General features: G+C 43.2%; 1 protein-coding gene across 1 annotated transcript; it reads left to right on the top strand.

Annotated features, from left to right (window-relative positions):
- Nucleotides 1-48745: 48745 nt before the first annotated feature.
- On the top strand, nucleotides 48746-219461 carry CAPN13 (calpain 13). Its single transcript, XM_060244658.1, has 22 exons — nucleotides 48746-48762; nucleotides 53767-54016; nucleotides 93378-93447; nucleotides 99188-99306; nucleotides 112813-112946; nucleotides 119531-119705; nucleotides 123227-123301; nucleotides 127472-127557; nucleotides 131206-131280; nucleotides 131626-131783; nucleotides 134312-134457; nucleotides 156886-157055; nucleotides 158989-159025; nucleotides 182091-182153; nucleotides 186557-186614; nucleotides 188338-188411; nucleotides 190227-190295; nucleotides 192225-192303; nucleotides 196648-196764; nucleotides 198830-198885; nucleotides 218228-218281; nucleotides 219394-219461. The coding sequence occupies exons 1-21, from the start codon at nucleotides 48746-48748 to the stop codon at nucleotides 218252-218254; spliced, it is 2055 nt and encodes a 684-aa protein (XP_060100641.1). The 3' UTR covers nucleotides 218255-218281; nucleotides 219394-219461.
- Nucleotides 219462-288358: the final 68897 nt, after the last annotated feature.

Here is a 288358-nt window from a genome sequence, read left to right as displayed (position 1 = left end):
ACCAAAGTTTCAGCATAGTGTCTGGTGCCTCTCCTAAAAACAAAACAAAGCAAAACAAAAAGCCATTTTTCAAAAAGATTGGACCAGGGGATCCAATTCTATGAGCCTCCAAATAAGGTGCCCCCTCCTCCATTATTTCCAATGAAGGGAAAGTATTTTAAAAGGAACATGGTCCCTTTAAACGTGATGACCAGAACTCCCTTTGGAGTTCAGTCATGCTTCTCACAACCTTGCTCCTGGCTTCACCCCCAAGGTCCCCAGATATTACCTGAATTAGACCTTGCAACCCCAGACACCATAAACATCATAGCACGCAGATTCAACATATAAGCACACAAAAGTGTTGGTATTTTTTATTACTGACTTGCTGGGCTTTTTTTTTTTTAGCAGGAACACAGGCTCGGCTGACTTGGTGTAGGGGGTGTGGCCTAATATGCAAATGAATTCCTGCTGGGTATTTCCTACAAAAAAGCTCTATGTGAAACAATGGTATGTCAGGGGTGCGGCCTAATATGCCAATGAGTTTCTGCTGGTTTTTTTCTACAAAAATTGAATTGTTTTATTATGCTTGATTCATTTTGATTTGTTTTTATTGTATGCTTGACTTAAGAACATAAGAGAAGCCATGTTGGATCAGGCCAATGGCCCATCAAGTTCAACACTCTGTGTCACACAGTAGTCAAAATTTTTATATATATATAAAAATATATGTGTATATATGTACACACACACACACATATATACATATATACACACACACACACATATATATACATATATATACACACTGTGGCTAATAGCCACTGATGGACCTCTGCTCCATATTTTTATCTAACCGCCTCACTTGTTTTACTGTTGTGAGCTGCTTCAAGCAGGTGTGTAGAGGTACCAGCATACAAATTTCCTAAACAAACAAACAAGAAGCTGAAGTGCTTCAGTTCTCCATATCATGAGCAATTGTTGTGTGGGTGAGCAACAATGGTGGGTCTGTAGGGAAGGTGTGTGGGGCACTACCAAAATTCAGTGGGAATGGATGAGTCTGGGAGAATGCATGGGGGTAGCACTGAGCATAATCAGCAGCAATAAGGAATCCTCTAACAAGCAGAGTCAGGCCCTCTAACAAGCAGAGTCAACAACTCACTGAGAAGTCTGCTCCCTGGTCATGGCCAGCAGGTATGATGGAAGCCAAGTCACCAAGTGCTCAGGTTTCCCTAATTTAAACATAGTTCAAACCAGGGCTTTTTGGGAGCAGGAACACACTAGAATGCAGTTCCAGCTGACTGGGTGTCAGGGGTGTGGCCTAATACGCAAATGAGTTCCTGTTGGGCTTTTTATATTTAAAAAGCTGTGGTTCAAACTAGGAATAAGGCCTGTTGTGGAAAAAAATATATAAAGCCCCGTGTGAAACAATGGTGACATCAGGGGATGTGTCCTAATATGCAAATGAGTTCCCTGCTGGGCTTTTTCTACAAAAAAAGCCCTGGTTCAAACTAGGAATAAGGCCCGTTGTGGAAAAAAATACAATGGGATCTAGAAAGAGGCTCTAGTTGAGTGCCCCTCCTGCTGTCTCCCCCCACAAGTGAAGGCATTCATTCCCCGCCCCCCACCTCAAGGAGAGTTGGTCTCTGTCATCCGGAGAGCAGTTGTAAATCTGAGTGATCTCCAGCCCTCACCTAGAGATTGGCAACAGTGTTCCCCAGGAGAAAATGGCATTGTACCTGTCTGAGGTCCCACTCCAGGCCCCTAACCTGGAGTTGGCAACCCTATCTCCTTTCTTTTATCTGACTTCAGCTTTGACTTGCGAGGGGTAGAAAGAAGTCTCTCCCCTGGGGCTAACTGCTCTTGTTTCCAGGTCTCCACAGGTTCCGGTCTCCCGGAGGCTCTGTATGCGAGGACTGTCGCCCATGGCTGAGTAAGTTCCACTGCCCCCCCCCCGGCCTCCCCCTCCCCTTGCTCTCAACCGCTTGGGCTCCAGCAGGGGGCATTTACTGACCCTGTTCCCCTGCGCTGCCGCCTGCTCCCTTCCCTTGGTCTGCCCTCTGCGGCATTCCCAACCCCTGGAAGGGCAGAGTGTGTGTGGCAGCTGCCCCGATGCGGGGAGGTGGGTCAGAGACTGTCCCTTTAAGAGAGCGCCCGGCTGAAACACAGTCTGCTCTTCCAGCCACCGCCCCTGCAGGTGCTCTTGATCTCTGTCTCCTTTTTGCAGGTGGGACCCCAACAAGAGGCTTCCGCATGTGTCGCTCCACCGCCCCACCATTCCCTCAGCTGTTTCTGCCCGCTGCTCTGAATGGAGCCCCGCCCACGGCAAGACTGCCCAGCACGCGCCAGGGAGACTGTTGCACTCTGTTCTGGAAAAATTATTCCCTATGGAGACTTATTCCCATAGAAAATAATGGAGAATTGATCTGTGCGTATCTGGGGCTCTGTGTGGGGGGCTGTTTTTTGAGGTAGAGGCACCAAATTTTCAGTATAACATCCATTGCCTCTCCCCAAAATACCCCCCATGTTTCAAAAAGATTGGACAAGGGGGTTCAATTCTATGAGCCCCCCAAAAAGATGCCCCATCCTTAATTATTTCCTATAGAAGGAAGGCATTTAAAGATCGCAAAGCATGGAGGCATACCATCCACCAGGCTGTCTCTTCCTTTGAGAACGCACGCATAGCTGGTCTTGAGGACAAAAGGAGATTGAGGAAGAATCACACTGCTACAGCACCAACCCCAAATCAGACTTTTCCCTGCAGCCACTGTGGCCGGATCTGCCTGTCCCGCATTGGTCTTGTCAGCCACCAGCGAGCCTGCAGCAGACGTGGACTACTGCACCCTTCTTAAATCTTCGTTTGCGAAGTCAAGCCGAGAGAGAGAGAGAGAGAGAGTCCCTTTAAACGTGATAGCCAGAACTCCCTTTGGAGTTCAGTGATGTTTGTCACACCCTTGGTCCTGGCTCCATCCCCAAAGTCCCCAGATATTTTTTGAATTGGACTTGGCAACACTAGTAAAAACCAACACTTTAAATTGAGCCAAATAACTGATGGGCAGCCAGTGGAGTGACAGCAGAATGGGAGTAATATGCATGTTCCATGTAGCTCCCAATAATAGCTCAGTTGCAGCATGTACCAACTGGAGTTTCTGAATTCATGCTGAGGGGAGATCAATGTACAGGGCATTACAATACTCCAGATGTCACTGTGGTATGGATCCTGGTGGCTTGATCAGCCTTTTCAAGATAAGGGGCCATTAATTTTAGTTAAGCTGAGTTGGAAGAAAGCTTTTTTTTTTTGCAACTGCATTAACTTGCTTCTCCAGCAATAATGTTGAGTCCAGTACAACCCCAAGGCTCTTAACTGAGGCAGCAAGGGTCAGCAATTCTTTTAGTTAGGTTGAGTTGAAAAAAGGCCTTTTTTGCAACTGCATAAACTTGCTTTTCCAGCAATAATGCTGGATCTGGTACAACCCCGAGGCTCTTAAATGAATCAGCAAGGGCTAACTTAACCTCATCAAAAATATGAAGCATGATGTCCTTCAAGGACTCTGCCTTCCCAACCAGCATTATTACTGTCTTTCCAGGGTTTAGTTTCAGTTTGCTTACTCTTAGTCATTTAACCACAGCAGCCAGGCAGCAATTTAGGATCTTTACCGCATTACCAGGAGATTTGGATAAGGATAATATATATCATCCACATATTGATGACAGCCAACCCCAAAAGATTAAAGAACATAAGGGATAGGATTGCACCCTGTGGGACTCCACAGAATAGGTACCACCCTGATGGCAACTGGTTTCTAATGACAATTCTTTGGGTTTAATCCATGAGGAATGATTTGAACCACTCCAATGCACAAACCCTGATGCCTACTTCTGCCTCCAGGTACCTCAACAAGTGGGCATGGTCCACTATATTAAAGGCAACAGACAAATCCGGTAGAAGAAACAGAGAGGCCTGAACTTTGTCAACATTTAGACAGAAATAATCAACTAAAGCCAGAAGAGGGGCCTCTGTCCCATAGTTGTTTATTTTGGGTTGTGGTTTCAGGCATGTCCAATTTACAAACTGTCATGAATTTTTAGGCATCAAAATGAACAAGTTCAGTTTGTGAAGCAGTAGAACAGCACCCCCCCCCCCCCGGTGTATTAGGGGAACCAAATACACAGGGAATCTCCAGATGACTCTTCTCTACCTGAACTCCAAGTCTGATGAGAATTGGTCTTATGGGGCCTGGGTTATGGCCCCCTGTGGCACAGTTTGGGGTTACAATGAACTTGGGCCTTTCTGCTCTTTTTTGCGATGTAGGTTGATATACCTGACTTTGGTTTCTTGGTTCTGAAATCTCATAAGCCTTTGCTTTTTTGCTGGCAGCCTTGTGTAAAACCTAAGGCCTTTCCCTGTAAATGCACTCTAGCCTGAATTTGTATCTGACATTCCCCATTCTGCAAGTGCCAGGTTCCAAAGCCTAAACATACTGCTATGGAGATGTGGTAGCTGTCTGGGCCTAGCTAACATCACAGTTAACATGAACTTTTACCTAGCTATATTTTATTATCACCATACCGTGGGCTGGCCTGGTACATTCTGGATTGACACCTCCACTGGTTCTTATAGACTGGAAAGAGTATAAAAATATGGCTTTGTTCTGGGATTTTTGGTCAACACCCCACCAGTGTGTGTAAGGGTCTTAGTTCTGCAGTCCAGGAACATTCCTTGTGGTTTCTAAAAGTTTACACTGCCTTAGGTACTGAGACTTTTATATGCTACTGAGTATTGGGTATTACTTCTGTAGAGTTTTAAAGAGTTAAACTGGAGAGCCAGTTTGGTGTAGTGGATAAGTGTGCGGACTCTTATCTTGGAGAACCGGGTTTGATTCCCCACTCCTCCACTTGCACCTGCTAGCATGGCCTTGGGTCAGCTGTAGCTCTGGCAGAGGTTGTCCTTGAAAGGGCAGCTGCTGTGAGAAGCCCTCTCCAGCCCCACCCACCTCACAGGGTGTCTGTTGTGGGGGAGGAAGGTAAAGGAGATTGTGAGCCGCTCTGAGACTCTTCGGAGTGGAGGGCAGGATATAAATCCAATATCTTCTTATCTTCTAATAAACAATCTGAGTTTTAAGCTATTGCTATCTCTGGTCCTTTTCCTCTGGAGGCCTGAGCCCTGGCCTGTCTCCATCCACTGAAAAGAACCCCACAAGGTTTGGAATATCCCCCCCCCCAAAAAAAAAGAAAGGAAAGTGCTTTCTGGGAAAATAAAAGGTGCATGGGACTTAGGGTTGCCAAGTCCAATTCAAGAAATATCTGGGGAGTTTGGGGGTGGAGCCAGGAGACATTAGGGGCGGAGCCAGGAGCCAGGGTGTGACAAGCATAATTGAACTCCAAAGGGAGTTCTGGCCATCACATTTAAAGGGATGGCACACTTTTTCAATTCCTTCTTTCCATAGGAAATAATGAAGGATAGGGGCACCTTCTTTTGAATTCAACCCCCTGGTCCAATCGTTTTGAAACTTGGGGGGTATTTTGGGGAGAGGCACTAAATGCTATACTGAAAATTTGGTGCCTCTACCCCCAAAAAACAGCCCCCCCCAGAGCCCCAGATACCCGCAGATCAATTCTCCATGATTTTCTATGGGAATAAATCTCATAGGGAATAATAGAGTTCCCAGCAGACATTTCCCTCCCCTCCCCCTGCTTTCTGACAACCCTGAAGCGGGGGAGGGTCTCCACACGGAGAATCCCCTGCCCCCACCTGGGGATTGGCAACCCTAATGGGACTCAGTACTGGGTCCCATGCTCTTTAACTTGTTCATTAATGATTTGGAGTTGGGAGTAAGCAGTGAAGTGGTCAAGTTTGCAGATGACACTAAATTGTTCAGGGTGGTGAGAACCAGATAGGATTGTGAGGAACTCCAAAGGGATCTGTTGAGGCTGGGTGACTGGGCGTCAATGTGACAAATGAGGTTCAATGTGGCCAAGTGCAAAGTAATGCACATTGGGGCCAAGAATCCCAGCTACAAATACAAGTTGATGGGGTGTGAACTGGCAGAGACTGATCAAGAGAGAGATCTTGGGGTCATGGTAGATAACGCACTGAAAATGTCAAGACAGTGTGCGGTTGCAATAAAAAAGGCCAATGCCATGCTGGGAATTATTAGGAAGAGAATTGAAAACAAATCAGCCAGTATCATAATGCCCCTGTATAAATTGATGGTGCGGTCTCATTTGGAATACTGTATACAATTTTGGTCACTGCATTGGAAAAAGTCCAGACAAGGGCAACTAGAATGATTAAAGGTTTGGTACACTTTCCCTATGAAGAAAGGTTAAAACGCTTGGGGCTCTTTAGCTTGGAGAAACGTTGACTGCGGGGTGACATGATAGAGGTTTACAAGATTATGCATGGGATGGAGAAAGTAGAGAAAGAAGTCCTTTTCTCCCTTTCTCACAATACAAGAACTCGTGGGCATTCAATGACATTGCTGAGCAGTCGGGTTAAAACAGATAAAAGGAAGTACATCTTCACCCAAGGGTGATTAACATGTGGAATTCACTGCCACAGGAGGTGGTGGCAGCTACAAGCATAGCCAGATTCAAGAGGGGATTGGATAAAAATTTGTAGCTGAGGTCCATCACTGGCTAATTAGCCACAGTATATTACTGGAACTGTCTAGGGCAGTGATGCTTTGTATTCTTGGTGCTTGGGGGGGGGGGGAGCAAAGTGGAAGGGCTTCTAGACCCACTTGTGAACCTCCTGATGGCACTTGGGTTTTTGTTTTGTTTTTTGCCAGTGACACAGGGTGTTGGACTGGATGGGCCATTGGCCTGATCCAACATGACTTCTCTTATGTTCTTATGTTCAGGAATGTATAGAATGAACCCTGTCATGATCCTGGGCCTAGTGAGGCCTACTGGCTCCATAGAAGCCTGCCTCAGAGTGTTACAGAAAACCTACATTTCCCAGTGTAAAGTACTGGGGTCGGCGCAGTAAGAGACCAGAGTCGGAGAGTGATTTCAGCAAGCTTTACTTTAGGAACACACACACAGACTGAGCTCTATTCAAACCTCCCGCTCCTTTATACAATTCTTGCCCTCTTCTGATTGGACCTTAACTATGTACATGGATTGGCTATTTACAGAGGCCTAAGGGCCTATCAGGGTACAGTAGGAGCCTAGATGTTGATTGGCTACTTATGTTTCAATCCTTCCCCTGATTGGGCACGCTTAGGCCTTCTCTGGAACCCTGGTGTGGAGTACAAGCTTGGCTTGTTCAGCTTCCCTCCAAAAGTAACAGTTCCCTCCAAAAGTAACAGTTCTCCATTTGAACCTAGGACACAACACCCAGGATTCCATCTGTCCCTCTGATTAGGTGGGAAGGTTTTGGAGGAAAACTAGGTCAGAGAGGGGTAGGACCTGGGAGGAGAGCATAAAAAGGGCCAAGCACAAACAGGATGTGTTCTTTCCTGAAAAGGCTGCAGGCAGAGGGGTTCTCTGTCTAGAAAGGTTGCAGACAGAGAAGGATTGTTCTCTGGAATAGGCAGTTTTTGGTATTAGAGTAGGGACTGTATAGCTAAACGTGTCAGGGCTTTTGTTTATTTGCACCAACCTTCGGTGTTTACCCAGCTTGCTGGGGGGAAAATGTAGATGACTGGGGAAGGCAATGGCAAACCACTCTGTAAAAAAGTCTGCCATGAAAAAGTGTCACCCCAGAGTCGGAAACTACTGGTGCTTGCACAGGGGACTACCTTTACCTTTTTTATTGTTTCGTATTCCGTATAGAACTAAATCTTTATCACCCACTTATTGTTTTAGAGCACTAATAATAAACTTCTTTTGTTGTTATACTTCCTGGGTTCTCATGTCTCCTTGGTCACAGTTTAGAGGTATTTATTAATAAGGAAGACAAAGGTGGTTGAGTGCTCTGGGCCTTTCCATGCAGATCCCTAACAGAGTGATGGCAGCTAGTAGAAGGCCCTGCTAGGCTCCTGCTGTGTGACAGACCCCATGCAAGCTAAGACATAAAACTCACAGAGGATCCTCCCCCTGATGTTCTTCTACATACTCTCCAAGTTATGTGCAGAATTGACTTGGGGGTCTGAGTTATTCCTCCCCCACACACACAAAAGGATGTTCGCAGGAGAGTGCTTTTGGAGAAAATGTCAGGCGCAAGTTCAAAAGTACAAACTACAAACACCAAATGCACAGGGAACCTCACCCTGCTGCCCACTCCTCTACAATCTCTCCCCTTTGAAGTGTAGTAAACATTTTGATTGAGCAGAGACAGTCTGTCGGAAAATGATTCCATTCAGAAACCTCCACAAACTGCTTGAAAGCTCATGCCAATTGATCTGCCATGCACTTCAGTTCGAGAACCACAAACTGGCCAAAATTCATCACAAACTTTAGTTCCCTATGTATAGCCTGGTCTGAAACCAGACTGAAAAGGGTCTAAAGTTGATGTGTTATCCATGAAGATTTGGAGTTAGTCCTCTACAGCTCTATCAATCACTTTGCTTAGGGAGAGCCAGGGGCGTAGCTAGGGCTTTGGGGGCCCGGGGCCCAAGATTTATGTGGGCCCCCCTATGTGTGTGCACGCCGCCAGAAACAGGATATGATGTCACTTCCAGTGATGTCACTTCCGCAAGATGGCCGCCACTTGCCAGGGAGCCCTGCTGGAAACAGGAAGTGATGTAACTTCCCCAAAATGGCCACCACTTTTGGGGGGGGAAACAGGAAGTGGTGTCACTTTGGGGGCGGCACCCCCCCAAGATGGCACTGCTGGTGCGATCTAGGTCATGTAATTGATAACCTGGCTGGGGCTGATGGGAGTGGTAGGCAAAAAAAAATCTGGAGAGCTGCCGTGGGCCACCCCTGCAATTAGATCCCTGTGTGTGTCTTTTGGGTTGCCACGTGGAGGTGCAGTGAAGCCCCCTTGGCGACGGGGCTGCTGCGGGGGTCCTGCCCCACGGCCCCCTCAGGTCTCGGGGACGCGTGTGTGGGGCACGGCCACCCCCGCCCCGGCTCCCGCTCTATGACCTCGGCGGCCGGCAGCAGCACAGGCCCCTTGCGCGCCGCGTGGAGTGCAGCAGCGTGCTCCCCGGGCTGCCTCGCCGGAGGCAAGGACCAGCTCGCCCTAGCAACTGGCGGCACCTCCTCGTGGCGCGCAGGGCAGGGCAGGGAGGCCCTTGGGCTCGCAGGCGGGCGGAGAGAGCCCCCCTGTTGGAGCGGCGCAGCATGGCCCCGGCAGCCGCCTGCCTCGGCCCCGGCTGCCTCTGGCGCTAGGCAGCGGCGGCGCCCAGCTCCTCTCCTCGCCTATGATTGCCAGCATGAACGTGGCACTCCAGGATCTCGGTAGCAACGTGAGTGGTGGCGGCGGGGACGCCAGGCAGCCGGCTTCTGAGGGGCCCCTTGGCATTGCCAAGGGGCCCCCCAGACCCCCCAGACCTTGGGCGACCCGCCCCCCCTCCCTACACCACTGTATACCTTAAAGGTGCCACTGAACTCAAACTTTGTTCTGCTGCTTCAGACCAATATGGCTACTCCACCTGAATCTAGGGTCTTTAAAATATATGAATCCAGAGGGTCATTTCTACAAATGCCACTATAGGATATCAAGGTTTTTATAAAACACAGAACAATATCACAGGCTGCATATGCACATTATTACACTACAGCATTTGTCTCCAACTGGATTTTCTTGCACTGACAACCTATGTTCCCTCTAAGCTGCAGAGTCTTGTGAGCAAAAATTCTACTTTGTGAGCTACTGGCATTCAAATTGTGAGCTACTGCATAAATTAGTGTGCTCTGGGGTCATCCTTCCTGAGCTAAGACAAAAATTTGTGAGCTGGAGGCTAAAAGTCTGTGAGCTAGCTCAGCTTAGAGGGAACACTGCTGACAACAGAACCAACAGGCAAATGACTGCTACAGTGCAATGATACTGCACTACCTATCAGTATGTAGATTAAGCAATGGTTACATCCCAAAATCTATGTGATTCCTCAATGCCATTTTTTAAAAAACTGCCAACAGGAGAAACAGGATCAGGGGAAATCATATAAACACATTAATTTTGGTCCGGTTAAATCATGACTCAAATTCCACTCCTCCCCCTCCCCCAATGCCGTTTCACTGGCAAAATCGATTTCAAAGGGGCCATTTCAGCGAGGCTATTCTTGAATATACTCATAATGAAATTGCAAAACAATGTGCACTGCCAGGTACTTCATTTAATAGTACCTGATGCCCTCAGTCTTTTGAACTATAAACATATGTCACCACTCAAGTCGTGACGCAGGCCCTTTAAAAAAAAATTGAAAAAAAGCTCCGTACAAAGGCCCGCTTTAGCAGGTTGCAACAATAGTACGTAGAAGCGAGAAGTTGGCCAGAAAATGTAGGTATCCCTAAGCGACAACAACATACAGATATGAGGGGAGGAGACGCCCACCCTCGAATATGTGCTCCCTTGAAGAAAAGGGGCGAAAGGGAAATATCCTTTTCCACCCCGGCTTCGCGGTGGCTTCAGAGCCCAGGGGGGAAGGGTTCCCGACGGGTCAGCAAGCCGGGCAGCCTCTCGGCCGCAAGAAGCTGTGATTCAGCTGCAGCGTTTCTAACGAAGGGAGGGGAAGAAGGCGCAAGGGGGCGAGCACTTATACCTGAGGCGCCATTGCTTCCCGGCGGGGATGTTTTGGGCGGCCGAAGCGGCTCCTGATGGCGCGGGAAGCTTTGCCTGAGGAGCTGATCCGGGCCGCCGAAGCTCCCGACGCCTATGCCCAAGCCGGCCCCGCTCTCGGGAGCCAGCAGGCTGCTGCCTCTACCTCGGCCTCGACCCGCGCCAGGAGTCCGGTCAAAGCCGTTGTCAAACATGTCGGCCTCCTCAGTCCTTCCCGGCGGCGGGGACGCCAGGCAGCCGGCTTCTGAGGGGCCCCTTGGCATTGCCAAGGGGCCCCCCAGACCCCCCAGACCTGGGGCGACCCACCCCCCCGCCCCCCCTCCCTACGCCACTGGGGAGAGCAAATTAGAAACAGGGTGGTAATTGGCCATGTCATTTTTCTGAAGGGGTTTTTTTTTTTGCACCCATCATGGAAACAGGGTGAAAGTAATCCATTAACAGAACAGAGTGTATTAGGCAATTCTTCTGGTAGAGATCACCATCTAAATCAGAGCACATTTTTGATATTTTATCAGTCAAAAATATAAAAGTCTCTAATTAAGAACCAGGTGGGTAGCTGTGTTGGTCTGAAGTAACAGAATAGAGTCCAAAAACATAAGAAAAGCCATGTTGGATCAGACCAGAGGCCCATCTAGTCCAACATTCTATGTCACACAATAGTGAAAAACCAGGTGCAATTAGGAGGTCCACCAGTGGAACCAGAACTCCAGAAACCCTCCCACTGTTGCCCCTAAGCACTAAGAATACAGAGCAGCTCTGCCCCAGACATAGTGTTCTATCTATACCTTGCGGCTCATAGCCGCTGATGATCCTCTGCTCCATATTTTTACCCAGTCCCCTCTTGAATCTGGCTATACTTGTAGCTACCATCACTTCCTGTGGCAGTGAATTCCACATGTTAATTACTCTTTGGGTGAAGAAGTACTTCCTTTTATCAGTTCTAAACTTACTTACCAATTTCACACTAGAGTTTGTCCCAGGTGGAGAGTCCTTTTGCCCCCAGCGCTTCTCTTCATTTTTGCACAAGCTGCTGCAGAGCTAGGAGTTGGTGTGCTGCTCTCCCACAGCCACAGGATGAAAAGAAGGACTCTTGGTGCTAATGCTTCCTTTTTCATTAAGGACTAAAAGTTATGGTTGTTTTGTAATTTATGATGGTGGAATTTATATGAGTATGTTTAACTTTGTTGACTTTGTATAATTCAGTTATAGAAGCTGTTTTTCACAGTGGGTTATGTACCATTATTTTTTTGCTCTCCCACAGCAAGCAGAAACTGCTTGTAAGAGGATCTTGGTTGCAGCTCTGTGGCAGCTTGTGCGAAAACTGAGAGAAGCATCGGGAGCAAAAGCGCTCTCCACCCGGAAGAAGCCTAGTGTGAAATCGGTCACTATTAATTAATTTCATTGAGTGCTCATGAGTCCTTGTATAGTGAGAAAGGGAGAGAAGTACTTCTTTCTCTACCTTTTCTCTCACATTGCATAACTTTGTAAGTCTCTATCCTGTCATAGGAAAAATGTTCCATCCCCTAATCATTTTAATTGCCCCTTTCTGCACTTTTTCCAATGCTATAATATCTTATTTGAGGTACAGTGACCAGAACTGTACACAGTATTCCAAATGATGCTACACCATCAATTTATACAGGGTCATTATGATACTGGTTGATTTGTTTTCAATTCCCTTCCTAATAATCCTCAGTATAGCATTGTCTGGTACTGATACAATGAAGGTTCAGTTTTTTGAGTCAGCAGATGCCATGTTACCTTAAACAACTGAGATGGCTGTGAACTAGCTGATGCAATAGTAGCAGAGAAGTAACATTTCTTAGCCACTGCCATTGCTGTTTCATAGGTCTTACAGTGAACTCTTTAACTCAGATCTTGATCTCTGTTCAAGATCTCTGACAGCACTGTTCTAGACATCTCTCAGTTCTTTTCAGATCACCAGGCTCTGTGATCCTTGAGGTGTTAGCATACAGCATAACAAAATTATAACTTAGAGAAATACATTGGCATCACCCAATTGCATGCATTGCATGCGAGCATTGCATGCCGCCCTGAGCCTGCTGCCACCCTGAGCCTGCTTCGGCGGGGAGGGCGGGTTATAATAAAAATTATTATTATTATTATTATTATTATTATTATTATTATTATTATTAACGATCTGATGATGTTGGAGTCAACCGGAGTTTTCTCTTCTTAAAAACAGATGACAGAACAAATCCTCAAAGAACTCCTTTTTACACTCCAGATTGCTTGTGCAGTTGCATTGCCTTGAGTTCCTTAGCCCAGAACTCTAACACCGATCCCATATGGACTTGGAAGACTGGATAAGACTGTTTATTAATCAGATCATCTTTGTTTACATAATAAAAAACCCACTCATGCATCATGATAGCAACCAAGGAACATAGAACATTCAATACAATGATATTATGTAGAGTCAATTGAGCATATTTATTAATTATTTATTTGATTATTAAACTGCCCTCTCCGATGGAGCAGGACTCAGGATGGTGTACATCATAAAAGTCTTTACATCATAAAATATATCACAATAATACAACAATAAATAACTAATCAGAGGCTGATGAACTGCTGGAGTGTACCACTGCCTCACTGGTTACAGGGAGCAGGAGAAACAGGCATGCCAGCATTGCATGTGCTGGTGAAATACCTACAGTGGGGTCCTGTAACACAGAAGAGGTGGAGCATGCAAAATTGAGACCTGGTTCCCATGTGCAGGGGATGAATTGGTAGAACACTGATGACTTGGAATGCACTTCGCTACTTCGAATGCTGACACTGTGCATAGAATTTGATGGGGTGGATTTGAAATGCACCCCTAAGTTAAAAGCTCCCTGCATGTAAAAAACCAGCAAAGCAAACAAAGAGCAGTTTCTGCTCACTATGTAGTCTTCTATTTGCTTACATGCAAGGAGGTTTCAGAGATGGGCTCCAGCACCTGCACATTCTAACATCTCAGGTGTCTACCACAGCATTTGCCTTTATGTAGGACTGTGTCTGGGAATTCTTTACCTCTGACCTTCTTAGGTATCTCAGTTTCTTGGCTGCTGTGGGCAAAGGGAGAAGGAAGGCAGCTTTTGTGTCCCCAACAAATGCCCAATCTCACTGGCCTCCAGTGCCAGCCTGACACAGATGCCTCCATCATTTCCCTGGGCATTTTTAAAAGTTGAGCTAAAAAAGTGGGACACTTTTCAGGGATATTTTTTAGCAGCAAAACTTACACTTTAACCCCCCCCCCCAAAAAAAAAACCAACTAAAAAACTAAGAGTAGAGTGGTGGCTGGAATTACAATTGATCTTTAGGCAACAGTTCCCCTAGAGGAAATGGCAGTTTTGGGGGGTAGACTCTATGGAATCATATCCCTGTTGACCTCCCTCTTCTCCTGAAATTCCACCTTCCCCAGCTCTGCCCCAAATTCTCCTGGAATTTCCCAAGCCAGAGCTGGTAATCCTAGCTGAGAGAAAGGACATTCTAATTGGTTAACATTATGCACCATGCCTCATGCATTGTTATCGTCAAGCAACTCTGACTGGCTGTAATCTTGACTTTGTTCCCACATACTACATGATCTCTGCTGGCATCATATTCCAGGAAGAAGATTCAATCTTGTAAAAAAAAAAAAAGTACTGAAACAGCAGTAGATCAGGGGAAGCAATAGATGGGTGAAAAGAGGCAGAAAGGTTTTTTAAAAATCACATAGGAAACAATTTGCTCACTCCACAATATGAAAATAGCCAAACCTTGAACACAGCCATAGTAAATTTAAACCACTATGTAAATGGACACTTCAGTACAAGCCATCTATAGAAAAACTGATAATCCCCAAATGGTGTCATGCTGCTCTAAATGAATCCCCTGCCAGGCTGCTGATGGGGCTTTCTAATCAACTTTCAATGAATATTTCTTAAATCATGTTAATCCACCATTTAAGCGAAGATATCAGTTCCAGACAATGAATCACAGCACCTGGAGGGGAATATACCTGCCATTTCCCAAGAGAGCCAGTGATTAACAGAGCGCACATGCTGTCAAGATGAGCTGGCAGCGTTGGTGTTTATCACCTCAGAGCTGCTGCTCGGAATGATGGAGGCCTTGTTTCACGCTCCTGGTGCAATCAGCTTTTATTTATGTTGCTCTCACATTGAACAGCTCTTAAAGGAAAAACCACCTGGTTTTACCCTGGGGGCCCAATCTGCTCTCAGATATAGGTCTCACTAGCACCAAGTCAAACGCATAACAGACAGTATGGTTCCGAGGGACAATCCAGATCACCAAAGGTAATTGCACATGCCATAAAAAAGAGGGCCCAGGGAACAGCTGGCAGATTTATTATGAGACAGGATCCCTACTCATTTAATACAAGGAAATATTTCAATAGGAGCAGTTTCTCTCATCAGTACTGCAGTGATGGGAGAAGATGCACTTCAAAAGAACATAAGAGAAGGCATGCTGGATCAGGCCAGTGGCCCATCCAGTCGAACACTCTGTCACACCATGTGCCCTAGAGCCAGCGCTGATGATGGACCAATTATTTGTCGAGTGCATAGAATGCACCCATAAGCCAATGGGAGAGCTCCATTTGTCCACCACCGTGGGGGAATTGTATATATAGATAAGCTCACTGGGTCACACACTCTCAGTGGCAGCACACACTTTCAGGATAATGATGTTTTAAATTCCTTTGGCTCCCACTGTTGCAAAAAGCAGGGTAAAGATCTAAATATTTAAATAATAAAACAACAAACATAAAAAGAATTAAGCATCCTAAATGCCATTAAATATATTTATTTGTTTTATCGGTTAATATTAACATTTCACTTGTCCCTATATCTCAAGGCAGCTTACAATTAACAATTAAACATTACAATTAAAACCAATAGAATAAAACACCAGATATTCCTTCCCCCAAAAGAGGCTTGCAGTTTTTATTCTATTAAAAGCCATGAGAAATAAAATGGCCTTACAGCACCTGCTGAAGATTTCTGTCATAAAACTATGCTCAGACTAAAGGCAGAGCATCAAATAGCTAAGAAAGATGGGCCATTTCAAATAACTTGGCTATTGAAGTTGTCTATCCCTTACTGAATGGTGGCGAATTATACTCTGCTCCTGGAAGGCTAAATCAGGTGAGGCACATACCACAAATGCCACACTTCATTCCAGGACCTTCATCAGTGTGGGCCAGAGGGTTTATCAACCCACATAAAGCCCTGATTCATGCTACTTAAATGTTTTTCAGAGCAAAGTTTGAGTTCAGAGGCACCTTTAAGACCAACAAAGTTTGATTTTGAGTCTAAGCTTTCGTGTGCATGCTAGAGTTGCCAGGTAGGGGTGTGCATTCGGTTCGGCCGAACCGTATAAGCCGCCGAATCACCACTGATTTGGCCGTATATGGAATTGGCTGCAGCCGATTCTAATTGGGGCCCATTATGCGGCAGCCGAGTACGGCTCCCCGTATACTTCCGTATATATATTTGGAAGTATACGGATGTCAATGCAAAAGGCGGGAAAGTGGCTTCTGCAGCCTCAAGGGAGCTGCTTGCCTACTTTCCCGCCTTTGGCAGCCTTTTCCCGCCTCTCCCATAGCCTCCCTGGGATCAGGGAGGGGAGGAGGGGGAAGAGGAGTCCCAGCAGCCAATCCAAAGCATGCATTTGCAAAATGCATTGCAAATGTATGCTTTGCAGGGCTGTTGTGTAGCCAATGGCCCAGCCATCAGCAACATTGTTGTTCTTTTGATCTTTTTTTTACTTGGGTATCCAAGTAAGCACTGTTTTCTGGCCAATCAGAGAGTAGTGCTATTTTTTGAAACTGCTCTCTGTAGGGCCAGAGAACCTTTTTAAGGAGTCTTCCTGGCTGGACTCCTCCATTGCTGCTGTGTTGCTGTGTGTTGGTTGGTGTGAGAGATTGTGCTGCTGCTGGCTGGCCCTTGGCTTCAGCTGCTGCCTACTGCTCTCTCACTCAGCCTTACCAGACTTCCCTGGAGTAGAGAAGACAAGGTAAGACAGTCTTGGGGTTCTTGTTTTTATTTTAGTTGGTAAAAGGACTTTACTTATCCAGATTTGGGTGGTGGTGGTGGTGGTGGGGTAGCTTATTTGGGGTTAGGGGTTTCTGCTTGGGGAGGGGGCCTGGGGTGGGGTGGGTTTTGCCAATTTGCCCATATCTTGATTTAGTGAGAGAACTTTTAAAAATGCAGTGTCCTTTTACTTCTCCTGATTTGGGTGGTTTGGATTTCTTGGGGTTAGGGTGAAGGAGGGGTTGGCAAAGTTCCTGTATTGTTAAAAGTTAAGTTTTTTACTGTTTTAAAAGGATTCTGTGTTTGATTTGTTGCTGCTTGTTGTGCTTGGCCAGCTCTCCCCATGTTGTTTGGAGCATGGCTGGAGAGCTGGCATCTGTACATTGTGTGTTCTGTGGCAGGGAAGCTGGCACCTGGGTGAGAGATCCAGAACCAGCAGGCTTGTTGTGGTTGGCCAGCTCTCCCCGTGTTGTTTGGGGCAGGGCTGGAGAGCTGGCATCTGTAGATTGTGTGTTTTGTGGCAGGGAAGCTGGCACCTGGGTGAGAGACGCAGAGCCAGCAGGCTTGTTGTGGTTGGCCAGCTCTCCCCGTGTTGTTTGGGGCAGGGCTGGAGAGCTGGCATCTGTAGATTGTGTGTTCTGTGGCAGGGAAGCTGGCACCTGGATGAGAGACCCAGAACCAGCAGGCTTGTTGTGTTTGGCCAGCTCTCCCCGTGTTGTTTGGGACAGGGCTGGAAAGCTGGCATCTGGGTTTGCTGCAGCCAGGTCTGCAGAGCAGACCTTCAGCAGATTGTGTTTTGTGTGGCAGTGATGTTGGCAATTGGATTTATATTGGTTCCAGGCCTGCACTGCAGGGTTCATAGAGTAGATAGAGGGATGTAGTGCATTTGGGTCCTATAGAAATTATCTGGTGTGAAGTTAGGTTTGGCTTTGGGTGCCCCAGGAATTGGACCCCCTGGTCCAATTTTTTTGGGACTTGGGGGGGTTTGTAGAGGAGAGTCCCCTGCAGGTTCCCTGCAGTTTTTGGGGCTCTCTCTCAACCCCCCCTGCCCTCCAATAGCCTCTAATTATGCCCTACGTTGCCATTGATTTCAGTGGCCCATAGGGTATAATGGTGGAATAGGGGCACCCTCTTTGGGTGCCCCTGGAATGGGATCCCCTGGCCCAATCTTTTTGGGACTTGGAGGGTTTGTAGGGGAGAGTCCCCTGCAGGTCCCATGCAAATTTGGAAGCTCTCCCTCAAACTCCCTCCCCTCTAGGCGGCTTCAAATATACCCTATATGCTATTGATTTCAATGGCCAATAGGGAATAATGGGGCCGTATATTTGGAAATAGCTGTGCATCTACCATATATGCGGCTATTCCGAGTGCGGTATTCAGCAGTATATGGGATTCCGAATTTTTTCCCCCTGTATACTTCCGAATCCGTGTAATTCCGAATATTTTTTTTTTTGCACATCCCTATTGCCAGGTCCCTCTGACCTGCTGGTGGGGGATGCAGTTAAAGAGGGTAGATACAGGAAAATCCCCTATGAAGCTCATATATGCCCTTGCTATAATGATGGCATAGAGTCATTAGTTCATGTCTTTTATGATTGCAAGGTGTACAGTAAGCAGGGAATCCCTCCTGCCTTCCATGATTACTCCCCCTACTAGCAGTCAAAAAATATGCCAATTTAAAGAACTCCTGGGGGGCAAATATCCTGCAGTTGCTGTTAAAATAGCTTAATTTGGTTGGTTCGCCTTTAGGATGAGAAAATTACTAGTAGCTTAAAATGCCAGAGTACGTTTGTTTTAATGGCCATTTCTGTATATTTTTCAATTTTAATAATGTTATAATATTAGAAGAGCCCTCCATCCCAGGAGACCATCCACACCAAATCCCGAGCCACACACAAATGTGGGTACAGCCTTCCTGCTCTACATAAAATCTGTCACCGACCACATTGGCAAAATTCTCAAACGCCATAATGTTGACACAGTCTTCAAGCCCACACAACAGATCCGCCACATGCTGCGCTCGGCCAAAGATATGAGAGATCCACTTTCAACCCCTGGAGTCTACAAAATACCCTGCTCCTGTGGTGCGGTCTACATTGGCACTACCCAACGCAGTATCAACACCCGTCTCACCGAACACAAGAGACACTGTCGCTTGTTTCAGCCAGAAAAATCAGCTGTAGCTGAACATGCACTTCAAGAAGGAGACCACGTCATCCACTTTGAAAGAACAGAAGTCTTTCTACAGTCTCACATTATCATACCCGCCTGAACAGAGAAGCTATTGAGATTTACAAACACCAGCACAATTTTAACAGAAAGGAAGAAGGCATTTTCATCCACCAATCTTGGTACCCAGCTCTGCAAAACACTCTACAGACTATAAATTGCAGAAAGTCTCAGAACAACCAGCAAATTCCACAGAACAATCAGCACAGTCAACAACCATCTTCCTTATCTTCAAACCCCTTCCAACCTTCCCAGCAATTAACACAGAACAATGGTCACATTCAACAGCCAGTTTCCTTATCACTACCCTTCCAGGAAGCCCCACCAAACAATGGGCACATCCACAAACTAATTGCCCTTTCATCACACCCCCTCCAGCCTACAAATAGCAGCTCTCCAGCAGCCCTGGCCCCACTCAATGCACAGCAGCCAAGAAGGTCAGAGTGCCTGCTCCGGCTGCAACGCCACTGAGGATGTTCTCCGCAGCTGAGAACGAAACGTCTGGAAGGAAAACTTTCTCCAGTAGAACACGGCACTTGATCCCGAAAGATTCTACAAACCCTAATAACGTTATAATAATTTTATCATGTTTTACAGATAGTTCTTATGGATATGTATAGTTATCCTTTTTGTTTAAGATGTTGGCTTTTGCCGTAAATAAAATCTATCTTCTTTGTTTATGACAAAACCACTGATTTTCCATTCATTTGGCTGGATTTCACACTTTAGAAACATGGGAACCTTGATTATCAAAGAAGGCTATGGTTCTTTATTCCTGGAAATTCGTAATAATTTTGTTTTTTTCTGAAGAGATTTGTATGAAACACAGAGAGATACAAAGAAGAAAAAAGTAACAGGCTTCTTTGTACCTTGGGATGAGCTTGTGTACAGAATTTCCCCCTAAATATGAGTTATCCTGCTACGATTCTGAAGACAACAGTTTATGTAATAATCATGAGAAAAATTCTATTTTCTATCTAATAAAAGTAGGTATGCCTTAAACGAACAGAAACTGTTGACAGTGAAACATTAACCCTCATAACAGGGTAACTTCTCTGTGTGAAGCCGATTAACACCTGAGAGAAGCAGGAAACTGAAAAGTATTGTTCCTGTAATCATTTTTCCTCCTCTAGCCTCAGCCCTGGACTTAAGTTTACTCTGGCATTGTTTACTCAAGGTGGTGGTGCCCTTGCTGCTACATATATAAATATATATTAAATTAAAGTTCAAGAATGAAACTAAACCCGGCTGGATTTACCTAGCAAATAGTCTCTTGTGGAGGTTTTCAGGGAGAAATATCCCTTTGTTTGTACATCTGCGTCTGGAGAGATAAAGAAGGAAGGAGGCATTAACACTGGAAAAACACCCTTTCAGAAAGGTAGGAAGGGGGGTGGCTTTGAAAGATGGTATGAACTTCAAAGTGTGATTGTTGGGAGTTGTGTTGCTGGGAGATTCTTTGAGACTGAACAGAGCAATCTTGTTGGAGTTGCTTTCCTGAAACTACTCACTTTCAGATAGAATTCAATCAAGTACTTAGAGGATTGTTGGGGTAAGTAAAATGGGGAAATTTGCTGGAGAAGGCTAAAAGGACTAAGAACAAAAGGCCCTGATGTACCTGGCCAGATAGCCACCCAGTGTAGCAATCTGTTTCCAACAGCAGCCAGGTAACTTTGGAAAGTTCATGATTAGGGCATGAACAGCTGCTAGACCCATCATAAGCTAGTGCCTCCCTATTTTGTGTTTTGTGCAATTATTCTTCATAACCACCTACATTTCTGGATAATTTATTGATTTTATTTAATATACTGTTTAAAATGAGATGGACCTATGTACCAGGGTATATAAAGATGCTAATCTGGTTGCTTAAAAATGATGAGAATTTAAAGTGTCTCACTAAATGTACTGTTTATAAGGCAGAAAGATGAAAAGAACCATTACGTACATTATTAGATGTCCTTTTTAACATAATCTTGAATATATCCAGACCTCAGATTCAGTTGGAGCTCACAGGAGCGCAGCTCCTGAACCTTTCTGAGAGTTCCTCCTCCTCCTTCTGAGAGTTCCACCTCCTTGTCCATTGAATAGTATGTGCAGCTGCATAACAATCCCTGGATGAGTTCCACCACCTATTTCTCTACAAAATAACCCCTGAATGTATCTAAAAGCATTTTTTTATATCTCAGGATGCAATTAGAAAATACTTTTGGAGTTTGGTGTTCAGAGCCCACAGAACACAGGCTTTCCACCATAAATAGCAACTGCAGCTATCCCCAATTCAGGCTAGGACTGCAAGTTAGTGTCTGGAAGGATAATTGTCTCATTGTAATGTGTTTCTGACCTGGAAAAGCCACGAGGAAGTCCCACTGGGACAATCTCTCTCTCTCTGCCTAATCTACCTCAGAGGGTTGTTGTTGCAAGGATAAAATGGAGGAGGAGAGAGTGATGTTGTGAGCTGTTTGGTGTTCCGTTTGGGGGTAAAAGTAGGGTATAAATATTTAAATGAACAATTAAGACTAAACATGAATTCCTGTATTTCTTAATGGCATGCTATGAAGGAAAGTAGCTGAAATTATTCTATTTTACATATAAAATATAGCAATCAATGTCTAATGAATAAAAATCAGAAAACAATCTCTTGTGAACTAATAGAATTACAGAGACCATGAACCACAGAAGTGGGATGCACTGGAACTGCAAACAGCGTCTTTTACTGGATTGTGATATCCCGAGGCATTAATGAAGTACTAATTGTAGAAGCAGTGGGTTATTTACAGCTTTCATCAACTAATGGATAATTATGCAAAAGACGATGGCTTTGACAAAACAAAATAGAGCCTTAATTGCAAATCAGAAATAAAAATTGGCATTAAACCAGGATGTAACATGAGCCAAAGTACAAAAATCAGACATCTTCCACACACCATATTTTGTCCACCTTTAATAAACTGATCTTAGTGTTATTTAGGGTATACACCGTATCCAGTCTTATTGCTTGTATTAAATGAATAAACTGTTTAACTGCTTGGTCCTTGTGCATTTCATTAGGATTTACTTCCAGGCAAGCATGCTTAGAATAAAGCAGTGCCATCTAGAATTCTGGGTTTAATAACCATATTTTTTTCTTGTCCAGTTTATTGTAGTGGGCATTGATTTAATTGTTTATATTACATCTATAAAGAGTGGTTTGGATAAACTGTTGTAAGCCAAAATGCCCTCAAAACGAGGTTGGGGAACTGACAGGTAGGCACCTGGCTTAAAAAGGATCTAGAATCTATGTATATAGGATACATGTCCAGAAATTATTAAAACTGCTTGGTTTAAAATTGCCAAGGACACGAATTAAGTAAAACAATTAAAATTTATTGTAGAAAAATATAGAACACACATTCAAGATAATAACTCATAAATCATACATACATTCCTAAGAACAATAAAGAGAGATGCAGAGACAACACAAGGATGGACAAACAGGGTGATAATTACCGATCGTAGTCTTCAAGGAAGGCTCCAATGGCAACAAGCAAAGACTGGGGGAGGGGACCCTCAACTGATCAGGAATTGGGGATGTATCTAGACAGTGGAACTGGGGTACTGCTAGATGCACACCTGTGAGGAGCTGGACCACAGATTATAAGGACTACCTTGAGCCCTTAGGGGATGGGAGGTGCAGGGGCGGATGACAGTGGTCAACTGGTACATGACCTCAGAAAAAGGGGAGGCTCCGCAATGACCATAAGGGCTGGACTTATGTGGTAACCAATAGCCAGTTTATTGGTGGCACCTGATTGGGTGCCCATATCTGGCCAATGGGCTCCTTGGCCCTGGTTACCAGATTGGACTTCCAGGTAACAATGCACCAAAGTGGGAGGCTCCAGGATAACCATTAAGGGAAAGAATGGGGGAAATGACTGGGGTGGAGGTGATTAAAACTATCAAACATCTAAAAAGGTGACAATAGATGGCCAAATTACTACCTAGGGTAACACCTGGTCTACACAAAGACACTTGGCTCTAGGTGAAGATGTTCTTCCTCCTCTTCAGTCTTCTATTGGCACCAGGCTTTGTCTTGGGTTCCGTTGGACAAAGGCTTAGGCAGTCTGGCAGTATCCACGCCTAAGATAAGCTTGATGGCTTTATGCATAGGTGACATCTGTTGAGTATGTGAGCCTCCTGTTTCGCTGTTATGGAGTCTTGCACTGCAGGAAGATAGCTGCTGGTGGTGTTAGCTTCCCAAGATGGATTCTATGGTTGAGGCTGGAAACCGCTTGCCTGGACTGTTCCTGGTAGCGCACTTTCTTCCGCTACAAAGGCTGGGATGGGGATTGCATGGAGTGACTGGAAACCATCTGTTCTCCTGGTTAGCCCTTCTTGAAAGACACGGAGTGCTGCTGCAACGTTGCGGCTGTTAGTACTCATAAGTCCCTTCCAGTTTGGTAGACAAAACCCACGTTCTCCTGGCAGATGTCTGTGAGTTGAGACTCCAGGCACCCTGGCAACCAAGCAGGTGACCATGATGTTCTGGAATTACGGGTATTTTTCTCACACTGTGTTTTTACATTAGATTGAGTAATCCAGAATGATTTTAGTGCTATTATTGATTTAGCCATTGGTCATTAAAAAGATTTGCAACCATATGCAAGTGATTACAAGCCAAATATTAAAAAATACCGTATAGCTAACCATTTTAAGATAGATAGATAATAGATAGATAATTTTATTTGTATCCCGCCCTCCCCGCCGAGGCAGGGATAATCTGGCAGAATATACAGTACAGAAGGCTGATCAAGTGAGAACGTCAGCTATGAAGATGCAATGCTAAGAGATCCTGGGAACAAGACCCATTGAATATAATGAGACTTGTTTCTTAATAGATGTGCTTGGAAATGCTCCCTGAAGCAGTGCTGATTAACTGGGAGAATGGTCCTTGAATTACAGATGAGCAGTGATTTGGATACTGGTTGTGTGGTTGCCTGTTAGTGTGCTTGTTGCAGTTCCTCTTCCAGCAAAAGGTACACTTCCCAGTATAAAGTACAACCCACATAAACTTGTATCTAACTGCAAAAAACCCCTTTGGCATATATTAAATCCAACCTCTACCTCCTACAAGACGGCTTTTAAAATAAATCTGTTATTGTCCTTACGCTTGAAAGAACCGGCAAGTTTATCACTACAAGGTGGAATCCATAATCATGAAGGTCACCTACTTTTCTAATCCAAAAGAAATTTAAGGTAAAGTAGAACCTTCCAGGTTGGAGGGGGCAGTGTCCCAGACAGTTGTTTGTTTGCTCTGTACTGTATTGTTACTTACGATAAGGTTTCTCTTCTGCGTGATCCTTATGCGGCAGTGATTAATGTGGATTTCCTAGTGTCCAAACTACACTAATCTGCTACTGAAAACATAGACTCCTCCCCATTCCCAGCTAGTTACTGTCATTGTTAATGTGATAGGTTTTTGGTGATGGAAAGTGAAGGATGAATATCACATCATTTAATGGACCTTGGCTAGCCCTATGAAATTAATCAGTACTAGCTCCTACACTCCATACTATTTTGCTCACTGGGGGCACTGGAGCTTCCTTGCTTTCTTTGGCTCCCAATATTTCCCATAAAAGGAAATGGAAACAGGAAGGGGCTGATGGCGAGCAATTCCACCTAGATCTCCTGGGTGTGTCGCATAGTTGTTTTTTGTATTATTTTATTGCTTTGTCTTGATTCTCCTGGGTGCTTCCAATGTCATCCTAAGTAGGACTCCTCTAAGTTCTACTCAATAGGGCTGACACTCAGGGACACCTCAGGATTGCAACATTATTTTGTTTCCCTGTTTGCCTGCCTTAGTGGTACCCCTGACCTTGTATTCCACCAATGTTCTGACATGCCCTCTGTCTCAACATCTTTATTGCCTAATAATAGCCCTTGTCTGGTTTATAGTGCCAGTGTGAGAATTTCTCTGACTTCTGGGGGTGGGGGAATTCAACTTCCATCAGGGGCATTGCTGTCAATCTGCCTGCTGACTCAGCTCATCTTGGAATGAGTCCATAAGCTACTTTTATACCTATCTCTGCCTGCAGATTCAAAAATCCACTTACGACCCATAAAACCTGGACCATTTATAACTGGACTTCTTTCTGTGTACTTTTGCTATAAAATTCACAGTATCCTTTGCCTTGCGTATTCTTCACAAAATCCCTTTTGTTTCTTTCTATGGATATTATGCTATTTTAGTCAACTTTAGCAAAACTACCAAGAGCTTTCAGTGACTCCCTCCCCCTGAGAGAGTTATTTAATAGACAGGATTATAAGAAATTGGGTCGTTTCTCTTCCCCCTTTCATAGAGAAATCCTATGGTATTTTCTTTCCAACTACTGGTAATAAGATTACATTCCATAATTCTCTTTGAATAGTGGCATCACACCATCCAGGATATTCCCATAAAAAGCCAGAGGGAAGGTGGGCCATACCTGGTGCTTAGCCCACATTTACAGATGCTAGACATTGTTATAGCTGACCTTCCAAACTCAGGAATTATTTCAAATATGGAACAGACACTGCAGCCAAATTTGTTTTCTCTTTTTTTCTTTTACAGATAATTTGTTACAATTAAATTTAGTGAACTGTGATATCATTAATTTTATTTTGGAAATAATTTGATCATATTTTGCCAGGAACATCTGATTCTTTTGTTGCATCGTAATTTTTATTGCTATGTTCTCTAATCTGCCAGAAAGCATTTACCATCCTGATTTTCAACTGCCTTCACCAGACTATCCCAATTTTGTTTTTTCACAAAGAACTGTTTTCTCGCTTTAAATTGGTTCCTGACAGTGTTTTCTAAAGCAGCTTTCAGTATTTGCAGGCTAATATAGTCCATATGAACCCAGCAATTCTTTAAAAAGTAAAGATGTTCCTCACCTCAACTATTTTTTTCCAGACCAGACATTGAACACTTCAGTTCAATCTTTGGGTTGCTACTAGTTCCAATCTCATTCCCCCTCCTCTTTTTAGTTCATAAACTTGTGGTCATGGACTGCCTTTATGCATGGGAGCTACTCTTGGAAATGTTTGCCTGATAAGTGGGGTATAAATAAATAAATGTTAAGGGGGCCCTGTAAATGAAACAAAAAAATGAAATGGTCATTGTGCAGATTTTCCAGGGATGCTTTTGTGATCAGGAGCCAAGAAGATCTTGCATTTTACCTGAGTTTCTTCCCAGGATGAGGAAAACATGGATTATGTTATTTATGTAACATTTTCCACTTATATGCCTCTGTGTGTCTTTTTTGAAGCACTCTTCAAGGGATGACACCTTTTCACAGGATGGCAGCTTTGAGCAGGTAGAATCTTGTTCCTGGTTGGAACAAACTATGGGTTATATAGTACAGCATCTTGTAGCAATTTTTATGCACTGATGCTTCTAAACAAGGAGATTCTACTTAGTCATCATAGGCACCTGTATTTCTCTAATACAATAAGTTTAATATTGTCCTGGTACAAAAAGACAATGTTGGGAAAGGGCTTTGGCTGAGATCCTGCACTGCAGAGCTGCATGCTGGGAACACATATGAGGTTAGAATGAAGTCAGTGAAAGATGTCAATATCACAGTCCAAACAAACTCTCAAGAAACTGGACAGCACAGCACTTTTGGCTGGAAAGGCTACTGATGTCTGTGGGGTGCCCCATTTATTTCCTATGAACTCCTCATTAGCTCGTCCTTTTGTATTCATGCTTGAACATAATGCTGTGGATGCAGGGCAGGGAACGGGGAAAAGTGGGTGTGGGATCTGGCTGCCAACTGTGTTTGTAAAACACACACATCTCCATCGACAGCTGGATCTCAATGTTGTTATGGTAAGAGAGCAGTTCCAATTCCATAGCAGTGTATCTCCATGGATGCTTCTCTAGTGCATGATAGTTCATAGCTGACAGTTCATAGCTCCTGTGGGGCAGCTGTTAAAGCTACAGAGCCTCTGCCCATAAGCTGTAAGCAAGCCATGAGTTGTATATTGGTTAAATATCACTCAGTTCCCCACCTTACTATCCCCACCCAACATGGCTTTTGTCCATGCAGGCCCCATGACCTCCAGCATAACGTTTTTTGGAGGTCAGAAAAACTGGCTTAAACCAATTTAATGTCATAAATTATTCTTTTGTCCCTAACACCATCACAAGTGAACACACAAGACAAAACATACTTGAATTTAATTAGCTAATCTAAGTGGTTGGTCTCTAGGGTTTCCAAGTCCAATTCAAGAAATATCTGGGGACTTTGGGGGTGGAGCCAGGAGACATTGGGGGCGGAGCCAAGAACAAGGGTGTGACAAGCATAATTGAACTTCAAGGGAGTTCTGGCCATCACATTTAAAGGGACAGCACACTTTTAAAAAATTTCTTCCTTCCATGGGAAATAATGGATAGGGGCACCTTCTTTTGGAGCTCATAGAATTGGACACCCTGGTCCAATCATTTTGAAACTTGGGGGATACGTTGGGGAGAGGCACTAGATACTATACTGAAAATTTGGTGCCTTTACCTCAAAAAACAACTTCTCCAGAGCCCCTGAAACCTCCAGATCAATTCCCCATTATACCCTATGAGAATCGATCTCCACATAGGGAATAATGAAGTGCTCAGCAGACGTTTCCCCCCCCCCTCCTTTCTAGCAACTCTAAAGCGAGGGATTGGCCTCTCTACTCACAAGTTGCTGCTAACTTCTTCAAAGTAACACAGACACCATCCCAAGAGGAAGCCTTTCCAATCGGGGACTGAAGCCTCCGGAGGTGAAAAGGCACATTGTCCTCTGGGGGCAGCGCTTCCCCCTGCCGGCCAGCTGACTGGGGGTGGGAAGGAGTCTGGGAAAGCGGAAGAACCCCCACTGGGACTTGGGGATTGGCAAGCCTATTGGTCTCTGTCATAAACTTAGTAACATTTAGGGTAGGATGTGCTAGGCAGGCCAGTGACTAATGTGGTTTGGGAAACTTTACCTTGGCTCTAAACTAGGCGAGTGATTATTGCTGGCCTTGCTTATTGTTGCCAGCACATTTTTATTTTATGCATTTTACACAATTTATGCCCTGCCTTTCTGCTCTCATAACAGCCGCCAAGGTGGATAACAAATTAAAGCATATATAACACAATCATATCCTTAAAACCATTAAAATGAACAAAAACACCTCACTGATGAGCTCTGCTTAGACAAGCTCCTAGCACCACCCTCAGTTTTGGCACTTGAACAATTAAGCAGCAAAAGGCAAAGTTGTGGGAAGGACCAATGGTGCAGACACTGTGACATTCCCACTGTTATGCCTGATCTCCAGAGCCTATTCCCCTGGAGAAAATGGCTGGGTTTTTTTAGGGTGGATTCTATGGCATTATGCCCTGCTGAGGCCTCTCCCTTCCCCCAAACCCCTCCTTCCTCAAGATTCCTCAAGATTCACCCACAAATTAGTCAGTATGAAACAAATGCCTGGATAGGAGAGGTGAGACACTTTTATAAACACCTCTCAACTGCCTGCCCCATTGGCTGGACAATTATCAGCCTGCTAGTTCGTGGTTCATGGCATGCCCAGTTCGCGAACCACAAACTATCATGAGGTTTGTGATGCAGTAGAATATCCCCCCCCCCAGCATGCTAGAGTCATAAAACTTGCAGAGGATCTCTGGACAATTCTCCTCTACCTGCCCTCAAAGTCTGGGGAGGACTGAATTTATGAAGCCCAAGTTATTGTCCCACAAAGAAAGTGCCCTTAAGAAAGTGCTTTCTGGGGAAATGTCAGAAATGACAGGTGCAGATTCAGGAGTCTATAGAATGGACCCTGTGCAAGCTAGAGGCATCAAGCTTGCAGGGGACCTGCCCCTGATGCTTCTCTACATGGCTTCCACGATATGTGCAGATTGGATTTAGGGGATCCAAGTTATGGTCCCCCAAAGAAGATGCACCCAGGAAAGTGCTTTTTGGGGAAATGTCAGATGCAGGTTCAAAAGTGTATAGAATGAATCCCCTGCAAGCTGCATACACCAAATGCATAGGAGCCCTCACCTGCTGCCTGCTTCTCTGCAATCTCTCCAATTTGGGGGTCAATTACATTTCTGGGGGCTCCGAAAAAAGGTCTCCCACATGTATACCTTCCAACCTCTCCTGAGTGTGAATACCTCTGTGTGTCATGAGGGTGGAAGTGGATGGAAAGCATACTCATTGTTGATAAGGGGAAATCCTCCACACCCTGTATACTACAGGCCCCCATTCCAGGGCACCAAACCCATCCCGCCAGCCCACTAGAGCACAGCTGTAGCAGGGCATCATCAGGGGTCTCAAAGGCTCCTTCTCCTGATCTGTTCCTGGGGATCTCCACATAGGCAAAAGAGTTGTTAGTACTTCCCAGAGACACCAGCATTTGCTAACATTATGACAGAAGTAATTCAGAGAGTGGTGGGGAAGCCCACAGTTTGGAAACATTTCCACATCCTCCCCAGTAACCCCTGAGTGGCAAAGTGCCATGTGAGCTACATTGATGTCCAGAGGGGCATAAATCCCCAGCTCTTGACCTCCATCCTCCACAGGCACATGTAAAGTGTGCACTCATCTATGTCGCTGCTGGAGTAAAGAATAGTGTCTAGTGGGAGGAAGAAGGGATCTACTCCCTCTCAGCAGGCCTGTAGCCATGGTGGGGCACGGGGGGGGCACAGCCCCTCCACCCAACCCCCCCCTTCCACCTGTGTGGCCCCTCCTTTCCCCGCCGCTCTCCCTGCGGCCTCATTTTCGCCACTGTTGACACTTTCCCTGGGGTCTGGGTAAAAGTCGGATCTACACAGATCTTCATGAATTCATATGATTTTTACATTGAAATGAAATAAAACCAGTATTATTCTGTAGATCCTGTCTTAGACTATAGGCAGGTCTACAAAAATCATGCCTCCACAAATTCGTGGCGCCTCAGCAGTGCAAAAACAGGGTTCCAAAGCACAGATCCTCATGAATTCATATGATTTTTATGGTGAAATGAAATCAAACCACCATCATGTTGTAGATCCTCTCTTAACACCAGAAAAATCATGCCTCCACGAATTTGTGGCGCCATAGCACTGAAAAAACATGTTTTCAAACCACGGATCATGGTTTTTGCTTTGGGCCACCCCAAGATCACTAGCCAATCACATATCATGTCCATGGGCAGATTTTGCACCCCAGAAATCATGGATCCACAGCTTCTTGGCAGCACCAGAGACCAAAAACTCGGTTTTGAACCACGAATCCTCATGGATCCTCATGATTTTTGCTTTGGCTCCCCCCAACCTCATCATCCAATCATGTCCATGGGGAGAGTTTGCACCACAGAAATCATGGATCCACGGCTTCGTGGTAGCGCCAGGGACCAAAAACCGTTTTTGAACCACGGATCCTCATGGATCCACATGATTTCTGCTTTGAATCCCCCCAAGCTCACCATCCAATCACATATCATGTCTATGGGCACAGTTTGCACCACAGCAATCATGGATCCACAGCTTCGTGGCAGCGCCAGGGACCAAAAACCTGGTTTTGAAACACAGATCCTCATGGATCTCCATGATTTCTGCTTCAGATCCCCTGAAGCTCACCATCCAATCACATATCATGTCCATGGGCAGAGTATGCACCACAGAAATCATGGATCCATGGCTTCGTGGCAGTGCCAGGGACCAAAAACTTGGTTTTGAACCACGGATCCTCATGAATCCACGTGATTTCTGCTTTGGATCCCCCCAAGCCCTCCATCTAGTCACATATCATGTCCATGGGCAGAGTTTGCACCCCAGAAATCACAGATCTACGGCTTCGTGGCAGTGCCAGGGACCAAAAACTTGGTTATGGACCACGAATCCTCATGGATCCACATGATTTCTGCTTCGGATCCCCCAAAGCTCACCATCTAGTCACATATCATGTCCATGGGCAGAGTTTGCACCCCAGAAATCGTGGAGCCACAGCTTTGTGGCAGCGCCAGCGACCAAAAACTTGGTTTTGAGTCACAGATCCTCTTGGATCCACATGATTTTTGCTTTGAATCCCCCCAAACTCACCATCCAATCACATATCATGTCCGTGAGCAGAGTTTGCACCACAGAAATCGTGGCTCCACAGCTTCATGGCAGTGCCAGGGACCAAAAACCTGGTTTCAGACCACGGATCTTAATAGATCTTTCTGTTCTTGCTTTGGATCACCCCAAGATCCCCCTGGAGTCATATATTTTGTCAATGGCTACAACTTATATCCTAAAACCATGGATCCACAGCATTTTGGTGACACCTTGGAGCAAAAACTGGTCCTGCACCATGGATCCTAATAGATTTTTCTGTTCTTGCTTCATATCATTCCAAGCTCCCCCTCAAGTTAATATATCATGTCAATGGCCACAACTTATATCTCATTACCATGGATCCAGTTTTGTGGTGACACCATGGAGCAAAAAATGGTCCTGCACCATGGAACCACATATATCCTCATGGTTTTTGCTTGGGGTCACTCAAACATCAACATCAAACCACTTATCATGTCCATGGGTAGAGTCTGCACCACAGAAGTTATGGGTCCATGGGTTTGTGGCAACCCCATGGAGCAAGAACAGAGTTCCAGACCATAGATCCTCGTGGATCCTCAGAATGTCAAAGAATGAATTTTTGAAACTTTGTGTGTGAGCACCACAAACTCAACATCTACTCACTTATCGTATCGCTGGCCACTGTTTATGGCACGGAAGTTTAATCAATCATCTCCACACCACCACGTTACGAAATCCGCTATCTAAAGTACAGATCTCTCATAGATTAATACTTATGATTGGACCCTCTGAAACGCAACATCGAATCACATTTCACAGCAGGGTCCACAAACTATGGCACAAAAAACACCATTTTGTGACACCAACTTTATAAAGAAACTTTGGTAGAAACATGGATTATCATGTAGCATGTCAGTGAATGCTCAACCCACCCAGTTCTGCGAGTTCTGCTGGCTGTGGCTCTTTGGGCTCAAAAAAGGGGTAAGGGAGATGAATGAAACTCATTCTCTCTTTTCATGGTGTTACCAATCCAAAGTTGGCCCCTATGGCGATTTCTCAACATGGAGCCCACAGCTTCCATTCTGATGAAAATCTCTGCAGCAATCTTGTGTTTCACGGTCTTCTTTCACCCTTTCTTTTGCGATGCTAGAATACAGGTTTTCCTTGGTTGTCTTATAACAGGTTTAATTAGGGTTGCCAAGTCAAATTCAAGAAATATCTGGGGACTTTGGGGGTGGAGCCAGAAGACATTGGGGGTGGAGCCAGGACCAAGGGTGTGACAAGCATGATTGAACTCCAAAGGGAGTTCTGGCCATCACATTTAAAGGGACTGCACGTGTTTCAAATGCCCTCCCCATTCATTAGAAATAGTGAAGGATTGGGGCACCTTCTTTTGAGGCTCATAGAATTGGACCCCCTAGTCTAATCCTTTTGAAACTTGGTGGGTATTTTGGGGAGAGGCACTGGATGTCTCTACTCCAAAACACAGCCCCGCAGAGCCTCAGATAGCCGTGGATGAATGTTCCATTATACCCTATGAGAATTGGTCTCCTTAGGGAATAATGGAGTGTCCAGCAGACACTACCCTCCCTCCCCCACTTTCTGATGACCCTGAAGTGGGGGAAGGACAGGGGGATCCTCTGCCCCTACCTGGGGATTGGCTACCCTAGTTTCCAGGTTAAAGTGTAGGCCAGCGTAGAGTGAATTAAAGTAATCTTCCTCCCCCACAATAGACACCCTGTGGATGGGGCTGAGAGGACTCTCACAGCAGCTGCCTTTTCAAGGACAACCTCTGCCAGAGCTATGGCTGACCCAAGGCCATTCCAATAGGAGGGGACAGTCCTGCCACTGGGCTACAAAGTGGCTCCACTCCATGTGCAGGGGGATGGATGTAGACCACATGGCACAAAACATTTCTTCCATGATACAGAGAAGCCTGAGGAAGTGGGTGGGCAGCAGCATCATTGTCCATGGCTGCATGGATGCCAGAGCCAGTGGTGAAGGCTGTGCACCTCAAGGGCATCATCTGCCTGACACACACACTTCACTTGGTGGTTAAGGATTCTCTGGTCCTGGTGAACACTGTCATGGTCACCTGAGATGCTACCTCCTTTGTGATGCAGTCCTTGCTTGACACCTGCTGACACCTGCCCACCCACTTCTCACACAGCATCAAGTTTTCCTGCCAGCTGCACAAGAGACAGGGAGACATAGATGAGGAACTCTACCTATGCCATGATTCCATGTTTGGTGGAGTAGAAGAGTGCCAGGCAGGACATCATATCCTTCATGACCATTCTGCATGGGGAAGAGGAGCTCAAAATCAGTTCCAACAACTAGCTGACCCTCTCCCAAATGGTGCATGTCAGCCCTTTCCAAGACAACACTGATGTGCTTGCTGCACCCATATGGCCAGCCTAGTGCAAGTCATCTCCCTGATTCAAGAACAGGACTGAACACCAGCCTACGTACTGCAGCCAGGCCCCATGGGTAGGGATGGCTGTTCTCCCATGGGTAGGGAGGTTGCATGTGGACATCACCACCAGGTTGCACCCAGTCTGCAACCAAGAGTACAAGCTGGCTCCCAGATAAAAAGCAACATTGCTCTGAATGCAGAGCAATGGAAACTTGAGCTCTGCATAAAAAGTGCAGAGGCTGCAGACCAACAGACGTGGCCAGAGGGAACTATGGGTGGAAGAAGTTGAGGAGGAGGAGGAGGCACAGCCCAGCACCTCTGCTTCAAAGAGCCCAACCAGGTAGAAGCCCCACTACTGGTTGTCAGTGGTGAACTGGGAGGTCAGCAGTGTAGGAATGCCAGGTGTGCAATGGTGGAGGATTCTGCGGAGGTGGTGGTGAAGGGGTACCTTGCCAAGTCCCTTGAGTTCACCTAACTCTCAAACCCCAGCAGGAGAGAGGAGTTCACAATTAGGAGGGTACAAAATCTGGGTCCTCAGCCAAAACACTTGGTGTAAATAGAGAGATGGGGTGGCTCAGAGTCCTGAATTTACCTAACACCCAAACCCCAGCAAAGGAGAGGTGTTCACATTCACAATCAGGAATAAATGAATATGCTCTGCAAATGAAATAAATAAAAAATTGGGGGGGGAGTTTTCTAAACATTTTAATTGAGCAGAGACAATCTCTCTGGAAATGTGTCCATTCATGAACCATGAACTTGGACTGGCACATAAGAACACCACTAATGGCCTACTTCACTACACTATGGTGATCCTGAGACCTCTAAGTATAGCTAAACATCGAATTTAAATCACTGCCTGAAATTATGATAGTAGCAAATGTTTTAAATTGTTTTTGTTTTTATTGTTGTTTATTGTATCGGTCACACTAATGTGTTTGTGTCAACCCTTGGTTTGTGAGTCGCCCTGAGCCTGCCTTTGGTGGGGAGGGCGGGATATAAATTAAATAAATAAAACTGCCACAAACAGTTGTGAAAGTTTGTGAAATGTTCATGCCCGTGCCCTGTCACAAACTTCACTTCATGAACCATGAACCAGCCAAAATTTGTGATGAACTTTGGTTTGTGAGTCAGTGTGTGTCCATCCTTAGTCACGTCCCATGTCTCATCCAACTTCCAAAGTGGCTGGGACAATAGCTGACTTAGCCTTTATGGTCATGCATAATTTTATCTTCATTCTTACTTGCTTTTTGGCTATGAGAGGAAAGATGACATGGTAGGAAAGGAGGCTATACAATATGGCTGAGGCACCCAGTGGTTAAGCGCCATCACTTGGCATGAGCAGAGAGACATGGTGGCTCAGAGCCCTGAGTCCACCTAAGACCCAAACCCCAGGAGAGCAGAGGTGTTCACATTTACAATCAGGAATAAATGAATGTGCTCCACTTTTAACAAGTTCCCTGCCTCTCTGTCTAACTGCCAATAGCCAGCAGAGGCTGTGGTGCTGAGCTGAGGGTGTACATAGCATTCTTATCCCATAGGGCTAAGTGGGAAGTCTGTTATTGGCAGCTAGCAGTGCCCATTAAGCTTTGGGAGGGCTCTATTGGTTTTTCCAAGGCTGGACAATTTCACCCACCCCCCATTGCTTTGAAGTTTTGTAAATGTTTTTCTCAGTTAATACTAAAACACTATCCTCAGAATCTAATGAAGAGAAATTTATGGCCATCTGGTTTTCTTATTGAATACTTAAGAGAATCTGACATTATCCCACGCAACTTATTATATAGACAAACGATGTATTTCTGAATCACCCAGACTTATATGATGTTATTGTACTCTACACCTCTATTTGTGTCCGTCCTTAGTCATATTCCATGTCTTATCCAACTTCCAAAGTGGCTGGGGCAATAGCTGACTTATCCTTTATGGTCATGCATGATTTTGTCTCCATTCTTACTTGCTTTTTGGCTATGGGAAGAAAGGTGACAATCTCATCCAATCTCAAATGGTAAGCAAGGTTGGTACTTGGAAGGGAGACTGCCAAGGAAGACTCTGCAGAGGAAGTCAATGGCAAACCACCTCCACTTCTCACTTGCCTTATAAGCCCTTTGCTGGGGTTCTCATAAGTCAACTGTGAATTGATGGTACTTTGCACACACATTAGGCTTTAATTTTATGCCCCTTTGGTGTTTTCATATATATCAATCCAAACCATTATCTTAAGACACTTGTTTCTCATTCATGATTCATATCAGCTACTATGAGGGATCACTACCCAAGATACGATACCCTAGAACGGGTGGGGAACAGTGGCTCTTCAGATGTTTTTTGCCTACAACTCCCAGCAGCCCCAGCCAGCATAGCCAATGGCTGGGGCTGATGGGAGTTGTAGGCAAAAAACATCTGGAGAGCCACTGTTCCCCACCCCTGCCCTAGAAGTTATGAAATAAATCAATCATTCTTTACTCTGGTGGTGTTTCAGATTTTAAGTATCAGGTCGATCTTTGGCCCTCAGACACAGCTAATTTATGCTCTGCAGAAACTCACTTTACATGAAAATCACCTATTATAGCTGGAGTTTACAGATATCTTTCCTATAATATATCACCTATTTTGCTCAAGATTTCCCAGTATTACAAATTTGCTGAGTTGCTCTTTGCTTGGCCATAAACAAACACACATTTACAACACAGCATCTTTTTCATTTAGTTTGGCTATAATGGCTTTTTAGATTGGCAAGAATTTTGTTCAAGTAATATAGATAAGGCCAGGGTGAAGTGTTATACATGCTGGCGACAGAAAAGGAGGGGGGGAACTCAGTTTAAGATATAATTTGAACAGTCTTGAGAAGAATCTTCTCTGAATGATGAAAAAGAAGATTGAACTGCATAACAATAATGATAGAAGAAACTTTTCCATCTTGATGGTTTGTGTTCCTCTGTGACCAGGTAGAAAACTATCCAAACAATTCATGTATATAATGGATGGCTCTGCAGTTCCTGCAAAATGATTACAATGCAGTTGAAAAGACTCTGTGTCAGATAGAGGCATGAGAGAGAAGGGGAGGATGGTTGTGTGCTTTATGTGTGTGTACAAAAGTGTACTGGTTAAAGCTCATGGCATCCTGAATGAAATATGGGAGATTCTTTTGAGCTGGGACCTGTAGTTTCTTTTCATTGCACTGCTGCATTGGGAGGTTATTATTTTCCATATTTTAAATGTCTTGCTGTTGCAATAGGGGAGTTTAGACCGAGAGAGACTGGCCCAGTTCAACACAGTGAGTTTTATGTCAAAGTGGAGATATGAACCCTGATCCTAGTCTAGCACCCTAGCCATTGTGTGACACTGTCTCTGTACAGTAAGGCAGCTATGGCATATAACCCCTCCTCCAGCTTTGTAATTTATTCTTTCATTCATTTACTATAACAACTTGAACTGCAGTTGTGCCGGATAGTATGTGGGCAAAGGAGGAACAGGTGGGACTGGGGAGGAAGGAGTAACAGATGATGATAAGCTATAGCTGCCTCACCTTTCAATTTAGCAATACATTGAAAAGTGGCAGGAATCTCCAAGTTGCAATCTGGCCAGTTCACTTTTGCATGACTGAGCATGTTGCAAAATGCTGCCAAAGTATGTACTCAGTAGTCCTCCCAAGACTCCATCTTATGAGATACCATTTACCCAAAGCAGAATCACTGATGTACTCATGTTGCTTGTTTATACAAACATGTTGTAATGAGCAAAGCCACATGAAGTTACAGATAACTGTAGGAATGGTTGCCTTTCTCTCTCCCCTCCCCGCCCCGCACAAAATTCTAGTGTGTAATATTGTACGTGTACAATATAACATGTTTGTGTTCCACAGATTTATTTGGGAGACTTAAAGCTGTTGAAACACCCCTTCAAACAATAGACTCACCAGAAGAATGTTGATGTTCCTTCCTGGTTTGGAAACATGAATAATAGGTTTCCTATTTCTTGTCTGCTCCCTTTATGGAGCTGTTACCATACCATACAGTATTACTTTAGTATTTGATATTATAATGACTGTGACAATACAATGAAAAATGAATTTAAAAATGAAAAAAAAATGAATTTAAACCATTCCCCCCCTTATCCCAAGTGACAACTTTTACAATTGTTCTCTGGTATAAATCAAGGTAAATGATGATCTCCCAGGTCACCACCAAGCTTGCCTTGTGTACCTTAAGCCAGGTTTCATTGTTTTTAGATCCTTTCAGACAGTCTGCTGCCATTTATTACCCAATGCTCTATGCTTACAAAATATATTGTAGGTCAAACTGGAGTCTCTGGATCCACTCATTGAATCAGAGCTATTAAGACCATTATAATATCAAATTACTAATACAGGACAAATGGAAAATTTGAAGCAATGCATTTTTTTGTGTTTTGAATGCCACCCTAGCAAAATGTGACTTCATTCTCACCTGTGTTTCCAAAGAGCTTGATGCATCCAGCCACAGGCCACCAGGAATGGAATTACATTAGGCTCATTTACATCAGGCTTTGTTTACATCAGTCTCATTTGGATGATCTGTAAGGATGGTAAGATGTAATGAGAGTGAGAGAACACTGGCTAGTGATCACTAGCTAATATGTAAGAACAAGATGCCTCTACCTTACCAAATGGGACCCCTCAGAAGAATGTCCTCATACCACTGTTCTTTCAGATTTTCAGTATACGGGTAGTCTACTCTAGTGTTTTTAGAAGTGTAGTGTACTGTAGTGTCTCGGAAGAACAAGAACCTGAGTATTGTGTGGAAGCACTTTGAAGACTGACATGTTTGTTGGTTAGAGCCTGCAGCCTCAGATTTAACAATGATCAGGTTCTTCGGTTCCAGTGAAGTAGGCTCTTCTCCACAAAAACTTAGGCTAGAACAAAACCTTTAAAATGCTGTCGAGTCCTGTTGATTTTTACTGCAAGAGTCTAACATGGCTACTCCCACCCCCTGAGAACAGTATGGTGAGTTCTCTCTAAAACGCTCTGATACATTATGACATGTATTTTTCAGACAACTGACTATACATCCACACATACTTTTTTTTTGAGTACTATAACTGAATAAACCAAGCATATACATAAAATTTTAATGTGCGATGAGGCTATCAAAAAAAGAAAGGTCCCTTGTGCAAGCACCAGTCATTTCTGACTCTGGGGTGACGTTGCTTTCACAACGTTTTCACAGCAGACTTTTTATGGGGTGGTTTGCCATTGCCTTCCCCAGTCATCTACACTTTCCCCCCAGCAAGCTGGGTACTCATTTTACCGACCTCGGAAGGATGGAAGGCTGAGTCAACCTTGGGCCGGTTACCTGAATCCAGCTTCCACTGGACTCGAACTCAGGTCGTGAGCAGAGAGTTCAGATCACAGTACTGCAGTACTGCTGCTTTACCACTCTGTGCCATGGGGCAGAGTGGTAAAGTAAAATAACAGAATGAGTTTGATCTGATATTTGCCTATATGGTGATGTGAATTTTTCACTGTCACAGTGAACTGTAATCATGCAAAACAATTGCTGTTCCATTTGTCTATATGCACACCCAAACACCACTCTTACAGAGCTGACGATGTCGTTCTGCAGAAAGGCTAGCTAAGTGCCTTATTTTCTTCACTCCACTTGTTAAATTATTCCCGATGTGTTAAGCAATGTAATTAAACACACACACTCACATGATAAAACTTCTTTCTCTTCTCCATCAGCGCACAGAGAGAGAAAGGGAGGGAGGGAGGGAGAACGAACGCACGTGTCAGTCCCAGCCTTCAAGCTCTGTTAGTTTTAATTTGAGTTGTGGAATTAGTAATCAGTTTTGCTGGAACACTGTTGCGGGGAAAAGATCTTTGCATGCAGCAGGCTTCAGCACTGTTGCAAATGAGTATTTGTTAAGGGGGAACTATTCTCTTGTCATGTTATGCTACATTACATAAGATTTATTTCCTTTGTACACAGAAGTAGAAGCCAAAAAGAAACATGTGTTTCTTTGTGTCAGTGGAAGGTTGTTTCTGGATTTCATCTGATTTCTTTTCTAAGAGAGGAAACAGTCTACAGAAGGGTTTATGGCTTTTCTGGTTCATCTTTCCATGCATGCAAAACATCAAGATGCAAAAGCAAAACAGACCAATGTTATACCTGTTTATTATGAACAGCAATAAGTTGAAGGGGTAGGAATATAATGGGTGAACCTGACAATGTGAAACAGGTGCCCTTTTACAGTGTTAAAGGTAAAACCAGTCCTCTCTGTGCAAGCACCGAGTCTACTGACCCATGGGGTGACTTCACATCACATTTTCTTGGCAGATTTTTTTGTTACGGGGTAGTTTGCCATTGCCTTCCCCAGTCATCTACACTTTAACCTCAGCAAGCTGGGAACTCATTTTACTGACCTTGGAAGGATGGAAGGCTGAGTCAACCTTGAGCCAGCTACCTGAACCCAGCTTCTGCCTGAAGCAAACTCAGGTTGTGAGCAGAGCTTGGACTGCAGTAATGCAGCTTACCACTCTGTGCCATAGGGCTCCTTTTGTAGCGTTATATTTCTGCAATTCTTATTTCATGTAGCAGGAAAGGGCACTGTTTGTGATCTTCTTGGTACTTGGAATCACCATTTTGAGAGAAAGGAACAACATGTGTACTTTGTAGCTTCACTGTACGAAAAAATGCACTCAACAAAAAAACGTTAGGCCAAAACATCCTATGCTTGGAAAATAAAACATTGCTTCTTTCACATGCAGGGCCAGATGAACTGCATCCAAGGGTTCTAAAAGAGCTTGCAGATGTAATTTCTGAGCCCCTGGCTATTATTTTTGAGAATTCTTGGAGAACAGGAGAGGTGCCTGAAGACTGGAGGCGGGTGAATGTTGTCCCCATCTTCAAGAGGGGGAAAAAGGAGGATCCGGGTAACTACCGACCCGTCAGCTTGACGTCTATACCTGGAAAAGTTTTAGAACAAATCATCAAACAGTTGGTCCTGGAATATTTAGAAAGAATGGATGTGATTACTAAGAGCCAGCATGGGTTTCTCAAGAACAAGTCATGTCAGACTAACCTGATCTCTTTTTTTGAGAAAGTGACTACCTTGCTGGATCAGTGAATGCTGTAGACATCATTTATCTTGATTTCAGTGAGGCTTTTTATAAGGTTCCATGTACTATCATTGTTGACAAGTTGCTAAAATGTGGTTTGGATCCTGTTACCATTAGGTGGATCTGTAACTGGTTGATAGATCACACCCAAAGAGTGCTTGTGAATGGTTCCTCATTCTTTTGGAAAGGAGTGACAAGTGGAGTGCCTCAAGGATCTGCCCTGGGACCTATTTTGTTCAACATCTTTATAAATGATTTGGATGAAGGAATAGAGGGAATGCTTATTAAGTTTGCCGATGATACTTAATTGGTAGGGATTGCAAATATAGTAGAAGACAGCAGGGCTTTTTGTGAGCAGGAATGCACAGGAACACAGTTCCAGCTGGCTTGGTGTTAGGGGATGTGACCTAATATGCAAATGAATCTCTGCTGGGCTTTTTCTACAAAATGCCCTATGTGAAATGATGGTGACATCAGGGGGTGTGGCCAAATATGCAAATGAGTTCCTGCTGGGCTTCTTCTACCAAAGAAGCCCTGGAAGACAGAAACAGGATACAGGATGACCTTGACAGGCTAGAAAACTGGGCTAAAACTGGGCTAAAACCAATAAAATGAATTTTAACAGAGAGAAATGTAAAGTTCTGCAATTAGATAGGAAAAATCCAATGCATGGTTATAGGATGGGGGAGACTTGTCTTAGCAGTAGTATGTGCGAAAAGGATTTAGGGGTCTTAGTGGACCATACGCTGAACATGAGTCAACAGTGTGATGTGGTGGCTAAAAAGGCAAATGTATCAACAGAAGTATAGTGTCCAGAGCATGCGAAGTGATGGTATCGCTTTACTCTGCTCTGGTAAGACCTCACCTAGAGTATTGTGTTCAGTTTTGGGCACCACATTTTAAGAAGGTTATAGACAACCTGGAACGGGTCCAGAGGAGGGCAATGAAGATCAAGACCAAGTCATATGAGGAAAGGTTGAAGGAGCTGGGCATGTTTAGCCTAGACAGGAGATGGCTGAGAGGTGATATGATCAGCATCTTCAAGTGCTTGAAGGGCTGTCATAGAGGATGGTGCAGAATTGTTTTCTGTGGCCCCAGAAGGTAGGACCAGAACCAATGGGTTGAAATTAATTTAAAAGAGTTTCTGATTTAACATTAGGAAGAACTTCCTGACCATTAAAGCGGTTCTTCAGTGGAACAGGCTTCCTCGGGAGGTGGTGGGCTCTCCTTCCTTGGAAGTTTTTAAACAGAGGCTAGATGGCCATCTGACAGCAATGAAGATCCTGTGAATTTAGGGGAAGGTATTTGTGAGTTTCTTGCATTGTGCAAGGGGTTGGACTAGATGACCCTAGAGGTCCCTTCCAACTCTTTGATTCTATGATTCACACAAAATGGCAGTTATGCATACTGAAAGGATTGAGCATAGTATACTTTCCTAGTACATGAGATAGGTATGCTAGGAACACAATGCATGAAAAAGGCCAGAACCAACTTAAATACAAGCAGTTTAAAACTATTTTAATGGAATAGGAGGTGTCATTCTGTTAAATTAAATGGGCTTAGAACAGTGTAACCCTGTTTAGGATTACACTATTAGTTCTTTTAAAATGCAATAATCATATTTATAATTTATATCTCATCTTTCCAAAACTTCTGTCATTCCAGAAGTTCAAGAAGACAGCTAAGTTCAAGAAGATGATGATGATATTAGATTTATACCCCGTCCTCCACTCAAGAGTCTCAGAGCAGCTCACAATCTCCTTTACCTTCCTCCCCCACAACAGACACCCTGTGAAGTGGGTGGGGCTGAGAGGGCTCTCACAGCAGCTGTCCTTTCAAGGACAACCTCTGCCGGAGCCATGGCTGACCCAAGCCCATGCTAGCAGGTGCAAGTGGAGGAGTGGGGAATCAAACCCAGTTCTCCCAGATAAGAGTCCGCACACTTAACCACTACACCAAACTGGCTCTCCAGTTCAGCGCATTCAGTCCATTTCATTCAGTTGCTTTCAATCATATTCATTCAATCAATTTAAAACAAAGCTACTTAGTCTATGAAATCATTTTAACAAAAGTTTTTAAAATGTGCAAGTACTTATCAATCATCTATTTGGCCAGAACCATGAAAGGCTGGAGCTTGCTAACTGCTTATGCAGCAATTGAGTAGTTAGGGTCTATGGCACCAGTGCAGTTTATTTCTTAACAGATTTTTTTAAAATAGTTTTTTCCAACAACAAAGCCAAAATTTGTGTTCTGCACAAAACTTCCACTGAAGAACTGGAGGACGCTGGAGAATGGGGAAGGGGGGGTACAGGAAATCAATGTGTCAGGCAGAGCTTTTTTTGAGCAGGAACACACAGGAATACAGTTCTGGCTGGCTTGGTGTCAGGAGGTGTGGCCTAATATGCAAATGAGTTCATGCTGCATTTTTCCTACAAAAAGCCCTATGTGAAACAATGGTGATGTCATGGGGTGTGGCCTAATATGCCAATGAGTTCCTGCTGGGTTTCTTCTACAAAAAAAGACCTGGTGTCAGGTAATAACTTATGGGAAAGAGTTGATTCCTGTGTACAAAGTCCAGCTTGGTGTAACATAAGTGTCAAGCATCAGTATTTCGAATAACCAAGCTTTTGTTTAATTCAAAGACTCATTTTATTGATAATCCAATACTTGCTCCAAGGAACGATACCTTGGAAGTGGTACATAGTTTCACACGGCATGGAATCTTAAAGGCTACTTCAAAGGCACAATAGTAGATAGCTTCAAAAGCATAACGTACAGATGTGAATTGCAGAGAAGGTTCAAAGGGTACTATCAACTATTCATTTGGTCACTACAAAGGGTACTATCAACTATTCATTTGGTCACTAGTTCCCGCACATTCTTAGCTTACTGATAAGACGTATGAATGGGAACTGGTGGGAGAGGCAATTTACTTACAAAGACAAGGTTACTTGCATATTCTGAATCCTTTAGAATTACTAGGTGGGGGGGAAGCTTTGAAGAGCAGTCCTATGCAGAAAAGGAATAGAGGAAAAAAGAGAGTTCAATAATACATATTGATTCAATAACTAGAAATATCATGCTTGACCTACTGCCCCCCCCCCCACTAAGATTTCTTCTGGGGCTTAGATGGATGCAGTTTGTAAAAAAAAATTATTAATTCTTTTGCCCGCACATTTGAGCTCTCTACCCACTCGTCATGTCTTGGTGAGAAATGCTTCCACCTAATTAAAAAATACAACACCCCTCGTTTTAATTTTGCATCCAAAATTTCCTTGACTTCATGGTGACTCTGACCCCCCAATCTGGATAGGTTGTGGAGCTTGTGGTCGAGGGTGCCAAGGTGTAGCTCCAGGATCTCGACAGAGTAGACTGCAATGGAAAACAGGGTGGATTTTACTGAGCATTTTAGGTAACTCCAGTTCTACTGTCACCTTGTTGATAACCCTCTTTATTTTGAATGGACCAAGAAACTTGTAGGCTAGTTTTTTGGATGGTTGAGGCAAAAGCAAATTTTTAGTGGAAAGGAAAACCGTTTCTACTACTTTAAAGTCCCACACTGGAGTATTACTCTTGTCATAATGCTTTTTGTAAGTGTCTTTAGCTGCTTCCAAGTTTTCCTGTATTGCTTTCCGCACCTTCCCTAGGTTTCCCCACCAGTGTTCAAAAGAGGATGGTAGGTCTGGGGTAGTTCCACCTAATAACAACGGGAAAGGCTTTCCCTCATACCCATTCACCACCAGGAAAGGGGAGGTTTTTGTAGAGCTATGCACACTATTATTGTATCCATACTCCGCGAAAGGCAGGAGCTCTACCCAATTTGATTGTTGGTAATTCACAAAACACCATAATATTGTTCTAGAAGCGCATTCACTCTTTCTGTTTGTCCGTCGGTCTGAGGGTGATACACTGAGCTCAGACCTTGCTCCATTCCTGTTAATTTACAAAACTCCCGCCAAAAGTTGGCAACGAACTGAGGCCCCCTGTCACTAATGACTTTGTCTGGGAATGAGTGTAATTTAACTACATGTTGGAAAAACAAGTGGGCCAGTCTCTTTGCCATAGGCAGTTGAGCACATGGAATGAAATGCGCCTGTTTTGAAAAGGTGTCCAACACTACCAAGAGTACCGTTTTCCCTTGAGACACCAGGAGTTCCACTATAAAGTCCTTTGAGACCACTGACCACGGTCTGTTAGCAGTTTCTAAGGGCTGCAATAGTCCCAGGGGTCCCCCCCCCCTTTTCTTGGCCATGATTCACACTGGGCAAGAAGTTACAAAAATAGAAATGTCCTTTTTCATGGAGGGCCACCAAAACTGCCAATTCACCAAATGCAATATTTTCACATAATCAAAATGTCCAGACAGTTTGCTACTATGGCAAAATTGCAGTACTTTTTTTCTAAGGCTCACAGGTACATAGAGTTTCCCCTCTTTGTACCAGAATCCTCTGTCTCCTTTAATAACTCCATCAGGTCTGTGGTCCCCTTCCTTCTCTACTTCAGCAATCAGCCTCTTTCCCCCCCATTTCTCTTCAAGGTTCTCCCTCTTAGCTTTGGAACGGGTAGTCATCGTCCTCACTAAGTGATGGGGTGAGATGATGGAATCGATCACTTCTTCCCTCTGGCTATTATGCTGGGGAAGTCGAGACAATGCATCTGCTAAAAAGTTCTTTGAGCCTGGAATATGTTTCAAAGTAAAATCAAACTTGGCGAAGAAACCTGCCCAACGAATCTGTTTCTCCGTCAGCTTCCTCCGCCCCATGAGGGCTTCTAAATTCTTATGGTCTGTCCAAATCTCAAAAGGAATCCTCGCTCCTTCTGACCAAGATTGCCAGGTTTTTAATGCAAAAGTTACTGTGAACGCCTCCTTATCCCAGATAGACCAATTCCGTTGCTCTTGGGAGAACTTTTTGGAAATGTACGCACAAGGTTTTAACCCCCACCCCCCATCATCAGGCAGCATCAGGATCGCTCCCATAGCAACATCGGAGGCATTGCATTGAACCACGAAAGGTTTCAATTCGTTAGGGTGAATGAGAATAGGTTCGCTAGTGAAGAGTCTTTTCAGTTTATTGAATGCCTCTTGGCATTTGGCTGTCCATTCTAATTTCACCCCTGGTTTCTTAGTTTTGGGACCTTTCCCTTTTGTTTTGAGAAGGTCCATCAGGGTTAGCATCGTTTGCGTGAACCCCTGAATGAAATTACGGTAAAAATTGGCGAACCATAGGAATGATTGGAGCTGTCTAGGTGTCCTCGAGGGTTCCCAGTCTAATACTGCCTGGATTTTGGCGGGGTCCATTGCCAATTCTCTCCTGGACACCCTATATCCCAAATAGTCAAGCTCCATTTTGTGGAATTTGCACTTAGACAGCTTGGCATACAGTTTGTTTTCGTATAGGGTGCTTAATACTTCCCTCACCAGTTTCACATGTGATTGTAAGTCTTTGGAATAAATAATTATATTGTCCAGGTACACCATGACCCCTTTATACAAATATTTGCATAATACTTCATTTATGAAGTTCATAAAAACTCCTGGGGCCCCTTGTAATCCAAATGGCATGAGCAGATATTTAAATTGACCCATGGGGGTATTGAAGGTGGTTTTCCATTCATCCCCCTCCTTTATGTGCACTCTGAAGTATACGTCCCGCAAATCTAGCTTGGTGAAAACTTTTCCCTCTGACACCCGTGCTTAACAGATCTTTGATTAGGGGTATGGGGTGGGCATTCGATGTAGAAATCCCATTAATTCCTCGTCCTTCTTTCTGAAGAGTACAGGAGCTGCATGGGGGGCTGTAGCCGGTCGGATAAAACGTCTTTTTAAATTTTTGTCTAAAAATTTCTGTAACTCGGCTTTCTCTGCCCACCCCATCGAGTAGAATTTGGCTCTGGGGAGCTCCTGTCTGGGGATCAGTTCTATGGCGCAATCAGTGTCCCGGTGGGGAGGAAGTTCATTTGCGTCCTCTTCACTGAACACTCTTCTCAAGTCTCTGTATCCTTAGGGATCGAGCGAACTTCTTCTATTGTTAAGCACAGTTTTTCGTTCCTAGGTGGTGAATCAGTGCCCCAAGTTTTGTCCCAGTGATGGTGATCACGCTTCTTATTGGTAAAATCTATAGTCTGTTCTCCCCATTTAATATCGGGCTCATGTTTCGCCAACCATCCTACCCCTAATACAATGTCAAAGGACGAAGAGGGGGCTATCACAAAGAGTTCGGTGTCCCAGTGGTTCTCTATCCCCACTGGTAGCTCTTGAGTCCGATTGACGCATGGCTCCCCTCTCATTATAGTCCCGTCCATCTGTTCAAATTGTATGGGGTGCGGCAACTGAGTTTTGTGGAGGCCCAGGGCTTCCACCAACTTGGGTGTGATTATGTCTCTTGTGCACCCCGAATCAATTAGGGCCTGAACATGAATAAATTGCTTTAACCTTGGGTTTAATAATGTCAGAGGAACAAAAAATAAAGATCCCGTTATCCTCACCCTTAGTGGTGCCGTTAGTTCCACGACCTGCTGCTCGGCACCTCTCAGTGCAGGTCATCCCCATTTACCGCCGGTTCATCTTCCCAGGACATCTTGCTCAGCTCATCTATGATGATGGTATGTTCGTCCACTGAAGTTGCAGTTATTGTACTCCCTTTCGCCGAGTCCTTTGGGCAGCCTTTGTTCTTCTTTGGCTTTGGTATGCCGGGCTTTGGAGCAAGGGGGGGAGCCTCGAGGCTGTTCCGGGTAATTGGCGGCCAGATGATTCAGGTCCCTACATCGAAAACAACGTCGAGGGGTAGCTGGTTTGTTGGTCCCTGTGGGGTTGGCCTTTTTCCCATCTGCTTTTGCCCCCAACCGAGCCTCACGTCCCCCCTTTCCCCCTTGCTGCTGCTGCCGTTGTAGGGCCACTCTTTTCATGTTGGTCTCGACCTCACCGGCTAGTTGCACCCACCCTACCAGCATGGTCGGGCAAGCTTGTTGTAGTGCTCGGTCCAACATGCTCGCATTCAGGTCCCTCTGGAATTGCTCAATTTTCATTAGCTCGTTCCATCCCCAAATCTTAGCTGTGTTTGCTCGAAATTCAGCTGCATACTGATGCACCAATTTTGACCCTTGCTGCATGTCTCGCAAGGTGGTCAGAGCTCGGGTTTCTTGGAGTGGGTCTTCATACTGCATCAGCAGCACCTGGAGGAAAGTGGCCATGGTGTCCAACTCAGGGCTTCTGGTTTCGTACAGACTCAGTAACTTCTAAACATCCGAGTATTTTCAAGAACTAGAAACCATAGAGAAACATTGGAGGCCATTACAGAAAGGTCAAAGGTTTTTTTTTATAAAATACAGTGAAACTGGACTGTAATAATACTAATAATCAACATAAATCATCCCTAAAAGGAGAAACAATCTGGACTATATATTTGGAAATGAAAAATAAGCCCTAGGGGAAAAGGAAAAGTTTTTTAAAAGTGAGGCTTGGAAATATTGTGACTATCATTTTGGAAATTTAAAAATTTGAAAATTAATTTTCTCAAGCCAGGGAGCTCTGAGGACGGCGATTTTGGGCTTGCTGGAAAGGGCATGCTCTAATCTATTAAATGCAACTATCAGATTGTGGATTGGTGAGATCAATTTGAACTCCATTACTTGCAATGGGCAGCCAGTAATGTCAGACCAGAAATTGGGATTAAGAGCTATAAGGGCAAGAGCCTCCTCATTGGCAGAAGGAAAAATGTCTAAACAAGGGCAGGATCAACTGGATGCTATGGAAGCAAGACTTGTAAAAGCAATGAAGGATTTAATAACAGGAAGTGAAAAGAAACTCACTAAGGAAATAACTAAAGAAATAAATTCAAGTCCTGAAAAAGTAAAGAAGGATATTAAAAAAGAAATTGATGAACTGAGAAAAGAGTCTCAAGCAACAGCGAAAAAGACTGAAGAGATTGAAGAAAAGATAAAAGATCAAGATGCTACCATTAAAAAGATGCAGGATAAAGCAATATTACAGGATTGCAAGTTGATGAAGAACATGATACGTCTAAGAGGAGTACCTGAGACTGACCAAGAGGATCTAAAGAACTATATTGCTACAATATTGGCTGATTTTATGGGAGATGACCCTGTAGAGATGGGACGTTTGTGTGATTATGTCTACAGGGTCAATTCAGAATTTGCCAGAAAGTGCAAGCTACCCAGAGATGTGGTAGTGAAGTTTACCACAAGAGACGTGGTGGGAAGGATCTTAAGCAAGCAATTTGAAAGTCCATTGGTGGTGGAGGAAAGCAGAGTGCGGACGATGAAGGAACTGCTGAGGTAAGTTATCACTGACAGAAAACAATTCAAGAAATTGACAGACAAGCTGAGAGACAAGGATATAAGATAAGATGGATTTCACATGAAGGTCTTAGCTTTGAATATAAAAGACTGAGGAAGACAATAGTGGACATGCAAGGCATGAATGAATTTCTGGATAATAAAGAATTTGAGGATACAAAATAATTGAAAAATCATTATGGATCATAAATTAATTTCTTGGAATGTAAATGGTCTTAATTCACCTCAAAAAAGAAAAGCAATTTTTCATTGGACCAAAAAGCAGAAATGTAGTATAGTATGTTTACACAAAGTACATATTAAGCAATTGGATTACAAATTTTTGTGGAATAAGGCTTTGGGGGAAGAATTTTTTTCATTAGCTAAAGAAAAAAAAAGGGAGTGGTCTTTTATATTAAAAAAGAATTGGAGCCAAAATTGGTTTTTAAAAACAATGAAGGTAGATACATTGCTGTGGAGGTGTTTATAAATGAAAAAAAGACGTTGTTGTTGGGACTATATGCACCTAATGGGGCAAAAGATGCTTCTTTAAAAGATATTCAGCAACAACTTGATCAAATGACTTATGAACAGGTAATGTTAGTGGGAGATTTCAATGGAACAATTAAAAACTCTCTGGATAGACCAGGAAACAAAAAGAAAAAAGATGGTAAGTTGCCAAAGTCTTTTTTTGAAATAATAAAGCAAGAAAGTTTGGAAGACATCTGAAGAAATTTTAATCCTAATGTACGTGACTATACTTTTTTTTCAGCAAGACATGATTCCTTCTCAAGAATTAATATGATATGGACTATGAAAAATTTGGAACTTATTACTAATAAAATAGAGATTCTTCCAAAAATAGGTGCAGATCACAATCCATTAATGTGGTCAGCAAAGGGAAGGAGAAAGAGAAGAAGATGGAGACTAAATGAAGACCTGTTGTTAAAAGCTAAAGTAGTAAAATCTCTTGAAAAAGAGACCAAAGCTTTCTTCCAGGCTAATGAAGACCAAGAGGTTATTATTCAGACTGTATGGGACGCGTATAAAGCTGTTATGAGAGGATTGCTAATTACATTGAACAATAAAGACAAAAGAGCCAAGGAAAAAAACTGAAGGACTTGCAAGTAGAAATCAGCAGAAAAGAAAATGATTTGAAGAAAAGACCGAGGGGAAAAAAAATAATGAGAGAGATAATTTTACAGAATCAATTGAGACATTTATTGAATAAAGAGGTGGAGTGGAATTTAAAAAGACTACAACAGAAATCATTTGAAGGCACAAATAAACCGGGGAAATACTTGGCCTGGTAACTGAAAAAAAAGGGAGAAAAAGTTTATAAACAAGATTTTTTCGAAGGGTAAAGAAATTGTGGATCAAGCTGGAAGTAAAAGGGAGTTCTACAAATTCTAGGCCAAATTATTCAAATGTCAACAAATAAATAGTGAGAAAATTGATGCCTACTTGCGAAAAATCAAAGTACAACCCTTAAGTGAGAATATGGAAAAGATTTTAAATGATCCAATTGAGAAAATAGAAATTGAAGCAGCAATTTGTTCAATGAAATTAGGAAAAGCTCCGGGTCCTGACGGCTTTTCAGCAAAATTTTATAAAGTCTTGGGAGAAGAGCTAGTACCAAAACTTCAAAAGTTGATGAACTGCATAAGGCAAGATGGGAAGGTGCCAAACACATGGAAAGAAGCCGTTATTACTTTGATTCCAAAAGATGATAGAGATTCCATGAATGTAAAAAACTACAGACCGATCTCACTATTGAATAACGACTATAAGATTTTTGCTAGAATTCTAGTGGAACGACTTAAGCAGCATTTGAACATTTCTATTCAAGAGGAACAAGCAGGTTTTCTCCCAGAAGGCAAATAAGAGACAATATCAGAACTGTAATAGCTATTGTAGAATATTATGATAAGCATCCAGAAAAAGAGGTGGCTTTATTTTTTGCTGATGCAGAAAAAGCTTTTGACAATCTTAACTGGGACTTTATGTTTGCTGTGATGGAAACAATGAAATTAGGAGATGATTTTATAAGGATGGTCAAGGCAATATACACAGAACAACAAGTTGAACTTTGTGTGAATGCTGACTTGACTGAGCAGATGAAGATTAGCAAAGGCACAAGACAAGGCTGCCCTCTATCTCTGTTGTTGTTTATAGTGACCCTAAAGGTCTTGCTGTCTCAAATTGATGATGATAATGTGATTGAGGGTTTGAAGTTGAAAGGTTTTTCATATAAATACAGGGCCTTTGCGGATGATGTGATGTTTATCAATGAAAATCCATTTTAAGTGACACCCTTGTTATTAAAGAAAGTAAATGAGTATGGTGAGTTAGCAGGCTTTTATATTAATAAAGAAAAATCGAAAATCCTTACTAAGAACTTGTCATCAGGCAAACAGAAAGAGCTACAAAATGTTACAGGTTGTGAAGTTGTTTCAAAGGTAAAATACTTAGGTGTAGAAATTACGATGAGAAATACTGATTTATATAAGAACAATTATGAAAAACTTTGGCATAAGATTGAAGAAGACATGTTAAAATGGAACAAATTGAATTTATCTATGTTGGGGAGGATATCTGCTATTAAAATGAATGTTTTACCAAGAATTATGTTTCTTTTTCAAACCAATCCAATTGTGAGAGATAAGAAACAATTTAACTGTTGGCAAAGAAAGATCTCAGAATTTATATGGGCGGGCAAGAAACCAAGAATTAAGATAAAAATCCTGACGGATGCAAAAGAAAGAGATGGCTTCCAATTACCTGATTTAATGTTATATCATGATGCAGTATGTTTGATATGGATTAAGGACTGGATGACTTTGATCAATAAAAAATTATTGGCTTTAGAAGGGCAAGGAAACATTTTTGGTTGGCATGCATATATGTATTACGGGAAAGAGAAGATGGATGGTTTTTTCTCACACCATTATATAAGGAGGAACTTGCTGAATACATGGAAAAAATATAATAAATATGGTGATGAGAGAAAACCACTTTGGATAGTGCTGACTGAAGTTATTAAATTGTCTCAAAGTCCACAAGAAGAGAAATATGTATCATACGAACAACTGCTAAGATTTCAGGGAGGTAAAGTTGAAATGAAATTGGCTGAAGAACTGCAAGGAAAATTTGATTGGTTTCAACTGCTTCAGATTAAAAGTTTGGTGGAAAAAGATATTAGAAGTACAGGTATAAGATTTGAAAAAACGGAAATGGAAAAAATGCTGTTGGGTGAAAATGAAAAATTGATTTCAAGGACTTATAAGTTGCTATTTAAATGGTCTACAGAAGAGGAGGTTGTGAAACCTCAAATGATTAAATGGGCGACAAACTTTAATAAAGAAATACAAATGGAGACGTGGGAACACCGATGGAAGAACTTTATGAAAATTTCAACGTGTTATAATATAGAAGAGAACTGTTTTAAAATGCTGTATAGGTGGTATATGACACCTAAAAACTAGCAAAAATGAACAATCAAGCTTCAGATAGGTGTTGGAAATGTAAAAAACATGAAGGTTCTTTCTACCATATGTGGTGGTCTTGTGAAAAGGCGAAACAATTTTGGCTAATGACTCAACAAGAGATTTCGAAAATCTTGGGATATAATATTAAGAGAGCACCAGATGTCTTTCTGGTGGGATTACAAATGGAAAGCTTTCCAAAGCAAGACAGGACATTGCTGTGGTATTTGCTTTCAGCTACAAGGACATTGTATGCCAAATGTGGAAGCAAGATAAAATACCAGAAAAATGGGACTGGATCTTAAAGGTTCTTAATTGGAGTGAAATGAACAAACTTACTAGAATCTTAAAAGACTGTAACCTGGAGAAATTTAAAGAAGATTGGAATAAATTCTAAAACTATGTGGGGATACAATTGAAGGTGAAGAGCCATCTAGTGGTTTTTGATAATATTAACTGAATTTTAAAAAGAGAAAAAGGACTGTGATTACTGAGTATTGTTTTAGGAACGAAATGTAAGTAGCTGAGTCCAATATAGTAAGTCCATGTGAGTTAAGATAAGATTAAGATTTGAATAATTTTTAGTGATGATTTAATGACTGCGAAATCTTTGTTCAATGTTTAACAAGTAATAATTGAATTTTCAAAGTACAAAGGAGAATAGATTATGGCTAGCTGATTAAATGTGTAATATTGATGATTAAGCAGAAAGTATTAAGTAAAGGAATAAGAATAGTAGTTATATTGGAGTTAAGATAAAGTTAAGATTCTATATATGGGAATTTTTACTTTTAAAAGGTTTTTAATTTGTTCTGTATACCGGCGGAGGTCACAATTTGGAGGGGGGGGGGATGGATGGGAAAATGTGTAATGTATTGATGAACTATATTTAGATTCTGATAGTAGAATATTTTTCAATATATTGCAAAATAAAAATTTTGTTATTCCAAAAAAAAAAAAAGATAAAAAAAGAAATTAATCCTGTGTCGGTATGTAGAATTCCATGACATGTTTTTTCTTTGTCTAATATCTGTCCTTATGTTGATTTTAGTAATCAAGATTACAGTTACTGTAGATACAAAGAACATGCCAATATGCTTGTATGATACTGCGAAGGGAGCTGTTCCTGCAAATGTTTTTAATTGCCCTGTGGATTTGGGCCCCGTTACCTGATGAGTCAAAAGATAGATTACAGTTTTGTAATCAGCTATGACAGGAGGATTTCTTGCTTTCTTTGAAAATCTTTGTGATTGTCTGTGACAAAAGGAGAAAGAGAGCAGTGTAAAAATTTACTTTCCCTTGAGACAACAAGGCTGAAGTATCTCAGTGACATCTGTCTCTCCTGAGGGAAGACTTGCAATGTCATCTGAGCAGTGGTAGCATTGGTTTAATTTGGGGATTTTACCTTTTGGATTTTCTTTGTGTTTCTGTTCCTGTGGGCTTCAGTCCACAGACTTGGTAATTAATAATACTCTTCACTACTATAAATTTCCTCACTACTACTATTTCCTAATTACAGGAAACGAATAGGAACCTTTCCTGATATGTATCAAAAGAAGCAGGAGCAGGACTGGCAAAAGACTTGGAGACCTGGAAACCCAATTTTCCCTCAGAAATTTCTAAATCAGGACTTTGTTGATCTGAGAGACCACTGCCTGAGTCGTGGCATACTTTTTGAGGATGATACTTTCCCAGCACATTTCAGTTCCATTGGAACTCGCATGCTGTCAGAAGAGAAATTGCATCAAATACAGTGGATGAGGCCATATGTGAGTAGCTACCAATGACTATCAGAACCATGGTGTCAGTGACATAACTAACTCCACATTAAACAATAAACTTGATTATTTATGAATTTGAGGGAGGGTGCTACCAACCTATGGGGAGGGACGGTGGCTCAGTGATAGAACATCTGCTTGGTAAGCAGAAGGTCCCAGGTTCAATCCCTGGCATCTCCAAAAAAGGGTCCAGGCAAATAGGTGTGAAAAACCTCAGCTTGAGACCCTGGAGAGCTGCTGCCAGTCTGAGAAGACAATACTGACTTTGATGGACCAAGGGTCTGATTCAGTATAAGGCAGCTTCATATGTTCATATATGTTCATATACCAGCAGTTACCAATCACTGAGAGAACCACTTGTATTAGGTGAGACATAAAATGTACATGATTGGTGAATTACTTTCTTTAATTAACAGCAGGAGGAAGCTCAAAGCTGAATTGTGATCTTAACATGGAGAAGGGGGTTAACACTTTCCCTGACACCATTTTCATACAGTCCCTGATACTGCTATTTGCCTGCATAGGGAAAACATACTGATGCTCGTAAATCTTCACTGCTGAGGCAAATAGAGGGGTGGGGGATGATTAACAATGGGAAACCAGTGAGGGGGGAAGAATTAAGCCCCCCACCCCCTACTCCAGCATCACAATCAACTGTTTGTAGAAATCTGTTGTGTTGTTACTGTTGTACTGTTGTTACTGTTGTACTCCTAAGTTTGCTCAAATTCACGTTCGTTGCATCAATAACAGTGTCTAACCATCTCATCCTTCTTCTTTTACCGTCAATCTTTCCCAACATCAGGGCCTTCTCCAGTGAATGCTCTCTTCTCATTTGGTGGCCAAAGTAGAAATTTACCAGTCACCAGTCTCTTCTTATATTACCCTAGAATGAGTAGTTTAGTCAAGAGAGAGTGTGAGCTAAGCAGCTTATTTAGAAGTACATATGGCACAAATAGATGATATTCTTGACCTGATACTAGTATTGATGATGGAATATGTTGGTCCATATTTTTTTAATAGCTCAAGAGAGCAAAATCCTTCTTTGATGCCCTATCCATACCTAAAAGTGTTTCTAATGTAATACTTGGACAAGAGGCTGGTTTACCCAGGGTTGAACTAAAAATCTAGGCATAGGCAATATCTCTTTGGTTGAAAATTCATTACAATCCAAAAGAGTTGATGCCTTTTTATTTAGCCTCAGACCCTTTTCCTGCCTGGGCTACACTAATTCTTAATAAAAGTAAATGTATTGGACTAAACCTTGAAGATCTTTTTTGTGGAAGCCTGAACAAGGCAAGAACAGTTATTATTCTGAGGCTTCTTGATATTGAATTACAAAATGAAGAGGCCTTACTTCTAAAGAGTTTTAGATGTTTAAAATCTTGGCCTAATTTTAAAGCTGCCCCATACCTGTCTGATATTACTTATGAGCCCTATAGATGGGCATTTTGTAGGGCACTTCCCCCTGCTGTGCTGCAAGATAAATTTTTGTGTGTGCCCATGCAGGAATGGTTATGCCTTGTAAGTCCAATATGGTGGAATCCACCATCCATGTACTTCTGTATTGCCAACTCTACCAGGAAGAACGGTTCCATCTTATATCACTTTTGTCTAAATTTAATCCTCTGCAATCTTATCTGCAATTTAGGCCAGAAACATTGTATAACTTTCTCCTAGAAGACACTCAAAGTTTCATATCCTGTGCTGTGGCCAGATTCTGTTGCTTAGTGATCAGAAAATGGAAGATATACTGTAACTTGTTTTTACTTATACTGTATTTTATCTTTTTTTATATTTCAGATTTTATTTTTGTATTCTCATTAATTCCTTGGCTATTGTTGTGAACTGTTATTGCTGCTGGCTTCTGCTGTAATAAATATTTGGATTTGGATGCCCAAGTAGCAGGAACTTATCCAAGTAGCAGGAACTTATTGCAGTTTCATTGGATCACACATATATCCAGATTCTTTATGTATCTGCATTGACTAACTGAAGACAGTCTTTACAGTCATCCTGACTGAAGACAGTCTTTACAGTCACCCTATTTAGGACACAGATTACAAATGATCTTTAATCTAACAACTTGATGTGGCTGTTCAGATGAGATAGAGCAATGACTGCCAGATAACAGCCAATTACTGTATGTTAGATTGTATCAAAAGGAGTCTTATCAAAGAGTTAGGGATGAAAGAGTTTATCTTGGAAAGCCATTGATATGAGGTGAATAAGGTTATTATATAAGATTAGGAAGTAAAATTGGGACTCTTTAGCTTGGAGAAACGTCGACTGCGGGGTGACATGATAGAGGTTTACAAGATAATGCATGGAATGGAGAAAGTAGAGAAAGAAGTACTTTTCTCCCTTTCTCACAATACAAGAACTCGTGGGCATTCGATGAAATTGCTGAGCAGACAGGTTAAGACGGATAAAAGGAAGTACTTCTTCACCCAAAGGGTGATTAACATGTGGAATTCACTGCCACAGGAGGTGGTGGCGGCCACAAGTATAGCCACCTTCAAGAGGGGTTTAGATAAAAATATGGAGCACAGGTCCATCAGTGGCTATTAGCCACAGTGTATGGAGCACAGGTCCATCAGTGGCTATTAGCCACAGTGTATGGAGCACAGGTCCATCAGTGGCTATTAGCCACAGTGTATGTGTGTATATAACATTTTTTGCCACTGTGTGACACAGAGTGTTGGACTTGATGGGCCGTTGGCCTGATCCAACATGGCTTCTCTTATGTTCTTATGTTAATTGGTGAGTTGGAATGCTTAGTGTTGAGAGAAAACATAGACATTGTGGGAATTTCAGAAACTTTGTGGAATGAGGAGAATCAGTGGGACACGGTGATTCCTGGATATAAGTTATACCGGAAGGATAGGGAGGGTAGGGTTGGAGGTGGGGTGGCTCTGTATGTCAGAGAGGGCATACGGTCCAGTAAGACTGAGGTCAGAGAATTAGACTCCCTTATAGAAATGCTTTGGGTTGAAATAGAGGGCCCAAAAGGAAATTTAACTATGGGAGTTTTTTATCGCCCGCCAAATCAAAAGACAGAGGACGACTATAATATGATGGAAGGCTTAAAGATGGTGTCTAGATGAAAAAACTGTGTCGTCATAGGTGATTTTAACTACCTGCAGATTGATTGGGTCAATATGTGTTCTGGTCGAAAGAAAGAGACTGAGTTTCTAGATGCTCTCAATGGATGCTTCAGTTAGTCAATGCTATGGAGCAGATGGTCACAGAACCTACCAGGGGTGGGGCGATCCTGGATTTGGTCCTAAGTAATGCCCAAGACCTGGTGAGAGATGTAAAAGTGATTGCATCGCTTGGGAGCAGTGACCATAATGTTATTGATTTCACTATTTGTATAAATAGGGAGTTGCCCCAAAAGACCAGCACAACCATGTTTAACTTTAAAAGGGGTAAATTCTCTGAGATGAGGAAGCATGTGAGGAGGAAACTGAAAGGAAAGGTAAATACAGTCAAAACCCTTAGGGAAGCTTGGAGGCTATTTAAAACTACAATCCTAGAAGCACAGATAAAATATATACCACAAGTTAGGAAAGGTACAAACAGGTATCAGAGAAGGCCTGCATGGTTTACAAACAAAGTAATGGAAGCTGTAAAAGGTAAGAAGGACTCCTTTAAGCGGTGGAAAGCTAGTCCAAGGGAAATTAATAAAAGGGAACACAGGCAATGGCAAATCAAATGCAAGACTATGATCAGGCAGGCAAAAAGGGACTATGAGCATATTGCATAAAACATAAAGACCAACAATAAAAATTTCTTCAAATATATTAGAAACAGGAAACCAGCCAGGGAGGCAGTGGGGCCCTTGGATGACCAAGGGGTCAAAGGATTACTGAAGAAAGATAGGGAAATGGCTGAGAAGCTAAATGATTTTTTTGCCTCTGTCTTCACTGTGGAAGATGAGAAGTGTTTGCCTGCTCTGGAACCACTTCTATTGGAAGGGGTGTTGAAAGACCTGAGCCAGACTGAGGTGACAAGAAAGGAGGTCCTACAACTGATGGATGAATTAAAAACTAATAAGTCACCAGGTCTGGATGGCATACATCCAAGAGTTCTGAAAGAACTCAAAGTTGAACTTGTGGATCTTCTGACAAAAATATGTAATCTTTCATTGAAATCTGCCTCCGTTCCTGAGGACTGGAAGGTAGCAAATGTTACCCCCATCTTTAAAAAGGGTTTCAGAGGAGATCCGAGTAACTACAGGCCAGTCAGTCTGACTTCAATACCGGGAAAGTTGGTTGAAACCATTATCAAGGACAGAATGAGTAGGCACATTGATGAACACGAGTTATTGAGGAAGACTCAGCATGGGTTCTGTAAGGGAAGATCGTGCCTCACTAACCTGTTACATTTCTTTGAGGGGGTGAACAAACGTAGACAAAGGAGACCCGATAGATATTGTTTACCTTGACTTCCAGAAAGCTTTTGATAAAGTTCCTCATCAAAGGCTCCTTAGAAAGCTTGAGAGTCATGGAGTAAAAGGACAGGTCCTCTTGTGGATCAAAAACTGGCTAATTAATAGGAAGCAGAGAGTGAGTATAAATGGGCAGTCTTCGCAGTGGAGGTAAGCAGTGGAGTGCCACAGGGCTCAGTACTGGGTCCCATGCTCTTTAACTTGTTCGTAAACGATTTGGAGTTGAGAGTAAGCAGAGAAGTGGCCAAGTTTGCAGATGACACTAAATTGTTCAGGGTGGTGAGAACCAGAGAGGATTGTGAGGAACTCCAAAGGGATCTGTTGAGGCTGGGTGAGTGGGCGTCAACATGGCAGATGAAGTTCAATGTGGCCAAGTGCAAAGTAATGCACATTGGGGCCAAGAATCCCAGCTGCAAATACAAGTTGATGGGTTGTGAACTGGCAGAGACTGACCAAGAGAGAGATCTTGGGGTCGTGGTAGATAACTCACTGAAAATGTCAAGACAGTGTGCGATTGCAATAAAAAAGACCAACGCCATGTTGGGAATTATTAGGAAGGGAATTGAAAACAAATCAGCCAGTATCATAATGTCCCTGTATAAATAGATGGTGCGGTCTCATTTGGAATACTGTGTGCAATTCTGGTCACCGCACCTCAAAATGGATATTATATCACTGGAAAAAGTGCAGAAAAGGGCAACTAGAATGATTGCAGGTTTGGAACACTTTCCCTATGAAGAAAGGTTAAAACGCTTGGGGCTCTTTAGCTTGGAGAAACGTCGACTGCGGGGTGACGTGATGGAGGTTTACAAGATTATGCATGGGATGGAGAAAGTAGAGAAAGAAGTACTTTTCTCCCTTTCTCATAATACAAGAACTCGTGGGCATTCAATGAAATTGCTGAGCAGTTGGGTTAGAACGGATAAAAGGAGGTACTTCTTCACCCAAAGGGTGATTAACATGTGGAATTCACTGCCACAGAAGGTAGTGGTGGCTACAAGTATAGCCAGCTGCAAGAGGGGGTTAGATAAAAATATGGAGCAGAGGTCCATCAGTGGCTTTTAGCCACAGTGTGTGTGTGTGTGTGTGTGTGTATATATATATAAATTTTTGGCCACTGTGTGAAACAGAGTGTTGGACTGTATGAGCCATTGGCCTGATCCAACATGGCTTCTCTTATGTTCTTATGTTCTTATTCTAAGGTGGATAAGACTTATTTATTTATTTATTTATTTATGATTCATATCCCGCCCTTCCCACAAAGATGGCTTAGGGCGGCTGATAGTCCTTCCATTATTGAGCTTTGTAGAACAAAGAAAGGCAAGTCTACTTCTGGACAGAGCAAATATTACATAGGTTGGATATGGTATATTTTGATTACTTAATGTTACTGAAATAGCTATATCATAAGGTTTAAGGCAGAGGACAGGTATCTGACAGACCATCCTCTCTTTATGGTATTGCTTTGTTTCAGGGAAATTAAAACTCGTTTTGTAGACAAGTATCTGTTCAAATAATGTGCAGCTTTTCCCCCTTCCTAGATTTCATAGGGCTGAATTGGGTGGATTTCAGCATTCCAAATTTCATCATTTGCTTAAGCAGAAGAAATGGCATCAGGCCTTTGGTGGTCTTTCCAAAAGCTGACACTGTAACCTGGGCTTTCCCCCTTTTGCCAAAGACTCCAAGCACATGAGTCTTTCAGTAGTCCCAGGGATGACCTCAACTGGATGCCTTCTGATCATTGATGGTGTCTTCAGGATCTGGTGAATTGCGATCCCAGACATGTGTTTCTTCTCCTTTTGCCCAGGTCACTTATTTCTTTTCATACTCTTTTAAATGAGAATAATTTAATGGAGGATAATTTCAGGTCCTGAAGAATGTTACTGTACCCATTCCAAATTTTCTTCACTAGCCAAACTAAAATACTTGACATTTATTTTTCCAAATCTGCCTTTAGTAGTAGAAGCACCTAGTTTAACTGTATCCTCAGGCCCTAGCCAAGACTTATTTCCTCTCTCAGCAGCATGCTATATCATCCCTATAGTCAGGGCTTTTTTGAGTAGGTACACAATTCTGGCTGGCTTGGTGTCAGGAGGTGTGTCCTAATATGCAAATAAGTTCCTGCTGGGCTTTTTCTACAAAAAAGTCCAATGTGAAGCAATGGTAATATTAGGAGGTGTGGCCTAATATGCAAATGAGTTCCTGCTGGGCTTTTTCTACAAAAAAAGCCCTCCCTATAGTAATCATGCCATTGGTAAACTTTTCTATAAAATTCTTCTATGATTTCTGCTGTCTTCACCTGCTCAAAGTCAGCCAATAAAGCAGAAAGATGTTATGGCAACCCAGCCTCATTCCTTCCCACAGACTCAGGATTTTTCCTCTCTTTTTCTCTTCCTTTCTGACTGAGCAGCCCCTTTATCTATTTTCTCCTTTCTGGAAGATCTATGGCTGTCCCACCCTGTCATGCTATTATATTTTTATGCTGGCTCAGCTGAGGAACTTGAGGGAAGAGACAAAATTACCCTCTTAGCTTACACTTCTGAAATGGCACATGAGAAGCTTTATAACATTCAGAAGTTAAACAGTATGTTATTAATCATAGAGGGGGGAAGGCCAGATGAAATCAGGAGTAAAATGTCTATGGTAAATCAGTAAGAGCTCTGAGATAACTTGATATTTTCACAAAGTACAGTTCAAATGTTTCCAGCAATTGAGAGTTTTAAACCTTTCATGCAATCTTAGAATCTTTGAAATGAAAGGCTTTTGTTTCACTGTTTCCCAAACACTCCAGTATGTTTTCTTAAGTTTAACTGACTCTTCAGCGGTTTCAGAAGGCAGGGATACACTAACAAGCATCAAAATTCCTTCTCTGTCCACACCAGGGATCACTCTTCTCTTTAGAACTCTCTCCTGTTCAAATGGACAGGGAATCTCTTCTCTAACTAGAAGATATCTCCCTTTTCCTGGCCCAAATGGGGGTCTTCACTGATTCTCCCACTCCTCCTTGCCAACCTTCCCAGTTAGGGTTGCCAAGTCCAATACAAAAAATATCTGGGGACTTTGGGGGTAGAGCCAGAAGACTTTGGGGTGGGGCCAGGAGACACTGGGGGTGAAGCCATGAGCAAGGTTGGAACAAGTACAATTGAACTCCAAAGGGAGTTCTGGCCATCACATTGAAAGGGACGGCACACCTTTTCAATGCCTTCTCTCCATTAGAAATAATGAAGGATAGGGACACTTTCTTTGGGGGCTCATAGAAATGGCCCCCCTGGTCCAATCCTTTTGAAACTTGGAGGGTGTTTTGAGGGAAGGTATTAGATGCTATGCTACAAATTTGGTGCGTCTACCTCAAAGAACACCCTCCCAGAGCCCTAGACACGCGTGGATCAATTTCCTATTATTCCGTATGGGAATTGTTCTCCATAGGGAACAATAGAGTGACTAGTAGACATTTTCCTCCCCCCACCCTGTTTCTAAAGCTTTCTAAAGTAGGGAAGGGCCTCCAAACTGGGGAATCCCCTGCCTCCACCTGGGGATTGGCAACCCTCCCTCTCTCTCTCTCTCTCTCTCTCTCTCACACACACACACACACACACACACACACACACACTCACTTACTGAGTTTGGTTACTTGCTCTGATAAGGAAAGCAAAATAAACGGAAGCTGCAGCTGACCTTCCCCATGAAGTGCTTCCTGTTTCCTGCTTCCTGCTCAACTTTAAAGGCATACAAACAACAGAAACAAACATTTTAAAACGGGACCTGTTTGCAGGTTTCTAAACCTGCCAGAGTACTAGAGGTACATGGTGGCGGGGCCTTCCCCTGCTGGCCAGCTGGCTGGGGGCGAGGGGAAGCCTGTAAAACCAGGGGATCCCCTGCTGGGACCTGGGGATTGGGAAGCCTATTCCCAGTCCTCAGTCAGTGTTGCACTCTCTTCAGTCAGAGCTAAACTTTTCTCAGTCAGGGCTTTCCATCTCAGCCAGTACTAGATTGAATTCTCCTCAGCAGTCAGTTCCCAAGTCTTTCTGCTCTACTGATGCTAACCAATCAAATTCCTTTTGAGCAGCCTGTTACTCAAGGCTTTCCAGCTCTGTGCAGCATTAACCCTTCACAGTCCATCACATATTTATACAGCACTTATGAACTTTTAAAGTGCAGCCTATCACAGATTCATGACAGTGAGCCCCTTATTTTAGTCAGCAGGAGGAGTGCACAATTAAATTAAAATCTATTCTCTGAGAAATCTGAGCATGTGGGGCGTGAGGCCTCAAGCACATTTGGCATCAGACATCTTTCTCTACAATTTCTTAACTATTGGAGCTCAAAGACTAGATTTTGAAAAGGAGACTTGAAGGTCAAGGGTGAAAGTCTAGCCTTTCATCTTAAAGCAGAGGGGTTGTTTTATAACATAGGGTATATCTCAGCAGGGCTATTTCCCATTTATAATGCTATAGGTGTAAATCAATGCAATTTAGCAAGATCCTGGGAATAAATTTCAACTGCAAGCTCCAAAAAGCAATTGTATCAGCCCACTTTCACCAGAACACAGTTTTGCCCCATAGCTATATGCTTTCTTTGTGGTGTCAGCCATTAAGACTGGCTTAGCAAAGTGACGGTAAAGAAAAATAGCACCTCAATCCAGTTTGTCTCTGCTTGTTCTGCATCTTCTGAGTCATGCAGTATTTGGTTATTTAAGTGACAGATAACAATTTTTTTTACTACTGTCACTGTTCCAGATTCAATATAGCAGTTGACGAGTGAAGCGGGCTTCAATTTTATCTCATGCATCAACAAGAGAATTGCCAATTACATTCAGAGTCTGGGATCTTTATAGCTGGTGGTAATGCACAAAGCAGAGAGAACACAGCTTGATTTGCAGATGCCAGGCAGTGCTGACAGCCAGAAACAACTTGTTTTGACTTGTAAAGTGAGTCAATTTGATATGGGATTCCCTGAGGGTTTGGAACACAAAGTCGTCATTTTTGTCACTCATCTTGATCCTGACATCCATGCCCTTTACCAGTAAATGTGAATTACATAATTGATTATTGTTTATTTACTATAGATAGATGCCACCCTTCTTTTTCAAGATCTCACTATGGCAAACATAGGCCTTTTTGTGTTTTCCATTCAGGCAGTGATTGTTGTGGTACAGTAATCATTTTCCTGTGTGTACATGGCAATGTCATTGTAAATGATAGCTATAGCACAATATCCAGCCATGGATGTAGCCTGTGTTTCTTCAGAGCATTTCCTGACCTGCTGGGCAGTCCTAGTGAGTGGGTTGGGGATAGGGATGTTGAACATCTGTTGGTTCAGCTTGCATCCTGTTTGCCAGTTGTGAACAGAGACCATTTCTTGGTGACTGGTTCCATAGTTCGTTGTTCTGTATATGAGTACTTGGCAGGTTGTTTCCATGTATTGCTTACTATCCATGCAGTACAGTGAAACTGACTTTAGTGCATCCCTGATTGAATTACACTAACCCCCGTCTTTACTGTGTACCTTCTCTGTTCAGCAGGCAACTGTTTAAATAGACAATGAAATTATTTAGAAATCATATAAACCAGTCATCAATATAATCCTACCCTTTGATGTTCATCTAAAAAGTCTTTAGTGATGCTGATGGCTGTTGATCAATTTGAATTGGCAGCATCTTTGGGCACGTGCAGTTTTGCAAAATCCTGATGCAAAGCCCTTCAGTCTGAGGCTGCTTGGCATGAACCAAACAGACTGAATGACTGGGCCATATTTGATTTCCACCTTCAAGCATGGTAACTCTGACAATCAAATGTACCTGTGGCAATACAGGGGATATAGGGCAGCAAGAAGAAAAGTCGCTTGGGATTTGGGGATTTTATATACTCATCTGCCTTTAAAGGGCGACTTGACCTGTAGACACTGGGAAGTGATGAAGCAGAGCACTGTTTTTGGAAAAATTTTACCTGCTGATTCCTATCTACCAGGTTACAAACTCTTTCTGGACTGTTGACAACTCCATAGGCAGCTCATCTAATTAATTTTTTTAATCTGTGTTTTGTAAAGAATTTGTAAAGAGAAGGGCCTCCAAGCAAACTTTTATGATGTTTTCCATGGCATGAATTCTTAGAGAAGAAAGAGCATGACCCTTATGGCTTTGACACTAAAGGACCACATTCATAAATTATGCAATGTATAATGCATTATCTCTCTCTCTCTCGGCTTGACTTCGCGAACGAAGATTTAAGAAAGGTGCAGTAATCCACATCTGCTGCAGGCTCGCTGGTGGCTGACAAGACCAATGCGGGACAGGCAGGTCCGGCCACAGTGGCTGCAGGGAAAAGTCTGATTTGGGGTTGGTGCTGTAGCAGTGCGATTCTTCCTCAATCTCCTTTTGTCCTCAAGACCAGCTATGCATGCGTTCTCAAAGGAAGAGACAGCCTGGTGGATGGTGTGCCTCCATGCTTTGCGATCTGAGGCTAGGTCAGACCACTGGTGATGGTTGATGCGACAGGTACCAAGGGATTTCTTCAAGGAGTCCTTGTACCTCTTCTTTGGTGCCCCTCTATTTCGATGGCCGGTGGAAAGTTCGCCATACAGGGCAATTTTGGGAAGGCGGTGGTTCTCCATCCTGGAGATATGCCCTGCCCAGCGCAGCTGCGTCTTCAACAACAATGCCTCGATGCTTGTAACCTCCGCCCACTTGAGGACTTCAGTGTTGGTCACAAAGTCACTCCAGTGGATGTTGAGGATGGTGCGAAGGCAGCGCTGATGAAAGCGCTCAAGGAGTCGCAGGTGACGACGGTATAAAACCCACAATTCGGAGCCGTAGATGAGGGTTGTCATCACAACTGCTTTGTAAACATTGATCTTTGTGCCTTTTTTCAGATGCTTGTTGCTCCACACTCTTTTATGCAGTCGGCCAAATGCACGGTTTTCCTTTGCCAGTCTATTGTCAATCTCCTTGTCGATCTTGACGTCTGAGGAGATGATGCACCCCAGGTAGCTGAACTGCTGGACTGTCTTCAAAACTGATTCACTCACAGTGATGCAATCTTCCTGGGGTGCAGGCTGGTGGAGAACTTCTGCCTTCTTCAGACTTACTTCTAGGCCGAATAGCTTGGCAGCCTCTGCAAAGCAGGACATCATATGCTGCAGAGCTGATACCAAGTGGGAGACAAGTGCAACATCATCAGCAAACAGTAGCTTTCGGATAAGTTTTTCCATTGTCTTGGAGTGGGCCTTTAGTCGCCTCAGGTTGAACAGGCTGCCATCGGTGCGATAGCGGATGTAGACACCATCGTCGTCATCTAAATCTACTGTGGCTCTTTGAAGCATCATACTAAAAAAGAACACAGCCTTGCTTTACACCTGTGCCTATTGGGAAGGGCTCCGAGAGATCGTTGCAGTGTCTGACTTGGCCTCGCTGGTCTTCATGTAGCTGGATGACCATACTGAGGAACCTTGGGGGACATCCTAAACGTTCCAAGATTTGCCACAGGCCATTCCTGCTAATGGTATCAAAAGCTTTGGTAAGGTCGACAAAAGTCACATATAGACCCTTGTTCTGTTCCCTGCATTTCTCTTGGAGCTGCTTGAGAACAAATACCATGTCGGTGGTGCTCCTGTTAGCCCTGAAGCCACACTGGCTCTCTGGGAGGAGTTCTTCTGCAATGGTGGGCACCAGTCTGTTCAGGAGTATTCTAGCAAGGATTTTGCCTGCGATGGAGAGCAGGGTTATCCCTCGGTAGTTGGAGCAGTCTGACTTTTCCCCTTTGTTCTTATGTAGAGTAATGATGATTGCATTGCAAAAGTCCTGTGGTAGTTTGCCTTGTTCCCAGCAGGTGACAAGTACTTTGTGAAGTGTGCTATGTAGTACTATGCCCCCATGCTTCCAGATCTCTGGTGGGATTCCATCAACTCCCGCTGCCTTGCCACTTTTCAATTGCTTGATGGCTTTAACAGTCTCTTCTAGGGTGGGGATCTCATCCAACTCTGTTTTCACTGGTTGAAGTGGGGTGAGGTGGATTGCTGAATCTTGAACTACGTGGCTGGCACTGAAGAGAACCTGAAAATACTCCGACCACCGGTTCAGTATGGATGCCTTGTCTGTGAGGAGCACTTGGCTGTCTGCACTACGCAGGGGACTCTGAGCCTGATATGATGGACCATATACTGCCTTCAGGGCTTCGTAGAACCCTCTTAAATCACCAGTGTCTGCACATAGCTGGGTTCTCTCTGCAAGCTTGGTCCACCACTCGTTCTGAATGTCTCAAAGCTTGCGCTGGAGGTTGCTACATGCAGCGCGAAAGATTGCTTTTTTCCCGGGACAGGAGGGCTGAGCAAGATGTGCTTGGTAGGCAGATCTCTTTTTCGGCAGTAATTCTTGGATCTCTTGATTGTTCTCATCAAACCAGTCCTTGTTCTTTCTTGTGGAGAACCCGAGGACTTCTTCAGAGGTCAACAGGATGGTAGTTTTTAAGTGTTCCCAGAGTGCTTCTGGAGAAGGATCTGTGAGGCGACTGGGGTCCTCAATTCTTGTCTGGAGTTTTGCCTGGAAGGCAGCATAAACTTCGGCCGACTGAAGGCTGCCAACCTGAAACTTCCTCCGGGGGATACCGCCTCTCCTGGGTGTAGATTTAAAGTGAAGACGGAGATTGCAGCATACAAGATGATGATCCGTATGACATTCTGCACTGGGCATTACTTGAGTGTGTAAGACATCTCGAAGGTCTCTCTGGCGCACCAGAATGTAGTCAATAAGGTGCCAATGCTTGGACCATGGGTGCATTCAGGTTGTCTTCAGACTGTTCTTCTGCTGAAAGATATTGTTGGTAATGGTGAGCTGATGCTCCATGCAGAATTCTAGCAGGAGGCGCCCGTTATCATTGCAGTTGCCAATGCCGTGTTTGCGAAGTACTCCTTTCCAGGCTTCCGAGTCTTTACCTACTCTGGCATTGAAGTCGCCAAGGATGATCACCTTGTCCTCTGTAGGGGTCTTCCGTACGAGGTTTCGTAGATCAGCATAGAACTTGTTCTTTTCTGCAGGATCTGCTTGAAGGGTTGAGGCATACACACTAAATAGGGTTGCATGCTGCTTGTTTTGAAGTGGGAGGCACATAGACATGATGCGATCTAAGTGACCTGTTGGCAGGTTTTCGAGTTTAGAGGCAATGGAGTTCCTGACCATGAAGCCAACGCCAGAAAGGTGGCTCTCAGCCTTTGACTTACCCGACCAGTCAAGGGTATATCCAGCACCGTGTTCTTGAAGACTACCTTCCTCAGGGAAACGGACCTCACTGAGAGCTGCTATGTCAATATTCACCTGAGAAGTTCATGGGCAACTAGAGCAGAGCGTCGTTCAGGGCGACCACTGTCTACTGTGTCAAGCATGGTTCTGATGTTCCAACATGCAAGCTTTAGTCTTTGCACACTTTGTGAGGCAGGTGCATGCCTTTTCTTTGTTGTTATTTTTTGACCGCAAGTAAGGATGCCCGTTGACCGCGGCTAGCCAACTGGGGGTGGGGAGACGAGCTTTGTTTAGGCCACCTTTTCTAGGCCCCTCTCCATACGGAGCGAGCAGTGCTGTCCCTAAATAACGCTGCTTGGTCGTTCAGGGTGCTGCCGAAAAATGCTTTCATCTCCGGGTCAGCATCAAGCGACCAATACCCTGAACCGCCTACATGCAGGATCGGGACTGCGGCTTCCAGTGGCATCTTCCACCTGCCGTTTCGCCCCTTGCTCATCGCTGCAGGACTTGGTATGTTGTGGGTTGTGGATGTGGATACCCTTCAGGCCTGCGCAGAGGAATTTTTAGGTGAAGCACAGTGTGCACGGTACTGGCTCCACCCTTTCACCGTGGGGTCATTTGCCATGGCCCAGTAAGCCGGGACACCGGCAGCGAGTCCTCCAGTTGGTAGATGTTACATTAACGAACTCTGTCTGCCCGGGCTTGATGTTAGAGTTTTCCTTCTCTTGGCTGGCAAGGTTGGTGAGCCCAACCTGCCCATCCGGTTATACCGCCGGACATTCAGTCGCACCATGACGTGGCAAACTCTGTGAAAACGGGGGGGACCAGCGAGAAGGTGTTGCAACAGATGCAGTGATGTAGGAGAGGCCATTGCAGTGACCATCTGCCAGGCATAGCCAGACAGTGACCACGCAGCATTCACTACACTGGGAAAGGATAGGCGATGTATTGCGCATGCACTTTCCCTAGGGGGGCAGGACACCCAGAGGGAGCCCACCCGCCCACCTCCCCATAATACGTTATGGTATTATACTATATCTTATGCAACTAGGAATAAAGCTCCTTGTGAAAATAAACATAACAGGCTCTGTCACAACTCAGAGGGGTCTTACCAAATTGCTGCCACCACTCTGGGTTAAGGGTTCTCCTTGAGAAGGCCCAAAGTACCCTCCCAAGCCCTTCAGGCCTCTCTTAGCTAGGCCAAATAATGGGCGTGAGGACAGGCAGAGTAAACAACAACGAAAGGGTTTATTCCAGTGCAATATAAATTAACAAGGTGCATTAACCAGTAAAAGGGTGAAGGAAAAATAAACAAATGCCCTAACGCATCTATCTTACAGTCCCTATTCTTACCAGCATTTACCCCCCCCCCCCTTGGGTAAGGATCTCTCTCCTGCTTCCAGCTCTCCAGGCTACAGCCTGCTTGCTGCTAAGCCTTCCAGGGAAAGAACACACACTTCCTGGGCTTGACCTTTATATAATCTCTTCCCAGGCCCCACCCCTTTCTGAGCCTGTTTCCCTCCAAACCCCTTGCTACCCAGTCAGAGGGTATCCTGTAGGCTTCCCAACCCCCCCGCTCTGGCGGGGGACTTCTGGGTTCGCAGCCTAATTTCCTGCCCCCCAGAAATCGGGAAGCGGGGGTGGGGGGTGGAGGGGGGGAGAACATACCTGCAGGCTGCATATTGTTGAGATCCTGAGCCGTTTGTAAAATGTGTGGCCCTTTTAAGGCTGGGCAAGAAGCAGGAAGAGCTTCGGAGAACAGCCCCTCCCTTTTTTCTTTCGTTTTCACAGCAAGTAGAGTTCTCCAATCTGGTAAGTATTTGTGTGTGTGAGAGGGAGGAGGTAGGGGATTCCCTGGTTTGGAGGCCCTCCCCCCCTTTAGAAAGCGTGGGGGGGAGGGAAATGTCTACTGGGCACTCTATTATTCCCTATGGAGAACGATTCCCATAGGGAATAATAGGGAATTGATCCGTGGGTATTGGGGGCTCTGGGGGGGCTATTTTTTGAGGTAGAGGCACCAAACTTTTAGTATAACATCTAGTGCCTCTCTCCAAAATACCCCCCAAGTTTCAAGAAGATTGGACCAGGGGGTCCAATTCTATGAGCCCCAAAAGATGGTGCCCCTATCCTTCATTATTTCCTATGGAAGGAAAGCATTGAAAAGGTGTGCCGTCCCTTTAAATGTGATGGCCAGAACTCCTTTGGAGTTCAATTATGCTTGTCACATCCTTGTTCCTGGCTCCACCCCAATGTCTCCTGGCTCCACCCCCAAAGTCTCCTGGCTCCGCCCCCAAAGTCCCCAGATTTTTCTTTAATTGGACTTGGCAACCCTAGCATCCTGGGAGATGTAGGCTTTTCCCAGTAACTCCTAAGCAGGCTTTCCTGGGGCCTGCAGCTCTCACTGGGCCCAGGATCATGACAACCCACCCCCGGCTAAACCAGATCATGGGGTCTGGCAATCTAGATCCCCATCGATGAGGTCTACCCAGATGAGGTTGTTCCAGAAAACCAATTATAAACCAATAATATGTACAGATAAACAATAGAAACCAATTATACACAATACAAGCACAGCTTCTATCTCAGGAGTTTAGAGTTGGTGAGTTTGGCTGCCTGTTGCCACCTTCCTCCAGTTTCCAGAACTCATGAAGCGGCCTGAATTGCATCTATGATTTCTTTGTAGTAGCAGTTTATATCTTCTCCTTCCTGTCAAGTGGGCACCAGGCCTCACAGAACCTTTCCTTGGAACTGCTTGCTTGAGTCCCACCACCCAACCATCCACCTTATGTGGTGCAGCTGCCAGTGCAGCATTTGCCTCCTCCCGGCAAGAATAGGTCACAAACCCAAACCCACAGAAACGTTTTTTCTGTGGATCTCTCACTACCACAAAGTCAGTGAGTGTGCCCCAGGTTTCAAAGTGTTCCCTCAAACTGTCATCAGTGGTCTCAAAACTCAGGCCACCAACAAATAGTTTCCGCAGCTGTTCTGGTTTCTTAGAACCCTGTCCCTGTGAAGATCTTCTCTTCCTCTTGTCCTTGCAGACCACTTTGGGAGAGTGCTCAGGCTCTGTCGCTCCTTTGGCCAGCTTGCCTGCCTCTCTTTCCTGCCATCGAAGCAGCTTTTCACCTCCCCTATAAACATAGCCACTGGTGTGTTTTCATACACAGCAACTTTCCATGTTCCAACTCTCATACTGGATGGGTATCCTGGCCACTGGAAGGGTAACTCCTTCAGTTTCATTGATGTGCAGTACCTTCCTTCCTTCACTTGGGAGGAAATACTTCGGGTCCACAAGAGGACGATGTACAGAAGTCAAAAGGGAAGCAGTGTCTCACCAGGCTATCACACCATGCCTATCCATAGTCACTTCCCTGTGATGACGCTGAGGAATACATTCAGGGTCCGGCTCAGAAGAAGTGGGTCCAGGACCCACTGGCATCATATGGAATGCCACAGTAGTGGTAGACTTTGGGCACTGACTCTGTATATGCCCCAACTCATTGCAGGAATAACAGCGGAGTACCTTCTGATCTCCTGTTGGCAGATTCACACCAGCACCTGTAGAACTAGGAGGCTGTTGCTGGGACAGTTCTTTCCTCACTTCAGACTGCTCCTCAGCACCAGGGTCAGGAGGGAGCTTTGGGCTTTCCTTTGCATGCCAATCATGACTGGTACTGGGTCTCCACCACCCATATGCCTCAGCCAGGTGGTCTGCCCACTTCTTTGATGGTGGAAGGGCTCTTGTCCATCAGCGGACATCTAATGTGTTCAGGTATGAGAGTCAAGAACCAATCAATGCACATTAAAGCCTTTACATCATGTAGTCTTGGCACCAGCTACTTTAAGCCATAGGTCATAGATCTTCCCCAGCCTATACATCAACTGTGGGTAGGACTCCTTGGGTTCAGGTTTCACTTCCTTGAACCTCTTGTGGGCTCCCTCTTTGGAGAACCGCACCCTCTCATACACTCTCTGATTAAACAGCTTGTAGTCTGACCTTTCTTCACCTTCCACCTGCACAGACACTGAAGCCAGAACTCCACTTAGCTGGGGTCTCAACTTCACCATATACACCTGGGGGAAGCTTGTAGTCCATGCAAACTTGCTCAAAGTTTTGCAGGCATGTTTAATGTCCTCCCCTTCCTTGTATAAAGGGTGTTTTTGTCTATCTCCCTGCACAGCAACATCTGGAGGAAGCAGCTTCTTTTTGCCAGTTCAAGCTCATGAGCCAGCCTTATTTTCTCTCTTTCCAGCTCTATCCTGGCTTCATTTTGCTTCCCCTCTTTCAGCATCCTTTCTCTCTGTAACTCTACCTCGAGTCTGGCTCTCTCAAGGTCTGCCTACTTAAGCTGCAGTTGAAGCCGCAAGGCCTCTTCACTCAGGCCTGCAATCTCTTTTTCTGGTGTCTTCTCCTCAGACCTCAGACCAACAGCCCCTGGTTGGGTCTTTGTTCTAGGGACAGGCATGTCCTCTGGCTTCTCTTTCCCAGACTGGAGGAGCATACATTAACTATCTAGCCTCACTATCCAATTGACCCGAGAGCTAGAAAATAAACAAAACACCCTTTCACCACCTTTACCAGACCTTCCTTAGTCTTGCCAGCACCTTCAGAAAAAGTTGGCTTCCTTAAGCGAGCAGAACAAAAAAAAATTTTCCCCCAAGGCCAGATGGTACTCTGCCTCATCAGGGTCCAAAACTAGTCCACCCCACCGCTGCAGCCACCATGTCATGACTCAGAGGGGTCTTACCAAATTGCTGCCACTACTCTGGGTTAAGGGTTCCCCTTGAGAAGGCCCAGAGTACCTTCCCAAGTCCCTCAGGCCTCCCTTAGCTAGGCCAAATAATGAGCGTGAGGATCAGGCAGAGTAAACAACAAAAGAGTTTATTCCAGTGCATATAAATGAACAAGGTGCATTAACCAGTAAAAGGGTGAAGGGAAAATAAACAAATGCCCTAACACGTCTATCTTACAGTCCGTATTCTTACCAGCACTTATCCCCCCTTGGGTAAGGGTCTCTTCCCTGCTTCCAGCTCTCCAGGCTACAGCTTGCTTCCAACTAAGCCTTCCAGGGAAAGAACACTCACTTCCTGGGCTTGGCCTTTATATAATCTCTTCCCAGGCCCCACTCGTCTCTGGGCCTGTTTCCCTCCAAACCCCTTGCTACTCAATCAGAGGGACAGAGGGGATCCTGGGAATTGTAGGTTTTTCCCAGTAACTCCTAAGCAGGCTTTCCTGGGGCCTGCAGGCCTCACTAGGCCCAGGATCATGATGACAGGCTCTAAAAAGAGGCTCTGGGCAAATGCCCCAGCCTTGAGCACACAGCATCAATTTTCTGTGGCATCATACCATGACAAAGATCATGCAGACGTTGAGTTCAGCATTCCTTTCATCTGCATTGCATTGTTGTTACCTTTTCCTGTTGCATTCAGCCTTGTAGCATTTCACATCAATGTGTGCTTGTGATGTGATCTGCCTTTTTTTGGCCTGGCATGGTTGTGTTATGGTATACCATAGAGTATGTGCTTCAAGGCAGCCATTTTCTGCAGTGGAAGTGATCTGACTTCAACTTTTCATCTCCTCCTCCCTCCCTGCATCCTCTGTCTAGAAAAAGTAGACTTTCTCTACAGTGGGGACCAACACAGAAGGGAAGCAACCTCAGCAGGGTATAATGACACAGAGTCCACCATTTTCTCCAGGTAGGGTGGCCAGACCGTCCCGGTCACCCGGGAAAGTCCTGGTTCTGGCCCCCAATTCCCGGCTCCCGGGCTAACTATACCGGGACCATTAGAGGTCCCGGTATAGCCAGCCAGAGAGCCGGTCGGCCGCGCGCGCGGGCGGGGAAGGTGGCGAGTGAGGGAGGGAGCGTCCCTGCACGTGCACAGGGCGATTGTGGCGGGCTCTGCGCATGCGCGGGGACGCTCCCTCCCTCACTCGCCACCTTCCCTGCCCGCGCGCGGGGCCCGGTGGCGGTAGCGGAGGCCGGGGAGGCGGCGGAGAGGCCGGCGCTGGTCGCTGGAGGCCCTCCAGCGACCAGCGCCGGCCTCTCCGCCGCCTCCCCGGCCTCCACCACCGCCGCCAGGCCCCGCGCGCGGGCCTCCACTGCAGGCGGAGGCCGGGGAGGCGGCGGAGAGGCCGGTGCTGGTCGCTGGTGGGCCTCCAGCGACCAGCGCCGGCCTCTCCGCCGCCTCCCCGCCTCTCCGCCACATCCCCGGCCTCTCCGCCGCCTCCCCGGCCTCCGCCACCGCCGCCGGGCCCCGCGCGCGGGCCTCTACCCGCCCTGGAAGCAGGTAAGCAGGGCAGGCAGGGAGGGGGCCAAAAGCAGGGGGGGCGGCTGGCGGGAGGGGGCGGCCTTCCTTCCTTCCTTCCTTCCTTCCTTCCCTCCCTCCTTCCTTCCTCCCTCCTTCCTTTCTTTCTTCCTTCCTTCCTTCCCTCCTTCCCTCCCTCCCTCCCTTCCTTCCCTCCCTCCCTCCTCCCTTCCTTCCTCCCTCCTTCCTTTCTTCCTTCCTCCCTCCTTCCCTCCTTCCTTCCTTCCCTCCCTCCTTCCTTCCTTCCTTCCCTCCTTCCCTCCCTCCCTCCTTCCTCCCTCCCTCTTTTCTTCCTTCCTTCCTTCCCTCCTTCCCTCCCTCCTCCCTTCCTTCCCTCCCTCCCTCCCTCCTTCCTTCCTCCCTCCCTCCTTCCTTCCTTCCTTCCTTCCTTTCTTCCTTCCTTCCTTCCTTCCCTCCCTCCTTCCCTCCCTCCTCCCTTCCTTCCCTCCCTCCCTCCCTCCCTCCCTCCCTCCTTCCCTCCCTCCCTCCTTCCTTCCTTCCTTCCTTCCTTCCTTCCTTCCTTCCCTCCCTCCCTCCCTCCCTCCTTCCTTCCTTCCTTCCTTCCTTCCTTCCTTCCTTCCTTCCTTCCTTCCTTCCTTCCTTCCTTCCTTCCTTCCTTCCTTCCGTGGCTCTCAAATATCCGATGTTCATGTCTTGCGGCTCTCAAACATCTGACCTTTATTCTGTGTTGCTCTTTTGTTAAGCAACTCTGGCCACCCCTGGAGTAGACAATACTGACTTTGGTGGACCCAAGCACTGATTCAGTGTAAGGGAGCTTTGTGTTTGTGTCTTCTGGTGCAATTTTGTTCTCAAATCCTGTATTTACTTCATCAGTATATGGGATAAGGCACTTTCTCAACTGTGCTGCATAATGCAGCCTATTTATTTTGTCCTGTTTGCTCTGTTGGCTCTATCTGCGCCACCTTCATCACTTTCGGGGTGTGGATCCCCCAGTGGGGTGGTCTCCCGACTCCCTCCGCCGGCTGTTTCTGATAGCCCTGCGCCCCCTCTTTCATTTGATATGTGTCCCGTGCGGGTGCCACCCTCCCACCGGGAGATGCCGCAAAATGAGCCCCCTTGAGGCTTATGGCGGCAGGGCTCGGGGGAAGCGAGCTAGACTGCTGTTCTTTTGAGGGGTTATAGAGTGTTTCGAGCCCGTCCCTGTGGCATTGGTCCCATCATTGTGGGGCCCAGGGGGCCGGCGCAGTGGCTCACTGAAGCAGCCTGTCGGTCACTTCTGGGTTCCTGTCCTGCATCTCGACCTGTGTTATTAGTGACAGGCTGCTTCGGTGTGCCGCTGCGCCGGCCCCTTGGGTCCCACAACGATGGGACCGATGCCACAGGGACGGGCTCGAAACACTCTATAACCCCTCAAAGGAACAGCAGTCTAGCTCGCTTCCCCCGAGCCCTGCCGCCATAAGCCTCAAGGGGGCTCATTTTGCGGCATCTCCCGGCGGGAGGGTGGCACCCACACGGGACACATATCAAATGAAAGAGGGGGCACAGGGCTATCAGAAACAGCCGGCAGAGGGAGTCGGGAGACCACCCCACTGGGGCATCCACACCCCGAAAGTGATGAAGGTGGCGCAGATAGAGCCAACAGAGCAAACAGGACAAAATAAATAGGCTGCATTATGCAGCACAGTCTCACTGGAATCTCACTGGAATCTGACTGGCTTCTCAGCGTGGAACCCGTTCTCTCTAGTCTTCTCACTTTGAAAAAAGTAAAAAAAGAGTTTTATTTAACTTTATTTCCCCCTTTCCCTCTCTATAAATAATCTTGGTGTTTCCAGCGGTGATATTTGGGGGATTTTTGGGGACGTCACAGGAAGTGCTGTGAAGTCACTTCCTGTTTCCGGCAGTGGCATTTGGGAGAAATGATGTCATTGGGGGAAATGATGTCACAGGAAGTGATGCCACTTCCTGCTTCCGGCAGGTGGCGCGGGGAGAAATGATGTCACAGGAAGTGATGTCACTTCCTGTTTCCGGCAGGTGGCGCGGGGGAAAATGATGTCACAGGAAGTGATGTCACTTCCTGTTTCCGGCGGTGGCATGACATCACTGGAAGTGGCGTCACCGGAAGTGACGTCACTTCCTGTTTCCGGCGGCGCAGGCGCTCTGTGCGCGCGCACACACATTCCTTCCCCCCTCAAGTAGTCCCTGGCTGGCCTGCAGAAATTATGGCCACGCTATCTCCAGGGGAAGTGATCTCTGCCATCTGGAGAGCACTTGTAATTTTGAGTGATCTCCAGCCCTCAGCTGAAGATCCACAACAGTGATTTCCCAGGAGGAAATGGCTGGTTTGGAAGGTGGAATCTATGGCATTGTACCTGTCCGAGGTCACACCCCTCCTCAAACGCACCCTTTCCAAGCTCCACCTCTCAAATCCCCAGGAATTTCTCAACCTGGAGATCTCCTTCCCAGCCAATGACCAATCTACCTTTATCTGCCCCTCTAACTTCAGCTTTTCATCTCCTCCCCCATCTCTGTAACCTCTTCCTAGGGCAGTCTTTCTCCGCAGTGAGGACCAAAGGAGCTTACAAGATTCTCCTCTCCCTCTTTTGATCTGCACAACAACTCTGTGAGGTAGGTTAGGCTGAAAGTCTGTGACTGGTCTAATATCACCCACAACAAGAACCTGGGTCTGGCAGACCCCTCTCTGAAGTGCTAACTGCTATGCCACACTGGCTTTCATAAGATGGCTGCTGCTGAACAGGAACAAGTAGCCAAGTCTAGTTAAGTCCTACCAGTCAGGTGGCATCGTCACCCAGAGGGTGCTGCCAGGCCTAGAGTTGCCAGCCATCAGGTGGAGCCTGAAGATCTCCTGGTATCACAACTGAACTCCAGACAACAGATCTCTTTCCCTCTGGAGAAAATAACTGCTTTGGAGGGTGGACTCTATGAGATTATATTCAGATGAGGCCTCTCCCCCAACACTGGCTTCCATAGACTCCACCACAACACCTTCAGGAATTTCCTAACCCAGAGCTGGCAATCCTAGTCAACTCAAGACTGACCACCAGTGAGCTCTCCCTCAAAGGCCAAAAGAGGCCTGGAAAGGGCCTACTCCCCCTGCCTTTTATTGAGAGAAACAAGCTTGGAATACTATGGTTGCCTAGCAGCAGCCACTGAGGGAAAATGGAGGACCTGGCAGGATGGGCCAACAGGACATGAAGGCAGCTTCCCCAGTGGCACAATCCTTGTCTGCCCTGGGGCTAGAGGGACTGAGTGACACACAGCTCAGCCAAAGGAAGGGCAGGTGAGCCATCACCAGTATGGCTTGGCTTTTGTATCTATAGGATATATGCTATGATGCCAGAAGTATAACTGAGCATCAAAACAATCACCAAATATATGGCGCCGGGGGAAAGTGGTGTTCAACTTTCCTTGCTATGTTGCCTCCTGTGTCAAATCTTTCCTCTCCACAGCTGCTTTTTGCAGCTCAACTGCATGTCTGAGGATCCAAACACAGATCCCCAAAGCCCTATATGTAAGCATTTCTTATAGCCAACGTACCTAACTGTGGGATTAACTTCAATAAACTTAGGCTGTGATCACACACTCTAAATAATGTACTTCCAATCCCCTTTTAATGCACGTTCCAACTGGATTTTGCCAGTTCACACAGTAAAATCCAGTTGGGAAGTGGATTGAAACTGCATTATTTAGCGTGTGTGATCACAGTCTTGGAAGGATATCACTCTGTTTAGGAATCCACTACAAATAATTCAAAGTGGGAACCTATCCTGCCAGCCAGGATTCCCTGGTAAATAAATGAACTAGCAAGTAAATGACAGTTGACTTTATTACATTGCTGTGCTGCATAGAATCATAGAGTTGGAAGGTATCGCCAGGGTCATCTAGTCCAACTCTCTCTCTCTCTCTCTCTCTCTCTCTCTCGGCTTGGCTTCGCGAACGAAGATTTAAGAAGGGTGCAATAGTCCACGTTTGCTGCAGGCTCGCTGGTGGCTGACAAGACCAATGCGGGACAGGCAGGTCCGGCCACAGCGGCTGCAGGGAAAAGTCTGATTTAGGGTTGGTCCTGTAGCAGTGCGATTCTTCCTCAATCTCCTTTTGTCCTCAAGACCAGCTATGCGTGCGTTCTCAAAAGAAGAAACAGCCTGGTGGATGGTGTGCCTCCACGCTTTGCGATCTGAGGCTATGTCAGACCACTGGTGATGGTTGATGTGACAGGTGCTAAGGGATTTCTTCAAGGAGTCCTTGTACCTCTTCTTTGGTGCCCCTCTATTTCGATGGCCGGTGGAGAGTTCGCCATACAGGGCAATCTTGGGAAGGCGGTGGTTTTCCATCCTAGAAATATGCCCTGCCCAGCGCAGCTGCGTCTTCAACAGCAGTGCCTCGATGCTGGTAACCTCTGCCCGCTTGAGGACTTCAGTGTTGGTCACAAAGTCACTCCAGTGGATGTTGAGGATGGTGCGAAGGCAGCGCTGATGAAAGCGCTCAAGGAGTCGCAGGTGATGACGGTATAAAACCCACGATTCGGAGCCATAGATGAGGGTTGTCATCACAACCGCTTTGTAAACATTGATCTTTGTGCCTTTTTTCAGATGCTTGTTGCTCCACACTCTTTTGTGCAGTCGGCCAAATGCACGGTTTGCCTTTGCCAGCCTGTTGTCAATCTCCTTGTCGATCTTGGCATCTGAGGAGATGATGCACCCCAGGTAGCTGAACTGCTGGACTGTCTTCAGAACTGATTCACCCACAGTGATGCAGGGAGGGTGATAATCTTCCTGGGGTGCAGGCTGGTGGAGAACTTCTGTCTTCTTCAGACTAACTTCTAGGCCGAATAGCTTGGCAGCCTCTGCAAAGCAGGACGTCATATGCTGCAGAGCTGATACCGAGTGGGAGACGAGTGCAGCATCATCAGCAAACAGTAGCTCTCGGATGAGTTTTTCCATTGTCTTGGAGTGTGCCTTTAGTCGCCTCAGGTTGAACAGGCTGCCATCGGTGCGATAGCGGATGTAGACACCATCGTCCTCATCTAGATCTACTGCGGCTCTTTGAAGCATCATGCTAAAGAAGATCGTAAAGAGAGTTGGCGCGAGAACGCAGCCTTGCTTTACACCTGTGCCTATTGGGAAGGGCTCCGAGAGGTCGTTGCAGTGTCTGACTTGGCCTCGCTGGTCTTCGTGTAGCTGGATGATCATGCTGAGGAACCTTGGGGGACATCCTAAACGTTCCAAGATTTGCCACAGGCCTTTCCTGCTAACGGTATCGAAAGCTTTGGTAAGGTCGACAAAAGTCACATACAGAGCCTTGTTCTGTTCCCTGCATTTCTCTTGGAGCTGCCTGAGAACAAATACCATGTCGGTGGTGCTCCTGTTAGCTCTGAAGCCGCACTGGCTCTCTGGGAGGAGTTCTTCTGCAATGGTGGGCACCAGTCTGTTCAGGAGTATTCTGGCAAGGATTTTGCCTGCGATGGAGAGCAGGGTTATCCCCCGGTAGTTGGAGCAGTCTGACTTTTCCCCTTTGTTCTTGTATAGGGTGATGATGATTGCATCGCGAAAGTCCTGTGGTAATTTGCCTTGTTCCCAGCAGGTGACAAGTACTTTGTGAAGTGAGCTATGTAGTACTGTGCCCCCATGCTTCCAGATCTCTGGTGGAATTCCATCAACTCCTGCTGCCTTGCCACTTTTCAATTGCTTGATGGCTTTAACAGTCTCTTCTAGGGTGGGGATCTCATCCAACTCTGTTTTCACCGGTTGAAGTGGGGTGAGGTGGATTGCTGAATCTTGAACTACGCGGTTGGCACTGAAAAGAACCTGAAAATACTCCGACCACCGGTTCAGTATGGATGCCTTGTCTGTGAGGAGCACTTGGCCGTCTGCACTATGCAAGGGACTCTGAGCCTGATATGATGGACCATATACTGCCTTCAGGGCTTCGTAGAACCCTCTTAAATCACCAGTGTCTGCACACAGCTGGGTTCTCTCTGCAAGCTTGGTCCACCACTCGTTCTGAATGTCTCGAAGCTTGCGCTGGAGGTTGCTACATGCAGCGCGAAAGGTTGCTTTTTTCCCAGGACAGGAGGGCTGAGCAAGATGTGCTTGGTAGGCAGATCTCTTTTTTGCCAGTAATTCTTGGATCTCTTGATTGTTCTCATCAAACCAGTCCTTGTTCTTCCTTGTGGAGAACCCGAGGACTTCTTCAGAGATCTGCAGGACGGTAGTTTTTAGGTGTTCCCAGAGTGCTTCTGGAGAAGGGTCTGTGGGGCAACTGAGGTCCTCAATTCTTGACTGGAGTTTTGCCTGGAAGGCAGCTTTAACTTCGGCTGACTGGAGGCTGCCAACCTGAAACTTCCTCCGAGGGATACCTCCTCTCCTGGGTGTGGGTTTAAAGTGAAGACGGAGATTGCAGCGTACAAGACGATGATCCGTATGACATTCTGCGCTGGGCATTACTCGGGTGTGTAAGACATCTCGAAGGTCTCTCTGGCGCACCAGAATGTAGTCGATAAGGTGCCAATGCTTGGACCGTGGGTGCATCCAGGTTGTCTTCAGACTGTTCTTCTGCTGGAAGATAGTGTTGGTGATGGTGAGCTGGTGCTCCATGCAGAATTCTAGCAGGAGGCGCCCGTTGTCATTGCAGTTGCCAATGCCGTGTTTGCCAAGTACTCCTTTCCAGGCTTCCGAGTCTTTACCTACTCTGGCATTGAAGTCGCCAAGGATGATCACCTTGTCCTCTGTAGGGGTCTTCCGTACGAGGTTGCGTAGATCAGCATAGAACTTGTTCTTTTCTGCAGGATCTGCTTGAAGGGTTGGGGCATACACACTGAAGAGTGTTGCATGCTGCTTGTTTTGAAGTGGGAGGCGCATGGACATGATGCGATCTGAGTGACCTGTTGGAAGGTTTTCGAGTTTGGAGGCAATGGAGTTCCTGACCATGAAGCCAACGCCAGAAAGGCGGCTCTCAGCCTTTGACTTACCCGACCAGTAGAGGGTATAGCCAGCACCGTGTTCTTGAAGACTACCTTCCTCAGGGAAACGGACCTCACTGAGAGCTGCTATGTCGATATTCAACCTGAGAAGTTCGTGGGCAACTAGAGCAGAGCGTCGTTCAGGGCGACCACTGCCTACTGTGTCAAGCATGGTTCTGATGTTCCAACACGCAAGCTTTAGTCTTTGCACACTTTGTGAGGCAGGTGCATGCCTTTTCTTTGTTGTTATTTTTCGACCGCAAGTAAGGATGCCCGTTGACCGCGGCTAGCCAACTGGGGTGGGGGAGACGAGCTTTGTTTAGGCCACCTTTTCTAGGCCCCTCTCCGTGTGGAGCAAGCAGTGCTGTCCCTAGATAAGGCTGCTTGGTCGTTCAGGGTGCTGCCGAAAGATGCTTTCGTCTCCGGGTTAGCATCAGGCGACCAATATCCTGAACCGCCTACATGCAGGATCGGGACTGCGGCTTCCAGTGGCACCTTCCACCTGCCGTTTCGCCCCTTGCCTATCGCTGCAGGACAACACAATGCAGGAAACTCACAAATACCTCCCCCTAAATTCATGTAGCAGTGAAAGTTTAATAATCTTCCACAGGATTCCTTGACAATCAAAACCAGGAGAAAGTTTCTTTTCTCTCCTGGCTGTGTCCTCAGAAATGAAAGCCACTTTCAATGCAATGAGAGCTGTGTACTTTTAAAGGGCATCCTGTTGCAGATGCTGAAATACAGTGAGTGGCAACATAATGCAGCATCTCCTTTGCAGACATCAATTACTCCTGAAATCTACATCTAATTCAATCAGCTGAATAGGCAGTGACACCTCTCTTACGAAGCAGTCGCAGGCAGGAAATGTTGTTTTCATTTCATTAAGCTGATTGAATACAAGCAAACAAATGGACTTTTATTTCAGGAATATTGAGTGGATAGGGACTGAAAGCACAAAATCCTAGTGACCTCCACAAAGAAACCACATCAGGTCTTTACTTGATAGTACCAACAGCAGGAAAGCAGCTTCCATTTATGTTAGGAAACAGCTCTTTTGTGTGACAAAGGAATAACAGATTACTCAGCCATGCTCCAGCTCTCATCAACTATGTCACAAAAAGCTCAGGTGCAGGTGGGAGTTTTTTGGCCTAGCTACATAATACATTTTCATGAGTTCATCCTAAAAACATAAGAACATGTTAGCCGCCCAGAGTCCGCTTGCGGACTGGGTGACATATAAATCCAAAGTAAATAAATAAAAATAAGAGAAGCCATGTTGGATCAGGCCAATGACCCATCCAGTCCAACACTCTTTGTCACACAGTGGCCAATAAAACCAGGTGCCATCAGGAGGCCCATCAGTGGGGCCAGGACACTAGAAGCCCTCCCACTGTGCCCCCTGCAAGCACCAAGAATACAGAGCATTCAGAGTTCCAAGACAGAGAGTTCCAACAATACGCTGTGGCTAATAGCCACTGATGGACCTCTGCTCCATATGTTTATCCAATTTGCTCTTGAAGCTCCTGCATCTGAGTCATGGTGGTGTGGAATTGATAATCCAACTCCCTACCCTTGGTGGGACAGCCTCAGTGCCAACACCAACAGTGAAGAGTTTGAGGGTAATCCTGTATGCCTCACTTTCAATGGAGGCCCAGGTCATAAATACTGCCAGATCAGCCTTTTGCCATCTGTGGCTGGTCAAGCAGCTGGTTTCCTATCTCTCCTCTGGCAACTTGGCAATGGTGACCTATGCAATGGTAACCTCCACATTGTATTACTGCAATTCACTCTATGCAGGGCTGCCCTTGACCCTCAGCCAGAAACTTCAGTTGGTGCAAAATGCAATGGCTTACCTCCTGTCTGGGGCATCTGTGTGGGTGCCCATACAGCCAGTGCTTTGCCAGCTGCATTGGTTGCCAATTGTGTACTGGATTAGGTTCAAGGTTATGGTAGTAATCTTTAAGGCCCTGTGCTGTCAGGGACCAACATATCTGCATGACCGTCTCTCCCAATATGTTCCTTAAAGAGCTTTACACTCAGCTGAACATTTACTGGCCATCCCCAGCCTAAGGGACAGCCGCCTAACCTCGACCAGAACTACATCATTTTCAGCTTGGGCGCTAGCCTGGTGAAACATGCTTATGGTGACTTCCGGAAAAAGATGGCGTGGTGAAGCACAGGGCTTTGCTGAGCTCCGGCGTGCACTGTGAGTTGGAGCGCTCCAGAGAGGTCCCTCTTTGCAGGGGGTCTCTTAAGAAGTGTCTGCAAGACGCCTCGAAGCTTGGGGGAGCTGGTTGGGGGTTTAGGGGAGACGCGGAGGCGTCCCTTCTACTCCAGCCTGTCCCTCGCCTGGAGCTCTCCAACGCTTTGGCGTTTTAACCAGGCCTCCGGAACAGGAGCGGAGGGGGCAACAGAAAACTCAGATGGGTTGCCCTAAACTAAGACAAAAATTAAACAATTGCCAAATACTGACCTAAAAGAAGAGAAACATCAGATTGAAATAACAAAATTGCCGTCTGGAACCTGGAGCGGAGGACGGACGGCGGGCGATCGGTGTGGCGGAGTGGCGAAAAAGCCGTGTAAGAGGCTTTAGCTGGGCGAGAGCGGCTGGTGGCGGTGGCGGCTGGACAGCGTCGGAGGAGCGGACTGGACAGTCACTGGAGCCTGAGGCATCTGCGGCCCTGGAGTTGATCGGTGACGGCCACGGCGGACTGTGAAAAGAGGTTCCTGGGTGAACTGGTGGGGAAGCGAAGTGGAGGTGAGCTGTGCGAGCGAGCGGCGGTGAGGAGAAGAAGACTATAGCGGTAGCAGCGGGCGTCCTGAACGGAGAAGCCGGAGGGAAGCTGGTTGGTGCCCGGTCGGGAGCGAGGCAGCACGGTGGGAAATGGCGCTGAGCGGTGAGTGAAGGGAAGAGCGGAGAGAGAGAGCGTGCTAAGAGCAAAGGACTAGTGACTGGGAAAGTACAGAAGGCGGCTGGAAGGTGACGAACTGATAGAGAGACAGAAAGAGAGGGGGAAGTAGAACAGAGGTGTAAGTAGAGAGAAGGAAGAGAGAAAAGGGAAGAAAGAGAAGAGAGAAAAGTGAGGTGAGGGTTGGAAGTGTGGAAGTTATGAAGAGTGCAGAATGGCGGCACAAGTAAGTCAGGCAGAGAACAAGCTGAGACGGGGCTTCTAGCCAGTCGCACAAGGGAACACTGAAAGACTGAGTAACCAGTCCCGTCTATTTTTCTTGGATTATAAGTTAAAAGCCTAGAAGACCCTGGGAAACAGACGAATATAGCTTAACAAAGAGAGGGGGAGACAGTTTTTAGCAGGGAACTCTGCGGCTGTCTCTCTCTTGAAGAAAGGGCGAGAAATATAAAGGATACAAGAAGCAGAGAAATAGAGGCAGAGACAGAGACTGAGACTATATACAGAAACTCTCCAGAGGCAGACTGTAAGCTGTTAAATAAAAGGGAAGGAAGAAGAAAGAAGAAAGAAGAAAGAAGCTAAAAGAAGGAAGAAGAAAGAAAGGGAAGTAAAATTAAATAAGACTGAGCCTAAAATTAATTGCTGGTCCTAATTGTAATGACTATATTGAACTGAGAGTAATATTTCATGAATTCAGAGCAATATTAATGATAGAAAATGAATTGTTAATATGAAAAGAGACTGTGGGATGGGAAATTGATTCATTATTTATTGTTTGTTTATTTGTTGATGAAATGTGGAACTGATTCACAAATTGATTGATTTATTGACTCCTGGGGAGATAAAACAAAATGAAAGGGTGTGTGTTTGAAATTGAGATCTAGACTCAGGTCCTAAAGTGACTTATCAATAGTGATTGAAGTGACTTATTAATAGTGGTTAATATTTGTTAACACTCAGAAGTAACTGGCTTGTGTTGTGAATAGTAACGAAAGCAGAAACATTATAAAAACTAGGAGGGATCTATCCTATATTGACTTGGTGTCGAGAAGTATTAAGGGTATGGGAGACAAAGAGAGAAAAGAGAGACAGGTGGAGACCAAACCCAAAAAACTGGGCCAGGGCACCTCACCGGGAGGTCCAAAACCCATTCCACCAGTGGATAATCAGGATGCCTTAGAGAAACTGCAGGCGATAATGGTGGCAGGTTTTAAGCAAAACCAGGAGGCCCTAGCAGGGATGAAAATGGAACTGATGGGAGAGATTAAAAAAACCAATGACAAAATGGAAGATTTTAAAAAACAACTCTTAGCAAATACACAGCAAGTACACAGTCTGGTGGCCAAAGTTGAAAGCCTGGAAGATCAAAATAAAACCACTATAGCGACGGTGCGGGAGAATAAAACTGAACTAGTGGACTTGGAAGACAGAGTAGCTAAGCTGGAAATGGAGAAAGCGGCATACGTATTAAGGTTTCAGAACATCCCAGAAGCAAGGGGAGAGAACTTAGAGGACAAAATCTTGGAAATACTAAACACAGAGAAGGAGAAATTACTGGAGGGAGGAAGGAGTGAGATCGATTGGGTTAAGAGAATATCTTCCTCCTACTCTAGAAGACATAATTTGCCAAGAGAAGTTTTAGTAAGGTTTGCTCGAACTGTGACTTGTGAAAAGATCCAAAAGAAGGCAAGAGATGAGGGCTTACTTTGGCAAAATACCAGCATCAAAGTTTTGAAAGATGTCCCCTGGACAATTCGCCAAAGAAGACTGGGATATAAGAGGTTGACTAATTGGCTATTAAAACATTCAATTCAATTTAGATGGTTGGTCCCAGAAGGAATCTTTTTCACTTACCAAGCTAAGAGATACAATATTACTACTCTGGAAAAAATGGAAGACTTCTGGGACAGTTTTGTAGCTTCAAGTAATCAGGGGTCTGACACAGGGGAAGATCGAGAAGGAGAAGCAGACTTGTGTGGAAAAGAAGTAGAAGATACCTGCAAGTGCAAAAGAGAAGGAGTTAAAACAAGACAATACACCAAAAGAGATCAAAGAACCACAGAAGAAAGTAAAACGATATTAGGATGAATAATAAGACAGGATTGCACATTATATCTGTAAATGTAAACGGTTTAAATGAACCTAAGAAGAGAAGGAAAACCTTTCTACAGCTTCAGAAGACCAAAGCCCAAATAATTTGTCTTCAAGAAACGCACATAAAGAAAACTGATACTAAATTCCTACAGTACAAGAAATTGGGACAGTTATACTGTTCATGTGATGAAGGGAAGAGAAGAGGAGTAGCCATATATGTTAACCATAATATAGAGTCCAAACTGTTCTACAGAGATGAATTGGGAAGGATCTTAATAATAGAAACAACAATCAACAAAAGAAAGATCCTGGTTGTAAACATATACGCTCCAAATGACAAATAAGAAAATTTCTATAAAAATATACATGAGAAATTAGTGGAACTGCAGACGGAAACTTGTTGTATTTTAGGAGACTTCAACGCGGTATTTGATGTCCAAAAAGATAAAAAAATTGAAAAGTCAAAGAAAAGCCCATCATGTAGTGCCTTACCTAAGACCTTTCTCAGGATGGTAGAAGAACTAAATCTTATTGATATTTGGAGGGTCAAAAATCCACAAGCAGAAGATTTCACACATTTTTCTCAAGCCCACAGGTGCTGGTCTAGGACTGAAATGTGTTGGATGTCGATAGGCTTAATCCCACAAATCAATCAAGCTAACATCCTCCCGAAAACATTTGCTGACCACAATCCATTACAAGTGATGATACATTATCCTCCAAGGAATAGTCGTTGGACTTTGAACGCCCGAATTTTAAAAGAAACAGCATTTTTGGAAGGAGCGAAAAAGGAAATAAAGGAATTTTTTCAACGTAACGTAGAAGAAGATACAAGTATCCAGAATATCTGGGATACTTTCAAAGCCTTTTTTAGGGGTATGGCCATCAGCTATACGGCCAAAAGAAATCGGGAACGTATTAAATTATTTAACGACCTAGTGAAAGAATTAAAGGAACTCGAGAAACAGCAGAAAATTAGCAACACAAAAGATATAAAAGTTAAAATACAAGCCACGCAGCATAGAATCAATTTATGGCTAACAGAAGAACTAGAAAGAAAAATGAAATGGGCTAAGCAAAACTTTTTTGAAAATGCAAATAAAACAAGTAGATGGTTAGCTTATAAACTTAAAAAGGAGAGAGAAAAAAAATTATAAGATCACTTAAAAATCAAGAAGGTGAAGAGATCACACAAGAAGATCAAATGGAACGAATTGTTAAAAACTTTTATCAAAATCTTTACAAAAAGCAGGAAATTGTAGAACAACGGCAAGAAGAATATATTAAAAGCGTTAATGTGAAACAAATAACGAAAGAACAGCAGGATTTATTAGATAGCTCTATTACAATTCATGAGATAACTGAGGCAATCAAGCAACAGAAACCTAACAAAACGCCCGGTTTGGACGGTCTCCCGGTGGAAGTATATAAAGCCTTTGAAGATCAGCTTTGAATTCCTTATAAAAAATTGTTGGAGAAAATTCAGGAATCAGCTATAATTCCGATATCGTGGAGGGAGGCACTGATTTCATTAATTCATAAAGAAGGAACGGAACCAACGGAAATCAAGAACTACAGACCAATCTCTCTCCTAAATGCAGACTACAAAATTTTTGCGACGATATTGACGAACAGATTCAAGAAAGTTATAACCAATATAGTGCAGGAAGATCAAACTGGATTTATACCCGGAAGAATGATGCGGCAAAATTTAAGATACTTTTTGAACATCTTAGAATTTTACAAGGACCATCCTGATAAACAATTTGCAGGTATCTCGTTAGATGCCGAAAAAGCGTTCGACAACGTGAATTGGAACTTTATTAGCAAAGCATTGGATGCCATTGGCTGTGGTAAGAATTTTAAGAAGCTCATTGAGGCCATATACACTAAACAAAATGCAAGAATTAATATAAATGGGAATAATTCAGAATTTGTGGAAATAGAACAGGGGACCAGACAAGGGTGCCCTCTGTCTCCTCTTCTTTTTGTAACTAGAATAGAATTCTTGATTCAAAAAATTAGAGATGACACTGAAATTAGAGGTTTGAAGATAAAGAATGAAGAATTTAAGATCCAGGCATTTGCAGATGACCTGTTGTTTTTTCTAGAAGATCCCATCTCGTCGATTGACAAGTTGAAAACAAGTCTACAACAATTTGGAGAAATTTCTGGATTTAAAGTTAACACACAGAAAACCAAATTTTTTAACTAAAAATATGACTAAAGAACAAATTAAGCAACTAGAGGATAAATCGGGTTTTAAAAATGAGAAGAGAATCAGATATTTAGGGATTTATTTAACAAATGATGTGAAATCTCTCTACCGTGAAAACTATGAGAAGATTTTTAAGGAAATTGAAATGGATCTGGAGAAGTGGAGAGACTTGCAAATCTCCCTTTTGGGGAGAAAAGCTACAACTAAAATGAATATTCTTCCTAGAATCCTATTCTTATTCCAGATGATCCCAGTCCATCTACCTAATTCCTTCTTCCAAAAACTTAATAAAATAATTATGGCTTTCGTATGGCAAAACAAGAAGCCAAGGATTAAGAACATAAGAACATAAGAGAAGCCATGTTGGATCAGGCCAACGGCCCATCAAGTCCAACACTCTGTGTCACACAGTGGCAAAAAATGTTATATACACAAATACACTGTGGCTAATAGCCACTGATGGACCTGTGCTCCATATTTTTATCTAAACCCCTCTTGAAGGTGGCTATACTTGTGGCCGCCACCACCTCCTGTGGCAGTGAATTCCACATGTTAATCACCCTTTGGGTGAAGAAGTACTTCCTTTTATCCGTTTTAACCTGTCTGCTCAGCAATTTCATCGAATGCCCACGAGTTCTTGTATTGTGAGAAAGGGAGAAAAGTACTTCTTTCTCTACTTTCTCCATTCCATGCATTATCTTGTAAACCTCTATCATGTCACCCCGCAGTCGACGTTTCTCCAAGCTAAAGAGTCCCAAGCGTTTCAACCTTTCTTCATAGGGAAAGTGCTCCAGCCCTTTAATCATTTTAGTTGCCCTTCTCTGCACCTTCTCTAAAGCTATAATATCCTTTTTGAGGTGCGGCGACCAGAACTGCACACAGTACTCCAAATGAGACCGCACCATCGATTTATACAGGGGCATTATGATACTGGCTGATTTGTTTTCAATTCCCTTCCTAATAATTCCCAGCATGGCATTGGCCTTTTTTATTGCAAACGCACACTGTCTTGACACTTTCAGTGAGTTATCTATCATGACCCCAAGATCTCTCTCTTGATCAGTCTCTGCCAGTTCACACCCCATCAACTTGTATTTGTAGCTGGGATTCTTAGCCCCAATGTGCATTACTTTGCACTTGGCCACATTGAACCGCATCTGCCACGTTGACGCCCACTCACCCAGCCTCAACAGATCCCTTTGGAGTTCCTCACAATCCTCTCTGGTTCTCACCACCCTGAACAATTTAGTGTCATCCGCAAACTTGGCCACTTCACTGCTCACTCCCAACTCTAAATCATTTATGAACAAGTTAAAGAGCATGGGACCCAGTACCGAGCCCTGTGGCACCCCACTGCTTACCGTCCTCCACTGCGAAGACTGCCCATTTATACTCACTCTCTACTTCCTATTACTCAGCCAGTTTTTGATCCACAAGAGGACCTGTCCTTTTACTCCATGATTCTCAAGCTTTCTAAGGAGCCTTTGATGAGGAACTTTATCAAAAGCTTTCTGGAAGTCAAGGTAAACAACATCTATCGGGTCTCCTTTGTCCACATGTTTGTTCACCCCCTCAAAGAAATGCAACAGGTTAGTGAGGCAAGATCTTCCCTTGCAGAACCCATGCTGAGTCTTCCTCAATAACCCGTGTTCATCAATGTGCCTACTCATTCTGTCCTTGATAATGGTTTCTACCAACTTTCCCGGTATTGAAGTCAGACTGACTGGCCTGTAATTTCCCGGATCTCCTCTGGAGCCTTTTTTAAAGATGGGGGTGACATTTGCTACCTTCCAGTCCTCAGGAATGGAGGCAGATTTCAATGAAAGATTACAGATTTTTGTTAGAAGATCCACAAGTTCAACTTTGAGTTCCTTCAGAACTCTCGGATGTATGCCATCCGGACCCGGTGACTTATTAGTTTTTAATTTGTCTATCAGTTGTAGGACCTCCTCATTTGTCACCTCAATCTGACTCAGGTCTTTCAACACCCCTTCCAAAATTAGTGGTTCTGGGGCGGGCAAAAAGTTCTCGTCTTCTACAGTGAAGACGGAGGCAAAAAATTCATTTAGCTTCTCAGCCATTTCCCTATCCTCCTTCAGTAATCCTTTTACCCCATGGTCATCCAAGGGCCCCACTGCCTCCCTGGCTGGTTTCCTACTTCTGATATATTTGAAGAAAGTTTTATTGTTGGTCTTTATGTTTTTTGCAATATGCTCCTCATAGTCCCTTTTTGCCTGCCTGATCACAGTCTTGCATTTGATTTGCCACAGCCTGTGTTCCCTTTTACTAATCTCACTTGGACTGGTTTTCCACCGCTTAAAGGAGTCCTTCTTACCTTTTACAGCTTCCATTACTTTGTTTGTTAACCACGCAGGCCTTTTCTTATGCCTGTTTGTGCCTTTCCTAACTTGTGGTATGTATTTTATCTGAGCTTCTAGGATTATAGTTTTAAATAGCGTCCAAACTTCCCCAAGGGTTTTGACTGTATGTACCTTTCCTTTCAGTTTCTTCCTCACATGCCTCCTCATCTCAGTGTATTTACCCCTTTTAAAGTTAAACGTGGTTGTGGTGGTCTTTTTGGACAACTCCCTATTTATACAAACGGTGAAATCAATAACATTATGGTCACTGCTCCCAAGCGGCGCAATCACTTTTACATCTCTCACCAAGTCTTGGGCATTACTTAGGACCAAATCCAGGATCGCCCCACCCCTGGTAGGTTCTGAGACCATCTGCTCCATAGCACAGTCATTGAGAGCATCAAGAAACTCAATCTCTTTCTCTCGACCAGAACACATATTGACCCAATCAATCTGCGGGTAGTTAAAATCACCTATTACAACACAGTTTTTACGTTTAGCCGCTATCTTTAAGCCTTCCATCATATTATAATCGTCCTCTCTCTTTTGATTTGGTGGGCGATAACAAACTCCCATAGTTAAATTTCCTTTTGGGCCCTCTATTTCAACCCAAAGCATTTCTAAAAGTGAATCTAATTCTCTGATCTCAGCCTTACTGGACCGTATATCCTCTCTGACATACAGAGCCACCCCACCTCCAACCCTTCCCTCCCTATCCTTCCGATATAGCTTATATGCAGGATTCACCGTGTCCCACTGATTCTCCTCATTCCACCAAGTTTCTGAAATTCCCACAATGTCTATGTTTTCTCCCAACACTAAACATTCCAATTCACCAATTTTACTTTGAACACTTCTAGCATTTGCATACAAACATCTATAATTTCCCAGGCGAGCTAGGCCCGCCACCTTCCTCCTGCCGCCTCGAGACACTGGCAGACAGTCCATATTGTTTGTCACCTTCACTAAAAAGCTAAAAGTTCTTCAAGAGAGTAAATTAAGAGGGGGCATGGCCTTACCGAATTGGTACCTATATTACAAAGCTTCCTGTTTAGCCTGGGCTAGAGATTGGTTCCTGTTGGAAAATAAAAGATTATTAGTATTAGAGGGCGCAGGATTGACTAAAGGCTGGCATGCATACATTTGGTACCAGATCTCGCCAAAAAGTAGCAATTTTCAGATGCATGAAGTTCGAAAGGCAATTTATAAGATTTGGTCTGAGATTAAAAGAAAAATCTATACTTATACCCCTTTGTGGGTCTCACCAGTTGAAGCCAGCTACACACCCAAATTTATATGATTGGAAAACCCCTCAAAATTATGCAGCACTGCTAGACATCGAGAATAACTTAAACTTGGAAGTAAATACAATTCCGGACTGGTGGGTTAGATGCCAAGTCAAGTCAATGTACCAATCTGATAAAAGTGTGGGCTTTCCTAAAGATGCCAAAGTAAATGAATTTGATACCATGATATATGAGCCCAAAAAACTTATCTCCAAAATTTACAGCTGGCTATTAGAGATGGAAATGCAAACGGAAACGGTTAAAGAGTGCTGGATAAGATGCCTGCAAGACTTTGGCTACTCTATTGAATTGGAAGAATGGGAAAAAATTTGGAAATATGATATCAAATTGACCAAATCGACAATTTTCAAAGAAAACTTATATAAAATGGTGTACAGATGGTACCTTACTCCCGCGAGATTAGCCAGAATGAATCCAACTTATAATGACAAGTGTTGGAAATGTAAAAAGGTTAGGGACACTCTACCATATTTGGTGGAAGTGTGAGCATGCTAGGAAATTTTGGATACAAATAAATATATGGATTCAAAAGGTTTTAAAGAAAAGGTTGAAACACTCTCCTGAACTCTATCTGCTGAGTGTATGTAGAGAAAATTTAGCTTGGAGGGAGAAAAAAGTGTTGATGTATATGATCACAACTGCCAGAATACTTTTTGCAAAATATTGGAAATCCCCCCAAATTCCGGATAAGGAAGAATTTTTACTTAAACTATTGGAGTCTGCCGAAATGGATGTTTTGACCATAAGGTTGAGAGACGGAAACTGGCAAGAATGTATAAAAACTTGGGAACCAGTGTATATATGGGCGAAAAGTATGGGACTTGATACGAGACATTAGATTTGATATTTCTATATGCTCTCAAAGCTCCTTTTATATGTGGTGGTAGGTGGTGGGCGGGTTTGGTACTTATGTGTATTTTGTAGTTTTCCTTTCTCTTGGTTGTGTTTTTGATTTTTGTTTGTATTTTTTGTTTGAATTTCAATACATTTGTCACTTCCTTAAAAAAAATAAAAATAAATTAAAAAAAAGAAAATGCTTAAGGTTGAGATTAGGGCCTTCGGGAACTGCAATTCTGTGGGACCTATAAAATGGAGCTGTTCTTCCAGGCCTATGGTTGAGGCAGCAGTTCCCTTATCTCATCTGACCTCCCCTGCTCTGACCAGCCCCTCTTCATCCAGTCATGCAAATTATAATACCAACTTACATTATTAGTTGGTGGTTGGGCCAATTATTGTCTTGTTGGACCTGTCTGGAATCACACACAGCTATATCATTTGGGTTTATTATGTTATCATGTTGCCATCACATAGTTTAACTGGGTTTTTAAGATTTTAACTTATATTTAATTTTAAATATGCTTTTCCTGTTGTACCCTGCCCTGAGCCCACTTGTGGGAGAGGGCAGGATAAAAATCACATAAATAAATAAATATGACAGCTTCATGCCTTATTGTGTAAACACTGAAAGTCTAGATTTAGAATTTCTGTTTAATAGATGGCTATTAAATGTGAAAATCATTTTCTCTTTTTCCTTTTTTCAAGGACATACTAGAAAACCCCAAGTTAATTGTGGATGGTGTGAGCAGGTTTGATATTCTCCAAGGCGAAATAGGTAAGATCAAAATTCTCTTTGCCATTCACTAGCCTTTGATTAGGCAGGTACATGTTCTTTCTTCCTATCATAACCAACCAATGGCTATTTATTTTATTTCAAGACTACAGGTTATTGCTAACACACAATAATGTTTGTACATTTTTTAAATTTTAAAACAATTTACTATTCCTGCTTCTAGTAACTCAGCATGGTTTCAATTCCTGCCTGCCCCTTTGCAAATAAGTGATATCCTTTCAAATATCATTAATATCCAGATAGTCATAGTATTAGCATCAGTATCATTGTTGTTAATAACTAATATTTGGATTTTTATCATTGGTTTTTAAAATAATATTTAGATTTTTATCACTGTTCATACATTGTGATGTATACAATGAACACATTAAGGAGTACTGGAATCTTGCCTGCTGGCCTCATTCCACCTTCCCTGTACACATTAGAATGCCAAGTCTACAAATCCTGTAGAGAAGTTCTGATTAACACAAAGAGGCCAGGAGTGAGCATGCCTAGTGGTTCTTATCAACACAGTAGAAAAGTTGCCAAGGTATCTACTTGTAGCAGAGAGAGTGCAGTTCAGAATAGGAAAATCTATGATGTGTGAAGGAATTTTTTAAGGAGTTTTGACTAGGAGAGATTTGAAAGGAGAAGAAATGGTTTGACTGAGATGAGACCTAATCCAGAAGGCACAGGGTGTGGCTAACTGAGGAAAAACTAGGGTTGCCAAGTCCAATTCAAGAAATATCTGGGGACTTTGGGGGCGGAGTCAGGAGACTTTGGGGGTGGAGCCAGGGGACATTGGGGTGGAACCAGGAGCAAGGTTGTGACAAGCATAACTGAACTCCAAAGGGAGTTCTTGCCATCACATTGAAAAAGGACCACACACCTTTTAAATGCCTTCCTTCCATTGGAAATAATGGATAGGGGCACCTTTTTTTGGGACTCATAGAATTGGACCCCCTGGTCCAATTCTTTTGAAACTTGGAGGGTGCTTTGACGAGAGGCATCAGATGCTATGCAGCAAATATGGTGCCTCTAACTCAAAAAATAGTCCCCCCAGAGCCCCAGTTACCCACAGATCAATTCTCCACTATACCCTATGGGAATCGGTCTCCATTGGAAATAACAGAATGCCCAGCAGACATTTCCCTCCCCCCTTGCTGATGACCCTGAAGTGGAGGGAGGGCTTCCAAACCGGGGGATCCCCTGCCCCCATTTGGGGATTAAAAAACAAGGAAACAAAAAGCAAAAAGCCCCACGTGAACCAGCTTCTATATCCAATTACATAACAAGAAAAACCATTCAAATATAAATAATTGTATTTAACCCACATATATTGCTTTCATCGAAACAACCATAATACTCAGTCCTTTGAACAAAAGGAAGCATTTACACCAAGAGTTCTTTTCCTTTATATGGTAAAATTGTCCAGCTTTTCCATGTAATCCTGTTGTGATATTCCAAATGATTAATATCTTTCAATGGATGCAGCCAAATTTTCAAAGAGGAAAGGACAAGGTTGTACTAATACCCTTGTTTCGCAAAAGCTTTTTCAAGCTATAAAAGACCTCTTAGCAGAGACTTCTTCAAGCTGCAATAAACCTATTGGTAGAGAGCATATTCAAGCTGCAATAAACCTATTGGTAGAGAGCATATTCAAGCTGCAATACACCTCTTAGCAAATTCTTAAAGCAAAGGCAATCATAGCCCAAATGTTTTCTAACTGAACACCCAAAGGGGATTGGCAATCCTAGGGAAAACATACATGGGAAAGGTGTGAAGGAAAGGGCAGTGTTTGTTGCATGGTAGTGAAGGAGCCCTGTGGTGCAGAGTGGTAAAGCTGCAATACTGCAGTCCTAGCTCTCTGCTCATGACCTGAGTTCGATCCGGTGGAAGCTGGGTTCAGGTAGCCAGCTCAAGGTTGACTCAGTCTTCTATCCTTCCGAGATCAGCAAAATGAGTACCCAGCTTGCTGGGGGGAAAGTGTAGATGTCTGGGGAAGACAATGGCAAACCACACTGTAAAAAAAATCTGCTGTGAAAACGCTGTGATGCGATGTCACCCCAGAGTTGGAAATGACTTGTGCTTGCATTAGGCTTGCCAATCTCCAGGTCCCAGCAGGGGTTCTCCTGCTTTCCCAGGCTCCTTCCCACCCCCAGCCAGCTGTTGCACAATTCTTGCAGAGGTCGTTTGCATAGTGTGAAGGTAAACTTGAACCTTTGGTTGCCCTGTGTTACTGTGAAAAACTTGAATGTTCAACAACTCGTGAGTAGAGATGCCAATGATTTGTGGGGGCAGGGGAGCCCCGGAGCTTCAGGGTCATCAGAAATGGGGGGGGGGGGGAGGGAAATGTCTGCTGGTCCATAGAGTATAATGGAGAATTAATCCCGAGGCTCTGGAGGGGTGGCTTTTTGAGGTAGAGGTACCAAATTTTCAGCGTAGCATCTGATGAGTCTTCTCAAAATGCTCTCCAAGTTTCAAAAAGATTGAACCAGGGGGTCCAATTCTATGAGCCCCCAAAAAGGTGCCCCTATCCTTCATTATTTCTAATGTAGGGAAAGCATTAAAAAGGAATGTAGGGAAGGCATTAAAAAGGTATGTGGTCCCCTTAAATGTGATAGCCAGAACTTCCTTTGGAGTTCAATTGTGCTTGTCACAACTTTGCTTATGGCTCCACCCCCAATGTCTCCTGGCTCCACTTCCAAAGTCCCTAGATATTTCTTGAATTGGACTTGGCAACCTTAGCTTGCACAGGGGACTACCTTTACCTTTTACCTTTAGTGAAGAAGCAGAGAAAAGAAAGGGAAGTGAGAGAACAGCTATAGGAAAAGCAATGCATTGGGGAACTTGAAGGGGAATAGGAAGGAGCCCATGCTGTGGGAAATAGCACAGACAGAAAGGGTTCATATGGTCACAGTGATGGAAGAGAAAATTATTCCAGCCTGCTGAAGAGCAAGTAAATGCAAGTGAGCACCAGGAAGGAGAAAATTGAAATTGTCTACATGAGAGATGACCTGGATATGCAAAAGGTTCATAGCTGCTGAGGCAGAAAAAGGAAAGGCAAATTTTTAAAAGAGAGGTGGAGGGATTTAGCAATAGTCTGAATGTAGGAGAAGAATGAAAAACAAAGTCAAAGATAAGACTACTCTTGCGCTTTTGAGAGGACAAGAGAGATAACAGCATTTCCAACAGGGATAAAAAAGGATGGGTCTGAATGATGCTGAGGGGTCTGTCATTCCCATCTTCCATTTGACACCTTGCTGGGACATTCAGGAGTAAATGCCAGCAAGGCAACTTGTGGTAAAAAGAAATGGACAGAAGGAACAGAAAAATAGGCCTGTGAGTTACCACAACAATGTCTGCTGTTTAAGAACTCCAGTTCCCTTACTTTACAGAGAAGGCTGCTGATCTCAGGTGACAGACCCTTTGTTTTTTGCACAGTGAGGGCCAATGTGTGGGAGATGTGTGAAAGACTCATTTCTAAACCCCCAAACACTATCAGAAATTGCGATCAGGAGCAGAAGAGTGGCAGGACAAAATGGCTGATTAACCATTTCTCTTCCTGCCATTTTCTGTTGAAAATCACTTTAGAGACTGGGGATTTTTCCTGCAAAAGAAAAGATAGAAGGGACAATATTTTGTTTCCTGCAATTCAAAAAGGATAGTGGGGTATTTTAATCAAGAGAAGACCAAGAAGAGACAGAGTGAAATTGATCTCCTTACTGTTTTCCTATTACTGATTGAAGACTTCAGTGCTGCTGGATTGGGGTATGGGAATGGGACAGACATCCTGAGAATGTTCATACAACTCCCACATATTGTCTGGGTTGGCTGGAATATCCAGAGTTCAGCAGACATTACTGTATCTATAAGAAGATTGCTGAATTATCTATGAGACAGAAAATGGTGGAAGGCACTCATTTAAAAGTGTTATTTGAAATTGAAGAGACGAGGACATATCTATACATTATATGGAAGACTCAGGTTTCCAACTCAGTCGCAAGGAGAGGAACACTGAAAGGGGAGAATCGACAGACTGGAGCAGGTGTCTGCAAATTCTCCCTTGAAAATGACCGAAAGGCCATGTTAGCCAGTTTTTAGTATTTAATTTAAAATAGTGATGTACTTCTTTAAAAAAAAAACAACAATCAGTCATGGGATCCTTGAAAACAGTTTATGTTAGTTTAAAAATCAAGAAGTACTTTAAAGCAATAAAAATAAATTAGAGATAAGGTAGACAGTGTCATAGAATCACAGAGTTAAAAGGAACCTCCAGGGTCATCTAGCCCAACCCCTTGCACAATGCAGGAAGTGCACAAATACCACACTCCCAGTAACCCCTGCTCCATGCCCAGAAGATGGCAGAAAAATTCCAGGATTGGCCTGGGAAAAAATTGCTTCCTGACCCCAAAGTGGCAATCAGCATTTTCTTATGTGTGTAAAAAAGGGCCACAAGAACTTAGCACAGATGCAACCCTTCCTGCCCTTCCTCTCATGACCTGTCTAAGTTCACAGAACCAGCATTGCTGTCAGATGGCCATCTAGCCTGTTTTAAAATCTCCAAAGAAGGAAAGCCCACCACCTCCTGAGGAAGCCTGTTTCACTGAGGAACTGCTCTGTCAGAAAGTTCTTCCTAATTTTTAGTTGAAAACTCTTTTGATTTAATTTCAACCTGTTGGTTCTGGTCCACCTTTCTGGGGCAACAGAAAACAATTCCACACCATCGTCTATATGACAGCCCTTAAAGTATGTGAAGATGGTTATATCACCTCTCAGTAGTTTTCTCTCCAGGCTAAACATACCCAGCTCCTTCAGCCTTTCCTCCATGAAAGAGAGCTTATACACTTTAGCTTCAATCAACAGCATCACTGATCTTCAAATTTGGCTCTGAGGCTGGAAAGCCAGCCTCATAAGGGAATACATAGTAAAGAATAAGCAAGTGAGGGAAAGGTGAAGCACTCTTACCTACTTCTTTCTTGCAATCCCCTTACCCCTTGCAATCCCCTTTTCGTTTTGTAGAAAAAGAGGTGCCAGAGCTCATTAGTACAACTCATTTGCATATGACACACACCTCTGACATCACCGGAAGGTGTACTAAATTCTATCAGTTCAGCATCTACCTTAAAATGCTTCGTGAATTATGATTGTCATAATAAAACCTTACTGCCATCATACTTTTAAAATTACTTTCTTCTATGTGGCCACAGTGCCATGATGAAGATTTCTGTCTGTCTGCTTTATATGTTTTGGTTATTTCCCCATTTTTTGTGGGGGAAATATTAGAAAGTTTGTCAAATCTTAGAGTTTAGCAAAATTCTCACAGGGGGTTCAAACAATGGAGCCCAGAAGCAAGTATTGGGGGGAGGGGTAAGAAAGAAAGAGCATAATAAAATTTAGAGGTTCTGGAGCTCTGCTCCTGTGAGCTCTTCCTCAAAATGAGACCTGCCCTTACTCATTATTAGTATGTGTTCAGTACCGAATTATGTTTAGAAACCTATTCCCTGGATTTTGCAAGTGGTGGCTGAAAAATTCTCATAATTCTGCTTCGAATCAAGATCACTGAAGATCAATGTCTACAGTTGTCCATTCTGTTTCTTTCTTTCTAGTCTGCAAAGGCTGGATTACTTTGGGAAGAGAGCAGATATCTTTTTGATATCTTGTTAAAGATGCTTCCATCCCTCTTTCTGGGACTGGGTGCAAGATTGGGAATAATGACAGTTAATCTCTTATCTTCTTGAAGGTGATTGCTGGTTTCTAGCAGCGCTGGGCTCTTTGACGGTGCAGCAGCAGTTCCTGGAGAATGTTGTTCCAAAAGACCAAGGCTTCATATCCAGTTATGCAGGAATTTTTCATTTTCGAGTATGTAATGTGGGCTATGATAGTATGATTTGGAATTAATGCTTAATATTATGCATGCTTAATATTATATGTATTCAGTTCCAGTATAGTTTCCAATATGGAAGGGTCAGCCTAAGAAATTTTTTCTCTTCAGCATCACATGCATTATTTAATATCATTCTTTGTTTTTTAAAAAAATGTTATTATGAAATTTGGAAGTATTTCCCTCATCCACTTATCAGCCTCTCAGTATATCTCATTCTACTTTTTTGTCTGACAAGAAAATCAAACCAAACTCTCAAAAACCAAAGGAAAAATAATACCCTGAATCAAATATCCTTGTATGTAATCTACTTTATCTTTTCAAAGTTGCTACTAACACAGCACAGCTTGGCAATTAGTTTAAATGCAGCTTTTCAGAGAATGCATCTTTTCCCCCCACAAAGAGATAAAACAAAATTCTTTTTCGGTAGGGTGCCTGCCATCATACTTCAAAGGATTTTTGTGAACTGAAAGTGATACTGTAACAGCCCTATAGACTAAAATTGATCAGAATACTCTTGATGTAGTTTCATTTCTAACATTAAACAGTGGGATTAAGCCTGGCTTTAGGTGGATGGGATAGCAGCTGAGAATTCTGGGATATGGTGCTCTATGGCCATGTTATTTTTAACAAGCCATTTTACATGTTATTTTTAACAAGCCTTTTTCCACACCTGCTGTGTGGCTAACAGGAACCTGAGTTGGGTCCTAAGAACTCCATCTCTTTAAAAATAAGGCGTATTTTGGCCCTAAGCTCCCCAGAGGAAAGGTCAGGATAGAAATGCAGCATATAAAATAAATAAATAATTGCAATTTCCCCCCTAGGCAGTTACAATCGGCTGCCTGGCATTAGATCAGAAAGTACAAAAACAAATTATAATTTATCGTGGTAACACCATTCTGTGCATGTAACTTTGAATCTGTTGTGATGTATAAATTCTCCTTACCACTTGGCAGGATGATAGAGATGATCAAGTCATTCTAGAGAAAGAAAGTACAGTTTGGCATAGTTTGGCCTCCTCATATCAGCTTCTCAAATGCTGAAAATAATGCTATCACACATTACAAGCAGATATGTGGGGAAATGGTTGTGTACTAATCCACAGTGATGATGATTTAGTATGCAAACAATGAGACAATTGCTTCCTCCCAGAATGAAACTGCTGGGTAGATAACTTAGGTCAAACTTGCTAAATGGTTTGCTAAGAAGATGAGATTCCCCTCTGCCTTCTTCCCTAGAGCTAGTAATCATTCTGGTTCAACCAGTAGAAGCGAAGCACTGAAGGGATTTCCGCGCACCCAACCACTGTAGATCTGCTCAGCCATGAAAGGATGGCTTGAGAAATCTCACCCTTTGTTGGATGTCTCAAACTGCTCACCATATTTTATAAGCTTTGGACTGGTTCTTAGACTGAGTCAAGCCTCCAAAGTGGGCTGCGCCTCTCTGACATGTTAATCAACAGGCCAGGAGGGAGGAGGTGAAACAGGGTAAACTGGGAGAGGAAGCTCTGGTAGGCTCAATAGGGTTGCCTCTGCATACTGTGTGGAATTACGTGCAATATAGCCTGTCATTCAGTAGTACTATATATTTGTAAATGCAAAACATAAATATAAATATGCTAAGTATGAGATTCTTATGGTGGAGTGGGGGAATGCTACATGAAATTACTTTGCAAATGTGTCCCAGGAGTACATTAAGTTTAGAAGTGGCTCCCAATTCAAAAAGTTTGAGAGCATCTGCCTTAAACCAATAGCCCCTACTATTCCTATCTGCTGAATGAGGTGGCATATTTTAACACCATTGCTACCACCTACCAATAATAATCTCTCTCGGGCTCCCCTGCAGATTATCTGAAAAGGAAGAGATAGCGGGCAAGTGAACCTCCTCAAATGCACAAATCACAACTCCTAATTTACAATGCATAAAATATCACAGATGCCAGAACATCCCAACCCCCCCTCCTTTCATATTAGTGTTCTGAAACTCCCAAGCCTGCTGTGTTCAAGCAGCCCTTAAAATGAAATGCAACTCTTGAGCTAAAAAGCCTAGGCCCACCACTGTGAAAGTGACCCCCAAGCCCTCTCCCATACTATCAAGCTAAAATTCCTTAAAGGAATTATGAATTATCTTCTGAGCTATAAAGTGCAGACCTGCTGCTAAAAGCAGCGCCTTGTGCAATCCACATGGCATCTGAGCAGAAAAGCCCAGACCTGTAGAAGCCATCCCTTTGGTATATAGCAAATGCATCTTCTCAGCAGGCCTGCAGCTGAAAGCATCCCTTAACACATACCTGTCAGCTGAACAAATATCCCCAGGTGTGTGCGCAAGGTCAATAAACCAGGATTGACGTGGATGACGAAGATTGTGGTTTCCACTAACTTATAAATGCTGGTAAAGAGATGTAGCAACTGTCCTCATGCTTTCTCCCTTGTCTTCCGCAACCATTCAGAACCAGTCATGGAAAGTGAAGCCACTGAGACCCCCCTACCCCCTATGAGGAAGTTTTGGGCTAGTTTAGTGGACTGCAGAAAACTGGGGAGGACAGGAATATATGTTCTACAAGCAAAGCTCAGGCTTGCAATTTTTAGGATCCAATTTACTGCAACTAACCGACTTTTAAAAATGAATTAAATACATGAAAATCTCGTAGCCCAAGCGATCCTGCAGTTTTGCAGCATTCTTTCCTGCACGACGCATGAAAGACTGAAGTAATCACCAAATAAAAGGAAAAACTCAGTTTTGCTATTAACTTGCGTCTGACTTTTGGACATCTTCCAATATCTGAACTAAAATCGCTGCTCTCTCTCTATCTCTTTTTTTAATTAATTTTTTTCAACATACAATTCTGCATACTTATGAAGACAAAAAAGGAGTTATATATGCAATACAAATTTAAAATACCTAGATTTAAACAATGTAACTGAAAATCACAAACATTAACCAAAATAAAATTTCTCAGCTAATCCAACCTAACCCGCACCATTTTTTAATACAGAGGATTTATCAGAATTATATTCTTGTCTGCTGTGTATGTTATAAAGGGAAACCAAATAGCACTGAATTTTGATTCATGTAGTTTAGGGTCACTATTTCTTGTAGCTGCTGTCTCTTGAAGGACACCTTGTTGTTTGCGGTCTGACCACTTTAAGAACATAAAAACATAAGAGAAGCCATGTTAGATCAGGCCAATGGCCCATCCAGTCCAACATTCTGTGTCACACAGCGGCCAAATATATATATATATATACACACACACACACACACACACACACACACACTGTGGCTAACAGCCACTGATGGACCTCTGCTCCATATTTTTATCTAACCCCTTCTTGAAGGTGGCTATGCTTGTGGACGCCACCACCTCCTGTGGCAGTGAATTCCACATGTTAATCACCCTTTGGGTGAAGAAGTACTTCCTTTTATCCGTTTTAACCTGTCTGCTCAGCAATTTCATCGAATGCCCACGAGTTCTTGTATTGTGAGAAAGGGAGAAAAGTACTTCTTTCTCTACTTTCTCCATCCCATGCATTATCTTGTAAACTTCTATCATGTCACCCCTCAGTCGACGTTTCTCCAAGCTAAAGAGCCCTAAGCGTTTCAACCTTTCTTCATAGGGAAGGTGTTCCAGCCCTTTAATCATTTTAGTTGCCCTTTTCTGAACTTTCTCCAATGCTATAATATCCTTTTTGAGGTGCGGCGACCAGAACTGCACACAGTACTCCAAATGAGACCGCACCATCGATTTATACAGAGGCATTATGATACTGGCTGATTTGTTTTCAATTCCCTCCCTAATAATTCCCAGCATGGCGTTGGCCTTTTTTATTGCAAACGCACACTGTCTTGACATTTTCAGTGAATTATCTACCATGACCCCAAGATCTCTCTCTTGGTCTGTCTCTGCCAGTTCACACCCCATCAACTTGTATTTGTAGCTGGGATTCTTGGCCCCAATGTGCATTACTTTGCACTTGGCCACATTGAACCGCATCTGCCACGTTGACGCCCACTCACCCAGCCTCAACAGATCCCTTTGGAGTTCCTAACAATCCTCTCTGGTTCTCACCACCCTGAACAATTTAGTGTCATCCGCAAATTTGGCCACTTCACTGCTCACTCCCAACTCTAAATCATTTATGAACAAGTTAAAGAGGATGGGACCCAGTACCGAGCCCTGCGGCACCCCACTGCTTACCGTCCTCCACTGCGAAGACTGCCCATTTATACTCACTCTCTGCTTCCTATTACTCAGCCAGTTTTTGATCCACAAGAGGACCTGTCCTTTTACTCCATGACTCTCAAGCTTTCTAAGGAGCTTTTGATGAGGAACTTTATCAAAAGCTTTCTGGAAGTCAAGGTAAACAACATCTATTGGGTCTCCTTTGTCCACATGTTTGTTCACCCCCTCAAAGAAATGTAACAGGTTAGTGAGGCAAGATCTTCCCTTGCAGAACCCATGCTGAGTCTTCCTCAATAACCCGTGTTCATCAATGTGCCTACTCATTCTGTCCTTGATAATGGTTTCTACCAATTTTCCCGGTATTGAAGTCAGACTGACTGGCCTGTAATTTCCCGGATCTCCTCTGGAACCCTTTTTAAAGATGGGGGTGCCATTTGCTACCTTCCAGTCCTCAGGAACGGAGGCAGATTTCAATGAAAGATTACAGATTTTTGTTAGAAGATCCACAAGTTCAACTTTGAGTTCTTTCAGAACTCTCGGATGTATGCCATCCGGACCCGGTGACTTATTAGTTTTTAATTTGTCTATTAGTTGTAGGACCTCCTCTTTTGTCACCTCAATCTGACTCAGGTCTTTCAACACCCCTTCCAATATTAGTGGTTCTGGGGCGAGCAAACACTTCTCATCTTCCACGGTGAAGACGGAGGCAAAAAATGCATTCAGCTTCTCAGCCATTTCCCCATCCTCCTTCAGTAATCCTTTTACCCCATGGTCATCCAAGGGCCCCACTGCTTCCCTGGCTGGTTTCCTACTTCTAATATATTTGAAGAAATTTTTATTGTTGGTCTTTATGTTTTTTGCAATATGCTCCTCATAGTCCCTTTTTGCCTGCCTGATCACAGTCTTGCATTTGATTTGCCACTGCCTGTGTTCCCTTTTATTAATCTCACTTGGACTGGTTTTCCACCGCTTAAAGGAGTCCTTCTTACCTTTTACAGCTTCCATTACTTTGTTTGTTAACCACGCTGGCCTCTTCTTATACCTGTTTGTGCCTTTCCTAACTTGTGGTATGTATTTTATCTGAGCTTCTAGGATTATAGTTTTAAATAGTCTCCAAGCTTCCCCAAGGGTTTTGACCGTATTTACCTTTCCTTTCAGTTTCCTCCTCACATGCCTCCTCATCTCAGAGAATTTACCCCTTTTAAAGTTAAATGTGGTTGTGGCGGTCTTTTTGGGCAACTCCCTATTTATACAAATGGTGAAATCAATAACATTATGGTCACTGTTCCCAAGCGGCGCAATCACTTTTACGTCTCTCACCAAGTCTTGGGCATTACTTAGGACCAGATCCAGGATCGCCCCACCCCTGGTAGGTTCTGAGACCATCTGCTCCATAGCACAGTCATTGAGAGCATCAAGAAACTCAATCTCTTTCTCTCGACCAGAACACATATTGACCCAATCAATCTGCGGGTAGTTAAAATCACCTATTACGACACAGTTTTTACGTTTAGCCGCTATCTTTAATCCCTCCATCATATTATAATCGTCCTCTCTCTTTTGATTTGGTGGGCGATAACAAACTCCCATAGTTAAATTTCCTTTTGGGCCCTGTATTTCAACCCAAAGCATTTCTAAAAGGGAATCTAATTCTCTGACCTCAGTCTTACTGGACCGTATATCCTCTCTGACATACTTTCTAGAGTGTTTGCACATGAGACAATAAAGGTCTTAACCTTTAACCTTCTCAGTCATCAGTTCCAAGCTGCCATGCACTGGTACAAAGCTAGGAAAGTTAATAATATTTTGTTGGTCTTAAAGGTGCCACTGGACTCAAACTTTGTTCTGCTGCGTCAGACCAACGTAGCTATCCACCTGAATCTGTCTTCATTGAAGGCATCACATTAAACTGCATGGAATGCAAACTTCAGTTTCATTGTATATGAAAAAGTGTGCATGCACATGAAAGCTTAATAAAACTTTGTTGGTCTTAAAGGTGCCACTGGACTCAAACTTTAGCTTTCTGCCAATCAGTTACAATTATAGATGAAACAACTTTGATTATTTTTATTCATTTGAAGCCAGGCTTTTGCTTTGATAGCTCAGATAACCAAAACTTGCCTTTCTAGTTCTTGCAATGCAAAATTTAAACTTGGCTTCCTGGTTCCCTTTTAAAGTTAAATTAATCTGAAGCTTTGGAATGTCATGGGGAAAAAATCAAATGCTCCTTTATACTGCTACTTCAATACAGGTTTTTGGCAGACGGCCCTTGAGGGTACCAAGCCCAAAGAACGATATTGATCTTGTATCTGTGATCCCCCAAGAATCCTTCTTTGAATGTCACAACTAGATGATGAGAGCTGTTTCATTATGGCATTGTTAAATAATACTACATTTCATAGCCATAAAGCTGATGCCTCTTAGAGAAAGATTTCTCAAATTTTAACATAATAAATGTCCTCGATCAAGGAAATATCATTTATTTTATTTATTTCCATAGATTTATAGGCCGCCCTTTCCCATAGTGGGCTCAATAAAACAATCAGATCAATTTAAAACAATTACGACAGTTAAAACAGTTTAAAATTAAGTCAATTAAGCCACAGCTCACATTAGGTGGGGTGGCAAATATGGTATTAACGGATCGATTAGTCTTGCTTGTCCCAACCTAGGTGTTCATATTCCGGCTATATTGGTTTCAAAGAATCAGTACAATGCAATCAGTGCAGGGGGGTCCCATTTAAATGATAGGATGCCCGTCTGCCTCAGCCATAGGCCTGATGGAACAGCTCTGTTTTACAGACCCTCTGTAATGGTAACAGATCCTGGAGGGCCTGAACCTCCACTGGGAGCTGATTCCACCAGGTCGAGGCAAGCCAGACATCCTTTGGGCCAGGGATGGTCAGAAGATGCTGGCCGGCTGATTGTAGCGACCTCCGGGGCTCATATGGGGAGAGACGGTCCCGCAGGTATGCTGGTCCCAGGCCGTGCAAGGCTTTGAATGTCAGTAGTAAAACCTTAAAGCGGATCCGGTACTCAATTGGTAGCCAGTGCAAACTGCGCAGCATTGGCCGACTGCTCGTCACTACAGGCGATTCAGACAGCAATCATGCTGCCGCATTCTGCACCAGCTGGAGCTTCCAGATCAGCTTCAAGGCGAAGCCTGCATAGAGTGAGCTACAGTAGTCTAGCCTGGAAGTGACTTTTGCGTATAAACAATTTTATTGGTAACATATGGTAGCAAATCTATATCAATATCTTACAACTTAAAAAGAAAAATTTATCTACCCCATATTTTCCCCCACCCCTCCCCCTGTTATTTGACCCCCGCCAGTGTTATTTACTTAAAAAAAAACAAATATTAAAGGTACCCTTAACTATTAAGAAAACCAAAAGTTATATTCTTCTTTTAAAACTTAATCATTATCAAAAATTGTCCAATGTCCTTTTATTTTCCACTCTTTTTCTACGTATCTTCTGAACTTCTTCCACTCCATCTTAAAAACTTCCAAATCATAGTCTCTTATTCTTGTTAATTTGTCCATTTCACTCCATGTCATAACTTTTATAATCCAATCCCATTTTTCTGGTATTTTTTCTTGCTTCCACAACTGTGCATACAATGTCCTAGCGGCTGAGAGCAAGTACCAGATTAAAGTTCTATCTTCTTTTGGAAATGTTTCCATTTGTAGTCCCAACAGAAAAGTCTCTGTAACTTTGTTAAACTCATATCCCAAGATCTTAGAAATCTCTTGCTTAATCATCTGCCAAAACATTTTAGCTCTTTCACAAGTCCACCACATATGGTAGAAAAGAACCTTCATGCTTTTTACATTTCCAACATCTGTCTGGCATCTTATTATTCATCTTTGCCAATTTTTTAGGAGTTATATACCATATATACATCATCTTAAAACAATTTTCTTTAATATTTAGATATGTTGCGAGTTTCATAGAGTTCTTCCACAGATATTCCCAAGATTCCATCTTTATTTCTTTATTTACATTAATTGCCCATTTAATCATTTGAGATTTCACTACTTCATCTTCTGTAGACCATTGTAAAAGTAATTTATATACTTTTGAAATTAGTTTATCATTGTCTCCAAGCAGAACTTTTTCCATTTCTGTTTGCTCTTTCCTTATTCCTTCAGTTTTAATGTCATTCTCTACCAAGCTCTTTATTTGTTGCATTTGAAACCAATCATATTTGTGACTCAATTCTTCAGCAGTTTTCAGTTCTACTTTTCCACTTTGTATTTTTAACAATTGATTATATGACAGCCACTTTTCTTCACCTAACTCAGCCATTATCTTTATTACTTCAGCTGGCACTATCCATAAAGGTCTTCTCTCATCTCCATATTTCTTGTATTTTGTCCATGTATTTAATAAATTGCTTCTTATATAATGGTGAGAGAAAAGACCATCCATCCTTTTTTTTCCATAATACAAATATGCGTGCCAGCCAAATTTATTTCCGTGACCTTCCAACACTAGAAGTTTTTTTTTTTTTAACAGCGTTATCTATTCTTTCATCCACACTAAGCAAACTCCTTCATGATATAATTTTAAATCTGGTAATTGAAATCTGCCTCTCTCTTTTGCATCTGACAGAATTTTCATTTTAATCCTTGGCTTTTTCCCAGCCCTCACAAATTCTGAAATTTTCCTACGCCATTTATCAAATTGTTTGGCATCCTTCACAATAGGAATGGAAGTGACTTTTGCATGGATCACTGTAGCTAAGTCCCGAGGGGCCAGATAGGGTGCTAGTTGTTTGGCCTTCCAGAGATCATAAAAGGCAGATCGTGCAACAGCTGTGACCTGGGCCTCCATAGAGAGGGTGGCATCCGTTATCACACCCAAACTCCTCACCTTCTGGGTTGGCACAAGAGATGCACCATCCAGAGTGGGAAGCTGGATCCCTGATCTTGGTCCCCCCTGATCCAAGCACAGGACCTCCGCCTTAGTTGGATTAAGCTTTAGCCGGCTCAGTTGCAGCCAATCATTCAGACAAATACCCCCAACAGTCTGTAAACATGCATTTCAAGGCAAGCTGACCAAATGGAAAAAGGAAGAAGCTTATATTTTAAGACATTTTAAGTTTTTGTTTCTCCAGTCAAAGACTCAAAGTGGGTAACATTACGTTTGTCATCCCTGATTGTGTGTATGGGAACCCACATTCCATTTCCTGAACACGTAGAAGAGTGTGTCTCCCAAAAAGTTAGTTTACACTGAAATGAATGAATGCTTTTTGCTCTTTTGATCTGCAAGATCCAGGTAGTTTCCACAAACAAACACATGCATTGCAGGAATATCACTTTTTGCTTGCATTTCTGATGTGACTCACCCGGAGCCCATTTGGGAAGGGCTGAATAGAAATGTGAAGTAATAAATAAATAAATAAATTGCAATGCATTCCTGGGGAAACACAGTTCTTTCTTAGTGAATGGGGTCATCATTGTTTTTAAAATTTTAATATAAAGTTTATTTAGAACCTGTCATATACACATCACTTCACAAAAAGGTGGGGAGGAGAAGGAAAAGTCAAAGTATTCTGAGATGTGGAGTAAATTTTAACAGTAAAATTCATAAAAACAAAAACTTTTACAGTTGAGGGCAATATCAACAATCAAGGTAGAGAGGGTCACCATTACATCTCTAGTATGATCAGAAACTTGTCTCTACATAATGTTTTGGAATCTATTCCATACCACAGCAGAGAGACCTTTACTACTCCCTCTTTCCATGAAGTATCTGGGATTTGCCAACAAGAAAGGGGAAACAACTACAGATTCACATACAAACTAAGAGGGGAAAGAAGGGTCATCATTGTTTTGAATGATTTGTAAAATGTGGTTGCACGAACATCAGTGGCACCTACTGGAGAATACCCTGAGCCTGATAGGGGAGGGTGGGATATAAATATAATATAATAAAATAAAATAAATACCTATGACACCACCAATGACAGCATTGCCTCTCCCAGTATCCCTATATGGAGATTTGGTTGGAGAACCGAATCTTGACTTGTGTCCTGGAATAGTTCAGGAAACTCACTTGTCCGTTTTATTCCTGACAGTAAGTCTTTAATCTGACCTGAGTTTTAATTGCCTCTGATTAAACTGTCAAGGAGTTTGTTCAGTGGTTCCCCAGAGACTAGCGGGTTTCCCGTCTTGTGTTTCTTAAAATACAAAAATCTTTCAGTTTAACACAGCTCCGTTCCACCTTTCTGGCATTCAGAACAAAATAAAATATTATAGTTCTATGCTATCTGGCCACTCTAATCAAGCATCGGCCACTATAGACTGTAAATTTCTTCATTAAAGTTTTGCTGGGAGGAGAAACAAAAACCTTCAGAATAAATACATTAAGCCGCCCTGAGCCTGCCTCGGTGGGGAGGGCGGGGTATAAATAAAATTTATTATTATTATTATTATTATTATTATTATAAGTAGCAATGACATAACATGAGTCTTCATTCCTAACTCCGGTGCTTAATTGCAGATTCTACATGGTATTCTATAGTGGATGGGTTTGAAATATTTTTTTAAAAGCAGTATAGTTCCCATTTAAAAGCACAGCCATTAATCCCATTTATTTTTTGAGGGGGGGACCTAGATCTTACAGAGTCACTGCTTCTCCCCCCCCCCTGCCCCCCCCCCCCCCCTATCTGCAAAAACTACTCAGAAGCCTACTGCTTGTTTAGGCTACCTATCTAGACAGCACCAAAATGTTCCCTTTGGGAATATAAGAAGTGTGGATTTGAACAAGGTGTGCCACTGCTTCTTTGTCCTGTTCTTCATACTATGGGCCATTAGCATGACTTTCCCTCATCAAGGCCCTCATCACCTGTGGAGTAATTACTTCTGAATAGGAAGCTGGAGGATTGTGTAGAAGGGAGTGTAGCTGCTTATAAGAGACAAAACCATACTATGGCTGAGTCCAGACCAGCAGCTTGGGTGGCAGCCTCCAGTCCCAAAGTAAGCCGCCATAAAGAGGAAGCACCCTGGGGACGGTCAGACTGCCCGTGGCCCACTGCTAGGACAAGGACTGGCTATGTGTGCCCAGGAGGAGTGGTCAGACTGCTCAAGCACTTGGGGGGCGCTTTACAGGTGCTCCCCAACCATTCAGTCGGCCTGGAAAGGTGGTAGGGAAGTGCCTTGGCTACTTGCTACCACTTAGGAAGTGGTAGCTTTTTTGGAAGCTTCTCTGACACTGGAGGACAGGGTGAGTATGGGAGTGGGACAGTCTCCAGATGTTTATATCTGGACTTCATTTTTTAATCCATCTGGGGGCCATCCCTGTGTCGCCTCAAACTGCCAGTCTGGACCCAGCCCATAAGTGCTATTTTAAACTGCCTGGAGATGGTGGCTGATATCACTATTGCATTATGTCAACATTGTAATAGGGTGTCTCCTTAGAAGCATAGTTTTAAGGGTAAGAAACTGACAGTGCTTTCCTAAGCAGAGTTACACCCTTTTAAGTCCTTTTGCATCAATGGTCTTTAAAATGTGTAACTCTGCTTAGATCAGCCCTGTGAGCCTATGGTAGGGTTGTCTCAGCATTCTTGATACCCTTTGGTAACTTTCTTGAATGTCATAACCACTGAAGTTGTGTAATTATATCCTTGTTCAGTTCTCACTTGTCCTTTTTGTTCTGCCCAGTCCTGGAATTGATAGTCATCCTGAGTCAAGTGTATCCCTGTCACATTCCCTTTTTATCTGCTGGACTACAGCTTTGAGATTCTGTCCCACAGAGTTAGCAAAGTCATGCCACACTACATTAGCTTGCTAATGACTAGAAATGGCTCCTTTGGTTGTCCCCAATGAATCCTCTCTTTTCCTCCTTTCTTGAAATATTTCATCAGCTGTATTTGTTAGATGAACACCTGTACTATCCAACTGCTTAAGTGGCCAGTAGAATCCTTTTCATCCATCAAAAAGAGATAACAGTCTAAGGCAATCTTATTTTGCAGTAGGTTACTTTATCTATACAGTTCATAACAATGTTGATGGTATTTTTAATACAGCGGGATCATGAAGGGTAGCGATGGGAGGATTTGGTACAGATTGTATCTAGCCAGTTATCCACATGGAAGACTTATAGGCTGTGAAAGCTGACTTTGTAAGGGGTGGATATGCCTTTGGGGGTGGGGGGGGGGAGATTGTATTTTAATTTATTTATTTTTTACTTTTCCTAGCAATTTCTGCCTTTCCAATGGGACTGTGGACATGGGAGTTATCCAATGAAATTCAGCACCATTCCACTACCTCACACTGGCTCAAAATCCTTAAAACAACAAACCTTCTACTAGATATATAAAGCCAGTACTAGACTTAAACATCAAGTTAAATCCATTGATGAGCAAAGAGAAACACCTGGACTTAGCACATTTCCACTTGCACTAGATTTTGTGCAGGTGCTTTCCTCCCTAAATCTCAGATGCCCAGAAATAGGTTGCACACAATTTCTTCTGCAAATGGAAAATGGTTCAAGATATGTTTTTTTCCCAGGGCTTTTGGGGTGCTGGAGTGCACAGGAGCAGAGCTCCTCCTGGGCTGGACACGGCTCCTGCTGGCATGCTGGGGAAGGTGCAGGGAGGCATCTTTAAACTTTCCCACACTGGGAAAGGCATGGGAAAGCTCCTGCTGCACTTTTTCTACAAAAAAAGTCCTGGCTATATTTAATGCAAGAGGCTAGTGGGAGGCTGGTGTGACGTTTTTGTTCCAATTTTCTGTTTGCACGAAAACCGTAATGCACATGGGACTCTTCTGGTGGATCCAAGTCATAGTCTCCAAGTGTATGTTTTTACCCATCTCTAACTTTAGGTACCTTAGACTTTTCAAAGCAAGGGTTTGTGTGGAAATTGTCACTGGCATTGCTTGCATGTGAAAGAAAACTTTATCATAAAATATATGTTTTGGTAGTGTCAGAGAATTGGGTATTGTGCTCTAGTTACATAACTTCACAGATATACAGATAGGATTGTCACTAGCTGTGAATGCCAGAAAAGAGATCTTGGTGTCATGGAAAATACATAGTTCTATGAAAATGTCAACGTGGCATATGGTGGCAGTAAAAGGGAATATAATAATGGAAATGAACATGTATAATCAGAGAAATAAAGAAAAGGAATAAACATTTTAAAAACTAACAAACTTCAACAGTCATAAAGTCTGTGTACATATCTCTAAAGTATCTCAAATAGTACATTTAATAGTCCCATTTTAAAGCCCTTATGGTGGGGATATCTCCTTATAAAAACAAAGTCATCCTTAACTGTTTTGTTTTCCAGTTCTGGCATTTTGGAGACTGGGTGGATGTGGTGATAGACGACCGATTGCCATTTCTCCATGGGAAATACTTGTCAGTCCACCCACGCAGCACAAATGAATTCTGGCCATCTCTACTAGAAAAAGCCTATGCCAAGTAAATATACATAGAATTCATGCTTTACCAGCTTCTGTTTTCAAAAGTGTTACTGTGTGATGGATGTTTTGAAACACATGTGCTTTCTGTGGATTACAAGCAGTTCTTAGGATGTTAGTAACAATGTGCTGTGATGTACATATATACTTTGCTGAGATATGATTGCTAATCAAAAAGTAGGCATTTGTTTCCTTGGTTCAGTTGTAGAATCTGGCTTACAGTACCATCCTAAGAACCGCTGGAATTATGTATCTGTTCTGTATGCCCTTTGCAATGTTTTAAAGTTCCAGTCATTATAGGGTTAACACTGTGCCTGATTCCCTATTGTCTGCATGACCTAGGAAGAAGATACGGACTGCTGTCAATCAAGATCTAGAAGTGGGAAAACTTGTTTGTTTGTTTGGTCAGGTGCCTTCCTTTGTTCATACAGAGGTCAAGGAGAAGGGGGAAGTATCCTCCATTAAGCATGTGTTCTTCAATGTGTGAGGATGTAGTTCTTAGTGTTTGTTGTTTTCACCTCCAAGTACCCTTTCCCTGTAGTAATAGGGCGGGGAGGGTGTGATATAAATGGAATTAAATAAATAAAATAAAAAATAAATATTATTTGATCTAGAGATCCATCAAACTGTTTGAGATATAGCAATTGATTTTTCAAACAGAATTCCCTACAAGAACATGTTCCTGGGAGTAAGCCTCATTTAAGAGACCTGGATAGGATTCTGAGTAAACCTCCTAAGGATGGCAGTGTGTGAAACTAAATACTAGCTTCTACTTCTAGCATCAGCTTTAAAAAACAAAACAAAAACCCCCTGCATCTGTATTTCTTCTCCATCTTCTGTCTGCCTTTTGGGTCTAGAATTTTTAACCCTGATAGGATAGAACAACATTGCTCTAACCATCAACATGAAGTCTACCCCTTCCCCTCCAATGTCCCAGTGAGATCAACCTATCCCCTATTTACACTGCACTCCAACTGGAACTCCATCAAACCATTTCACATATTATTCTGTTGGATAATTTGGCTGCATGAAATAGCTATCAAAGGTAGCATGCGTAAATAATAATTGAAAATTACTCTGTTATGAACATTGCTGAATGATGGCTGTTGATAATGAGCCTTTTCTACCACCAGTGCATGGCTGGAATCCTGTGCAATCAAATCATTTGGACATGTTGATTGTAGTGTCAGATACAGGAAAGAACTGCCCTGCTAGTCGAACATTTTATTTCTGGTGGTAGCCAAGTATCCCTGGAAGAGCACACAGCCAGGCTTTCACATTGGGTGGATCCTATGGATCGTTTCCCCTAATGGCAGGGCTTTCGTCTGTGACAATGGAAGATTTTTTTTCCACAGAAGGAAAACCCTACAGTTAGCAGAACAGATCCATGGAATCCAATCCTATCTTTCTCTAATTAAAAAAAAATCTGATTTGCCTTATGTAGATGGCGGACTCCAATTGTTGATAATAATGATAATAGTGCATAATAATAATCCAGGAGATTCCCATGGCCTGCTTATTCCAAAGCCAGAATTTGACTGTCCCTGAAATAAAACATAGAAAGCAACAGCAACAGAAAAACTCAGATAATACCAAGCAGAGCTCAAAATGCTGATTTTGAGACTCTGAAATATGCTTTAGAAATAGTTGACTCAGGTAACATTTTGCTGAACTGCATTTTCATTCCACAAAACGTCAGATTGCTATTACATTAAGATGGCAAGAGATGCTGTTTATGGGATTTTCAGCCGAGGATTTTCCCCAGTGCATACTACTACACATTGCTTTCTTGACAAACTCAGCTAGGAACATTATTTTAAAACACAATCAGCCATGCATTTCATTTTCTGATTCTGTGCATTGCTGAGATAGAGTATTTACTGTGGTTTTTAATGGCATGCACTTCTGTTATCTACAGTAATTTTTTTCTTTCTTTTTGCATTTGTGATCAAAAGCCTAAGATAAAGAAAGAAGGCTTGAACGATGCCTTCTGGTTACCAGTCATTCTATTATCTGATGAACATTCAATGACCTGAACAAAATGAAGAAATCTAAGATTAGTGCTTGCATTGTACATAGATTTGTGGTGCTTAATTTCACTCTGTGCTTGTATGCTAATTGCACCATATCTGATCTCTATCAGATCTGCTTCCAACAATGCCAATTTATTTTTTCTGTTCAGGAGACTGCAAACTGTCAACTGGGGACATGATTTCAGGTTTCAGATAATAATGTGGATGTATGATTGTAACATTCAGCAAGGGACAAAAGCCTGCTCAAGTTCAAGGTTAAATGGGGAGGAGAACAGTGTATTTCCTAAGAACATTTGTTGTGATAATTTTTTTTATTTTTTATTTATATTTTATAATAAATACAACAATTTCATAATCAGAGGACAGGCTTCATTTTTAAAATATTATAAGCAAGAGGATTTGTGCCTTTGGCATGCATTCTTAACAGGGATAGTTTTGTAGCAAAATAGGTGGTGGAGCTCATCCAGGGATTGTAGGCTTCCCAACCCTCCCGCCCTGGCAGGGGACCCCAGGATTTCCACCCTCTTCCCACGCTCCCCCCAAAAATGGAAGCGGGGGGAGAGGGGGGAAACGGCGCCGAGCCACCGGATCCTGGAGCCGGCGAGGCTGCCGCGCCGCTGCCGCCCCCTCCCCGCCCACCGCAGTTTCTCCTCCGAGATGGGCCCAGGCTGAGCCCATCTCGGAGGAGCAGTCAAGAGGCGGCAGCAGCGCAGGGGAGGGCGAGGCAGGCCAGGAGCATGGCGAGCCGCGAATCCAGGTCCACGCCACGGTCCCGGCCAGCCTCCACCCCCCCTCCGCTTCCGTCCCAGAGGCGGAGCGGGCGAGGCCGCTGCGCCACTGCCGCCTCTACTCTGCTCACCGTGGCTGCTCCTCCAAGATGGGCTCAGGCTGAGCCCATCTCAGAGGAGCAGCCACGGTGAGCGGAGCAGAGGCGGCAGCTGCGGGGCGGCTCGCCACGCTCCCCGGCGCCGTTTCCCCCTTCCCCCTAGCTCCACCCCAGTGTCTCCTGGCTCCACCCCCAAAGTCCCCAGATATTTCTGGGGTTGGATTTGGCAACCCTAAGGGATTGTTATGTGACTGCACCTACTATTCAATGGACAAGGTAGGAAGGAGGAGGGTGAAGCCTCAGAAAGGTTCAGGAGCTGTGCTTCTGTGAGCTCCTGCTGAATTTGAGGCCTGATTCTTAGGATGTAATTGTTGAGACATTCAATACACAGAATCTGTGACTGAGCCAGAGATAAGGATTATCTAGAGGCTTTTACCTCACAAGTGGCCTAAATTTAGCATAGGAGTTGCAGCACTGTACAAAGTGTGGAGATAAGAATAGGAGAAGGAGATGAGAAAGCCTGTGGAGTTCAACCCCTGATTTTAAACCATTCCTTTCACTTGTGGGAAACTTAGGAGCAGTCCATAAGACCAACCTCTGTGCTCTTTTCCCTGAGCCACATTCAACTGCAAACATGCCCAGTATCACATGGCAGATGCCTCATATGTCCTGGCACATCTACAGGTACAACCATATCAATCAGGTGGTGATTTCTGCTGTAACAGCTACACTCATGGGAATCACTGCAAGGTCATGATAGCTGCATCCATTGATAGGGTGGCACATACAGTACAAGCTCCATGATGGTACATCTACAGATACAGTTGATGAATCACATGTGGAGGTGAATTGCACTATATGAATCTTTCCTAAATCATTCAGGCAAATACTTTTTGGAGGGTAAACATAGTAGAAGAGCAAGATTCAAATCCAGTAGCACCTTAGAGAACAGCATACTATAAAAATCATATTGGTCTCTATTGTGCTACTGGACTCAAATTGTGTAAATAGAGTAAGCATCTGTTATTCTACAAGAAAATCATTATGTAGTAGATTTAAATCCTACTTTTGCAAGGGGCTCCCTGTGGTCTCCCATTTGAAACTTAGAATATGAGCATAATCCACCACTAAAAACTATTTTAGTCTCATGATTGACTAACACATACATTTTGCCAATATGGCAAACAGTGGTTCCCTGGGACTATTTCAGAGTCGGGAAATGGGATGGGGTGAAAGCTGATATGCTATGGTCCTGAACCATTCCTTTACTAGCATGCCATAGTCCTGAAATGCATCAGGCCTCACACACACCTGGGAATCTTAATTCTCCCCAGGAAATCTGCATGTCTGTTGACAGTGCCCACAGTGACGCCAATAACAGATGCTCAATGTATTACATAGTTAAGCTGTAGTTTTGTGTCCTAGCCCTTCCTGACAGGTGCCTTCAAGGTATGATGCTTCAGTTGACACAACTGTAGATGGGATGGTAAAACTGTTCATAGGCAGATTTTTTTTTTTTAAAAAAAAATTATATTGGGAAAGGAATCACCTGACTGAATTGTCTTGCATGTTTGGGGGGGGGGGGGATCTGTGTACACAAGAAATTAGATTGTGGGGTGGAAATCATAAGTAACTGTCTCTAAAGTGCTTGTTTTGTACCTGCAAGTAAATGTTTCACAGGACTGCAAAGAGCTACATGTTTCTGAACCTGCTGTCTGAAGCCTAGCAAACAGTTTTACCACCTTATCTGCAGCTTGTATGCTCTCTCTTTTTCTCCTTGCAGCCATTCCAGGCAGCCAACTCCCTCTGACAGCTTCAGCCTGGCCAATAAGGCAACCAGATTTGTATACGCCTGCATTAAACTGACATTTTAAGTTAAAATATTGCTTCAGAATAGAAATCTCCACTTCAAAATGGTAGCTATAATTCCTGTTCTCCCCGGAGAAAATTAGAAGCGTCAAAACTGACCTTTTCCCTTGTAAAATCTTACATTTTGATTACAACTCATTCTCTGATGGGAAAATTTTTCATCAGATATTTTTTTGAGCAGGGCCACTCACTAACCATGCTTATGTGCTCACTTGCATTGCTGTCTATTCTCTTTGCAGCTCTACCCTTTGTGAATTATGATTGGCCAGGCTGCACCTCAAAGGCAACCTTCATAAAATCAGGGCTGGGATGCTGGAATGAATTTCCCCACACTGGAAATTCAAATGCAAAACCTTACATAGCCTAGAATCTATATTGCATTTTTATTTAATCTTGATTTATTGTTTTAGTTTATGTTTGCGTATTTCATGCTTGGTTCTTATCTGCCTAGAGTGCCTGTGGCAGATAGCAGGACTAAAAAACACTGAGAATGAATAAATGAATGAAATAGTAAATCATGGAAAGTAAAAGCGACTGTCTTCTTTTTATGCTCACATTCACAAGTAATATTTTCCAGACAAACCTATCTACCACATTTTTATCCTAGCCTTCTGCCATGAAGTTCAAGACATCACACATGATTTCCCCCTCTTCTATGTCATACTCAACCCTGCAAGGTATATTAGGCTGAGAGTAAGGTTGCCAACCTCCAGGTGGTAGCTGGAGCCCCTCCCCCCCAAAAAAATTACATCTGATTTCCAGATGACAGAGATCAGTTTGCCTGGAGAATATGGCAGCTTTAGAGGGTGCATTCAATGGCATTATACCTTGCTAATACCCCTCCCATCCCCATATGCTACCCTCCCCAAGCACCACCCCCAAAGTTTCCAGGAATTTCCAATCCAGTGTTGGCAAGTGGCAACCCTAGCTGAGAGTGACTCGGGCCCAAGGTAGGGTTGCCAATCCCCAGATGGGGGCAGGGGATCCCCCGGTTTGGAGACCCTCCCCCCGCATCAGGATCGTCAGAAAGTGGGGGGAGGGGAGGGAAATGTCTGCTGGGAACTCTATTATTCCCTATGGAGATTTATTCCCATAGAAAATCATGGAGAATTGATCTGTGGGTATCTGGGGCCCTGGGGGGGCTGTTTTTTGGGGTAGAGGCACCACATTTTCAGTATAGCATCTAGTGCCTTTCCCCAAAATACCCCCCAAGTTTCAAAAAGATTGGATCAGGGGGTCCAATTCTATGAGCTCCAAAAGAAGGTGCCCCTATGCATTATTTCCTATGGAAGGAAGGAATTGAAAAGGTGTGCCATCCCTTTAAATGTGATGGCTAAACTCCCTTGGAGTTCATTTATGCTTGTCACACCCTTGCTTCTGGATCTGCCCCTAATGTCTCCTGGCTCCACCCCCAAAGTCCCCAGATATTTCTTGAATTGGACTTGGCAACCCTAACCCAAGGTTACCCAGAAAGCATGGTTGAATGGGAACTGAAACCAAGTTTACCATCCCTCTCCCCATCCAATATACCACAGTGACTCTCAAATATGGGCCCCCTCTGTTGTGGTCTGTTACTAGCGTTGCCAGGTCTGGAAAACACCTGGAGACTTTGGGGGTAGATACAGGAGAGGGTGGGGTTTTAGGAGGGGAGGTGCATCAGCATGGTACAATGCCGTAGAATCCACCCTTCAAAACAACCATTTTCTCCAGGAGAGCTGACGTCTGACAGCTCAACATCTGTTGTAAAAGCAGGAGATCTCCAGGCCCCACCTGGGGGCTGGCAACCCTATTTCTGAGACAAATACTATTCCTCTTCTTCCATCCCAGCTGCATTATGGCATTTCTCCTTTCTTCCAGGTTGCGTGGCTCTTATCAGAATTTGCACTGGGGCTACATTTCAGAAGCTTTAGTAGACTTCACAGGAGGAGTCCAAGTGTCCTTTGGCCTTCAAAGGCACTCTTCTGATTTACACCAGATAATAAAAGCAGCTGTTAAGTCAGGATGCCTGATGGGATGCACCACTCCTGGAGGGGTAAGCTGGAAACTGTTTGTTTTCTTCTTGCATTATTGCAATACACTGGACTAGACTTGTTTTAAAATGTTCACTCTCAAGTATGCAGAAATTATTTTAAAGTAATGTTGACTGGACTGGGCCATACAAACCACATAATTCCAATCTTGGCACAATTTTGTTTCTGGGCCCAATTCAAGCATTGATCTTTAATGCCCTATTTGGTTTGGAACCAGGATACTGTAAAGACCAACTATTCCTGTATTAACCTACCTGATCAAAGAAGTCATCCTCCGAGGCCCTGCTTAGGGTGCCCCTGCTTCCTGAGGCTAGATGGGTGGCAACCCAAGAGAAGGCCTTCTCGGTCATAGCAGCAAAATTATGGAACTCCCTCCCCAGGGATATTTGTCTGTTCCATCTATCACTGTTTTCTGTCAGAGGGTGAACACTTTGTTTTGTCTGACATTCCCTCAGTGATCTTTCCTTCAGGGTTTATGTTTTAATCCACTGTATTTTGTTTCATATATTATTTTTAGCTCTGGTTTCCAGTTGGGCTTGTGATGTATTTTCATTATGCTGTTTTAATTGTTAGCTACCTTGGTGGCCCTGGTTGGACAGAAAAGAGGGGTACAAATCTTGTAAATAAGTAAAAATTCATTGTTTGGGAAGGGAGTTTTTACAAGCCCCTGGACCAACTGCATTCTTTCATTTCTACTCCAGATGTTCAACTAGATTTGAGTCCAGCACCTTAGAAACCAGCAGGATTTTGGAAGTATGAGCTTTCAAGTGTCAAAGTTCCCTTTGTCAGATACTACAGGTGTGTGACCTTCCTCAACCTGTGCAAGGTCTTCCCAGGTAGTTAAGATACCTTTGTGGAGTGGCTCCCCAAGGCACTGAGGAAAGCACTTTCCCAAGCAGTCTTTAGAACAAGGAGCAAGTCCATTCCCATTCACTGAGTGTTGTGATAAGATTTTAGCTGTGGATGATCATTTGTTTTTGTTAGCAATGTGGGCCATCAGTTGAATTTTGGATGATAAATCAATTGACATGATTTTAATTGAACTGATGCTCTATAATCATACTTTTGTAAGCCACCTTGGGCCCTTCAAAAGAAGAGCAGGATAGAAATAGTTTGATAAAACAGATGCATAGTGGCTCCCTTCCACTAATTTGTATCCTATGACTCTCTTCTGTTAATTCTTTTCCTTCAGTGAAGAATGGTTTTTCCTGATAGAGAAAGCTGAAAATAAATTGGAAGACAACTTGGTAGAAGGGCTTCATGTGATCCAACTTACAGAAAGAGAATCATAGGATCCAAACCAATACGAATACGTTTACAACCTGGACCCTTATGAGATGTAAAAAGGTGATATAAAAATGGGCATTATGCATGGCACAAACATGCTGGCAACCACATGTGCTATATAGGTACATGTGCCAGGAGAGATGTCTGCTCACATCTGCTGAATGTGGAAATGATAGCAGATACTCATTTGCTATCATGTAATGCTGAAGGCAATCTTTAGCTTGCAATCCTATGTAGACTTACTCCACAGTAAGCACCACTGAACTTGGAGGCACTTCCTTCCAAGTAACTATGCATATGATAAGATTGCTATTTGAGGTTTAGGAATCTTTAGGCCCCATCCTCTTTCCACTGTGTCACAAAAAACAAACAAAACTCTTTAGAGGAACTGAAATGCAATTGGAAGAGGAAAATGCATTGACAGAGAAAGTCCTAAAATTAGTCCATGTCCATTAGGGTGCAGTTAACATGCTATCAAGGGTCAATTCAGCTTCATTATTTCATCAGCACTGTGACTTGAGCTGAGACTGTGACAAAGGAGCCCCTATTGCAGCTGCCAATTAGCACAGATCTCCTTTTTGCTTCAGTGGTCCAGGTAATTACCTGTCTTTGAGGATGTGACTGATCCTTAGTTCCAGCCCTGCGTGCACATGTAGTGGGGCTTGAAAGAACAGTCTAGCAGTCATACAGCTTTGTTAAGAAAACTTTTAGATTTGTGCATTCCATTTATGGGTTCCTGTGAATGAAGACTGTTATTAAATACATGTCCCAAATTATTATTTTGTTGTTTAGTTTATATTTTTCATATTTGTATCCATCTTTCCTTCAAGGAGTTCAGGGTGGTGTATACCACAGACAAGTACTGCAGTTTTATTCTCATAGCCACCCTTTAATCAAGGATAAGCTGAAGAGAGATGATTGGATGAAGGTCCTCTGTTGAGCCTCATAGCTGAGCAGGGACTCAAGCTCAGGGATCTCTGGTCCAAGTCCTCTGCACTTGAGCATATGCTATACCCATGGACCTCTTGGATCATAACATAAATAGTTTGCATGTGTAGCATGTTCTTTGGTGAATTCTTTCTGTCACTTAGAAAAATTTGGAATCTAGACTTTCATTCATGGGTGTGTAGCTGTATGCACTAGCCATACAATAGCTATCCAAAGTATATATAAGCAGGTTCAAATCTATTTTAAGTTAAAAAATATTCTATTCCTGGCAATCCCGAAATCTGCTTGTTGCTTACACACAATGCACCATAACATACACAATAATGTCTAGTATGTATATCACATTGTGTGCATTCCTAGGGGAACAGCCTTTCCTGACCCCAGTGATGTGGAGGAAGGGAAAACAATAGTAAGAGCATGTTACAGAAGGCCTCTTCACCTCATTCTTCCTTCATGAAATTTACAGTGAAATCCTAAGCAGAACTGAACCCTTCCTCACAGGGTTGGTGTTGCTAGGATAAAATGGATAAGGGAAGATCAATGTTGTACTAACTTACCAACTAAACCAATAGAGACCTGCTGATACCTACAAAAGTAAGAACATTCTCCAGCACTGAGCTGGTGACTACATAGTTGATAGACTGCATTTAGATTGGCATGTCATAAATTGTTTAGGCCTAGAGGCATTGCTAAACATATTTGTAATAAGTGAAATTCCATTACTCCCACTCCAGATCCAGGCAAGTCACACTAGCAAGTATCCAACCATCTGCAAAATTTGCAGAATGGGACATTTTTGCTAATCCCTTTAGGTGTAGTCCACTGAGCCCACTGACATTTAGACCGTTTTCGCACACAGCTCACCTCGCAGTCACAATCCTATGCCCTCCGCAGCGTCTGGTCGGATTTCCCACCATCTGCGCCAAAGTTACAGGAAGTGCCACAGCTTTTGCGTAGCAAACATAAACCGCTAAAACCCAGTTTACGTTTGCTACGCAAAAGCCACGGCACTTCCTGTAACTCCGGTGCAGATGGTGGGAAATCCGACAGACGCTGCAGAGGGAACAGGATTGTGACTGCGAGGTGAGCTGTGTGTGAAAAAGGTTTTAGTTCTTGGGGTCTGCATAGAGGGCAAAGGGGGAAGTCAGTGGACATACGAAATCACCACCGTAAGACTTTCTGTTGGAGGAACTATGTGACTGGGTACAGGCTGTTCTAACTTGTTGGATAACGTGTAAATATGTTCAAGTGCTTTCAGGGAAGTTGTGATTGTGTTTTTTCCATTTAGCAGTCAATAGGTAACAATGAATTGAAGAATGGGATTGTGCTGGGTCATGCATACACTGTGACATGGGCCACAGAGGTAAGAAAGGGGACGTTTCATCTTTGTCACTCTTTATTGTGTTATTCCCTCAACTTTCTTCCATTTTTCAGCCAACCTGCTGCTCTCGCTCTTTCTCTGTTTTCACAGATTAATTGCTTTTAAAACCAGAAGGAAGTATTATATCGGTCTAATCTGGGTCCCCTGCGTCACAGTGACAACATAATTTCATTCCTGCTTCCTTACATTCAGGGACTCTGTGGAGAAGTAAAAGGAATTATAAAGTTAGCAAGGTGACACAGCTGGCTGGTTGTTTGTAGGCAAAGTACCAAGAATGATGAAACCCTGAGCCCATAATTAACACTTATTGGTTCAGCCAGTGATGCTGCAGAAGATAACTTGGTACTAGAAAAAAGGCCTCTGGCGAGTTTTAAGAGACCAAAACAAATTAAATGAATGCAGGCTTTTGTAGGTTTCAATCCCTGGAGTTAATTTAATTCTGAGATATAAACTGTTGATGCAAGAGCAAAACTGATCACATTCAATGTAATGATGGCCTTTAAACATTTCAAGTTTCCCAAGCTAAGTAGTGATTTTTTTAAGGGGTAAGGACTGAGTCCCAGGAGCAGGACTTAGCCAGGAATGAAGGCAGAGATGGCATCAGGTGAGAGAACACTTGAGCGCCTGCTGAGGTCTCCTGCCTATAGGGAGTCCTCCACTGACTGGGATGTTGGCCTGGCCCCAGTGGAAGAAGCAGAGCCCACTTGGTTGTCTTCTCCATGCACCCCCTTCAACTAGGAAATGGGAGGGAGGTTACCCCAAAGACCCCTGCACATGCTCTTTCCTCTCCATTGTAGCTGCAATGAGGGCAGAGAATGGAGCCATTACTAGGTATTGTGGGGCAAAAAGAGCTGCCTGATAGAGAGGTGAGAAGAGGCTGTGATAGAGGGGCCCCACACTCCCACCACGGAATACTTGTGTCCAAAGGCTTATAGCAGTCAAAACCTGCAGCCACCTCTGCATGAAGGAGGAGCTTCAAGAGGAAGGGACTGAACAAGGAGCAGCACAATTGGGACCTGCATGGCAGTCCTCTGGGATAGAGAAAGCAGTAGCTGTCAAACAGTTGGGGGCAGAAAGAATGCTGTTGAGGATTTAGTAGGCAAAGGATATTTTAAGACCTTAACCACTGGCCCTAAACAGCCCCTATCTATCAAATCTACAGATTTTTTTTAAAGCTAATAATGACAGGTTTAGACCCCCTGGCCATCTGATGGGCAGGGAGTTCAACCTCCAACACATCTGGGATGATATCACTGACCTAAAGTACACACAGCATTGCCATCTTTAAATGAGTCCCTCTATCTGTCCCTTTAATGTCTGTTTGATCTGCAGCCACTGCCAAGCGATGTTTTACTTCCATGCCATTAAAAACTTCAGCTGCCCATCACATACAGTAAGCCTCAACTAAAAGAACGGGATATTTTTCTTCTGGCTGGCAGGCAACCCTAGTATACAGCCCAAAGCAAATGAAAAACTGGAGAGGTCAAAAATCATGGTATGCTGTGTCCCCCCCCCCCCCAAATCTCCATTTGGTTGGCATGTCTACTCTAACCTCTGAAGTGTGAGGCGGGGAGGGGTTTTGTCCCATGATTAGTCCATCTCTCTTCAGTGAATTGCATGGACTATTGGAACAGTGCCAAAGGGAAGGATGTGTCTTGTATTGTGAACTTGTACTGCTTCAGTGATAGATAACACCCTCTGCCAAAAGTACTCAGTGTAGGAATGCCATATAATAATCAGAAGAAGTGATGCTATTTGGGATTAAAGGTGACAGAAAAACAGGCTTTAAACAGCTCTTAGTTCACTATTTTTGTAATGTAAAACTTACAATGGCCAAAATCCTCATTTGCATTACAAATGCCTCTTTCTCCCTTTTGTGTCTACATGAACAATGACCAGTCATACCACACATTAATCCTCAAGATGCTCAAAGGCTTGTGCATGAAAAGTTTCATGTGATGAAAAGTTCACTGTCACAGACTCAAATGTTCTTTTCGGTGATGTGAGACATGATAGAGTTGTACATCCCTTAAAAGATGATAACCTAGCATCTTGAAGTGAGTTATACTGACAGCTACACACACACACACAAAAGATGCAAGCTTACACTTTGTAACCCAAGATCTTGAGCTGCTCAGACTGCTGGTAAGTGGTTTGTATACACTAAAGTGCAAGGTCAGGAGTTCAACAGCGGATGAAAGAATCATTTTCTTTACCCTCCGGGCTTATCCTGCCCAAGCATAACCTTTTCCCTTGACCAAATATTAATATCATCTCCTGTTGTGAGAAGGGAGATCAGTTTGGCAGCTAAGAAATAATCCAGCAATTAAAAAGAAAGAGTAGCCAAGTGTATTTATTGTAGCCAATGCTTCTGTTTTCAGGCAAAGATATCCCACCCTGATATCAAGGGTGACACAACAGAGGTAGGGATGGGCACAAACTGACTGACAAGCTAAAGTCTGTCACAAATTTTGGCTGGTTTTTGTTCCTAAAGTGATGTTTATGAACTGAAGAACAGCTATGAACTTCTGTGAATTTTGATGCAATTTGTGGCAGTTTGTGAAGAGCAGAAAGCAAGGGTTTACCCCTGCTTTCTGCTGTTCACAAAACACAGCTATTTGGTTTAAATGGTTTAAACCATTGCATTCTGCTCTCTGCCATTTGCGGGGGGTGGGGGGAGCAGAAAGCAGGGGCTTCTAAACATCTCAGGAGCAATCTCAGCTGTTTGGTTTAAATAGCTCTGAGCTATTTAAACCAAACAGCTGAGCAGCAGCCCCTCCGCTCAGCTTTTTGGAAACCCCTGATTTCTGCTCCCAGTGCAAAGCCAGGGGCTTTTCTTCTTCTGGAATTCTTCTGGAATTACAACTGATCTCCAGGCTGCAGAGATCAGTTCCACAGAGGAAGTGGCAGTTCCAGAGAAGAGACTCTATGACATCACATCTCAGCTGAGCTCCTTTCCCTCCCCAAGCATTGCTCTCTTCAGGCACCCCCCCCCCCCCAAATCTCCAGGAATTTTCCAACCCAGACTTGGTGACCCTAAAATACATGCATACTGAGATATATGGTTGATGCATTCCAAAGACTCGTAGTCCGCTGAAGAAAGAACTAGTGGACATGAAGCAGAGTATGTGAATTCTCCTTTACATTTGCAAAGAAAATGTGATCACCAGTGCAGAGACGTTTACATGGAAGGGCTAGAATTAAACCAGTCATGTGTAGAATATAAGAATTCAAAAAATAGACTCTAGCATTCATACACTATTAGGATTGATCTGTTCTTAATGTTTTTATATGACCCTTGTTATTACAACCATAAACTTAGGTAGCAAACTTTTATAATGTTGTTGCATAAATCATTGGTTAGATATGACAGAATACCAATGACTGTATGGCTCAAATTATCTGCCAGTATTTTCTCTTGACATAAATACAGTCTCATAATCCTCTGGGATTACTCTCTAATCAACAGTATCCAAAAGGATTATGAACTACAGTCTGCTTCACATGTGAGAATCAGTCAAAACAATGAACTGCAGTGTGGAGAATCCAAAACAAAAATACACTGCTCCAGGCACCACAACAATAAGAGTAATTTAGTGGTAGCCAGTCATACACATCAAAATACCCTCATTCCAAATATATGTATATACAAATTCCAGAAATAAATTCCAAATATATGGACAACTGTGGTCAGTCCAAAGTGCACTGTTTCAAATCTTCATCAGGTCCAAAGATGATTGGATACATTTATATTCTTGGTATCACTTTGAAATGGGACCTTTAACCTAAACTCCAGAGAGTTTACAATCTTAATCATTGTTATCACTTTTGGAGTGGGGCCAAAGCAGGCTCCAAAGAGCTTGCAGTCTTATGTACAAGAACCTGTATTTGTATGGGAATCACCGCAAACATTCACCCGTAGCCAAAGCCTACACTAATTACACAGGGAAAGATTCTCCATGATTTAGATTGCAAATGTATGATTTAGATGATTGTACAGTTGTAGTTAATGTTTTACATCTGTGAGTTGATTAACTGTTGTTTTTTTTAAGCGTTAAAGCAATTCACTGAAGAATAAAGGCATATTTGTGTGTATGGTTTTGTTCTCAGCTGAATGTCCTAGACATGTGAAGTTATACTTTTTAAATATAGGTTCCATACAAGGACATGAAGGAATGTTTAATCAGAATATGGAATCCTTGGGGCCGAGGAGAATGGAGAGGACCTTGGAGTGATGGGTATGATAATAACTTTCAAGATTTCCTCTATAAGATTGTTGAAGCCTTTAGGGTCTTAGTACGAGAATGGCCTTTCAAGAATGAATATGGCTTTATTCAAAGTCACATACATTGCATTTGTTCTGACTCAGACTGGGACTGATTCTCCACTAGCCTTATGCCGCTCTCACTCTCCTCTTCTCTGCGGGGCTTCTATCGGATTTCACACTAGCTGTCCCGGGGCTGCAACTCGCTCCACCTTTTTCATGCAACAAACAATATCCTCTAAAAACCGGTTTCTGTTTGCCGCACAAGAGGTGAAGCGAGTTACAGCCCCGGGGCAGCTGGTGTGAAATCTGACCGAAGCGGAGAAGAGGAGCTTGAGACTGGCATAAGGCTATTGGGGAATCGGTCTGGGTCAGATCTTTCATTCCTGTCTCAAACCCAGTAGCACAATAGATAATTACAGGGCAATCTCATGTTAGTCCAGATCAGCGTTCTACAACAGGTAGCTCATAAACTATAGGTAGCTTACTGGCTGCTGCAGAGTAGTTTGTGCATCCCTTAGAAGAGCCAGGAAAAGATCATGAGGAGAGTTGCCCATCATTTTAAAAAAATGTTTAAAGAAAATCTTTTATGGTGTGGGATTTTTCTTTGTGCCACTTAGCTTCCTTTCTGCTGATCTTCCAAGTTTGTGTTCTGTTTCTAGGACAGAAGAAAACTTGATAACATGCTGGTGTGTGTTTGGGGTGGGGGTGGGTAGCTCAAGATCTGTTTCTTTACTCAGAAGTAGCTCTCCTTAAAGAAGAGGTTGGAGACCCCTGCTCTGATGACAGGTTCAATGACAGTTTCTTGTTAAAGGCACAAGAGAGTGATAAATAAAGCTTTACTGTTTTCCACTTAATTTTTAAAATATTAAAATATTCGTTTTGTGATATATATCATCTAAGGACAGTCTTGTAGATTGTATTAGTTGTGAAAATAAAATGATGTTCTCTGTGGGTTTTTCCTGAATAACCAAGCAACAGAAGTTAAACCAAATGCTGGAAAAGTAATCATGGCAGCCAGAATCGGGTGGCTCTGTATTTGACTGATCTATGATAATCCAGAATAGCAATACTCTTATAAAGGCAGAACAGTTTAATTGGAGTAATTGGAAATAGCAATTGCAACTCTGTGCAACATTTTCAAAAAGAGCAAAGGAAATCATTAGCAATCAATGTGCATGTCTGAATGAAACATTTTAAAAGAAATCAAGGGGTTTTTTTTTGTGTGTGTATGTGTGTTTTATTATTATTATTATTATTATTATTATTATTATTATTATTATTATTATTATTATTATTATTATTATTATTATTATTATTATTATTATTTTAGGCTCCAGTATTGAACTGCCAGTGTTTGGGGGCGGGGGGACCGAAAGGGAGAGTTCTTCTGAATTGGATGAGAGAAAAGGAGCCTCTGTAGGTATCAGGAAGGCTCTACTGAGGAAGACAGCTGGGAGGCTACCACTGGGACAGAGCCATAGAGCCATTTATCTGGTCTGTAATTTGTATTTAATGCATGTATTCATGTGGCTCACACCATGAGAAACGGCTGTCTGAGGAAGACTGGAAGGCTTCCATGGTTTTGTCATTCTGCAGACTGTGTAAAACTGAATTGTTCAGGAGGCCATTTTTATAAAGGTAACAGGGCTGCACTGCAGTATAATAGAATGGTTCAGGAAGGGGCTTTATAAAAGGAAAGGGACTGTGGACTATACTGCTGTGTATATATTATCAATTTGCTGTATGTATTCTGCTGTCACTGCATTATTTTCTACTAATATTTTTTTTCTGCATTGTACATGCATTTAATATCATATCTATTTTATTCTGTGCTTGTTTCAGATTTTGGTTCTAGTACATTGCTTATTAGATTTCTCATCTTATTGATCTCTCTCTCTCTCTTTCTTTCTTTCTTTCTTTCTTTCTTTCTTTCTTTCTTTCTTTCTTTCTTTCTTTCTTTCTCTCTCTCTCTCTCTGAAAAAAATAGCTACTTGATCTAACATAGAACTGATAAAGAAGATTTTGTGAGAGCAGGAATTTGTATTGGTTCAAAGGGCCTGTTTTGGATACTGTAGTCTTTTCTATAGTATCCTTTAAGCTTGCTTCACTATTCCTCCCTCATACCTCGCAAATATTCTCTGGAAGCAGTATGACCACAACCCAGAAAATTTACTTTTTGCCTGTTTTGTTTCATCACACCTCATTCTCCCACTGAAATCAGTAAAAACTAAAAGTGTTTAATTGTGGTTAGAATATACAGCATACTTTTCTCTGGCTGCCTATGTACAAACTGGATAACAAGTAATCCTGTCAAAATAGGTTGGATCTAATAACTCAGTTATGCTAATCTTCCCCCCAGTAGATGCAGCCTTCCTTCATTCCTTTTTCCATTGATGGATACTCTTCTCTTAGAGGAATGGAGTCATTGGGTCCAGCCCTGTGCTCCTGATAGAAAACTCATAAGAGATCTCATAAGACTGAGACTCGTTTATATGCCCATATTTCTTTCCTCTGGTACCACTAATATATTGCCTCTGTGGAGAAGCCTCTGCTAGTTAATGTCTGGCAGGAATGTGATGAGCAATGAGACATGCCTAAATCACAGCTAAATGCTATTGCATTTCTTACTCCCCCCCCCCCCAACACTGAAAAAAATCCAGCTGCAATTAAAATTTTGGTGAAGCAAGCTTAAAGGTAAACAACATAGATCAATACAATTATTGATCCACATTCTGTTAATGTTACACAGACAATACAATTATCAGTTTATTATAAAACTACTGGTTGGGAATGCAGCAAGATAGCTAATACAATGCCTTCAGAGAAGGATTGCTGAGAAGTAACATGAGCACTGAGGGCCAAACTAGATGAGATGTTTAAAATCCATGAATGGATCACACATTTCTCTAAACTTCTACAAATAACAGTCATGTAGGGCACAATTTGGATTTTTTTTCTTTCATCCTGGGCAAATAGAATCTCCAGATGTCCAAATTATATAAAAGAAAGTATCCCGGAGGAAGTGTCTAATGGTAAGTTCAAATCAAATCAAAAACCTTTATTAGGCATTTGTTACAAATTACATGATCAGATCACATAACACACAAATGAAAAATCATAAAGTTTAAAGAAAGAGGAAAGAGAAAATTATTTAAAGTTATTAACAATTAATTCTCGGAGTTGTATGAAAGCTAGGGGGTACCTATGTACTTGCTTAGTGGTATGATAGTTCTGGTCAGATAGAAGATATAAAACGAATCACTTGTCAGCATGACCTTTACACTTGCATAAACAAAGGCTAATTAAAGAGTTCCACATCTCAATATAAAGTTATAATGGAGCAAAGCATGATCCAGACATGCCCAGAGCTGTTGCTTAGAGGTCTTGGCCAAGTGGATGAACAGAAACAAGGTGACATTGAATGCAGTCAAGGCAGACATGATAGTGGTTGATAGGCCAATGTTCTAGAGGAGATGAAACTATTTTAGATGGTATTCTGTTTTTAAACTGGCCTGGGTAGCTACTCCATGGAGATCAAGGATGAGATATGAATGATCTGGATAACTAAATAGATGGTCTACATCCTTCATGCTGTAAAAGGTTTTGTCCTGTTTTACAGTGCGGCAGAATGGGATCATGTTCCGGCTGAATATAAGAACTGTCTTTATCAGGATAAGAATGATGGTGAATTCTGGTATGATTTGATGTGTTTCTTATGCAATAGATAAGACTCCCATGTCTAGAATATGTTTTTGCAATGGTTAAGTGTTGAGGGTCCTACTGCACAACCACAAAGTCTTTGTAGTTCACAAAGCCTATTCTAAGAAGAACACATGGGCCCTTGGCCCCTTTACTTAATTTCCCTTCAATTATGCCATTTCACCTTTCCTTTTTTACTATTTAACTTGTGACATTATGCAGGGCTATTGGTGGTCTTGCTGGAGTAAGGGAGTTCCTTCAAAATTCAGATGCATTCTAGATGTGACCACAGACATAAGCTTAAATGAATTTGAATGAAATGTTTTTATCTTTTTGCTAGGATATCGTATCAAGATTTCATTGACAACTTTTCCTTCCTGTATATCTGCAATAATGTGCCAACATTCCTGAACTATGGAGAGCACAACAATGCAACATGGTCCTTGGATATGCATGTCAGTCAGTGGCCCCAAGGATCCTCTGCAAGCGGAAGCTCTGGTAATGCAATAAAGGCTATAAGTAGCCCAGACCTTTACTTATTTTTTCCCCAAATTTCCAACTAATGTATTACAAAGCAGCAAACCTTAACTGGAAAATACAAAAATTTAAATATGCTAATAATTAACATTTCCTTTTCTTTCATGGCATTGCAGTGTAATATGCTCCATGTACAGGCACAATTCAAGCAGCAGTGGTTGGTGGGTTAGTTTACCAGTTTATTATTTATTTATTGTTATTTATAGTCTGCCTTTCTCATTGGGACTTGGACAGATTACAAGTATAATAGAACCATTCAGTCACTTAGTAAACTGGTTACAAGATAAGATAACATTTGTATAACATTTGAATTTAATAGCAAAGATTCCTAGTAAAACAAAGCTTGTCAATCAGCAAGTGGATTATAAAATATGATATTCTGAGCTAAATAATAATCCCTAGTAAAACAACATAATGCAATGGGACTGGGATTAAAGAACTGGAAGGGAAAAAAATATCCATAATAGAGGGCACCTCTTGAGCTGATCCATCACAACATAACTTTACTTCCTCTACAAGAATGCCATCCAGAACAATGCTGTTTTGCACATTTTGCAAGATGATAGAAGCCGGGAGCTTTCCTAATAGCTTCAGGCACTCCATTCCATAATAGGATAGCCAGCCCATAGGTCCCAACGGGGGATCCCTGGTTTGGGGGGCTTCTCCCCACCACAGACCAGCTGGCTGGTGGGGAAAACCCCTCCCCTAAACAGGGATATCGCCATATGATGTCCCTGCCCACCCCGGAACATCCCCAAATCCCACTGCCAGACCAGTGAGGGGATCTGACAACCCTATTTCATAACATGGGAACCACTACAGAGAATGCCCATGAAAAGGTAGTTGCTTATTTATCTGTTTGCAGGAATACACCTTCAGAAAGCTTTGTGCCAATGAGCAGTAGAATATAGCAGGAGAAGGTTATGCAGGTACGTGGGTCCAATGCAATGATGGACTTTGCAGATGATAGTCAGAACCTTGAACTGAGCCCAGTACCTGATTGGCAACTGATGGATAATCTGCATAGAGGGCATGTAGATTCTGCTTAGCACCCTATAGTAGCCAGACCACAGTGTTCTATATACCAACTGGAGTTTCTGAGGAATCTTTAAAGACAGACCAATGCAAAGTGCATTGCAGTAGTCTAGTCTCAAGGGAACCATAGCATAGGTTCATGTGGCCATCAGCTAATTCAAAGTAAGGAGGCATTTCAAAGCTATGTGGAGTTGATGGAATGCCTTTTTTTCGGGGGGGGGGGCGTTTGCAGCTGCATCAGCTTGCTTCTCCAGCAATAAAGCTGAATGAAGTGGTGGCATGCCCATTTTTTACCTGTTATTACCAAGAGGCAGTGGTGGAGGCTGAGTGGTACCTCAGCAGTTTACAAACTACTCATTGGATAGTCACTGCAGAAAGGGGCTGAAGATGTCATTGACAGATGTTGTCAACTGTTTAGCACCTGCACATTCTTAAGGTGCTGTCTGAGGCATCCCTTTCTTCCATCACCGCCTCTGGATACTTATGGAACTATTGGTGCAGCACAGAAATCTGTATCTGGTAGGGAGATAGTCAAACTAAAGTTTGCAGAGCTACACCCTTCTAAATCCACCAAAGTCAGTGGGTTTATAATTGTGCAGCTCTGCTTAGAATTGTATTATCTTGTTTGTTGGCTTGCTTTTCTCATAGAACCAGGCATATGAAAGGAGCAAGTGATCAGAGACAGAATGAAGAGGTCTCATTAAAGCCAGGCTATGGGCTGTATCCAGTGTTTGCTTTCAGCCAGCAGAGGAGTGATTTACATGCAGGCCTTGAATTCAGCAAAAGCTGACAGGAGCGCAGCTCTTGAACCTTTCTGAGGGTTCCCCCTCCTCCTCCCCACCTACCTTGTCCATTGAATAGTAGCTGCAGCTGCATAACAATTCCTGGATTAGGAGAGTGGGCAGCCAGCCACCAGGAGCTTTGCACACCCACAGGAGCCCTCATTAACCCTTGGAGAAGTCCACACGACTTCTTATGTGATTTTGGGTGGCGGGTGCCTTGCTGGCCTTTTGACTGGTGGGGGGGGTGGCCAAGGACAGCCCCAGCTGAGCAAGGAATGCTTGGGCTGGCTGGATCTCTTGTCAGCCCAAGCAGGCCTTGCTTGCCTGGGGCTCTCCTTTTTGCATTGGGTTGCTTTTGGCTGATGAGGGGTGGCATATGCTAATGAGTTATGCTAATGAGCTCCACCACCTATTCTTCTACAAAATGACTCCTGTTTACACCTCTTTCCACTTCCTATTGCAAACCCTACACATCATGCCCAACCACTCCTCCACAAGATTTTCCTGAGCCTTTGGGGTAACATTTCAAGGAGAGGGGTGAGAACAGCTGTAGTAGGAGGGGGAGATGGGAAAGTTCCATTCTGAAATCAGAATTTAACTTGTGGTTCATTGGATACAATATATGGATTACAGTTATTGCAAATGTGTCAGTAATGATGGTTTTTACAACAGGTGTCTTCTCAAGAAAGGCTCAGTTTTCCATCCAGGTGCCGGAGCCTGATCTGAAAACCTATAATGTTGTGGTATCACTGATGCAAAAGCCTCCAAATAATAAACACAATTTGCAGTTACTGCCCATTGGTTTCCTGATATCCAGAGTAAGTAACCCAGATCCAAATTTTAATTGTGCTTACTATTCTCACTGGTAAAATGTTTGCATATTCCTCTCACCTTCCTTCCTTCCCATCCCTTACAAACATAAGGAGCTTTAACGTACAGATTCAGAGAGTTCAGAAGTAATATAGTTGGCCCTTTCCACTGTGGAGCAGCTTACTACACAGAATGTAGCCTTAGAGTGAAGCATCAGGAAGGGGACATTTCCTCTGTTGAGGAAAGTTCTAGAAGCAGCACAAAATGCCAGCTTCTCTTTAAGGAGTGCAAAGTTTCTGAATGCACCTGCTGGAAGCTGTACAATCGTTAATCTGGCTTTGGCGGTTTGATCCAAACTATGCCAAAGATGTGTTAGGAGCACAATTTTTAAAAGCTGGAAAAACTCAAGCAACAACTCAGCTTCTTTTTAATATGGACTTGAGAGCTCTTCTACCCCCCGCCCCCCCCATCATCACTCAAACTCATGCTGGTAAGTCAAATTTGAATCAACATCTCATAACATTTCTGTAATAGACTGGGAAAGTTGTTGAGCAATTTTCTAGACAATCTGTCAGTTTTAATTCTCTCATTTGAGGGGTGGTGTGGTAGTTAGCATGTTGGGCTGCAACATGTGATGGCTGGGTTTGAATCCCTCACTCAGTCTGTGACAAACAGATTCAGATTAGGGGTGTGCATTTGGTTTCGCCGAAATGAATAAAACTCCTAATAACAGCTGATTCTGTTGTATTTAGCCCCAAATAGAACTGGATCAGATTCTCTAATGTTATTCAGGAGCTGAATATGGCTGGCTGAATACTGCTGAATACTGATTCAGCAGTATTTGGCTCCATTATACCCTATGGACCATTGAAATCAATGGCAAAATAGAGTACAATGAATTGCAGCTGAGTGGCAGATGGTTTGAGGTAGAGGCCCCAAAATTGCAGGGTAGCTGCAGGGGTCACTCCCCCACAGAACCCCCAGGTTTAAAAAAGTTTGGACCAGGGATCCAATTCTAGTGGCACCCCAAAATTGGCCCTTTTCACCTATGGTGGGAAAAAGCAGTCACTTTCCCCACTCTAGTTAGACTCTGAGGGGCAGAGGGTTTGAGGTAGAGGCACCAAATTTGCAGGGCTGCTTCAGGTGCCTCTTCCCCACAGAACCCCCTAGTTCCAACAAGATTAACATAAGAACATAAGAGAAGCCATGTTGGATCAGGCCAACGGCCCATCAAGTCCAACACTCTGTGTCACACAGTGGCAAAAAATTTTATATACACACATACACTGTGGCTAATAGCCACTGATGGACCTGTGCTCCATATTTTTATCTAAACCCCTCTTGAAGGTGGCTATACTTGTGGCCGCCACCACCTCCTGTGGCAGTGAATTCCACATGTTAATCACCCTTTGGGTGAAGAAGTACTTCCTTTTATCCGTTTTAACCTTTCTGCTCAGCAATTTCATCGAATGCCCACGAGTTCTTGTATTGTGAGAAAGGGAGAAAAGTACTTCTTTCTCTACTTTCTCCATCCCATGCATTATCTTGTAAACCTCTATCATGTCACCCCGCAGTCGACGTTTCTCCAAGCTAAAGAGTCCCAAGTGTTTCAACCTTTCTTCATAGGGAAAGTGCTCCAGCCCTTTAATCATTCTAGTTGCCCTTCTCTGGACTTTCTCCAATGCTATAATATCCTTTTTGAGGTGCGGCGACCAGAACTGCACACAGTACTCCAAATGAGACCGCACCATCGATTTATACAGGGGCATTATGATACTGGCTGATTTGTTTTCAATTCCCTTCCTAATAATTCCCAGCATGGCGTTGGCCTTTTTTATTGCAGATGCACACTGTCTTGACATTTTCAGTGAGTTATCTACCACGACCCCAAGATCTCTCTCTTGGTCAGTCTCTGCCAGTTCACACCCCATCAACTTGTATTTGTAGCTGGGATTCTTGGCCCCAATGTGCATTACTTTGCACTTGGCCACATTGAACCGCATCTGCCACGTTGACGCCCACTCACCCAGCCTCAACAGATCCCTTTGGAGTTCCTCACAATCCTCTCTGGTTCTCACCACCCTGAACAATTTAGTGTCATCCGCAAACTTGGCCACTTCACTGCTCACTCCCAACTCTAAATCATTTATGAACAAGTTAAAGAGCATGGGACCCAGTACCGAGCCCTGTGGCACCCCACTGCTTACCGTCCTCCACTGCGAAGACTGCCCATTTATACTGACTCTCTGCTTCCTATTACTGGATTGGAACAAGGGGCTCAGTTCTAGTGGAACCCAAAATTGGCCGATTCCCCTATGGTGGCAAAAAAGCTATCAGTCACTGTCCCCATTCTAATTAGAGTGGGAAAAGTGACTCTGGGGGGCAGGGGGTTTGAGGGAGAGGCATCAAATTTGCAGGGCTGCTTTGGGTTCCTCTTCCCACCAGAACCCCCATGCTCCAGAAAGATTGGACCAGGGGTTCCTATCCTAGGGGTACTCAAAGAGAGTCCTTATGGTGGGAGGAACTACCTCAGGCAGCAGTCAAATTCTAGACTACCAGAGAATCTCTGCAATGGAAAGTGGTGAGGGTGCTTGCTTGCAAGGAGCATAACAGTGCTATGTGCCCAGCAGAACAAGTGTCACTGTGGCAGAGGCAGTGGAATATATGGGATCTTAGTTCAAATTAGATAATCTCTCTGATTCACAAATAGGGGTGGGGGCTTTCTGCAAGGACTGTGGCACAGAACCAGTGTATTGAAGTGCTAAGCAGCAGAAATGGGGCATTCCCTCTGCCCCCCAATGCTGTTGGGCCGTGGGAAGTATGGTGGTGGGAGAAGGTGGTTTGTAGGAAGGAGACAGAGATATGGATATGCTCGGTCCCTTTCCAACCTTCGTCCCATCTCGAGAGATGCTGGCTGTGGGGATAGGAAAGTACACCCTTCTCCAACACTGGTGCTGTGCAATGCCAGGTCTATCAATAATAAGATCTCTGTCCTCCAGGATTATCTGGTGAAACAGGCAGTAGACCTGGCTTGTGTGACCGAGACCTGGGTGCGAGATGGTGAAACTGTTGCCTTGCGGCAGCTGCCCACCCCCTCCCCCAGGTTTTTCGGTCCTCCACCAGTCCCGGACTAATGGGTGCGGGGGTGGCGATGCTTATCCGAGAGACTTTCTACTTCAGGACACTCCCTGAGACACGGATTGCTGGCATTGAATGTGTAGGCCTAGTGTGGGATGCTGAGAAGAGCTTGGTCATTTGGCTGGTGTACCGTCCGCCTAACACACCAGTCAGTGTCCTGCCTGGACTGATGGAGGCTATATCCGCTTGGGCATTGGAGTATCACAGACTATTGGTTCTGGGAGACTTCAATGTCCATGCAGAGGAAGTGACCTCCTCTCAGGCTAAGGACCTCGTGTCCTCCATGGCAGCACTAGGGCTCTCCCAAGTTGTTTCAGCTCCCACACATCAAGCAGGTCACACACTAGATCTTATCTTTGTCTCGGGGATTGGAGTGGATTGCATTTCAACAGATGTGGTACCGTGGTCAGACCACTTTGTCCTGAAGGCCCAGCTATCCACGCCTAACCCTCCCTGTTTAGGCGGTGAGCGGATTTATGCTCGTCCGCGAAGCCAAATGGACCCAGATAGGTTTCAGGAGGCTCTGCGGAATCCAATTCCCCCTGGCAACCCATTAGTGGAAGACTGGCATAGCCATCTTTCTGAAGCCATTGATGTGGTTGCTCCCCGGCGCGCTCTCCGCCCCCGTACCAACTTGGCTCCTTGGTATTCCCTGGAGCTAATGAGGATGAAATGGGAGCTGAGACAACTAGAGAGAGTGTGGCAGAAGGCTCGAGAAGAAGCTACAAGAACATCTTCTAGATTGTTTATGAAGACCTATGAGATGGCGATGAAGTCAGCAAAGAAGGAGTTCTATGCTGCCTCCATCGCTTCTGCAAAATCGCGCCCAGTTCAATTATTTAGACTAATTCTGTCCTTAACATCTTTGCCTCAGGGCATGCCAAACACTAGGAAATTGGATATAGACTGTGAGGCTTTCGCGGATTATTTTTCAGATAAAGTCTTGTCGCTCCGCCACGACCTTCCAGCCACAATTGACACAGTAATGAAACTGGAATCCCCTTGCCCATCTTCAGATCCAGTTTTGGACCATTTCAGCCTGCTCTCCCAGGATGAAGTTGACAAGACCCTGGCTGCTGTGAAACCCACCACTTGCCTCCTTGATCCTTGTCCGTCATGGCTGGTTAAAGCCTGAAGTGACGGCGTACGAACTCCCCTGAGGGAGATCGTCAACTTGTCCCTCTGAACAGGGGCATTCCCGGGGGCTTTGAAGGAGGCAGTGATCCATCCTCTCCTGAAGAAACCATCTCTGGACCCTACGGTCCTAGCAAACTACCTCCCAGTTTTGAACTTGCCGCTTCTGGGCAAGGTAGTGGAGAGGGCGGTGGCAACGCAACTTCAGGCTTTCTTGGAAGACACTGTTGTCCTGGATCCCTTCCAGTCCAGCTTTTGACCTGCCCATGGGACAGAGATGGTGTTGGTCACCTTGGTGGATGATCTCCAGAGGCATCTGGATTGAGGCGGTTCGGTGCTGCTGATCCTTCTTGATCTGTCAGCAGCATTTCATATGGTCGACCATGAAGTGTTGGCCCACCACCTCGCTGACGCAGAGATACGGGGACTGTCCCTACAATGGCTAGTCTTCTTTTTCCAAGGTTGGGGACAGAGGGTGGCACTTGGGGGTGAACTATCCCAGTGGCACTCATTACAATGTGGTGTGCCACAGGGAGCAATTCTCTCCCCAATGTTATTCAACATCTACATGCACCCCCTTGCCCAGATCATCCAGAGGTATGGGCTGGAGTGTCATCAATATGCAGATGACACCCAACTCTATCTGCTGATGGATGGCCACCCGGATTTGGCCCCAGAAAAATTGGGTAGGGCATTGGAAGCCATGGCTGGTTGGTTGCAACAGAGCTGGCTGAAACTGAATCCATCGAAGACGGAGGTTATAGGAGACTGGGATCAGAGATCAGGCTCCCATCCTTTGATGGGGCTCCATTGACGCCTACATCAAGGGTGAAGAGCTTGGGGGTATTTCTGAATGCCTCTCTAACCAAGGAGGCCCAGGTTACCACCACTGCCAGATTGTCAGTGTTAAGTTGCTTTAAGGGAACTATAACTGCTGAGTCATTGTTATGCAACTAGGCTATACAGGGGAGATTAAAGTCACGAGAGTAACAGGTGCAGCTAATGGCACAATCAGTGTTAGGATTGGATGGCTGCACTATAATAGTGAAAGCCTTGCTCTCAGCATTTGTGGGTGATAAGAAGGAGCAGAAGGACATGCGTGAGTGAGGAGGAACATCTTGACTGAAATACTGTTACTCTGGAGGATTGCATGGCTATTGATGTAATGTATGGACTGGATTTCTGACTTCTCTTCTTGGATATTGGCTTGGTACTGTATATTGGAAGGACTGCCTTTATGTGTATGAACCATTGGAGTGTCTGTGACTGCCTCTTACGTCTTAACCCAAAATACAACTGTTTACTGGCTGTTTGGAGTTTTGTCTCTTTATCACAGTTTCTGGAGTGCACTCTACAGTTTGCTCATACAGGGGAACTCCCCACGCATTCAAACTCTGTCACAGATCGGCCTTTTTCCATCTGAGGCGGGTCAGAAAGTTGGTCCCGTATCTCGACCCCCGTGACCTGGCCACAGTAACCTATACAATGGTCACTTTCAGGCTAGATTATTGTAACTCTCTGTATGTGGGGCTGCCCTTGACCCTCCTCTAGAAACTCCAGTGGTGCAGAACGCCACTGCATGGATGTTGACTTCATCACCTGTACAGGCACAGATCCATCCTGTACTGCATGAACTGCACTGGCTACCCATTGAGTACTGGACCCAATTCAAGGTGTTGGCCCCTTTAAAGCCCTATACGGCCAGGGGCCAGCATACTTTCGGGACCGCCTCTCCCTGTATGAGCCCCGTAGATCCTTATGATCAGCAAACCAATAACTTTTGGTAATACTCGGCCCCAGAGATGTCCATCTGGTCTTGACAAGGGCCAGGGCCTTTTCAGCCCTGGCCTCTGCCTGTTGGAATGAGCTCCCCCTGGAGATCTGGGCCCTGTGGGATCTGCTTTACTTTCGCAAGGCCTGTAAAACAGAACTCTTTCGCCAGGCTTTCAGCTGAGGCAGTGGTCATTATTAGCCTTCCTGCCTCATTCCATCCCAGCATTACAAGATCTGCTAGACCTGGACAATAGGTCACATCTGGGAGGCAGAATCTGCCATCTTAGCCTGTCTATTTTTATATTTTATACTAGTCTTTTACTGTTTTTACTGTTGACTGTTTTTATGATGTAACCCACCCTGAGCCTGTTCTACGGGAAGGGTGGGCTAAAAATTGAATAAAATAAATAAGATAAATAAATAAAATAAATGCAAAGCAGTTGCACAGCCCTACAGAATGTGGGGAATCCTTTAACATTGATCTTGTTCTGCTGGGAAGGTTCTATAGCTGTCATGTGCTGAGCTGCACCTGAGGAGGCTAACAGTAGGGTTGCTAACCTCCAGGTGGGGCCTAGAGTTCTTCCAGAATTAGAAGTCATGTCCAGGCAACAGAGATCCGTTCCCTTGGAGAAATGGCTACTTTGGAGGCTGGACTCTGTGGAATTATCCCTCACTGAGGTCCCACCCCTTCCCAAACTTCTCCCTTCCCAGTCTTTACCCCCCCACACACACATACATCTCCACATATTTCCCAGAGTTGACAACCCTAGTTACCAGTAAATAACCTTTTAAGCAGATTTATATCCCACAGGGATATAAATAAAATAAAATAAAATAAAATAATAAGAATTTGAGCAATGGAGAAAGCCAATGTGATGTAGTGGTTAGAATGACAGACTGGCAGTAGAAAGATCCAAATGCAAATTCAGGGTTGCCCTGAAGCTCTTTGGCACAGTAACTTAGTTTAGCCCAACCCCACAGGTCTTTTGTGAGAAAAAAAAAATGGAGGAGTAAATCTTGTATTGCTGAGTTCCTTGGAGAGAAGGCTAGAAATGGAAGAAGAGGGAGTTAATAGAAGAGCTTTGAAAATAGGGACAGCTGGATCTTAAAGCAGGATTCTCCTGAGGATACAAAATGAGCATTTTCAGGCCCATAACCAAGTCTCCATTCCCAGGGCTACATCTGTCTTGCCGTAGAAACATAATACTCAAATCTGTCTTCACATGGGAGACTGAGATTTTCTGGAAGCAACAAGATATAGTACATTCTAAATATTTACTAAGCTTGTGTGCAGAGGAGAAAGAAGGTAACTGCCTTTGTTCTGCAGTGTGAATATTGACATCTCTAGTGTTAATGTAATTGTTGACCTAGTAGAAAAAGCCCAGCAGGGAATCATTTGCATATTAGGCCACACACCCTGACACCAAGGCAGCCGGAACTGTGTTCCTGTGCATTTCTGCTCAAAAGAAGTCCTACGCACACACACACATCAAAATTCTTGTTGGTGTCTAAGGCACTACTGAACTCGTATCTAGCTGGTATTGTATAAGTGAAGCTTCGATCATATTGAAGCCAAGTTCCAATCATTCTGAGTCAGTATGGCATTTCAAAATGCAAAATACCATTATTTTACAATACAAAATATGAATACAAAATGCAATTATAGTAGAAGTGTCATCATCATCATCTCTCTTATCTTTGGCCTAAAACATTTTTGCTGGGTCTCTGTTAGAAAAAAAAAATTGCACCTTTATACAGACTTTCTTGTGCTGCACATACTCAATCTGTGAGACTTATCTTTTTATGCTCATTTGGGACCACTGGTTTGCTCAAAACTAGAAGTTGGTAGCATCTATACAAGCACAAAGGAGGATCAGTAATCAAGGAAATATTTTATCTATGTATGAATACATATGATCTGGAAATTCAGCCTGCATACCAAGAAACAAAATAAGTGCCCTTTATGCTTCCTAAAAGTTACAATTGAACAAAAATCCAAATACAGGGTAATTGTTTTTTAAACTGCAATGATTTTTAAAATTATTACAAATATATCCATGAAGCTAATTTCCTTTTGTGCTGATGTATTGCATAAAATTTATTGCATTCCCTGTTGTGAGAAGAAAAAAAACCCTTTGATGTGTAGATGACTAAGAGGAAGGTAAATGTGGGTTTTCAAGACTGTGAACATGACTAGTTTCATGTGTTGAATTTATCTATTATTTTTTAAAGAAACATTTAATTGTTTTCTTATATAGTAAATATCAGTAGTAGGAATTGGGGGGGGGGGGTACATTCAACATAAACCAAACCAAACAAATACCCAAACCACTCCTTATTGGTAATTTTCATGCATTTATTCGACCGGATGAGAACCTCTGATCTGATTCTGCTACTGATAAGATAAACCCAAATAAAAGTCAATCTTATCCAGCTTTTATTTGGGTGCAATTCAGCTTTATCAAAACAAGCTGCCAGCCATTTAAACCTAATAGCTGACAGGTAGCCATTTCTTTCTGACAGTGGAGTAGGTACGCCTGTCTGCTGTCAGCCTGAAATGCCTGGCAGCCATTTGAGTGATCTGCTTCATTTCCCCATGCTTGGAAATAGGGAGAAGCGAAACCAGCCATTCAAATGGCTGCCAAACATTTCAGGCTAATGGTGGACTTGTGCACCTATCTGCTGTCAGCCTGAAATAGCAAGAAGCCATTTGAGCAGTCCGTTTTGCTTCCTCTCACTCCAGAGTGGGGTGGAGCTAAAGGGAGGCTGAAATTGCTTCATCCCATGTAAATTGATCAGTGCAGTGGACCCAACACCTTGATCCTTTTAAATGAGAAGAAGCCTTCAAACCCCTCGGTTTTGTTCCTTCTGCTCCAGAGCTTGGAGAGCAAGCTAAGGAGTTGGATGGCTTCCTCCCATTTAAAAGGTTCAGCTGAGAGGCAGACTCACCATACTGATCTTTTTAAATGGGAGGAAGACCCTCCATTTTCCTCCCCCCTCCCCCGGATATCATACTGATATTGGGATTCAGGAATATTGTTATATACCAATATATTCTGGGTTTAATATACCTGAACCCCCCAAAATACTTTTTTTAAAAAATGCAGACCCCTAGTAAAGGTAAAGGTAGTCCCATGTTCAAGCACCAGTCATTTTCAACTCTGGGGTGACATTGCATTATGACGTTTTCACGGCAGACTTTTTTATGGGGTGGTTTGCCATTGCCTTCCCCAGTCACCTACACTCCCCCCACCCCCAGCAAGTTGGGTACTCATTTTACCAACCTCGGAAGGATGGAAGGCTGAGTCAACCTCGAGCCAGCTACCTGAACCAGCTTTCAATGGGATTGAACTTAGGTCGTGAGCAGAGGGCTCCGACTGCAGTACTGCAACATTACCACTCTATGCCACGGGGCTCTTAGACCCCTAGTAGGAATGTTTTAATTCATTTGGGGTGCAGTTCTATATAAATTTACTAGGAAGTAGATCCCCAGTGAACTCTATAGGTCTTCTTCTCTATACCTATGATTAGATCGTTGAAAATGTAAACAGAATATTGGGGAAAGGACCTAAACAAACAAATGAGTCATGACTGGCTTCATAAGATGTTGATATCCCACATTCCTAGGGGCAAGTCACAACACATTTCCTTCTCATGCTAGGGTTGCTGTTCTCTCAAAATTCTGACTGATCTCCAGACTACAGAGATGAGTTGCCCTGGAGAAAATGGCAGCTTTGGAGGGTGAATTTTATGGCATTGCATTCCTACTGAGCTATATCCCTTTCCCAAACTTTGCCATTCCCAAACTCAGTCTCCAAACCTCCAGGACTTTCTCAACCTGGAGCTGGTAAACTTATTTTTATTGAATGCTGCTGGTTTTAAACTCCACAGCAGCAAGTTTGATGAGCAACAAGTTTGATGATGGAAATTCCTTTTGGGATTAAAGACTAGTTCCCAGTTGTTCATCGTCGAGATGAAATACCTCTTCAGGAATAATTATTCTGGAAAAAATTTCTGTCTTCCGTGTTTTTCACATTGTAGTTTAGCAGGGTTTTTTTGTGTTTTTTCTGTTTCTCCTATTGCTGTCAGGTCAAACAGCAAATTGTGCCCTTTAGGCATGAATTGCCTTGTATTCCAAGTATATTCATGACCCATCATTTACACAAATGATATTACCCTGCCAGGTCTGCTCTGTTCCAGGACAGTTGTAGAATAATGCAATAGCACAGTAAATTTATGGAGGCCTAATTCATACAGTGGTTTCCAGATTCCTCAGTTTAAGTCTATGTTAGAAAATAGGAAAGATATGGAGTAGGATCTCTCCCACCTCAAAAAAACAATGTGAAGTGTCCCTGAGTTTTTACACACTGACATATCGTAATTCCATCTCCTGATCAATGTCACAGACCATCAGTTACCACATGGATCTCACCAGAGTATGCCTGGACAGCACATGACCCAGTGACCTTGATGAAGCAAGACAGGCTGGGTCTTGTTTGTGCCAGCACTGGAGAAAATAAACTACCTTAATTTCCATATGCGAACACCCATTGTGTGAAAGCTCCTTGCAGCTGCTTTCAGATTGGCTGGTCTTGCAGAGCCAACCAATCTGATAACATCAGTAGCATGACACCCATACAAATAGGAGTTTTAAACACCTGTTTTCTGATTGGTTTGTTTATTGCTGGGGGTGTGTTTTGCACTGGGTTTCAGTGTACATAGTTGCAGCTTGCTCTGTGTGTGTATGCATGTTTTCCAAATAAAGAGCTATGTTGAAATCACTATAGTGTGTGAACCCACTACATAACACCATAGTAGAAGAAAGAAAAGATATAAATAAATTAATATATATATGTGAGGTGAGTAAGCCAAGAATCAGCACAGATACACAGAGTTTGTGAAGTTCAAGAATACTGATTGAGCCTGTGGAAGAAAGGAAAACCATATATAGAAAGAGTGGCCAGACTCTTAGTCTGACCAGGGGATCCCCTGATCTTCAGGGTTCCAATCCACCATCAGTCAGGTTGCCAGCAGAGGAAACCCCACCCCCCAAAAGGGACATTGTCATGCAACAGTGCTCTGGTTTTGGAGCAAACTCTATGGTTTTGTAACCCCAAAAAACATAGAGGTTTTGCCCCAAACCTAGAGCATTGTGCATGACATCAGCAACATGATGACATCACTTCCAAGCTCCAAGATTCCCCCACCAGCAGTGAGATAGGACCTGGAAATCCTACATATATACCATCTTGAACTCCTTGAAGGAAGGGCAGAATAAAATCACGAGGTATCTATTTTAAGGTTGCCAAGTCCAATTCAAGAAATATCTGGGGACTTTGGGGGTGGAGCCTGGAGACATTAGGGGTGAAGCCAAGATCAAGGCTGTGACAAGCATAATTGAACTCCAAAGGGAGTTCTGGCCATCACATTTAAAGGGACGGCACACCTTTTCAATTCCTTCCTTTCATAGGAAATAATGAAGGATAGGGGCACCTTCTTTTGGGGCTCATAGAATTGGACCCCCTGGTCCAATATTTTTGAAACTTGGGGGGGTATTTTGGGGAGAGGCACTAGATGCTATACTGAAATTTTGGTGCCTCTACCCCCCAAAACAGCCCCCCCAGAGTCCCAGATACCCATGGATCAATTGTCCATGATTTTCTATGGGAATAAATCTGCATAGGGAATAATAGAGTTCCCAGCAGATATTTTCCTCCCCTCCCCCCACTTTCTGACGACCCTGAGTGGGGGGAGGGTCTCCAAACCAGGGGATCCCCTGCCCCCACCTGGGGATTGGCAACCCTAATCTATTTATTTATTTATTATTTAGACACTTTTAGCCACTTTTAGCAGCTTACAATGTGCAAAACACCCAAAAGACAATCAAATCTCACAGATATGCAAGGGGTGCCTTGTGCCTGCTGGAGCTGAGAGATCTTGCCTGCCAGCACTTCAGCAGCCAGCAGGATAATTTTTCTTTAATTATAAAAACAGTTACTGGTGAAGCATGCCATCACTTCTAGAAAATCTGGAAGTAACATCTCATCTTTCTAGGAATCACCAAGATTTATAGAGATGCTTGATGTCATTTCTGGGGAAAACCCGGACATGACATCAGTTCTATCTAGGAATCACCATGTAAACCAGCAGTTCCTAGAGAGGTGAGAGACATCACTTCTGGCTTTTTTAAAAGAAGTGTCATGACACTATTGCTAATGTGTCCCTGCCTCAGCCACTCTCCTGCTACTTGCTATTAGGAAACTAATTCATGAGGCAGAGCAGGTAGTAGCAATTCTGCCCTCAATGAAACAGTCTCTCCTCAGGCAGGCAGGCCCTCACTTCCTTGCAATAGTCAGCAGGTTCCACACTTTCACCCAAAATGTTTTCATATATACCATAAGTTTTGTTACAAGTTTGAATTCAAATATCAAAAAACACTGCATGTATGTAATATTTCATTTTGATTCTACTTCTGGTTTGCCCACCATTTTCAGAGTGGCCCTGCAGTGCCAGAGGAGCTGCTTCCAAAATTTGATGGAGCTTTGACTGAGGCTTTTGACACAGTGGGAATATGTATAGTTAGAAGATATTTGTGGCATACACCCAAAAGTCCCTCTGTTCATCTCTGAGGCTTTAAGATCTCAATGCGAAAGTACAGGTCTCATGAGTGAAATATTATCACTGTGCTGGGGATTTGTGTATTAAACCCTGCTGTGAGATTCTAGTCATGGAGAAGAAAATGACAAGAAAACTAACAAACCTGCATGGAGTAAACAGGAAATGTTATCTGATACAAGAGTTATAATTAGGACTAAAATAATTAATTGAGTAATCAATATGGTTAATTTATTCATTAAGCACAGATTTAAAATGTGGATTTTTAATTAGATTTTAACTGGACTATCCCCAGGAAGGGTGCTTAGTGCTAATGGCATACTTGTAAATGTTCCATGGCTGAAATCTCAGGAGCATTTTTGAGCAGATTTAAGAAGTTATTTAGACTGTTAGACCCCCTGCTACATTAGAGTTCAACTTTACCAATGAGAAAAGCAGTAACTTTTCAAAAGTGTATGGTGTAATCATAAGAGACAATGTAAAAGAATAATGGCAGGTCATAGAAACAGGCTAAAAAACCAATGGGAGCATGGATTTATCTATCTTGTGTTGTTTCTTCTCCCTCCCTCTTCTCCTTCACTGAGCAAAGTTTAGATCACAAGTGCCTTTGAACAGGGACTTGGCTCTTTGGGGGTAGAGCCTGTGAAGGGCAGAGACTGTGGAGATGGGAGGGACTTCAGCAGCGTATAATGACATATTCACTCTCCAAAGCAGCCATTTTCTCCAAGGGAACTGATCTCTGTAGTCTGGAGATCAGTAATTTCAAGAAAATTCCAGACCCTCATTTCAAGGCTGGTAACGCTAGACCTAGCCCTCAGGTCCCAGCATGGGATCCCCTAGTTCGGGGGGGCTTCTCCTCACTGTGGATCAGCTGCCAGTGGAGGAAACCTCTCCCCTAAACAGACATCCCTGATACAATGACATCACTTCTGGGTGATGTCACCACACTGGGAATGTCATGTGACATTCATCCACCACTGGAACACCCTCCCCAAATCTGCCTGCCAGACCAGTAGGGGCACCTGGTAACCCTACTTAGATCATAGATAGTCCTGAAGAGTGGTGTTCTGGCAACCAGAAAGCCACAAAGATTAAAAGAAATTTGCCCCCCCATCACCATTACTGTATCCTAATGGTAAACCATATCATTACTGAGGATGAAAATGGAATTGGGCCACCTACAGGCCAGGCAGAAGATTCTACATATCCAGGGGACTTCCTGTATGCAGGGGGGGAAATCTAAATCAACCTTTCTTCCCCCCACCCCCCCAATGGCCAGATGAGCATTGAATATAGTCCTGAAGTATAGAGCTCAATAGGCAGCTCACTGTCAGTTAAAGGAACAGTGAAGATAAAATAGCAGACCTTCAAAAATCTTGCAGGGAGAGAGATATGCGGGGATATGATGCATTCCCAAATTGTCCACCCTGCGATTTCTTGTGGGCCTCCAAGCTTGTCACTATATTTAATAGTCAACATATAAAGTGCCCTTATCATAAAGTCAGACCACTGTTCTATCATGCTTAGTACTCTCTACTCTGACTGGCAGTGACTCTCCAAGGTTTCAGGCTGCTACCCAGGCCTCGGATTCAGTGGGAGCTCACAGGAGTGCAGTTCCTGAACCTTTCTGACAATTCCACCTCTTCCTTCCCACCTTGTCCTTTGAATAGTAGGTGCAGCTGCTTAACAATCCCTGGATGAGCTCCACCACCTATTTTTCTACAAAATGACCCCTGCTGCTACCTAATCTTTTTAACCGGTAATGTAAGACATTGAATGTGAGACCTTCTGCATGCGAAGGAGTCTGATAGGGATGCCAGCCTCCAGGTTGGACCCGGGGATCCCCAGGAATTACAGCTCACCTTCCGACTACAGAGATCAGTTCTGCTGGCGAAAATGGATGTTTTAGAATGTGGACTCTATAAGCACAGAGAGCCAGTTTTGCATAGTGGATAAATGCGCAGACTCTAATCTTGAAGAACTGGGTTTGATTCCCCACTCCTCCACATGAAGCCAGCTGGGTGACCATGAGTCTTTCATAAGTTCTTTCAGAGCTGTTCTCTTAAGAGCAGTTCTCTCAGAGCTCGCTCAGCCGCAGCTACCTCATAGGGTGTCTGTTGTGGAGAGAGGAAGGGAAGAAGATTGTAAGCCACTCTGAGAGTCCGAGTGAAGAGTGGGGTATAAATCCAATCTCCTCCTCCTCCTCCTCCACTACTACTACTACTACTTCCTCCTCCTACTCACTGAGGTCCCTGTCCTCCCCAAACTCCATCCCCAAATCTTCAGGACTTTCCCAACCTGGTTCTGGAAACCCTCCCCCCACTAGTGGTCATGGGGGACCTGACAATCCTAAAAAGAGATGTTCTGCCATTGAGCCATGATCACTTCCTAAGTGTAAAAAGTAAAGCAGTTGGCACCCATGTCAGTCACACAATCAAGGTAGGGGGCTCCACCTTTTAAGAGTATGGGGAAAAATCTAACTTTGTCCATAGATCACAAGAAAAAACAAGTGGAAAACTGTCCAGATAAGGGTTGAAGTTGTTTTGAAATGGACAGAGTATGATAGCTGCTGAATTTCACTTATGGGGGGGGGGGGAGGAAAGGGAGGACTAAACAGCCTTGTTCTGGCTCCTGAGAATTTAGAGAAATCTTGGAGACTTTGTGTTTTTTCTTGTGGGGGAGGGGTTTTCAATTAGTCTCCTCCCGAAATTCCTCAGAAATACCCAGTTTGATCTAATTTAATGTCTAACACAGTTGAATGAAGATGGAATGATTTTTTAAACTAAATAACTAATTATTTAAATAAGTTAATTCATTGCCAATTAATTTTTGGCCAGTTAATGTACTGGCTGCTGCTCCCTGGGCCCCCCTCCCAATTTTATTCTGGAGAAGGGGGTCAGTGGACCCTAAGGAACAGCATGGGAGCAAAGCAGGGGGCAGGGCTGACAAACTCCGAGTGGAGTATAGAGATCTCTTGGAATTACAACTGATTTTCAGTCCACAGAGATCAGTTCACTGGAGGAAATGACAGCTTTGGAAGGGCAGACTCCATGGCATCACATCCCTGCTGAGCTCTCTTTCTTCCCCAAGCTCCACCAGCCCCAGGCTCTGATCTAAATCTCTATGAATTTCCCACTCTGGATTTGGCAACCCTAGTAAGGGGCCTGTGGTAGGAAAGAGAATAAGCCAAAATTGTCACCTGTCTTTAAAAAAAACATAATTGCCTGTAAGTCTTTGGTTGCATACAGAACATTGATTGATGGGTACAGTTATAAATAACAACCCTAGATATTGTTCTTACAATGCTTGTCTAACCTGCTTTTCTTCTTGCCTTCCTTTCAGGTTGAACTACAGGTACGTGCTTGTTCTTGTTTGTTGCCTTTCATTGGATGATTAGTAATTAGCAGCTAACAAGAAGGGGAGCCCATGAAGACTCACAGGAGAGGGGAAATCCATTTTTCCTTGCACAGGATCCCAGGAGAGGCTGACTAGAAATTTTCTAAATAAATAAATCCCCTCCTCTGGCAGCCCCTCCTTCCCACCCCACTCCTCAGTTACCTCCCCTCTTGTTACGATTCTGCTTTTCTCACTTGCCCAGTAACAATACTGTGTGACTCTCCCTATCTCCAACCAGCCTAAATATTCATTCTTTCCTTCATGCTCAGTTGCTCATCCCTTCCCTCCATTCCCAACTGGCCCAGCAGTCTGTTTTTCTCCGCCTTCCTCATCTCACCCACTGGCTAATCTCATCCATGGGCAAATCTCTCTCCTTTTCCCTTGCTGTTTCTAGGGTTGCTAGGTCCCTCCTGGCCACTGGGGGGGGGGAGGTGGTAGGCTGCCAGATCCAGGTTGGAAAACTCCTAGATATTTGGGAATGGAGCCTTGGGGGGACAGGGATCTCAGTGGGATACAATGCCATAGAGTTCATCCTCCATGACACCCCTTTTCTGCAAGGGAACTCTTCTCTGTAGCCTGGAGATGAACTGTAATTCCAGGAGCTCCCCTGGTTCCACCTTGGGATTGGTATCCCTATGAGAATTACACACACACACACACACACACACAAAGATCTGCAAGGAACTTTCTGAGGCAACCATCTCATTTCACCCACCTTTGTTTCCTCTCCTCTACCCTCTCTCTCAATCTTTCTTCTTCCCCTGCCCCTTCTCTCACTTTCTGCTTCTGTCATTCTTCCTTTCACACAAGCCTACTGTCATTCCTTCTTTCTCTCCCTCCCCCATGTTACTGTCTTTCTCTCTCCCCATCCATGCTACTGTCATTCCTTCTCCCAGTGTCTGTCTCCTTTTCCAGTCTATCTATGTTTTACTGTCATGCCTTCTCCTCACTATGCTACTGTAATTACTTCTCTCTGTGTCTTTCTATTTTTTTTCTACAGTCATTTTTCTCTCTCACCATCTCTGCAGCTCTTTGCAAGACAGCTCCTTCCCACACCCATTCCCTTCCCTTCTCCCAAGCAGTCTGGCTGCTGCTGCAGCTACATTGAATAGGCTTCTACAGGGAAGGTCCTGGAAAAGAAAGAGACACCAACTGGAAGTCGCCTGGCCTCCAGGCTTCTCTCTGTCTGGGCAGGAATGGAGCTGAGCTTCTCTAAGCATGCAAAAGGTGCCCCTCCTCAAGCTGCCCCACTGGCTTTCCACTTTGCTGTCTACCTTGCCTGCCTACAGCAGGAGGAGTGTTCATCTGTTGTTGTGCAGATGAGCCCAAATGTGGCTGTTGGACTGTACAGGTGGGGAGTCGCAACAAACTGTTGCACAATCTGTTGTAGTTTTAGTTGTGATTGCATTTTTTTTTAAATGAGCCTTGCTCAGTTCCCTTGTGCACAGGCAGCCAGCTGACTGAAGTTGGCTTCAAAGAGGAGTTTGCCTGGGAATTTCAATCACTTTGTTTATGTGAGGTGAGAGTAGTAGATAGGGGTACCCTATCATCATGAATCTGCATACCAAAGTAACAGCTGCCCCTCTCACACACACCCACACACACCAAAATGAATGCCGTATGACTGAGGCAACTGTCCCTGATGGGAGGCTAGGGACCCACCCACCCAAGGAATGCCTGATGTTGTAGTGTATTGGTTAATATCTTTAAGTATATGTTTGATGAATACTTTTCAATATATTACAAAACAATAAAATTGGTTTACATAGAATTAGTCATGCTTGTCTTTGCAACACTTTCCACCTGTAAAACACACATTGAGACACTGAAAAACCTTTAACACCCTCAACATAGTTTTTCCCCCAAAGCACAGCTTTTGCACAGATGCCCAGCATTAGGGTTGCCAACCTCTGGGTTGGGGATCTCCTAGAATTACAAAGTGTGTGTTTTTGAAAAGCTCACCCATTGCAAACACAAACCAGTGCAAAAATAGCTACCATTTTATGCACACAACAGCATCCTCTCAACAAATAACTGTGAGGGGCTAGCAAACCAAGGATCTAGGATTCATGCAAAACTCTATGGCATCACTGAGTCCCCAGAGAGTTGTATCGACACACAACCTGCTGTTAAAGGGACATGTTACACATATAAGGTTAGCTGTGTTCTGTTTTAAATCCATCATTTTATCCATTGGGTATGTCTCCTCTCCAAACTATGTCAGCTTAGAACTGTTGCTTCTCCACAATTCTCTAAATAACGTCTGTGTTGCAAAACATGCTTTCCCCAAACACTATGAAGCAGACTATACCAGAAGCATAGGCTGACCCCTCTCCCCCCCCCCCCGCCCTTAGGAAACATCAGGCATTCCTTGGGTGGGTGGATCCCTAGCCTCCCATCAGGGACAGCTGCCTCAGTCCCCCATGGGAATACATACGGTATTCATTTTGGTGTGTGTGGGTGTGTGTGGGAGGGGCAGTTGTCACTTTGGTATGAGACTTCATGATGATAGAGTATCCCTATCTACTACTTGTGAGATTTCAAAGATTGCCATTTTGGGTACTGCAGGTCCTGAGGTGTTACAGGTGTCTTGTACCATTCTCCTTCTGTGTGCCCTTGCCAAAAACAGCTGTTTAAATTGTCACTGGTTTATCAAAGGATCAGCCTGAGGCACCTTCTTGTATTCAGTCTCTCACCTTGCTGTGGAAAATTGTGTGGTTGTGGGGCTGCAGTCTTTGATGAGTCCACATTCACCTACAGTACCACACAGCACTGTCTTTGGCAGTTTGTCTGTCAGGGTTGCTAAGGAACATTTTAAAATGTTGTGTGTACAAACTAACATTGGTTGGAGAAAATCCCACCTCCTTTCCAGCTGCCCTCTTCCTCTCAGTCAATGCATTAATGACACCTCAGTAGTGTTCCTGCTAAGCTGAGTTAGTGTGAGCTAGCTCACAGTTTTTTAACCTTCAGCTCACACATTTTTGCCTTAGCTCAGGAAAAATGGCTCCAGAGCAGACTAATTTATGCAGTAGCTCACAGTTTTAAAGCCAGTAGCGCACAAAGTAGAATTTTTTGCTTGCAAGACTCCATAGCTAAGAGGGAGCATTGCACTTCAGGAGTCCTTTTATAACTTCCCTCTGGCTTCTAGTCAGCCAGAAGAGAGAACCAGTGGCCAAGCTCTTGGCAGCGGGAGAGGCAGTTTGGAAGTTGGGCGGAATGTTTTTAAATGTAGCCTGGGGTGAGAACGATTCTTCTCTCCCACTTGCAAAGCTTTGCAGTTGCGGGTTCACATGTCCTTTTAAAACTTCCCCCTGCTACTTAGCCATTCATACTGCAGGGAAAACAGTGTTGGAGATGAGTGAGTGGCAGCAAGGAATCCACCCCAACCCCAGTTTATGCTTTTGCTTCCTCCACTCTTCCCCACCCATTATCTCTCTCTGTCTCTCTCTCAGCCAGTCAGTCTTTCTTGAACTGGTGGTGGGGAAGAAACGTTTAGAAGCCCCTCACTGAAAGTTTTAAGATGACAGTGGAGCCCACAGTCAAAGAGGTAGGGGTGAGAAGCCCCGATGTCCTTTTAAAGTATCCCCCCCCTGATATTTAGCCATTCATGTTGCAGGAAGAATTCTCCCCATTCCCAGATCCAGTTCTGCTTTTGCTTCCTCCCCTTTCCCCCCTCCCCCCCGCCTTTCTTTTTCTGGCTCTCAGCCAGTCCATTTCTCATTTTCAATGCAGCAGGGCCTGAAGTACCGTATTTTTTGCACCATAAGACGCACTTTCCCCACCCAAAAAAGTGGGGGGAAAGTGTGTGCGTCTTATGGAGCAAAGGTACCTTCCTCCGGGGGGGGGGGATCCGCTGCCTCCGCCTCTGATCCCGGTGGTTCCCCTGCGCCTGCCTGCCTGGCTCCAGCTTCTTCCAGCAAGGGCTGGGATTGCTCCACGCTGCCCCCACCGCAAACCGAGCGCTTTGCAAGCACCAGCTGCGGAGGGGGCAGCGTGCTTCCTCTGTGCCTGTCTGCCTGGCTCCAGCTCTGACACTTACAGCAAGCGCCAGGATCGCTCCCTCTGCCCTCCAATCCCGGCGCTTGCTGTAAGCATCAGAGCTGGAGCCAGGCAGACAGGCACGGAGGAAGCACCTGCCCCCTCTGCAAACCCAGCGCTTTGCGAGCGCCGGCTGTGGAGAGGGCAGTGTGCTTCGTCCGTGCCTGTCTGCCTGGCTCCAGCTCTGATGCTTACAGCAAGCGCCAGGATCAGAGGGCAGAGGGAGCAATCCTGGCGCTTGCTGTAAGCGTCAGAGCTGGAGCCAGGCAGACAGGCATGGAGGAAGCACGCTGCCCCCTCTGCAGCCGGTGCTCGCGAAGTGCTGGGTTTGTGGTGGGGGCAGCATGGAGTGATTCCAGCACTTGCTGGAAGAAGCTGGAGCCAGGCAGGCAGGCGCGGGGGAAGCGCCAGGATCTGAGGCGGAGGCAGCGGATCGCCCCCCAGGAGGAAGGTGCGTCCTATGGTCCGGAGCACCTTATGGTGCAAAAAATATGGTAGATTCCTGTGGAAGCCCCGGAAGCCCCTGTGTCCCCTGAGTCTGTAGAAAAACCTATTAGCGGAGAGTGTACCCTCTGTTTGTGGAAATGAGTATCCGCAGGCAGAGGGGACTGAGAATTAGCTATATAGATGATGCTCATACGATCAACGTAAGTACAAGAAATACATGCTAACAAATTGCAAGTATATTATTTTCCTAATTAAGTCTACATTGGGGGTGGTATTTCAGCCCTTGAGCTATGGATCCAAGTTCATCCAAGTCCATAATGCTATCTGTGCTGTTCTATCAGACTTCCTTTGCCCATTCTTATCTGTATAACTCCACCTAAAGTTTGGCTTCTTAGTCATTCTAGATTCTGAAAATGAGATGGCATCCAATGTTGTGGTTGGGTTTTTTTTTTTTTGCTGCTTTAGGAGGTGGGGGCTGCAGGTCAGAGACATTATTCACTTTCCAAGGTGACTCTAGCTGGCCCACTGGCTTCCCTTGATTATATAGGATGATAAAGAAGGGGGGGGGGAGGTAATGAACACTTAAATCTATGAAGCATGCCTGGTGATTATTAAAGTTTTCAAATAAGCATATTTTTGCAACCTCTCAGTCTTGCATTATGCTGGTCAACATTGTTTAATTGTCTGCAGGTGGCAATTCTCAGTCTTATATACTGAAGAAACTTTAAATACAGAGGTCATTTTAAGTAATATTATATGGTCCAGTGGTATTTTGTTTCTGAAAGACATTGTGCAGATGGATGATGCAAAACATTTATTTGGTAGCCGTGATATGATGACCAGAACATGCTCTCACTCCTCCTGCCACTTATGAATAAATTTTATTACATTTATATTGGGAACAATTAACATTGACATGTGGGTAGTCCTTATGAGCACAGTAAAAGCAATCTTTTTACATTATAGCTGAGCAAATTAGTTACTATTAAGAATAATTCCCTGCTACGTTATCCTTGCCAAATACCTTGATCATTAAGATCTTAAACATTTAGATTTGGTGGGGGGGGGAAGAGGATGAGAGCAAAGATATATTATGTTGACAAAAGCTCAATGCATTAATCTTAAAATACTTTCTATTTGTGATAAGAAACTCGCACACTGTGTTATAGAGACAATGTTAGACACAATCCTGATGTCATTAAGCCATTTGAATGCGTAGGACAAAAGACATGCTTAGACATAATAGGATCTATTAGCTTCAGAAGAGCTGTCTCAATTTAGGTCTAGCGAAGTATTCATCTGTCATGTCTTGAAGTTCAAAAACATTCAGTGCTGCCCTGAAAAAATAGGGCCCCCCTTCTTTTTTTGCAAGAGAGCAGGGTTTTTTTCTTCCCAAAGGCATGGCTCATAAATTATTGTGCCATGCTGTGTAACCATTCTAAATGGGATTATACACTCCAGTGTATTTGTAAGAATATGTTTAGTAAGGGTTTTCATTATGCTGTCTTTATATGTCATCACAGCTGTTAGATTTTATTTATTGTTACATCTTGATGAAAATATTGGAACTACAACAAATAGTATAGGGTATGTTATTTTCTTATGAGAATGGATATCAAGTTCAGACATGGCAGCAGAATTATAATAGGTATATGACCAAGTGGCCTATGTTCAAGCTGTGGCTCTTCTCTTCAACACCATGGACTCTACCCACCATCCTTCCTATTATTTATATTATCTATGACTCTGGGACCAAGGAAAGGAAAATCAGGAGTCCCTGATCTTGCAAAGTGTCATTTTAACTTCTAATTTACCCACTGAATGTATAAATTGATTTGAAAATAGATTAATTGCCCAGAACACCTAATCACTGTCTCTCATATATTATGCCTAAGGGGAGAATGAAATCTCAAGAAGTAAACATGGGCTTTGAGAAAGTACAAGAGGTTGTGAAGTACTTTTATTTGAGACCTGGCATCTACACAATTATTTTGGCTACATCACAAGAAGGACAGGAGTCTGAATTCCTTCTACGGGTTTTCCAGAGAAATCAGAGCAATAAAAGGTAACGCTGTCATGAATGTCATCTGAGAGGTCAAAGAGAATCCACTTACCTAAAGTCTGATGAAGTATCTTCCCAAGAACATAAGAAAAGCCCTTCTGGGTATTCTCCAGAAATGACATCACACCGTCAGCAAAGTGCTGCTGTTTGGGTCATTTTCCTCCCCACCACACTACCGGGAGAGGAAGACAATGAAGAAGGAGCCTGGAAGGTCTTCCTATTGATAACCCTTATCTTTACACACTCTTAATCATATTCATTGTCTTCAGATCACTTTCAGGTCACCAAGCCCTTTACCTACTTATAGATTTTGTTTTATTAGACATATATATGACCGCTAAACCTAAGTGGCTTGTTATAGTAATTTAAATATAACAAAACTTTAATAATAAAAAAATAAAAGTAATTAAAAATTCATATAAACAAATACACAGTAACAAAATAGCTGCGATAAATTTAAACCCATGAAGTAACTATAAGCAGTGATGCTGTGTGATGTCATGGTTACTCAGTCGAGGACAGGAGAAACCCAGGCTCAAATCCCCACCTAGTTGTGATCCTCATTGGGCCAGTCACTGTCTCTCAGCCTAACATTTGGGGCTAAAATCGAGAAAGAACTATGGATTGTATTCTGAGCTCCTTGGAGAAAGAATGGGATAAAAATATAGGGGAAAAATGGAAATATATACTATAACAAGTTCTGTCACTGAACTATTGGAGCAACTTGCAGAGTCAGATTCTGGTTAATGTAGGATGATTTCCACAGTGAAGTTCAATGTGTCAGTCTGTTTCTTATGATCTGATGTTGTGTTTTTATTGGTTGTTGACTGCCCTGAGCCTGCTACGGGTAAGGTGAGATATAAATATAAATATAAATAAATAAATAAATTTCTTACAGAGAAGGGATAGAGCTCTTATTACAGTTATTGTAACAACAATAATCTGATTTCATTGATGGAAAATTTTGGATGTACTATTTTTGCAGAAAAAGCCCAGCAGAAACTCATTTGCATATTAGGCCACACCCTCTGATACCAAGCCAGCCAGATCTGTGTTCCTGTGTGTTCCTGCTCAAAAAAAGCCCTGGTACTACTGATTTGCTCATGAAGGTTGACAGTACAGCACTGGCAAACAAACCCAAACAAATCCAAACCCATGGGTGGGAGTTGTATCAAATGGTGTTGTGCCAACGTCGCAACATCATTTCCAGCACCAAAACAGAAGTGGCATCAGTTTGATACTGTACGATTCACCCCAAACTCCATAGTAAGACCAACCCTCCTCCCCATTTTGTTCCTATTGCACATCAATGCAGCAGTGGGGCCTGCAGTGGCTGGAGATCTGGCAAGCCTGATAAACACTGGTTGACTTGATTCTACTGAAAAAGGTCTTGATTTGGAAATCCTGGTTTTATTATAGCTAATTTGAGTTTAATTAGCAAGCCAAGGTGCTAAACAGAGAAGCAACATATAGTTATAAATGAATAGCTGTAAGCCATCAAATTCTGTGAACATCCATTAATTCTCTCTCACCAGTTTGAAGACAAGTGTTAAATGTTTGGAGAATGTTGTGAACTTTGTAAATACATTTGTCTGTTATGATAGTAGTATGGATTATGAAAAAGTCACACCTAAGAGACACACAATAAATGCAAATTGAACAAAGTATAAGGAACATTTTGATATTCAGGATCCTTTAATATTTAGCAGCCTTCACCAGTAAACATATTTATTGGATATTTCTGTTCTTGTCTCTGTGTTTATCCTGTTGTCACTAATCCCAGTTTAGGTTCAACTAGGGTATTTCCATTAGTCATCTTGTCTAATGGTGATCAACTGACCAAAAGTAATTATTAACTACTTCTATTTACTTGCTAATGATAACAATAAAGAACATTTGCTCTGTCCTGATGCAGTTTTACTCTTGTTTCCCTTAGGGAACCAAGTACAAAACTCAATCCAGTGGTGCCAAAGGTATGTAAATGTAACAGGAGATCTAATCATTCAACATATGTGTATGTATGGATTAATACATGGATTATAGAATTAATCCAACCTGATCCTACCTGAGAGCAATTCACTTAGACAGGTGGCAATCATACCAAAGAGCAGAGAAGCCTCCTTGTTTATACAGCTGTGTGGGGAACAAAAGAAGACCAGATATGACCTCAGTTATTCCAGTGCAGCGACAGTGACAAAAGAAACCACTCTACTTAATTTCCTAAAATCAGAAGCTCAAGTTTGCCATAGCATCAGGCCTGGAAATCATGAGTGCATGAGGACACCATAGTTACTCTGTGATGAGTGAAAGGAACTTTGTTCATATTCCAGTCATGCACAGTTCTCCACATTTACCAGGATCCAGAAAGCACTGAAAATAGATTCCAGGCCTCAGCCTTGGTAAACTCAACACATATCAAGCCTTGGAAACAATTCCTGCCAACAAGCCCTTAAAGGCACAGGAAAATATGTCTTGAATAGAATTAACAGTCTGCCATAATGCTGGTCTTTGGCCACTTATCCCGAAGTCTAAATATGGAACACGTTCTGCCATGCTTTCCTCTTGCTGAATTTTGCCCTCTTATTCAGTTGCAATGAATATACCCAAAGAGTTCCAGACTATGTGTTGAGCATCTGTAATACTTGGTTTCCATGAAGAGCCACAGTACTTACTGAATTGCTTTGGAAAATATCATGTCTGGAGCTCCTTTTCTGAATTTACAGGATTTAAAGCTAATGTCCAGGGCAGTACTATAAATTTATCCCAAAGTCAAATCTTGTCATCATCTTCAGAATTGTAAGAACCTTGTTGGAGAAAATAAAAGTTAAGCTATTACTGGTGAAAGACCAAACCAGGGATTTAAAACTGCTTTAAACTACTTTCTATAAACATGCTTTTGAAGGAACATTCGCTGGAAACCATAGTCTTCCCAAGGAGCAAAATTTAGCTGAGCTAAACTTAACATTCCTTAGATTTCAATGGGAGAGCCATGATCAGATCTCTTCCACTAAAATTTCTTAAATGCATCTTGATTCATCATGTCTATAATTGGTTGAGGACCCCTAAGGGAACGCACTATTCCAGTAAATATTCATTGACTTATGTCTTCCTTGTGCATCTTGAACCAAACAAAATGATCCTCTATGACTGGTCTTTTAATTATAATGACATAAGTCTTTCAGTTTCTTACAGTATTAATTTTGCTTTAATTTAAATGTGCCATACTGCTAATCTCTTCAATTAGCTGTCTAGGACAATGTTTAAACACCTTTAAAGCTATTCAAATCCACGGTGACACAGTAAATGTGGGACAAGTTCTGAACTGGACATGTGGCAAGAAATCTCATGATTGCTTGATGAACTCCAAAGAATGTCACTGGAAATGGAAGCTAAATTGGAAATATGACTACTGGAAATGGAAGTTATATTCTCAACATGCTAGCTGTACTAATTGAGTAAATTATCAGATGATTCACTCCTGAGAAAAGACCTGGGAAGGAACAGTGCTGGTGCGGTTTTCCCCAGCACTAGGCAATATTACTCAATTTAGCTTCCATTTGTGCGTCAGCTAAAATTATCCTCCAGGATTGCTACCATAAATATTAACCCCTTTGTCTTTTCCTCTCACTCTTCTTTTTTTTTGGGGGGGGGGTATATTTTTAATTTCGTGTTACAGACCCATTCGAGTCACTTTCCCCCCCTTCAATTGAATGCTTCTGTTTCTCATTCTTCCACAAGAACAAATGTGCATCCTGATACTGGGGTTCCCATTGAGCAGTCTGCAGACTTCCTCCAGTCTAAGGAGACTTCTGCCAACTTAAATATCTCTTCCTTCAACACCTATGTAAGTTGGAGTAAGAGTCCTTAAGGATAGAGGAAAGTTGGATTTATAACCACTAGCTCCACCCAGTGCCATTTTTTTTGAAGATCTCCTGGGCATTCTACATAGGATGCTTACAAGATGTCTTAAATTTTTTTACTTTCTCCTTCTTCTCTCCTTTTTTTTAAAAAAAAACTACCAGCCTTATGAAAGGATCAGGATAATTCTAAAACTTGCACACTGATTTGTGTTATTTTGACTGATCTTTTGTTTTTGGATTTTACATTGGACAAGGACAGCTATCTGCAAACTTGCTCAGTTGAGGGCCTTTGCATGTCTCCTTTGCATGAGACTCCCAGGTCTAGTAGTGTTTTAGATGAGGATGTAGTTAGGGAGAGGAATATTGTTGTTGTTATAGTTATATAGGTGATTATAGTTAGTGTAGCTAGGCTGGGGTTTAGGCATAGGGCTGTAATTAGTCAGCCTATGTGGGAGATGGAGGAGAAGGCCATGATTTTTCGTGTTTGGGTCTGGTTTAGTCCGGCTCATCCTCCGATGAGGGCTGATGTGAGGCCTAGTATTAGTACGGTGTTTGTTGAAAGGTGATTAATTAATAGGTAGAGTAGTGTTAGTGGGGCGATTTTTTGTCATGTTGAGATGATTAGTGCTGTGGCTATGGTGGAGCCTTGGAGGATTTCTGGGTATCAGAGGTGTGCTGGGGCGATGGCAAGTTTTGTTATGATGGCCAAGGTGGTGATGGTTGTGGCGAAGGGAGAGAAGGATTGTATAATGTCTCAGGAGCCTGTTTGTCAGGTGTTTATTGTGCTTGCGAGTAGGATTAGTGTGGCTGCGGTGGTTTGGATAAGGAAGTATTTTGTTGCTGCTTCAGTTGTTCGTGGGTGGTTTGAGCGTATAATGATTGGTAGAATGCTTAAGGTGTTTAGCTCTAGGCCAAGTCAGGCGAGAAGTCAGTGGTGGCTGGTTATGATGATAACCGTACTTATTGTAAGGCTGGTGATAAGGGTTGTTCAGATTAAGGGGCTCATTAGTATAGGAAGGGGTGGGTACCAACATTGTCGGGGTATGGGCCCGGAAGCTTAATTAGCTGACTTTACTAGGGGTCGTATAATTTTGGAAGTACACAAAGTTTTGGATTTTGTAGTATGGGTTCGTAGCCCGTTCGCCTAGGAAGTGAGAGGATTTTAACCTCTGTTGTGTACTCTATCAAAGTAGTCCTTGGGTTGTTCGGGCACGCTTCCGTGATTAGGTCATGGGGGGGGAGCCCTGCTAGGGAAATAGGGGTGGAGATATAAAGTAGGCATGCTGCTAGGGTGAGCGGGAGAAAGGTTTTTCATAGCAGGTGTATCAATTGGTCATATCGGAATCGTGGGTAGGAAGCTCGTGCTCATAGGAAGCCCAGGGTGAGTAGGGTTGTTTTTAGTATAATGTTTATAGTAAAAAGATTTGGGGCTTGCATGGGGTTTGGAGATACAAATAGAATGCACGATAGTGTGTTTATTATTAGGATGTTGGCGTATTCTGCGAGGAAGAAAAGTGCGAAGGGGCTGGCTGCATATTCTACATTGAATCCTGACACCAATTCTGATTCGCCCTCTGTAAGGTCGAATGGGGCTCAGTTGGTTTCGGCAATTGTAGAAATGTATCATATTATTGTTAGTGGTCAGGTGCAGGTTAGTAGTCAGGCGGGCTCTTGTGTGGTTAGTAAAGTTTGTATTGTGAATCCGCCAGCCAACATGATTGTTGAAAGGAGGATAATTCCTAGTGTTACTTCGTATAAAATGGTTTGTGCGATTGCTCGTAGTGCTCCAATTAGGGCGTATTTTGAGGTGGAGGCTCAGCCGGACCATAAAATTGAGTAGACTATTAAGCTAGATAGGGCGAGGATTAGTAGTAGGCCGAGGTTGATGTCTAGTAGTGGTTTTGGTATGGTTATTGGGGCTCATATGGTTAAGGCTAGTAATAGAGCCAGGGTGGGGGTTAGGATAAATAGTAGTGGGGAGGAAAAGGTTGGGCGGATGGGTTCTTTGGTAAAGAGTTTTAGTCCGTCTGCTACTGGTTGGATGATGCCGCAGGGTCCGATGATGTTTGGGCCTTTTCGGTGTTGTGCGTATCCGAGTAGTTTACGTTCTAGTAGGGTTAGGAATGCAACGGCCAGTAATACTGGGATTATTAGTGTGGCAGGGTTTAATAGGTAGGTTATTAGCATGGGCATGGTTGGGGAGAAGATTTGAACTTCTGCGTATGAGGGTTTAGGCCTCATGCAATTTTACCTGGCTCTGCCACCCCAGCTTGGCTCTGGTTTAGGGCTGTTTTAGGGCCGTTTGTTCTTTAGTTTTATGGTCAGAGTGTTGGGGGGCGCGTGCTAGTGGTATGGGCGCTTTCTTCTTGGTCCTTTCGTACTGAAGAAGAGGGAGCACAGATAGAAACCGACCTGGATTGCTCCGGTCTGAACTCAGATCACGTAGGGCGTTAGTCGTTGAACAAACGAACCTTTAGTAGGGGCTGCCCCACTTGGGTGCCCTGATCCAACATCAAGGTCGTAAGCCCCACTTGGCGATAAGGACTCTTGAAGGGGATGGCGCTGTTATCCCTAGGGTAACTTGGTTCGGTAATCAGTGTGTACTGGGTCTGTGGTGGGTATGTTTGACATGTCTGTCTAGAATGAGTTGATTTTTTGGTCATGGAAGTTTTGTTTTATTCCGTAGTCGCCCCAACTTAAAAGTGTCACTATTATTTATGGTATGGTCAGTAGGCGGGAAAATTTGTTATTAGTGATGTTATTTAAAGCTCCATAGGGTCTTCTCATCTTGTGGTATAATGCTAGCTTTTTTACTAGGAGATCAGTTTCATTGATTAGCTGCAGGAGACAGGGTTGCTCTCAGGTGACCGTTCATACTAGTCTCTAATTAGGAGACAAGTGATTACGCTACCTTTGCACAGTTAGGATACCGCGGCCGTTTAAAAGATTCACTGGGCAGGTGTGACCTTTAATACTTGGTTAGCTAAAGGCGGTGTTTTTGGTAAACAGGTGGAGCAGGATTAGCTGAGTTCCTTTTGCAGCCTTAAAGCTGTCTATGTGCACGCCTGTGTTGGGGTAACAGTGGTTTTGGTAAGGGGGCTTGAGTTAGTTTATAGTTCTTTTTTAGGCTGTTAATTGTCATTGGTTTATCCGGTATGATGTATAGGGGTGCAGCAGAGGCGGTTTGTCTTATTACTAGTTTTAGCAGTGTTTCCTTTAAGTTTAATTAAAGTAGCTCGATTTGTTGTAGGGGGTTTTGATTTGGTTTAGTATTTTTGTATGTGTCGCTTTGACGCGGTTTTGTTTGATGGCTGCTTGAGGGCCTACGTGAATGATATTAGTTTTCCTCTAATTTCGGTTGTACTCGATTACAATAAAGCTGTTCCTTTATTGTATATCTTCTAGTGGAGGGCAGGGGGTAGTCGGTGTTTATGGTGGTGTGGCTAGAGTTGAACTTAGATTCATTTAGTGAGCAACCAGCTATCACCAGGCTCGATAGGCGTTTCACCTCTACCTAGAAGTCTTCCTGCTCTTTTGCCACAGAGATGAGTGTATCCGTGTGATTGCTCTTAGGTAGCTCGTCTGGATTCGGGGAATCAGGTTTTAGTTCGTTTTATCTGGTGTTTGCTTGCTGAACCATGAGGCAAAAGGTACGGGGGTTGAAGCCTGCTTTTTGGTGCATTAGTTTGGATTTTTCTTTCACTGTTTCCTTGCGGTACTGTTTGCTATTGCGTGTGGGCACTTTTCTGTTGCAGATACTAGGCGTGGCAAATGGTTTGGTTTAGTTTGGTGGTAGTTTGGTGATATGGTGGCTAGGGTTTTGGCTCAAGGAGGTTCCGGTGAACATGTTCTGGTTGTAAGCCAGATGCGTTTAGTTTAAGCTACTTCTTGTTTAGCCAAGCGCACTTTCCAGTACGCTTACCATGTTACGACTTGCCTCATCTTGATTAGGTTGTTTGGTTTATGTAGTTGTGCGGTGTTGGTTGAGAAGGGTGACGGGCGGTGTGTACGCGTCCCAGAGCAGGCTTCAACTGAATGTTCTTGTTCAGTTTACTGCTAAATCCACCTGGGGACAAAGTTTCATGTTGTTGTGGGTTTGTTCTATTGTTAGAAAATGTAGCCCATCGCTGCTCCGCCCATGAGCTACACCTTGACCTGACGTGTTTGTGGGTGCTTTTTTGCTAACTTTGGTTCTGTCACAAGGTAAGCTGGTGACGGCGGTATATAGGCTGGGGTTACAAGGGGGAGTAAGGTGTAACGGGGATTGTCGATTATAGGACAGGCTCCTCTAGGTTGATGTGGGACACCGTCAAGTCCTTTGAGTTTGAGCCTTGTTTGACTGTAGTTCTCTGACGAGCAGTTTTGTAAGTGGGAGTGCCTTGGTTTACGGCACTGGCGGGTTGATGCTTGCATGTGTGAGTGCGGTTGTAGATAATGTTAGGTTTAGGACCAAGACAGTGTGTCTTCGGGAAGGTGATTTCCATTTCGGCAACTTCAGGGCCGTGTTTTAAATATAGTATAAACTACAGTGACAAGGCCGAATTTTGTGAGGGCTTAAAATATGGTGGCGGGGCCGGGTATTGAGTGGAAGGTGTTTGTAATAATATGAATATATATATGTATATAATATGTTAGTTTCTGGATATGTTTGGACTGTGAGTGTAGGACTGTGGGTGCGTTTGTAGCAGCTTAGTGCTGCTGCTGGGCCAGTTTTAGTGTAGTTAAATCTCGTTTTTGGGGTTTGGAGAGGCTACATTTAATTCACTTAAAATTGGGTCAGTGGGGGGTAAGGGGGGTTTGCCGCAGAAACGCGCGTATGTGTTTGTATGTGTTTGTATGTGTTTGTAAAGATCTGATAATTGTCTGGTATTTTTGTTAATGTTTGTTTAACGTTTGTTAAAACGTTTGTTTGTAAAGATCTGATAATTGTCTGGTATTTTTGTTAATGTTTGTTTAACGTTTGTTAAAACGTTTGTTTGTAAAGATCTGATAATTGTCTGGTATTTTTGTTAATGTTTGTTTAACGTTTGTTAAAACGTTTGTTTGTAAAGATCTGATAATTGTCTGGTATTTTTGTTAATGTTTGTTTAACGTTTGTTAAAACATTTGTTTGTAAAGATCTGATAATTGTCTGGTATTTTTGTTAATATTTATTTTATATTTATTTTATATTTTGTTAAAAATTTGCTAAAAATTGCGCGTTTGTGTTCTAGAGGATGCGGGTGTTTTAAAGGGTTAATTTTGGTATAATTTTGTGTTTTGTCAGATGGTTCTAGTGGGGAGTCAGGTTGACTGGTGTTTCAGGGCCGATTTTAGTTTAAAAATCGTGTTTTTTTGTCAGAAAAGTTAGGAGTTTATTTTGGAGGGGGTAAAATATGTCTATCAAGCATGGATGAATATGTCCCCATGGGTTGATGAGTGCGACGTGCATTGCACCGTAGGTTCAGTCTCAACCGTAATTGACCCGCACCGCCTTCGGTGGGTGGACCTGAGGGGAGTATAAAAAAGAGAACCAGCCGCCTGACCGCGCGGGGTAGCTATGAGTATGAGGAGACGTGTAACGAATCCTAGCAGCCAAAGGTCTTGGAAAAAGTAGGACTAGTCCGTCGTAGTTAAATGAACCTGACGTAGCAGAACCAGAGGCCTTGGAAAAAGCCGTGAGGGGTGAACAACATATCCCGTCCTTGACGCTAGTGATAGGGTGTGTAGGTGGGCGAGTTGCGGGGTTCTCTTTGTATGTACGTAATTCATCAAATAGTCTATCAAGCATTAATATTTATTCTAGGTTATTTAATTTATAATTGTTTATCATTAATTTATATTTCTAAATAATATTCATATGGTAGTAAATATTCTGTAATATATATAAGTTTATAATCTATATTCATTATATTATTATACTAGATAATATTCATGGGGTAAGTAATTAATGTTGATTATACATAGTATATCTATAGAGCATTCATATAATTTACTATATCATATGCATGGGGCAGATAATTAATGTTGATTATACATAGTATATCTATAGAGCATTCATATAATGTACTATATCATATGCATGGGGCAGATAATTAATGTTGATTATACATATTATATGTGGACAAAAAATAGTTTAGTGAAAATTCTAGTTTTGGGGGCTAGAGATAAGGTTTATAGCCTTTTTTTGATGTTTTAGAGGGAGTCCCTATTGTTGGTTTACAAGGCCAGTGTTTTGATGTTTAAACTACTAGAACTTATCAGTTTAGTATACTATTTTCTAATTTGTTGATTATGGGGGTGAGAGTGAGAAAAATTAGGAAGTAGAGGGCAGTGGCTAGCTGGCCGATTAGGATGAATGGGTCTTCTACTGGTTGTGCCCTGATTCAGGTTAGGATAAGAACTGTTGCTGTTAGTGATCAGAAGAGGGTTTGCGTGAGTGGGCGGAAGTGGGCGGTTCGGTGTTTTGAGTTGTGTATTATTGGTACTAGGAAAAGAATTATGATGGACATAAGTAGGGCTAGGACGCCGCCCAGCTTGTTTGGGATGGATCGTAAAATGGCTTAGGCAAATAGGAAGTACCACTCTGGTTTGATGTGGGGTGGAGTGACGAGGGAGTTGGCAGGTGTAAAGTTTTCTGGGTCGCTAAGCAGGTATGGGAATAGTAGGGCCAGGGTTATGAGAGCTGTTATTAGTATTGTTGCTCCGAATAGGTCTTTGTACGAGAAGTAGGGGTGAAAGGGGATTTTGTCTGTATTTGAGTTAAGGCCCGTAGGATTGGTAGAACCGGTTTCGTGGAGGAAAAGGAGGTGTAAAAGTATTATTGCTAGGATGGTAAAGGGGAGTAGAAAGTGAAATGTAAAGAATCGGGTCAGGGTTGCATTGTCTACTGCAACCCCCCCCCCCCATTCTACTAGTGTTGGGCCAATGTATGGGAGGGCGGAAAGTAGATTGGTAATTACGGTGGCCCCTCAGAATGATATTTGGCCTCATGGTAAGACGTACCCTACAAATGCTGTGGCTATTGTTAAGAATATTAGTAGCACTCCAATATTTCAGGTTTCCTTGTAAAGGTAAGAGCCGTAGTATAAGCCTCGGCCAATATGTAGATAAAGGCAGATAAAGAATATTGAGGCTCCGTTAGCGTGGAGGTTTCGGATTAATCAGCCGTAGTTGATGTCTCGAGAGATTTGTGCGACGGAGGAGAATGCAAGGGCAGTGTCTGTTGAATAATGTATTGCTAGAAATAAGCCGGAGGCAATTTGAAGTACTAGGCATAGTCCTAGGAGTGAGCCGAAGTTTCATCAGGCGGAGATATTTGTTGGGGTTGGCAGATCGATTAAAGAGGTGTTAATGATTTTTATGATTGGGTGTGTTTTTCGGATGGGGGACATTATGTTACTATAGTTGAAGTACAATGGTGGTTTTTTGGACCCAAGGTTCTGGTTAGAGCACAGATGGTAATGATGTCTTATTTAGTTTTTTTGATAAGTGTGTGTTTTGTTTTGGGCCTGGTTGGAGTGGCGTCTAGTCCATCTCCGTTTTATGGGGTGGGAGGGCTTGTTGTTGGGGCTTTGGGTGGGTGTGGGGTGTTAGTTGGTTTAGGGGGGTCATTTGTTGGCCTGGTTTTATTTTTGATCTATTTGGGTGGTATGCTTGTTGTTTTTGCATATTCTGTGGCATTGGCGGCGGAGCCTTATCCTGAGGGGTGGGGGGATTATTCTGTTTTATGGTACTTGGTGGGGTATATTGTAGCTGTAGTTGTTGGTGTATGTTTTGTGGGGGGGTTGTGAGGCGGGTTTTGGGGCGTGGAGGGTGTAGAGGATGTTGGATTTTTTAATTTACGGGGAGATTTTAGTGGAACTGGGTTGTTGTTTTCTAGTGGTGGGCCGATGTTATTTTTGTGGGGGGGGGGTTGTTGTTAGCGCTTTTTGTTGTAATAGAGTTGATTCATGGGTGGGAGCGGGGCAGTCTATGGGTCCCGTAAAGGAAGGTCAAGATTAGGCAGGTGATTAAGAGTAGTAGGGGGGTGGTTAAATAGGTTTTAATGAGGCCGGTGTTGGTTGTGGAGAGGGTGGTTGCTAGTTTAATATTGGAGGTTTTTGTTATTATTGGGCCAATGTGTTCGTACCATGTTATGTCATTTAGTTGTATAGCTGTTGAGCGAGCAGAAGTAAGGCTGATTATTGGTAATAGGCGGTGGTTTGTGATGTTGAAGAATATGAGCTGGGTTAGGTTTTGGTGTGGTGTGGCCTTTGTGGTGTTGGTTATAAATGAGGTGTGTTGTAGGAGGTCAATGGTACATAGGAGGCCTAGTAGGAGTGCCAAGGTTGCGGAGATTTTAGTAGTTATTGGTATTGTTATGGTTTGTGTAGTTGTTGGTAATACACTTGATGTAATTACTAGGCTGGCTATAATGCTTGCTGTGGCTAGGCGGAGGATTGGGTTGATTTGGTTTTTGTTTGATTCTATAAGGTGTGGGGTTGAGTGGTGGCGGGGGTTGTGTAGTTGTGTGTAAAAGGTTAGTCTTAGGCTGCAAGCGGTGGTAAGGGTTGTTGCTAATAGTGTAGTTGATAGGGCTCAGGCATTGAGGGCTGATGTATTTATGGCTTCAATGATTGCATCTTTTGTGTAGAAACCAGCAAGGAATGGTATTCCTATTAGGGCTAGGTTGCCTAGGGTTATACAGGATGTAGTGATTGGTAGTGTTTTTTGTGTAGCCCCTATTTTACGGATATCTTGTTCATCGTTAAGGCTGTGGATGATGGAGCCGGAGCAGAGGAATAGTATTGCCTTGAAGAATGCGTGAGTGGTGATGTGTAGGAATGCTAGTTCTGGTTGGTTAAGTCCTACGGTGAGCATTATTAGTCCTAGTTGGCTAGATGTTGAGAAGGCAATAATTTTTTTGAGGTCGTTTTGTGTGATGGTGCAGAGGGCTGCAAATGTGGTTGTCATGGCTCCGATACACAGGCATAGTGAGAGGATGGTGGGGTTATGTTGTAGTAGTGGGTGTAAGCGGATTAGTAAGTAGATTCCGGCTACAACTATTGTGCTTGAGTGTAATAGTGCGGATACAGGGGTTGGGCCTTCTATTGCTGACGGGAGTCAGGGGTGAAGCCCGAATTGCGCGGATTTTCCTATTGCTGCTAGGACTAATCCCAACCCTGGGAGGGTTGGGGAGATGTTGTGGGAGAATAGTTGTTGTAGTTCTCATGTGTTGAAGTTTATTGCTAGTCAAGATATTGATAATAATAGGCCAATATCTCCGATTCGGTTATAAATGATTGCTTGTAGGGCTGAGGTGTTAGCGTTTGTGCGGGCATGTCATCAGCCGATTAGAAGGAAGGATATGATGCCAACGGCCTCTCAGCCCACGAATAGTTGTACCAGGTTGTTTGCTGTGGTTAAGGCTAATATGGCAAGTAAAAATAGAAGCAAATATTTTATAAAGGTCTCTTGGTTTGGGTCTGAGTGCATGTATCATGATGTGAATTGTAGGATAGACCAGGTGATAAAGATGGCGATGGGTAAAAATAGTATGGTATAGCGATCAAATAGGAAACTGGCCTGTAGGTTGAATAATGAGTTGGTTCAAGTGAAGTTTGTTGTGATGGAGTTGGTGTTTGAGTAGAGAAAGATAGCGGATTGTGTTAGGCTGAGCATGGTAGCGAGTTTTATGTTCTGGGTTGGTGAGGTTAGGTATAGTAGGGGTTGGATGAGTATCAGGGTTATGAGCGTTAAGGTGGAGTAGAATAGTAGATTGGACACGTTCTTTCACTTGGAGTTGCACCAAGAAGTGATAATGCCTAAGATTATTGGAGTTCTGCTGTCCTTTGAAAGTAGAGGTGGCCGGGGGCTTGGCCCAGGGATGTGAGTTAGCAGTTCGCTGTAACCACCTCGGTTAGCAAGAGGTGTGAGGACCTCTATTGTTAAGGCCACGGCTTAGTGTTTTTATTAAACTATGCTTACGTACTATGTAATGAGTGTTGGGTGAGTGAGTAGTAGTAGTAGGGGGATTAAGTGTAGGGCTATAAGGAGGTGTTCGCGTGAGTGAGTGGGGCTGATGATTATGTGTGTTTGTAGTTTGTTTTGTTGAGTTGTTAGGAAGATGTGTAAGGAGTATATGGCTGTGATGAATGTGGCAGAGCCTGTTAGGATGATTGTTGTTGTGTTTCAGTTGAATAGTGTGACAATGATTATTAGTTCTCCTAATAGGTTGATTGTTGGTGGAAGTGCCATGTTTATTAGGTTTGAAAGTAATCATCATGTGGTTATTAGTGGCAAGGCTAGTTGTAGTCCTCGTACTAGGAGAAGAGTGCGAGTGTGGGTTCGTTCGTAGTTAGTGTTGGCTAGGCAAAATAATATAGAGGATGTTAGACCGTGGGCAATTATTAGCAGTATTGCGCCGTGGATGCTTCATGGGGTTTGGATAAGGGAGGCGGTGGTGACTAGTCCTATGTGGCTTACAGAGGAGTAAGCGATAATGGATTTTAGGTCTGTTTGTCGTAGGCAGATTAGGCTAGTTATAATTATTCCCCATAGTGCTAGGACAATGAATGGGACGTGTATGGTTTGAGTTGTGGGCGTTAGGGTTAGGGTTAGACGGATGATGCCATATCCTCCCAGTTTTAGTAAAATTGCTGCTAGTACTATTGACCCTGCAATGGGGGCTTCTACATGAGCTTTTGGGAGTCATAGGTTTAGGCCGTATAGTGGTATTTTAACTAAGAAGGCTATTATGCATGCTAATCATATTAAGTTTGTTGGTGGAGGGGTGGGTTGGTGTATGGTGAGGATGGGAATTAGTGTGTGGTTGTTGGTTGAGTGAATATAAAGTAGGGCGATTAGTAGTGGTAATGATCCTGTTAGGGTATAAAAGATAAAGTATGTTCCAGCATTAAGGCGTTCAGTTTGAGCCCCTCAGCGGGTGATTAAGATTAGTGTTGGAACAAGAGTTGTTTCGAAGAGTGCGTAGAATATTACAAGGTCTGTTGTAGTAAATGTGAGTAGTAGTGTAGTTTGTAGTATGGTGCAGGTTATAAGGAATATTCATTTTCGGCTATTTGGTTCGGAGGTTGCAAGATTTTGGTTAGCGAGAATTATAAGTGGGAGTAGTCAAGCTGATAGGATGGCTAGGGGGGTTGTGATGTGATCTAGTATGAATCATGTGTTTAGTGCAAAGGGTTTGAGGTTAAGTGGTTGGTAGAGCCACTTTAGCGTAAGTATGGCAGTAATTATTGAGTAGGCAGTGGTGGTAGTGAGAATGTGTTTGGTGGGTAGTAGTAGTATGGTTGGGGTAAGTATTGCTGAGGCGATTAGGATTTTTAGCATTTTAGTAGGTTAAGGGCTTTGAGATGGTCTGAGGCATGGGTTCGTGTTGTGGCTATTAGGAGGGCTAACCCGGTGCCCGCTCTGCATGCTGCGATGGCGAGCAGGATCACGGGTTGGGTTGTGGTGGTTGTGTGGTTCAGTGTTTGGGAAATAGTGGCGAGGGAGGTGAATAGGGCGAGCATCATACCTTCGATGCAGAGCAGGGAGGAGATGAGATGTTTTCGGCATAGCGCGAGGCCCGTTGTACATAGTATAAATGTCATAATTGGGATAAAGTGGGTGATTGTCATGTTGGCGACTCTGCATTACGCAGAATTTACTAAGTCGAAATTAGTAGTTTTTGTTAAACTAGTGGCCGTATTCTGCCCATTCTAGGCCCCCTTGGAGTCACTCATAAATAAGTCCTAGGGTCAGGAGTGAGATGAGCAGGGTTGTTCAAAGTAGTGTTTGTAGTGGAGTTGGTGGCTCAGGGGGTTGGGAGTAGTAGGGCGATTTCCAGGTCAAATAAGAGGAATAGGATTGCGACCAAGAAAAATCGGATGGAGAAAGGTAAGCGGGCAGTGCCGAGGGGGTCAAATCCGCATTCGTAGGGGGACAGTTTTTCTGTGTCTGGGTATGTCTGTGGAAGTCAGAAACTAATGATGATAAGGGCGGCTGTTAGTGATAAGGCAAGGCTGACAAGCAAGACAAGTTTCATTTACCCCCTCCTAGGGCTAATCTAGGATTAAATGAGTGAAAGTCTTTTGTATTATATTGTACTAAGGGGGTAGGAGCCTCATCAATAGATTGAGATGTATAGGAATAGCCATACTACGTCAACGAAATGTCAGTATCATGCGGCTGCTTCAAAGCCAAAATGGTGGTTGGTTGTAAAATGGTAGTTGATTTGTCGAAATAGAGAGATTATTAGGAAAGTAGTGCCAATGATAACGTGTAATCCGTGGAAGCCTGTTGCTACAAAAAATGTTGAGCCATATGTTGCATCAGTGATAGTGAAAGGGGCTTCAAAGTACTCTATTGCTTGGAGTAGGGTGAAATAGCTGCCTAGAAGGATTGTTATGGTCAGGGCTATGGTCGCTTCTTGGCGTTTATTTTCTATGATAGAGTGGTGTGCTCAGGTAACTGTTACACCGGATGCAAGAAGTACTGCGGTATTGAGTAGTGGTACTTCGAAGGGGTTTAATGGTGTAATTCCAGTTGGGGGTCATAGGCCCCCTAGTTCTGGGGCAGGGGCTAGGCTTGAGTGGTAGAAGGCTCAGAAAAAGCCAAGAAAAAAGAATACTTCAGAGGTGATGAATAGGGCTATTCCATAGCGTAGGCCGGTTTGGACTATTTTTGTATGGTGCCCTTGGAATGTGCTTTCTCGAATGATGTCACGTCATCATTGGTATGTTGTGAAGAGTATCGTAATAGGCCCAGGTTTATGAGGGTTTGGGTATTATAGTGGAATCATATTGCTAAGCCTGAGGTTATTAGGAGGGCGGCTATGGCCCCTGTGAGGGGTCAAGGGCTTGGATCTACTATGTGGAAACTGTGAGCTTGGTGGGTCATTAGGTGTTTTCTTGTAGGTATAGTCTCAATAGTAGTACGAATACGTAGGCTTGGATTATTGCTACAGCAATTTCTAGTAGGGTTAAAAATAAAAGTAGGATTAGTGTGAGTAGGCTGATTGAGGGTATTAATGGCAGTAGTGTTGTTACAGCTAGGGAGATTAGGGTAATGAGTAGGTGACCAGCTGTAAGATTAGCAGTAAGTCGTACTCCTAGGGCAAGAGGGCGAATAAAGAGGCTGACTGTCTCAATAAGGATTAGTGGGGGGATTAGTAGGGGTGGGGTGCCTATTGGTAGTATGTGGGCAAGTGCTGTGGTTGGTTGGGTGCGGAGCCCTGTTAGTACAGTTATGAGTCATAGGGGTGTTGCTAGGGCCATGTTTATTGAAAGTTGTGTGGTTGGGGTGAAGGTGTACGGTAGTAGGCCAGTTAAATTTATTATGGATAGAAGTAGTATTACTGTAATAAGGGGGAGTGCTCATGGGTGAGCAGTTTTATTAAGTGGGCTTAATAGTTGTTTAGTAATTAGGAGTGTAAGGTGACACTGGATGGTGGATGTGCAATTTTGGATTATGCGAGTTTGTGTGGATATAAGTAGAGTTGGGAGAAGAAGGGCTAATAGGATTAAGGGGATTCCTAGTTTTTGCGGGCTTTTAAATTGACTGAATAGGTCTAATGTCAGGTTCAGGGGCTTGGCGTGTGTTTTGTGATGTGGGGTTGTGGTTGAGGGGTGTTTTTTAGTTCCGTTAAAGTTGGTTTTAGTAGGAAGAGCAGGATTAGTCAGACTAGTGTAAAGATGAAGAATCAAGGAGCCGGGTTGAGTTGTGGCATGCCTTAAGGGGTTTGTAGTCCCTCCTCTGGCTTAAAAGACCAGCGCTCATGAGCTGTTTAAGGATGTTTGGAGTATCGTTAATGACCAGTTTTCAAAGTCGTTTGTTGTTGAGGCTTCTACTACGATGGGCATAAAGCTGTGGTTAGAGCCGCAAATTTCTGAGCATTGGCCGTAGAATAGACCTGGGCGTGTGGCTGTGAAGGTTGTTTGGTTAAGTCGTCCTGGAACGGCGTCAGTTTTGATGCCTAGTGATGGGAGGGCTCAGGAGTGTAATACATCTTCTGCTGAGATTAGTATACGGGTTGGGGAGTTTGCAGGTACTACTATGTGGTGATCTACTTCGAGAAGTCGGAGCGTTCCTGGTATTAGGTCTTGTGTTGGTACTATGTAGGCGTCAAATATTAGATTTTCATAGTCTGTGTATTCGTAGCTTCAGTATCATTGGTGTCCGACGGCCTTGATTGTTAGGTGAGGGTTATTGACTTTGTCTATGAGGTATAGAATGCGTAATGATGGTAGAGCAATAAGTACTAGGATGATGGCTGGCAAGATTGTTCATACTGTCTCTACTAGTTGGGCGTCTATTGTTCCTGTGTGAGTTAGAGTGGTAGTAATTATTAGGGTAATGATGTATAGAATGAATGCGCTAATTAGGAAGACGACTATTATGGCGTGGTCATGGAGGTGTAAAAGTTCTTCTATGACTGGGGAGGCTGCATCTTGAAAGCCTAGTTGGGCTTGGTGTGCCATGGGGACACAAAGGATTTTACCTTTAATTTAGCGCTGACAGTGCTATGTATTGTGTCTAAACTAGGGTCCCAAAGAGATAAGCATGTAGGTTGTAGTGTAACTAGTTTGAAACTAGGAGGAGGGGGTTCAAGTCCCTCATCTCTTGTTTGGGTTGTAGATGAGTATGGGTTCTTCATGGGTGTGATATGGTGGTGGGCAGCCATGAAGTCACTCTGAATTAGTGTGTATTGGGCCCGTTATTGATGGGGTGCGTTTAGTGGCAAAGGCCTCTCAGATAATAAATGTTATAACAATGGCTCCGGCTATAGAGATTAGGGAGCCAATTGATGAGATAGTGTTTCATAGGGTGTAGGCATCAGGGTAGTCTGAGTATCGTCATGGCATGCCTGCTAGTCCTAGGAAGTGTTGTGGGAAAAAGGTTAAGTTAACCCCGATAAACATTAGTCCAAAGTGGGCTTTTGTTCATGTTGGGTGTAGGGTGAATCCTGTGAATAGTGGGAATCAATGGACAAACCCCCCCATGATTGCAAACACAGCTCCTATTGATATTACGTAGTGGAAGTGGGCAACCACATAATAGGCATCGTGTAGGACAATATCTAGTGAAGAGTTAGCAAGAATTACGCCAGTTAAACCTCCGACAGTGAACAGAAAAATAAAACCCATGGCCCATAGAAGGGGGGCTTCTCATTTGATTATTCCCTCATGCAGAGTTGCAAGTCAGCTGAATACTTTCACACCGGTTGGAATAGCAATGATTATTGTGGCTGATGTAAAATATGCGCGTGTATCTACGTCTATGCCAACAGTGAATATGTGGTGTGCTCAAACAATAAAACCTAGGAAGCCGATTGAAACTATGGCTCAGACTATTCCTATATAGCCAAAGGGTTCTTTTTTTTTCCCTGCATAGTAAGTAATAATGTATGATACCATGCCGGAGCCGGGAAGAATGAGAATATACACTTCTGGGTGGCCAAAGAATCAAAATAGATGTTGATATAGTACTGGGTCTCCTCCTCCTGCAGGATCGAAGAAGGTGGTATTCAGATTCCGGTCTGTTAAGAGTATTGTGATTCCGGCTGCAAGTACTGGCAGGGCTAGTAGTAGTAGTACTGCAGTGATTAATACGGACCATACAAATAGTGGGGTGTTGTATTGCGAGAGTGATGGGGGTTTTATATTCACGCAGGTGGTAATAAAGTTAATAGCCCCTAAAATTGATGATGCGCCAGCAAGGTGTAAGGAGAAGATGACTAGGTCTACCGATGGACCTGCGTGTGCTAGATTAGCGGCAAGAGGCGGATATACAGTTCAACCAGTGCCCGCTCCGGCCTCTACCCCTGCAGAGGCTAATAGGAGTAGAAGGGAGGGGGGAGGAGTCAAAAGCTTATGTTGTTCATTCGGGGGAATGCTATATCGGGGGCGCCCAGTATTAAAGGCACAAGTCAGTTTCCGAAGCCCCCGATTATAACTGGTATTACTATGAAGAAAATTATAACGAAGGCGTGGGCTGTTACAACAACGTTGTAAATCTGATCGTCGCCCATTAATGCGCCGGGCTGGCTAAGTTCGGCTCGGATTAAAAGGCTTAGGGCGGTGCCTACTATGCCAGCTCATGCACCGAATAGCAGATACAGGGTGCCGATGTCTTTGTGGTTAGTTGAGAAAAATCAACGAGTTAGGGTCACAGGTAGTATGGCCAAGGCCAGGTGGCAGGTTGTAGCCCCGTAGACAGAGTAATCTCTTGCTATCAGGCCCTGAAGCAGCAAAGTGCAAATTTGACGTAGCACCCCAAAGGGTGCCGGGGCTTCTCCTGTTTTTTTAGACGGGAGAAGGTAGGCTGAAGCCCGCTGGCTTGGGTGTTTAGTTGTTAACTAAGGTATTACGGGATCGAGGCCCGTCAGTCTGGTAAGGCTTTAGCTTAATAAAAGTGTTTGAGTTGCATTCAGGAGATGTAATATAGAGTTTTACAGGCCTTCAGAAGTTAGATGTGTTGTTGATCTATTTGGGGCTTTGAAGGCCCCGAGTTTAAATGTTAACCTAAACTTCTAAGTGGCTAGGTACAGTAGTGGGGTTATTGGTAAGGCTAGCATTGTTAGTAGGGCTGTTGTAGGGGCAAGTGGTGTTATTGGGGTCTTGAATCGTCATTTGTATTCTGAGTTTGTTGTGTTGGGTGGGGTTGTTAGGGTTGTTAGGTAGGCTATGCGGGTGTAGAAGGCTAAGTTTGGGAGGCTGGTGAGGGCTAATGTTGTGCTGAGGAGTAGCAGTTTTATTGTTACAAGTTCTTTTAGGATTAGTAGTTTTGGTATAAAGCCAGTTAGGGGTGGGAGGCCTGCTAGGGAGAGTAGGGCCAATATTGTGGTTGTCAATAGGATTGGTGAATGGGTTCATGAGACTCCCTGTGCTTCCCTTCACTAAGAGGTTTTAGTTCCATCCTTTCTTGTCACCTTTGCTTTGCTACATTTGGCACATTCTCCAAGGGTATGACTTGTCAGCATATGCTTGCTAGTAAGACTTCAGGCTGGAGTCTAATACAACTGACAGTTCCTGATCTATGACAGCTACTGATAGCTTCCCTTAGCAGGTGCAAACCAATTCTGTCCAGAGGACTTGTGCTTAAGCAGAATGACTCAGCACTGTGTGTTGATTGGTGCTTGTATATAGCCATGTGTATATAACTGAGGAGAGTCTGTATAATATATCCTCTGCTATCGTATGTATTGTCTGGTGAAGCACTTTGGTCCAGTGTATACCAGGACAATTATAACTTATTTATCTGTAAATAAATGTATATAGTTTAGCACAAGTCAGTGTGCTGTATATTCTTAAGCCTCTTGAACCCAGAGCTTGTGGAGAAGCTCACTTCCACCAATTAGCTCTTCGCATGGAATATTTTCTGAGGCATAACGGTCTGTGGATGTATGTCGGCACTCCCCCAGATCCTTCAGTTGCTGTAGATGGACGTCAAGGACAAGAAAGCTCTTGCGACCATCGTTTTGAGTGTGGCAAACGACCAGCTTGTGCACATATCTGGTAAGCCAAAGCCTAAACAGGCGTGGGACAGTCTGAAGGCTGTGTACATGCAAAGCACAGCTGGGTCTCTGATAACAATTACCCATCACATGTACTGGACCGTAATGAAACGAGGAGTCTGTAAGGGCTCATTTAAACTCCTTGGCTGATTGCTTTCAGCAGCTGGAGCAGCATGGAAAAATTGTTCCAGAGGAGGATAAAGTTTTTATTATTCTCAGTTCCCTGTCTGTGGATTACAATATGCTTATAATATCGCTGGAGTTTGCAGAAGCTAACAAACTAACCTTGGCTTACATTACTGGACGACTGCTGGAAGAGGAAGAAAGGCAGAGGGAGACGTGGTAGCGTTCCATGGAGGAGGCGACAGGGGCCAGCTGTGATGCCAGCAAAGCAGAGAGCAAAAAGCATGGAGAGGCGTCTCAAATTGCTCTAAGAGTACGTAAATGGTTTTGTTGTGGATTTACAAAGCACCTGAGACAAGTGTGCCCGGAATGGAAGAAGATAGGCACAACTCTTCAAACAGCCAGAAGGCCACATTGGTGGTCACAGATGTGGCTGCTGCACATGGAACATGGATTTTGGACTCTGGAGCATCTCAGAACTTTTGCAGAGACAAACTTTTGCTTCAGAACATTCGTTCCTCATCATTACAACATGTGAGTCTGGCTGATGGGAGGAACTCTGCAATACAGGGTCAGGGCAGTGTCACATTCCCAGCACTGCAACACACTTTTAAAGAAGTGCTGTGTGTTCCTGCTCTGGAAAACAATTTATTCAGTGTGCTGGCTTTGGACAAAGCTGGTTTTACCATGACTTTTGCTAGCAACTCATGTAAAATAATGAAAGGTAGCTGGTTGTTTGCTGTGGGAAGGTTGCAAAACAATGTTTATGTTGTAGAAAACTCATCTGTGGGGGCACAGGTGGTAACAAACCACAAACCTCATGACAATTGTGTGCACTTGCTCCATCGAAGGCTGGGGCATGCCAGTTTTAAGCAAAACACTTGGTATTGTGGGGCATGACGGAGTGAAAGAATGTAAAGAATTCCTTGATTGTGATGTGTGCAAATGCGCAAAAACAAAAGCATTCCCAGTTGCCAGGAAAATTGATAGAGTGTCTGCTAAACTATTAGCCTTAGTACATGCAGATGTAATAGGACCTTTCCCCAAAAGCCACTCTAATAGGAGGTTTGCCCTAGTTTTAGTTGATGATTATTCCAGGTTCTCATGGGTGTATGTGCTCAAACAGAAGTCTGAGGTGTTCACAACTATAAAATATTGGGCACGCAAGGTACAGAAACAATTGGGTGAAATATGTGCTTTGCAGACAGACATGGGAGGTGAATTCATGTCTTCTGAATTTCACAAATGGTTGCAAACACAAGGCATAACTCATAGAGTGGCAAATGTGTCAACACCGCAGGAGAATGGTGTGGCTGAAAGAAAGGGGGGGAGTTCTGCAGAATATGATGCAGTCTATGCTCACTGATGCTGGTTTATAAACCACTTACTGGGCTGAAGCATTGAAAGCTGCATGCTATATATGCAACAGAATTTGGACCAAGTCTATAGATAACATTCCTTATAAAGTGTTATACAACAAAATACCCAGTTTGGGATATTTAAGAATTTTTGGCGCAAAAGCATGGGTGAATGTTCCTTTAAACCAGAGGAAAGGGGGTGTCGCTCTAAGAAACTGATATTTTTAGGCTATCAGACTGGAATGAAGGCATACAGGTTTGCTAATGAGCATCAAACACTGAGCTTTAGCAGGTCTGCTGATTTTTGTGAAGACCAGAATTGGCACAAAGTGCATGCTAACAAATTGCCTTTACAGGTCACACTCCCCTTATCAGAGGAAACTTTGCCAAGTGTAAAACAAGAGATAGTATCTCTTAGGCAACAGGCCTCTGAGAGTGAACAGAGTGCGGAAAGGGTATCTAGAGTGTCTACCAGAAGTACTAAAGGTATACCTCCAGTCAGGTTTGGGTATGAAACCACCACTGTAAATCATGTATATATAAGAGAACCAAAGAGTTACCAGGAAGTGTGAACTTTGCCTGAGTCAGAAAGGCAAGCTTGGCAGGCTGTCATGCAAGCAGAACATAATTCTCTTACGGAAAATGAAGTGTTTACGCTAACTGATTTGCCTGCTAACAAAAATGTAATCAGTTGCCGCTGGGTATACAAACTGAAAGCCTTACTGGATGGTGGGCTACAAAGGAAAGCCAGGCTAGTAGCAAGGGGGTTTTCCCAAACAGGAGGTCAGGATTATGATGAAGTGTTTGCCCCTACGGTCAACTCTGATACGCTGAAAACAGCATTGTGCAAGGCTGGCATTGATAAAATGCAGGTGCATCATTTTGACTTCACGACTGCGTATCTAAATGCCTAGATTGATAAACAACTCTACATGGAGCAAATCCCAGGGTTTGAAAGTACTAATAAAAACCTTGTGTTGAAACTAAGCAAAGCCTTGTATGGCTTAAAGCAGAATGCCAGAGCATGGAAGCAATGGCTGCATTAATGGTATTGAAGTATCCCAAAGGTACTGTTCACTAAATGTTTGAATGTGGAAAAATTTGTATCTGTGAAACAAAGGCTTGGACTCACTGCCTGAGTCTTAGGGGGGTGTCAGCATATGCTTGCTAGTAAGACTTCAGGCTGGAGTCTAATGCAACTGACAGTTCCTGATCTAGGACAGTTACTGACAGCTTCCCTTAGCAAACCGGTTCTGTCCAGAGGACTTGTGCTTAAGCAGAATGACTCAGCACTGTGTGCTGATTGGTGCTTGTATATAGCCATGTGTATATAACCAAGGAGAGTCTGTATAGTATATCTTCTGCTATCGTATGTATTGGCTGGCAAAGCACTTTGGTCCAGTGTATACCAGGACAATTATAACTTATATATCTGTAAATAAATGTATATAGTTTAGCACAAGTCAGTGTGCTGTATATTCTTAAACCTCTTGAACCCAGAGCATACCAGCGAATACGCCGACATGACTACCAATTGTTCTTATCCTTGAAACTTTGGCCGTTTTCCCACTTACCTTACCCCGGAGCGACGTCCCTCCTCACCGCGCTGCGTCTGTGCGGATTTCGCACAAACTGCTGCGCAGCACCAGGAAGAGCTGCGTAGTCCCGGGGCTTTTGCGTCGCAAATGTAAACCGCCAAAAAGCAGGTTTACATTTGTGATGCAAAAGCCCCGGGACTACGCGGCTCTTCCTGGTGCTGCGCAGCAGTTTGTGCGAAATCCGCGCAGACGCAGCGCGGTGAAGAGGGACGTCACTCCGGGGTAAGGTAAGTGGGAAAACGACCTTTGTTGAAATAGAGCCCTGCTTTTCCACAAAACCTCCACAGAATAATACCCTTTCTTCTCATTGTACTTTGCCTGATAGAGAGCAATTTCCTTGTACAGCCTGTAAATGTCTTGGTTAATCAGGACGTAATTAACATAGGACAACAGGAGGAAATTTCAGTTCAGTGTAATCAGATGAGTAAGAGGATATAATTGATAACTGAGAATCACATTTCTTTTTGCTTATTGGTTTTTGAGGATGCATCTATAGTCCCTTTTTGTGTGCAAGTGTTGGCACTTGGAAATTGCTAGACATGTCTCTGGGCCATGGGAATAATGTGATGTCTCAGATGATTTTTGTGACTCGTTTTTGTATTTGCACATTTTCTTTAATCCAGGATATGCCCAGGTGGAATCAAGACAACTCTTATGAAGAAGTCTTCCAAAGATATGCTAATCAGGTATGTTGAATGGAAAAAACCCGTGAACTCTAACAAGACATGCAGAATTAAGAAATAAGTGTCTTGCCTTGCTTGGCTTAGAAAATGCAGATCTCAAGTGGGTTTCTCAAAACTCTATTGATTTGCTAGCCAGCCGCTCTAATAAAGAGGCGAGGGACCTCGCTAGAATATAATAGATGGCTCTAAACTGATTGCCTGAAGGAAGAAAGGTGTTCCTTAAACAAGCAATTAGCAGTAACCCTTGGCTACAAATATACCTGGGTATGTATATCATATTTTACTCTGATCAGAATTACTTTCAGTTTGCACTTGCTGTGTTTGGAAAGCAGACATCAGTCAATGTTTGGGTAATTGATTCCCATTCTTTCTGAGCCGAGCTGCATGTGTTCACAGGAGATGCTCTTAATGGCTTAATAAACTGTTATAAAGGACTCCTTGACTTAGTCAAGAGAAAAATTGCTGCCAAAAGCCTCTGCACAATAGACCTCTCACAGCTAATAGTTATATCAACGCATAAAAGGTGAAAATGACACTGCCTACTGTGAATAATGCACAAGGTTTGTCTCCAGGAGCACTGAGGGCAAGGAAGGAAGATTTTACATGGCTCATGAGTCAGGCAATGGCAAGCTGCAGGGGCAATGGGCCAGATTCTCAGTTCTCTGAGGCCATCGCCTAATGGATGGCACAGCAGCAGAAGTGCAACACATCTGCTGCAACTCCAGATGATCCCGTGAGTGGAGAGCAAAAGACCAGCGGAGGCTGCTGCCATCTTATGCTTAATGACTTCTGTTGCTAGTTCTCTAAGAATAAAAAGGAAAACAGACTTCAAGGTGTAGAGGCAGTATAAGAACAGCTCTGGGAGTAAGAGAATGATTGCATTTATACTGTGAAAAGGTTGGATCGTATAACAAATCTGACACTTATTTACCAAGAAACTGGTTAATGAGGCTCTTTTTAAAAACATTCATGGATCATTACAGTGAATACTTAAGCTTTGGTGGCTGTTAATAATGATATGAATAATAATGCTTAACATTTGTGTAGTGGTTCAACGTCGTTCAAATGAGGTTCAGTGTGGCCAAGTGCAAAGTAATGCACATTAGGGCCAAAAATCCTAACTATAAATACATGTTGATGGGGTGTGAACTGGCAGAGACTGACTAAGAGAGAGATCTTGGGATCATAGTAGATAACTCACTGAAAATGTCAAAGACAGTGTGTGACTGCAATAAAAAAGGCCAACGCCATGCTGGAAGTTATTAGAAAGAGAATTGAAAACAAATCAGCCAGTATCATAATGTCCCTGTATAAATTGATGGCACGGCCTCGTTTAGAATACTGTGTACAATTCTGATCACCGCACCTCAAAAAAGATATTATAGCATTGGAAAAAGTGCAGAAAAGGGCAACTAGGATTCAAGGGTTGGAACATTTTCCTTATGAAGAAAGGTTAAAATGCTTGGGGCTCTTTAGCTTGTAGAAATGTCCACTGAGGGGTTTACAAGATTATGCATGGAACAGAGAAGGTAGAGAAAGAAGTACTTTTCTCCCTTTCTCACAATACAAGAACTCATGGACATTCAATGAAATTGCTGAGCAGTCAAGTTAGAACTGATCAAAGGAAGTACTTCTTCACCCAAAAGGTGATTAACACATGGAATTCACTGCCACAGGAGGTGGTGGTGGCAGCTACAAGCACTGCCAGCTTCAAGAGGGGATTAGATAAGCATATGGAGCAGAGGTCCATCAGTGGCTATTAGCCACAGCTTATCATTGGAACTCTCTGTCTGGGGCAGTGATGCTCTGTATTCTGGGTGCTTGGAGAGGCACAGTGGGAGGGCTTCTAGTTTCCTGGCCCCACTCGTGGATCTCCTGATGGCACCTGGTTTTTTGTCCACTGTGTGACAGAGTGTTGGACTGGATGAGCCATTGGCCTGATCCAACATGGCTTCTCTTATGTTCTTATGGTTGCAGTGTTCAAAGCACTTCATATTAGGGATTCTTGAACACCCTCTGGTTCATCTCAGGTTCCGTACACCAATTACAAAAGACCAATTTTTCATTGATCTTGCAATTGTTCACAAGCAGCTCAATCAGTCAGCCAGTGGTTATAAACTAACATTCCGTTTTTAATAACAAAAAATCTTACTATTTGAGATTTGACTTATTGAGGCTGATTTGCGCATGTGTATTTTGGTCCAGCCTTATGGGAATCATAGTTCCATTCCCATGTTCTTTAATTACCTGACCCAACTGTCCATGACCTTGGGGAGGTTCAGCTTCACTGACTTCTCAGATACAAAAAGTAAGGCAAGGAAATGAAGCTCCACCACCACAGCTGCTATTCAGCTACAAAGCTGTTCAATAGCTGTTTGACTTGAACAGCAGCAAATCAAACAAACTTGAGACTCAGCTTGTAGGTGATTGCAGCTGTGAAGCATCACATGTTTATGTTTCACATGTGTTCCCTGAGAAGTTTGCAGCATCCCTACTTTAAATACATTATCAAAGTAATTCTGACAATAGCCCAGTAAGGTAGGCCCGTGCTATCACCTTTCTATCATCAGGCCTAAGGACACTTTTGGGAGTGTGAGATTAGATTTGAACCAGTAACTTTCCGTATCATAGCTCATTTTTTCTGCCACTACACTAAACCATCTCCCTAGGCATGTTGGCAACTCCAAAACAAATGTTGTAGTTTCTACTCAGGAGGGGCTGCGGCTCAGTGGTAGAGCATCTACTTTGCATACAGAAGGTCCCAGGTTCAGTCGCTGGCATCTCCAGCTGAGAGGAACAGGTAGCAAGGGATGTGAAAGACTTCAGCCTGAGACCCTGGAGAGCCACTGCCTGTCTGAGTAGACAATACTGACCATCAGGGCTTTTTTTCTAGGGGAACGTGGTGGAATGGAGTTCCAGAACCTCTTTGTGGAAACAGAATTCTCAAAAAATGTTTAAAAGTTCATGGGGGCACCCATGTGTTTCTCCTTCATTTCCATCTTGAGAGTTCTGGCACCTCTTTTTCCAGGAAAAAAGCCCTGCTGACCATGATGGACCAATGGTCAGATTCAGTATAAGGCAGATTCCAGTGTGTACTTTATTAGACATATGTAAATGTGTTCTGACAAATACCGTCCACACATTCGCTGCTGTATCTGTAGGCTCTTGGACATTCACAAAATTGATTAAGAGTTGTCATTCCTATGTGCATGTCACTTAATTTGGGATGTGCACTGTAATATTATAAAAGTGGAAACCTAAACTGTAGCAATATTTAAATCCACATATGATGCAAAAAGGGCTTTGTTCCACAGTAAAATCTAATTCTTGGTTATAATTAGAAAAAAAAAGCCCTCTAAAGAAGCAAAACAAAATCCTAAGGCAGGATCTCAGTGCTACAATAACAGAAAACTGATGTGCAGTCAAGGAGAACAGGGGTCAAATGTGTATTAACTGACTTGGATAACACTTTTAGATATGAGCAGACAGCCTGATGTCTTTCTCCAAATGTTTCCTGCTTGATATGGCTATTTTCACCATTCAGGTCATTCAACCAGTCGCTGTATGAGCTTTCTCCTTCTGAATAACTGGCTGTTTGGGGGGAAGGGGGATTGGAATATCCACTGTAATCTACATGTTAAATTTTAGCTAGAAAAACCAGCTTGTTCTATGTCCTTACAATATGCAATCAAAAAGATAATGTTAAAAAAGGTTTAATTTTTTTTAAAAAAAATCAGTATTAAATTAATAAATAGATGTAAGAGAGGGAGCAATAGATTCAGTTTAAGACAGCATCACAGTGAAGAAAGCTGCATTCTGTACCCCTCTGGTATTTATTACCAGTTATCATTCTTATATACCTTACTAATGTTCTTGCTGGAGCAGCAGAAAGAGCTCCTGGTGAGAATCACCGAGTAACAAAAGCAGCAAACAAACATAAACGTGTCGAGACACAAGAGAGTGAAATTCCTTTCTTGGACAAAGTTTGCAAATCTATCAATGTGAGTGAATGTTATTTACACAGAGGGAAAGCTGAGAGCAGGATTGGGGCCCATGAAAGAAATAAGAAAAATGAAGCACTATTGGGAAATTTCTCCTGTGTGAGATGCCCTGGAATGAATGAACAGAAAAAAGAAACCCATTTGTGTCAGTGGCAGCAACAGAAATTCCCCTGGATTATCACCAACTTTTCCTATAGAGTTCAGAGTGGCAGATGATCCCCCCTTCCCCATTTTATCTTCAAAAGAACCCTTTGTTAGGTGGAGAGAATGCCTGACCCAAGGTCACCCATCAAGCTTATTGGCTGGAGGGTGACCCAGGTCTCCCAGATCCTAGTTCAAATGTCTAAAATATCCATCATAACAGCTCATATCACTTACAAGCACTTTCCTTATATTTTCTTTTAGGATTCCTATCTAGATGCTTCACAATTGCAAAGGATTCTTAATGATGTAGTCCTGAAAGGTAAAATTCATTTTTATGGTGAGATATGATTTTTGAAGTTCTCTTTTCCTCAATCCAGTGCCCTAGAGTGGGTGCATTATACCATAATCTTTTACATTCAGTTTGTTCAACAAATTACTGCACAGCATAAGGTCATTTGCAAATATGGAGCTGGCACTTCAGTACCATTAGTGGAGCAAGATCTTAGAAAAAAAATCACTGCTTATTCCCACTGCAGAACCTTGGGCCCACACCTCTTTTAAAAAGCTACTCATGAGGGAATAGTGTGGGGTGTAGTTTGGGGGCTACAGTAGGAAGAGAGAATCAGTAGAAGCAGCACTTCACTCTGCTATGAACTTTTGTTCTGTCCACTTAATGACTCAGAAAAGAGGTCATTCAGGGGCAATTTTTGCTTATGATCTCTTCCTAAATGCAGTTTTTCCACCCCACATCCTATACTGTTCTTGAAGGATTCCTGATCTTCAGGAGCAGCTTCGGGGTGGCATGGGACTGCCATGGAAAAGGGAAGCAGGCTAATGATGTTCCATTCACTGTGCATAAATTCCAACCCCCTGGATTATTCCTGAAAGTCAATAATTATGATGCAAGGCTGCTTAAAGACACCATAGCTCAGGGGTGTCAAACATGCAGCCCAGGGGCCATATCAGGCCCCCAAGCAACTGGCTGTCATCTGCTTCCTTCTCCCCTCTCTCTTGCTCCCTTCTGCATCACAGCTTGTTTTGCCAGGCTTGCTCAATTGCACAAGAGCTGCAGAGCAAAATCTCTGTTTTCTCCATTGGTTGAGGCTCTTCCCTTGGGGAGGAAAGGGGGGAGGCAGAGCTTGCTTTGGCAGGCTATCTCAGTCGCACAGCAGAACTACTGAGCCAAGCCTCTCTTCCTTCTATTGGCTGAGGCTTCTCCCCCTCCTGGTCCCCTGGGGGAGGAAGGAAAGAGCCAGAGCTTCCTTTGCCCAGTTCCCTGGATCCCATGGGAGAAATACAGAGAAAGCACCTTTAAATGAGTACTAATGTTTTAAGCATGTTTTTTTAAAACTTTAATTGTGTTTGTCTGTGTCCTTTATAAAGTTTGTATCTCTTCTACCTGCTCTTAAATAGATACACACATGGCTTGGCCCAACATGGCCCAGCCCAACAAAGTCTCATTTATGTCCGGCCCTCCTAACAAATGAGTTTGACATCGCTGCCATAGCTCCTAGGCAAAGATCCACTCCAGGGGGATCCCTCATGCTATTCAGCCTCAGTACAACATATAAAAATAAACTGCTTGATTTCCATGACTCCATGTACCTTCAAGTAACCAGGGGTACCTCCTCTCAGTACTCCCAACACAAGCAAATTGAGCCCAAATGTTCAAAATGTCTTCAGTCACGTCAAATGTATGTAGAAATGTTTCCTGTGATAGGTAACATCCTGTGTCAAGAATTCATGTTAAGCAAATTAGCATATGCATTCCATTTGGTTAATGCCTTATGTGACTTTTTATATTTCAGCACAGACTCTAAGTTCAAAATACATGTTGGTAATGAGTGCATTTGAAAACAGAGTTAAATTCTTTCCCAATTACTCTCCTGTTCCTTTTATAAAATATTGATTGTGAAACAGTCCACAGTGGAGGTCTCCCATTTCCAAAAACCTGGGGTTAAAAGCAAGTCACTCTGCCACTGCTACCCCCCCTAACCTCCTTATTCTTTGTGTCTTTCGCCTTCTGATTTATCCATTTATAGATCTAATGGCCAGTCTGGGAAGCGGAGATAGATTCAGCTTCGATTCATGCAGGAGCCTTTTAGCTCTGATGGATGTATCTTTTCAGCAAATGCAATAAACCTCCCTTATGCTGCCCTTCCTCGCTTTGAGTTATGGCTGTGCTGAGCTTCCCTTTGCAGGAGCTTTGTGAGTAAATATTTGCCATAAGATCTGCCCACTACATATGTGGGGAATCTATAAACTGCCGCATTCTCCCCTCTCTGCGGACCACTTCTATCAGATGTTGGAAGGAAGGGGAAGAGTCTTCAGAATGTCAGCCCATTATGCAAACTAGGGTTGCCAACCACCAGGAAGGGCCTGGTGTTCTCACAGAATTATATCTGATATCCAGATTACAATGATAGCCTCTGAGGGTGGAAAGGACAGCTTTGTAGGGTGGACCCTATGCCATCACATCCCCACTGAGCTCCCACGCTTCTGCAGGAACCACCCGCAAATGTACCTGATAGTTAATGGTTGATTGTCCGTGTTCTGTGCCTGTAGAGGATGATATGAGCAGCCACCATGAATGGAATTTCTCAATTGTTTCCAGGTACATATCATTATATATCACTACATAACCAGTCTGCTTCCACTCCTCAATCTGAAGAGCTGAGGTTTCTTTGCACAGGAGCTGAGGCCCCTTATGTTTCTGATGCATTTGTATCATACCTTAGCTCCAGGGCTCTTTTTGTAGCAGGAGCTCCTCTGCATATTAGGCCATGCCCCCCCTGATGTAGCCAATCCTCCAAGAGCTTAGAGGTCTCTTAATACAGGGCCTACTGTAAACTCCAGGAAGATTGGCTACATCGGGGGGCATGGCCTAATCTGCAGAGGAGCTCCTGCTACAAAAAGAGCCCTGCTTAGCTCCAACAAATTCCAGTCACTAGACACATCCTCATGAGAACCTTCTGTGGAAAATCAAGCTGAGGATGACTTACTCAAGGCCACTCTATGTGCTTCTTAGTAGAAGGAAGATCTGAGCCCAGGAATAATTCTCAGTCAGAGTTATGCCCTTCTAAATTTGTTGATGGGAGTGACCTTAGAAGGATATTACTCTACTTAGATGGTACTGCACATCTCCCGAGTTCTAGTCTAACCACTCTATCACTTTGGTTCTCAGATTCTACTGCACCGCCTTGAAGATCGGGGGGAAAGGTACCTAAATAGCATTTTTAATTGCTATAACAGTATTTATCAAACAACACTGAATGAAAAAAATTACATGAAAGAAAAAAATAATAGTAATAGCACTAGAATACTTTTCAAGACTGCATTCATATATAGTCTCTCTTCTTCCATAGATGTGAATATGACCAAACATAGAACAAACTACTCTTTCAAGTACCTTCTTTCGTAGAGTCTTGACAGTTTTGATTACAGGTGGGAGATGAGCAAATCACATGTTTGAAAGTTCCCAAATGTCCTGCCTGTGAAAACCAAATTTGTCAGGCAGAAATAATAATAACAACAACAACAACAACAACAACTTTTTATTTATATCCTGCCCTCCCTGCCAAGGCAGGCTCAGGGCGGCTCACAACACATAAATACAATACACAGAAAGATCCCAGCCAGGCCTTTCCCCTAATATGCTTATTTCTATGTGCAGCAAATATTTTTTTAATGTAAGAAAATGTTCAAACATGCAATTCTCCATCTGCAGTCTGAAGAGTCACTGCTCCTGCCATATCATTTAACTGTGTCATTCCATTCTTAGGGAACAAGGGGCTAGAGCTCAGGAGGCACATCCAAGGACATTTTCAGACAGCTGTCCACCATTAGCTCAAGTCCACTATCAATCCACTATCAGCACATATTTGTGTACTGTATTCAATTAAAGCTTATTTAAAACTTGACTCACATACAGTTCAAGGCTAATGGAAGACTCGTACTGCAAGAGTTTGAACCATTGTGGAGGTATCTCAACAAGTACAAGGTCTGTGTGAGCTTATACATCCAGATTCTCAGTTGATCTGTTTTTCTGTTTCATAGTGTTAATAATCTTGAGTTCCTGAATGGATCTTATCACAGAAAAGAAATCCCAAGTACAGAGGTGGGGAGGGGGAGGCATTCTATGATGTTTCATAAAAACAGTAATTGAATCTAAACATTTCCACTTTTAAACCAAGTGTTGTTACCCAAATTGGTCACTATTAATTAATTGGGGAAATTAGCTTAGCAAGAGATGGGTAACTGGGATCTCTACCAATGTATACTGGGATTTTCATAGAACCATAGAGTTGGAAGGGACCTCCAGGGTCATCTAGTCTAGCCTCCTGCACAATACAGGGAATTCACAAATTCCTCCCCCCATACACCCCCAGTGACACCTGCTGCATGCCCAGAAACTGGCAAAAAAAAAAAAAAGAACACCCTCCAGGATCCCTGGCAAAACTGGTCTGGTGAAAAATTGCTGCCTGACCCCAAAGTGGTGAACAGCATTTCCCTGGGCATGCAAGAAAGGGCCACAAGAACTAAGCACTGATGCAATCCTTCCTTTAAAGAGCTCTCAAAATGAACCAGGCTGAAGTACAACCAGAGAGGTGTTTTAGTAAAAAATAATAAAAGGTAAACACATATACACACAAAGCTAATTAAGGAACACACAAGCTAATTAAGAGGAAGATAAAAGGGTGGAGTGGGGAAAAGAGATTCAGGGAAGGCAATAGTTACTGATCTTGAAGAATGAGATCTGCGGAAGGCAGCAAGAGAAATGGCCAGTGTTTCCCAGAAGACAGGGTCCAATGCAAGTGAGGGGGCAGCGTTTAGCACTGAGAACATACACACACATACTGCTGGCTGTGTACTCCAGATATAGGGCAAAATCTGCCTGAGGGCAGGCTGATGTGTTTGTCCCAAAACGATATCTTGATTATCAAAGATTTCAGGTTTTCACGGCTGGTAACATCATTAGGGTTTGTAGAATCTTTCGGGCTCAAATGCCGTGTTCTACTGGAGAAAGTTTTCCTTCCAGACATTTCGTTCTCAGCTGCAGAGAACATCCTCAGTGGCGTTGCAGCCGGAGCAACAACAGAACAATCAGCACAGTCAACAACCATCTTCCTTATCTTCACACCCCTTCCAACCCTCCCAGCAATTAACACAGAACAATGGTCACATTCAACAGCCAGTTTCCTTATCACTACCCTTCCAGGAAGCCTCACCAAACAATGGGCACATCCACAAACCAATTGCCCTTTTATCACACCCCCTCCAGCCTAGAAATAGCAGCTCTCCAGCAGCCCTGGCCCCACTCAATGCACAGCAGCCAAGAAGGTCAGAGCGCCTGCTCCGGCTGCAACGCCACTGAGGATGTTCTCCGCAGCTGAGAACGAAACATCTGGAAGGAAAACTTTCTCCAGTAGAACACGGCACTTGAGCCCGAAAGATTCTACAAACCCTAATGATATCTTGATTGTTTTTCCAGGGATGAACAATGATTTTGGTGAACTTGCCCAATTTTACTTGATGACCCTTGAGTACTGGATGGGCAAAACCACAGAGTCGTGTGAATAGGGTTAATTAGGAAAAGGGGTCAGGGGAAGCATGACCGGGTGTGGATGAAATTAATTCAAAGTGAGGTAATGTTTTCTTGGGAGACCCATTGATGAAATTATGCATCTCTTTATGGTGAGGAGGAGGGTGATTAATGAGTCAGCCATTCTGGTTGACTTTCCAAAATATATTCCCGGACTTGTATCTGGCCAGCATCCATTTTGTTTTTGCCAGATCCATTTTGTTTTTAGACCAGGCAGAGCCCTGTGCACATAATTTTGGGGTGATATTAAAGAAAGGTGTTCATAGCGCTTGACTGCCCTATTGTAGGAGGAGGATTCTACCTGCTAACAGTGTAAATATTTTCTAGGAGCTTTTTAAAAAGGAAGATGAAAATAAATCTGGATTCCTGGACATTTCCAATTTGAGAAGGGTAATACAGATGACAGGTATTACTTTGAACATAGTTTCAATTTTCAGTTTAATATTGAAATGTGGTACATTTTCATGAGTAAGCTTCCAAAAGACATTTTAATATTCAGAGATCATTTTAGGTCAACATTAAACTGACATGAGCATAAAATGGACTTTTCTCCATGTTCATGTGTTTGTCTTATTCCTCTCTCCTCCTTTCTTGCACATGGAATCCTGATTACAAACTAACTCTGCTAATCCATAATGTATGAATGCAAACACAGGGGTTAAACTGAGTTAATCCTCCTCATATAAACATCTTTTGGGTGGTAAACCTGGATTAATTCCTGTTTGTGAGAGGCAAACTAGCTCCACATAACCCACCCATCTATATTTTTACATCACAGATAAACATAGGAGTACACACAAACACAAGAAGCCAGGTTCATATACATGTCAGTTTTTATGTTGACTTTTATAGTTTGAATGCAGCCTTAATTGGTTGGAGCATGGAAATAAATAATGAGAAAAGCATATAAGAAGGACCAATATCCGCTCCCCAACCCCCACACTTTCAAAATCAAGCAATTGTTGGTCATGAGTCGTTTTTGTTTTTTTAATTATCAGTTTTGTTTCTGGGATCCTTAGATTTTCAGTAGAATGATGAAGGATGATTCCATGGAAGTGAACTGAACCCCACCTCCCCAACCTCAGACTTCATACTTGACTCATGTTTCTTTTGTAATTAATCACAACAATGACAAAAATTGGACGCTTTGTAATTAATGTGGAAATGAAATAGATTTAACACCTGAACAGCCTATGAACAGTGAAAAAAGCCTATGATTTTATTTACTTTTGTTCTCTTTCTTTTGTTATTGTGGTCTTGCCTCTCTCTGACTCTACTGGTTCTACTTTTGCAAGGCAGCCTATGTTTTCCTAATAAGGGCATAAGCTGCTTTCCTAAGGGGGGGGGGGTGGAGAATCCAGGCTTTCTTGATTGACTGCAAGCTGTAGCCACTAGGATTACATATGTGTTTGAGGTATTCCAGTCCTGAAGAATATGGAATAGGACATTCTTTTCTCTCTCCTCCCAATGCTTTAACTGTTACACCAAATTTCTCCTTACGGTCTGTGTTCTCCTGCTGCTCTCCTAACCTTAGGAGAGCAGCAGGGGAACACAGACTGTAAGGAGAAAGGGTGCCAGACAGCCCTAGACTGTCTGGCACCCTAGGCAAGGCTAACTTCCGCCCCCCTTTACTTAAAACATCACTGAGTCACATGGGGGGCAACCAGTTTGGCGCTCCCAGAAGGCTGGCACCCTAGGCAATCACCTAGTTGGTCTAGTTGCAGGGCCGGTTCTGCTCCTAACCTTATCCCTTGTTCAAACAAATCAATCTCCAGATCTTTCAGCTGCCTACTTGCCCAGATGCTTTGCCCTCCTTGTGCAAACAAATGTCAGCCTGCCGTGTCAGTCTGTTTCTTTCTCATGCTACTGTCCTTCAAGCTAAGTAGCTGCAATGCCACATTCCCTCAATGAACACTTCTGTCTGTGTTACTGTGTATTTTAAATGTTTCCTACCAATTTTCTCATAGCCTTTAATGGTAAACATGAATGCATTTCATTGCCTCTGAAAGGGGGATCTCATTATTTTATCTGTCTGAAATCTGGGATTATGTCTGTCCTAGGGATAAATAAAATACCTCTATGTTCTGTCCAGTTTGGATGGTACAAACCCAAGGGGGAGGGGGCTCTATTGAAACCAGTGAAGAATAATAAAATAGAATTATAAAAATGAAACAGCAATAGCAAAAGAAATAACTATGAAATGAAACAATATGAAACAATCCAATAATGAAACAATCTCTTTTGAAACTGATAACAAAAATAAAAGAAACAAGGCAAACTCCCATGCACAAGTCTAGTTCATACTGACATCTGCTGAGCAAGGCTGGAATTGGAAACTCTCTTCCCACCCCACCTCACCTTTAATCCTCAACCAATTGTTTTTCCTTGTTGAATACTTTTCTGAGTGTATTTATATATGCAGCCCCTCATGTTATACAGAGGAAGCTGCCGTCCAATAATGCTACCTTAGAGGAGAGCCTTTTGGAGGGTGAAGTGGCTGTTTAAGCTGTGCTAAGATACTATTTTCTGTTCTCCTCTGTGGGGACTGGAAATGTCAAAAAGAAAGGGGTGGAGGAAGGGGAGTAGAGGTTCGAAGGTCCCTGGAGACAGGAAGTCCTGAGGGGCATTTGGAGGCAGAGGAAGGGAAGATGCTCTGAATTCTCCTACTTGGAATTTATCATCAGAGAAGATGCAAGACAGGTATTGTGATAATAAAGGCAATAAAGTATAACAGTGGAAGGGAAATTGCTTGCTGTGCAGACCTTAAAGGCAAAAACAAACAAACATCACAACCACTGAATTGAAGGAAGGTGTGTGTATGTAATATGAATACTGCACTGTCAGCTTCTCTTACTCCACTAGCAGAAACTTAGCAGAATGTGTAATGCACACAACACCATTCACTAGCCTTCCCCCCTCTCATTATGCCACTGAGACATTAGCACAGCATGAAGTAGGGTTGCCAATCCCCAGGTAGGGGGCAGGGGATCCCTTGGTTTGGAGGCCCTCCCCCCCACTTCAGGGGCATCAGAAAGGGGGGAGGGAGATGTCTGCTGGGCACTCTATTATTTCCTATGGAGACTGATTCCCATAGGGCATAATGGAGAACTGATCTGTGGGTATCTGGGGCTCTGGGGGGGCTGTTTTTTGAGGTAGAGGCACCAAATTTGCATCATAGCATCTGATGACTCTCCTCAGAACACTATCCAAGTTTCAAAAAGATTGGACCAGGGGGCCCAATTCTATGAGCCCCACAAAAAGGTGCCCCTATCCTTCATTCTTTCCAATAGAGGGAAGGCATTTAAAAGGTGTGCAGTCCCTTTGAATATGATGGCCAGAATTCCCTTTGGAGTTCAATTATGCTTGTCACAACCTTGCTCCTGGCTCCACCCCCAAAGTCTCCTGGCTCCACCCCCAGTCCCCAGATATTTCTTGAATTGGACTTGGCAATCCTAGCATGAAGGCAAGCTCCCTCCCCTGCTGTTTCTCTCTCACAATATCCAATATTCAGAGATATCTCTGAACATGGAGGTTCCATTTAGCTAAGCATAACTTGTAGCTGTTTATAGACCATGCATTTGTTGGTATTGTTTTAAAGCTGTTTAAGCCAGTGACTATAATCATAACTTGTGGCTGGAACTTTCATAAATTAATTACATGTTGAGTACTTCACATGAGCCTACTTTTAAAGAAAAGGTGAGATGGAAATACTTTAAATAAATAAACAAACCTTGTCACTTCTGAACATGTTATCAAATCAACTTCATTGATTCTTGCATACATGCACTTAAGGTGGCTCATTATGTTATAGTTGGAGAATCTTGGTTTTAATGACTTAACTGTGGATTCAAGCAATACTTTCTGAAATTAGGGAAACAGGAAAAATGGAGAAAACAATTGCTCACCATGCCTTAAAACGATTGCCTTGCCTCCATACATAAAGATGGGGTGTGAGATAAGATATATTTCAGGGGTGGCCAACGGTAGCTCTCCAGATGTTTTTTGCCTACAACTCCCATCAGCCCCAGCCAGCATGGCCAATGGCTGGGGCTGATGGTAGTTGTAGGCAAAAAACATCTGGAGAGCTACCATTGGCCACCCCTGATATATTTGATTATTATAAGGCTTGCCTTATTTTCTGGCAGCGTGTTTGTGTCTTTAACAATCACCTGAAACACAGAAATCTAGCCACTGGAGCTTTTACATGCCAGAAAACTTTCCAACAACCTAGTGATTTCCTTGTGAGGCTGGGCACTTGTGACTTTCCCAGAACCACAGAGGATGAGGCCATAGCTCAGTGGCACTTTTCCCCACAACACCTATCATGTCTTCCAGGAAAGTGGGCACTTTTGTTAGAAAGTGTAATAATTTTTTCACTGCTAGGGGCCCAAGATAAAACTGTTTCATTTTTAAAATGTTCTATGTTTGAGGCTACCTCAGTATGTGCAACTGTCTAAGGTGTGGAACAAGGCATACCACTGTTGAATACCAGAAAGGTAACCCTAGATGCTCAGAGGTACTCTGGTAATTAAAACTGTTATACATATACTATTGTTTGTGCATGTTTTGGGTAATGTGCAGGTCATACAGTAGTCATGTAGCTCCTTGGATCAGTGGGAACTGCAAAAGTTACTCTTCACAATCTGCAGGGTGAGTTCCACTGGTCTAAATGAACACAGTTCTCTATAGCTGTCAACTATTACTAGACTGTGTTGTCTCCTTTTTAACTTTCTCCTCTTGTTGCTTGTAGGTCTGAGTATTGATGAGAAGCTTCTTCAACTAATGACAGTAAGATATGGCAACTCTTCCATGAGACTCAGCTTTCCTGATTTTGTGTGCTGCATGATTCGTCTTGAGACCATGGCAAGTAAGTCATATGCTGTCCTTTGCAATGGATTTCCTTAGAGAATTGTTTGTGAGAAATGAACTAACTCACTTTAAGTTCCAAGAGCCTACATATTTCTACGATCACTTGGAAGAGCCAGAAAACCAAATGCAAACCAAATAGTCTGCATTGTATTCCTCATTTAGATGTGCTCTTGGATGCATATCTTATTGCACATCTGATTTATGCTCACAGTTTTAACTCCAGAAAGTGATATGGATGCATGTCTGCTGCTATACAATAGAAGAAAGATGCATGTAAATGATTCTTTTTGGCCCTTAATTCATTTTCATATGCTGAAGAGTCTCGATTTAGGATAGTAGCTTATCTCATCAACCAGACAAAACAAACAGCAGTAAAAGTTCAGGTTGTATACCTAACTATCTTCCTTTTCTCTTTTGATAAGAACATTAAAAGGGCCCTGCTGGATCAGACCAGTGGTCCATCCAGTCCTGCATCCTGTCTCTTACAGTGGCCAACCATTTCCTCTGGTTATTGTAGTCTGGATTTGAGAGAGTGCCTCTGAAAAATTACCAGATAATCATTTTTAGTTAAGAAATAAAGAAGCAAAGTTCCTTACATTTCATGATTTATTCATCTGATCATGTTAAATTTTTACACACTCCTGCAGAAATCCAGTTTAATAAAAGCATTTTGCATGGTTAAGTGCTGAACGAAATGGGACTCTTTTAAAGCTAAGAAAAGTGGAGTCACAATTCCAAATTTGCCTAGAAGAAGCATCTCAAAATCCACCAATAACTTTCAATTATTATTTTACTGAAAGTTTAAAATGCATGATACATTTCTTTAAACACTTGAAAATGCTGCCAATGGCATTTTCTTAGAAGATGATTGCTGAGCTAAATGGGAATAATGGACCGTGTGCCGCTAATGTGAATGGAGAATAGGTAGTGAAATAAATAAATAAATAGACGGATGGGCTCATTAAAAAGATTATTCATGTTCTCTGGATAACCATGAGCTAATAATACCTAAATCAAAAACATCTCGCCTTTTATCATTCACACTAAAATGGAGGTGGAAAAGAACCAGAGATTAAATCACACTTAAGACCATAATATTCATGCACCATTTTTGCTAAGATTATTCGGTTAGGACTGCTAGATTTGCAGTATGTAGCCAGGAAGAAGAGTTTTGCCTTGATTGCAAATACCAAATACCCTTTTCTGAAGTCCTATACAAAGTTTTTATGCTTTCATTTGTTTTAAAATATTTTCAAGCAATTTCTAGTAATTAGCCACATGCAAGCATAGAAAGTTCTTTCCACTAATTTCCCCCTTTCTTGAAGGATTTTGCATGCAGAAATAATTTGTTTTCTGTCACCATGATAAAATGGACTGTTGCATATTTACACATATGGAAGGATTCCTTTACTTCCATCCCTCTGATGGAACAAGAATGGCAAAGGAAAAGGCACCATCAGAAGAGAAAGGCTATATTCAGATGTCACAACAAACATCTGTCACGGGCACAAAAATGTGTACATGTGCATTCCCTCCTATGCCAAGCCATACCTGTGCCAAGCTATACATGGCTCAAACCCAGTGGCAACATTCCAAGGAATAATGTGTTAGCATTTGCCTCATTTGCAAGCAAATGCTCAGATGAAGAGAGAAATTGTGGTATATCATTAACATAAGCATACCATTAGTGCTGATACTGGTTGTGAGCAGGTACTAGGAGTACACACATTTAGTGATCCTTCTTTGACATGACATTGCCAGCCAACCATTGTGCTCTAATAATTACAGTGAAGGTTTATTTTGAGTGTGTGGGAGAAGAGTCACTTTACACACTGCATTTTTGATCATTCCATTGTTTTTTCTTACTATTTGATTTTTTTAAAAAAATAAACAATGTTTAAAATTTGCAAGATGTTGCTTTATTCATTTTAGAATTTTTAAATTTTATCGCCTGAACACAGCAATAAATTTTAAAAGAATCCATAGAATTGTTTCTTTTTTAATAGTGTTATACACCCTCCTTGTCCATTTTCATAACATGAAATGTATTTTGTACTCTCCAGAGGCCTTTCGCAATTTATCTTCAGGTGGGAGACAAATTTCTTTCTCTGAAAATCAGGTGAGTGGTGCTTATTTCCATTTTGCTCTTTCTTGCTTTCCTTCACAGTCCTTTGTTTTCATTTTTGGACTGAAAGTCCCTTCCCCTCTCAAAAAAGGCAGAATAGCTTTTTATATCCATTAATTTATAATAATCTGTTCTGTTAACAACCAGTGAAAGATGGTTTAGGAAGCAAGGACTTCTCTTTGGTATTTTTAATATTTTTTCCAATACAGAAGACAGTGCTACAACAAAGTCACTGTCATGCTATTATAAACCAGTGTCCAAGAATCCCACACCACCTAACACCAAGAATGTTCATATAGAACTGTTGTATGCTGAAAAATAGACAATATTTTTAAAGCCACATATTAAAAATAGTTCTTTACTCCCATTTCTCTCACCCTTTTAATTTATCAAGGAAGTTCTCAGTCAGCCAGTGCCTTGGATGGCTGTTGGTAACCAGAAGCAATTCAAACAAAGTCCTAGGAGCACTGGCTATTGATGCAGGGGACACTTGGCTTCAATTCAGCCAGTAGAGATAAGGGGTGCGACATCACTCCCTCCTGCTCAGGCAGCAGCTGGACCAAAGCCAAGATGATCCTACAATATCTCAATTTGCTCCTGGGTCATTATATCAGCCTAATTTGTTCCTGATTATTGTCAAAGAGCATTTGGACTAAGAAAAATGATCCAAATGAAAAGGCTAAGCTATGCAGATAGGAGTAGGTTTAGTAGTTCCTACTGTGTTATAAGGAACAAGCTGAGACCACAGCCAAATGAGGCCAAACCTGACCAGGGGTCAGAAAATGTTCATACCATAGATATGTATATGTGTGAATGTGCTCCACTTCCAGTTGATGTCCAAATCCACACTGAAGTGGCCCAAGTATATGGGAAAAAACCTTCCATACACAGAGTCTCACTGCTAAACTAAAGAAGCTGCTGGCTTAGGTTCTACACCAAGCTTGAAGGAATTCCCCCTCTACAAGCTTGGAAGGATCATTGAAAGAAAGAAAACAGAAATAAAGTATATTAAGGGGAGCAGAGTGAATATCTGGGCAGGGAAATAAGCAAACTTCAAGCAGTCAAAAGAATATCAACAATCCAAGCAAATGTTAAGACTCTGTACTTGATCTCTTGGCAGCAAATAACCCAAAATGGGGAAGTAAAATAATCTAACATGTATCAACAGAAGCTCCACAAGTCACTAGACAGGGTAGATAAAAGGCAGGCAAAAGCTCCCTTGGGGAACAAATTCTGACCCCAGTTGTAGGACAGTCAGTTAAATTCAAGAGCAAATATCTTATTTCCAGGGTTGGAACAAGAAAGATAATAAAGTTGGGGGTGGGGGGTCTAGTTTGTGATGTAAAAAAAGCAAGAGAAAAGAGGAGGTGTTACAGGGTCCTGGAAAAAAGTTCTAAATAAGCCGGGGGCGGGGAGCAGTCTTGGTTCCATTGGAGAACTAGGGCTTTGGCAGAAAAAATTAATGCAATAGGTGACAATATGGCTAATACTGATCAATCACTGAGATATCTTGATGAATGACTTGATGGCCAGGTACTGAGTGAGGCAAAGGAGGATTTTCCATGGAACAGCCTATTCTATTATGAGAATAATACCCCTATTTCCAGAACATCATAGTCACCCGTTTGGTTGCCAAGGTGCCTGGAGACTCAACTCACACACATCTGCCAGGAAAAGTGGGTTTTGTCTACCAAACTGGAAGGGACTTATGAGTACTAACAGCCACAACGTTGCAGCAGCACTCCGTGTCTCTCGAGGAGGGCTAGCCAGGAGAACAGATGGTTTCCAGTCGCTCCGTGCGATCCCCATCTCGGCCTTTGCAGTGGAAGGAAGGTCTGCCGCCAGGAACTGTCCAGGCAAGCGGTTTCCAGCCTCAACCATACAATCCATCTTGGGAGGCTAACACCACCAGCAGCTATCTTCCTACAGTGCCAGACTCTATCACAGCGAAGCGAAGGCTCACGTACTCAACAGATGTCACCTATGCATAAAGCCATCAAGCTTGTCCAATGGAACTCAAGACAAAGACTGGTGCCAGTAGAAGATCGAAGAGGAGGAAGAACATCTTCACCCAGAGCCCAGTTTCTTTGTATAGACCGGGTGTTATCTAGGTAGCAATTTGGCCACCTTTTTAGATAAGTTTGATAGACTTAAGTACCCCCCACCTTAATAATTTTTCCCATTCTTTCCCTTAATGGTCATCCTGGAGCCTTCCTCTTGGCCCATTGTTACCTGGAAGTCCAATCAGGTAACTAAGGCCAAGTCTGCTCATTGGCTAGCTATGAGCATCCAATCAGAGACTGCCAATTAACTGGCTATTGGCTACTGCATAAGTGCAACCCTTATGGTCATTGCAGAGCCTTCTATTTTCTGAGGTCATGTACCAGGTGACCACTGTCATCCGCCCGTGTACCTCCTATCCCCTAAGGGCTCAAGGTAGTCCTTATAACCTGTGACCCAGCTCCCCACAGGTGTGAATCTAGCAGTATCCCAGTTCTGCTATCTAGATACATCCTCGATTCCTGATCATTTGAGGGTCCCCTCCCGCTAGTCCTTGTTCGTTGCCATTGGAGCCTTCCTTGAAGACTACGATCGGTAATTATCACCCTGTTTGTCCATCCTTGTGTTGTCTCTGCATCTCTCTCTATTTTTCTTAGGACTGTATGTATGTTTTATGAGTTTATTACCTTGTACGTGTGTTCTATATTTTTTATAATAAAATTTAATTGTTTTACTTAATTAGTGTCCCTGGTGAATTTAAGCAATAATTTCACCTGTCAATTCCCCAACCTCGTTTTGAGGGTATTTTGGCTTCCAGATATTGGTGGAGAAAGCATTGGGCAAAATCCTGACTGTGTGAACAAATGCGAGTCGACACGTGTGTCTTCAGATAGCCAGATGTGGGAATACACCATCCAGAAGATCTTGCTAGTCAGGCTGTTGTGTGAATGAATGAGTGATTTTGACTTGTGTGAATGGCTCTAGAAAGTATTTCTATATTGTGGGTTGGGCTGCTCCCGCTCTATCATTCAGCGCAGATTCTCTAGCTGCAGCCAGAGGGCCAGATACCACCTGTAAAGGGGCTGAGCCTGCCTGGATCGCAAGGGGAGAATCTCGTGAAGTCCGGCTGTTGTCCTGAGGCCTTTCTCAATGCGTCTATCTGGGGGGGGGAGCGTGAGGATAGGTCAGGACTGTTTTAGATCAGATAGGGCCCCCTTCCCCTTTTTCTCTTTTACTTTGAGCACGGTGTATCTTATACACACGCACACTGCACACACATCCACACACATAAAAAGTTGTAGGGCTGGGCAAGTTAAACGGATCAGCTTTTGCTAGGCACTTCACAAGAAAAAGTCCCGGGGCTGGGCAAGCGACCTGAGTGTTAGGGCATTGATTCCCCCAAAAGTCCCAGGGTCCGCTTCACCGTTGTAAGCGACCTTAGTGTCAGGGCATTGCTTCCCCCGAACAAGTCCCGGAGCTGGGCAAGTTAAACGGATCAGCTTTTAATAATAATAATAATAATAATAATAATAATAATAATAATAATAATAATAATAATAATACTTTTTATTTATATCCCACCCTCCCTGCTGAGGCAGGCTCAGGGCGGCTCACAACACATAAATACAATGTACAATAAAACCATACACAATAATTACAATTACAATTATATAAAACCATCATTAAATCAACTTGTATTAAAATTAACATTATGGTGCTATGACTCAGACCTTCTATAAAATTCAGTGGCTAAAACATATCCAGCGAAACTTTCTTGGCTCGGTATTAAGTGAAGGCTATTTTAAAGACGTAGGTCTTGCAGGCCCTGCAAAATTGGTCCAGAATTGGTTTTGGGCATTTCCCCCAAAAGTCCCGAGGTCCGCTTTGCCGTTGCAAATGACCTTAGTGTCAGAGCATTGCTTCTCCCAAACAAGTCCCGGAGCTGGGCAAGTTAAATGGATCAGCTTTTCTGGGTATTTCCCCCCAAAAGTCCCAGGGTCTGCTTTGCCATTGCAAGCAACCTTAGTGTCAGGGCATTGCTTCCCCCGAACAAGTCCCGGACCTGGGCAAGTTAAACAGATCAGCTTTTCTGGGCATTTCCCCCCAAAAGTCCCGGAGTCTGCTTCGCCAGTGCAAGCAACCTTAGTGTTAGGGCATTGAATTTTCCCTAAGAAACCAACCCACGTGTTTACCATGGCATTCTTTGCAAAAGAAGAGAAGGAACTTTTAAAACTAGAGAAATGGCTTGTGAAGAAGGGGAGTAACCCCTGGTTAAAAGGATCATTTACCAGTCCTGATCCCTACCAACTCTTCCGCAATATGTTCCAAGACCATTGCACCAAGGCAAAGCTTAGCCCCTGCAAGCGAGACCTTTTCACATCATGGGGACTGTTCACAGCCTTAAAGGATAGCTCCACTGTTATTAAACAGCTGCAGGAACAGCTGGAGCAGAAGGAGCAGGAGGTAGAACAGTTGCATAAAAGCCATGAGGCTGAAAAAGAAGACATGCGTAAAACATGTGAGAGAGAAGTGGCCCAAGCCCAGACTAAGATCTCAGATCTGGACAAGGCCCATGATGCATATGTCCAAGAAATTATGCAGGAAAATAACAGCTTGGAGATAGAAAATGGAGACTTACAGGAAGAGGTGTCCCAGTTTAGGTTGGAAAAGTGCATCCTAACCATTGCTCGACAAGACACGTTGCTGGAATTAAAACGGGCACAGCAACAAGTAGCCAAATTTGAGCACAAATTCAAAGAGAGCCAAGCTCAGGTCAGCAAGCTACAGCACGCTGCTGAGTACTAGGCAGAGAACAACAAGAAGACACGTGACGCGGCCAGTCACAGAGCTTGTCAAAAGGAGATAGCAGAACTCAAAAAGAAATCGGAAGTAAAGGGAGCTCTGATCTCAGCAATTTCGCCCTCTGCCTTGTATGATTTCTCATCAGATGAGGAATTAGGAGAGGACGAAACAGTTGAGTTCCACAGTTTAGAAGAGGCAGTCCCAGTCCATCCTGTGGTTACTAAAAAAACCACAACCAGCAGGGAGGATGGATCTGAGGCTATAAGAATAGTGAGGGAGACTAGACCTTGGCGATTGGAGGACGTCAAAATGGCACACCAGTTTCTAGGACTGTACACTCAAGACACATCCATCATGTGGATGGCTCGGGCTCGGAAGCAATATCCGGGCATTACAATCAGTGAATTGAACCAGGTCCTAAAAATAGCTGCAACCGGTCAGGAGCTGACTGCCATAGTACAAACCATAGATCGCAGGGACATAGACGCCCTCACCACCCTTGAGTGGATGGCTGATATAATATCTGCTACATGGGATGGAGATACTATAAAAAACCTCTATCATCATACTGTACAGAGTCATGATGAGGATCCAGTCGACTAGCAAAGAAAAAGTTCTTAGCCACAGCAGCGGATGTTTTTTCCCGTCCAAAAATGCAGAACCTTACTACCATAATGAGGGATTTGTCAGTGATGTCATTATGGGATTTAACATGCCCACATAGCAGCTATTAGGCTTAGGAAATGTTAGAGACCCGGACTGGAATGACTTGGAAGCTAACATAGCACATGTTAGCAAGTTCATGAACAAGCTGAGGAGACGCAGTAAAGCTGGGAAGAAAGAGAAAGGAAAGGAGGCTGTCAATACTGCCACATATGCAAACAATGGACCTCACTCCCAGTATCAAAAAAGGCAAGCCAACCCTCCAAATTCAGTTCCAAACACTGGAGAGGCTCCACTGCATAAGGGCGGAGGGGGCCAAGCAAAACAAGGAGGGAAGTCAGGGAAGTGCAAGCAGTCTGCCAGTGTTCAGCGCAATAACCCCTTTGTGAACAATGGCGATGTATCCCAAGGTATAGCAAGCCAGGGGACCCCAAAAACCCTCCAGGAAGGAAACAATCAACCTGGTCCGCAGCAAAGTCTGTACCCAGACTTGAGTGCAGTCCGCCAGCAGACCCAGGCTGAAAGGGAAAAAAGAAGGGAAATATGGAGATTCCTGGTTAACGCAGGAGAGAACATGGAGCCATACGACAAGGCAGCCACTTCAGTATTACTTTGGAGACAAGCTCAGATACTGAAGGAAAGAGGAACTGTAGTACCGTCAGCACCTCCTCTCCCTCCATCGTCAGCTCCTTACACTCCCATGGCTGTTGTGCAAACACAGGACTGCATGCACAACCCATTTTCCCAAAGTCCGGATTTGTGCTAGGGATGCCCGGAGCCCACTGATCTCCCCAATGGAATCATAGCTAGATTACAGCCTGATACATGTGGGAGACCAATGGTAAAGGCAGGCATTGGGGCTCCAGGGTACAGTAAATCTGCCACTCTGCTAGTGGACACCGGAGCCTCCATTAATGTGCTCCATCCTAGGTTAGTGTCACAAGGGACTCAAACAGAGAGAACCATGGAACTGGCAGGATATGCAGGCGGTAGTCATGCCTCACATATTTGGAAGAATATCCCAGTCACCGTAGGCAAGCTTCAAGCTGTCATGAAATCCTGTAGCAATCAGGGAGAAGATGATAGCATAATAGGAGCCCCGTTTCTAACCAAGAATAAGCTGACTATTGATATGGCTAACTGCCTTCTTTGGCAGATTCCAGGAGGGCCAGAATTCATTAATGCTATTCACCGGTGTGCAGCTCTAAAGGCACCCCTCCCACTAGCACCCCTCTCCAATGATGAATGGATCCAAAGGTTTCCCGGGGTATGGATCACTGACAAATCCGAGTGCGGGACTGTAAAGAAAGCCTGTGTCCTCATAGAAGGCAAGGATCCCCCTCCACAGCGTCAGTACAAATACCCAGCTGAGGCAGAGACAGGCATAGGGAAAACCATTGAGGGACTCTTAAAATGGGATGTCATTCTTCCAATGCAATCCATCTGCAACACCCCCTTGTGGCCAGTTTTGAAAGCAGACGGGGTTACATGGAGAATGACAGTGGATTTTAGGGCCTTGAATGCCATGACTCTTCCAGTTGCTCCCATGGTTGCCAAATACAATGAGATCGTGGCCGCCATTGCTGCAGGGTACAAATTCTACAGTGTTTTGGACCTGGCCAATGCATTCCATTCTATCCGCTTACATGAGTCCTGCTGGTACAAATTCGCGTTCACTTTTCGCGGCCAACAGTACGTCTTTAAGCGGACATCCCAAAGCTTCCACTAGTCCCAGTATTTGCCATGTGCACATAGTGCAGATGTGGGACCACTTGCAACATGATTCAAAGGACCATGTGTTAAGCTACGTTGATGACACTTATACATGCAAAAACAGAACAAAAGGTCCGTGAAGTTACAGAGGAAGTGCTCAGTATCATTCAGGAAACTGGGTTCAAGGCAAGCTGTGACAAGGCTCAGCTAGTGCAAACTGAGGTGAAGTACCTAGGAATTACTCTAGGGGCAGAAGGCAGGACACCTGACTCCCAAAGAGTAGAAGTAATTTCCAAGCTCCCCGCTCCCACAGACACTCATTCACTGAGAGCCCTACTGCGAACTTTCAATTTATCTAGAGATTTTATTGAGTTGTTTTCAGAGAAAGCGCACCCTCTTTGTGAGTTGTTGAAAAAGGATGTGGCCTGGCACTGGGGGCCTGAGCAGCAGAAAGCGTTTGTAGATTTTAAGATGAGCCTAGGAAGAAAAATGGTGTTGCCTGAAGCATTCTGGCTTAAAACACAACTTCCTTCTGATCTGGTGACAGTGATAGTGAACGATGCATGGATGCAATCCCTCATTGCTGAAATCCACAACATCCATATGAAGGTAGCCAAGCAGCTAGGAAAAGCACAGCTCAGCATGGACCAGAGTTTGGGTTGGGTTAAAAACCCTCACATCTGGGACACTGGGCAACTAGTACTGTACAGGAAATTCTCACAGGATGAGCATTCTTTGGAGGCTAAGTGGCAAGGTCCTGTCCCAATTACGCTAAGGATTACGCTAAGGATTAGCCCCGCTGTATACCAAGTGGAAATTGCCAAAAAGAACGGAGAAACTTGGTACAAATATTTCCATTGCTCCCAGCTGAAGGAATGGAAAGGGAAAATGCCAAACAATACAGCCCAGCTTCAGCAGCCAGAAACCATGCCACCTCCTGGGAGGGTAGAGATCCGACAAACCTCAGTCATGCCTTGCCCAGACTTAGTAGATTTCTCAATAGGAGATACATTCATGACCCTAGATGCAACCTGAAGAAGTTAATAGTGAGAGATTTCTGATAACACATGGACATGTACACAGAAATCTAGGGGGGGGGGGGGTGATAGAGGCAAGCAGAAAAACACTACCCTAGAACTTACACTCATTTTTTATTATTATTATTTTCACCATCTATGTCTTCTTTCTCCCTCTACTATCTCTAGACTATAATGACCAAAAGGGGTCAACAGCATAGTTATTGTCATTTTATCCCCAGGTACGCACTATGGGGAATTATGTCAAAAAAGAGATCGAGAAGGGAAAGCTGAGATTGATATGCTGGTCATTGTATGTTATGCTTTAGTCACCGGTCCACAAAATTATTTAACAGACAAAACTGTTGTCCCCTTCTCTCATTGGAGATGTAAAAACAGTCTGAGCCATAAGAAAGTGATGTTATGTAAAGTTGTTAAGTCCAACTATAACGAAAATGATGTTTTGCTTCCCACAAGTAGTCATGATTTCCGCAGTTGTGATGAAGAATGGATTAGACCCCCAGATCTTGTTTTACTGTGTGTAGGAACAAGAGCAGATGTGCAGGAATTGTATTGTTTTTCTCATGCTGATACAGGAAGACCTTTGGTGCCATTGCATTGCACGTACGTCCCAAAAGGCCCACACAGATTGCCACTAAAAGATTTAAAGGCAATCCCGAGCGCCACTCCAGCCTCTGACAACTTTATAGAGGACATGGGGCCATACTGCGATGTAGCTATTGTGTCGACCACAGTATGGAAACAAGGTGATCCCTTTAAACTTATAGTCACAATTGGCTCTAGAAAGACCCAAAAGATAGCCATAAGCTCACCTAAAGGAAGGGCATACCAATTTAATGTGACCATGTGGAAGGATCAGAATTGGGTAATTACCAAAAATGAACTTAAGGAGAAGCGCCCTCCAGATTGGTTTTTGATGCTAAACAATTTGTGCAATGGGAGATTTGTGGCAGCCATGAAGTATACCAAGCTAGGAACTCTCAGTTCAGAATTCCTTTTTGAGGAAGGAGAATATACCTTGACCACTGGAACCTCCCATCTCACGGGGTTACAATTTAACCCATTGATAGCCAGCAATGAGACTTTCCTAGAAACCAGCTCCCATGTAATTGGCTCACACGTCGTTAAAAGAGACATAAGGGAACAGGTTTTAATTCAAGCTCAAATGCTGTTAAAAGAATCCGTGTCAGCCTTACCGGGCTGAACACTACGGAGCGGCTCCCTCAATGCACTCCCTATTTGAAACCCAGCAATAAAGGTTGGAAGGCATGGCTCCAGTTGTGGGCAGGAACAACCCACCACAGATCTAAGTGGTCTGTAGGAGACTGGCTTGTGCCAATCGCTGGGGGAGTGGCTGTGCTAGATTCCATGAACATTGAGATCCTAGCCAACAAATTTGCTTATGCCACCTCATACATGTCTCAGTTGGGCAAGCCCATTAATGATTTGTTCCACACGATATCAGATGTCCAGCATTCCATCAGTTCAATTTTGGTTAATTGGAAAAGGCAAATTGAAAGAGATTTTGCTCTCTTACTGAAAGGCACTCAATCTCTACAAGGCAATATGTCGTTGGCACTAGCGTGTACCCAAGCCCAGTCTATGAATTTAGCCAAGGCTATGGGTATAATCAGGCAGGCCACCAAAGGACATATTCCTTTAGAAATTAAGCAGTTGATCAGATCCAAAATTTCAGACCTTGAATTGGAAGTAGAACCATGGTGGACACCGGTAAACATTTCTTTCGTAGCAGAGACTCAGGAATTAAGACTGCTGCTCCTGATGCCTCATGCAAAAAGGTTTTTCTATGTGCACCCCATTATTCCACTAGGCTTGCAAATAGGACCGAATGATGTTCTGTACTCTCTAGACTCAGATAAATGGGCTAGACCTAATGGAAGTGGATGGGAAGCAGTAAGCTTGCAAGCATGTGTGCGCAAGGACAATTTGGGTTTCATTTGTGAAGAACAAACCCTAAAGACACACCACCCCTGTGTGACTCCTCTAAGGGACTCCCCACAGGAATGTCACTACACCCTGAGGCATGAGAACACTTCTGCATTTGTTTATTTGGGAAAGGGGTGTGCATGTGTGAGGACTTTTTGTGATTATGTAATCATCAACACCTTCCAAATTCAACCCATGCTTCCAGGAGTAAACAGATGTTTTTGCAATTTGTCCTCTATACTGGGATGCGACCTGCAGTTCACGGTCCCCATCTGGACTAGAGAGGAAATTGTAATAGCCCCTACTCTGTTTAAATCTATTAAGCCAGTTTTTCTAGGGATGGGTTTAGAAGCAATTTGATTGCTGTTAACCCATCCTCGCCTGAGGCAAACCTTGCAGGAAATTAAAAGAGCTGGAGATACAGCTTCCATGGTGGTAAAGCACAATGGCGAAGAGATCTCCAATATTTTTACAAAAATTAAGGACACTGGGAAACATTTGTTCCTTGATGCGATTTTGGGCTGAAGCCCAACTTTGAGTGCAGTTTTGCATGTGCTGTTGCATCCCATTGTCATAATTTTAGCCTTCCAAGTAGTTTTCTGTGCAGCCCTAATTGGACTCGGGTGCTGGATGAGAAAACAGATTAGGAAAGTGGAGGTATTTCGAAACATGTTGAAATATTGTCCCATGCCACAGGAGAAATAGCAATGGTTGAGCCTTGACCTTGCCCTTCCTCCCCAGAACTTTTTCCTGTATTTTTGCCCTGATGCACTTAGCCTAGGTCTCAAGCCAAAGGACCTCGGTGTTAAGTTGTTGTTTTTTATGAATTTTAGTCTGCCTTTTACCATGTGAAAGGAGGGCTGAATAGCCCTAGATATGTGTGGGGGCCTGAACCAGAGAGTGCCCTAGAACAGGTATTCCCAAACTCCGGGTACCCTATAGTTTTGAAAGTATTGTTTGTTGGGACTTCGATGGCAAAATTAAAGTTACAACACACAATAGACAATCCTTCACTACTGGGCTCCAGGGTGGTACTTGGGCTGAACTGTCCTGACCCTCTGAGCCGTCCAGAGGTCAGGCAACCAATGCACAACAAGCTGTTGTACACCGTGGGCTTCCTCCAGAGCTCCATGAGCCTTAAGTACCAACAGGGTCTGGAGAAAGAAGGAACTTGCCCAATGACACCCAAGAAAGAAATTTGGACAAAATCTGTTCTGGCCTGCAGAGCCATCTGGATGTGCACCCCTTGACTGCATCACTGCAGAAGGGAACCAGATTGGGTGCAAAGAGCCAAACTAAGGAGCTGAGATCGACTGCTTTTTCGGGACAGTCCTTGCTCACCAACTAGCCTTCTGGTCATAGTTAGAGTCACCCAAGCACAGCTCCCTCGTGTAACTAGTTCTTCGGGTTCCCCGTCACAGGTTTAAAATCTTTCCCTTGGTTTTTCTATCCACATGTATGTTTATTTTTTACTGCCATGCCGCCTACCCGTTGCCCCCAGCCAGCCTTGGTTTTGGATCATTTGCATTTTTACACTCTGCACATGCTCCAACCTGAAGCATGGGTGCAAGGGAGGATGGGAAATAGAGTCTTTTCTCCCAGCTTATGGACACAAGTTTTTTGTTGAAATCTATCTTTTACAAAAAAAAAAAAGGTAGGGCCATACCATCGGCCCAGAGGGTTAAAAGAGGGCAGGCAGTGACACTTGCCCTCCGGAGCACAGGGGCTCCAATTAAAAACTTCTTCCATCCAGGGTCTCAGGGGGCCAGAACAGATCCTCTCCAGATTTCAAACTACAAGTGTCTGGAGTTTGGATCGGGCACACGAGTCCCCAGTGGGAAAAGGAATGGTTGGGTCCATCTCAGCCAGGCCGAGACACACAATGGGAGGTGCTTGTCAATTATGGTAATGGAATTCAACTGTATGTTTTACAACCCAGTACAAAAATATTATTGTATATTGTGTTTTGCCAATGTCAATATATTATGTATTTATGGGAAAACCACACACACAAAGGTCTGGAAGTCCTGTTCCATTAAAAAGGGTAATTTGCATAGCCCCTCCTACCCAAACCCATGCTTACAGTCCCTACTCTGTTCCTTGTAAGCCGTCTCAGCCGCCAGCAGGAGGCAGCACTTGGTAAAATATGTGATGTATCCAGTTAACAGTTGCCATCTCCTGAGTGGGAGATGTCACTAAAATTGTGTTTTCAACTGAATATGGATATGTGTATGTATTTTCCAGTCTATTCTTCACCAGAAAGGGAACCAGCCCTGAAAGGGCTAGCTTTGAGGGAGTTTATCAACCGACCCGGTGAGTCTGAGCCTGAAAGGGCTAGCTTTGAGGTAGTTTATCAGCCGACCCGGGGAGTCTGAGCCTGTATCAGGACCCCTATGGAGCCCAGTACAAGGCCATCAAGAGCAGAAATGAGGGGTGAGCCTACGGGTTCAGAGAAGATCACCTCCACATTGGGCGTTTCTGTCCACCATGCCAGTAGCCCATCCAGTCCGATACGTTGTTAGGTCTGTGTGTTCAGAGGGATCCGGGAGTACATGACCAACACCTAAGTGCCATGGGCCTACTGGAAACTAGTACTTATTAGAACTGAGTCTTCAATGTTTATGATTAAGTTTTGGGAAATATTGTTTATAAACATGTGTACCATCATGCATTGCATACAATCGGGCCCATCTGCATAAATCAGCCCACACTCTGGATATGCCCGAGCAAATCCAAGGGATATCTGCACGTGTACAATGAATTGTATGGCACAAGACTGTGATGGCCCCTCCCCCTGCAAGTGAGCAAGAGGGATGGACCTCAAAATGAGTGACAGGCTATATTGATTATGGACTTTTCTATCTTTTACCTTGTAAAGAGGGAGTCCTCCAACCGGTGAAGGACTCCAAGCTGGCCCTAAAACAGATTATGCCACCAGACCCCTCAGAGCCCCAAAGGCTCTAGATTAAAAAGAGAGAAGGCAATCGAGGTTGGCTTCTCCAAACCCAGTGCAAGGGGAGGGGCATCATACAGGTGCAGACTCCCTGGTTTGGAGTGCCAACCCGGAAGCCATTTTCTCCCAGGGAACTTGACCATCTGTGGCAGCTAGCGCTTGGGGCATGCCAACCAACATGCCTTAAGAACATAGTGGGCATAGTAGACTGACTGCAAAAATGGAACCTCAGGATCTGGATAATGGGAAACCTATTGTACTGGATGTTATGTATTTTGTTTACTGACATGTCAAACACAATAAGGGTGCAAACATCTCCCCCAGAATCCTTTGCATGCTTGTTTGCATATTCATTTGGAAGCCTTCTCATAATTGGGTCTAGATGAGCCATGTGGGCCCAGGACTGAGGAAGGCGAAGAGACCTGATCTGACTTGGGAAACATCGGAGAACCTCGCATTGAGCATGCTCTGCAGAGAATTTGGCTTCAACCCGGGCATTTTCCATACAAGGGTGGGTGGGAAGACTAATGATTGCCGCCAGGCACTCTTTATTTCTCCCTCCACCAGGACATTCACATACCCAATAGACAAATGGAAGGGGATCTCTTCAAACCCCAATATAAAAAGCTTATCAGGGGGAGAAGAAGAGAAAAAGACTCAAGGCTAAGATAGGAACTAGTAAACAAATGTATTAGACTAGTTATAAAGAATGATGTATGAATTCACTTGGAAACATGAATTCTAATGTAATTGTATACTTTTCTAATCAATTGTTGTCATAATTGTGTGTGCTTTACCAATCAACTCTGGTTATTCATGGCTTAAAGAGCAGCAATGATTTTATGAATTCACCCTTTTATATCAATGATTGTAACCCTGTGTTTTGAATACTGTATGCCAAACCATGTTGCCAATGTCTGTTGCCTTCGCATCGTAGTATTCGAAGAAGTAGCCTTTGGCCCATTGGATATTGTATTTTCAAATTGATTTTTGAGTATTGTAGCTTAGTGGCTCCACCTTTTGTAGATAGGAGGTACACCCCAGTTGATACTTGGCTCTCTGCGGAAACGTCGCCTGTCAAGATCAACTGTGGACTTTCTGTTGTGTTGTTCAAGACTGTGTCTCCACCTGGTGATGTAGGTCTTGAAGGTGGGGGGGGGGGAATTGTGAGAATAATACCCCTATTTCCAGAACATCGTAGTCACCCATTTGGTTGCCAGGGTGTCTGGAGACTCAACTCACACACATCTGCCAGAAGAAAGTGGGTTTTGTCTACCAAACTGGAAGGGACTTATGAGTACTAACAGCCACAACGTTGCAGCAGCACTCCGTGTCTCTCGAGGAGGGCTAGACAGGAGAACAGATCGTTTCTACTCGCTCCGTGTGATCCCCATCTCGGCCTTTGCAGCGGAAGGAAGGAACTGTCCAGGCAAGCAGTTTCCAGCCTCAACCATAGAATCCATCTTGGGAGGCTAACACCACCAGCAGCTATCTTCCTACAGTGCCAGACTCCATCACAGCGAAATGGGAGGACCACATAAACACGAAATGGGAGGATCACATACTCAACAGATGTCACCTATGCATAAAGCCATCAAGCTTATCTTAGGCGTGGATCCTGTCAGATCGCCTAAGCCTTTGTCCAACGAAACTCAAGACAAAGACTGGTGCCAGTAGAAGATTGAAGAGGAGGAAGAACATCTTCACCCAGAGCCAAGTTTCTTTGTATAGACCGGGTGTTACCTAGGTAGCAATTTGGCCACCTTTTTAGATACGTTTGATAGACTTAAGTACCCCCCACCTTAATAATTTTTCCCATTCTCTCTCTTAATGGTCATCCTGGAGCCTTCCTCTTGGCCCATTGTTATCTGAAGTCCAATCAGGTAACTAAGGCCAAGTCTCCTCATTGGCTAGCTATGAGCATCCAATCAGGGACTGCCAATTAACTGGCTATTGGCTACTGCATAAGTCCAGCCCTTATGGTCATTGGAGAGCCTCCCCTTTTTCTGAGGTCATAAGAACATAAGAGAAGCCAGTTTGGATCAGGCCAGTGGCCCATCCAGTCCAACACTCTGTGTCACACAGTGGCCAAAAATTTATACACACACACACACACTGTGGCTAATAGCCACGGATGGACCTCTGCTCCATATTTTTATCAAACCCCCTCTTGAAGCTGGCTATGTTTGTAGCTGCCACCACCTCCTGTGGCAGTGAATTCCACATGTTAATCACCCTTTAGGTGAAGAAGTACTTCCTTTTATCCGTTTTAACCTGAATGCTCAGCAATTTCATTGAATGTCCACGAGTTCTTATATTGTGAGAAAGGGAGAAAAGTACTTCTTTCTCTACCTTCTCCATCCCATGCATAATCTTGTAAACCTCTACCATGTCACCCCGCAGTCGACATTTCGCCAAGCTAAAGAGCCCCAAGAGTTTTAACCTTTCTTCATAGGGAAAGTGTTCCACACCTTTAATTATTCTAGTTGCCCTTTTCTGTACTTTTTCCAATGCTATAATATCCTTTTTGAGGTGTGGTGACCAGAATTGCACACAGTATTCCAAATGAGACCACACCATCGATTTATACAGGGGCATTATAATACTGGCTGATTTGTTTTCAATTCCCTTCCTAATAATTCCCAGCATGGCGTTGGCCTTTTTTATTGCGATCGCACACTGTCTTGACATTTTCAGTGCGTTATCTACCACGACCCCAAGATCTCTCTCTTGGTCAGTCTCTGCCAGTTCACACACCATCAACTTGTATTTGTAGCTGGGATTCGTGGCCCCAATGTGCATTACTTTGCACTTGGCCACATTGAACCTCATCTGCCACGTTGACGCCCACTCACCCAGCCTCAACAGATCCCTTGGAGTTCTTCACAATCCTCTCTGGTTCTCACCACCCTTAACAATTTAGTGTCATCTGCAGACTTGGCCACTTCACTGCTTACTCCCAACTCCAAATCATTTATGAACAAGTTAAAGAGCATGGGACCCAGTACTGAGCCCTTCGGCACCCCACTGCTTACCGTCCTCCACTGCGAAGACTGCCTATTTATACTCACTCTCTGCTTCCTATTAATCAGCCAGTTTTTGATCCACAAGAGGACCTGTCCTTTTACTCCATGACTCTCGAGCTTACTAAGGAGCCTTTGATGAGGAACTTTATCAAAAGCTTTCTGAAAGTCAAGGTAAACAATATCTATCGGGTCTCCTTTGTCCACATGTTTGTTCACCCCCTCAAAGAACTTCAACAGGTTAGTGAGGCAAGATCTTCCCTTACAAAACCCATGCTGAGTCTTCCTCAGTAACTCGTGTTCATCAATGTGCCTTCTCATTCTGTCCTTGATAATGGTTTCTACCAACTTTCCCGGTATTGAAGTCAGACTGACTGGCCTGTAGTTTCCCGGATCTCCTCTGGAACCCTTTTTAAAGATGGGGGTGACATTTGCTACCTTCCAGTCCTCAGGAACGGAGGCAGATTTCAATGAAAGATTACAGATTTTTGTCAGAAGGTCCACAAGTTCAACTTTGAGTTCTTTCAGAACTCTTGGATGTATGCCATCCGGACCTGGTGACTTATTAGTTTTTAATTTGTCTATCAGTTGTAGGACCTCCTCTCTTGTCACCTCAATGTGACTCAGGTCTTTCAACACCCCTTCCAAAATAAGTGGTTCTGAAGCAGGCAAACACTTCTCTTCTTCCACAGTGAAGATGGAGGCAAAAAATGCATTCAGCTTCTCAGCCATTTCCCTATCCTCCTTCATTAATCCTTTTATCCCTTCGTCATCCAATGGCCCCACTGCCTCCCTGGCTGGTTTCCTGCTTCTAATATATTTGAAGAAATTGTTATTGTTGGTCTTTATGTTTTTTTGCAATATGCTCCTCATAGTCCCTTTTTGCCTGCCTGATCACAGTCTTGCATTTGATTTGCCACATCCTGTGTTCCCTTTTATTAATCTCATTTGGACTAGCTTTCCACCGCTTAAAGGAGACCTTCTTACCTTTTACAGCTTCCATTACTTTGTTTGTTAACCATGCAGGCCTTTTCTTATACCTGTTTGTGCCTTTCCTAACTTGTGGTATATATTTTATCTGAGCTTCTAGGATTGTAATTTTAAATAGCCTCCAAGCTTCCCCAAGGGTTTTGACTGTATTTACCTTTCCTTTCAGTTTCCTCTTCACATGGCTCCTCATCTCAGAGAATTTACCCCTTTTAAAGTTAAACGTGGTTGTGCTGGTCTTTTGGGGCAACTCTCTATTTATACAAATGGTGAAATCAATAACGTTATGGTCACTGCTCCCAAGCGGTGCGATCACTTTTACATCTCTCACCAAGTCTTGGGCATTACTTAGGACCAAATCCAGGATTACCCCACCCCTGGTAGGTTCAGAGACCATCTGCTGCATAGCACAGTCATTGAGAGCATCTAGAAACTCAATCTCTTTCTCTCAACCAGAACACATATTGACCTAATCAATCTGCGGGTAATTAAAATCACCTATTACGACACAGTTTTTATGTTTAGCCACTATCTTTAAGCTTTCCATCATATTATAATCGTCCTATATCTTTTGATTTGGTGGGCAATAACAAACTCCCATAGTTAAATTTCCTTTTGGGCCCTCTATTTCAACCCAAAGCATTTCTAGAAGGGAATCTAATTCTCTTACCTCATTCTTACTGGACCGTATGCCCTCTCTGACATACAGAGCCACCCCACCTCCAACCCTTCCCTCCCTATCCTTCCGATATAACTTATATCCAGGAATCACCGTGTCCCACTTATTCTCCTCATTCCACCAAGTTTCTGAAATTTCCACAATGTCTATGTTTTCTTCCAACACTAAACATTCCAACTCACCAATTTTACTTTGAACACTTCTGCCATTTGTGTACAAACATCTATAATTTCCCAGGCAAGCTAGGCCTGCCACCTTCCTCCTGCTGCCTCAAGACTCTGGCAGGCAGTCCATACTGTTTGTCACCATCTCAGTGGACAACTCTGATCCATTACCCAGTAGAAAAGTAACAGCTAATCCTTCATCTCTTTGAGATGAGTCCTCCCGAACCAGTGACATTTAATCTCCTGTCAAGATTTAGTTTAAAAACTGCTCTGCCACCTTTTTATTTTAAGTGCCAGCAGCTTGGTTCCATCTGGGGACAAGTGGAGACCGTCTCTTTTGTACAGCTCCCGCTTGTTCCAGAAAGCATCCCAGTGCCTAACAAACTTAAACCCTTCCTCCTTACACCATCGTCTCATCCACACATTGAGACTTCTAATTTGTGCCTGTCTCTCCAGCCCTGCATGTGGAACAGGTAGCACTTCTGAGAAGGCTACCTTGGAGGTAAACTGACCACTGACCACTGTCATCCTCCCCTGTACCTTACATCCCCTAAGGGCTCAAGGTAGTCCTTTTAACCTGTGACCCAGCTCCCCACAGATGTGCATCTAGCAGTACCCCAGTTCCGCTGTCTAGATACATCCCCGATTCCTGATCAGTTGAGGGTCCCCTCCCCCTAGTCCTCGTTCATCACCATTGGAGCCTTCCTTGAAGACTACGATCGGTAATTATCACCCTGCTCATCTATCTATCTCTGTATCTCTCTCTATTTTTCATAGGACTGTATGTATGTTTTATAAGTTTATTACCTTGTATGTGTGTTCTATATTTTTCTATAATAAATTTTAATTGTTTTACTTAATTAGTGTCCCTGGTGAATTTAAGCAATAATTTCTGGATGTGTATCCTGTATACATAGATTCAAAGATCCTTTTTAAGCCAGATGCCCACCTGTCAATTCCCCAACCTCGTTTTGAGGGCATTTTGGCTTACACTACTCCATTTAGAATGAAGACATGAAGCATGCCTGTACTACTTCTTTTCACTGTTGTCCATTGTCATATGAATGGATTACAGCCTGTTCACAAGTCTGATGTAACATGCAGAAGCAAGGTGATCCTAGCCTCAAGATGGAAGGTGTATGGAATACAGAAACATGGAAGCTGCATTATAATAACTGAAGCAGCTACAGCAGGGAAAACACAATAGCAATAAATAAGGTAGAAAATTCTGTTCCAATCCTCCAAAGCTATTTTCTGCCTGAGAATCAAAACAGGTGAACATTTGGTACAGAACACCAGCCCATCTATAGTTATAGTTTAAAATAATTATTTCATGCACTGAATTCCTTTTTCTTCTTTTTTCCCAGTGGATAACAATAATCATGTATTGCTAAGGTGGTGATATGGCTGTATGAATACTGGTAAGAATTTCTCTAAATGTTGCTATAAAAAAGAAATTTTCTCCATGAACTCATTCTTGCTTGAGGGCTTGAAATAATACCACAGCACAACATATAGTTAAATTTAAACCTGAAATCCCTTTGCACCACATTTCATTTCCTCTCTAGATTTCCTATGGTCAGCAAGCAATTTGAATTCTGGGCTCCCACAACTAAATTTAATGAGTGGATAATGCATTGACTTTTCAAAAGGCCTTCGCCTTGCAATTATTTAACCTAACTATACTTCCAGCCTCATTAGCAGAGCTAAATATTCAACCAGCAATGCCCACTGAGTTAAGTTTAAATTACTGTAGAGTGAGAGTGCATAGAATTTCAGAGATCAAGGTGCCTGATTTTATTAAGTCTATTTTCCCATCATCCAACAAAGAGCTATACAGGCCATAGGGTTACCAGACCCCCTCAGTAGACATGGGGGCCTTCCACTGCCAAGCCCAACTGCTCCACCACCAATCAGGTGGCTAGCAGAGGGAACTTACCCTGAAAAAGAGGGAGATCCAGTTTACATGCAGTGATGTGTCTATATCACTGCTCACATGACCTGGATGCCTTGGTATTTGGGCAAAAACTCTATGGTAGGAGCCAAATTTACCATAGAGTATTTGCCCCAATACCAGAGCATTACCCCAACATGATGACATCACTTCCAGGTCACGAGTAGTGATATAGGCTGCATCCTTCTCTCAGTAAGTGCCCCCCATCCGCACCAATTGACAGGAGGACCTGGCAGCCCTAGCAGGCCAGCTTTTCTCTTGACTCTGGCTTAGACCTGACTGTATTTTTATTATTATAGTTTAACAAGTGGAAACCCACAAAGACTTGCAGGAGGCATCTCACTATGAATAAAGTATTGTGTTTAAACTTATTATTTTAGCGAGAAAGGAAGAAATAATATATTTGTTTAAGAACCATTAATTATGAGCCTTTACCAATAATCTACAAATATTTAATGCATATTAACTTACAGTAAGACCTTTCTTTTGGTAATAAAAATATAGTACATGTCATTGATATTTGAATTTCATAGACTATAGGAGTAAAGAAGTTTGTGTAAAATCTTTTCTTCTTTTTAGATTGCTCACTTTTCAATGACATGTAATGTACAACATAAATTCCTAAGGAAATTTTGAAAGTAATTTTGCTCATTGAGGTCTTGGTGATTGGAATGAAAAGAAATTAAATATATTAGAGCCTTTTATGGACTTCTAACAGTCTGGACATAATCTGAAGATATCCATGGAAGTCAATGAAGAAAATGTGGAAAAGAGACATCTGCGCTATGGTCTTTACAAGCTAAATATTTTTGGAAGATTAAAAATATTTAGGTCTTAGTTCCATTAATAGCATATTTTACATCCAAAGTAGCCAAAAGCCTATGAAGGATTATGTTGTTGTACAATATGTTAGTTTTTTAAATTATTGTTAGTTGCAGGAGGATGGGGATTATATTACAGAAATTGTAACCGGTTTAGGGAGAGACCTGGGTATAAATTTAATACATACAACATTAATATTGTTTCCAAGATGCTACTAAACTTGAAATGTCAGAATTCTCATTTGAAAATATGAATCACCAAAATAAATGTTTTCCTCCTAAGTATATATGCATGTGTTTTATTTGTGTTATATTTATCTTCAACAGCTGAAAAGAAATTTGGGCAGATTTTCAATTGAGTAGGACAAATCCATTTTCTTGCTCTTCATCAATGGCTAAACAACACCTGTTAAGCTTTAGTCAGATACTATAGCTTTACTTTGTTTTTCTTGAAAAAGAGCTGGTGATTCTTTTCCTTCGAAGACCTTTGAAGCAGAGCAACATTCAGCATGTAAAATTTCCCATATTACTGTAATGCTTTAAGGAAGGAAGCTACACTCCACTTTCACAAAGCCATGGCTACTCTTAACAATCTACAAAATAGTGATCATTCTTCAGATGTCCTGCACACAATTTATAATATTTTTCAATGATTGGCTGTGGAACTAACAGCAATTTTTAAAGACAGAGGCTTCATGTCTTTAATATCTGCATATTATGACAAGAAACACAATAGCTGACATTTTTTCTGCCTTAGTGTAGTGATGAAGAAGTTGTACCTGCTAATCTGCTGCTTATTATGCAGTCCTTTAAGACATGTAGTCCTTAAAGAGATGTGCCTTTTCCAGGGTAAAGAGTGCATATGTGTTGAAACTAAAACCTCCTACATCCTGCACCCAAGCCCAAATCTCGTCCCCCATCTAGTATTTGTAAAAGTGTGAAGAGACGGAAGATCTGTTCAGATATTTAGTTTATCCCTAGGAAAGTGGCATCTGTAGCTAACATATGTACAGTTGTAGAAAGAGAAAGAATCCAGTAGCACCATAAAGACTAACAGTATTTGCAGTAGCGAAAGATCTTTCATAAGTCACTACGCACAGTGAGCATAAAATCTCATACCCTACCACAAATTTTGTTGGTCTTAAGGTGCTTCTGGTCCCTTTTCTGCTGCTACTGACAAACTAACACAGCTACCCATCTTGATCTATCTCTATGGATATGTACAGTTATTTCGATGATTTTCCCAGATGCATAATTCAGATTCCCAGATATGGTCTTTGCCAACATTTTTCATTTAAAAATACTGGGCCTGAGTGGTTATACTACTTTATACTTCCTAAATGTCCCGTTGCATACAAACTAATTGCTGCAGACGGCGGTTCCACTGCCTGTATAATCAGAGCTCAATAATCCATGGCAAACTCACTTAAAACACAAATAAACAGGAAATTCTATAACATTTCATTAAAATTCCATTAAAGTAGCAAGGCATAGACTTTCACAGTGATTTACCTGGTTCCAGTACTTTGTTATCATTAATAGCTTTGAACATCTCAGTCTATGATTATTGAGCTGTGTCTACATCTCCCTCTGTTGCCTCTTTAATGTAGCACAAAACAGGTGGAGTTGAGAGTCGCAAAAGACTTTGTATCTGGCTAAAAAAACAGGAATAAAGCAGTGAAGAAAAGTCCCAGTCCTGTATGATCAATGCAGTCTGCTTCCTAACCCTGCACTCCAGATCTAGAGTCAATCGGGATATGCCCCAAAGCTTTAAAAAAACAACAACCCAGCCACATGTGCTTTATCCATTTGCTCATGATGATACAGGCAAAAAACTGCCTGGATGTTAAGACAATGGCATAGACACAAATTTACTTCCTCCATCTTTCTAATGGGACTGAGCAGTGAGGGAGCAAGAGAGCATCTCTTCCTGGAGATTTGGCATCTGATCACCTTCTTGGCCTTGTGAATGAAGTCATGCTTTCTGAGTTTTTAGTCTGTTTTAAAAAATTTTAGTGAAGTGAAAAACAAGTTTATAATGTCTACTTGCACAGTGATGCAATGTTTAGAATTAAGTGTATTAGGACTTCTTGATAAAGACTGAAGACAGGAGCCTTGAATCTGCAGGGGATTCAACCATGCTTGAATTATGTCTGTAAATTACACTGCATTCCGATATAATAAATTTTAGAAAAACATCTGTTCTCAAGACCAATTAATTATGCTGGAGAATATACTAATCTAAGTGTCTCCCCCTTCTGGTTAGCCTGGTCTACAAAGTACACTCCGGAAATTGAATGTTGGCTGTGGCCATTCCTACCCAAGCATGGTTAGAATTAAGCAAAGTCAGAGCAGTAATTCATAAAGAGACACAACAAGAAGGCTTCTTCATGAATGAGTAGTCTATCCATTTAATTTCTTCTGCTGTATTAAGATGACAAACATCAATAGCTGAGGATTACTGTGTGCACATAGTCACTCATTTTGGTCCTTTCCCATGATCCCTTTAAAAACTGGGTTGACCTCAGGTTAAAGTTAAATATACTGTTGTTACACCCTAAAGATTGCCCTTATTTTATAGCCCATGGCCAGGGTAGATTTGGTTAAGTTCTAGCACAACTAGACATTACTTTAGTTGGGGGCTGTGTACTTTCACTGAGACCAGTCAAATAAACTCCTGCCATGCATTCATGTGCTTGAAGCGATTCCAGGTTCTGGATTCTCTCCTCCATGCATCTGAATTTCCTTTCCCATTATAGAGTTGAGATTGTGTACTGCAAGCACTCTGTAGCTGGAGCTAATAATTCATTACAGCCAGGCAGAGCATGGCTGCCTATGTGTGGAATAAGACAATTGGTGCTGTACTTGATTTATACCTCCAGCTAAGCTAATTAAGCAATAATTCAGGAGAAATCCATCATTGTGACAGCTTTGTTGATTAACCATCCCCAAGCAAAGTCAAAGGTGTTTAGTGGGCGGGGGGGGGGGGGGGAATTCAGGTCAATAATGAGAATGACTAAAATTGGGATATATAACACAATGATAATTGTATTTTTCAACAATGGATAGCAACTTAATGCTGTCATTTACACAAAACATGTGCTCCAGAGACATACACATTACTTGTGTTTTAAAAAGATCAATGTTTGCTAAAAACAAGAGAGAGAATTATTTGGATATTGAATACCACCACTGACATAATCTTGCCAAAATTAAGAACTTCCGTATCCCACTGATTTAAATGAAAGAAATCTGAGTTAATATTGTGACTGGTCTATGTTCAGCTTTTAAAAAAAAAAAAAACCTCTTGTGAATAAGGGTGTTTTAGACCAATACGGCTTTAGGCAGCAAATTCTGAACAATTTTTTTTTAAATAAACAATATCTGTTATTATCTCTTTTCTATAATGAAAAGAAGCACTTAAATGATAAATAGGAACCCTTCATTTTGCAAAGTTCCATAGAACTTTTTCTAGAGTTTTGGTATCTTATAGGTGGGCTTGATCCCATTTGTTTCTGGGTCCCATTCAAAGTCTTAGTGCTTTTCTTTAAAGCACTTTAGGGCTTGAGATCCACATTCTAGAAGGACTGCCTCTCTCCACGTGAGCCCACATGACAACTTCATTCTTCTGTATACATAAATAACAGTGAGATCCTAAGCAGAGTTACATCCATCTATGACTGTGACAGTTATTGAGCTTTGAAGGGTATATAACTCTGCTTCAGATTGCACTATAAATATTACACAGGTATTACAGAATAGCTTTCCAGAGGAATTTAAGTCATGGACTCTGATACAATTTCACAGAAGAATTTCACAAAAACTCTTGCCTTAAGGAGTCATAGATTTTGTTAATTGCTAGTCAGGGCATAAATGGGTAGATGGGTGTTGATAGCCTATTTGTATGGAACATTAGTGTAGTAATTTATTGTATTGTATATGGCTGTTACAATTAAAAGAAGAAAGAAGATTAAAAGAAATTGCATGCCTAATATAATAAAACCACATTCAGTTATTAAATTCAGTTATACAAAATCTAATTGTGTAAAATACCTCCATTAAAAATGTAGACAGCATTGTAAAATTCCGATTTCATTATTGTGTCAATGCATTCCACCCAAACCATCTTTGCTCTAACTTTTCTAGCTGCTAATGCAAAGAGTGCTACCCTTAGTGGTGGTGGAGGTGGTTAGGTATTTAAAAATTATTTTACTATTTTATCTTGGATTATTTGAACTGGGTGTCTGGAAGAAAGATAGGCAGCCATATATAAAGTTCTGGTATTCCAAAAATGCCCATAATGGTTGCACACAGGGCAATACTGCAAACATAGCTTACCCACTGGATTTTTCAGTTTATATGGAGTGACAGGGACATCTAGTGACATTTTATAGTCATCACCGTTTTGCTGGTATTCAAACTGGGACAATTAAAGCTGAAAAATAAACAAACAACCCTCCCCCCTCCAGAACAAGTCCTTAAGAAGTCCTAATGGCATGCTCAACTGATGTGGTTTCCTGGGAAGGCCACGAAAAGGTGATGACATCAGTATCCCTCCTCTTGAAGACTTGGGCAGATTTTCCAACTGTGTCTATTTGACCAGGAAGAGTGCATTCCACACAGAGGCATGAAGTAGAGCATCCACTGTGGAAGCAATACTGAGTAGGCCATATGGCCTTTCCCTTCATTGCTCTGCTGGTGCTGCCCTCATGACCTTGAAAACTAATAATTGAGACAAGTGCTGAAAGCATTTCATGTAGAGTTGCCAACCTCCAGGTAGGAGCCCTCCTGGAATTACAAATAATCTCCAGACGACAGAGATTAGTTCCCCTGGAGGAAATGGTGGCTTTTGATGGTGAGAGGATAAAAGGCAACCTTTCAAAACAAAACAAATACAAAAGAATTGTATGACATCATTGAAAGCCACAAATCAAAAAGCTGGAAGCCAGATGAACACTCAGGCCTCAGATTCAGAGGGAGCTCACAGGAGTGCAGCTCTCCTGAACCTTTCTGAGAGTTCCACCTCCTCCTTCTGAGAGTTCCGCCCCCTCCTTCTGAGAGTTCCACCTCCTTGTCTATTGAATAGTATTGCAGCTGCATAACAATCCCTGGATGAGCTCCACCACCTAAGCCAGGCTGGTTTACACTGAGGCAGTTAGGGGAGGGCACCTGCTCCTCCTCCCCTTCCCTGCTCAGCTCCAGTGCTGCTGCCAAGGCAGCCATGATGGGGGCAGTGTTGCCTCAGCATCTGCAGGAGGGCTGGGTGGGATTAGCAACAGTAGCTTCCCCATCCCTCAAGGGAAACTGCTCTGTTCTGCCTGTGACTCCCCCTCCTCTAAAGTCTCCCTTCACACACCACAGAGGATGAATGCCACTAGGTGAACAGGCATGTTGTTTGCATTTGCTCCCCTGAGTGTTTCTGGAAGCTTCAGTGGCGGTGATTTCCCCAAGCACTGGCAACTTAGCCACCTCAATGAAGCCCAACTGGTGCCTTTGCTGCTTTAATGGCAGTGGTGGCAAAGCTTCATTTACTCACATGTTCATCCACTTTGCTTTCATAATGGCAGTGGCAACTCCCCTACCCATCAGGTGTAGTAGGATTTTGTCTGCACTTGCACTGCCAATGCTTTTGTATGGAGGGGGGCTTCCAAGTTTGGAGAAAAATCTTATTTCTGTGTAAAAGGCCCTTGAAAGTATTCACAGATCAGGGCTCACTTCACTATTGCTGCTAGCAGGATAGTTCAAGTTATCTTCTTCATATAAAAAAATGTTATTCTTTTCTTCAAATACGGAATGTGCTTCTTTCTTTCTTGTATGAAGTCACCAATAAAATGAAGAGCTGAAGACACCAGTTTCTTCCCAACAGATTCACACAATGCAAGGTCACCGCCCTAACTTCAGGGCTAGCAAGTTATTTCTCAACCCTTGTGGATTCCAGCAACTGTATAGACACATAGGTAGACACAATGAGAAGAACTTTGATGAGGTAAGCTTCATCTAAAAGAGATGGGAAATAATAACTAGATTCCAAAAGTGAGTTTTTAACAAGACCTTATAGGCTTGTCAGTTAAATAGTAGGAGTACACTGGCTCCAGGCCATCTTCCCAGGGGCTCTCTTGATACAGTCAATCTTAAACAAAGTCTCTACCTTGAGCTTTAGTCCTACATTAGTACTCCAGAAGGTCTTTACTCCATTTTCTGTAATTCCCACTGGTGACATTTAATTTCTTTTCCACTGTGTAAAAGGGACACCTCAGCTCAGCTGTGTGGGAGCAGCACTACTCTGGCTTTCTTTAGAGTATTAGCAGGTTAGGACTGCCACCACGATCAGTATTTTCAGCTTCCTTCTGCACTGGCTATTTGACAAGCTTGGCTCCATGCCTCAAAAGGAGTTTTTGTCCACTAACTCATTCAACTCAGACAACCTTATCCAGTGCTTTTTTTAAAAGAAAAGAAAAAGCCCAGCAGGAACTCACTTGCAAATTAGGCCACACCCCCTGACACCAAGCTAGCCAGAACTGTGTTCTTGCTCAAAAAAACAAACAAACCCTGGCCTTATTCTTCTGTTCCAGTTTGTGTTGGTATTGGGAGTCCACTAAATATTTGACTTTTCTCTTTCTCAAAGTAAAATTTTGCCTGGACTATAGCATGTGTCATCTTTTTTCTGTCTATGTAATTCCACTTTTTGGCATGGTTAATACATCATGTCTAATATTTATGCTTTGTTTAGATTTCTGTAATACTAGTCCTATTACTTTGCTTATCAGATGGCTTTTGATTGCATTGCACTATGTTACATTGTGTAATTCACCTTGAGTCTCAAATAATATAGTTTTTAAAGTAAGATACCTAGTAATGACATCCTAATTCTTCAGCTCAAAGGCAGTGGTAAGCTAGTTTTCTGGTGGAGATGGGACAATTTAATTCTGCAGTCCTGGATTTTTATCTAATTGATTCCATTGAAAGTCCTCTATAAACACATAGTAGTTCCAACTATAGCATAAGCATCCTCTGGAATAGTCATTGGACGTACTAGATTCTGGTTATGACCCAGAGACTGATCTGCTGTTTTCACCATGGGTGGAACAAAAAAATTGAAATACAAGCCCCCCCCCCCTTCCGTAGCAGTGTAATTTCCTGTAAGCATTTTTTGTTTCAGGACATGGGAGAGCTAGGAAGTTTCCATCCCAGAATAAACAGATGGCAATAATAACTGAACAAGCAACAAAGCCAAGAAAAAGCCACACTGTGTCGCTTCCTTAGGTTGTGCTGAGATGTACATTTTGAGTGTGAACCTTTCCTTTGTCCTGCTTGGAGGCACCCCACAATCTATATACTTGCTTTGCCTGTCGTCCAATCTCTGCTCATGTTGAGCTGGTTGCTAACTTAGTATAACCCAATGTCCCTATTTTTATCTGTCAAATGCTAGCTGGCATGACTTGACAGCTTAGCAGATAAAGATGTCACTACTATAGTTTAATCTATTCCATCCAAATACCCTCATTACTGTTATACATAAAAGACCAAGTCTGGGCCATATCTTTGCATGACAGATGCTGATTAGGAAGCATATATAATAAGATAGAATGTACTAGACAGAGAAGACTGATTGTACTCTTCTTCACCTCTGCCTTCTTGTTCTAAATGCATCTGGGCATGTGCCTGAAGGAACACAAGCACACCCTGTGCTGCTATTTAACACAGGATTCTAGACCAACCCAAGCCTGAACTGTCTCTGGAAGCTAAAATAACCCAACTGAGGCTATTGTATTTACAAGGCTGTTGTACTTAGGGGAAGACAGTGTCATGGAGAAAAAACATTAATGCTAGGAAAAGTTGAAGACAGCAGGAAAAGAGGAGACTGAACATGAGATGGTCCCACTGGTAGACCTCCTGGGTTTTGGCTGCTGTGTGACACAGAGTGTTGGATTAGATGAGCCATTGGCCTGATCCAACATGACTTTACCTATGTTCTTATGTTTTTATGTAGGATTAGAAGAATGGCAAGCTTGCAAGTCCCATCACATGAATTAGAACAGAAGGACTAATACCTGCATAAACTGTTCTTTGGTGAGGCCTCCACTTGATGCAAAGATGTACTGATGTTACCAGGATTCCCTGCCTGTGTAAACAAAGATTATTGAATCAGACTTTGAAAGAATAACTTCAGAAGCAATATTAGTTTCACAACCTTCAGCAACAAATATGTTCAGGCTCAAGATGTATGCCTCTGAAATCTTGTCACTGAGATGCCAACAATAAAGTTAGTACTACAAATGGGTGAAGTAGTCACTAGGGATGCCAACCTCCAAGTGGGACTGGAGAGCAAGCGTAGGCACTGTGTACCACTGACTCCTGTAGCAGAATTAACCTTTGACAAACCAATTCAAAAAAATTCAAAAAACATATCCAGTGATTTTTATTGATTAATTCAGATGACTGACATCGACCACAAGGGTATGGAAAATTTCAAAAATTAATTTCCACAAGGGAATGAAGCTGACAGGCAAAACCAGTCTATTTATTCCGTTTTGCTGTAAACTTTATCTAAGCCATTGCTCATTCAATTTACAATACAACTTCCACTCTCAGATATCCTGTCATTCTGACGCTGGATATATTTTTTTGAATTTTTTTGAATTGGTTTGTCAAGGGTTAACTCTGCTACAGGAGTCAGTGGTACATGGTGGCTACGCTTGCTCTTCAGTTCCACATCCCATGTGACTCTCTTCGGTTGCCTAACCTCCAAGTGGGACCTGGGAATCCCCAGGAATTACAGCTCATACAGTTATAATTTCCCTTGGAGGGTGGATTCTATGGCATTGTACACCATAGAAGTCTCTGATCTCCCCAAACTCCATCCCCAAGTCTCCAGGAGTTTCCTTACCTGGATCTGGAAACCAGATGTGGGGGGGGGGGTGTGTGGCTGGCATCACTAGCACTCACAGAGGAAACTTTTAAACAATTTTTATAAATGATCTGGATGAGAGTATGGGGCTACTCATTAAATTTGCAGATGACACCAAATCGGAAGGAGCAGTGAACACACCAGAAGGTAGAGATAGAATTCAACAAGATTTGAACATGCTGGAAAAGTGGGCAGAAGTTAAGATGCAATTTAATAAGGATAAGTGCCAAAGTAACAAAAACAAGGGACATGCATGCTGGATGGGGGATACGCTTCTGGGTAGCAGTGTGTGTAGACAAGATCTTGGGGTACAGTGGACCATAAGTTAAATATGAGTAGTCAGTGTGATGCAGTGACAAAAAAGGCTAACACAATCTTGGGATGTATCAACAGGGGCATAACTTCCAAATCACAAGATGTCATAGTCCCACTGTACACTGCATTGATCAGGCTGCACCTGGAGTATTGTGTGCAAATCTGGAGGTCTCACTTCAAGAAGGATGTAGACAGAATGGAGTGGGTGCTCCACCACCAACCGTGGCCCGGTTATTTTTATACTTCTCCTTCATGGTCCACTAAAATTTGGGGGTGGAGCCAGGAGACTTTGGTGGTGGAGCCGGAAATGATGTACAAACAAGCCTAAAACTCTTGCAATATTTTGTTTAGGAAAGGTAGGACAATAGTAGGATTTTGCAATGCAATTTTAAAAATAAAACATCAAGAAAAAGCACAAGAATCACACAGCAGAAAATTAAAAATGCTCTTAGCCTGGGAAAATATGAAATGGCAGGGCATTTCAAGCTCCCCCCGCCCCAGTCTACTCAGATTAGCAATGTCAAGGAAGGAAGGAGACAGGGGAAAAGACTGACAGAGAGAAAGAGAGAAAGAGAGAAAGAGAAAGAGAAAGAGAAAGAGAAAGAGAAAGAGAAAGAGAAAGAGAAAGAGAAAGAGAAAGAAAGAAAGAAAGAAAGAAAGAAAGAAAGAAAGAAAGAAAGAAAGAAAGAAAGAAAGAAAGAAAGAAAGAAAGAAAGAAAGAAAGAAAGAAAGAAAGAAAGAAAGAGGAAAACATGAAATGGCAGGGCATTTCAAGATTCTTCCCTCCCCCCCAGATTAGCAATGGAAAGGAAGGAATCTACTCAGATTAGCAATGGCAAGGAAGGAAGGAAGGAGACAGGGGAAAAGATTGACGGACAGAAAAAAAGAGAGGGAGAAGTGGAAAATAAAGCAAATAGACAGGGAGAAAGAAAGAAAGAAAAAAAGAAAGAAAGAAAGAAAGAAAGAAAGAAAGAAAGAAAGAAAGAAAGAAAGAAAGAAAGAAAGAAAGAAAGAAAGAAAGAAAGAAAGAAAGAGGGAGGGAGGGAGGGTTGGAAACAAATAGGCAGAGAAAAAAATAAAAAAGAAAGAGAAAGGAAATAGGAAGGAAGGAAAAGGGAGGGAAGGAGTGAAAGAAAGGAAGGACAAAAGGAAGAAAGAAAGAGAAAAGAAAGGAAAAGAAAAGAAAAACTGAAAGAAATGAGATGGGAGCAACTCACGGTTAAAACTGCTGACTTTCTGCACCGTGCAGCTTTGCCTGCTGAGCCCCGCCGGCCAGGTGGAAGTCTGGAGACCCCCACGTAAATGCAGCTGGGCCCACTGAGCCCCGCCGGCCAGTGAGAAGCCTGGAGGCCCCTGCACATATGTGGCTGGGCTTGCTGAGCTCTGTCAGTCAGCGTTGAGGCTTGCATGGCCCAGTGCCGGGTAATGACCCTGCAGATAGGAAATGCTGTTCTAGGATATACATAATAACAGGAAGTAAGTAAAATGTTATTCAATGTAAATTTATTACTACTTACAGTATGTCTCCTTTACTTTGGTTGGTTAATCCATTTCTGTTAGGCACTGCTGAATTACCATCTTGTTTTTTCAGGAAGGGTTCTTAACAGCTTTTGGCAGGTGAAGCAAAGGAGGATTCATTCATTCAATTTATACCCTGCCCTTCCCGCCAAGGCAGGCTCAGGGGGACTTCCAGCTGCTGGGGACTGGATTTGTTTCTTTTGTTATTACAAAAGTCACAAAAATGTTTCATAATTATCATAACTAATATGAAAATGAAACAAATTTCCATCTAAATACTATTTTTTAAAAAAACAACATGATTCCCCTTTCCCCTTCTGAGTTTTCGTTGTTGTTACTACAGTTGGGTTCATTTTACAAGGCAGTATTTTCCTAATAAGGGCATAAAGCACAGTGTTCCTTAGGAGAAGTGAGGCTCTGAGCTTTTTTGATTGACTGTAGGATGTAGTCACCAGAATTACATACATGTGTGAGGTATTAGAACATGGGGTGGGGGGAAACTTAATCTCTCCTCCCGATGCCTGCTCTACTGCACCAAACTTCCTTTTGCAGCCTGCCCTCTCCTTCTTGCCCGCTGCTCTCCAAACCTTATTCCCCCATCCAAGCAAATCCACTTCAAATTCTTCCTGCTGCCTGCCTGGCCAAATGCCTGACCCTCCTTGTGCCACCAGATGCCCTGGTTTTGTCAGTCTGGCTCTTCCTTCTGCTATTGTTCTTCAGCCCAAGCGGCTGCAGTGCTGTGTTACTGTTTGGAATCTTTCCTTTCCATTCTCCCATAGACTTTAACATGGATGCTTTTTTATGCCTGTCTGAGATTTGTCAATGTGAATATCCTTAGGCAATACTATAACACTTCTGAGTTTTGTTCAATATGGATGGAAAATCATGAAGGTACAAACCCAAGGGAAGGAGAGAGGTGTCTTCTATCAAAACCAATGGGAACTAATAATGAAATAGACTTATGACACAACAATAATGGAAAAAATGAAACAAAACCATATGAAGCAACTATGCATGCCAGGTCCTCTCACCATTCTGGCTGGTAGATTTGGGGGGGCATTCCAGAAGTGGGTGGGAACATTGCATGACATTCCTGACACAGTGACATCACACAGAAGTAATGCCATTGTGTGGAGGACATTGTGCAGGGGATGCTCTGGGGGGGGGTGTGTGGAAACTCTATGGTTAAATTGAGCTTAACAATATAGAAAATTGGAGTGATGGTTAATTGCAGTAACAGAAAAAAGAACCCAACAGTAGGCAATGTAAATAAATCAAGTCCCATGCAGTTTTCTGTCTCAGCCCAAGTGATCCACCAAGCTTAAACCATAGAGTTTGCACAAAAACCACAGTGTCCTCCCACATGATGTCACTGACATGATGACATCACATCCAGGTGTGATGTCATTGCATCAGGGACATCACACAGTGACATCCCTGCTGAGGGAAGGGGTTTCCCCTGCTGGCCAGCTGGGCCAAAGTGGGAAGAAGCCCCCCAAACCAGGGGGTCACCCTCTGGGACCCACAGGCTGGCAACCCTAGAAGCAACCCAATAACAAAATAGTTCCTCTTGGAATCACTAACCAAAGAAGAAGAAGAAGAAGAAACTCCCATGCACATGTCTATTGGGGACCCAAGGACAACAGTGGATGAACTTCTTGGATTCTATGGGCCTGGGGCATGTCTGTGCAATTTCATGTCCAGCTAGGGTTGCCAACTCCAGCCTGGGAAATTCCTACAGATTTTGAATGGAATCTGGGAAGGGGAGAGACCTCAATAGAGTAAAATGCCATAGAATCCATCCTCCAAAGCAGCCATTTTCTCTAGGAAAACTGATCTCTGTAGCCTGGAGACCATTTGTAATTCCAGGAGATTTATTTATTTATTACTTTACATTTATATCCCGCCCTCTCCGCAAGCGGACTCAGGGCGGCTTACAATATCATAAAAACAATCAAATTCCATAAAACATATAAAACCATAATACACTTATCAGTTTAAAACTATTTGCGCTGTCCCTACCTGAAGGTTGGCAACCCCATGGTCAGCAGTGAAGTCCAATCGGAAGAAGGCTTACATAGATTTATGCAAGCTAAATTCAACATTCAAACCAACAAAAAAGCCCCTGTCAGCTAGAGAAGATTCACACCAACAGGCACTATGAGAGCCAGTTTGGTGTAGTGATTAAGTGTATGAACTCTTATCTGGGAGAACTGGGTTTGATTCCCCACTCCTCCACTTGCAGCTGCTGGAATGGCCTTGGGTCAGCCATAGCTCTCACAAGAGTTGTCCTTGAAAGGGCACCCTCTGTGAAAGCTCTCTCAGCCCCACCTACCTCATAGGCTGTCTGTCGTGGGGGAAGAAGATAGAGGAGATTGTAAACCGCTCTGAGACTCTGATTCAGAGAGAAAGGCGGGGTATAAATCTACCATCTTCTTTTTTACAGCTGTTATTATTTAAGGTATGTACTACCTACAGTACACCAAGCACCACTCTATCGCTAATCAGCTATGCCCTAACTGTGAACTTGCCTGCAGTTTGTGAGACTAAAAAAGGTTGAAATGTGTGCCTTTTTTAAGATGGCAGATGAACTTAACCTGGTGGATACTTGGAGAATGAAAAACCCCCAGACCTCAGACTTTACCTTCCACTCCCAAGTGCACGATACATGGTCCAGACTGGACATGTGCTGGATGTCAATATCGGTGGCAATATCAGTGGAGCAGGCTGATATACTCCCCAAAACTTTTGCTGACCACAATCCAATACAGATAACTCTGGGAAAGTCAACCCCCAGGACTCGTTGGACTCTAAATACGCAAATCTTAAAAGATAAAGAATTTGTATTGGACTCTAAAAAAAAGATAAAGATGTTTTTTGAACATAATCGGGAACACGATACCCCAATTCAAATAATATGGGACGCCTTTAAAGCTTTCTTTAGAGGCTTAGCAATTTCCTATTCAGTTAAAAAAAAGAAGCAAAGAAACCAAAAGTACAACGACCTATTGGACAACCTACGCAGACAAGAAAACATTCAAAAAGTGAACAACACAGATCAGGTTAAAACAAAGATCCACGTTCTGCAACACCAAATAAATTTACTATTATCAGAAGAGCTTGAGAGGAAGTTAAAATGGGCTAGACAAAATTATTTTGAGAATGCAAACAAAACTAGTAGATGGCTAGCTTTTAAATTGAGAAAAGAAAGAGAAAAGAAAATCATCAGATCATTGAAAGATGAGGATCAAATAGAAGTGGTCAAAGGGGAGCAATTGAAAGAAATCGTTACGAAATTTTACTCGAAACTATACAAGAACCAGCAAGTATTTGAACGTCAACAGGATGAATATATAAAACAAGCTAAAATGAAACAAATTACAAACCAGCAACGGGAATCTTTGGAAAAACCGATAACAATGCAAGAAATTGTGGAAGCGATTAAAAGCCAGAAGAATAACAAGTCCCCTAGTTTAGATGGTCTACCGATTGAGTTTTATAAGTGTTTTGAAGAGACTCTTTTAATACCATATAAAAGTGTATTGGAAGGAATTAGAGAGACAATTAAGATGCCTGAATCGTGGCAGGAGGCACTAATTACATTATTACATAAAGGAGGGACCGAATCTACGGACATTAAAAACTACAGGCCGATTTCATTACTGAATGTGGATTACAAAATTTACGCGACTATATTAACAAACAGGCTTAAAAAGATCATTTCGAATATTATACATGAAGATCAGTCTGGTTTTATTCCTGGAAGAGTAATGAGACAGAACGCCAGAATACTCATGAATGTCCTAAAATATTATAAAGAACACCCAGACAAACAACTTGCAGTAATTACATTGGATGCAGAGAAAGCCTTCGATAATGTAAATTGGAGCTTTATCTTCAAAACTTTGAGATCAATTGGCTGTGGAGAGAACTTTGTAAACTCGGTTAGGTCGATTTACACAAGCCAAAAAGCGAGAATTAATGTTAATGGCTCCTTGACAGATTCAATAAAGATTGAGCAAGGCACGAGGCAAGGTTGCCCTTTGTCTCCTATCCTTTTTGTTCTGGCATTGGAACCGTTATTGCAAATGATCAGAGAAGATTTGGAAATCAAAGGAGTGAGGATTAAGAAGGAAAACTATAAAACGCAGGCTTTCGCTGATGATATACTAATTATGTTGGATAATCCAAACTCTTCAATTGGAAAGCTGATGACTGCTTTAAAACAATATGGTGAAGTAGCAGGCTTCAAAGTCAACTATCAAAAAACAAAGTTCTTAGCCAAAAACATGACGAAAGAGCAAATATCCGAATTAGAAGTTGAATCAGGATTCGGTCATGAAAAAAAAAATTAAATATTTAGGTATAAACTTAACAGCAGATTTGAAAACTTTGGTAAGAGATAATTATGAGAAAATATTAAAAGAGATCAAAACTGATCTAGAAAAATGGAATGAATTGCAAATTTCCTTGCTGGGAAGGATCGCAACAGTCAAAATGAACATACTCCCGAGAGTATTGTTTTTATTTCAGATGATCCCAATTATTCTCCCTAAAACATTTTTTAAGCAACTTAATAAAATAGTGGCAAGTTTTGTTTGGCAAAACAAAAAACCTAGGATTAAACTGAAAGTCCTACAAGATAAGAAGGAGAGAGGTGGGTTTGCCTTGCCAGAATGGCAGATCTATCATAAAGCATGTATTTTGACTTGGATTAAAGACTGGTTGCTATTAGAAAATAAAAGACTTTTAATTCTGGAAGGTGCTGACCTAGCTAAAGGTTGGCACTCATACATATGGTATGAAGACCCGAAAAAAGGAAGTATCTTTTTTTAGACACGAAATAAGAAAATCTTTGTTCAAGATATGGTCTGAAATTAAAAAACAAGTGTACAGATATACTCCCAGATGGCTCTCTCCAGTTGAAGCTTCAGTGCACCCCAACCTTTTCTGTTGGGGAAATCACCTTACTTATGAATTTCTACTGGATGCTAAACATGAACTGAAAATTGAGGAAAATGCTGACATGGATTGGGAAGTAGGATTTTCCAAAAAGTTGAATGAATTTGATTGTATTATATTGGAAACTGATTGGAAACTTATCTCAAAAATATATAATTGGCTACTTGATTTGAAAATGCAAGATGAAAATGTGAAAGAAAATTGGATCAAATGGTTGCAGGATTTTGGATATACCATCGAATTAAGCGAATGGGAGAAAATATGGAAAGAGAATTTGAATTTGACAAAATCCTCCCAGTTAAAAGAAAACTTATATAAGATGGCTCATCGATGGTATTTTACCCCAGAAAAACTTTCCAAAGCTTTTCCAAATGTATCTGATAAATGTTGGAAGTGTGGTAATGTAAAAGGTTCTTTGTTCCATATATGGTGGAAATGCGATCTTGCCAAAAAATATTGGGTGCAAGTTTCACTCTGGTGTAAAAAGATGTTAAAGATTAATATCCCTCATGTGCCAGAATTGTACTTATTGAATATATGTAAAATCCCTATATCCAAAACAGCGAAAGAGTTATTATTTTATATCATTACAGTAGCGAGGATTTTATTTGCTAAATATTGGAAATCGTCTCAGATACCATCTAAAAGAGTTTATGTTAAACCTTCTTAATGCTGCAGAAATGGATATGTTAACTTGTAGATTGAATGATGGGAATATGGAAGAGTGTGAGAAAACTTGGTATCCAATGTATGAATGGGCAAAAAAATTGGGATTTGAATGGATACAATAATATTACAAATACCTAGTTTCTAGTAATTTCGCTCCAGAAGATAAAATGTATATAGGATTATTAACAATAATTTTTGTTGTGGTTATTGTCGTTATTGTTCTGATTGTTGAATTGTTGTTTATTTGTTGTTTTTTGGTTGTCTATTGTTGCTGTTTTTGTTGTTATTGATGTTATAATAAAATGTTGAAACCTAAAAAAAAAAAGAAGAAGAAATGTGTGCAATCATGGACCCTGGGAAATATTCGTTTTTTGTTATGACTATAGCCTTCCAGTCTGTCTCCGATACAGATGCTAGTTTAAAAGCAGGCATTAAGGGGATCATTACATCTCCATGCTAACAAAAGTTGCACTTAATTCTTGCCTACCGTGTAGTTAATAAAGTCCAGAATAAAGGTGGCAACTGGCTACAGGAGAGGGTGGCAGAAAGAGAAAAGAGGAAGATTCATGGTGCCTGTCTTCTCTTCAGTCTGAGACGTCTTGAGGCCCCCATTAGGAGGCCCTACTGAGCCCTGACAATATGGCAGATGCTCCCACAGATCAAGGATCCCCTCAAGGTACAGATCTGGGTTTTCAATGGAAGAGAAATTTTATCCAATAAATGCCCATCAGCCATGTGTTTCTGAATAAAAGTAATTGTCTTATCTGGATTAGGTTTCAGCCACTTGCTTTATCACTGATCCCAAACAGTGAACCTTACTGAATCCCCAGGATTAGATGGCAATGAGAGATAAAGATGGCAAAGAAGATCCAGTCTCTGGACAATTCCCCCCAGAGGTTCCATGTTGATGTTACCTTGGTGAACATCTGATGTTAAACAACATAAGAAACAAGATTGCCCCTATAAACTAATGATCATGGATTTAAGTGATCATTTCCCAGTTCATCTTCTGAAATCTGCACTCTCCAGGAAGGAATGAAGCCCTTGGAAAATGGTGCTGCCAATTTGGCCCAATCTGGCCAGGAGATCTGGAAGGATGCCATGGAATACCACTGCAAGAGAATGTCCAAGTACAGGTTCTTGAATGTCTTCCAGTACAGGTTTTTGAAACAGACTTTGCAGATTTCCCTAGCAGCTGTATGAACTGCAGCACAGCAGAATGCTTTTCAATAAGGAAGGATTTTAACTCCTCAGTCAGTGGCCTCTTTTATTTTGTTGTTGTTGTTCAGTCGCACAGTTGAGTCCAACTCTTTGTTACCCCATGGACAAAGTCACACCAGGCCGTCCTGTCTTCCACCATCCTCTGAAGTCTGCTCAAATTCATGTTTGTTACATCGGTAACACTGTCCAGCCATCTTATCTTTTGCCGTCCCCTTCTTTTTTTGCCTTCTGTCTTTACTAGCATCAGGATCTTCTCCAGGGAGTGCTTCCTTCTCATTTGGCGGCTAAAGTATTTGAACTTCAGCTTCAGCATCTGACCTTCCAGTGAACAGTCTGGGTTGATTTCCCTTAGGACTGACTGATTTGATCTTCTTGCAGTCCAAGGGACTCTCAAGATTCTTCTCCAGCACCACATCTCAAAAGGATCTATTCTTCTGCACTCGGCCTTCCTTATGGTCCAGCTCTCACAGCCATACATTACTACTGGGAATATAATCGTTTTAACTATATGGACTTTTGTTGGCAGGGTGATTTTTCTACTTTTTATTATACCATCCAGGTTTGCCATAGCTGTTCTCCCAAGGAGCAAACGTCTTTTAATTTCATGGCTACAGTCACCATCTCCAGTGATCTTGGATCCCAGAAATGTGAAGTCTGTCACTACTTCCATGCCTTCCCCTTCTATTTGCCAAGGTGTGATGGGGCCAGATGCCATGATCTTAGGTTTTTTGATGTTGAGTTTCAAGCCTACTTTTGTGCTCTCCTCTTTCACCCTCAACAAGAGGTTTTTTAGGTCCTCCTCACTTTCTGCCATTAGAGCAGTGTCATCTGCAATCTGAGGTTGTTGATGTTTTTCCCGGCAATCTTAATTCGGACTTGTGCTTCATCCAGGCCATCATTTCGCATGATGTACTCTGCATATAAATAAAATAACCAGAGTGACAATATACATCCTTGTCGAACTCCTTTTCTTATTCTAAACCAATCAGTTGTTCCATATCCCATTCTGACAGTTGCTTCTTGACCCTTATACAGGTTTCTAGGAGACATGTGAGTGTTAGCATATGAAAATGCTCAGTAAGTCATGAGGCAAGTGAAGCATGCTGATCTGACAGCTAGTGTCAAAACAGATGACATCAGTGTTCCAGCAAGGCTCAGCCAAGTAAGAACTGGTTCTAAACAGGATAAGGTGATGAGTGCAGAATGACTCAGCACTGAAAGCAGTGGGGTACCGCAAGGCTCAGTACTCGGTCCCATGCTCTTTAACTTGTTCATTAATGATCTGGAGTTGGGAGTAAGCAGTGAAGTGGCCAAGTTTGCAGATGACACTAAATTGTTCAGGGTGATGAGAGCCAGAGAGGATTGTGAGGCACTCCAAAGGGATCTGTTGAGGCTGGGTGAGTGGGCGTCAACGTGGCAGATGAGGTTCAATGCCTTTAACATATTGTCCTGAATAAGAATCCCTGTGGCGCAGAGTGTTAAAGCTGCAGTACTGCAGTCCTAAGCTCTGCTCACGACCTGTGTTCGATCCCTGGCGGAAGCTGGTTTTTCAGGTAGCTGACTCAAGGTTGACTCAGCCTTCCATTCTTCCGAGGTCGGTAAAATAAGTAACCAGCTTGCTGGGGGGAAAGTGTAGATGACTGGGGAAGGCAATGACAAACCACCCTGTAAAAAGTCTGCTGTGAAAACGTTGTGAAAGCAACGTCACCCCAGTGTCGGAAATGACTGATGCTTGCACAGGGGACCTTTCCTTTCCTGAATCTGCCTCAAGAGCCCACACAGAAAAGTTTCTTGTAAACCAACAATGACCAGAAGATGGCAGCACATAGACAGAGAATAGCAGTCTGAAACTCAGTTGATTTCAGGCAAAGGGACAAAAGCTATAGCTGCCAACCTTGACCTGATCAGTGCTCTAAACCTTGCTGAATCCTTCAGTTTTGTCTACCTATAAACTTTCCCTTGGCATTACAGTCTTCTCCTGGAGCACATGGGACCATAGTGAAATTCAAACGTGTCTTAACAATGTCCATCTAGATTTTATCTTTATTGAAATTACTTGCAGTTCCTAACATTCAGATTGCATTGTGCTGACGTCCCCACAGAATCCAGAGTTGGCTTTGAGTAAATTAGTCACAGAAATGAAAACATTCTGTTTTCCAGCTTGCTTACCTTCACTATTTCTATGTCACCTCTCTGTAAGAGTCTGTTTGAGGTGGCATACAAAAATATAGTAGGAACAAGCAACATAAACTTTGTAACAGCTGGAACTATTAACATTGTAACAACTGTAACTATTATAAAAACTGTAAATATTTTTAAAAGCATTAAAAACCACCAAGGACTTAAGAATAGCCTTTAGCACATAGCACAGAGGTTTGCAACCCTTGGCTCCAGAGCCAGCTGCAGCTCAGTACAGAACCAAATATGACTTTTAAACTTAAGGTATACTGGAAGTTTAGGTGGGATATTAGAATAAGCAGTCTATGAAGGGAATGACAGACAAAGATTAACAAATCTGCACAGATTTACGCCAGTGCACAAAAACAATGGCACAGATTGCTTCTGTGTCTACGTATTATTTATTGTGAAACCTGATGCATGCCACTTCATGTTAAAGGACTCGTAACAACCAGTGTCTGGGCTGCAGACACTGATCAGTAAAGTTTACTTCTGTAATCTCAGTTGTACACATGGGCTTTCTTATTCTCTTATTTATTGATCTCTTGCTCTGAATTTTGATGTCAGTTGACTCTCAAAGGGAGGCACAGACCAGAGGGCTTGTGAGGAGGATCTCAACTGCTGGGCTGCACAGTATGGGAGAAGGGGGTCTTTCAAGTACCTTGGTCTAGGGTTACCAGGTCCAACTCGAGAAATATCTGGGGACTTTGGGGTGGAGACTGGAGACTTTCCCATTCTCTAAATAAATAAATGAAAATACAGCAGTGCAGTTCCCCTGAATACAGTCTTCATTCCCCTACCCTCTTTTTTTTGCCTACTCCGGCAGCTGCACTTTCACTAATTGAAAGTGAAATTTCATTTGTCAGGCTTTGGAAACATTTCCAAGCATGGCTTTTTTAAGGGACATGCACACATATTCACAAAACAGCCATAAGAACATAATAACATAAGAGACGTCACGTTGGATCAGGCCAAAGGCTCATCCAGTCCAACACTCTGTGTCACACAGTGGCTAAAAAAAACCCAGGTGCCATCAGGAGGTCCATCAGTGGGGCCAGGACACTAGAAGCCCTCCCACTGTTGCCCCCCCAAGCACCAAAAATACAGAGCATCACTGCCCCAGACAGAGAGTTCCATCAATACACTGTAGCTAATAGTCACTGATGGACCTCTGCTCCATGTGTTTATCTAATCTCCTCTTGAATAATAGAGTTTGCAAGCCCACATAAATAAATAGAATTTGCAAGCCCACACTTTTGTGATCTCACTGGGGATTTTACTCACTGGAGTTGCTGAATATAACCATCTGCTGTATTTCAACCAACTTCTTCAGACAGGAAAAGAGAGCAGCCTAGGGGGTGGAGTCTTTCTTCATCCCATAATCAGGTTCTAATTAATTCTTTCCTATCAATTTTATTATAGAAATGACTTCTGAAGCAAATGCGAAACAGAGGGACTCTGCTGACTGCATTCTCACAGCTTCACATTCTTGTGGATCTGCCTGTTCACCCGACCCTCTGCTTTTCTGCTGCTGAGATTTAAAGGCACACACACATTCCAAAACACAAACAGCTGCAAGCATCTTCTAAGCCTGTCAAGGTTTAAAGGCACATGGTGACTGTTGGGGTGGGGCTTCCCCCTGCTGACCAGCTGGATGGTGGTAGGGAGGAGCCTGCAAAACTGGGGGATCCCTCGCTGAGACCTAAGGACTGGCAAGCCCAGCTCAAAGGCTAAGAACCAGCACTATAAATTATGCCCAGGAAAGTGTAGATCCCTGTATCCTGCCCCTGACTTCAGCCTGGCAGCTTCATTTAGTCTGGCAGTTTCATGAAATTTCTCAACAATTTTCAAAAGCTGCCCTGCATAGATCTTTATAGCTAATAGTCAAGTATTGCCTTAATATATGGGGCTTAATATATGTGCCAAAAAAATTGAATACACTGAAAAAGCACACTGGGGGTTTAAGTGCCCCTTGCTTCCAAAGCATTGTCTGCACAAGTGCAGAACCTGGAGACACAGGACTCAGAGCTCTCCCCCTCCCTTGCCACATATATGAACATATGAGCTGCCTTATACTGAATCAGACCCTTGATCCATCAAAGTCAATATTGTCTACTCACACTGGCAGCGGCTCTCCAGGGTCTCAAGCTGAGGTTTTTCACACCTATATGCCTGGACCCTTTTTAGTTGGAGATGCCAGGGATTGAACCTGGGACCTTCTGCTTACCAAACATATGCACTACCAACTAAGCCATTGTCCTTCCCGTTTAGAGGAAGCTCCCAATGGCAAGGCATCCACTGCTGAGACCCAGCTTGCTTCCCCCATCTTTGCCATGGGAGCTGGTAGCAGCAGTGCTAACTGGAAGCCTAGTCCTCACCCACTCCAGTGGATCCTGTGGAGCTGGCCACAGATGGCCTTCATGGCTGCTGCTGATGCCACCTAAGCCAAGCAGTTTTCCAGCTTGCTTACCTTCACTATAGTCAATATTGTCTACTCACACTGGCAGCGGCTCTCCAGGGTCTCAAGCTGAGGTTTTTCACACCTATATGCCTGGACCCTTTTTAGTTGGAGATGCCGAGGATTGAACCTGGGACCTTCTGCTTACCAAACATATGCACTACCAACTAAGCCATTGTCCTTCCCATTTAGAGGAAGCTCCCAATGGCAAGGCATCCACTGCTGAGACCCAGCTTGCTTCCCCCATCTTTGCCATGGGAGCTGGTAGCAGCAGTGCTGACTGGAAGCCTAGTCCTCACCCACTCCAGTGGATCCTGTGGAGCTGGCCACAGATGGCCTTCATGGCTGCTGCTGATGCCACCTAAGCCAAGCAGTTCTCCATGTTGACAACCCCTGATAGAGATACTATAACTAATCAGGGTCACTAAAAAGGGAGATAAAATTCTGAGGACCCTGGTCCTGCCAGGGAAGCCTGGCAGGTTATGTGACTTTCTATCATATGGTAATTGGTTTGAGCCTGGTTGATGTGAGGCAGGCATGCAGACAGAATGTTTGTCTAGGGACCCATGGTAGCTCTCAGCCACTTGGGATTGGATAACTATCTGGAGAAAAGAGTGTCTCCCAAAAGTACAGAAAGTGGCCAGCTATGCTCTACAGTACCATCATAATCTTTACCACACACCCACCTTCAAACTTCTTCATAAGTCTTCTTTCACCTGACCCTGCTTCGCACAAGATGTTAAAATAAAATCACCCAGTGACTTGTATGTAAGTTATTCTGCAGGCAACAGCCTGTGTTGATTCCACTTGTCGCTAGAAATGGGGAAAACTAAGAACAATTCACCCATCACTGTCAGCCCAAAGATACATTTTTAGAAATGGTGTGTTCAACCCACACAACAATCGCCTATTCATGCAGAGGAAGGCGATGCTTTAGGAAAAGCAAATGGCAAAGACTTCCGATCCATCCAGCAGCATTTGAGGAAGAAAGCTATCTTTAGTGGACATTTATAGTAGTCTATATTTAACATCATTTTCAAAACAAGATTCTGACTGAAATCCTAAATACACTAACTACAAAATGAGCCATACTTAGCAGGCAGGGACATACTTCCAAGTCAAGATGGCTTGTGCTGTAAAAATTAAAAAACAAGCGGGAGAGGCTTACATTTCCATTGTTACTTAAAAACAATATAATTTTAACACTTAAAATCATATTGCCAACAAATAGAAAGCAGATGATATTCCGGTTGACAACTATTGCAATGATTATTCCTGCATATAATAAATGGCACCCTTCCCTGCAACAATTCATTCCAGTTCCCATTTCCAACTCATAAACATATTAATCCTTTTAATGTTTCAATTTCAGCTAAATTAAAGGCCTTTCTGAGCTAGTCCCTGGTGTTCAACAGACCATTGGATTGTCAGTTTTTGACAACCATAGCCTTCACTGCCCTTGACAGATTTTCAATATGCATTTTTGGTTCCTATAAATCAGTATGTTTGGGAAAAATTTCAATCAGACTATGAACAGATTCCATTTCTGTTAATGCACATTTGCAGGACCTGAACAAAGAACTGGTATTTCTATGTTTTGTAGTATTAGTGGGAGATGATATTAATTTTTAAAAATCCAAACTTTCAAAAACTCTGTAACACAAACATTTCCAAGAGATGATCTTGTCTTTCTATGAACCAGAAACATCAATTGCATTACGAAAAAACTGGCAATCTGGGGGTCCTTTCCAGATTTTGTAAAAACTGGCAATCTGGGGGTCCTTTCCAGATTTTGCAAATCAGAAGCATTATATTTAGCAACAGTGTTGCATAATGGTTACAATCCAACAAGTATTGGGGAGATTCAGGTTCAAATCCCTTCTCTGCCATTAAATTGGCTGGATTATTGTGGGCGAGTTAGACTTTGTGGGCCTAACTGACCTCACAAAGTTTTTTATGAGAATAAAAGGGGGTGACACCCTGAAGGAGAATGGGATGAAATTTTAATAGGTAATTCTGAAAGCTGAATTTGCTTTTCTAAGCAAAATCCAATTTTTAAAGGAAGCTCTGGGTTGCCCACAAATTCTTATCACTTGCTTCCATCTGAGGTTTCAGCTGACTATTTTGAAATAGTGATGAATGAGTAAAGTAAAACCAAGGCCTAAATGAGTGTTGTTTCATAGATCTTTGGGAAATCTCCTGGAGCAGGCTTTGGCCCTCCAGAAAGCAGTTGACAACACTGGAAGATAGAAGCAATCTGTGTTTTGTCAACCTGTGTCATCCTAATTATCTACAAGTTATACTGTGGAATCTGCTAACGAGCTGTCAAAGTTGGAAATTTATGGTTTAAGCTTCTGAACAGAGAAAATAACTTGGCAGAATGCCCTTTCTTTAAAGTTAATCACCAAAAGGTGAATTGAAGTTTAAAGTTCCAAAATGTTGCTTATAGCCCATAATATTTTAATATTAACTAAGAAATCTGTTGCTTATAGTTTAGATTCTGAGAAAGTTCATAAAATAATAGTTTTGAGTATTATGGATTAAGAGAAGTTATATTCAATTAAGAGTCTCTGAATGATGCAGACAACCGGAGAGGCTTTGCTAGTTAATATGATTTATTAGCACTCAAATTGTATGTTTATCCTCTATTGTATGTTTATCCCAAGGCTTCTAAATGTTTAATACTGTGTTATATTGAATTGTTAAAGGATTATTATATTTAGCTAAGGAAATGCATGAATCATTTTAATCCACAAGACTCTATGATGGTAGCAAGGAATTAAAACCTGTTGCAATCAGCATCATTATTTTTAACAATCAAAGGTGAACCTTGCATTTGGAAAGTATTTTCAGCCAATTAGGCTGGGATCCAAGAGACAGCTAACTAGAAGATACTTCTAACAGAACAGATGTTTTAAAATGTATGACTCCTGTCTAGAACTTTTGAACCAGGTGGAAAATAAATTTTCAAATGCTGACAATTAATTAGAACAATGAGAAGAAGTAAAAATGATTCCTATACAAAGAAGGTCCTCATGTGGTTAAGAAGAAAAGGGTTTTATTTACATTTTGTATAAGACATAAACTTAAATATTTTGAAAAATCAGAGACTTCCTGATAAATTAGAGAATAAACAAAAATAAGTATTTAAGAGAGAAAAATAAATTATTTCAGTAAATGTTATTTTGGAGCTGAAAAATCCATATAAAAGTTCAATTTTTCTAAGAAATGGCTGATGTGGTATTATTATCAATTCATTTCATATATTTTGTAGGAATGCTTAATAAACATAAGAACATAAGAGAAGCCAATAGCCCATACAGTCCAACACTCTGTGTCACACAGTGGCCAAAAAAATTATATATATATACATACACACACATACATATATATACACACTGGGGCTAATAGCCACTGAGGGACCTCTGTTCCATATTTTTATCTAACCCCTTCTTGAAGCTGGCTATGCTGGTAGCTGCTACCACTTCCTGTAGCAGTGAATTCCACATGTTAATCACCCTTTGGGTGAAGAAGTACCTCCTTTTATCTGTTCTAACCCAATTGCTCAGCAATTTCATTGAATGCCCACACGTTCTTGTATTGTGAGAAAGGGAGAAAAGTACTTCTTTCTCTACCTTCTCCATCCCATGCGTAATCTTGTAAACCTCTATCATGTCACCCCGTAGTCGATGTTTCTCCAAGCTAAAGAGCCCAAAGCGTTTTAACCTTTTGTAATGCTGTGGACCAAGATTATATATGGTTCCTCTTAAATTTTAAGTTTGGGCCACCATTGCAACGGTCCGACCCCTATGACCGAGACCAGGCGGGCCGTTAGAATGATGGCTCAAACAAAATCCAAATATCCAGGCCCAAAACCGGATCCTGGGGTAAACTGCCACCAGGCTGGATTACTTTTTACCCTCTGAGATCCCAGCCCAACCTCAGAGTTTTATAATATGTAAATGAGTTCCTGCTGGGCTTTTTCTACAAACAAAGCCCGGAATGGACCAAGAGAGAGATCTTGGGGTCGTGGTAGATAACTCACTGAAAATGTCAAGACAGTGTGCAATTGCAATAAAAAAGGCCGACGCCATGCTGGGAATTATTAGGAAGGGAATTGAAAACAAATCAGCCAGTAAAATAATGCCCCTGTATAAATCGATGATGTGGTCTCATTTGGAATACTGTGTGCCATTCTGGTCACTGCACCTCAAAAAGGATATTATAGCATTGGAAAAAGTCCAGAAAAGGGCAACTAGAATGATTAAAGGTTTGAAACACTTTCCCTATGAAGAAAGGTTAAAACACTTGGGGCTCTTTAGCTTGGAGAAACGTCGACTGCGGGGTGACATGGTAGAGGTTTATGCATGGGATGGAGAAGGTAGAGAAAGAAGTACTTTTCTCCCTTTCTCACAATACAAGAACTCGTGGGCATTGTTGTATATCCTACCAAACCTGGCTGGTGCAAATAATTGCATTGGGAGCGTGAGCGTTTGTTGTTTTGGAAGTGAGATAGGATGGCTGAGAGCCAGAAGTGATAAAGGCAAATTGCACACTTGGCTTACAATGGACCGCACCGGAGACCCAGACTGGCAATCTCCAGGCGATTGTGATAAGGACTATTTGTTTGTTCAACAGACTAAGTCAGAAAGTTCTGTTGTATTGTTCCTGCATGGCGTGTGAAACGAGCTGCGGAATAACAACTCCAAGGCTGAATATGAGGCTGTAGGAAGGTCGGTACTTCGCCGGCCAGAGCCAGCTTCATGGGCTGAGGAATGGATGGAACCTTTTTCGTCACCTAAAGTATGGAGGGAAGAGGAGCCAACGAGGCTGGGAGAGTGGAGAAGGCACAGACATTTTGCTGCTTCCCCTCCGCCAGAGTATTGCCCGGTGAGAATGCCTCGTTCCTGTGATGAAGTAAAGAAAGTGCACAGTTCACCTCATTTGTATGTGGAAGAGAGAGGCCGTGCTGTTCCCTGTCGAGTTAAAATTCCTGAGGGGAGAGGACGAGCAGCTTTATCTTATGCTGGTCTGCAGGGAAGGCGTCGGCAGGGGATTCTTATGGAGAAGAGGACTACAGAATGGGCAGAGACTATGAGCGAGAGGAAGTTGGCCCTCCTCGCTGTAGACCTAAAGAAGAGGACTACAGAACGGGCAGAGACTATGAGCGAGAGAAAGTTGTCCCTCCCCCTTCTAACTTGGATAATTTATAGGTCTCAGCTGTTACGGATTTAACCGGCCCTCTCTGTCTATTTAGTTTAAACCTTTGTGCAAGGTCTGCAGCTTCATCCAAATCAGCAGGGCACCGATCCAAAACAAGGGGTGCAACATCTTCTGGAAGCAAACGCATAAACTGCTCTCTCAACACCAGATCTTTCAATTGGGCAAAATTAGAAACATTTTCTGCCTGAATCCACCAATCAAAGTTCTGGCTAAGTTTAGCAGCAACCACATGCAAACTCTCAGCAGGAGCAACTTTTTCAACTTTTCGAAACACCTTTCGATAAGTCTCTGCACTCAGAGCAAAACGTTGCTTAGCCAGAATTTTAAACTTTGAATAAGAAAGAGCAATTTCAGCTGGCATCTCTGACATCAATTCCAAAACTTCCCCACACAACAAGGACCTCAAAATGGTTACATAAAAACGATAAGGCACTCCCATCTCCTCACAAGTTCGTTCAAGCAAACTTAAATAAGCCAAAATGTCCATATTTGGCTTATAAACAGGAAACATCTTCCTATCAAACATCCAGGTGGTCTTAATCTTTGGACACCGCCAGAACGGCTCCTCTTCTTCAAGTCTACAGCGAGGAGGGCCACATCTCCTGACATCATCATTGTTTCACATAGGGTTCTTTTGTATAAAAAGCCCAGCAAGGGCTCATTTTCATATTAGGCCACACTCCCTGACGCCAAGTCAGCCAGAGCTCAAAAAAAGTCCTGGATCTATTTACTAGATCAATTAAGACAGCCAAGGACAAGCTGAAGAATAAAAGAGTGCCTGCAAGTCTACCCTTCACAAACAAAAGTACAGGGACTATCAGTGAATCATGTTGCTGTGCCATGCTGTGTCTTAACTGCATTTTTCAAACAGTGTGCTTTACAACATCTTTACAGCAATTATTGCAGCACAAGAGACAAACTCCTCAGCCAATAGTCAGTTGCTGCTCCTTCTCAATGATTTATGAGCATCTCCTCCAAAGATAAAATGTCAAATATCATGATGCTACATTGTCTTATGTATTCATTTTAAAATACCTTTTTCTCCTCCTGCAAATGCTGCTTATGGGACTGCTTCTTCAAGAAAGACCACACTGTTAAGAAAGAGGAACTCCATTACGGGTGTGGTCACACATCTCATTAAAAGCGGGTGTGTAGCGCTCAAATTTGAACTGCTGAATATTGATTCGATGCAGGGTCGATTAGATGAGCATCCAAGAATGCGACTCATTCTGTTGTTGAGCGATCAGACATCCAATACTATCCACTCTTTTCTTGGCACATGCGTGATCAGATGGTGATTTCTGGGAGGGGGGGTCCATTGAACATGCGGCCAACTGTTTGGAGGTGGGAAATCAAACGTTGCTTCAAAGGCAGGGGGGAAAGTTTCTGGAATTAACGTTGCCAATTTAAACCAGGGAACTGCCAGGAATTACTTTCCTAGAAATTTGTAGTGACGATATCTGGAAATCCTCCTAACTGAAAAAAAAAGATTTTTTTTCCTGTTCTGAATAGTGAGATAACATTTTTCCCCCGCTCCAATCCTGTGTTAATTGGAGAAGCAGAAGTGTCACCTCAGATTCCCGGATGATCTGGCAATGCGTATGTCTGCTGGGGCTTTAAAAAAAAAAGGTGGGAAGGGCAGTAAACATTCCAAGGGGCAGTATCGTGCGTGAGCTGTCCAAACAGGGAAAAACTGATCTTGTGCCACTTTTTTGAAAAAGGGCCGGACTTTCTGCACTATCAAATTAATGCGGCATTGAGCCGCAGCAAGCTGGGATGACCCTGGATGACGCTCGATTGCCAGATGTGGATGTCTGGACGAACATATTTAATCCGTCAGCGAGACGGAGCTGTGTCGCCACTAATGATACATCTGACTGCACCCCATAACCCTTTCTTTTTCAGCTGCTTTCTTATCGAAAAAAGTGAGACCTTGGCTGCTTGTGCTTTACTGGTGGAGGGATGGAAACATAATTGCTCCCCAGTAAGGATTATGAACATTCCATCCCCTAAGAGCTCCTCTTTCCCTTCCCTCTTCTTGAAAAAGTATCATCAATGGCTGCACATACAAAAAAAAGGAAGAAAGAAAAAAGAAAACATAACCTGTAATTTGACCTAGAGCTAGAAATAGAGGTGTTTTGTTATTTCTGTGCACATTCCAAATTTTGCCTGGATCTTCCAGATAGGGGCAAGATCTTTTTTCCCCTTTGTTTTGGTAAATAAATAGTTCCTAGTCAAACTCAGAAGGGTGGATGCTTTTCTCACAGCACAACATATGACAGCTGAATTGTTTGTTTTGCTAAGCTTCTTTACACCAAGAGCCAATATTCTTTGAAACAAAACTTCTTTTCTGACTTTTTGATCAAGCATATAATGTAGAGAATAAGGCTGAGAGAAAATTTCCCTCAAGTCTTTCTGAGTTAACCAAAAGAGATGACCCTGTGTGAATTGTCTAGGAAACTGCTCAGCTACACAAATAATGCCATCCTAAGTAGAGTTACATCTTTCTGTGAAGTTCACTGGGTTTAAAAGTTGTATCTCTGTTTGGAATTGCACTGAAGGTGTATCAAAGGACTGTTCTACTTTATAAAATGCTTGAATTACCTGTTTTCCTTGGAAATGCTATCAAACATTGCAACATGAAAGCTTACCAGGGGTGTCAAACTCATTTGTTACAAGGGCTGGATCTGACATAAATAGGACTTTAAGGGGCTGGGCCATGTGTGTCATAAAATGTAATGCCAGATAAAGGACACAGACAAACACAATAAAAGATTTTTTTTTTTACTTAAAATATAAACATGCTTAAAACTCTAGCAGTATTTTGTTTAAAATGGAAAGGCGGGAGAATAGTGGGATTTGGCAATACAATTTTAAAAATAAAACAAGAAAAAGCACAAGGATCACAGAAGAAACTAAAAATATAAAATGCTCTGAGCCTAGGAAAACATGAAATGGCTGGGCACTGCAAGCTTGTCCCCTCCCCTGGTATACCCAAATTGGCAATGGCTCTTTAGTGTAATATCTCCTTTCGGCTGTGGGTTCCCAGGCTACAGTACTCTCTAGGCACTAGTTCTCAGGTCCATTCAGCAGAGACAAGCTGTCTCAAAGCATCAATCCTTTATTGCAAGGTTACACAAGTGAGAAGCACTGGGTTTGCGGAGGGGGAGGGTGCTTCCTCCGTGCCTTTCTGCCTGGCTCCAGCTCTGATGCTTAAAGCAAGCGCTGGGCGGAGGGTGGAGGGAGCGATCCTGGCGCTTGCTGTAAGCGTCAGAGCTGGAGCCAGGCAGACAGGCACGGAGGAAGCACGCTGCCCCCTCCGTAGCCGGCGCTCGCAAAGCGCTGGGTTTGAGGTGGGGGCAGCGTGGAGCGATCCCAGCACTTGCTGGAAGCAGAGCTGGAGCCAGGCAGGCGCAGGGGAAGTGCCGGGATCAGAGGCGGAGGCAGCGGATCACCCCCCAGGAGGAAGGTGCATCCTATGGTCCGGAGCGTCTTATGGACCGAAAAATACGGTACATCTGACAGAATTCTTAAAGGAATAATTCCTACAGCATCATTCATATAATCCAACAGATATGCTAAAATAAATTATAAATAACATGAATGATCTATTTGAGAATTCAGACCTAGCTCCAAGTTCTCTGGAGAAAATGGCTGCTTTGCTGAGTGGACTCTGTGTCATTATACCCTGCTGAGGTTGCTTCCCTCCTGCTTTGGTCCATGTTGTGATTTCGGACCACTCACAGACTTTCAGGGTTATTGTGCAGATCAAAAGGGGGAGAGGAGAAGAATGTGAGCTGCTTTGGTCCACACTGTGGAGAAAGAATGTACTTTTCCTAGATAGAGGCTGCAGAGAGTGGGGAGGTGATGGAAAGCTGAAGTCAGATCAGTTCCCCTACAGAAAACAGCTGCCTTGTTTGGGTGGGAAGACACCAAGGTTGGAGGGAGCAAATGCCTTCACTTGGGTGAGTGAGTGGGAAGATAGCAGGGGGAAGCACTCATCCAGTCTCTTTCTAGAGTCTATTTTATTTTCCACTAGAACAGGTCTTACTCCTAATTCTTCATATTTTTAATAAATCTACAAGGTATCTCATTCTTAATATTGATAGCTGCTAAAGGGAAAATCACTTGAATTCAAAAGTGTAACTAAGAGCTTTAAAGGTTGCAGAATGACACTCCCCCTGCCAGAGGAGGAGGGTGATATTGCCAGTCCTCCTCTCCTATTACAGTTTCCCAGTTTGCCCACCATGCCATTCAGGAAGTTCTGTAGACTCCTGAGAGGAGAATTTCAGAGGGTACAGTAGGCTTTGCTTTGCCTGTTGTCATTTGGATCCTACTCAATATTTTTTTTAACAGCTAAGGACTTCCCTTTTTAAAAGATACCCAGGAATGTATCTGTTGTATACATGTACCTTTGCTATCTTCATCTGAATCATAGAATAGATACATATTTTAAATTTGGTATCTTTCAAAGACTGCATTGACACTTGACAGCTTCTACCCTGAAAAATCTTGTTGGTCTCTACGGTTCTACCGGATTCAAATCTAGCTGTTCTACTGCAGACCCAAACAGCTGCCCTCTGAAAGTATTTTAAACTTGGGAATGATAAAATAGAGCTCCTTTTTACCCTCTCCTCCCCCCTCCCCATTTGCTTATTATATAAAATACAATTAAAGCATACACTCATTTAGATTGTTTATTTATTCCTGTAACTATAACTATATCATTATAACCTGATTAAAGGGCTAATCACAACTGGTACCTCAAGGGATAATAGGCTTATGGGGATATTCATGAATATATTAATGTCAATTTAAACCCATCTAATTACATTATAACAGTCATATTGTAAATCATATGTATAGACCTGGAGAACTTAAATGTTTTCCATTATTTGTCGTTGTTTTAAAAACTCAATTAAGTGTTAGTAGCAATAACAACAGCAAAAAAACCCTGAGCTTCCAAGATCCTAAATAGAAAAGAAATATTTTTTTTTTAAAAAAAGAAGTGCTTTGTGTTATTCATATTCTCCCCCCACTTTTGAGATTGCACATCAGGTTTATGTCATATATATTGCAGGAAATAGCCTTATTCAATTGAAATTAGGCCTCTAGAAATGTAGCTACTTTGGACAATCTAAAAAGTGCTGATTTTCACTTTCCTTTAATTGTCTTCAAGATACATATTCCCACGTAACCTTCTTTATTCTCTGCCGTTCAAATGTAAGATAATGAAAGTTAGAAGGTTAGAAGAATTTATCTTTTTGTTATTGGTAATCATTTATTCATCATTTTCACATTTTGTAGAGATTTTTTTTCTTCAAAACATGAGAAAGCAAGTGCTATGGTATAGCTTAAGGATAAAGAGAACAAAAAATTACAAAAAGAAAGGAAGATTTTAAAAACCTACCATTTTCTGTAGTGGAGGTATAGTAAAGTATTTTGGAGCCACAAGAACCTACTCTATCTGTAGAGATGAGGCTTTGGAAAAGATTATCTGAGAGGAGGAAGATTAGAAAGCAATCTCGAAAGAGATACACATGTAATGGGGATGGGCTGAACACCTGCAAGATTTATCTTATGACTTAGAGCATGGATTTTTACTCACTTTGAGGGAAACAAGGTTTTCTAGCTCTGTATTTAACATGACTTGAACTTTTAATCCTTTCTGGTGAGTTATCTGAAGAGGTTCACACTAACAGGAACAGATGTAAAATTCATAAAAAGGCCTAGTGGCAAAACTGTCCAGAGATGGACACAGCATGATGCTGATTAATTGCAATTCTTTTAGCATTGCTTTCCAGTGTATCATGGACCCACTTGACATCAACAGCTTCTAAACACTACGGGCGTTTTCGCACTGACCTTCAAGTGGTGCGACCACCCTCCTCACGCCGGCGGATCTGCAGGGATTTCGCACCAGAAGCGCCGGCGCACCCAAAAGAGCCGGCGACTTCCGTCGCGAAACCAGCTCAAACGGAAACCGCCAAGAAGCAGGAAAACGTTTGAGCTGGTTTCGCGACGGAAGTCGCCGGCTCTTTTGGGTGCGCCGGCGCTTCTGGTGCGAAATCCCTGCAGATCCGCCGGCGTGAGGAGGGTGGTCGCACCACTTGAAGGTGAGTGCGAAAACGCCCTACATGTAACACTACAAACGCTGTATGTAACAATAGCCCTTTCTCCATTGTGAAGTGCTCACAGGAAGGCACACTGTGCAGCATACAAGTACTTAACCTTCTACTTCCAGCTATTCCCATCGCATCCCTTCCACATGGTTCTTTGCCTGGGTTTGCAAGGTAAATACAAAACCAGAATACTGGTAATGGGAGGAGGGGAGTCGGAGTCGATGACAATGGCTGTTTAAACCTTTATCTTCAATCTCCCTCTCCACCAGAACTGCCTAATCTTAGCGATCACTCGATCTTCAGCTTACTTGTTATGAGCAAACTGAAACCTGATACCTCAGCTCCACACACAGCGATTTCTAAAGGAATCCCTGACTTCTTTCCCAAACTACAGCCTCCTCTAGCCCTGAGGGACAGACTGACTGAAACAGTAAAAATGGCAACGGAGGGTGCTACTGGTTTCCCGCCTTCTCCCTCAACATTGGATAGTGCATTGGAGGCAACGTTTCTCAGATTTGAAGCTAAAATTGTAGACAATATGAAATCTCTGATCGCCCCACTAACAGATCAGATTGCTTCCTTACAACTCTCTCTTGACACAGCTGACATGAGAGATCTTAGTCTCCATTTACAACAAGATGTTAAATCACTGCAGTCTGACAATAGCAGCCTCCATGAGAGAGTGCTTAGCCTAGAAGCCTCTACTCGATGCCCTAATTTGAAATTTCATGGTTTTAAAGAGGACATTGCCCTTTCTCCAGATCTCACCAGTTTTCTAGCAGAATGGCTTGCAAGAGAGCTTAATTTAGAACTTGATATTCTGCCTTATATAGCAGCAGCATACTGGTTGGGCTCTCCCAAATCGAAGTTTAATGATGGCCCTAGAGACATACTAGCTGTAACTCCAGATCAATGCACCAGGAACAAGATCTTAGAGACAGCTAGAATTCAAGATTCCCTTAAATACAAAGGAGATCATATCCATGTATTCCCAGATCTGCCCCGTGATGTTTTAACTAAACCAGTGCTGAAACCAGTGACTGAGGCTCTTCAGGCAACACATATTCGCTACAAATGGGCTAATCTGGTCATTGTTCAATTCTCTTTTAAAGACAAAACTCATCGGATTGAGGAGACAGACGCCGGTCTGAATCTACTACAAACCATCCACGTCCTGGTTCCTATGGACACAAGCAAAGCTTCACAGAAGCGGAAGAAATCCTTGTCTCCTGCTGTAGATTGGAAACTGCTAATTCGGCAGACTTAAAATTGTTGATCACACTAATGTTTCTGAATGCTAATTACCTTTTACCTTTCAAGTATCGCTTAGATCTTTCTATTGCTCAATTTAAGAATCTCATTAGTCACGCCTGAAGATTCGCTATCTACAATCAGTTGGGGGTGGGGGAGGGAGACACATTAACTCTTTCTCTTACAGCAACTTTTAGCAGCCTCTTTACTTAGAGCTTGCTCTATTAGCTGCATTGGATCTGTTCCTTTGCAGTTAAGTGAGGCTGTTCATAGTATTTTTATTCTGAACTACCTTTCCTTTCCTTTTCTTATTCACACTTTTCACTTTTTTATCTGCTTTTAAATGTACTCGTTCACTCATTTTCTTGCACTCTAAATTAGTATATAGCAGTGCAGTCCTTTTTTTTTTTTTTTACTTTTCCCTTTTTTACTTAACTGACACTCCACACTTCAAATTTCTCTACTTCAAACAGAATAACAACTCACCCTTTCTGTCTTGCCACATCTCTCTTTATTATTTAGAGTATCTTCTTTGTGAAAGTACTTTTTAATATTGAACCTTTCTACACATAATCAATTTTGACTGTTATAGTGTGATATTAATTCAAAACTTCTCCATAATTAATTGTGCTTAAGAGGGAAAATATTTACTAATCTTAATTATTTGCTAATTGCTAACTGACATTGATAAGGCCCGAAATATTAAATCTTTGTAAATATTATATATACTACTTGATTTATTTTATTACTTCCTATTCTAATTAAGTGCTAATTTCTGTGAAATTAATTATTTACATTTAATCCTTATTATATCTGAATTCCCTGAAATTTATTACTTTATACTTTACAATACTATATAATTTATTCTGTGCTACATTTAAAATTTGTACTGATCTTAGCCCTCTCTGTGATTTTTGTCTGCTGATATATTTTGTTATTCTATTCCAGACACTTGAATCCAGTTCATCAAGTTAGAAGCTTGCTGGGATTGCACTGTAATTTTTTGAATCTTCCTGGCCATCTTAGGAGGAAGGTAAAACCACGACTAGCACTAACACTCCTTTTTCTATCAAGTCATTTCTTACCTTTCTCTTTTCTTTTAACGCTGGACTCTCTAACACATTTTACCAACACACATTATATCTGCATTTGCACATTTCACCCACCATATTTTGCTTTTTTTGTATACTTTGCAAATTATATGATATGCCCAACTCTTGGAAAATAACCTCACTCAATGTCAGAGATCTTCATAATGTGGTCAAGAGAAAACGTGTCCTCACTTACCTCAAGAAATTGCAAGCTGGAATTATTCCGTTACAAGAGACTTACATACACTCTATTACGCGACACACACTTAAAGCCTTTTGGATCCAACAACAGTATCATGCAACAGGGAGCTCTTCTTCCAGAGGGGTAGCCATCCGTATTTCAAATGCTATCAGATTCCAGCACCAAGGATCAAAGACAGACCCACGTGGGCGATTCATTTTCATAAAGGGCTTGTTAGATGGCACACAGGTCACCATAGGATCAATATATGCTCCAAATGACAATCAGCTGGCTTTTCTAGACCATTCCCATTTACATACTAAATCCACTCAGAAGAAAACAGGCCCAACAAAACTTGCCTCTGTCTTTACAGAATTTCACTTATAAATGCCTGGAGACTGACTCACGACACTGAAAAAGACTACACCTACTTTTCTCCAAGACACACTGTCCATACAAGAATCGACTACATCCTATTCTCCATTTCATTATCAAATTCTGTTTTGTCATCAAACATTGGTCCCAGCTTGTGGTCTGACCATGTCTGGGTGGATTGCTGCCTGAAATCTACTTCTGATAGTCCTTGAACCTTCCATTGGACTCTCAACAAATCAGTCCTGTACAGTGAAGTGAATACTCAGAAAATTGAAACCAACATCCAACAATACCTGAAAGACAATTGTACGACAGACACTTCTGCAACCACCACTTGGGATACTCTCAAGGCAGTCCTTAGAGGCCAACTTTATATCTATGACATCACATCAGAAGAAAATCAAGGAAGCATTCACTTTGGAAATAAAGCAGAGAATTAATGACTTGGAAAAACTGCACAAAGAAAGGGGAGGCTAATGTATTTACAGGAAACTTCTGGCTGAAAGGAAAGCCCTAGAAACAATAGAAAGCTCTCATATTAAGAAACATCTGATTTTTCTCAAAAAAAGGTACTGGATTAAATCCTCCAAATCTTTAAAACTTCTCTCTTGGAGAGTCAAAGACAAACAATCTTCCAGGTATGTCCATGCTGTTCGTGATAATGAGGGGAAACTACATCATAACTGCATAATTTAGGGGAGTGACGGTGGCTCAGTGATAGAGCATCTGCTTGGAAAGCAGAGGGTCCCAGGTTCAATTCCCAGCATCTCCAACTAAAAAGGGTCCAGGCAAGTAGGCATGAAAAACCTTAGCTTGAGACCCTGGAGAGCTGCTGCCAGTCTGAATAGACAATACTGACTTTGATGGACCAAGGAGGGTCTGATTCAGTATAAGGCAGCTTCATATGTTCATAATTCTACTAGAATAAATGAAATCTTTGCAACCTTCTACCGACAACTTTATTCTTCTAAAAACCCTGCTGAAACTGACATAATTACCTCAACGCCAATGCTTTTATCAAGAAAATAGAAGAACATCACAAACAAATCATGAAACAACCAATTGAACCCCAGGAAGTCATAAATGTTATCAAGAGACTCAAAAACAATAAATCTGCAAGATCTGATGGGTTCCCACCAGAGTTCTACAAAAAAATTGTGCATACTCTTTAACCAAAGCCTGCAATGAGATCTTATCTATAGGCACTCTCCCACCTTTTTGGAATTCAGCATCCATCATAGTGATTCCAAAACAAAGTAAAGACCTCTCCAACCCAGCATCCTATCGACCTATTTCACTTTTAAACCAAGATTACAAGATATTCACAGCCATTCTAGCACAGAGATTAAATTCCTTTATTACCCATTATATTCACCCAAATTAATCTGGATTTATGCCTGGGCGAGATCTCATAGAAAACATCCCAAAAACTTTGCATATAAGTCATTCATGTGACCAAACAAGATCACAAGCTCTTCTAATCTCTCTAGATGTGGAAAAAGCCTTTGATTCTTTAGAAACGAAATATCTGCTAAGGCTTCTGCAATTCATGGGGTTTGAATAATAATAATAATAATAATTTTTATTTATATCCCGCCCTCCCCGCCGAGGCAGGCTCAGGGTGGCTCACAGGACATGGTGCATACCATGATTACAATAAAATACAGTTAAAATACAATTAAATTACAAATTCATAAATTAAGTTAAGTAAATAAATTAAAACTAGTATAAATTGAAGGTGCTACAGTTCAATACATATATATAAAGATGGCTAGATGTCATTACCAGGATTCCACCTTAAAAGCAAGTTGGAAGAGGACGGTTTTACAAGCCCTGTGGAACTGTTTGAGGTCCCGCAGGGCTCGCACCTCCTCTGGCAGCTGATTCCACCATTGGGGAGCCATTATCGAGAAGGCCTGCTCCCTTGTTGTTTTTAACTTGGCCTCCCTTGATCCAGGGATTTTTAGAAGAATCATTTCTGAGGGTTATTAACTCCATATATTCAGCACCACCTGCCTGTGTGGGATCTCATCTGATCCTATTATGCTGCATAGGGGAACTAGGCAAGGCTGCCCACTGTCACCAGTCCTATTTGCCCTTGCCCTTGAATCTATTGCTGTAGCCATATGATCTAATCAAGAAATCTCTGGCGTTAACATTGGCTATAACACTTTCAAAATAAGTCTGTTTGCAGATAACATATTAATTTATTTAACTAACCCAGTCTCCTCACTTCCAAAGCTGGATTCTTTGCTTATGCACTTTAGCAACATTTCAGGTCTCTCTATCAATCAATCCAAATCAACTCTGCTTCCACTTCACGTCTCATCCCCTATGGAAAGCTATATTCGACAAAATTATAAATACCATTGGGCAACAAAATTTTTATCCTACCTGGGTATCCTCATTCCATGTGTTCTAAAAGACATCATTAAACTTAACCATCTTGTTACTTTTCAAGACATTCAGCAGACCTTGCACAAATGGAACAAATTGTCTCTTTCCTTTACTGATAGATTAAGCCTTATAAAATCATTTTTGTTTCCTAAATGGTTATTCTTGTTTCGCACAATACCAGTCAGTCTACCTCCAAAACTTATCACATCATGGTAGCGACCTCTAAACTCTTTTCTGTGGCAGAACAAAAAACCTAGGATCAGTTTTTCCATAATAAAACGGCATTCTACACAAGGAGGTCTGAACTACCCTGACCTTCTCACATACTATAAATCGACATTGCTGTCAAATATTGTCGGAATGCTACAGTGTGATTTACAGGCAGACTGGACTAAACCTCTAATTCTGCTTGTCTTTCCTAGATCTCTTGCAGAAACAATCTGAGCTGAGCCTCATATACGAACTAAATCACTTCAGTGTAATATATTTTTTTAAATCTACTTTCATATTTGGGACTCATTTAGGGACAAGCTGCTCCCCAAATTATCTAGATACTCCACATTCCTTTTCCAACACTGGTTTCAACCTGGTAATGACCTTAAAATAGCACAGTGCTGGAGGGCTGCTAACTTAACATGATTGAAAGACATTGCATCTGCTGAGGGCCTTTTATCAACTTGAACAAGCTTTTCATAGTCCCATTTTGTGGTTTTTGTACTTGAACTTCAGCATGTGGTCTCAACTTTCAAACTAACTAAAATCATGACAGCCCAACTTTCTGATTTTGAATGTGTCCTTAAATGCTCAGAATCTACCAATAAGGGTTTAATCTCCAAAATCTATAACATTCTGATCCATATTCAGTCTACACAGCCTTCCCTCTACCAATGCAAATGGAGACAGGATTGTGGAGTAACACTTACTGAGGAAAACTGGTCAGAAATATGGTCTTCTAAACTATCGAGGAGTCCTCTCTCTCTCTTGGCTTGGCTTCGCGAACGAACGAAGATTTAAGAAGGGTGCAATAGTCCACGTCTGCTGCAGGCTCGCTGGTGGCTGACAAGACCAATGTGCGACAGGCAGGTCCGGCCACAGTGGCTGCAGGGAAAAGTCTGATTTAGGGTTGGTGCTGTAGCAGTGCGATTCTTCCTCAATCTCCTTTTGTCCTCAAGACCAGCTATGCGTGCGTTCTCAAAGGAAGAGACAGCCTGGTGGATGGTGTGCCTCCATGCTTTGCGATCTGAGGCTAGGTCAGTCCACTGGTGATGGTTGATGCGACAGGTGCCAAGGGATTTCTTCAAGGAGTCCTTGTACCTCTTCTTTGGTGCCCCTCTATTTTGATGGCCGGTGGAGAGTTCGCCATACAGGGCAATCTTGGGAAGGCGGTGGTTTTCCATCCTAGAAATATGCCCTGCCCAGCGCAGCTGTGACTTCAACAGCAGTGCCTCGATGCTGGTAACCTCCGCCTGCTTGAGAACTTCAGTGTTGGTCACAAAGTCACTCCAGTGGATGTTGAGGATGGTGCGAAGGCAGCGCTGATGAAAGCGCTCGAGGAGTCGCAGGTGATGACGGTATAAAACCCATGATTCGGAGCCGTAGATGAGGGTTGTCATCACAACCGCTTTGTAAACATTGATCTTTGTGCCTTTTTTCAGATGCTTGTTGCTCCACACTCTTTTGTGCAGTCGGCCAAAGGCACGGTTTGCCTTTGCCAGCCTGTTGTCAATCTCCTTGTCGATCTTGGCATCTGAGGAGATGATGCACCCCAGGTAGCTGAACTGCTGGACTGTCTTCAGAACTGATTCACCCACAGTGATGCAGGGAGGGTGATAATCTTCCTGGGGTGCAGGCTGGTGGAGAACTTCTGTCTTCTTCAGACTAACTTCTAGGCCGAATAGCTTGGCAGCCTCTGCAAAGCAGGACGTCATATGCTGCAGAGCTGATACCGAGTGGGAGACGAGTGCAGCATCATCAGCAAACAGTAGCTCTCGGATGAGTTTTTCCATTGTCTTGGAATGGGCCTTTAATTGCCTCAGGTTGAACAGGCTACCATCGGTGCGATAGCGGATGTAGACACCATCGTCATCATCTAGATCTACTGCGGCTCTTTGAAGCATCATGCTAAAGAAGATCGTAAAGAGAGTTGGCGCGAGAACGCAGCCGTGCTTTACACCTGTGCCTATTGGGAAGGGCTCCGAGAGGTTGTTGCAGTGTCTGACTTGGCCTCGCTGTTCTTCATGTAGCTGGATGATCATGCTGAGGAACCTTGGGGGACATCCTAAACGTTCCAAGATTTGCCACAGGCCTTTCCTGCTAACGGTATCGAACGCTTTGGTAAGGTCGACAAAAGTCACATACAGAGCCTTGTTCTGTTCCCTGCATTTCTCTTGGAGCTGCCTGAGAACAAATACCATGTCGGTGGTGCTCCTGTTAGCTCTGAAGCCGCACTGGCTCTCTGGGAGGAGTTCTTCTGCAATGGTGGGCACCAGTCTGTTCAGGAGTATTCTGGCAAGGATTTTGCCTGCGATGGAGAGCAGGGTTATCCCCCGGTAGTTGGAGCAGTCTGACTTTTCCCCTTTGTTCTTGTATAGGGTGATGATGATTGCATCGCGAAAGTCCTGTGGTAGTTTGCCTTGTTCCCAGCAGGTGACAAGTACTTTGTGAAGTGAGCTATGTAGTACTGTGCCCCCATGCTTCCAGATCTCTGGTGGAATTCCATCAACTCCTGCTGCCTTGCCACTTTTCAGTTGCTTGATGGCTTTAACAGTCTCTTCTAGAGTGGGGATCTCATCCAACTCTGCTTTCACTGGTTGAAGTGGGGTGAGGTGGATTGCTGAATCTTGAACTACGCGGTTGGCACTGAAGAGAACCTGAAAATACTCCGACCACCGGTTCAATATGGATGCCTTGTCTGTGAGGAGCACTTGGCCATCTGCACTACGCAAGGGACTCTGAGTCTGATATGATGGACCATATACTGCCTTCAAGGCTTCGTAGAACCCTCTTAAATCACCAGTGTCTGCACACAGCTGGGTTCTCTCAGCAAGCTTGGTCCACCACTCGTTCTGAATGTCTCGAAGCTTGCGCTGGAGGTTGCTACATACAGTGTGAAAGGTTGCTTTTTTCCTGGGACAGGAGGGCTGAGCAAGATGTGCTTGGTAGGCAGATCTCTTTTTCGCCAGTAATTCTTGGATCTCTTGATTGTTCTCATCAAACCAGTCCTTGTTCTTCCTTGTGGAGAACCCGAGGACTTCTTCAGAGATCTGCAGGACGGTAGTTTTTAGGTGTTCCCAGAGTGCTTCTGGAGAAGGGTCTGTGGGGCAACTGGGGTCCTCAATTCTTGACTGGAGTTTTGCCTGGAAGGCAGCTTTAACTTCGGCTGACTGGAGACTGCCAACCTGAAACTTCCTCCGAGGGATACCTCCTCTCCTGGGTGTGGGTTTAAAGTGAAGACGGAGATTGCAGCATACAAGACGATGATCTGTATGACATTCTGCACTGGGCATTACTCGGGTGTGTATGACATCTCGAAGGTCTCTCTGGCGCACCAGAATATAGTCAATAAGGTGCCAGTGCTTGGACCGTGGGTGCATCCAGGTTGTCTTCAGACTGTTCTTCTGCTGGAAGATAGTGTTGGTGATGGTGAGCTGGTGCTCCATGCAGAATTCTAGCAGGAGGCGCCTGTTGTCATTGCAGTTGCCAATGCCGTGTTTGCCAAGTACTCCTTTCCAGGCTTCCGAGTCTTTACCTACTCTGGCATTGAAGTCGCCAAGGATGATCATCTTGTCTTCTGTAGGGGTCTTCTGTACGAGGTTGCGTAGATCAGCATAGAACTTGTTCTTTTCTGCAGGATCTGCTTGAAGGGTTGGGGCATACACACTGAAGAGTGTTGCATGCTGCTTGTTTTGAAGTGGGAGGCGCATGGACATGATGCGATCTGAGTGACCTGTTGGCAGGTTTTCGAGTTTGGAGACAATGGAGTTCCTGACCATGAAGCCAATGCCAGAAAGGCAGCTCTCAGCCTTTGACTTACCTGACCAGTAGAGGGTATAGCCAGCACCGTGTTCTTGAAGACTACCTTCCTCAGGAAAACGGACCTCACTGAGAGCTGCTATGTCAACATTCAACCTGAGAAGTTCGTGGGCAACTAGAGCAGAGCGTCGTTCAGGGTGACCACTGTCTACTGTGTCGAGCATGGTTCTGATGTTCCAACACGCAAGCTTTAGTCTTTGCACACTTTGTGAGGCAGGTGCATGCCTTTTCTTTGTTGTTATTTTTTGACCGCAAGAAAGGATGCCCGTTGACCGCGGCTAGCCAACTGGGGTGGAGGAGACGAGCTTTGTTTAGGCCACCTTTTCTAGGCCCCTCTCCGTGTGGAGCAAGCAGTGCTGTCCCTAGATAAGGCTGCTTGGTCGTTCAGGGTGCTGCCGAAAAATGCTTTCGTCTCCAGGTCAGCATCAGGAGACCAATACCCTGAACCGCCTACATGCAGGATCGGGACTGCGGCTTCCAGTGGCAACTCCAGTGGAGCCCTCCACCTCCAGTGGAGTCCTCTAATACATACAAAACTACAATCCTATAAGCTTCTGACGCGATGGTACCTCACGCCCAAGAAATTATCTGCAATGTCATCTAATCATTCACCATTATGCTGGAGGACATGTGGTGAAGTAGGTACTTTTGCCCACTGCTGGTGGCAGTGTCCCATCATTAAAACTTTTTGGCAAAAAGACCTTACTCATATTCATCTAATCACAGGTTTTGCAACCCCATTTTCATCTCAATTACTTTTCTTAAACCTCTGGACTGGAATACAAATTCCTCATCATAAACAAGATATAATTTCGAGTCTCCTAGTAGCAGCCAGAACTGCAATTGCCTCATCATGGAAATCTCCTCAAGCTCCTTCTCTGTCAAGCTGGTTTGCCAAAATTCGGGACATCCTTATCATGGATAAAATAACTGCTCACATACAACACTGAAGTTTGCCCTAAAAACTCACATTTCATGGGAAAATGGTCTTCATTTGTAGATTATGTAGCTACTCATGAACTCCAACCATACAATTCAGAATATTTCAATTTACTTTATCTCTAATTCCCCCCCCCCCACTTTGAAATATCTTTTCTCCTGTTTGTGCTTGCCATGGTCTACATCTTGCATAAGGTGCATACTACTGTTGCAGAAGGTACACTTTATAGTAATAGTAATAGTAATAGTAATAGTATAGTATAGTATAGTATAGTATAGTATAGTATAGTATAGTATAGTATAGTATAGTATAGTATAGTAATAGCATACGTTAATCTTTGCACTGATATTCTTTAAATTAGGTTTAGGTTTTAAATTTCATAATTGATTGATTATGGCATCTTACATAACTTGATGTTAATCTACTTGCTAGGTTTCCTATCTTTTAATTTCTTTTTTATACATAATGTGACTGTTATGTTCTTGTCCAATATGCTTATTTATACATACTTCTTACTTAGCTATAGTCAATATTATTTAGTGCACTGCAATGTTATTTACAATGTTATTTACATCCTTGTTCCTTTGCAATCTTGTTTGTTTTTTGTATTGGAAAACACCAATAAAATGTTAATTATCAGAATACTGGTAGTGGTAAACCATCTGAAGGGGGAACTTCAGAGTGGAAATGAGTGGCAGGAAAAGATTCCGTATCTTGTCCCCCTCCTCTTTTCTCTAATGCAAAGTAGTGACATAGGAGTATGTGCTTTTTACAGTGCAATTCTAAATAGCATTATACCTTTCTAAGTCCATTGAAGTCAATGGGCTTGGAAAATACTTAGGACTTTTGATTTCAGAGACTATCATTGTGGGTTTTTTAAATTTTGGTACTGGTGTCCTGTTATGTATGTGACTTCATGTTTTGATTATCTGCGAGTTCCTGCCAGGCTCATTGGAGCCTTTAGGACTGAGCTTGGGGATTTGAGAACAATGGGTAGCAGGATCCAAATCCCTGCTTCCAGGTCCAATCACCGGCCCCCTGTTGGTTCAAATGACACAATGGCATCCTAGCACGGGAACTTTGGACTGTATATAGTTGGCCCCTGTTGGCTCCTTCAGTAGTCTTTTAGTTTAACCGTTGCCATGCTGTATTGCATTAAAGAGCTTTGATCACTGCAACTGCGTCTCTCCATGCATTGAAGTTGAACCCACTATTTTACATTTCTCCAGTTGGTTTGTTTCTTTAACTGTATTTTATAGCCATTTTAACGCAAAAATCATGCAATTCCTACATTATATGCCCTTAGTGTACCATATATACATAATTTATACTCAGTGGATACAAAAATAGCATTTAAATTGCATTCATTTAGTAGAGAAAAATTCAGCGTGAGGAATCAAAGCAACCTAAAGATAAAGCTTCATGAATTCACTCAGCACAAGGCTATGTGGAAACAAAATGGAGCTGTTAAATACATTACTGCAAAACATTCGTCTTTGAAACAACTCCACAATGGAGAAGGGGCTGATGAGATAATATTTAGTTTAGGATGTAGTTTGACCCTCACCGTAATCTAGAACATTAGGTTGATTGGAATGATTTCTCCACCTCAGGCTGCTGAGTCACCTTGTTTTCTTCTGCAGGCTGAGAAATGAATTGTGTTTGAAGTTGTCCCAGCAACATCTAGGGACATAAGTGAAGCTAATAGGCTATAATTTTTCAGGCAAGAAAAACAGGGAATAGCAGCACCAGAAATCAAAAGAGGTGAACCCCCACAGGTGCTATGACACCCCCTTTTAAAGACATTGTGCCTATTAAATATGACTCAGGAGTGTGATTCACTGCAAAACAACATGAAATACAAAAATAATCATGCAAGGTAGATTGTGCCATATAACACTCATTCTCTCTTGTCACTGCAGTTAAATGGAATGGGGCTCATGGTTTTACTGACCATTGGAAATCACAGCACAAGCTTCAAAGAATAATCATTGACCCAAATGGCATGTGCACTTAAAAACTCAGGAAGGTTGACATACAGATATAAATCAGTTTTCCTTCTGTACCATCAGTCAGTTCGGCATTTGAAGTTGTCTTTCTGTCTTTATTGACAGCCAGAAAAAGGCTTTGAGCACACATGTGAATTCTCTCTCTCTCTCGGCTTGACTTCGCGAGCGAAGATTTAAGAAGGGTGCAGTAGTCCATGTCTGCCGCAGGCTCGCTGGTGGTTGACAAGACCAATGCGGGACAGGCAGATCCGGCCACAGTGGCTGCAGGCAAAAGTCTGATTTGGGGTTGGTGCTGTAGCAGTGCGATTCTTCCTCAATCTCCTTTTCTCCTCAAGACCAGCTATGCGTGCGTTCTCAAAGGAAGAGACAGCCTGGTGGATGGTGTGCCTCCATGCTTTGCGATCTGAGGCGAGGTCAGTCCACTGGTGATGGTTGATGTGACAGGTGCCAAGGGATTTCTTCAAGGAGTCCTTGTACCTCTTCTTTGGTGCCCCTCTATTTCGATGGCCGGTGGAAAGTTCGCCATACAGAGCAATCTTGGGAAGGCGGTGGTTTTCCATCCTAGAAATATGCCCTGCCCAGCGCAGCTGCATCTTCAACAGCAGTGCCTCGATGCTTGTAACCTCCGCCCTCTTGAGGACGTCAGTGTTGGTCACAAAGTCACTCCAGTGGATGTTGAGGATGGTGCGAAGGCAGCGCTGATGAAAGCGCTCAAGGAGTCGCAGGTGATGACGGTATAAAACCCATGATTCAGAGCCGTAGATAAGGGTTGTCATCACAACCGCTTTGTAAATATTGATCTTTGTGCCTTTTTTCAGATGCTTGTTGCTCCACACTCTTTTGTGCAGTCGGCCAAATGCACGGTTTGCCTTTGCCAGCCTGTTGTCAATCTCCTTGTCGATCTTGGCATCTGAGGAGATGATGTACCCCAGGTAGCTGAACTGCTGGACTGTCTTCAGAACTGATTCACCCACAGTGATGCAGGGAGGGTGATAATCTTCCTGGGGTGCAGGCTGGTGGAGAACTTCTGTCTTCTTCAGACTAATTTCTAGGCCGAATAGCTTGGCAACCTCTGCAAAGCAAGACGTCATATGCTGCAGAGCTGATACCGAGTGGGAGACGAGTGCAGCATCATCAGCAAACAGTAGCTCTCGGATAAGTTTTTCCATTGTCTTGGAGTGAGCCTTTAGTCGCCTCAGGTTGAACAGGCTGCCATCGGTGCGATAGCGGATGTAGACACCATCATCATCATCTAGATCTACTGCGGCTCTTTGAAGCATCATGCTAAAGAAGATCATAAAGAGAGTTGGCGCGAGAACGCAGCCTTGCTTTACACCTGTGCCTATTGGGAAGGGCTCCAAGAGGTCGTTGCAGTGTCTGACTTGGCCTCGCTGGTCTTCATGTAGCTGGATGATCATGCTGAGGAACCTTGGGGGACATCCTAAACGTTCCAAGATTTGCCACAGGCCTTTCCTGCTAACGGTATCGAAAGCTTTGGTAAGGTCGACAAAAGTCACATATAGACCCTTGTTCTGTTCCCTGCATTTCTCTTGAAGCTGCCTGAGAACAAATACCATGTCGGTGGTGCTCCTGTTAGCTCTGAAGCCGCACTGGCTCTCTGGGAGGAATTCTTCTGCAATGGTGGGCACCAGTCTGTTCAGGAGTATTCTGGCAAGGATTTTGCCTGTGATGGAAAGCAGGGTTATCCCCCGGTAGTTGGAGCAGTCTGACTTTTCCCCTTTGTTCTTGTGTAGAGTGATGATGATTGCATCGCGAAAGTCCTGTGGTAGTTTGCCTTGTTCCCAGCAGGTGACAAGTAGTTTGTGAAGTGTGCTATGTAGTACTGTGCCCCCATGCTTCCAGATCTCTGGTGGGATTCCATCAACTCCCGCTGCCTTGCCACTTTTCAGTTGCTTGATGGCTTTAACAGTCTCTTCAAGGGTGGGGATCTCATCCAACTCTGTTTTCACTGGTTGAAGTGGGGTGAGGTGGATTGCTGAATCTTGAACTACGTGGTTGGCACTGAAGAGAACCTGAAAATACTCCGACCACCTCACCGCCTTGTCTGTGAGGAGCACTTGACTGTCTGCACTACGCAAGGGACTCTGAGCCTGATATGATGGGCCATATACTGCCTTCGGGGCTTTGTAGAACCCTCTTAAATCACCAGTGTCTGCACACAGCTGGGTTCTTTCTGCAAGCTTGGTCCACTACTCGTTCTGAATGTCTCGAAGCTTGCGCTGGAGGTTACTACATGCAGCGCGAAAGATTGCTTTTTTCCTGGGACAGGAGGGCTGAGCAAGATGTGCTTGGTAGGCAGATCTCTTTTTCGCTAGTAATTCTTGGATCTCTTGATTGTTCTCGTCAAACCAGTCCTTGTTCTTCCTTGTGGAGAACCCGAGGACTTCTTCAGAGATCGACAGGACGGTAGTTTTTAGGTGTTCCCAGAGTGCTTCTGGAGAAGGGTCTGTGGGGCAACTGGGGTCCTCAATTCTTGACTGGAGTTTTGCCTGGAAGGCAGCTTTAACTTTGGCTGACTGAAGGCTGCCAACCTGAAGCTTCCTCCGAGGGATACCTCCTCTCCTGGGTGTGGGTTCAAAGTGAAGACGGAGATTGCAGCGTACAAGACAATGATCCGTATGACATTCCGCACTGGGCATTACTCGGGTGTGTAAGACATCTCGAAGGTCTCTCTGGCGCACCAGAATGTAGTCGATAAGGTGCCAGTGCTTGGACCGTGGGTGCATTCAGGTTGTCTTCAGGCTGTTCTTCTGCTGAAAGATAGTTGGTGATGGTGAGCTGGTGCTCCGTGCAGAATTCTAACAGGAGGCACCCATTATCATTGCAGTTGCCAATGCCGTGTTTGCCAAGTACTCCTTTCCAGGCTTCCGAGTCTTTACCTACTCTGGCATTGAAGTCGCCAAGGATGATCACCTTGTCCTCTGTAGGGGTCTTCCGTACGAGGTTGCGTAGATCAGCATAGAACTTTTTCTTTTCTGCAGGATCTGCTTAAAGGGTTGGGGCATACACACTGAAGAGTGTTGCATGCTGCTTGTTTTGAAGTGGGAGGCGCATGGACATGATGCGATCTGAGTGACCTGTTGGCAGGTTTTCGAGTTTGGAGGCAATGGAGTTCCTGACCATGAAGCCAACGCCAGAAAGGCGGCTCTCAGCCTTTGACTTACCCGACCAGTAGAGGGTATAGCCAGCACCATGTTCTTGAAGACTACCTTCCTCAGGGAAACGGACCTCACTGAGAGCTGCTATGTCAATATTCAACCTGAAAAGTTCGTGGGCAACTAGAGCAGAGCGTCGTTCAGGGCGACCACTGTCTACTGTGTCAAGCATGGTTCTGATGTTCCAACACGCAAGCTTTAGTCTTTGCACACTTTGTGAGGCAGGTGCATGCCTTTTCTTTGTTGTTATTTTTCGACCGCAAGTAAGGATGCCCGTTGACCGCGGCTAGCCAACTGGGGTGGGGGAGATGAGCTTTGTTTAGGCCACCTTTTCTAGGCCCCTCTCCGTGTGGAGCAAGCAGTGCTGTCCCTAGATAAGGCTGCTTGGTCGTTCAGGGTGCTGCCGAAAAATGCTTTCGTCTCCGGGTCAGCATCAGGCGACCAATACCCTGAACCGCCTACATGCAGGATTGGGACTGCGGCTTCCAGTGGCATCTTCCACCTGCCGTTTCGCCCCTTGCCCATCACTGCAGGACTTGGTGTGTTGTGGGTTGTGGATGTGGATATGCCCTTCAGGCCTGCGCAGAGGAATTTTTAGGTGAAGCACAGTGTGCGCAGTACTGGCTCCACCCTTTCACCCTGGGGTCATCTGCCATGGCCCAGTAAGCCGGGACACCGGCAGCGAGTCCTCCAGGTGGTAGGTGTTACATTAATGAGCTCTATCTGCCTGGGTTTGATGTTAGAGTTTTCCTTCTCTTGGCTGGCGAGGTTGGTGAGCCCAGCCTGCCCATCCGGTTATTCCGCCGGACATTCGGTCGCACTATGACGTGGCAAACTCTGAGAAACGGGGGGGACCAGCGGGAAGGTGTTGCCATGGATGCAGTAATGCAGTAGAGGCCATTGCAATGACCATCTGCCAGGCATAGCCGGACAGTGACCAGGCGGCGTTCACTACACCAGGAAAGGAGAGGCTATGTATTGCGCATACACTTTCCCTGGGGGGGGGGCAGGATACCCAAGAGGGAGCCTACCCCCCTCCCCCCATGTGAATTCACCCACTGGTTTTTTATATTTATATATAAAATACATATATTTTATATATAAAGTACAGCCCCGTGGCACAGAGTGGTAAAGCTGCAGTACTGCAGTCCGAACTCTCTGCTTACGACCTGAGTTCAATCCCAGCGGAAGCTGGGTTCAGGTAGCTGGCTCAGGTTGACTCAGCCTTCCATCCTTCCAAGGTCGGTAAAATGAGTACCCAGCTTGCTGGGGGGGGGGGGAGTGTAGATGACTGGGGAAGGCAATGGCAAACCACCCCGTAAAAAGTCTGCCATGAAAACATTGTGAAAGCAACGTCACCCCAGAATCGGAAATGACTGGTACTTGCACAGGGGACTACCTTTACCTTTATAAAATATATAAAATATATTTATATAAACACACACACATATTTATTATATATAGAATAGTAGATTACAGTTTTCCATTTTAAGAACAGATTTCCAAAAAGACAATGACTGCCCAATTAACCTGAAAGCACCAGATAAAGACCAAACGTAGAACACCAAATGCACAGCAAGCTTTGACTAGAAACCACCAATTGCATCAAGGGAGGAAAGTGTGCACAAATCCACAAGTTAGTCTAGTACAGGAACAATGCAGGTGGTCAGACAGTTCTGAAAGTAAGGTCATGTGCCCTGCAGCCATTGGTTGAATCAGTGATTGCCAACTTCTGGGCTGTGTTCTCAGATGGGTCATGGAGATGCTACTATTGCTATGAAGTCATTGCTAGGGGTGTGCATAACAAAATTTCTGCGCCAAAAATATACAGGAAAATCACTGGTTCTGAACAGTAACACGAATCTGAGATGTTTAGGTATTGCAAGAAACCTCTCCAATCTGTTTTTTTCCCCCTTTGGGTGCTCCTAGACAGGTGCAGCATGTGCTTGTGTTTTTCTTTTATTCTACCAATGTTCTGATCAATGCAATTCTCCCTTTCAATCAGATCCTTGGAAGGGAGGAGCCCACAGTGCTTCCAGCCAATCACCTTTGGAGAAAACTCACAGTTCTCTTTCCTCCCTCCTTTGTGGGGGCTGAGCCCTTTTGTTCTGTGCAAGTCCTATGGCTGGGAAAATAGAGAGCTGGGGGACTTGGTTCAGGAGTTTGTAGGATTTGTCCTCTTGGCTCAATTTGCTTGAAACTTTGGAATTCTTTACAGGATAGGCAGAACTCACTCCACTGCAATGTTGATGTTATGTGGCTGAAAATGAGCACTTCAGCCCTGCCCTCAATATTCCCATAGGAAATAATGGCAGATCAACAGAAAGGGAGAGGGGGGACTGCAAATGAAGCTACTTCATCCACAGGCCATAACAAGGAAGGATGTAGAGTTTTCAGTAGGAAAGGTAAGAAATTTGTATTGTCAGTAATCATAAGAGTAGGAAAAGGCAGAAAGGGGGGGGGGGGTTTAATGCCAAGGCCAGCCACAGCTCACCTGCTAGCCTGCTGCTTGACTGCCGTTTTTCAGTTTCAGTTTATTTCAATTTATATCCCGCCCTTCCCACCGAAGTGGCTCAGGGCGGCTCACAACATATAAGATCTAACATAAATTTTAGATTTAAAATACATCAAGTTACAGCAGTTAAAACAATAAAATAATAAAACATATAAAACAAGCGATCTATCAGAATACTACACTACAACCTTCTATAGAGTTTCCAATGCCAGTTAGTTATAGGCCAGCCGGAAGAGGGCTGTCTTACAGGCCCTGCGGAACTGGCCAATGTCCCACAGGGCCCTCACCTCTTCCGGCAGCTGGTTCCACCAGTAAGGAGCTGTTACAGAAAAGGCCCTGTCCCTGGTGGATTTCAGATGGGCCTCCTTTGGCCCGGGGATAACAAGCAGATTTTGGGAGCCCGATCTCAGTACTCTCTGGGGAACATGTGGGGAGAGACGGTCCCTAAGGTAGGCAGGTCCTAGGCCATATAGGGCTTTAAAGGTAATAACCAGCACCTTGTACCGGACTCGGTATATTGTTGGCAGCCAGTGCAGACCCCAGAGCCTCGGCCGAATGTGCTCCCATCTTGGGAGCCCTAATAACAGCCAGGCAGCGGCATTCTGCACTAACTGCAACTGCCAGGTTCAGCACAGGGGCAACCCCATGTAGAGGGCATTACAGTAGTCCAACCTCAAGGTGACTGTTGCATGAATTTCCGTTGCTAGATCGTCATGCTCCAGGAAAGGAACCAACTGCCTCGCCCACCTAAGATGAAAAAATGCAGACTTAGCAGCGGCTGCTATTTGAGCCTCCATCATTAGGGAAGGCTCCAATAGTACCCCCAAACTCTTGAACTTGTGCGCCGCTGTCAGCGGCACACCGTCAAAAACTGGCAGGGGGATTTCCCCTCTCAGGCCACGACAGCCCAAGCAAACGACCTCTGTCTTTGCTGGATTTAGCTTCATCCCACTCAGCCTGAGCCACCTAGCCACAACTTGTAACACCCGGTCCAAACTTTCTGGGGTGCAGGCAGGCCGGCCGTCCACAAGCAGATAGAGCTGGGTGTCATCGGCGTACTGATGACAACCCAACCCATACCTTCGGGCAATCTGGGCAAGGGGGCACATATAGATGTTAAATAACATCAGGGAGAGCACTGCCCCTTGAGGCACTCCGCAGTCAAGCGTGTGTCTCCGGAACAGTTCACCCCCAATCGCCACCCTTTGTCCCCGACCCTCAAGGAAAGAGGAAAGCCATTGTAAGGCCAACCCCTGAATCCCCACGTTGGCGAGGCAGCAGGTCAGTAACCGATGGTCGACCATATCAAACACTGCCGATGGGTCCAACAACATCAGCACCGCTGAGCCGCCTCAATCCAGATGCCGTTGAAGGTCATCTACCAGGGCAACCAGCACCGCCTCCGTCCCGTGGCCCGGGCGAAAGCCGGACTGATGGGGATCAAGGACGGAAGCATCCTCCAGGAAACTCTGTAGCTGCATTGCCACTGCCCTCTCGATAAGTTTGCCCAAAAAGGGCAAATTCAAGACCGGCTGGTAGTGTGCCAATTCGGCCGGGTCTAACGTTGTTTTTTTCAAGAGAGGACGGACCACCGCCTCTTTAAGCGGTGTTGGAAAGTGCCCTTCCGTCCGTTTTAGGAATGAGTAAAGAGAAGTGTGGCTGCGCAAAGAGTCTCCTACTTCAGAGGTCTGTAAAACTGAAACCCATTGTTCAACCTGCTTGAAAAGTAGAGGGTTGTTAGATTATAAGAATGACTGTGTTCTGTGCAAATCCAAATCTATTATAGAAGATGCCATGTTGGATCAGGCCAATGGCCCATCCAGTTCAACACTCTGTCACACAGTGGCCAAAAAACTAGGTGCCATCAAGAGGTCCACCAGGACACTAGAAGCCCTCCCACTGTTGTCCCCCAAGCACCAAGAATAAAGAGTATCATGTGCCCCAGAGAGTTCCATTTATACCTTGGGCTAATAGCCACTGATGGACATCTGCTACATATGTTTATCCAATCTCCTCTTGAAGCCATCCATGCTTGCAGCTGCTGCCACATCCTATGGCAGTGAGTTCCATGTGTTAATCACCCATTGGGTGAAGAAGTACTTCCTCTGATCAGTTCTAACCTGACTACTCAACCATTTCATTGAGTGTCCACAAGTTCTTGTATTGTGAGAAAGGGAGAAAAGTACTTCTTTCTATACCTTCTCTACCATGTCACCCCTCAGTCATCATTTCTCCAAGTTAAAGAGCCCCAAGCACTTTAACTTTTTTCATAGGGAAAGTGTTCCAACCTTTTAATCATTCTAGTTGCCTTTTTCTGCACTTTTTCAAATGCTATAATATCTTTTTTGAGGTGTGGTGACCAGAATTGTACACAGTACTCCAAATGAGGCCACATCATCAATTTATACAGCAGCATTATGATACTGACTGATTTGTTTTCAATTCCCTTCCTAATAATCCCCAGCATAGTGTTGGCCTTTTTTAAATTGCAGTCACACACTGTCACAACATTTTCCATGAGTTATCTACCATGACCCCAAGATCTCTCTCTTGGTCAGTCTCCACCAGTTCACACCCCATCAACTTGTATTTATAGTTAGGATTTTTGGCCCCAATGTGCATAACTTTGTACTTGGCCACACTGAACCTCATTTGCCACATTGACACCCACTCATCCATCCTCAACAGATTCCTTTGGAGTGCCTCACATTCCTCCCTTGTTCTCACCACCCTGAACAATTTAGTGTCATCCATGAACTTAGCCACTTCACTGTTTACTCCCAACTCCAAATCATTAATGAACAAGTTTAAAAGCATTGGACCCAGTACTGAGCCCTGCAGTACTCCACTACTTACCACCTTCCACTGTGAAAATTGCCCATTTCTACTCACTGTTTCCTGTTATTTAGCCAGTTTTTGATCCACAAAAACTTTGTCCTTTTACCCCATGAATCTTGAGCTTACTTAGGAGCCTTTGATGAGAAACTTTATCAAAAGGTTTCTGGAAATCAAGGTAAACAACATCTATTGAATCCCCCTTGTCCACATGTTTGTTTTGTGGAAATTCAAAGTCATTATTTTTATAAACCGTTGGCACAAACACTCATATACTCCCTATTAAAAATAACACAGTTTCAAACCCTGAAACCATGTGAATTTGAATCCCAAACCAATAAGTATGTGATCATGGTAAACCACCACCATCACCACCACTAAGCCTGGATCTGAAATTATAAGAAATTTTTCTCAGCACAACCCCCTGTCCAGTACTGAACTATGCTTCAGCTACTGGTGATTCCATTTCTGCCACACATTCCTCCTCTGGTGCTTACGTAATGACATCTTCACAGCCAAAAATGCTCTCATCAACAAGTTGTTTGCATTACCAGTATCAGGAATGGGCTATAGCAGCTGAGGTAGTGAGTTAGGATCCATGGTGGTGAGAGATCAACAAAAGTGTTTGCTGTTTCTGGAATGAAAAGCAATTGAGAGGAAAGGAGCCTATCTAAGGGCAACCAGATGCAAAACAGGGATTCTACTTAATTTTCCAAGGTTGCTGATCTGGTTCAGATAGTCAGTTTCTTGTTTTTGATTCTTTCTTATGCAGATTAAACTTAATTTCATTTTTGTGCCACCCCGCCACCCCTTCCCGCCACCCTTTGCTCAAGGACAAGTGCACCCAGCCAAGCAAGGCAAGGAAGGCCAGGCCTGCAATGGAGGCCAGAGATCACCCCACCCCCTGCAGCAGCCTTTCCCTCGAGGGCTAGTGCCCCCAGCCAATCAGGGCAAATGTGGCCAAGGCTTGCCTTTTAGTGTGGGCTGAAGACCATCCTCTCCCATCCAAAGAAGTCCATCCCCCCCCTCACAATTTACCGAGCAGTAGCCAGTCCAGCAGGATTGCTAGATAGGCAGTAACTCCAAGCAAGGCCTCAACTTCTCCCCTTGCAGGGCTAAAGTGTGTGAGTGGGGGGGGGGGGGGCGCTAGATTTCCAAAGAGGCTATACTGCCTTTGAAGAGCTGATACTGTAGCCTTTGAAGCTCCAGCTGACTGCAAGAGAAGCAGAGTTGGAGCAGAGACAGGCACAGAGAACTTCACCATGTGCTGCTGCCTTATAAGGTAATAAATAAATCAATACTTTGTTTCTTCTCTCCTGGAATGTTGTTCCTGTGCGTTCCCACTGAAAATGAGCCCTGGTTCTAATACTCTTGAATTCACAGAAACCATTACAGTTTGTAATGGAACACATTGAAGAATCTGGACCCTTTTCAGACTACAAAATTAACAGAAAGAAGTCAAATATGATAATTAATTTTTGTAATGCTACAAGATATTATAAAGAATACAGAATGTAAGGTAGCCACTGACCCCATTCAATATTTGGGAATAAATGTGACTGGGCAAAACTGTAACCTTTTAAAAACTATCATCAGAAGATATGGAAATAGATTCAAGCAGATTTATCTAGATGGAAAAATTAAAAATCTCATAGCTGGGAAGAATCTCTGCAGTCAAAATGAATGCATTGCCAAAACTAATTTTTCTGTTCCAAATGTTACCCATTTATATAGAAGAAAGAATATTGAAAGAATGACAGATAAATCAATTTATTTGAAAAGGCACCAAACAAGAATAAGCTTCAAAATATTACAAGATGAGAAAAAGAGAGAAGGATTAGCTGTTCCAAATGTAAAATTATATTACCAAGCAGCCCGCTTGGTCTGGATTGCAGACTGGATTAAAAACCCAAGACAAAGAATAGTAAAACTTGAATCAGAAGACCTAGATGAAGGCTTATACAATTATTTAATTAATATACAATTAAGAAGTAAATGAAAACAATTATAGCATACAGCTGCTAATTGGAAGACCAACAGGGCATAGAGGCCAAGGCTTTCTCTTGATGTTGTCTCCTGGTACCAGTGTTCAGAGGTTTACTGCCTCTGAATGTTGAGGTTCCCTTTAAACACCGTGATGCCGCTGTTATTTTCCATGAATCTGTCTAATGTCCTTTAAAGCCATTGGTGCCTGTGGCTATCACTATATCCTCTGGCAGTAAATTCCACATTATATTACATGTAGAAACAGAAGGCATTATATACATATTCAGAAGGCATTATATACATATTCATTATATACACAGATTGTGTAAAGAAGGAAAAACATAAGAAAACCTCTGGTGGATCAGACCAATAGTCCATCTAGTCCTGCATCCTGTCTCACACACTTATACCTGTGGCTATCCCTACATCCTCTAGCAGCAAATTTCACATTTTAATCGCTCAGTATTTCCTTTCATCAGTCCTGAATCTACTGTCCATCAGCTTCACTGGGTGTCTCAGAGTTCTAGTATTTGTATAAAAGATTGAACAATACCAGCCACAAAAACAGCCAGACTGAAACTGTTCACTGTGAGAACATATGGAAAGAAAAATAAATGCATTAGGACATGTTCATCCATCTCGACTGTGTCAGAAAAAAGATTAAGGCAGCAGCAGTTGAGCAGCAGTCAATGGCTGCTGCACAGCTCAGCACTGGACTCACTCCTAATACTAGTATGGGCACATACTCCTTAAAAATAAAGCTTGATGTTCATGTCATTTTTCATAAGAGCCAAAAAGTGGGCTCTGTCTTGTTCAAGCTAAGTCTGAAGACCTCTAGGCTTAATTTTGCCATTTTTAAGATCGATTTGTATGACTCTGGAGTGGAGTCTCTTTTCCTTTCTGTTTGGCATTGAATTGCCAGGCTGTTTTGATACATCATAGACCTCCACAACACCTCATACAAATTAAGAAGGGAGAGTTTCCTACCTCCTCCTGGGAGCTAGAATGAAATGTTCCCCAAAGGAAAGAAAGGCCAGTGAGGTGAACCACTTGAGACAAACAGCATCCAATTAGAAAGAAGAATCCAGTGTCTGTGCTAAGAGAAAAGTGTCTGTGGTGTGCTGAAGAACGGAAGAAGGAAAAACCATTGATTCTCTGGAAGGAAAGAGTTATTATTTGAAGGGAATGTAACAGAATGACCTTAGTACAAAAATATCCCCTCTGCTGCATGGACCAATATAACTACATGCAGTAAAATATTTCCAGACATATACCAGTAGGATAACTTGAGAAGTCATATGCTGACTCTTACAGTTGTCATTGTCTTTCTTTATTGTCTTTCTTTTAAAGTGTGAAAAGCTGTCAGTGGGTGAGAGAGAACAGCTATGACACCAATGAGGTGAGGTAGGGGAAAACTGAAGCAGGATGTCTAGGGGATGATTTTATTTTATTTAAATAATATTTTATTTTAATTTAATATTTTATTTTAAATATTTTATTTAAATATATTTTATTTAAATATATTTCTATTCTGCCCATTCCCCGTAGGACTCAGGGCGGAGTACAACATATGATAAAACAATAAAATACAATAAAAACATTTTATCGATATCATATGGATTGTCCTCAAAACAGTATTGCAGTATGGAAGCCAACATGGACAAAAACATCTTTGTAGAAACAACCTAAAAGTAATTTTGCTGCGAGGTGAGGAGTGTTCATGAGATGTCTTCTGTGTTAGTATCTTAAAATGCCCTTCCCTGCACATTATTGCTCCCATTAAGAATGAATGGGATTCTTTTTAAAAAGCCAATGTTCTAGACTGAATCAGCGAATATAAGATCTTGGTACACTGGGAAGTGGAATCCATTTTGCAGATGCAGCAGGAGTGAAAGCAAATATCTGTGAGCTGACTCCTCTGAGTATTTGCTTTCGCACTGGTGAAAAAAGAGTCAGTATCTTACCTGTTAGTATGTGACATATTTGCTGCTTGACCCATTTGCTTTACCGCTGGTTGTTATTATTCACTTTTTGCCTTTGGCAGGAGTCAATCAGTGTGCGCTTGTGTGTGTATGGGGGTGGCAACTGTTGTTCAAATAAATGTAGAGTGCAAACAGTGAAATATCTGAACTAGTTTCAATGCCTTTGTTTGCTATATCACGATGAGCATTTCTGGGCTGAGGACAGCTGAGGTTTCAGCAACAGAAAGATGGACTTCTATTTCTCTATTAATTTGAGGAACCTGCTCTCTGTCTTTAATTTTGCAGCTTGAGCAGGTATTGTGAATAAGACACACGTTATTGTAGTGAGGATGAATGGTTCAAAGTACATGTATTATACATGCTACCTTAGCTTCATTGTACAGAGAGAGCAGGAAGATGTGACAGATGTGAAGAGAGGATTCTGTCAAGTGCCTGTAGCAACATTAAGGACCCTGCTTGTGCATACAGCACTTTGACCAGTTGTAAATCATTCTGTCAGAGGTCTGGGGATTCTGATTGGTCTCCTGGGTCTGTTTAGTGATTATGTGATTGTTTACAGCGCACAATTGCCACAGCGAAGCTGTGCAATACAGCAGAAGACTCCATTCTTGGGAAGGTACAAGTTCCCTGCCATTATGATGGGCTGCATGTCTGGGCTAAATAGGAGTTAGGCTTCCCAACCCTCCCGCCCTGGCAGGGGAAAGCAGAATTTCCACCCTCTTCCCCCGCTCCCCCAAAAAACGGAGGCGGGGGGAGGGGGGAGGTGGCGCCGGCCGCCCCATCTCAGGGCGGGCAGCGCCGCTGCGCGGCTGCCGCCTTCCACCGGCAGCGGGGGAGCCCGGGTTAGGCGACTCCGGCTTTCCGCCGCCCCCCGAAGGGTCCGGGGGGGGGCTTGAACCTGGCTTCTCCGAGGGTTTCCTCTCCAGGATCATGTTGCCTCCCTCTGCGGGATTCTCCTCTCCCTGCTCTCCCGCAGCCGCGCTCCGGAGCCCCGGCCTCCGCCACCTGCCAGGTTGGCTGCGGAGAAGGCGAAGTAAACAGGCCGCCGGAGCCAAAGCCGGAGCGGCCTCCCCAACCAGACCCGGGGAGGGGGGAAAGGAGGAGGGGAGACGAGAGGAGGGGAAGGGGGGGTGGAAAGCCACGACTTTTCTGGGGGGGGAAGAAAAAATAAATAAAATCCACACGCAGGATTCTAATTCAGAGGCCGGTGCGTCTCATGGGGAGGGGAGGGATACTCCAGCGAGGAGGGGGCGAGAAAAATAACATCCAGCAAGCCGCGACACACAACCACACGTTGGACTAGCCGCTGGAGCCGCGCCGGCAAGCATCAGCAGCCGCCGCCGCCGCTTTGCAAAAGGGGAGCGAGCCGTGAGCAAGTGCAATCACCTGCGCTTTCCTAGAAACTCCTTGCATCACCACTTCGGAATTTGAGCAGCCGGCGAGACCATCCAGAGAGGAACGGGGGGGGGGCACTGCATAGACGCCCCTCCGAGCTCAGGCTGGGCCCATCTCGGAGGAGCGGCTGGGGTGGGGTGGAGGGGCGGCGGCAGCGTGCGCTCTCCTTGGCGCCATTTCCCCCCCTCCCCCTAGCTCCACCCCAGTGTCTCCCGGCTCCACCCCCAAAGTCTCCTGGCTCCACCCCCAAAGTCCCCAGATATTTCTGGGAATTGACTTGGCAACCCTAATAGGAGTGGATAGATGGCATGTTCTTCTAAGAATTCCTGGAGATTGCACATGAACCACATTGTGCTTCCATGTACTCCCCATTATGGATGATAAGCTTCTTTTGGCAGTTACAGAAAGTACATTTCTTAGAGGCTCCCATTGTCCTGTCTATATACACTTGGGGCAATCACTAATTTCTGATACCTTTTCTTGATAAAAACCATTATTCCATTTGGCCCCTGTTTTGCCACTGGGGGAATGCCACTTTTAAAACACAGATGGTTTGTATGCAGGTGTCCTGGTTCTTTTCTCTCCCATGCCTATCCAAAATAAAAACCATCACTTAATGTATATGAGTACCACCTATGCTACAAAAAAGTGACCAGACCTATTGAGAGATTAAACATTTCTTCAGTTCTAAGGAAGAAACAGTTACAGACAATTTCTAATACTATTTCAGAACACTGTAAAAGATAGGATTCTTCAGAATGAATAGATACGTTTATTATTGCCAAGAAAAAGCTTTACCAATGTATAATAGTGGGGTAAAATGTCCTTTGCACTGAGTGAACTTCAATGTAAGAATAATTTTTAAAATGGGGATACCTAGGACTGCAGGCAGTGTGGGTGCCTGTTTACTGTGGGGCTCAAAGATGAAGAAAATCATATTGTGATGTGTCTGGGTTGTATGAAGGGGGGCATTCTCTAGGGCCCACAGTGACTCTCAGTAGCCTTAGGGATAAGTATAAAGAATGTCCATATTTCCGTTTGGTATGAAACATTGCTTAGTAAGCGGTTTTGTTCACACTACAAAGCTGTCATCAATCACGGCATTTAATTTTCATTGCATAACACTCAATGAAGGAAAAATGATGCACTAAAAGGGAATCACTGGGGTAAGGACTAACCCTGCCCACTGCCCCCAAAGACAATGTGATACTTTTAAACCAACAATCTGAGAGCCAGTTTGGTTAAGTGCACAGACTCTTATCTGGGAGAACTGGGTTTGATTCCCCACTCCTCCACATGCACCTGCTGATGTGACCTTGAGTCAGCCACAAGTTTTCACAGAGCTGTTCCTCTCGAGAGCAGTTTATATTAGAGCTCTCTCAGCTCCACCTACCTCACAGGGTGTCTGTTGTGGGGAGGGGGAAGGGAAAGTAGATTGTAAACTGCTCTGATTGAAGGGTGGGGTGTAAGTCCAATTTCTTCTTCTTATATGGTAGAATGTAAATGAAAATCCCTGGGGACATGACTGGGGTGGAGCTCAGCCTGCTTTGACCCTGAAGACACCATCCACTCAGTTAAGCCTGCTTCTACCTGCAAAGGCCCATCCTGGTTTCTATTTATTTCTTCCCTGATAATTACATTACCCTGACTGTGTGAGAACTACTGGTTTTTATGCTGTCAGATTGTATGAGAAGGTTAGATTGTGTGGGTGGAGCAGACATTGGCTCATCCCCCTGCCAGCAGTGTGAGTGCCATGCCCTCATGCATTGTCTGGGTCTTCAGACATTACACAGCAGTGTGCAAAGAACTGTCATTAGAGCAGTTCCTATGTCACTGGGGTAATATATGAGTCAAGCCTATGGGATAGTAAGTTTTTTATAGATGTTGATAGCCATCCCTGCTGAACCAAATGACACAGGGATTTTTTTGTGGCTTATAGTTTAGAAGACGGGAAGCCCAGGGGTAGTTTGCAGTAACCAAGAGTCTGATCCAACTTTATCTTACATGCCACAGTGAGCTATAGGGTTTATGGCTGCCACCACTAAAAGTACCATTCAGTAATATTTACTGTGCCCACTCAAATTATTGACAAGAACTATGTTCATTCTGTTCAGGGGGAGCACAGGACTCGGTTCAGCCTCTTGGTCCCTACTTCTCATATGCTACTATATAGAAATAGATATATCCCTAGCTGACCTAGAGCAAACTAGTTTCTTCCAAGCCCCTCCCCTCCCCATTTGTGGAAGGGAGAGGCTGAGAAATGCAAAGTACTGTATCATTTGTCTGCCAACCTACAAGAAAGTGAATATTAGCTGCTCCCTGGTTTTCTGATTATCCTTTCTGTTCTCTAATTGCCCAATCAGTGTTAAATCAAGCAATGAAATCAAGCCAATCAATGCAAAATTCAACTTTAAATATACCCTTCTGTATATACACACACATATATACACACACTCACATGAAAGATAAACAAACAACAGCACCAATGCTGGAAATGACATTTAAATATTTTAAAGGAGGAAGAGAGAGAGAAAATACACACAGAATCCATTTTTTTCTGACAAAATTAAAGAGTAATATCCAGAGGTCATTCAGGAAATGTTTTCTTCTGTATTAATTATAGTAGCAGAGAATCTGGACCCACCTGAACCCAAGAGACAGCTTATGCAAACAGAAGAATCTGTCAAATGTTTAGCAAAAGTATAAGGGAATGGAAGGCTCTCTTTCTCTGCCTGTAATTGGTGTAAAGAGGACCTGGGCCACAAACTCAAAGGAGGTCTCAAATTTAGACATTTGTATCAATTTTTTATAATTTTTATTAATTTAAATTACAAAAGGAAAAAGCAGTGCAAAGAATACATAAAATGGGGGGGGGGAAGGACATTAACAAAATGGGAAAAACAGAAACAGAAAAAAGTACAAATATATCAATTATAATTCTACCTCCAAATAAAATACTCAGGTCATTCTACCTGCATGTATAAAGATCTCCATATATTTTACCATCCTTTCTTTCATTACAATTTTTAAATAAACTAATACTAGCAATGTGAATCTAAACAATTCTTCTTGAACACAAATAAGTATATAAAGTTAAAAAAAATTCAAAACCATCTCAATGCCAATTTTATCTGATTTAACTTAACCCTATTATAGGCACAAATTAAATTGTTGGTTTAACAAAATCCTTATTAAAACAAACACATAAAAATCATATCTTTTTTCTTTAACAAATTACAAAAGATACAACTTAATAATTTGTCTACCTCAGTCTGAACAGTTTCTCCCCAGGAGCATTTTGGAAACAAATCTACCAGATTACAAAACAATTGTGCTATCTGCCTTTTTGACAGTTAATCCAGCTCTTACATCAGTATGAGCATTTTCACCAAATAAGCATACTATAAATAAATTTACTATATAAAGAAATACGTTATCTACACTCTTTAGCATTATTCCAAATTGACTATATATTTAATTACAAATTTACCAACTCTCTTCCTTCTTTAGGATTTCCATTATTCTTTTAAAATCACATATCTAGTAATTATTAATAATTGCATGTTTGTTTTCCCACAAAAAAAGAAAAATCAAAATTCAGGAATCCTTCTTTCCAAAATTTAAAAGCTTTTGAGTTCATTTAATTTCTACATCCATATTACATCAGAGACAGCCCATTTAATGTGACCCAAACATCACACTTTGCCTTTTGAAATCGCATGCCACTTCTTAATCAGGATTCCAGTTTGGTGTAGTGGTAAAGTGTGCGGACTCTTATCTGGGAGAACCGGGTTTGATTCCCCACTCCTCCACTTGCACCTGCTAGCATGGCCTTGGGTCAGCCATAGCTCTGGCAGAGGTTGTCCTTGAAAGGGCAGCTGCTGTGAGAGCCCTCTCCAGCCCCACCCACCTCACAGGGTGTCTGTTGTGGGGGGGGGGGAGGTAAAGGAGATTGTGAGCCGCTCTGAGACTCTTCGGAGTGGAGGGCGGGATATAAATCTAATATCTTCTTCTTCTTCTTTCATATCCAACCATCCAGAAAAATGAAAAAAAGTTCAAGATCCTTCTTCCAGAAAGCTTTCCACATCTTAATTTGCTGGTGGGAATGTACCTTTTCTCTTCTCAATGTGGCCTGCCCTCTCAACAGTGGGAGGAAGAATTCAACACCATTTTTCCCCTCTCAGCATGACTTCACTGGATCTTAATTTCTGGTCTTGTTTTAATATTGCGACATAGGGGACCATTTTGGTTTTCTTTTGTTTGTTTCGGAGCGTATCACTTTCCCCTTCCGATTCCACAGATGTCAGCAGAATCTCTTTAGCACTCAACTCCTGTAGGTTTGCAATTTCGCTAGCTTTCAGAAAAAAACAACCCATTTACTCTTTAATAAGCTGCATAAATGAGCCAAGATCCTGTCTCAGAAAATTTGGTGTAGTGGTTAAGTGCATGGTCTCAATTTGGTCTCAGTTTGGTGTAGTGGTTAAGTGCATGGACTCTTATCTGGGAGAACCCGGTTTGATTCCCCACTCCTCCACTTGCACCTGCTGGAATGGCCTTGGGGCAGCCATAGCTCTGGCAGAGGTTGTCCTTGAAAGGGCAGCTGCTGTGAGAGCCCTCTCCAGCCCCACCCACCTCACAGGGTGTCTGTTGTGGGGGAGGAAGGTAAAGGAGATTGTGAGCCGCTCTGAGACTCTTCGGAGTGGAGGGCGGGATATAAATCCAATATCATCATCATCTTATCATCATCAAAATGATATTTGATAAGGCATCTTTTTTATAAGACATTTCGCTAGGCAGTGCCATTTTTCTCTGACAGCAAACTCAGTCTTTTAATCCAAGTTGGAAAGTAGCTTCAAGATCCTGTTAAATCCACATTCCACGACAGGTCCAGCTGAGATTTCAAATGTTATCCCTTCAAATACAGTCAGGCGAGGGAGACAGATCTCTCTAAAATATATCTCCTTTATGTTCAGATCACATTGCAGCCTAATATTAATCTCTTTAGTATATGTCCAATTATAATCCAGGTTGATTTTAGTAGTTGTATTCAATCCAATTTAAATAGTTACGATACTTAAGATTGCTCGTAACTTTTCGAGGCCTCATTTCTCTTCCTTTGAGCTAGCCTCTCATTGTTATGCAAAGCAACCCATTAGCCAGCGGTGTTGAAAAGTCACTTACTTGTCAAGTGGAATCATCACATTAGGAGTAGAAAGACACTACATCAAAGGCGTACTGAGAAAAGCGAAAGTAAGAAAGCTGTTGGGCGTTCTTCTTTTTCTGCTGGTGTGCCAGCTTTTCATGGCTGCGGAGCCTCAGGACATACAGGAAGCACAGATGCAGCCTCCGCTGTACCCCTAGCTCCCCGTAAAAGTCCCATGCCAAAGAAAAAAACCCCTTCAGGGCTTTCCTATGGGGGCATCACTTCTGTGACACCCCTCCAACAGCCAGACTCAGAGGTGCCACAGGAGGATGATCTGTGGACCCCTCTGAAGCCAAGATGACGGAGCCCGGAAGTCAAATTTAGACATTTGTAAAGACATCTTACTGTAAAGGCATCTGATTCACTCTTTTAGTCTTGTTCAGTTTTCATACATTGTCTTTTCCCAAAAATTTTATTGTGATTAGGGGCCTCAAAAGCACAAAGTGGCCTGGGCCTCTCTGGACCTATGAGAGAGCCTGGTGTAGAACTAAAATACACAAAATGTTCTACTGGAAACAGATGTTAGAGTCAAAAGGTGAACTGTAAGGATGCAGTCTGGAAATATGAAACAAAGTGCTGCATCACTCAAAAGTTATCCTAGGGAAACATCCACTTAAGCACATAACAGTAAGAAACTGTCTGCTTCTCAACAGAGAAAATATAGAATGAGGAGCTGTTGTTTTGTTAAAGGCAGAAGAAAATATAGCCAGAGTTCATAGATCCACCTTGTTTGATAAACCATGCCAGGAAACTAGTTCTAAAGAAACTGTTAGATGCGCTTTCCAATCTCCTTCTTTGGCACACTCAATTCAGAATATTATCAGAAAACATTGGTTTGTGGTCAGAAATATACTAGGTTGTTGCTCAACTAAAAGGTGTGTTTACACGGTCCTATGTTGTTGTGAAGTAATCTATGTAGGAGCCACTACACATGTAATTAGAACACATGTATTAGAACATAAATCACAGATTAAGAACCATGTGGCAGAAGCTCCTCTTATCGGTCATTTTCAGGAGTTTCAGCATGAACCTAATTCTTTTTAAAAATGTTATCTCTAAATACACACCAAAGTTGCGTAACAGGAATGATGTGTCTAGAGGGTTGTTACAACAAGCAATGAAACAGATCTTTAAACTTAGGACACTCACCCCTTCTGGACTAAATAGTGATTGGGACTTGTCTTGTTTCTCATGATAGCTCTGTTTTGTGTTACTCTTTAAATATTCTGTAATTACTAACGTTTGTGAATGGACCTCTGGAACTTTTCAACAATTTTTGTAATGTAAGTCATTTGTAATAGGAGGTTTTAACTGTGGATAATGGGTTACTGTAACTTTAAGAAGTACAATTTGATTGTATGAATGGTTGTACCTGCACTTTAAATACTGTGTAAAAGTTTGGGCTAGCTGCAAGACCGTTTGAAGAGATACTTGAAAGCATTAGATGGTTCTTTGTGTTCTTGCCATGACCTGACAAATATTTTTGAAAAAGGTATGTTTTTATTAGGACTATTAGGTGGGATGTTCCTGTCGGTTGTGAGGAAAAGCCCCCTACTTTTCATACATGTGAACATCATGATCACCAGCATGGTTGCCAGGGTGCCTGGAGATTTGACTCTCACACCTCTGCTCTAAGAAGTGGACTTTGCTTGCAGTTTCTGGCTTATGTGGATACCATAAGCCTCAGCTTTGCATTCTACGTCTCTGAAGACATGCTCCAGCTGCTCCTTGTGTGCCCAGTCTTGGCCACTGCAGTGGAAGAAGCCACCATGTTTCCAGCCTGGCTCCATGGACCTAGAGCTAACAACAGCAGAATCCAGCTTGCTTTCCTGACCCAAGCTTACCCTGCCAGGCTGAACTCATTCCTTCTTAGTGGGAAAGTCACACGTACACACCCTGAGCCTGCAAGCAACCCATCTGTTTTAAGAATGGATTAATAGCTCCACTGTTGATCCTAATTGCTCAGCAATGCCAGAACAATAAATCTTGCCCAGCAGAAGATGAGAAAGAGGAAGGACATCTCCTGTCTTCATCAAGTCTTTTGTCTAACCCGGGTGGTACCTAGGCCAGCATTTGATTACCTATTGTCACCCTCCTAGTTAATCCCATTTAAACTTAAGTATCCAGCCATTCCCATTCTTACTCCAGTCTAAGTACCCTGGGGCCAACCCAGGCAACATTGCAGCTTGGAAATTTCCAGGTTCACTGGACTAAGGTGAAGTTCATTGGCCAAAGCAGGCATCCAATTAGGTGTCAGTAAGGAATGTCCAGCCTTCTTGAACCTCCCATCTCTCCTCCCTTGGACCTCCCAGCACCTGAGGGGTCTAAGAGAGTCTATTTAACCTCTGACCCAACTCCACTCATGTGTGCTTTCTATTCAGCAACCCCTATTACCCGCTGTCTAGATCCATCCCCAATTCTGGCCACAGTGTTGGGTCCATTTCCCCTGTCCTCTTAAGTCGCCATTGGAAACCTTCCTGGAAGACTACGATGGTAAATATTACCCTGTCTGTTTATCCATATATGTTCCCCTATTGATCTATCTATATTTCCTAGACCTGTGTGAATGTGTGAGTGTTTTGTATTTTTACCTTGTATGGAAGAAATATTATTCTAAATAAATTACAATTGATTTTTACTAAATTAGAGTCTCTTATTGAGCATTGACTCTCTGAACGGTTGAGCCTGGTATACAATTGATAACAAAGATTCCTTTTTGGGGCTAGCTGTCTCTCAATCTAATTCCCCAATCTCATTTTGAGAGCAGTTTCCCTAACAGAAATTGGTGGAGAAAGCTTGGGCATTATCCTGTTTGTAGGAACACACGCGAGCCGACACGCGTGTCTTCATACAGACAGACGTAGGGTTGCACCGTTCAAACAGTCTTGCTAGGGAGGCTATTGTGTGAGTGATTGAGTGAATGAGTTCTGTGTGAACGGCTCTAGCGAGCATCTCTATATAATTGTGGGTTGGGCTACTCCCATTTCTATCATTCAGCGTTGGACTTCTCAGCCGCCCCTAGGAGGCCAGACCCCTCGAAAGAGGACTGAGCCCGATAGAACGCAAGGGGGAAGTCCCGTGAAGCCTGGCCGCCGTCCCGAGGCCTTTCTAAACGCGTCTATCATGGGAGGGAATGTCAGGATAGGTCAGAGCTGTTAAGATCTGGATAGAGCACCCTTCCCTTCTCCCTTTTCTTTAGAGCTTAGTGCACACACGCACACACACTACATACACATACACTGACACACACACGCTAAGTCCTTACACAAACCTGGGCCAAGGCTAGTCTAAGGCATTTCTTTGGCCGAGCGCAGCCGGCGGCTGGCTCGTTGCCCTAACTGTGGTTGACGCGCAGCCGGCGGCTGGCTCACCACACTTTTACTTTGGTTGATGCGCAGCCGGCGGCTGGCTCAACAAGTTAAAACCCCCTAGCCGAAGCGCAATCGAAGATTGGCAGTAGGCAAAACAAAAAGGGAACTTAAGAAACCAACCCAAGTGTTAAGATAGCACATAGGAGCCAGGAAGCATCTGGAAATATGCTGCTAGTTCTTTCACTTGGCTGTGCCTTTAAGAGAATTTAGTGGAAGGAGCAAGAAGCTCTCCTTTAGGGTTAAAAATTTGTCCCGGGTCGGAGGAGATAGGCAATCTTCCCAGCCGAAAAATTTCCCTTTTGCTTAGGGCCAACAGAGGAAAAGCTCAGGCTCTGAGACTTTTAAAACTTTTGATTTGTTTGGAGGCAGAGGCTAGAGAAAAGCCCCTCCTGAGGAGCTCAACAATGTGT

Source organism: Heteronotia binoei, chromosome 1, assembly GCF_032191835.1.
Source record: "Heteronotia binoei isolate CCM8104 ecotype False Entrance Well chromosome 1, APGP_CSIRO_Hbin_v1, whole genome shotgun sequence".
NCBI lineage: Eukaryota > Metazoa > Chordata > Lepidosauria > Squamata > Gekkonidae > Heteronotia > Heteronotia binoei.
The sequence above is the reverse complement of the archived record's forward strand: the minus strand, read 5'-3'. Positions and strand labels throughout refer to the sequence as shown.

Excerpts from the sequence above, each read along its gene's own strand:
- CAPN13 (XM_060244658.1), top strand. Across the intron at positions 127,558-131,205 it reads AGAGGACCTTGGAGTGATGG|TGCGGCAGAATGGGATCATG; the intron begins GTATGATAATAA and ends CCTGTTTTACAG. Across the intron at positions 182,154-186,556 it reads TCCAAAGATATGCTAATCAG|GATTCCTATCTAGATGCTTC; the intron begins GTATGTTGAATG and ends ATTTTCTTTTAG.